This window comes from Hirundo rustica, chromosome 18, assembly GCF_015227805.2.
Source record: "Hirundo rustica isolate bHirRus1 chromosome 18, bHirRus1.pri.v3, whole genome shotgun sequence".
Classification (NCBI taxonomy): Eukaryota; Metazoa; Chordata; class Aves; order Passeriformes; family Hirundinidae; genus Hirundo; species Hirundo rustica.
The window spans coordinates 1227013-1443878 of NC_053467.1; the positions used below are offsets into that span (position 1 = coordinate 1227013).

The window sequence follows — 216866 nt, forward strand, 5'->3', positions numbered from 1 at the left end:
CCCCCTTCTTTCTCTTTTCCTCATTTCAGAAATCCAGGGCATCTTCCTTCCCACACACTAATAGGGCTTCGGGGGATATATTGCTGAAAAAATTCCTTGCATCAATTTTCTAACATCAGACCAGAAGCTTCAATTTGGGGCAATCCCAGAAGATATGAAAACGATTCCCTATTCTGTCACATCTCCTCCAGCAATTTGCTGAGAGTTTTGTGTCTATTGTGTCTAAGACACTGTTTACAAAATCACAACAATTAAGGACTGTTTAAATTAGCTTTATCCCCAGCAGAAATATAAGGGGGGGAAATGAGGAGCTAATCAGATGTGCAGCACATCGCCCACGGAACAGAGAGACCCGTGGTGTCCTGACCCTGTGCAGGGCTGGAATGGCAGCAGGAGGGAGGATCCAGGGCTGGAGCTCAGCCCCAGCTCCTGGGGCATCCACGCTGCCCTTTGGGGTGCCAGGTGTGGATAAAACCCTTGTCCCGTGTCCGGAGTAGAATGAGACACGTGGAGATTTGTCAGGTCTCTGAGGGTGTCCAGCACCTCTCTCAGAACAGCTTGAAACAGCAGCGAGACAACTTCTCTGGGCGTGCTTTGTAAAATGAAAGGTTTTAATAAAAGGAGAAAATAACGAGCATAAACCAAGAAACGCAAGTCAAACAGCGTAGAGCGCACTCTGACACTGGTGAGGCAATCCAAAAAAGCCAACTGAGTTCTTGGTGCAGTCTCTTTAGTACCTGATGCTCTAGGTGGGCTGTTTGGCACCTTTGCCCAAGGAAATCGGCAGCAGGCTTTGAGGAGCACTCTCAAAGCCCAGTCACTGCTCCTGAGCCAATCCTGATGAAAAGGGCACAGAATTTTCTACTTTGGTTTCCTTATATGTTTAAGGTGAGCTGAATTTTTTTCCCCTTTATAGGAACCCGTGCTCGGGTGTGGGGGGTGCGTTCCCACCAGGTGCTGACTCCTGCTCTGCTCAGAAGCAGCCGCAGAACGCAGAAATTGCAGTGGTGCAGCACAGCCTCAGTTCTGCAGTTCCCACTGGAGAATCAGGGCCGCATCCCCCTGCCGTGTCCCTCTGTGCTGGGCTCTGCTGCGTTTTGGGGACGTGGCTGGGCTGGGGGAGGCTGGGCTCACCCCTGAGTCAGCTTTGTGGCAGCTGAAGGGGCTGGAGAGCACCTGCCGTGGAAGGAGATGTTGGCCACCCTCTGCCTCTGTCAGCTGAATGACGTCAGGGGTGCGCAGGGATGTTCCCAGAGGTGTGTGAGTGTGTCCTGCCCCTCCTTCAGGCACAGCCACGGATCCCTGCACTGCTGTGGGCTGCAAGGGACCTCAGAGTCATCCAGTTCCAGGCAGAACATGAGCTGTGGCTGCCCCTGGATCCCTGGAATGTCCAAGGCCAGGCTGGACAGGGCTTGGAGCAGCCTGGGACAGGGGGAGGTGTCCCTGCCATGGCAGGGGTGGAATAGAGTGGTCTTTATGAATCAAACCAAACCAAACCAAACCAAACCAAACCAAACCAAACCAAACCATGCCTGTGTGACTTTCCCTTTGGAATCAGCTCCCTCTCCCTGCCCTGAGGAGCTCTTGCAGAGCTGGGGGGAGGTACCAGCTTGCAGTGGTCCCAAGCCCAGCAGGAAGGAGCCCCAGCTCTGCACAGCCCTGGGTGCCAGAGCCAGCTGTTCCAAGCTCCAGAATGAGCAGATCCTGTGCTCTGGCTGCTCCGTGCAGTTTTGATTTCCACAGTTCTCCCGTTCATTTTAACAGGCAGCTCCTCTCAGCCCGCTTGTGAGGTGCAATATTCAGTGAAGCTCTCTGCGTGCTCAGGGGCATTTTCAGGCTGATCCCTCTGGGTGACAGCACTCAGGGATGTCATTGTCACATCCAAGGACATCATTGTGAGCTGCATCTCCTCCCTCTGCACCTTCCTCCTCCAGGCTGCTGCTCAGTTCTCAGCCAGGAGCCCGGCAAGACCCAATCCTGGAGCCATTCCGACAGACACAGAGCTTTTAACACTGGCTGAGTTTAAAATCCTCCATCTCCAGCTCGTATAAATGAGGGCAGCTACTCGCTGGAGAGCTCTGATTTACACCACAGAGGATCTGACCTGGAAATGTAGAAACCTCCTGGAGATCAGCCATGAGAAATGCAAAGCACTATTAATAACAGCGTTTGTAACACGAGAAAGAGGAAGTGTGAAAACACAAACACTGAAGATAAATGTCATAAATCCCGAGCCTGCGAACATCAGTTTATTTGCCTGCTCTGACAGCGTGCCACTTCAGCATGGCCTGGGAGCCCTGAGCCCCGGCACAGAAGGCTCCAGAACGTCATCAGCGCTCCCAGATTTTGCTGAGGAGCGGGGCCCTTTGTGAGAACCTGCGTCAGAAGCCGGGACTTTGCGTCTGAGCCTTCAAAGGGCTGAGCAGAAGGCAGAGCTGGGGGAGCAGGGAGAGCTCTGACAGAGGGCTGGAGCTGTGCTGAGCTGAAGCTGAGCAGCAGAAGGCTGGGTTGTAGCAGCTTCTCCTAGGTGACATTGTTTGCTTTCTCTGGGTGAATGTTTTAAAAGGCATCTGTTGAAATGTCTTGCAGAATTCGCACAACATATGTGCAGACTCAAATGCAAATCTGCAGCACATCCCTTTTGCCACTTGAGCTTTGTTTAAAACTTTGCCATCAATTCACTTTTCTTTTGGGGTTTTTGTTTCGGGTATCATCTGCTCCCGTCCTTGAACATGAAAGGTTTTGTGCCTCTTGTAAACACACTTTGAAAGCGTCTTCCAACAAGAGGAGCAGAGCGAGATGTGGCAAGAAGGATTCGGGTCTAATCTGCACAGCTCTGGAAATCCTGAAACTTCTCCGAGCCCTGAGCTTGCAGAGAGGTTGCAAAGCACTGGCAGAGAACTGAGGCTCAGGGAGGGGCTTGGTTTTCCTCTCAGATGACAAAGCAGCTGAGTGGAGGAGTCCAGGGGAGCAGTGAATTTGTGTGTCCACCCTCCCAGCAGTGGTGCCATGCCAGCCCCAGCACATTCTCCTGTTTGGATCAGTGGTGCCTTGCAGTGGCTGCCTAGAACACAGGATAGACAGAATTAAGAGAATAAAGTGGGTGTTTATTAAAGCCTTCAACTGATGCACCTTGGGCAATGCAACAGCCTCTCAGAGGCTGCACCCAAAAATGGACAATGGTCATGAGTTTTTCAGACATTTATAAATTTGGCACATTTCCATATCAGGGGTTAATTGTCCAATTACAGCTTCAGGTAATGAAGTAATTTACCCCCAGTTTGCTCCACCACAATTCACTTTTGGCTGTACTTTTCAGGCCCTGAGGCTGTGGTGAGTCCTCGAATCTCAGGCACAGAGGGATTGTTGTGTCTGACCAAAATGTGAAGAGTTAACCACACTTTGTATGGAGTTCAGAGCTACACACTAATGCACTGCAGCATCTGAAAAACATAAAACCTGAAATCCTAAGGCATCCTCTGGATGTAGCAGGAGCAGGGGCAGTCTCTGCAGGGCAGCCCCTTCCCCAGCCCTGGGAACTCTCAGAGCCTGGCCCAAGGATGCTCTGGTTCCCGTAAAAACACAGCAGGGTTCAGACTGGCCTGGCAATTCTGGCTCGTGAAGCAGAAGAAATGCCCCCACCTTGCTTGGCAGGGCTCCAAGGAGGAGAGATCAGAGCTCCACAGAGTTCCCTGCTCCCTTCCTGAGCTCCTTGTGCCAGCCTGCTGAGTTCTGGGCTGGGCTGTGCCCAAGTACCAGGGCTGGAGCATCCCTGCTCGGGGCACTGTGCAACCACAGCCGCCTGGGGGGTGAGGAAATGCTGCAGAGCTGAATTCCTGCCGGATTCATCAGAGACATCGGCAGAATTTTAAAGCCTTGCACTGACTGTACCGAGGTGGGGCTGTTCCCAGGCTGCAGCAAAGGGAGATTAGAACCCAAGGGAAATGGCTGGGTGGGGTTCCCGTGGCTGCTGGGTGTCCTCTGTGCTGGGTAGCTTCATCCCCTGCCTGTTCCTCTGCCAGCTCCCGTGCCAGCACGGATGGTGTGTCATAAACGGGCACAAAATGGCCCAGGGATGCAGGATGGTGCTGAGGAAAATGGGGATCAAACCTGGATTTCAAAGGTAATCCCAGTAGCCAGGGGACAGAGATGGTTTTGCAGCGGTCATCCCCAGCTGCCCAGAGCGCAGAGCTGGACTGGGATGAGTGGGAATGCTGGGGAACACAGAGCACAACCTCAGCTGCCTTGCAGGGAACAAGAGGTTTTTTGTTTGCACCCTGATTATTGACTGTGACCTGCAGCTTCCACAGGAGCCCACAAACACCACGAACAAGGGAGGAGAGAGACCAGAGACAAGCACGACTCAAACATATGGCAGGAGTGAGAAACTCGTGCTGAACTGGCCTCAGAATATAAATTGCACGAGATATTTCTCCTTACCAGAGTGCCTCAGCTCTCTGATCTCCCCCTCAAACCACATTATGCAAAAGACATCCGAAATTAGCTTTGGTCATTTCAGCTTATCCCTGATTTTGCTGAGTGATGGGCGGTGGATCTCAAGGTGACTTCTCGTTTGCCAGAATCATTCCGGTCCGTTCCTGACTGCCCGGATGGGGAAAGCAGCGAGGAGATGAACTGATCCCCCACCACCCCCTCAGACCCAGGCGTGGCACTCAGGATTTCACACCCCTCCTGCAAACAGTCAATTAACGCTCCTGCTCTGGCGCCGAGCACAAAGCTCACTGCAGCGTGTCCAAACCCCCGTGAAAATGGAGATTAGCTGCAGGTTCTGGCTGAGGAATTTGCAAAGAGATGTTACCCCAGGGTAACGAGCGCGGGTAGGAGTGGGGACACGCTTTCGATGCTGACACACTCTGCCTTTACTGGATGGCATCGAATCAATTGTTCCCAGCCCCTGATGAATCCCGTGCGCTCCCTGATCCTGCACTCGCTCTGTTAGACACGGATGGAAGCCGTCAGCAAGGAAATGATGTTCTCTGAGCGGTGACACCGCAGCTCCCTGCTGGAATTCTCACGGAGCCAGGTGCTTTTAGCTCCACGAGGGTCCCGCACGCTCTGAGGGTGCCCAGCACCTCACAGAAAACAGCTTAAAATAATTTGTGAGACGGCGTGGTGGAGCGTGTCTTGAAAAAAGCGAAAAGGTGTTCATGAAAGGAGGAAATGATACAAAATAAAAGAGCAAAGCTGTGCACAGTGCGGGGGACAGGTCTCACACAGCCGCTGCAACACCCCGAAAATGGGCTGAGGTGCTCTTCCTTAAGGATTGAATGATTTAGGGGAGTTTTGGCAAACAGCCCAATAGAAAATAGCTCAGAAAATTTCTGAGGAACAGCTAAAGACACCTAGCAGTGTTTTTTGTCTTAGCACCGAGCCAATTACGGTCAGGAGGGCATAGAAACTTCTGGTGTTATTCCCTTAAATGTCCTAAGGATTTAGGGCATAGGCTGAGTCCTTCTTTTTCACCTTCTTCATGGGTCTGGATGGGGTTTTGTAATTGGGTAGAAAAATCCACGTTGCGGGCCACAGGTGGTTGGTTATTGGGTTAAAAGTAAAAATAATTTAGGTGTCATTTCATAATTGGACAGTTTATCCTTAGAGGCCTTGGAGAGAGAGAGACAGGGGGCATTTTTGAATTTGTTAGCTTGAAGTGCTGTAGAACTCCCGGTTTGTGAGACTGTGATATAGATAAGAATTAATCAACACCTGAGTCCGAACAACAAACACTGTCTGGCGCATTCAATCCTGACTCTGGCAGAAAAAGAAGATAAAAGCTACGCCAGTCCAGCCCCATCCCTCGGGGACAGCTCCAGGTGGCTGAGGCAGGAAACCTCGTCGGGTTAACAAGGCACTCAATCCTCTGCTTGCTGGATTTGTCAAACACCGAGGACTTGTTAATAACGTACAGATGTAATCTTGGGTGGTAGAGGGACGGCCCTGGTTACTCACTCTACTGTTAATTCTCCTGTTACAATAGGAGAATTAATATCTTATATCTTCTGTTGGTGGGGTGGGAGTCGTGGTTCTTGTACTTTTGAGAGCTTTAAGGCATTCTTTATTGATGGCTGCTAGAGGGCCCACAGCAGGAAACAGCACCACAGGATCCACTTCCCGCTGCTGGTGGGATCCATTTCCCATGGATCTGATGGTGGGATCCACCTCCCACGGATCTGCTGGTGAGATCCATTTCCCACGGATCTGCTGGTGGGATCCATCTCCCACGGATCTGCTGGGATCCATTTCCCACAGATCTGCTGGTGGGATCCATGTCCCACGGATCTGCTGGGATCCATTTCCCACGGATCTGCTGGTGGGATCCATTTCCCACGGATCTGCTGGTGAGATCCATTTCCCACGGACCTGCTGGTGAGATCCATGTCCCACAGATCTGCTGGGATCCATTTCCTACAGATCTGCTGGTGAGATCCATTTCCCACGGATCTGCTGGTGGGATCCATTTCCCACGGACCTGCTGGTGGGATCCATTTCCCACGGATCTGCTGGAATCCATTTCCCACGGATCTGCTGGTGAGATCCATTTCCCACGGATCTGCTGGTGAGATCCATTTCCCACGGATCTGCTGGTGAGATCCATTTCCCATAGATCTGCTGGTGGGATCCATTTCCCACAGACCTGCTGGTGAGATCCATTTCCCACGGATCTGCTGGTGGGATCCATGTCCCACGGACCTGCTGGTGAGATCCATTTCCCACGGATCTGCTGGTGGGATCCATTTCCCACGGATCTGCTGGTGCCAGCCTGAACCGTGTCCAAGAGCCCGTGGCTGGGGCTGGCTCAGCCCAGCTCTGCTCCCTCTGGGGATGGCCTCTGCCTGTCTCCATCCCCTCGGGCACGCTCTAGCCCTGCCTTTCTCTGCTCTTCTCTTGCAGACAAGCCGCGGATGAACAACATCCTCACCTCAGCCACCGAGCCCTACGACCTGTCCTTCTCGCGCTCCTTCCAGAACCTCTCCCACCTCCCGCCGTCCTACGAGTCTGCTGTCAAGACGAACCCGAGTAAATATTCCTCTCTGAAGAGACTCAGTAGGTGTCAGCTGCTTTCGTTCCCCCTTGTATCTGGTTTGTTCTCGGCGGGCGGGGCGTTAAGGGTTAACCCCTTCCCTCTGCCGGGGCGCTCCCGGGTTGGCTTCTCCAGCAATGATTCCTTTGGCTGTCACTTCCCATCAGGGATGAGTGTAGAGAGTGGTTTCGTCACTGGGAGAGTGCCCGTGGTTATTGCTCGCTGACCTCCTTGCCTCCCACCCCTCTGCTCGGGTCTGCTCCTGGCAGGCTCACCTGGGAACCCTTTTATCCTCTCTGCTGGAGCCCAGCCGTGCCCAGCTGGGTGCTCAGAGCTGCCCTGGGCACCGCCGGGGATCTCACCAGCCACAGGGGCAGCTGGGAATGGCAACAGAAAGATGCTGAGGTGGTGGGGAACAACTTTTCCAGGAGGAGCCCTGCCTGCAATCCATGTACTGCAATCCATGTACTCCATGGTGTGTGTCCAGAGCTGCTCCTGACCTGTGCCAAGCTCAGATCCATTTCCTGTTCCCTGTTCTGTGTGTCCAGAGCTGCTTCTGACCTGTGCCATGCTCAGATCCATTTCCTGTTCCCTGCTCTGTGTGTCCAGAGCTGCTCCTGACCTGTGCCATGCTCAGATCCATTTTCTGTTCCATTCTGTGTGTCCAGAGCTGCTCCTGACCTGTGCCATGCTCAGATCCATTTTCTGTTCCCTGTTCTGTGTGTCCAGAGCTGCTCCTGACCTGTGCCAAGCTCAGATCCATTTTCTGTTCCCTGTTCTGTGTGTCCAGAGCTGCTCCTGACCTGTGCCATGCTCAGATCCATTTTCTGTTCCCTGTTCTGTGTGTCCAGAGCTGCTCCTGACCCGTGCCATGCTCATGACTGGAGAGGGATCCAGTCAAAACCTTAAACATCCACCCCACCAATCCCAGCAGGGAATCCCTGCTCACTTGCAGGGCAAATCCCACCTCCTGACCCATCCAGGGCAGGTACAGACAGACCCCAGTGCTGTCTGCAGGACACCAACCCAGCCCCTTGCACAGCTCCTGGCAAATGCCAGACCAGCTGCTCCACTCTGAATTTCTGAGTAGCCGAGGAGTTTCAGCTCTGGAAGTGCCAAGCCCTCCCTGCTCCCACTGGGGCTGAATACACTCAGCACCTCCAGAATCACTGAATCACTTTCTTGCAGCTGCTCTTCTCCAGAGCCAAAGGAAGAGAAGCTCCCAGCTCCCAAAACTCCCCTTGCAAAGTGCCAGCAAGATAATTTTCTTATTCTGTATGAAGGAGCTGAAGGCAACACAAGAAAAAACCCAAAACCCCTGTGATGTCTAAAAGCTGGAGGTTGAAAAATCACTTATTGGGCATTAATTTCTCTTATTTAAAATTGCTCCTTTTCAATGAACTCCCTGTCATGGTCAGAAAAAAAAGAAATAAAATAAAAAAGGTATGAAGAGATCGTTAACAAATACTTCTATTTGAGCAAGATAAAAAGTGTTAGATTTTTTTTTTAAATTATTTTATTTTATTTATTTATTTATTTATTTATTTATTTATTTTAAATCTATGTTTCAGGTGCTTGCCTGGGTCTCCTCAGGCTTTCCAGGCAGGGAAAATTTACTAATTTCCCTCCAGTTAAGAAAGACAGAGGGTGAGAGAGCAGGGCTCTTTATCTCCCTGGCCCTTCCTTCGGGGCACAGACCACAGGAACACACCTGGGCTGTTCTGGGAGGGGCTGGGCACCCCCTGTGCCCCGGCAGAGGGGAGAGCAGGGATGGGAGGCTGTGGCAGAGCAAGAGCAGCCGGATTAATTCCGTCCTGCTCCGGGGAATTGCACTTCCCAGCGAAGTGAGAAAGGTCAGGCAGGAAGGAAGCTCCTGTTTCCAGGCGTATTGAACCGCTTTGCGCTGGCTGGAGAGTCAGCGCACGTGAGTGGGCAGCTTGGAAATGTTAAAGCCAATTAAAACAAGGGGAGACGAGCCCAGAGAGGAAACCTGCTGGAGCTGCAGAGGAAGAAAGCTGGGAAAATTACCTTTAGGAGAGGAATTATTGCGATGGCCTCACGTGCACGTGCATGTGCATCTATTCTCACCATGGCAGTGTAGAAGAACAGGAAGAAAAACTATCCTTGGCTGCTCTGCTCCACGTTCCCTTCCCAGGGCGCCACAAACCTGCCTCGATTCTGTAATTCCAGTGCCAGAGGAGCTCTGCTCTGCCTTTCTGCCTGAGGTTGAGGCGGAATGGGCAAGAGCATTTATTTGGGGGTCTCCCTCCAAATGAGGGGGAAAAAAAAAAAAACCCCAAAAAAACCCACAACCAAAAAACACCAAAAAACTCTCTGAGGTAAAAAAAAAAAAAAAAAAAAAAAAAAAAAAAAAAAAAAAAAAAAAAAAAAAGCTTTCTGAAGCCAAGGCAATTAAAACACTCAAACATTTCTGAAGTTTGGTGAGACCAGCCCTGACTGATGTTCTAGAAACTGCCAAAGGAGGAAAGAAAGGGCAGAAAAATCCTAAGCAAAAGCAATGAGAAAAGCCCAGAAAGTGTTCAGAAAGCATAATTGCCAGTAAATCCATCTCCAAATGTTTGAAAAACACAAGGAAAGACCCAGAAGTGTGGGATTGGTTCAAAAATAGAAAAAAACCCTCTCAGGCAATACACCAGTGATTCTTTTTTGCCTGGTCGCAATTTCTGCTCTTTTTGAATCCTCTCAGGACACTTTTTTTTAAAAAAAAAATTAATTTTTAAGCATGTCTTTGGTGGAGAAACCCACTGGATTGGAGTTTTGTTTTGGTTAAAACTGTGCATGTCCATTCCCACGTGAGCACCAATGACGAGATAAGGGGCAGGGTTATCAGATCCCAGCTGTCCCAGGGACTGTGCTGCTGTGATGAATCAGCCTGGAAATTTTCCCTGCCCATGGCAGGGGGCAGAAACTGGATCATCTTTGAGATTCCTTCCAACCCAAACCATTTAATGCTCCCAGGATCTCAGTTCCTTCGCTTTTGGCCGACTGTGCAACCAGACCTTGGCATTTCCCACCTCCTCTTGGTGAGCAAAGCTCCCGGAGCTCCTCTCCCCCAAGCCTGGAGCTGGATTTGTTTCCCTGCTGTCGCTGGGTGCAGGAATTGTGTGGTTCCAGCGCCGTGCTGAGCTCTCCCTTGGCACACGAGGCACGTGTGTGACTCAGCACATTCCTGTCAGGCTCCGTTCCCCATGCCTGGCTCAGGCTGACACCCCCTCAGAGCCAACAGCCTGGAAAATGTCTGTCTGGTGCTGCCTGGAGCAGCTTGTTGGGTGTGACACGCGGCTGTTCCACCTCTTCTGGCTCCGCTCAGGTGGAGAGGAGAGGTTTTTCCACACCTGGAAATGTTCCTCCTCCTCCTCAGCATCATGGAGGGCACGGCCTGAGTGAGCTTAGAAGCATTCTTGAAATTAAATCAGCTCCCTGAAAGGTTTGGCCATGGCCAGCAAAAGGCTGTACAGACCTGCACAAGGCTCACAGGGCGGGAGAGAGGAGGAAAAGGTATTTATTTGAATGCTCCTAATGGAGAAAACATTTTAAAGTGTAGAGCATGCCGCATTTTTAACCTAAGGAACAACTTCAAACCACTTCCAGTCATCAGACTGTGCCACCTCTCTAGCAGCCTCAGAGCTGTGAACCTCACATAAGCTGGTTTAGCTCCCGCTGGCAATTACCAGAGCCAGGTGTGAGCATCCAAGCACATCTCCATTTGGGATGTTCTGTGCTTTAATTACATCTATTTAGAGTCACTTGGGCAAATCCAGCGGAACTCCTCTCATCCAGAGCAGAGGCCAAGTGCCAGAGCGCTAATTGCTTCACTCCCGCTCTGCAGCCAGCCCCCGGCCTCGCCGCTCAGCCTCTGCACGGCCAGCCTGGCATTTCTAACTGTGGCCAAAGTATAGAACAGAGATGCCTACAGCTCCCGGGGCCATATGGAATCTCCCCCGCCCTCGGGCTTCCTAGAAGGTGATTTTAAAGCCAGGAGAGCTCGAGGCCAGGAGAGCTGCCGCCTGACATTTGCAGTGAGACATCCTCCCGAGAAGCGTTGGGTGGCAAAAAATAAAGACTCATCCCTGCCGTGTGTGCTCTGGAGAGCAAATCCCCCGAGCAGGAAGCGAGCACGGGGGAGCTGGGGGTGACCTCACGCCGCGGGGGTGTGCGAGGAAGGGGCTGGCAGCAGCGCTGGTGGCACAGATGTTCTCAGCTCCTCCTTCTGGATGTGAGGCAGGGAACCGACCCCTCACGGATCTGGGCTGTGCACAGCGGCCCGGGAGCAGTGCAGGGACGGTGTGGGAGGGGGATGAGGGTGTCAGTGAGGGATGTGGCCCAGCACAGGGTGGTGACAGCCCTGCAGGGCTTGGCTGAACTGGTGTTCCGTGGGCACAGCTCTGGGGTGTTGTCAGCACCCACCACAGGAGATCTGGCTCATGGGACAAGCAGCCAGTTGTCTTCAACTCCCAGCCAGTGTGGTGCATAAATCCTGCAGATTGATGGCTATCTCAGGAGAAAGAGGGACTTTCCAGCATTATTTAACTACCAAACCTGCTGAAGGCCTACAGGAAGAGGTAGCACCTGCCTCACCCGCCCCGTGATCACCCCGGGCATCCTGCAGCAGAGCTTTGCTCTTTTTGTCACTCTAACATCCTCAGAATATCCGTGCATGGAAAATTTTCCTCTTCCACCATCTGATATCATCCCATCTTACATCACCTGCCAAGGGCTGAAATACTGGAGCTGAGAAAATAAGCAAAGTTCCTCTTTATTGTTATAAATCTCCATCATCTTTGTCTTATAAGCAAACAACTTTCCAAAGGAATTTTATGTCAGTCCCAGGAGGTGGCCAAGGAAGTGCAGGAGAGGATGTGCTTGCCCATCAGCACTTGGCTCAAGCCTGGTAGGAAAAGTCCACACAGAGCCCAGTGTGTGTGCCCAGCTCTGGGGGCTCCGTGCCAAGCTCTTGCTGTGAGGTTACTTTGCAAAAGGCCTCGTTTCTTCTGCAAGGTGGAGGAATTTCCTTTATCTCTGCATGAGGAATGCCCTTCCTGCTGTGTTCTCCCTGGAGGGGAGAGCCCCTGCCAGGGCTCTGAGGGGTTCTGAAGTCACTGAAGAGCCAGAAAGGGAGGGGGATGCTTTTGGCCACATCAGGAGAACAAATTAGGCAGAGGAATTGTGGAGAAGGCTCACAGGGATGATCAGCGTGGAGCATTAAATGTGACTCCATCCCCTGACCCACAGAGGCCAGAGCTGTGCTCTCCCACTCATGCCAGTGGAATTTTGGGGAGGGATGGACGTTCTGGGCTTTGCAGGCACAGGCACACCGAGGCACCTCAGGCTGCCCAAGGACTGCCTAGGTAAGTGATCCCAGCACCCCAGTTCACAGCATGTGAACATCGAAGGGGTTAAACAGAAAGTTTTTGTGTTTCTGTTGTTGCTTTTTTTTAAAATCTGAAACAACTGTGGAGTTGCTTCTTCAAATCTCTGTTTGGTTGGATGAGGTCGCTGCAGCTGCTGTAGGATCCCAGTGATCTATCACGATACAGCTGCGGTAGCCAACATCCTCTCTGAGACTGCAGCGTTTCTCTCAAAGCCAAAGAAAGGAGGGTGAGAGTGTGTGTGGGGGGTGTGATGCATTCCAGCAACAGATAGATCATTTAAGATGCAGGAGCAGCAAACTGAGCAAAAATTCCAGGGGATAAATTCTATTATATCAACCAAGGTTATAAAAACGGGAAATGAAAACTTAAGCAGGTGATTCACTGTCTCAGAGACCACCCCGTGACCATCAAACCTGTTTTGTGATCACATTTACAAATATTCAAATGTGTTAATTAAAATGTGATGAGGTCACTCACGGGCTCCAGGAATACCCACGTCTGAGGCCAGAGGTGAGATGTGCGTGTCCCCAAAGGGGGACGTCGCCTGCTCGTGTCACCTGCCCTGCTCTTTGCCGTGAAGGTGACATTTGGGAATTTCCCCACAACTCACCTCTCATGTAAATCGTGTTGTAGCAGGGTCTGGTCTCCTCAGCACAGGGAGGAGTGTGGGATGCGCTGCCTGGGGGATTTCACTGTCCCCGTGCATTTCACACCCCTCTGTCTGCCGCAAGCCCTTGGTGACACCGCCCGCCCAGGGCTGTCCATGCCTGCGGCAGAGGGTCCCTCGGGTGTCACCAGGGGCTGTGCACAGCCCCTTTGCACCCCTGGGACGCGTTTCTAACTCTTACCCTGGTTTTTCTGAGTTTCTTTATTAGCCTTTTGATTTTCATAAATGGAGTCAGATCTTTTAGTTACTGTAGAATATTAGAGCAGTTTTCTACTTTTCCCACAGAAGTAATATAAACAAATCCTTTGTTTTTCATTCTCTGTCCTTTGTTTGCATATTTCTAACCTGAAAACAATTGTAACTGACAATTGGTCTGGCCACTGAGGCTGAGGGGTGGAAACCCCAAAAAGCCAATCTTCTGCTAGACCCACAAATGTATAAAAAGTAAAAAAATAAACAAAGGGGCTCTTCTTCTCTCTGCTCTTTCAGCTGGGAGCTGGATCGGAAGAACCTCTGCGAAAATCTCTTGTCTGCATGTGATTTCCTTGTGTGTCTCGGTGACATCTAACCTCTCCCTTTGCCTCCCCACAGCTGACAAAGAGGCTGACGAGTACTACATGAGGAGGAGGCACCTGCCCGACCTGGCAGCCCGGGGCACGCTGCCCATCAACGTCATCAAAATGTCTCAGCAGGGCAACCACCGGGACAGGCCCCGCCGTCCCATCAGGGCCATGTCCCAGGACAGAGTGCTGTCCCCCGAGAGGATCATGCCCGAGGAGTTCAGCATGTCCTATGAACGGATTCTCTCGGACGAGCAGCTCCTGTCGGCAGAGCGCCTGCACTCCCAGGACCCGCTGCTGTCCCCGGAGCGCTCGGCGTACCCCGAGCAGTCCATGTCCAGGGCATTGTCGCACACAGACGTCTTTGTGTCAACACCGGTCTTGGATCGCTACAGGATGTCAAAAATGCACTCCCATCCCAGTGCCTCAAATAACTTGTACAATACCTTGAGTATGAACCCGACCTCGGCCAAGCGCCAAGCGTTCGCCTCGCGCCGGCACAACACGGTGGAACAGCTGCATTACATCCCCGGCCACCACCACCACTACCGCACCGCCAGCAAAACAGAGGTGACTGTTTGACACGACCCAGTGCATTGTAGATACTCCTTAAGGACCGGGGTGGCCTCAGCACCCCGTTCTGCAGTGGCCTTATAGGCCAAGGTAACCTCTGCTAACTCAGTGTCTGCAAAGACTTCTCTGACAGTCCCACCCACGTTGTTTTTAAAGCCACCCCCTCCTTCATCAGCGACACAGGAAGAACTGAAGCGGCAGTCAGACACTGGCGAGGGATAACAGAGGAAATTTCCTGACGTGCATCAGTTTCTGTCAAAGAAAGCCATAGTAACCGATGGCTCCTTCCAAGGGCTCACCTGCATTATCCCATAGTTTCCGTGAATTCAGGACTTTTCAGTTGCTCCAAGGAGAAGCAGCCTGAGACAGGGAGGAGGAAATTCAGCCCCGCCCTGCAATCCCGGCAGGAAGGGGGCTCGTTCTTGGTCCTCATATTTGGCCTTTCTGTAGCAAGTAGGGAGGTTCTGGCTGCTGGGGTCAGCCCCAGGCTGCTCGACACCCGTCAGCACCCACACATCTGTCCTTTGTCACCCTTGGAGCAAATCCAAGGGCAGGCTTCCCAACGGGACTGGCAGATCTAGGGACAAGAATAGCCTGGCTGAGAAATAAAGTTTTAGTTTATACTAAATATACTCATAAGATAAAAAAACAAAAACATACTAGTGCCTACAAATCGCCTGCTCTCTCAGCGTAGGAAGTAGTGGGGTTGATGTGTTCAATAAGCACAAATATGCTGAAACGCTTGTTAGACCCTTTTCTCCACTCATTCTAGTATCTTGGTGTCTCCAACGTGTAAATAGGAAGGGGGAAGAGGATTTCTCTTCCTCCAGCTTCTTGCCACTGCTGAACCTAAAGCACCAGAGCCCGTTCAGCTCCACTCTGCTGCCCTGTGCTGGGGGAGGTCCTGACCCCACCGAGACCCCCACCAGGCACCATTTCTCCCCTGAAGTTTCTTTTCCTGACAGCGTTTTCCATGGCCCAGTTCTCCTGTTTCTGAGCGTTTTCTCCTTCCCGTTTACAGCCTAGAACTCCATATGTAGCAAATCTTTTCCCAGCCCTTAGCAGAGGCACAGAGCTGAGGGTGTCTGTTCTCCGAAAAGCAGGTCGGTAACTTTCCGTGGTTTTCTCTCCCTGCAACGGCCTCCCAAGAAAACCTTCCAAATTCCAATTCCACTGAGTCCCAGTCCTAACCATGAAGACAGTTACATTTCATGCATATAAATTATATATCCAGCATAATTATAATTAATGGGCATGTTGTATATCTGATATAACGCTAATTAGATACTGTATATTTGTAAAATCTTTAAAACATAGACTCGTGGGTCCAGAATTTGCGAGGGTTTTACCTTTGGCTTTCCAGACAGAATGGGCTTTGCTTTGGATTTTTCGTTAGACTTGGGTTTGGTTTTTCTTTTTTTTTTCCCTGCTCTTTGATTTACATTCCCGAATTCTGTAGAACCGACTCCCACCGGAACACACCTCTGCGGCCAGGAAAGGGTCTCAGAGGGTTTGAAGGCCAGCCAGAGCTGGTGCAGGAGCTGTGGGTGCTGGACACTGTCCCAGGTGTGCCCTCGAGGCCCCAGCACACGCACACACCCGTGGGTCCGGGCAGGCACGCTCCCTCCTCGGGGTGCAATGACGACTGACTTGGGGCTGTGAGCACACCTTCCCCTCCTGTCCCACATTCCCACACCGACCCTTTTCCTGCGTGGCTCTTCACTAGGCTTCACTGAACTTCGCCCTGCCCTCCTCCCTCCCCTCAAATACCTCCCACCTCCTGGCCTTAATGACACTCCCAGCCCAACTCTGTCGAGTCCTGTAGCAAACGACGATCGTAGGGCGCGAGCGTGAGTCTCCTGTGGAGGCTCGGTGCAGGGTAGGCAGGAGGAGCACGTGTCCTTACCCCAGTGGGACTTACAGGAGGGCCTCAGTGGGGTGTCCAGGTGGCCTTTCTCCTTCCCACACTGCCCTGGAGCTGGTCCTGTTTCCAGAGCTTTATCCTGCCCCATCTGATGGAGACTGTGTTGGGAAGGACTCCATCAGTGAGAGGTTACTGGGGCTTTGTTTGACGGAAACTGAGCTGGGAGGGAGTAAACAAAGAACAGCCTCCAGGGTCAGATCCTGCAGCCTTGGGCAAAATCCCTCTGGGCAACAACCAGAACTGCCTGTGGATCAGGGTGGCAGCTCATGGCACGGGAGGGATGAGAGAGGACGGGCTCACACCTCATCTCCTGCCCCCTCCCTTGATGGACACTACTCTCCCCTGACTACCTCCAAGCTCCTCGGCTCATCCCCTGGATTTTTCCTCCCAGAAGACAATCCCTGTGAGAACACTGCCCTCGCTGACCTTCCCACAGGCCGAAGGGTGGGACGCGTGTGAAGAGAAGAGAAACTCTCACTGCTGGTGGGGAGGCAGCCCCTGCTGAGGCTCTGGGGCTCCTCCATTCTCTCCTGGCCCAGGCAAAGCCAGGGAGATCTGAACACTGTGGGAGAGCAGAGTGCACTGCAGAGTCTCCAGGAGCTGCGGTGGCAGAGCTGGAGAAGAGGTGACGGTGGGAGGCCGTGGGTAGGTGAACACTCCTCTCTTTCCATGTCCATAGCTGTGTGTCTCAGGCTCTAGTCCTCATCTGAATGTTCCATTTGTGAACTGGGAAGTTGCTGGACCAGATGCAAATTTGGAAATTTTTCAAACTCCAAGTAACCCGTGCTGATGCTGAGCTGTGCCCAGGCCGTTTGACCTCTGTGTCTTCTCCTTTTCTGGCTAACAAATATCACAGGCCCTCTGCTGACGTGTCTTACCTGGGCAAGAATCCTCCAGAGAAACCTTAGCCTCATTTCCCTGTCTTTTTTCCACCCACTACGCTGTTTCAAGCAGATGTGTCCCGCAGGGAGCCTTTTTAGGCCAAATCTCTTCAGGGACTCTGCCACCACCAGAGAACATTTTCAGCAAATTTCCTTGGGAAGGAGCAGTGCCCTGGCTACCACCTGGGCACCGCGTGTTCCCACAGCTCACTCTGTGTGCTGGAATGGGTTGGTGGATGAGGCTGTGGCATTTCAGCATGCACAGGTGTCCTTAGGTCATTTTTCTTTTCCCCTTATTCCTCGTTCTGAGAATTTGTCTGAATGAACACTTGGTCTGGGGCTGAGTGTCACGACCCACAGCCTGGTCCCCAGCACTTCAGTTCCTCATGGTCCACACATGATGATAATGGGAATTTCCAGTTCTACGGAGGGATCAGACCAAAACTTCACAGACCAAAACACCTGTGAAGTGCTTTGAGACCCTCCTTCAACAGAAACTGTAGAGCAGCACAGTGTTTTTTGTTAATCTTTGTTTCTCCTTGTCCTGACACATCGTGTGCGATGTGTCCCAACCCACTCTGCCCAGAACCAGAGCGCTGGGCTGGGATTGCCCAGATTCCCACTGCTCTCCTCCTGGTCGGGGTCCTGGCAGGCAGCAGCTCCAAGGGATGCTGCTCCCCGCACTGGGACCTTCCTGCTTCCCTCTCCTCATGTCTGAGTCACCACAACACCCTGCACTCAGGAGAAAAGCGGGGAGCAGCCACATTCCTCTGTACACTAAAATACAACCTGCCTTGATTAATCTCGCCTACTCTGAGGAATTCATCTGTGTTTTCTCCACTCTCAGGCGCAAACAAACGCCTGGGGAGTGTCCAGGTCCCAGAGTGCATGTGCAGGGACTGGGGGAGAGGGATCTAGAAAAGTTTATATTATTTCCTACAAGCTGATAATTATTTGCTTTCCCTGAGCAGCACAACGTCCTGGACGGCTGCACCGGGTTTTATACAATTCTCTGTGTATGTGTATATAGATACAAATATATATATATATATATATTCACATACACATACACACTGCAAAATGCAATCAACACGTTCTGACTGACCCCGTGCCAATCGAAGCTTCCAAACTGTGGAAAACTGGTTTTTATGAACCACACACAGCACCGCACGGAACAGAAACTTTGTCGTCAAAAGCCTTCTAATGCCAGTGAGTCGTGTTTTAAGGTGGGGGGAAAAAAAAAAAAAAAAAAAAAAAAAAGAAAAAAAAGGAAATATTTTTCAATGTTTTAATGCTCCTTTTATAAACGATGATCTGTTACTTGGGGATGAGGGTGGGTGGGAAGACACACAGACAGCTGTCCGGGATAAGCCCTCCTTCCCTGGCCTGGATTTAATTTCTGTCTGCTGAGCCTGGCTGGCTGCAAAGCTGCCCCCAGGAACCTGAGCTTCCCACATGCACATTTCTGTTCTGTCAGAAGCATTCCCACCAGGAATCTGCAGGAGCTTGGCATCAGGTGTTTGTATGAGACGTGCAGTTCCTGGTAGCTGGGAAGACATCCTCACCTTCTTCCACCACCATGAGCAAAATCACCATGGAACAGGGTAACTTTAATTGTGTTTGAAATACGTGTTCTATTTGTGATTAATTTGCCATCTTCAGCTCACGGAGAAACAGCTTGTCTTAGTTTAATTTCAGATTTACTGCTTAATCTGGAAGGAGGGGCTCTGCTGAAATACATTTAGCGTGAGCAGATTTCGTGTTCAGGTGTATTTCAGCTGAGTGAAAGGAGGGAAATGTGTGAGAAAGGGGCTTAGATATTTTCCTAGCCAGCGTCGTGAGCAATGAGCCCGTGTTGGGGCTGCTCCCCGGGGAGCAGCCACCTCTGTGCTGTGTGTCCACAGGCAGGTGGGAGAAGGGATCGCTCCCAGCTCCCTCCGTGGTGAGAGGCGCCCTCCCCGAGCCCAGATCCCAGCTGGGAAAAGCCATCCAGGCTTCCCCCGAGGGCGAGGGGAGAGCCGGACGGGGCTGTCCGAGCGAATCGGTGTTAACCTGGAAGAGATCTCTGCTCCCAGCACCCCGGGTCTCCACTGTGGCCACACAATGTCCGGGAGATCTCCGTGCCAGGAGGTCACCATCCTGAGAGGTATTCTTGCCAGGAGGTCTCCCTCCATCCCAGGAGATCTCCATCCTTGGAGGTGTCTCTCCATCCCAGGAGGTCTCTCCATCCCAGGAAGATTCCATGCCAGGAGATCTCTCTCCATTCCAAGAGGCCTCCATGCCAGGAGGTCTCTGTCCATCCCAGGAGGTCTCTGTCCATCCCTGGAGGTCTCTGTCCATCACTGGAGGTTTCTCTCCATCCCAGGAGATCTCTTTCCATTCTAAGAGGTTTATTTCCACCCTAGGAGGTCTCTCCCTATCCTGGGAGATCTCTCTCCATTCCTGGAGGTTTCTCTCCATCCTTGGAGGTCTCTCTCCATCCCAGGAGGTCTCTCTCTATCCCGGGAGATCTCTCTCCATCCCAGGAGGTCTCTCTCCATCCCTGGAGTTCTCTGTCCATCAATGGAGGTTCCTCTCCATCCCAGGAGATCTCTTTCCATTCCAAGAGGTTTATCTCCACCCTAGGAGATTTCTCTCCATCCCTGGAGGTTTCTCTCCATCCCTGGAGGTCTCTCTCAATCCCAGGAGATCTCTCTCGATCCCTGGAGGTTTCTCTCCATCCCTGGATGTCTCCATCCCACCCCTCTGCCGGGAGGAGCCGCTCCCCCTGACCCTCCGCTCCGCCGCCGCTCCTGCCCGCCCGCAAACCCCTGAGACATTTTTTGTAGCAAGAATTTCTTGGCTCTGAGGAAGACACTTCTTACTGTACTATTTTTAGTTTTGGGGGACAATATTTCCTAAGAGGGGTTAAGTGGATATTTTTGTGCTTTAGCCCAGTTTATGGATTCCATGTTTATTATACAGTAGTACTGAAGAGGAAGTACATTTGTATCTGTAACTTTGCACAGACTCTTGGTTAACCATTAAACAGGCTTCAAGATGAGCAGTATTTGACTGTTTTTCTCTGTATTATTCTTGTTGTTATACTTACCTGTAAAAGCACATTCTGTATGTACTGTAAACAAAAAATATTATCAGTTTAGTAAAATTTAGAGTCTTAAGGATTTTTTCCACTTTTGTCAGTAACAACTATTTATGGATTAAAAAAAATAAAGGCAATTTCAACATATAAATTGTTTCTTTTTGATATCTATTTGGGGGGGGGAAATAAAAGCCATTTTCTTGGCAGCCTTCCCGATCTTTGTAACCAGCGTTTGAAAGGTAGATATCTGTGATTCTGTGTGTAGTTAAATAGCATCTATTAAAATGAATGCTGCAAGGTCTGGAAGACTCATTATTTTTATGTATTTATTTACTGCATTTCATCATCTTGCCAGGAAAAATCAGGGGGAGCCGTGAAATTTTGTCTCACAAGCCCCGAAGGTGCCGCTGAAGTGGGAGTTCAGTCACATCTTCCCAGCAGCTCCCCCCACTCTCCCTGGGCCCCAGCAAAAAAAAAAAAACAAACAACCCAAAACTCAGGAATGTTTCCCAAACCTAAGGATTAGCTCTGCTCCCAAACTGCCTCGGAAAGACGCTGGAAAATGATGAGGAAATTGAGGACTACAGGATAATTAACACCTGCCAGCGCGGGTTTAAAAAAAGCAGATTCCTGTCAAACCAACTCCAATCAGTTCTCCAAAGTTCTCCTGAGCGGGGCCGGCAGGACGCTGCGGAGGTGCAATGAGCTTCAGCTCTCCCCTGTGCTGCTGGATAACCTGAGGGAGAATGGTTTTATCCCTGAGGGAACTGGGGTCAAAGGGCTGCAGCAGGGAGGACCTGGGGGAGCGCAGAGAGGGGTTCCAGCCCCTGAAGTTCCACTTCAGGTGGTGTTTGGCAGAACCCAGGGCAAGGCCACACAACACTTTACAACACTGAGCTCAGCGATCCAGAAATAAGAGTGAAATGGTCACTGCTAAAAATTCCAGGAGACTCAAAGTGTTTGGGATGCAAAGAGCAACAAAAGGGGGAAAATCTGCGTCAGGGCTGGGCTGGGTCCTTTGAAGAGGAGGTGTCCTAGTGCCACCCATTCTCCCAGACCTGCAGGGACCAGAGCAGGGCTGCTGGGCTGGACGTGGATGTCCGAGTGGAAAAGCATTCCAGCTCGAAACCAAGTTGCGGAAACGCTTTTCAAGGAGGTTTTTACAGAGCGCAGTGTTTTAATTCAAAGTGAGATGCTGAGGTGACAGGGTCACTGCACATGAGCGCTTTTAGGGGGTGAAAAGTGTAAGGTGTTAAACAGCTCTTTAATCCAGGCTCAGAAGGAGCAGCTGTGAAAGCTGGGGCCAGATCCACTGCCACGGAAAAATCTGTCCAGGGGACACAGAGCGGGGGATGTGCCCCATTCAGTAGAGGCTGGGCGGCTGCCAACACTGCCTTCGTGCCACAGGAACCCTCTGAACCAGAATCCACCTTTCTCTCAGCTGTTTTCCCAGTCAGAACCCACAGCTCAGCCAGTCCTTCTGTGCCTTGAAGCTGCCTTCAATCCTGGGAGCGTTTTCTGCCCACGGAGGAGATCTCTGTGCCCACAAGGTGTTTGTCCCCCGGCAGTCACTCACTTAAAGGCATTTAATAATGGATGGGGCTTGGAAGAGCTTCCAGGAGCACTTCTATTCCCTGCAGAGGGAATTGAGGGCATTGGAAGGAGAGACCTTGGGAAGTGACTCAGGCCAGGCACAGAGTGAGTCAGGAGCACACTGGGGGAATACGATGCATTCCCCATCCTCTATCCTTGTCCAGATGCCAGGTAGCAGCTCTTCTGTTCTACCTCCAGCTTCGGGAAGAGCTTTTTTATTTATTTTCATTTCAACTTCAGGGCTGCCAACAAAGCTCGGCCACTGCCAGAAGAGCTTCAGCTCCGCAGTGACCCCGGGGCTGCTGGGGACAGGGGACAAACCCCACAGGTGACCTGCAGTGCGTGTCCCTGCCACCCAAACACGGCCAGGAAGGCTCCTCTGCTCACCTTGCTGCCTCTCCTTGCTGGGCACAAGACTACAGCAGGTCAGAAATCAGCTCAGGGCTGACTCCAGATGATTTAGGGTCACACTGCTGCTCAGAGCTCCTTAGGAGCTGGATCTGCAGCAATCAAAACAAAGCTCAGGAGCTGACCGCTCATTCCATGAGGAATTTCTTCCTAATATCCAACCAAAACATAATACAGCCTGGGGAGGGTGCTGGGCAGCCCTGGCAGGCTCTGCTGGTGGGGCTGGGACAGCAGGGGCTGCCCAGGGACAGGCCTGGGGGGAGCTGAGTTCATCAGAGCCTTTCAAAATCCCTTCGGCTTCTTGCCCCCCAAAGTTCCCAGCAGCTCCAGCGTGGTTTTCCAAAGTGTGGAGCTCCAGTGGGCTGCCACAGCCACAGAGTCCTGGAGTCACTCTGGTTGGGAAATGCCTTTGAGATTCCCAAGTCCAGCCATCACCCCAGCCCTAAACCACATCCTCACTTTGTTTGAACCCTTCCAGGGATGGTGATCTACCTCCTTCTTGGGCAGCCCATTCCCATGCCTGAGCACCCTTTCTGTGGAGGAATATTCCCAAATCTCCACCCCGAGCCTCCCCTGGCCCAGCCTGAAGCCGTTCCCTCTGCTCCTGTCCCTGTTCCCTGTTCCCAGAGCCCGACCCCCCCGGCTGTCCCCTCCTGTCAGGAGCTGTGCAGAGCCACAGGTTCCCCCTGAGCCTCCTCTTCTTTTTCCTCTTTTTCCAGCAGCTGGGGGTGGGAACAGGGACAGGAGGAGAGGGAACCCCGAACTGCCTTGGGTTTAGGTTGGATATTAGGAATATCAGACTGTGCCTGTCACTGTCACTGTCACTGTCACTGTCACTGTCACTGTCTGTCAGAGCCTCTCAGGGGCTGGGGGCTCTCTGGAGGAGCAAATCCCACCCATTGTTGTTCTCCCTGGCTGACCAGCCTGCTGCTCACAGCAGATGAGAGACAAATCCCCAGCCCTGGGGGAAGATGCCTTTTCAACTGTCCACATTTCAGGGATGAATCATTTCCTTTGCCGTGCCATTCATCGGGCAGGGATGAGGCCGTGCAAAGGCAGGTTTATCTCCAGACACGCAGATGAAGGGCCCGTGTTATCCTCATTGTACAAAGAACTGAGCCTTGGGGAGGGCAAGAGCAAATGTGCCGGTGCTTTCTGAGGGCCGGTTTTATGAAAGGAACGGATTTTTAGAAGATTTACCATCACACAGCGCCTTTGGGCTTACAGGAGAAACATCAGCTGCAGCTCTGAATTAGCTGGAAATCACCTTCAGCAGAGAATGGGGCTGAATCAACACCACCTTTTGTGAGTGAACATCCAGTCAGTGCACGGGGCTGAACGCCCAGGCAGCACCCTGCCCACCACCCCATCCAACAGCAGCCAGCGCCTCTGCCCTTCTCCACGCCCAGAATTGCTCCTGGGTTTGGGGTAGGGCTCTGCAGGCAGCAGAATCCCTTCAGCACCCAGCCCAGGGCTGCCCTGGAGGAGGTCTGGCTGTGCAGGGAATGAGATGGGGACACAGCAAACGTGAGCTGCAGTCGTGGGTGGATCCTCTGGCTGCACCACTGCTCCCGTGTTGGTGCTCCCTAAATGTTCTGGGACGTGCAACCACAGGGGAATCGGTTTTAATAAATCATCTTTCTAATAAACACTCCTTGAGTGCAATCCCAGCTCCAGCTTCCAACCTTCCCCTATTTATTTTCACATCAGCTCCCAGTTTTTCAGTTTGAGGCAGAACCTTTCCTGAAAGCAGTCACTGAGTGAAGTTTGGGATAGTCACGGGAGAGAATCTCAGCACTGAGGAATGCCAGGACCCCACACCTGCCCCAGCCCCCCGCCTGACACCACCCGAGTTCAACAGAGGCAAAGCAGCACAGAAGGACACTGAGGGAGCTTTAAATCCTGGGATATCGCTGCTATAAACCAGCACCTCGTTAGTGACAAAAACCCCACACTACTCACCCAGGCACTCCTGTCCAGCAGCCATCGCTCTGTTCCAACTACTGTGCACTCAGTTGTGGGATCCTCTGCAAGGAACCTTCTCGTTGAATCACCTTTGATATGGGGCTGCTCTCCCCCACCTCCTTTGAAGCCCAATATAAATATTGAGATTAATTTAGGATTCTTTGGCTCCCTGACTGCAGCTGTCTAACAGGAAAAGCCTCAGGCAGCAGGGCTGGTGTTAACCTGTTGTGCTGTGCTCAGGTCAGGGCTGCAGGAAACTTCGTTCCTATTTTCCTCTGTGCAGCACAACCAAGAACTTCGGGAAATGAAGGTCTCACCGGGTTTGAGACGTGCCCTCTGGGCAGGGCAGGGGGAGGCAGAAGGAGCAGTTCAAGCAGTGGGGTGCTGAGAACAGAGGGATTGCCAGCAGAACCCCTTGCCTGCTCTGTTGAAAAAGATTTATATCCCATATTTGTGAGATGGGGTAGGACAGCAGGCTGGGAGAGAACCCCAACAGCTTTTTTTTTTTTTTTTTTTTTTTAAATACTTACAAGCCTCTCATTTCATTAAGCAGCTTTTGGATCAACCAACACTGTTTTTACTCGAGTGGAACTGATCTTTGGATCATCTGAAGATCCCAACCTCTGAAATGCACTTTGAGCTGCATCCTGAGCCCTCTCCTGATTGTTTGAATGGCTGAAAGCCGTGCTGAGCTCACCCCCACACTCACCCTGCGGCTCTGCCTGCGGGGTTAACGACAGGATGCTGTCCTGGATTTGCGGAACGCTCCTCACATTTTCATCAGCAACTCCCCAGGAACCTCCCGGCAGCGTTCTGCAGGGATTTGTCCCAAAGCTGGGATTTTGGCAAGGCCACAGAGGCTGTGAAGCAGTTCAATCCCTCGGGGATCTGCTCTGCTCCGCCTGTCCAGGCACAGCTCCCACCTGCAGTTCTGGGACACCACAGAATTCTTCACCTGCACTGGCACAGGGCATGGACTGGAGGGGAAGAAACACACCTGACCACGGGCAGCAGGATCTTGGTTTCCATATCCCTCATGCACAAGGAGAACTCACAGGAAATTTGGCTTTTTGAGCAGGGAGGGGTCTCAATATCCCTTGGTGAAGATGAGCCCCCAGCTGGTGTTTGAGTTCTGCTCCTCTGCAGAGCTGCGGCACCCTGGTTTAGGGACAAATGTTTAAACAGCTCCAAGAAAAAGAAGAGAAAACAGTCCAGGGAACTTCTCTGCCTCAGCTAGCTGAAAACTAACTAAAAAGCAAAGAAGAGCTCTCTCTCTCACTGTCTGTCTGCAGACAGCACAGCCCACGAGCAGAGCGTGGAGCAGTGAGAGCAGCTCCTGCAAACAAACCCCGCACTTCTTCTTTCCCTCACTTCACTCCCAGAACCAGTCTGAAAGGTGTAAAAATTAATATCCAGCACAAACATGACAGAAAACTGGGGATACAAACATCATAAAGACACCCCAGGACATGGGGGATCACTGAAGCTGTTTCTTCACGTGCTAAGAAACGCATGAAGGAGGAGGAAAATCTTAGAGGAGGAACTCCTCACCGAGGAGGGCAGACTGCCTGTCCCTCAGCCTGCACCGGTGTCTCCTGCCACACGGGCTGGCAGCCACACCCCGAAAGCCACTGTCCATCTGTGACAGCCACCATGCAGGGACCAGTGTCCACCCCCAGCTGGAGCTGGGGCAGCCAGACCGGTCACTGGTGCTGCAAGAAGGTGGAACCTGCTCACCCCAGGAGGGACAAGGTCCCTGTGCCAGGTTCTGTGCCACCCTGACTCCTCCTGCAGGGTGACCCGGTCACAGCGTCCAGCAGGAGCTGTCACCGAGGCCGGGCTGGGCACGGGCTGTTGGCTGGATGTCCCAGCCCTGCGTGCCACCGGCGAGTCCTGAATAATCGCTCCCGGTGAGAGCAGAGAGCGAGTTAGTGCTCATTAGAGACAAATTGCGCTGCCTGCTGTGAGCAAAATAAAGAGGCATTTACCCAGGCTTTCTCAGAGGCTGTGTTTGCACAAAAACATCCCCTCCATGGGGCTGAAGAGCCGCTTTTAGCAGAGTCTCATCCAGCAGAGGATGGAGCGGGTAAGTGAGGAGTGCCTGGGACGGGGGATGGCCATGGGGTGCCCCGTGTTTGGCCTGGGCACACGCAGAGCTGGCTTTAAACACAGCCAGCCCACCGTGATGGACGAGCTTTGCCACCAGGGGAATCTGGATTTTGGTTTAATCTCCTGCACCACCACAGCCCCCTCGGGGTGCTCAGTGCAGCCAGGCCATCCCTGCAGGCTGGGCTGATGTGCAGAGCACAGCCGGCTCAGTGCCGCCTTTGTGCCCGAGCCCGGTGCCAGGAGAACAGCACATCCTTGCTGTGGGTGAAGAGGGAGAGCCTGCAGCAACCTCTGCGTGTCCCCCAGCCGGGCCAGGCTGTGTCTGACCTGCTGCCCCCCTTCCTGGCCCAGCTCTGAGCACTGGGGCTGCTAACTCTTGGTTTTCACCCACCTGTTACGTTTGAAGGCATTTTTTCTCCGAGGCAGCCTGGTAGCAGCTAATTGAGGAGATCAAAGGGTTCAAGAAAGGGCTTTAGTCAAATGTTGGATTATCTGATTAATTTCCTTTCACTGCACGTATTTTTCCCAAGGTAAATTCAAGCTAGCACCTGTTGAAGGGCCTATTACTCACTGTCCAGGCTCTGGTGCGTTGGAATTCAAAGGTTTTTCTGTGCTCTCCATGTAAAACAGGACAATTTCTCATTGTCTCAGCCAGCAGCCACCTCCTTGCTTTGTAATTAGAAAAAATACACCCCGTGGCCAGAACACCCAGATGTGTCCCCACATCCAGATGTGTCCCCAAGCCTGAACAGCCTGCCCTGCTCTCCAGGACACGCTGGCTGCCTCTTCCCATCAGCCAGAGGCGCGGAGCAGTTTTTGGGTCTCAGAGCAAGCACTGCCCTCTCAGATGGGCTCTTTGGAGCAGAGCAGCCCGAATCCAGCTGCTGAAGGGTTTTGGCAGGGGGTGCTCAGGCAGTGGTGATGAGGTGGGAATGGTCACATCACCCCTGGAAGCTCAGGCTGGTGCTGACACAGCCAGGACACATTCCCAAGCCCAGGCACCCCTGGGCACAGCTGAAGTCGTCCTCAGATGAAGTGCACGAAGCCAGGTTTTTCTTCGGGGTCATTTGTCCCAAGCCGTGAATCAAATTTCCAGGAACACTCCAACTGCTGTGATGTGGGAAATCCAAGCACAGAAAATTCTCAAAACCCTGTGCAGGCCCAAATATCGAAATGAATACAGGGTTTGACCTGAGACCTTGGAAAGGCTTCCAGATCTGGAGGCTAAGTAAGAATGCAGATTAGTAGTTTAGATACAAACATATTAAGATAGGTAGTGGAAAGTTTTAAGGTTTTGAAGTTTGGATATAGAAGTAATAACAGAAATAATAAAAAGTTTTAAGGTGTAGCGAGCAAGTTTGTATGTCATTACCTGGTTGGTTAAGAAAGTCCACATTGCATTGTGGCAGGACGTGTGATACAAATTAATTAACTGTTGGTGATACAAATTAATCAACACATTCTTCGTGGCAGTAGTTTATTGGCCAATAAACCTTTAAAGACCTTGAAATCTGTGATCTTGTGACCACTGGCGACCTCTGACCACGGACAACTGACCTTAACTTATGTGGTGAAGGCATTCTCACTCCATCACGAGACTGAGGCAATAAATGACGCTTTAAGCATCTCTCAGTGGTTCTGCCTCTCTTGCACAAGCCCGACACATTGTGAGGCTCCTTTTAAAAGGAAATTCATCATCCCGTGTAGCATGTTTGGGTGGGGAGGGCACGGTGATACCCAAGGTAGGACAAAACCCTGAGAGAGGAACCTTCTGCCCTTCTTGCGTGTGAAAAATGGATTTGTAGAGGATTCTCAGAGCCTGGCTGAAAGCTCACAGAGTCTTGTCCATCTGTGTGCAAACTCTGAGATGAGGTGTGCTGGCTTGGAAATGGAATAGAGAAGACGTTGAGAGAGAAATAGAGCTGGAAACAAGTTCCAAATGATGGCCTTGCAAACAGAGCAGATATTTTGGAGAATTAGAACTGTGAGAGATGAATTGTAGTGAGACCACGTCGGGTAAAATAATCGGTGATTGGTGTTAGGAGTATTAACAGCATTGTGTGGAAAAAGCTGATAGCTGAAAAGCGTTTATAAGGTATTGTAACAAAGAAATATTTTGGGTTTTGATAGAATGGCATCGAGCTTTACATCTCTTGTGTCTCACCCTTCTAGGATACTGATAACGGAATAAAATCTTTAAAAACAACTCTCAGTTTCTCCATCTCTGTAGAGCTGGGTTTTTCCAAAACCGTTTCCCTCCCGCTCTGCTTTCCTTGCAGAGGCACAGCCCTGCCCAGGGAGTGCCCAGGCAATGGGCCGGGGCAGGGCTGTTCGGGCTGTGCCTTGTCCTCTGGGAGCCCTGCAGGAGCAGCAGGTCCCGGGGCACTGTGGGGGTGTGCGGGGGGCTGTGGCAGGCTCCTCGGGGCGTTTGTGTCCTCCTGCAGAAGCCTGGAGGGGGCTCTGGCGGTGGTGGCTGCTCTGCCCCACTGAGGATGGCAGTGCCAGCCTCGGGGAGCTGTGGGACGCTGTAGGAGCTCGGGACTTGCGAACACACAGCTGAGAGGACTGAGCAGAAGCTATTAATTGTTTACGCTGAGCTACAGTTGTGCATTCTAAGCTGCTTTTTCACATGATCACACATTATTTGATTGGTTGCTCTGCCTCGTTCACGCGTCCAGCACACACTCTCTAGGAAACTTGATTGATCACAAGTTATTGCTCTGTGGGCCTCCTTCACCTGGGTCTTGCATTCTTGGTACTTTGGTTTCTCAAGCTTTTCTTTTCTTGTTTCAGCCCTGTTTTTTGCCTCAATAACCTTGACGAATTCCTGATGGTTCTGACAACCGTAACTGAAGGTGGTTTGATAAGAATCCCTACAAACAGTTCGGCTGCTGCACAGGATATCCTGAATTATGAGATACATTGCTACAGGACACCTGCTCTGCAAAGCAGGAGGGGAACAGCACAGAGCAAACCCAGAGCAGCTGGCCTTAAAGGTGGTGGGCACGGGCCAGGTCCAGCTCACACCTCACACAGGGGTTTTTTTCATTTTTTTGTGCTCCCTGGTGCTCTTGCAGAGAGGTCTGGGCAGGGCTTTGCAGATGACACAGCCCTGACCAAAGCCGATCCCCAAAGTGCCAGCACCGGCCTGGATTTAGGCACAAGGAGAATTCTGGATTTAGGGGTCAGAGCAGCACCGTAACTCAAGGTGAGTCAGCAGCGAGGAAGCCAACAGCGCTCCGAGATGTTCCAGGAGAGGAGAGGCTCAGGGCAGATGACTCCAGCCCCTGGGGATGACGGGCTGAGGCCATCCACACGCATTAGAGGGACGATAAAAAGGGAGCGAGTGCAGAAAAAGAGCCATAAAAATGATTTGAGGGTGGAAGAGAACACTTTGAAGTGAAGGATTTAAAACCTCAACCTGTTTAGCTAATTGAGGAGACGCTTGAAAGACAATGTGCTCACAACACGGAGAGGCTTAATGTGGAAAAACACCAAGTTCTGAAAGGCTCCTCTATAAACTGGGAAAAGCAACAGGAGCAGGGCCTGGGAGCTGAAGCCAGGCTTAATCAGGGTGGGAAAAAAATGTGCAGACCTTTCCCAGGGAGGATGATAGAGGAACAAGCACCCATAGAGCTAATGAACTCTGCCACTCTCAATTATTTAAAGGTATCTCTTTTGTACCAAAAACCTGTGCCCTTGGTCCTGCATGGTTTCACCCATCACTCTGCTCCCTGGAGCAGCTCCAGAGCACTGCCAGAGCACCCTCAGTTCCCCAGCAGGGGAGAGAGATGATCACGCTTCAACCTCAGCTGACCCCCACCTGCTCCAGGGGTCTCCTCACACATTGTCCTGGCCACTCTTCCCAAGGGGAAGCTGATTTCCTGTGGAATCCAAAATTTTGGGTAACCAAGGGCAGCAATGATCTGGGGAAGCACCAAAATCCTCTCTGGGGCTTTACACGGGGTCTGCACCCATTTCCTGGCAGCTCTGCAGCTCCAGTGAGCCGGGCCTTCCTCTGGACCTGCCAGCCAGCACACATCCTGCTCCTTCCCCAAAAAAACATCCTTGGGAAGGTCTGCCTGCGGGCTGCCCTTTTCCTCGTGTCTTGCTGACCAACCTCCCTGAAATCCAGGCTCTTCTGCTGCAGGTTTAACCAACAGAGCAATTTTTCCAGCAGGACTGAAAGCATTTTGCTAGCTGGCTTGTTTGGAGATGGATGTGGGCAATGGAATGCCTCAGGCTGTTCTCTTTTCCAGGGAAGAACCGGGTGCATCTTGATTTCCCAGTGCAGCCCCTTTGGTTGCCACGATGTCTTCGAGATCATGCATTATTAAAATAGTTATGAATATTCCTCGTGCATGCACCGTGTGTAACACAACGGGGAGCTGGAAGGGTTCAGCAGGGATTTGAGGACGGGGCCACAAGGAATGTTTGGAGGAAGCCTTGGTGGTTGCCGTGCCGTGATCAGCTCATCACACGGCCACGGATGAACCAGCAGAGGTGACAGTCAGGCCCTCGCTCACAGCAATCTCAGCCTGTCCTTTAGGCACAGCTTAACGTTAAACCAGACCACGCACTGTGCGCTCGTGGAGGGCGAGGAGAGGGCTCCTGACAAAGCACTCCTTCACTCTCCTCCTCTGTCAGTGTTAGCTGAGGTGTTTTATTGTCATCTGCACCGACCGCTCCATCCTCCTGCCTCCTGGCACTGCTCCCAGATGCAGAGGTCACCTGCAGTCCAGGAGATCCCAGCTGGCAGCCAAACGTCTCGTTGATTTGCGGAGCTGCCTCTCGTTGCTCCCCCAGCAGTGAGCAGCGAGGGTGACCCTTGGCTCTGGACCCTCTGTCACGTGCCACGGGTCCCTGTCCCTCCTGTCCCACCAGCCCAGCTCGCCGCAGCAGCAGATGTTGGCCCCGACCCAGCCCAGATGTTCCTACCCCAAACAAGCTGGGGACAGATGACTCCCAAGGGGGGACATGTGGGAAATGGATTTGTAGAGGATTCCCAGAACCTGACAACCTGGCAGAAGGCTCACACCGTCTGGTGCATCTGTGTGCAAACTCTGAGATAAAAAATGCTGACTGAGAAATGGGGTAGGACAGACGTTGCTGGGAGAGAGATGGAACTGGAAACAAGTTTCAAAGGATGGCCTTGTAAATAGAGCAGATATTTTGGAGAAATGGAACTGGGATAGATGATCGGTTTAGAAGTATTAGCAGCATTGCGGGGCAAAAGCTGATAGGCCAAGAAATGCTTATAATGGGTTGTAATTAGGAAATAGTTTGGCTTCTGTTTGTGATGGCGTGAATTGTAACACCTGCACGGTCTCACCCTTGTCATGAGACTGAAAATGGAGTAAAAGTCTTTAAAACACCTCTCAGGAGCCTGTCTCTGGGTCAGAAAAAGACAGGGACAGGTGAGGGAAGTGGCCTGGATGGTGCAAACAGGGACAGGAGCACGGAGCTGTGGGCAGGCAAAGCTGGCAGCTGGGTGTGCTGGGCACCAGGCCATGAGTGCAGCCACCATTGGCTCCCCTAATTATCCCCAAAAACACCTTCCCCGAGGAGCCAGGGAGCTCAGCAGAGGGGCAGAGCTCTGGGGGGAGCACTCAGAGCCCCCGGGCTGTGTCTCGGGGTGGGGTTTGTCTCTGGAGGTTCCCTGCCATGGAGACTCCCCTCAGATGAAGGAGCAGAGGCACAGACAGCCTCTCAGCTCGGGGTGCCTGCAGGGACGGGGAGCTCTCGGCTCTGCTCTGAGCCATGCACCCCGGAGCAGGGCTGGGCTCTCAGGAATCCCACCCAAAGAAAAACCAGCTGTTCCCAGCTCGATGCTGAGCTCCCAACAGCTCCTCCCAGCTGTGCCAGTAGATGTGCTGGCAGCCTCAGTCAGATCCCCTTCCCCTGGGGGAGCCGCCAGCCCTGAGCGAGTCCTTCCTCCCGGGATCTGCCATCCCCACCCACTCCCTCTGCGTTTCCCAAAGGAAAGCTTGATTTCCTTTATAGCTTTCTGTATTTTATTTATAATTAGCGTTATTAAATGAAATGCCTCCACTGGACTGAGCCCCTTACGCAGTTACCTTTGCCAGCCCAGCCTGGAATTGCACCTTTGGTTTGACAAGACCCAAGTGCTACAAAGCCTCAAAGTCTGGCAGCAGCTGCCTTGCTGGCCTTTAATCCAGCATTAGGGGATCCCACGTGGCCTTTCCTTCACGTTCTCCTCGTCCAGTTTGGCCACCCCTTGTGGCCTTTTCATCTGGGGGCTTTGGAAATTCCTGGGTGTTCAAGGGGGCGCTGGAAATTCCCTGAGATTCAAGGGGATCTCTCTGGGAGCCATGGGCACACCAGCATTGAGCCCAGGAGCTGCCAACACCCTTGTCTGGCTGCAGAGGGAGGGATTCATTCCCCAGCCTCATGGAACAGAGGTTAACGTCTCCCAAAGTTCACCTCAGAACCACCAGGCTCTGCTGTCCATCTGCCCAAAGCAGGGCTCAGAGCTGAGCACAGGCCATGGTGGGACCTGACCCACGGGGAAGGAATCCCAGGACTGCAATTCTACCTGTTACACGCTCTCTCCCGTGTTCTCAGCTTCCCTTAGCAATTTCCCACATCCTCCAGCTCCGCTTTGTGAAGAATTCTCTTTTTTCCCTTTGCAGTTGTTCTCCATTCAATTTTATTTGCAGTTGCTAACACCATCCACCCTCCAGGCTTTTAGTCAGAACTGCCTCTCTGCTTGTGGCTCTTTTACTTCCCAATACCTTTCTGTAGAAAAATGTTTCACTTTTGTTCATTCTCGTTTCCCCCTCTGCAATTTTCTATCCCTAATTATCATTAACTCGGAGAACTTGCTCCTTTTGAAGAGCAGATAATTAATTTCCAGGGCTGACATCTTTCTCCACTGTAATCAGATCCACATCCTCATTCCCTGGTGCCCTGTGTGCCGCCTTTTTGTGCTGGGAAGTGAGGGCTGATCTCATGAGGCTCTCAGCTCTCAGCTTGTGGCCCCCAGCACGTCTCCTGGCACTGGTGCTGTGCCAGCTCCTCTCCTCTCCTCTCCTCTCCTCTCCTCTCCTCTCCTCTCCTCTCCTCTCCTCTCCTCTCCTCTCCTCTCCTCTCCTCTCCTCTCCTCTCCTCTCCTCTCCTCTCCTCTCCTCTCCTCTCCTCTCCTCTCCTCTCCTCTCCTCTCCTCTCCTCTCCTCTCCTCTCCTCTCCTCTCCTCTCCTCTCCTCTCCTCTCCTCTCGCCTCACACCTTCGGGCACTCATCAAAATGAATGTTTTAGGAGTTCCCTAGAACTGAACCCAAAAGTTTGCACACATAAGTGGGTTTCAAGGCCCTTGGACAAGGTATTTCCAGCCTCAAATCATCTGGAGCACCAGCACTCCAATTTGAGGGGCTGCTCAGAAGTCTTTGAACGTCTTGTACAGCCTAAGAGCTTTTTAAATGAGGCTCACAGCCCTGAACAAGGTAAATACATTTGTAGATTTGTTTGGGCAATTACAGTCATTTAAAAAACAATGCATAATAACAGACATGAATCTAATAAGCCACCGCTAATTAAATGTATTAATGCCACGTTATGAAACGAATGCATCTTGCTGATATGTTACAGCTGCTTTTGTGCTGTAAACACTCGAGCAGCGGCAGGGGCAGAATTTGCATCCCTGGGCATTTCCAGTGCCCAGGAATAGCTGCAATTAATTTGCCCCAGTGGAGCCAATCTCCTGCTCAGCCCCTTTGTGTGCCTGCTCCTCGTTTTCCTTTGCTCTGTGAGCAACAGTCGCAGTAAAACGGAGCTGGTTAACCCCAAAATACGAGACAGCACTACAAAGCATTTGTGAAGAACCCTGCTTTGAACTGTGCTCTTCTGCCAATTATAATTTGCAGCAGGTACAACTTTCCCAGGCTGTGGAAAAGCCATTTCTCTGTCCTGGGAGAGCTGAGTCAATTTTACCTGGCATTAAGTGTTCAATAGCACAATTTTCCTTCTCTGGCTTTCATCTCTTTGGGAAATGTCACCAAACTGGAGTTAACCAATTGACCACAGACCTTTTGAGGAGTCAGGCCCGAAGCAGAGGAGAAAGGCTGGGATCCCCTGGGCACCCAGAAACACCAACCTGGTGCTTTAAAACCTTGTTTGCTCAGCTGGGCCAGTGCTGGGGCGGTGAAGGGAGGGTTGGGGCGCAGCAGACCTGGGGAGCTCCGTGGTGAAGGAGTGGGGTTAGGATGGAGGGGCTCTAGGGGCTGGGCCTGCACAATGGCATCGTGAGACTCGTTCCAGTGATGGCAAAGTCACACCCCAGGCTCTCCAGATTAATGTAAAAGTGAGCAGCCACACGTTCCCTGTTGTCCAACTGCCCGAAAATCCCAGAATCCCAGAATGGTTTGGGCTGGAAGGGATCTCAAAGCTCATCCAGTGCCACCCCTGCCATGGCAGGGACACCTCCCACTCTCCCAGGTTGCTCCAAGCCCTGCCCAGCCTGGTCTTGGGCACTGCCAGGGATCCAGGGGCAGCCACAGCTGCTCTGGGAATTCCATCCCAGCCCCTCCCCACCCTCCCAGGGAACAATTCCTGCCAATCTCCCACCCAGCCCTGCCCTGTGTCAGTCTGAAGCCATTCCCTGTTCCCCCATCCCTTGTCAATTGTCCCTCCCCATCTTTCCTGCAGCTCCTTCAGGTCCTGGAAGATCACACCGAGGTCACCCCAGAGCTTCTCCTGTCCAGGTGAACAATCCCAGCTGTCCCAGCCTTTCCTCCCAGCAGAGCTGCTGCATCCCTGGGATCATCCTGGAGCCTCCTCTGGGCTCTGCAGCAGCTCCAGGTCCCTCCTGCGCTGGGAGCCTCCAGCCCAGCCCAGGAGAGCAGAGGAAGGTGCACATGCACTGCCAAGTGGGCAGCTGTCTCCAAGAGCTCATGGACAGAAAACGTTGACCTTTGACTAATGAATCACTTCCTAATGAAAAGCCTGTCCAGCTGGATTTAATTGCCTGGTTTGGGCAGATATGGCTGGAAAATCTCACGCCTGTCAGATTTTTTTTTTCCACCCCCTAAAGCATCAAATTATTCACCGTCCTCTTGTAGCATTTTGCAGCCAACTCTTTCCTGTGATGATTTTCAAAGGATGAGGAATGAGCACCCTGGTGACATTTCTAGTATCTATAAATATCTCCCCACTACCCTGCCTGCCCAACTGGTGAATTATGCAGGAAGATATATATAATAAAACAATCGGATCCATTTTGTTGTCAACAGACCATTCTTCTTCAGCTGACAAGAGAACAGCTCAGGCTGTGGCTCTGGAAAGAGCAGGCAGTGCCTGGGGAGTTACTGAGCTTCTCCTTTCCTGGATCCACAGGGGCATCTGAGAAGAGAGGGGTCCTGCTATGCTGGGAAAAGGAGGGAAGGTTTTAAAAGAGAAGAAGAGTGAAGTTTAGGAGAGTAAAAGTCTCCAGAATGGCAGGAATCCCACATCCAGAGCACTGAGAATCACATGGAATCACAAACAGCATCACTGAGGTTGGGAAAGATCTCAAAGACCATCGAGTCCAAGCTGTTCCCAATCCCCACCTCGACCCCAGCCCAGAGCTCTGAGCGCCACCTCCAGGATTTCCCCTCACCTCCAGGGATGGGGATCCAAACTTCCCTGGGCAGCTCCAATCCCTGAGCTCCCTTTCCATGGGGAAATTCCTGCTGCTGTCCACTCTGAGCCTCCTCTGGCCCAGGCTGAGGCCGTTCCCTCTGCTCCTGTCCCTGTTCCCTGTTCCCAGAGCCCGACCCCCCCGGCTGTCCCCTCCTGTCAGGAGCTGTGCAGAGCCACAAGTTCCCCTCTGGTAAAAGAAGCCTTGAAGAAGTCCCAGTGAAGGACTAATCCAGCATGATGGATTATCTGGAGCACAATGAATTCCCTTCTCTTTTGTGTTTAATTCAGCAGTGCTCTGGTTATGCATCTGAACCTCCTGAGCGGTGAAATACACAGAGAATTCAATGTGCCCAACTTCGCAAAGCTGTGGGAAGTGACCAGTTTGCATTTCATATCTAATTGGCGGGTTTTAATTTAAATTGGGAGGGATTTAATTTAATAGCAAAGCTTTCCCCAGCTAACAGACCTCTTCTAGCAGGTGTTCATTATGTGGGATACTCTACAGACTCTGTTTCCTCAATTATGGGTTAGAGGCAATTTAAAAAAGCCAGCTTAAGACAGCTCCCTCCCTTCCATTAGATATTTGCAGATGGCTTTTGCTAAGCCATAACCAGCTCCTTCATCATTATTTTTTTGGGGCTGTGCCTTGGAGACAGTGCCTAGCAATTAAACAAAGTTCTCATCAGGGAGTTTTCCCTCCTTACCTTCATCCAGAAGTTTGTCGCTCTCCAGGGCTGCAAGGACAAGGATTCTGGATGTCCTCATTCCTGCTGTGCTGCTCAGGGCAGGAGAGTTCCTGTGGATCTCCTGCAAAGTCTCAGGACCTCTCCCACCTGGATGACTCTCAGTGGGAGCAAAGCTGATCCCCTGGACCGGCAGAGAGTTGATCACATCTTCTGCCATGGGGCAAAGCCACCCACGAACCCACCCAGTCTGAGATGAGGCTCTGAGAAACCAAACTCTGCCCACAGAAACGCTGCCCTGCTTTAACCCCAGCGGCAGCCAAGCCCCCCACAGCCCCAGCTCCCTCCCAGAGGGGAAAAGCGTGAAAACTCCCGGGCTGAGGTAGAGGCAGATGGATAGGCAATGCCAGGAGTGAGTGGTGCTTCAGAGGCTGCAAGGCATGAGCAGGGCAGAGCTCGGCGAGGGACACGGCGCTGCTGCCTCCTGGATTTCTGTCTGTCAGGAGATTTCGGTTTCAATGCCACCGTGGGAACAGCTGGAGCAGCGCTGGCTGGTGATTCTCCCCCTTCTCCAGCTCGTGCTGGACACCTGAGCCCATTCAGGGCCAGAGCCGAGGACCTCTCCAGATGGGTGGTGTTTGTGGAGGTGTCCTTGGCTGTGGGGGTTTATGCAGGTGAGAGGGTTTGTAGCATCCCCAAAGGAACGTCACGGTCCCTGCTGGAGACCCAAACCTGCCCCGAGATTGCACCCTGGCCCTGGGTGAGGGTGGGAGGGTTTGGGGGCTCTCACGGGTGCTGATACCACTGAGCCAACTCCTCTGCACCCCTGGCCCCTTCCCCTGCCTCCTGCCAGGCTCCCTGGGACCTGCCACCAGCAGCAAAGCCCCAGCAGAAAACCCAGGGCTGCTGGTGTGCTGAGGGCTGGGAGGACGAGAGGAGAGGAACAGCAAACGTCACACAGGGGCAGGGCCTGTGAGAGCCTCCAAGCAGGGAGCATTGCCCTTTTCCCCAGGAAAAGCCCCATTTCCCCAGGACCCAGCCCAGCTCCTGCCACTCCCAAATCCGTGTGCTCAGTGTGACTGTCACTGCCACAGTGCCCATCCAGCGTGTTCCACTGTGTCACTGTCACTGTCACTGTGCCCATCCAGAGTGTTCCACTGTGTCACTGTCACTGTCACTGCCACAGTGCCCATCCAGAGTGTTCCACTGTGTCACTGTCACTGTGCCCACCCAACAGGCTCCACTGTGTCACTGTCACTGTCACTGTGCCCATCCAGTGTTCCACTGTGTCACTGTCACTGTCACAGTGCCCATCCAGAGTGTTCCACTGTGTCACTGTCACAGTGCCCATCCAGCGTGTTCCACTGTGTCACTGTCACTGTGCCCATCCAGTGTTCCACTGTGTCACTGTCACTGTCACTGTGCCCATCCAGTGTTCCACTGTGTCACTGTCACTGTCACAGTGCCCATCCAGAGTGTTCCACTGTGTCACTGTCACTGTCACTGTCACAGTGCCCACCCAGAGTGTTCCACTGCGTCACTGTCACTGTGGAAAATGACTTTTATTAGTAAATTACAAAATTACTTTCATTAGTAAATATCTACCACCACGACATATTCCCTTTAAACAATCCCTGCGCTGCACTTTCCCCGTGGATTCCATTAGGCACGTCGGATGTCAAGACCATCTTCAACGTTTCTAAGATTTACAGGAGCGTTAGCAACACACAGCTTATAACCACAACATCTGCTCACCTCCCAGCTTTCAACATGACACACACGACAAAGAAACACCCACGGAGGGAAAAGAATAAATTCTGGAGAATTTCACACGTCACTGGACTATTTAAGTGTTTTGGAGAAGGCTACTGATTTTAAAACTACTTTGGATCAGGAAGAGAAATAAAAATTGGATTTAAGTTTAGCACTCTCTGGGTGTGGTATATCGGGCTCTGGGCTGGGAATCTTCCAGGAATTCCTGGATGTAGGAATCACAGGATGTCGATTTACAGCAGCCACGGACCCGGGCCGTGCCACTCTGCACCTCTGTCAGCTCCTCGCAGGCCCTGCTGGGGTCACGTCCCCAGGATGCTGAGACAGCCCTGGCTCCATAACTTGGGAGCCCATCAGAGAGATGAAACCTGGGTTAATCCCAGCATTTAACCGTTTACACTGTGTGACAAAGGCGTTGTGAGGGATGTGCAGCCCTCCCAAGGCTGCGCCGGTGCCTTAGGTCTGCAGCAGCAAGGCCACGCCGGCGAGCACCCACTTGGAAGGGTTCTCCTTGGTTTTGAGGTTGAATGTCCACACATAGGTTGGCCCTCTCTGGCGTGTTTTGTACAGAGGACACGGGTACAGGCCCCGGACGTCCTGCTTGTCATCAGGAACGGCCCTGATGAACACGACAGGCATGGCCGGGGTGAGCTCCTTGAGCCTGGCGTCCGTGATCGTCCCGGCCTGCGGAGAGAAGGAGACAAAGCCTGCTCAGAGCTCCACTGAGTCCATCAGCTGCTCTCTGGGCTACCTGAGCCCCGTGAGCTTTGTCCAAGCTGTCCCTGCTGCGAGGGGCAAACAGCTTCTCCACGGCTGTGGGGCTGGAGGAGTCTCTTTGGGGAAGGAGGGTCTGGATCCAAGAGCTCCCTGTCCCACCACAACCCTCCTCAGTGCAGATCATCTCAAGGTCCAGCTGCCTGCACTCCCCCCAGATGCTCAAACCCTCACACCTGAGCTGGACTGGTGTGGGAGCAGTGTCCCTGGCCCTGCCCAGCCGTGTCACGGTCAAAGTTTCTCTTCTTTTGTCCTGGTTTCTACTGAGGTGCGGCTTGAGGCCGTTTCCTCTTGTCCTATTGCCGGGGAACAGGGGCAGGGAAAGGCCCTGAGCTGTGCCAGGGCAGGCTCAGGCTGGACAGCAGCAGGAATTTCTAGGCTGAAAGGGTGATTAAACATCACAGGGGCAGTGAAAGGCCCTGAGCTGTGCCAGGGCAGGCTCAGGCTGGACAGCTGCAGGAATTTCTAGGCTGAAAGGGTGATTAAACATCGGCAGGGGCTGCCCAGGGAGTGCCCATCCCTGGAGGTGCCCAAGGAAGGGCTGGAGGTGGCACTCAGCGCTCACAGGATGGTCTGGGGGATCTTCTCCAGCCCCAGCGATCCTGGGATTATCCTCATGATCTCTTTGTCAGGGTATTGCCAGAGCAGAATCACCTCCTGGGCGTGAGGGTGGAAGGAGAACAACCCCAAAAGGCACCACAGGCCTGTTCCCACTCCCATGGATGTAACCAAGAGAATAGAAAATTACTTTTCTGAGGGAATAGCACCAATAAATATCGAATCCCATTTTTCTCCTCCAACAATGCCCTGCCCAGCAGGCTGCCCAACCCAGGAGAGGGAGAGAACCCCTGCCAGGACAAGAAATCAAGTTTGTTCCTCTAATTTGGGTCTCTCTGGCATTTTCTCTCTCTCTCCCTGACAATAAAATACCCTGCACATCAATCCACTCCCATGGAAAACCGCCTAATGGAGGCTAGAGAGACCAAATGAAAACAAATAGGGAAATGGAAACAAAACTTTTCAGCACTAAAGAAACTGCCTCTCACTGCAGCTGAGCTTCACATATCATCATTACTCCAAATGCTCTCGGATCAGAGTTGTGGGGTGAGATTCAACCTCACCAGCAGTTTATTTAGTTCTGCAAATGAGCGAAGAAAAATCATCCCTCTTGCCACACACCTCGGTTTAATTGTACCGGTGCCATATGCTGTGCTCAGCTGAGATAAATCCACCTCTCATTTAGGATTTCATATTTCCAACGTGCTGAACAAACATTAAATAATTCGTATAATACCTTGCAAAGTAGCTATTTATGAAACATTATTATGCACTCTTCTTAACTCCACAGCTTTCATTTCCACGGCTGGGTTTTGATCAGGTCTTTTTTTTTTTTACTGCTGAGAATACTTCAGAAAAAATTTCCAGGAGATATCCTACCTGTTTCTGGGTTAACAAGAGCTGAAATCTTCCTGAGGTACCTCCACGTGAGATATCATTTTGTTATGTCTGGGCTGATTCTCATTTGCATTTTTTATCGCTCTCACCGTCAGAAATTAATTCTGCTCTGAAAGCAATTCTCCCTGACGAGCAGCGCGGCTCTCGTGGTGCTCACCCACCCTTCTGTGCCCGGAGAGCTCAGACCCTGGAGGATCCTCCGCTTCTGCTTGTGAGAGCGGCCGTGTGGCGGTGCCACGTGCCACCGGGGCTGAGGGCACCCAGAGCCGTCACAAACCAGGGCTGGTGACAGATGGGTGCCAACCCTGGTGACCCCACAGCCCTGCAACCCCTGCACGGGGAGGGTCCCAGCACAGCTTCCTCACCCCACAGCCCCTTTGGGGTCAGCCGGCCCAGGGACCCCCAGCCTGGCCTGGCTGCTTTTGGGATGGAGTCACCTCTTGGAGCCAGCAGGGAACGGGGACAGGGAGCCAGCAGGGATTGGGGACAGGGAGCCAGCAGGGAACGGGGACAGGGAGCCAGCAGAGATTGGGGCCAGGGAGCCAGCAGGGATTGGGGACAGGGAGCCAGCAGGGAATGGGGACATGGAGCCAGCAGGGAACGGGGACATGGAGCCAGCAGGGAATGGGGACAGGGAGCCAGCAGGGAACGGGGACATGGAGCCAGCAGGGAACGGGGACATGGAGCCAGCTGGGATTGGGGACAGGGAGCCAGCAGGGATTGGGGACATGGAGCCAGCAGGGATTGGGGACATGGAGCCAGCAGAGAACGGGGACAGGGAGCCAGCAGGGATTGGGGACAGGGAGCCAGCAGGGAACGGGGACAGGGAGCCAGCAGGGAACGGGGACAGGGAGCCAGCTGGGATTGGGGACAGGGAGCCAGCAGGGAACGGGGACAGGGAGCCAGCAGGGAACGGGGACAGGGAGCCAGCTGGGATTGGGGACAGGGAGCCAGCAGGGAACGGGGACAGGGAGCCAGCAGGGAACGGGGACAGGGAGCCAGCAGGGAACGGGGACAGGGAGCCAGCAGGGATTGGGGACAGGGAGCCAGCAGGGAATGGGGACATGGAGCCAGCAGGGAATGGGGACAGGGAGCCAGCAGGGAACGGGGACAGGGAGCCAGCTGGGATTGGGGACATGGAGCCAGCAGGGAACAGGGACATGGAGCCAGCAGGGAGCGGGGACAGGGAGCCAGCAGGGAATGGGGACAGGGAGCCAGCAGGGAATGGGGACAGGGAGCCAGCAGGGAACGGGGACAGGGAGCCAGCAGGGAATGGGGACATGGAGCCAGCAGGGATTGGGGACAGGGAGCCAGCAGGGAATGGGGACATGGAGCCAGCAGGGATTGGGGACATGGAGCCAGCAGGGATTGGGGACAGGGAGCCAGCAGAGAACGGGGACAGGGAGCCAGCAGGGATTGGGGACATGGAGCCAGCAGGGATTGGGGACAGGGAGCCAGCAGAGATTGGGGACAGGGAGCCAGCAGGGAATGGGGACAGGGAGCCAGCAGGGATTGGGGACAGGGAGCCAGCAGAAAAGGGGGACATGGAGCCAGCAGGGATTGGGGACATGGAGCCAGCAGAGAAGGGGGACATGGAGCCAGCAGGGAACGGGGACATGGAGCCAGCAGAGAAGGGGGACATGGAGCCAGCAGGGATTGGGGACAGGGAGCCAGCAGGGAATGGGGACAAGGAGCCAGCAGAGAGCACTCCAAGGTGCCCCCCAAGTGATGGATGGGGCTCAGTGGCTTCAGCTGGACAAGGGGAATGAAAAACTTCTTCCCTGCCCTGTGGCTGCCCCATCCCTGGAGGTGTCCCAGACCAGGTTGGACGGGGTTTGGAGCAGCCCGGGGCAGTGGAAGGTGTCCCTGCCCGTGGTGGGGTGGGATGAGATGGTCTCCAAGGTCCCTTCCAGCCCAGCCAGTCTGGGATCCTGTGGTTCCACGGCAGGAGCTGTGCTGTCCACAGCTGCCAAAGCTCCATGGAGCACACGTGGTGTAAACCCCACCCCTGCCCTTCTCCCACCACGCTCCAACCCCTTGGGCAGGGACAGGGCACACTCCTGGCATCAAACTCTCAATGGCAGAGGGCAAGAAAGCCAAGAATCAGCCAGCAGCTGGAGATAAAGTGTCTCCAAGTGCCCCCAGCCATGGCATCCCTCTGACTGCCACTGAGTCCCGGCGACTTTAACAGGGCTGCTGCCAGAGATCATTTGCACCCAAAATAATCTGCTTAGTTTCATTTCATCTAATAGCTGCCTGCTGTTTTGTAATGAATGTTTTATAAATTTAAGACACCCAAGGGCAAACATAAATGTTTAAATAAATAGAAAAATGCGAGTAGCAGAACATAGAAGGACTCTATCCTTTTTTTTTTGGAGGAACAACCTAAATGTGAAATATTCTTTTAAAAGTGGAGGTGCTCCCCAGAGGAATTCTTCTAAATGTGGCCTGCCATTTTTATCAGAGGATTAATTTGGAAGGAGTACAACCCAAAAGAGCTGTGCACCTGTTTTAAAAGTCCTGCATCCATTAATACACACCGGTACTCACTGGATTATAGGTAAAATGAATAGTTCCACTAGGTAGAAATGATATTTCAGTGTGAGCAGCAACCCATAAAAATATCCTTTTCCTTTCTGAAATAAATTGAAGCATGATACCCAGAGATTATGAATGGCTCCATGAACATAATTGCTCAGTATCTTTCAATCACAAGGAAAATGTAATCAGAAAAACACATTTACTGGAGTTGGGATGGTCTCTGAAGACAAATGCCACTGCTGGATGCAATCACCCATACCAGTTATTGGAGGGAGGCAGAGGGGAGAAGCCAAGTATTTCCCAAAGATTTCTGGCTTTGCACACCAAAACCTGTCACTCCTCACTCCCAGCATTGCCTGGAGATGGGTAAAACCCAGACAGAACTCATTTTCCAGTAACAGTGGCAAGGAAAACACAACAGCAAGCACTGGGATGTTCTTAAATGGAGTATTTGATATTCAGGACCGGGAATTTTTAAGAACACTCTCTGTCCTGGTGTGTCCAGCTGATTTCTGCCAGGTTTTCGGGGCAGCAGAAACCCAGTGCTCCCTGTGGTAGGGGCTGTGATCTCCCAAGGGCTCTGTGTGGCCTGGAGAAGGGGACAGCCAGGGAATTACAGGGCCAGAGCTGGGAGCTGGACAGGGCTGGTCCCTGTTCTGCTGCTGTGAGCAGAGCCCAACCCACCAGAGCACAGATGTGACCTGACCCACGTGAGACCCTCACTGCCATCTTCCAGCAGAGCCTTTGCCAGTGCTCCCCGTGGCTTCCCAGGCCCCATTCAGGCCATTTCCAGAGAGAAAAACAGCCTGGAGCTTTGAACTCCTCGAGGATATCTGATGAAATGGCATCCATCAGGGAGCTCACAGCTTTCCCTAATTTCCTATCCTTCATGGAAAACCATGGCAGAGAGGGAGGTGACAAATAGGTCGAATATTAGGAAAGAGCTTTTCATGGAAAGAATAATAAATGGAATGATAATGAATGAATGGGATGAAAAATAATGGAATTATCTGCCTGCAGAGGTGGTGGAGTCACCACACCTGGATGTGTTTAAACAAAGCCTGGATGTGGCACTGGGTGCCAGGGTTTAGTTGAGGTGTTGGGGCTGGGTTGGACCCGATGATCTTGGAGGTCTCTTCCAGCCTGGTGATTCTGTGATTGTGTGTGATTGTGTGATTTCTGTGTGATCCTGTGTGTCTGTCATTCTGTGTAATTCTGTGATTCTGTGTGATTCTGTGAAATAAGTGTCAGATCAGAATTGCGAGGCCCCACCCGCGATTCTCCCTCAGCCCCAGAGCCCTGCAGAGCTCACCTGAGCATCCCAGCGCGCTCCCTCCATGAACAGCCCGTGGATGTAGGCCCCCTCACGAGGAGCACTGGCAAAATCCTCTCTGCTCTTCTTTGTCACGTCACACTGCAACGTCATCTTGTCCAGCGGCCACTTGTTCCTCCGCGCCGCCGTCTGCATGACGGCCGTCAGGATGGACTGGGGGTTGAAGAACCCTCCGAGCCACAGCGTGGAGGGCAAGGAGAAGTCCCTGGTCCAGGCTTCCAGCTCGCTGATGCGAGCCAGGAGGTCGGCAAACCACGAGCCCAGGCTGGCCGTGGAAGGGTAAGATCTCCTCGCCCAGGACTCGGGCACGGCGTCCAAGAAGAGGGAGTTGTGCAAGGCCTCCATGTCGCCGGTCATGGTCAGTTCCCCCTGGTGACAAAGGGCACGGTCAGCACCCACAGCTGCCCAGCACAGCCTGCCTGGAGGCAGAGCTGGCCAGGGCACGGGGGAGAGCACAGCACCCCACACACCCGCGGGCTGTGGGTGACCTCACGGGTTTGGCGTTTTCCCGCACGCTTTTCTATTGCACATCCCCGCATCCTGCTGTAAAAACACTGCTGGGAGCAAGAGCTGTGTAACAGTGACAGCAGCAGGAGTGGCCCTCAGTTGTACCAGTGTTTTTCCTGTTTTCTCTCATGGACTGGCAGATTTTCAGGGGTGCAAAGCTGTTCTCACTCACTGCCAGGGCAGGATACTGGAGTTTCTGATGATCTGCTCTAAAACTGTCCAAATACTTGTTTTGTCAAGTCCTATCCCCCTCCTCTTCTCCACTTCTCCTCGCTCCTCCCCTCATTTACTGCTCTGCAGTGCAAGATTTTCTTTTTGACTTCACGTGTTGTCTGCAAATGTAATCACAGCTCCTTCCACAGCAGGGAAGGAGCACAACAAAGTAAGATACGATTCAGCCAAGTGAGATAAAGAGAGAGGTTTGACTTTTCCTTTGTGCAGCAATTAATTAGTTTTAAAGCTTTTAGAAACCTGTATCAGTTCTGCCAGAGGAGCTGAATTCCAGGACATTCCACTGAAAGACAACGTGAGGGTGGCTGAACACTGGAACAGGTTGTCCACAGAGGCTGTGGAGTTTCCATTCCTGGAAGTGTTCAAAAGCCACCAGGGCACGGTCCAGAACAACCTGCTCTGCCAGTCCCTGCTCGGGACGGGCTCGGACCAGACCATGTCCTCACCAGCTCCTCTGTGATTCTGGCTCGCTGGAGCCAAGCAGGGCACAGAGAGAAACCTGCAAATGCCAGCTCAGCTTCCCTGCTATGGAATGATCCCCACAACTCAAATCTCTGTGCTCAGCTGGAGGGGTACAACACGCCCCCAGCACTCTGGAGACCCACAGATAATGTCCATCACTGCTCTCCATTGTAAACACTTCCTTTTGTTCCCTTATCATTTGGCCAAAAATTCATCTGATTTACGATTTCTCTTTGCCTCGGGCTAAGTGTTTTTTGGAAAGATTAACTGAAATCAGTTGAGCCATCGCTGAGAACGAGGGGGAGGGAATTGGGTCAGTCTATTCACATTAAAAGATTCCAACTGTTCTTTCCACAGGACTTCAGTGCCTCCAGCCGTGAGGTCATCAGAGGTGCCCTTTGCTGGGGCCACAAAAATCTAGCAAAAGTTGAAATCTTCGCAAAGCAGCCCCCACAGTTGTTCAGCAATGCTTGTCAGAGCCCAGCAGTCAAAGATCTCTGCAGTTTGTCCCGGTGCTGACCGTGCCCTGTGGGTCACACTGACAGCTGAAAATCACCTTTAATGTCACCAAGCCACAGAACTGTGACTTGCACACGGTGTGGCACTTAGATTTAATGTGGGGAAGAATGTGCTGTTTAATATCGGTAGGGGAACGAGGGGATGTAGAGAGTGCAAATAAAACAAAACCAAAATTAACCGCAGGAATCTGTAACACAGGATGAAAACCTCTCCCCAAACCCTGCCACAGATCACGGCAGGGAAGGAGATGGGATCTGCAGAAAAGGCTCCTGAACCTGCTGGGTTTCCCCACGGAGAGCAGACTTCTGGTGGATAGAGAAAACCCTGAGTGCAAAGGGTTCAGGATGGGTTTCGAAGCTAAAAACAAGCAAACGAGGTTAAATGAAAAGCTGGAAGAAGCAGCACTTGCGATTAACACTAAAATATGAGGAACAGCCTCCCGAAATGTCCATCACGGTTCCATCCTCAGGAGAAACGGGACACAAAGAGGAACTGCCAACGGGCTGGGCTGGAGCCATGGGGAGAACATGCAGGAAGAACAAAACGTCCTGCACTGGCCACAGCAGGACTCTGAAACAGGAGGATTTTGTGCTCCTTGGAAGTGTCTTGACGTGGGTAAGAACACGGCAGAATGTGTGCAAGCGGCCAAACTGATTTAAAGACAACCCCCCCTCGATCATATATCATGTCTAGTTTTACTTTCAGGAAACAAATGAATTAGCAAACGTAATTCTCAGCAAGGCTTGAGGAAAGCAATTTTTAAAGCCTGCGCACTCAAGCATGCTTTGAGTCTCCTGTGAGGGCTCAAAGCATCTACAGCAGCAATCTCATAGAGTTGTCCAAACACAATTATGCATACATTTGCATTTCAGATGCTGAATACTAAAGTGCATCAGAAATTAGTCAAGTTACTTTTTATTTTCTTTTTTTTTTTTCCCCCCCAAACGCTGGGAGTAATTTTCATTTAAAGACACCCTTGAAGGAAATCCTAATCAGCCAGCAGCCATTCCCTCAAGATGAGCGCACTGTAGGTGCAAACTGTTTCCTCAGTTCAGGTTATTTTCACTTGATACCCAGCCTGCCGATCAAAATTTGGTCTTTGTTATTTTACAATATATATTACCCTCATTTTGGAGGCTCATCCTTCACCCAAATTGCAAACCAGAGGATCTGCTTGCAAAAAAAAAAAAAAAAAAAAAAAAAAAAAAACAAAAAACAAAACCGAGGCTGGTACAACATTAACATGCAAGTGCTTCAGCCCAGGCTCTGGTTCCACCCAAGCCAGCCAGAACAAAGGGCTTTGAAATGCAACATGCCAGTTATTTCTGATGGCTACCAGTCTATTGCAATTTCTCTTCCTCCTAATGGGATGTCTCCTATTTTTGGACCAAACAATCACTTTCCGCTAGGGCGACACCATGAATTATTCAAAAATTCAAATTAGGCGTGACATTTCTGAATCGCCTTCTTTTGGCAGATCCTTCAGTCAGTTAAAAACAATAAGCCTTGTTTTCTCTGGGCTCGATTTATTCTCTGCTCAGCTCCGTGGGGCCTGGCTTGTAAACTCTCCTCCTCTGAGTGCTGTCAGTGCAGACCCCCAGCCCCAGAGACCAAGGAGCCTTAACAGCTCTTTAATTGTCAGGAAGGACAATTAAAGCAGGATTTCTTCAGGGAAAGGCCCAGAAGTCAGGTCAGGGCAGCATCAGAAAGAGCCATCAGCCCCCTCTGGGTGCTCCGTGGTCCCCCAGGTGTGGGAGGTGATGCTCAGCAGGGTTTTGGGTCCTGCACAAGGTTCAATTCAGCCCTGCAAGGACCCACACTGACCTTTGCCTGCAGACACAAGAACTGGGCTCAGGCTGTGCCTGGTTTGGAGATCAGGGGAGCTTTCTTCAGGCAGTGGCTTGTAAAGCACTGGGACAGGCTGCCCAGAGCCGTGGTGGAGTCACCAACCACAGGCTGCTGGAATATTCCCGGCTGGAAGGGAGGATCATCCAGTCCAGATCTTAAGTAAATGTCCTGTGTCCAGGGATTGACCTCACAGCCTTGGTGGTGCCAGCGCCAACTGAGCCAAAATTCCCTGGAAGAGCCCAAAAACCCCTTTGGATGTGGCAGCTGAGGCCGTGGCTCAGCACGGTGCTGCTGCTGGGTCATGGCTGGACCCGGTGACCTCCGAGGTCTTTTCCAGCCCTGAGGACCCCGTGGGTCTGTGCACTGCCCTCTGATGACCCTGCAGATGTGTCTCTGCAGCAAACAGCAGATGAGGAAGTGCCAAATGCTGCTGCTCCTCTGCTCTGCAGTTCTCCTCCGTCCCAGCCCCAGGGTGTCTCTGAATCCCAGCTCGGGAATGCTGCAGCCCTTCTGAGGAGCCTTTTCTGCAGATCCCATCCCCTTCCCTGCCGTGATCCGTGCCAGGGTTTGGGGAGAGGTTTGCACCCCGTGCTACAGATTCCTGTGGTTAATTTGGTTTGTGGTTTATTTAAGCCCGTGCATCCCCTCGTTCCCCTACCAATATTAAACAGCACATTCTTCCCCACATTAAATCTAATTGCCACACACTGTCCAAGCCACAATTATATCTTGTTTGGGGCTCTGGGATTGAAACATTAAATCACTTCTGTTTACCTGTCTCAGGAAACGGAATTTTCAATTCCACTGCCTTATGCTAGAAAATAAGTGAAATCTGTTTATGATAATTGACCACATAAATATCAGCTTCTTTCAAAACGGGCCGTACACACGGACCCACCACAAGTGTCCAGGATATCTCTCCTTTAATGAGCACCAGCAGCAAATGCACTGCAGACACATCTGCAGCTGCGGCTCCTGGGTGCAGCTGGGATTTGGGAGCAGCTGGGTGCCAAAATCCCCAGCCAAGCCTGCCCCTCCTCGTGCAGGCTGGGCAGCTGGAGGTTTCTTTTCCAAGCTGCCCCTGGGAGAGGTTTGGGATGTGATTCCAGCTCAGGGCTGTGGGGATTGTGCAAGAGAGGTGGGACTTCATTGCTCTTATCCTCTACAGCCTCACGAAGGGTGAGAAAGTCTTCACCAGGTAAGGCAGAGGTCACAAGATCTCCAGTTACAATGCCTTTCAAAGACTTATTAGCCAATAAACTACTGCCACAAAGAATGTTCATGTCTTTAACCCAATAATTAATGATTTTGTTTTACACATTTTTGCCGCAATGAGGACTTCCTTAACCAATGCTATAACTGTTACCCTGGTTTTTCTGAGTTTCTTTATTAGCCTTTTGATTTTCATAAATGGAGTCAGATCTTTTAGCTACTGTACAATATTAGAGCAGTTTTTCTACCTTTCCCACAGAAGTAATATAAACAAATCCTTTGTTTTTCATTCTCTGTCTTTTGTTTGCATATTTCTAACCTGAAAACAATTGTAACTGACAATTTGTCTGGCCACTGAGGCTGAGGGGTGGAAACCCCAAAAAGCCAATCTTCTGCTAGACCCACAAATGTATAAAAAGTAAAAGAATAAACAAAGGGGTCTCTTCTCTCCGCTCTTTCAGCTGGGAGCTGGATCAGAGGAACCTCTGCGAAAATCTCTTGTCTGCGTGTGATTTCCTTGTGTGTCTCGGTGACATATAACAACATACAAACTTACAAAACTGCACCTTAAAACCTCTTACTACCTTTGTAACTACTTCTATATCTTCAACTTTAAACCCTAAAACCTTCCATTACCTAGCTTAACATGTTTCTACTTAAACTGCAAATCCACGTTCTTGCTTCTAATCTCTAAATCCGGAAGCCTTGTCCAAGGTCTCACATCAAGCCCTGCATTCATTTCTAACTCTGGGCCCGTAGGCACGAGGTTTTGAGAATTCTCTCGTTCATCCTCTAAGGAGCCTTTTACATTTTGTCCCACTGAGTGCCGGGGGGGGAGGCAGGAGGTGACTTCTCCTACCAGTGGACGCAGCATCAATCACAGACCTCCCTCCCGCCCTGCTGAGCCCAGAAATCTGCGTCCTAACTGGTGTGGCAAAGCCAGCACCCAGGGGACACAGACATCCCCCCCTGGGGCAGAGTCTCCTTCCACACCAGGGGGGAGAAGCAGCTGCAGAGGAGCCCCGTGGAACCTCCAGCACAGGGCTCACACCCAGCAAGGGCAGTTGTATTCCCTCCCCAAACCCTTGTGATTTTAGCCTTTTTTCTCTTACAGTTCCGGACATTTTGTGCCTTCACACAAAAGGGATCTTTGATTTCAGCTCAGCCTGTGCCTCTGAGACACTTTGCTCCAAGCTCCCCCGGCTCATGGGACATTTTATGAAAGGATGTGATTTTTGGCTCACCTTTAAGTAGGCCATGTCTCAATTTGTGAGTGACCTGCTGCTGCTGTGGCGCAATCTGGGATGGCCAGAAGTTCTTGTCCCCTGCTCCCAAAAGCCAAGAACCGCTGTGTGTGCCTGGGGACACGGCGCCACTGCAAACCCATCTGCGAGCCCTGCGGAGCCAGGCTGGCTCTGCAGCCAGCAGGAAATGCTTCCCTGTCACCCCAGTTATTCCCTGAGCAGGACCCTGCAGGATTTGCCAGCTGCTGATGCCTTGAGATTTTAGCTTTTGTATTTTTCAAATCTTACAGTGCGTTGGTGCACAGCTCTATAAAGTGTAGTTAACTCTTCACATTTTGGTCAGACACAGCAATCCCTCTGTGCCTGAGATCCAAGGACTCACCACAGCCTCAGGGCCCAAAAAGCATAAACAGAAGTGAATTGGGGTGGAGCAAACTGGGGGAATACAACTTCATCACCTGAAGCCGTAATTGGACAATTAACCCCTGAAATGCAAACAGACCAAACTTATTTCCGTCTGAAAAACTCTTGACCATGGTCCATCTTGGGTGCAGCCTCTGGGAGGCTTGTTTGACTGCCCAAGGTGCATCAACTGAAGGCTTTAATAAACCCCCACACTTTATCCTCCGACTGTGTCCATCCCCTCCCAGGCAGCAGTACCTTCAGCCCCAGCTCCAGCTCGGCGAGCGAGCGCCGCATTTCGGCCGTGAGGACGTTCATGCGCTCGCACTCCTGCAGGGCAACCACGGCGTAGGGCGTCCTCTCCTCCACCTTTGCCAGCAGCTCTGGCATGTTGAACTCGTCCGTGAGCTTCTCCAGCATCTCTTCCAGAAGGGCTTGCACCTGTGCCCAAGGGAGGAGAGAGGGATGCTGTGAGAGAGCCCCTGCCTGAACGGTGAGAACTCCCTCTGCCCTGTCAGCGTCTCCAAAACCATCCCTGCCAGCCGTGGGCACCTTTCAAAGAGCTCGCCCCATCCTGTTAAAATCCAAATGCTGACAGAAGTTAGTGTCAGACCAGCAGCTTGCAAAATGAGGGTTTTCAAATGTCCCCGTGACACGAGGCAGCCTCCCCTCCTCTTGGCTCTCTTATTCCTCCCGAGGTCACGCTCACAAGGAGATGGATGTGGCTGGAGCCTCAGCTGAGCCTCAGGACAATGCAGCTTATGAGCCGGTTTTCTCTGGTGTATTGATGGAGAGAGGTGATTATATAAAATTGAATTTTAAGCTGAATTTGGCATTCCGGACTAATGGAGCCGTGGAAGAAAAGCGTAACGAAACGAAATTATTTTCTGGTCACCAGCACAGCTTCGTCAGTAAGTACTAAAGAGGGAAAGCTCCAATGCAAGAGGATCTTTGTAGTGTCTAAAAAATTAAATTAAGTAGCCAAACCCCTTTTTTCCAACAAGGCATGAAGCCCCTGCTGTCCATGGGATCAGCTGCACTCCCCAGGTTTACTCTGGAAGGTCTCACTCAAAGCTTTGCTTTACTTCCGAGCTGGAACCTGAGCAAGGCTTCTGCTTGCTGGGGACCTTCTGGGTGCACATAATACAGTTAAAATTCTGTGATCCAAAGGGCCAAACCTGGCCTGCAGGGCCAGTGCCAGCTAGGGCAGGGTAATTTTACAGCCAGGGCCACCAATATTCATATTTTGGGCTCTGCACTCCAATTCCCTCCTGGTGCTGCTCTTCCCAGCCCTGGGCTCCCGTCAGCAGGGACGATGCGTGGGCTGTTACTGCAGCCACACGGGGGGCTAAAGCTGGGAAAGCTCCTCAGCTGCACCTCGGGGGCAGTTCAGAAATATCCGCTCATTTGAAATTCCCCTGCAAGTCCCTTTGGCTCTGATTCCTTCACAGCAATTACGGCTCGTTTGCTGCAATGTGACCTCAGAAATCTGTGGGAGGAACTGGACTTGTCAGAGCCTGGGGAAAATGACAGGCTCACATTTTCCCTGGAAGCTCCCTAAAAATCACCTCAGCCGAAGCAGGGGCTGGATATCCTTCCGTGGAGGAGTGCAGACAAGGCTTTGCTCACTCCCTTCCAAGGACCAAGTGGCAGGGACAGCTTGGATAATGACAGAGATCACTCCAGGAAGGAAATGAGCTGCGGGAGCGCGGCCCCAGGCACGACGCAGGGCACTGAGGTCACACTCTGCTTGCTCTCAGGCAGATTTTATTCCTGACAGAGCCATGAGCACTTCAGTCCTCCTGTGAGAGCCTTCTTGACTGTCACCAGGAGCTTGCAGGGTGGCCACGACCTGTGACACCGCTGCTGGGGCACTCACTGATGGTTTTGCTTCTCTGGCTGAGGAGTTTATTCGTGTTACAACAACGAAAGGAGTGGGAGGGGAGAAGAGGCGCTCACATTTGCTATCTCTGAACATCTTGTTTGGCTTTGCTACCTCTGGATTATTCCCCTTGCCTCAAATTCCAGTATGAACTGAAAATTGACCATGCTGGGTACTTTTAGGAGCTCCTCAGAGGGAGGCAGTCACTTCCCCAGCTTCACACCAAGCCAAAGGAAAGCACAGCTTTGTGTGAGCTGCCTATTAGCCATTCATTAAACTGCAAATCTTCAAACGCAGAGCCGGCACCTTAAGACTGCCGGAGTAAAAAGCCTGAGCGTGTGCTGGCTGATTCCAGATCTTGTCAGGGATGTTTGGGCCACGCTTTAATGAGCTGCGAGCTTCCACAGGGAGGGCTGAGATCAGCCCAGGACACAGGTGTAGCAAAGGAGTTCAGCTGGAAATAAGGAATTACAAGGCCCTTGGGAGCCGGGGGGGCACGGTGGCAGCAGCAGGAGGAGGGCTGAGCTCGGGGTGGCACTGCCTTGCTATGCCAGTCACAGGGGGTGCACAGGGACTGCTGCTCAGGGAAGGTTTATCTGCAGCACCTCCAGAGAATGATAACGAAGGCTCTGCGGTGCATGGGGTAATTAAGAGGCACTGTCCTGTTACTGCCAACGCTCAGTTACATCCCACCAGGGAGATGTTCTGCATAAAGCCAGGCTTTAGGCAGGCAAAGGCAGAGCGCAGAACAAAGGACAAGCCTGAGCTAGACAGGACTGATGGATGAGACAGGCATCACACCCCAGCAGCTGAGCACTCTTACCACCTCCTCCTGGCTCCCAATTCCTCCTCTGCACTCTCACCATCTCCTCCTGGGTCCCCTCTGCCCCTGAGCACTCTCACCATCTCCTCCTGGGTCCCCTCTGCCCCTGAGCACTCTCACCATCTCCTCCTGGGTCCCCACTCCTGCTGTGCACTCTCACCATCTCCTCCTGGGTCCCAATTCCTCCTCTGCACTCTCACCATCTCCTCCTGGGTCCCCACTCCTGCTGTGCATTCTCACCATCTCCTCCTGGGTCCCCACTCCTGCTGTGCACTCTCACCATCTCCTCCTGGGTCCCCTCTGCCCCTGAGCACTCTCACCATCTCCTCCTGGGTCCCCACTGCTCCTTGTCCCGCGCTGCCGTCGCGGGGCTGCAGCTCCAGCACCGTGCGCAGGAGCCGCTCCGAGCGCTGCGTGAGGAACCCGATCTCGGCGTTGGGGTGGAGGCCGTACAGGTAGGGAGACTCCGGAGGCAGGGCATCGTCAATGTACTGCACAGACACATTCAGGAGCGCGTTAGGAGCAGCCCAGGGCGCTCTGCCTGCAGAGCTGCAGCGCTGGAATCATCCCCCCAGCAGGTCAGCCCGGGCTGACCCAGCTCTGCCCGTGGCTGAAACTCCGGGGAAGTGATGGAGGAAGGAGAGTACAAATGTTTACAGAGCTGCTTCAGCTCCTGCTGGGAAAATTCTGTAATTGCTGGAGTTTGGCTTGGCTCCGTGTCTCGGGCTGGACCTTCTCTAGCAATTATCTGCCGTGCATTTCAGCAGCACCATCCTGAAGTCTCTTGTGGGAATTGAGCTTCCAGTAGTTAAGTTTTATGAACAAAAGCAGCCTGGATGTGCCTCCCTCTGCTACTGCATTTGTGTACAAAGAACAGATGAGATCAGTAAGTAGATCAACGAGACCCTTCAGTGATTCTCATCAAAACTGATGATAAAAGGAGCTTGGAAGGGCCATTTTAGCAAACAGTATGTGGATGTAATTTTCCAGGAGCCCCACTCAAGTCTCAAGCACCAATACAGTTGCTCTATTCATGCATGAACAGAATGAGCCCATGATGAAGTAGCAAATTACCATTAGGCTCGGTTCATCCAGGGGATTGCTGAAACATCCCCAGGAACACAGCATAACGGGAAATAAGAGGAAGAGTGCAGGAACACTGCAGGCCTCTTCCTGCCTCCTAAGGCAGATTATGGCGCAGTTACGGAGGACATTCCATTTACATGTGCAAATAACGCCGGCAAACAGAGAACTTACCTGGTGATAGCCGTCATAATCCATGTTCCCTGGGAGGGGAAATCCAGGAGCAAGGCAGAGCTCTCCCTCCAGCATCTCAGGCTTAATGAACTCTTCCAGGTAGGTTTTGCAGAGCCGCCTGTCCCAGTCATCCGTGATGTGACCTCCGTACATGATCTCACCCACCAGGTAGCGCAGGTCGTCGTAGGGGACCTGGGCGTGGAGCAGGGTGGGCTGAACCCAAGCACTGCCCTGCACCCTCAGGGCTCCCCCCTCAGCCAACAAACATCAGGCAGGAGTTAAATCCTGCCCCAGGACAGGTGGGGCGCAGCGCAGTGAGCGAGTGGCACTAAGGCCCCGAACTGTGACGTTCTAAACCCACGGACACCCAGGGAAATGGCACTTCGGGACAGCTTCGGGCCACCCTGGTGGCTCAAAGCCACCGGACAGCCCCACCCCGTGGTGCCCCCACCTTGGAGCTGGCCTCCAGGTAGTTGTAGAGCACGTTGGCAGAGATGGTGAGGTCCCCGGTGCTGAAGGGGTACGAGCGGTTCCAGCCCTGGGGGCCGAACTTGCGCCGCTCCGCCACCACCGCGTGGAAATAGCACAGGGCGAAGAGGATGCTCCTGAACTCCTTCTCCTGGCTGCACATCTCCAGGGTGTCCTGCAACACAGGACAGCTGCCCTCAGCCTCAGCGACCCCCGGGGAATCCAAACACGCCGGAATTTGGACAGGGGCGAATCCCAGGGGCCAAGGCTGGGAAAAAAAACCCCTGTAATGGTTTTCTGTCCGTTGAATTTTCTGTTTGCTAAATTTAGTGTAGTGGTTTGAGTGCCTACTAGAACTTTGCTGTGAGATAGGATTAGGAGAGAAGTAAAGCAGGTTTTAATCTTAGAGGGTACAAAGATAGATCTATTAATATACACTAAAAGAAGAAAAGGAGAATTAAAATGAAACTTTTAAAACACTCTTGCCCAGCAGAGCAAGACCAGCTTTGTTACCTGTTCTAAAACAAGAAAAAAAAGACAGTTTCCCCAAATCCTCTAACATTTAACCCTGTGTGTTCACAGACATGTATAATTCTTCTATTAATTACAGTACCTATCAATTTCAAAACCAGTCACTAAGCAGTTTAACTATAACTTCTTAAAAAAAAAATTCCCCATTATCAAACTGCCACACCCCCAAATCATCAAGTCCAACCTTCAAACAAATCCCCACATGCCCATTTTTTTGAACAATATTTTTTTAACAATTACAAGGATGTGTCTCCACCGCTTCCCTGGGCAGCCTGTTCCAGAGCTTTACCAACCTTCCAGTTCAGGATTTTTTCCAAACATCCAACCTGACCCTCCCCTGCTGACGCTCGTCGCCGTTGCCTCGTTGCCGATCAAATTTTCCTCCAGTTCATTTTTGCATCTCACACGCACTCACACACAGGTGCCAGTTTTCAAAGTCAGTGGCTTTGAATTGCAGATTTAGTGGCAAATTCTGGCAAATATTTTCTGATTTAGCATTTACTGTTCCCAGCCCCGAGCGGCTTTGCACAGGGAAGGAAGGACACGTGCACCCACTCACACGTGCACCCACTCAACGCCCCGTCACCTGCATGTGCTCAACCTGCCTCACCAGCAAGATGGGGAGGGAAACACAGAATCACGGAATTCTCTGCTGGAAGGGACCTTAAAGTCCGCATTTTCCCAGCCCCTCTGCTGTGGGCAGCGACACTTTCCACTATCCCAGGTTGCTCCAGGCCCCATCCAACTTTTATCTTAAAAAAATGCCATGTTAGACCTTTAATCCTCTGCGAGCACGACAGAGCTCAGGGTCTGTGCACAAAAGGGGGAATCCATGACTCTGAAGGGAGCAAGACATTGACCAAGTGCATGTGATAATCAAGAACATCCCCAAACCTGTTTTCCCCTGGATTAAGCAGCACTCTAAGCTCCCTTTATATCAACTGTGATGAAGAACTGCTTCAAATAGGTGCAGAACACCTTTCTCAATTTAGGAAATATCCCCAGAACAACCCAGTTCACTCTCACTCGGCCTCTCTTCAGTTGTCAATTCTCCTTCAGCTACAGAGCAGAACAATATCCCCTGCACTGAATAAAGGGCCTTCTTTGTAGCCTTCAGCTGAAAGCTAAATTTGAACATCTCTTCTGTATAAAGCAGGGAAATGAGGTGTAAAAAGGGCCCCACCCACCCGCTTCAGGATTTCTGATAAGAGATGTTTCATAATCCTCCAGCAATTTAGAAAATGCTAATTACTATTGATTGAAACGAGCAGAGGCAGGATGAAAATGTTACTTGGGGTGAAGGTTCTCCCCTCCCTTGTTCTCCAGGACACTTTGTGGAGTTCAGGATGATGAATGGCAGTAGACAAAAATGGAATAATCTTCCCTGACCGCTGGCATTAATCCTTGCCTGGTGCCTCCCCCCACACCTGCTCAGCAACGTTCCCTCGTTCCCTCCTTCTCCTGGGATTCTCTCCACACCAATATCTGCCTGCAAAACCAGCTCTGACCTTGGGCACTGCCAGGGATCCAGGGGCAGCCACAGCTTCTCTGGGCACCCTGTGCCAGGGTCTGCCCCCCCTCCCAGGGAGGAATTTCTTCCCAATATCCAATGTAGATCCACCCTTCTTCAATTTGAAACCATTCCCCTTGTCCTGTCTCTCCAGGATCTTGTCCAAATTCCCTCTCCAGCTCTCTTGGAGTACTTTTAGGTACTGGAAGGTCTCCCTGGAGTCTTTTTCAGAAGAGGGAACAACCCTGTAAGATCTGCCCGGTGTGTTCCCAGCACAGCCGTGGGCTGGATGGAGAGCCTGGAATAATGCCAGCACCAGTAACCACAAAGGGCAGCCTGAGGGCTGAGAGCACCTTCAGAGCCTTCTGCTGGGGTCCTGCAGGGAGGGCACGGGCAGGGAGTGAGTGCAGGACACGGGGCTCAGTGCCCCTAGGGCAGGAACCAGCAGGACACGAGTGCCCAGCCCTCCCTAGGACAGGAACCAGCAGGAACACGAGTGCTCAGCCCTCCCTAGGGCAGGAACCAGCAGGAACACGAGTGCCCAGCCCTCCCTAGGGCAGGAACCAGCAGGAACACGAGTGCCCAGCCCTCCCTAGGGCAGGAACCAGCAGGAACACGAGTGCCCAGCCCTCCCTAGGGCAGGAACACGAGTGCTCAGCCCTCCCTAGGGCAGGAACCAGCAGGAACACGAGTGCCCAGCCCTCCCTAGGGCAGGAACCAGCAGGACATGGGGCTCAGTGTCCCTAGGACAGGAACCAGCAGGAACACGAGCGCTCAGCCCTCGTGTCATGAGAAGAGTGGGGTCAGGCTGAGCCCCCCTGGCTCCATCCTGCCCCGGGGCCCACGGGCTGTTCCTGCAGGGATGGGATCCTGCCCTGCTCCTGTCCCATGGTGAGAGCAGAGCTCCCCCAACCACGGCCTTACAGCCCCTCTGACACTGATCCACACCCTCGGGGGCACCAGGAATATTTCCATCGCTTCCCCACACGGGGCTGTTTCCCCTGCACAGGAGGGTTTTTCGAGCAATAAACACAACAAACACCCTGCCACGGGCTGCTCTTGTGGGCCAGCCACTCTCACGTGGCCTAATTTAGATCCTGGCAAAGCAACTCCCGCCTGCAGGCAGCTTCCAGCTCTGATTTGCAACACTCCTGATGTCAGCAAGGTCTTGAGCTGAACGGCCTTTGGGCACACAGCTCCAATCTCCGAGAGCTGCTCTGGAGAGGGATGTGGGATGCGAGCGGATCAGCAGTTCTGAACCTCTAACCCTGGTTAAACAGCAGCAGAAAGTGAGGTTTAACCTGCCCACGTCCCACGGCTGTGCGGGTTACGTGGCAGTGTCACTCGGCAGCCCAAAACAGAGGGACCCAGAAAGAGAAACCAACTGAAACGTGGCAAAATCTCCCGATGCTGCAGTCAGAAGTTTGATTCTGTACTGAAAGAGCCTTTCTGAGGTGCTGGAGTCACCGTCCCTGGACGTGTTTAGAAAAAGACTGGACGTGGCACTCGGTGCCTTGGTTTAATTGATGAGGAGGTGCTGGGTGAGGTCCTAGGCTGGGCTTGATGATCTCAAAGGTCTTTTCCAGCCCGGTTAACCCTGTGATTCTGTGTGATTCTGTGATCACACAATGGGAGAGAAAATGATTAAACTGCACAGAAGCCTGGTGTCCCGTGCCCTGCTGCAGGCAAGAGGCTTCTCAGGACCACCTGAGCCTTTCCTTGGGAAAACCAGCGCTTGGAAAGAGATCTGTGCCCGGCTTGTGGGGAAGAACAGAGGGGGTGCTGGACCCAGAGGCTCCGTGATGCAAGGGGACTTTGTGGGAAATCAAGGCATGGAAAATTCTGGGAACCTTGTGCATGCAAATACAGAAAATACAGGGTTCAACCTGAGACCTTGGAAAAGGCTTCCAAATTTAGAGACCATGAGTAAGAATATGGATTTGTAGTTTAAGCAGGGACATATTAAGCTAAGTGGTGGAAAGTTTTAGAGTTTAAGACATAGAAGTAGTTATAAAGGTAGGAAGGAGTTCTAAGGTGCAGTTCTGTAGGATTGTGTGTCACTAGATGATTGGATACAACTGTCTGCATTGTGGCAGGAGGTGTGACACAGTTCAATTAGCCATTGGTGTGAAAGATAAAACAATATGTGTGGCAGTAGTCTATTGAATAATTAACCTTTAAGATACCTTGGAACCCGTGATCTTGTGACCCCTGGCCACAAACTCCTGGCGAATGCGGTGAAGATGCTCTCACCCTCCTCGAGCCTGAGGCAATAAATCATGTTTTAAACATCTCCCAGGGGTCCTGTCTCTCTTAAAATTCCAGCAGGGATTGGGGAGGCACCGTCCACGCTGCTCCCCAGGGCCTCCAGCACCTCCAGCACACCCACTAGGCGCCCAGCCGCGCTCCTACCTGGCTGAAGTTGTCCAGGGCCTTGTGCAGGTTGGCGTGCATGCCGGTGGGAGCCTCGCTGGTGATTTTGATGGAGTTTTCCAGGATGCCCTGGGGGATGATGTGGCTCTCCGGGCACGGCGCCGGCTCCGCGCTGACGAACACGCGGAAATCCTGGTGGCTGCCCTCGCTGAGCTGCTCCAGCTTCTTCTCCAGACAGCTCAGCCACTTGGCCACCAGGTGGATGTTCTGGCAGGGACAAAGGGACAAGGCTCGGTCAGTCCCCCCATTACTGCTGCCCCGAGTTTCAGCCTTCTAATTTGTTTCCATTTTCACAGTGGAGTTTTTTCACCAATTGTAACATAAACGAAGTGATTGTTTTTCCATTCCACTCTGATGAGGGACAACTGATGGACTTCTAGCCCGGCCAGAGGGGTGGAGAGGTGGCAACCTCATTCTCCAACCCCTGGTCATTGTCCAGAATCTATATAAGTGGGGTTAAGTAAATAAACTGCCCTTCTTTTTGCCCTGAACTTGGCTGTGTGAGCATCATTCTTTTCGTGCCTTCTAGCGACACATTACACCCTGTAGCAGTTTCAGTTTGCCAGTTTCTGTATCCGAGTCACGGCACCAATTAATGCAGCGCTCTGAGAGCCCACTAGAATTATTTACCTGTGCTGAGCAGGCACCAAATCCATCCCACTGATGGATGCCCTCCGGAATTTGGGACTCGTCCCAGGAGTGCCTGCGTGCAGCTCCCAGCCCCAAAGACCCACGTGCCTCAAGAACATTGGAAAATACAAAATAATCTGTATAAATCAGCAAGTCACAGCTGGGCTGGTTGGGCTCTCAGAGCTGGAATTCTCCTCTTTGCAGCAATACCAGCTGAGGTTACTCCTGGGGAGAAAAATTGTTATTCCTAGGGAGAAAAAGTGTTATTCCTGGGGAGAAGAATTATTATTCCATGGGAGCAGAGTTGTTATTCCTGGGGAGTAAAGTTGTTATTCTTTGGGAGCATGGTTGTTGTTCCTCTCCCCAGCCCCACCGAGCTCAAATAAAAACATTTGTTCATTTTGATCAGAATTACATTGAGGACCCTCTCTAGCAGTTCCTAGGTAAACAAGCCAAGCAGGTGATTTCACAAAATCCTTTGACACAAAAGGATTTATTTATTCATGCAACGAGTTGGACACATCCCTCACAAGATTGAGCAGAATTGTGGGGAGATGGTGAAAAGCCAAGCCTCAGTTTTTCCCCTAGAGTCCTACACAACATTATAGTTTCCAGGCAAGAAAACAGCTTTTTGTTGTATTGGGAATGGGATTTGTGGGCTAAATTACCCTTGTTTCAGGGGCAGGTCTGCAACCCAAACTGGCTGTGTCCACAGGCACTTGGGATGGTGATTTATCCCACCCCAAGAAAGGACGAGGAACTTGCTAAACCGAAATTAAAAGCAGCCGCCAGAAAGACAAACTGCTTGGAGGTGGCAAAGAAATTACACAAAGGAACCATATTAGAGGCTGAGAATAAATATATATCACCTATAAATGGGGTCAGAAAGGAGCTCTCATGGTTAAATAGCGCGGTAATGGAGATTATTAGGAGTAAAATTACATTCTTCAGAAAGTGGATGTTTTCTCCAAATGAGAAAAAAAGAAAAGAGCACAAAATCCAGCCTTGGGAAAGTCAAAAAAAGTACTACAAGAAGCAATTTTTTGAAAACCATAAAAGCTAATAATAAAGCCTTTTCCAGAAAGCAGGAACATACCGGAGAGTCTATAAAACTCTGACACGATCCAGGTCTGCAGGGAGTGCCCACGGAAGGCCAGGCCAGCCCAAAGCAGCCCATATTCGCAGGAATATTCCCTGCAGAGCCTGGGGAGGCTCTCACCGTCCCAGCCTGGTGGAATCAGTGGAACCCTGAGGCTGGAGATGTCCCTGGAGATCACCCATGCCACCCTCCTGCTCCGGGCAGACTCAGCTAGAGCAGGTTTTAAGCTGGGTGCAGCTGGGTTTTTGGATACCTGCAAGGCTGAAGTCTCCACAACTGTCTGCCTGGGCTATGTGTGCCGGTTTTCTCACTTTTCACCCCACTTTCTGCCCCATCCCAGCCCCGGGCAGCGAGGGAGCAGCAGGTGGGGCTCAGTTTCCATCTGGGGTTAAACACAGCAGCTCATCCCCACGAACTCCTTTTTGGGGGGCTGGATGGGGCATTTCCAGCAGCAGGCACGGCCCTGCAAGGAGCAGGAATTGCCTCTGTGGGGTCCCTGCATCCCCAGGCGTGGATTTTCATCACTACCAGCTCTTTTATCTCCCCCAAACCAGTGCTGCTGCAGGCAAAAGGAAAGGTCCCATAGGCCACCAACCAGTTAAAACACAGCCGACAGGGGTAAGGAGACGGCTGCTGGAGTTTTAACTCCTCACCCTACCAAAAACCATCTGAAAGAGCAAATGATTGGTGAGCTGACAAAATTACTCATAAGACAAAGCCATTTCGAGCCCTGCAAATAAAGGCTGGAAGTGAGGAACTGCAGGAGGATGCCATCACTCTGAGTGACTGGCAGTGACACTGCAGAAGGGATTCAGTGGTGATAGATGCAAAGTAATGCACTCAGGAAAACAACCCCAGCTACAGACACACACACTGATGGCTTCAAAATCAACTATTATCACTCAGGGAAGAGATCTCAGAGTCCTCACAGTTATTTCCTGCGAAGAACAGCTCAATGCTTTAACAATGCAAGAGCAAAAGGAGCAGAGAATAGAGCTGCAAGCGTTATTTTGCCACTCCATAAATCCATGGTGGGCCTTCAGCTTGCAAACAGCACCCAGCTCCCGCTCCTAAATCCAAAAGGATTGAACTCCCACAGCAGGAGAGGCAGCAGGGACTCGCCCATGTGGAGAGAGCAGAGGCTGGGGTGGAGGGAGGGAGCGGAGCGTGAGCAGAGCAGGCTGCAGGAAAAGTGGAAGCGCATTTTCACAGGACACAGAACTGAAACTAAAACTGCATCTTGGCAGGACACGGAACCAAAACTGCCAATTTACTGCTTCAGGGTGTTTGGGGAGTGGAGAGAATCACAGAGTGGAGCTGAGCTGGAAGTCACAAACACAGAATCGTTAATGCTGGGAAGAAAAAAAAAAAACCAAAAAAAGCTTTAAAATCACCAAATCCAGCCATCAGCACAGCTAGCATTAACCTGTGTCCCCAGGTGTCACACCCACGTGGGTTTGAGCCCTTCCAGGGGTGGTGACTCCACTGCTGCCCCGTTCCAAAATCCCTGCACCGTTTCTGTCCCCTTCCCTGTGCCAGTGCCAGGCAGGAGCTGGGCTGGCACCTCGGGCTGTCCAGGGGCTGGGGACACACAGGGACACACCAGTGTTACCCTGGTTTTTCTGAGTTTCTTTATTAGCCTTTTGATTTTCATAAATGGAGTCAGATCTTTTAGTTACTGTAGAATATTAGAGCAGTTTTCTACCTTTCCCACAGAAGTAATATAAACAAATCCTTTGTTTTTCATTCTCTGTCCTTTGTTTGCATATTTCTAACCTGAAAACAATTGTAACTGACAATTGGTCTGGCCACTGAGGCTGAGGGGTGGAAACCCCAAAAAGCCAATCTTCTGCTAGACCCACAAATGTATAAAAAGTAAAAAAAATAAACAAAGGGGTCTCTTCCTCTCTCGGTTTTCAGCTGTGAGCTGGGATCGGAAGGACCTCTGCCTTGCGAAATCTCTTGTCTGCGTGTGACTGCTTTGTGCGTCTCTGTGAGACCCCAGCAGCACAGAAACCTCCTCTGGCTTTTCTGGTGGAGGGCTCAGGTGCCTGCTGTGAGGTTTCAGGTGTGGACAGATCCCAGCTGGGGCTGGAGAAGAGGATGGACATTGTGGAAAGGAAAAGCTGAGGCGCTCCAGGCTGGGACAGAGCGGTGGCTGCCGTCACTGCCAGCAGGATTTGAACCTGCTGGAGGGATGGCTCAGCACTCAGAGAGGGGCTGGGGGTGAGAGTCAAGAGAATTCCTGTCTGGGGAAGCCACAGACACTTTGCTGCCTCCAGCTCTGTTGCCCCAAATCCGGTGGACATGGCTGGGAACAATATTTTTATTTAGAACTGCAGAAATTCAGCCTCCTCACCTGGAATGATTTAGGGTTGCGCTCACATTGCGTGGATGAGATGGAGTTTGGGGTGTGGGGGGTGAGAGGAGATGCCTGGGCAAGGGGATCGTCCTGGGGTTGTTTTCTCACAAACAAGGACAGTGTGGGGAGCAGCAGATGAAATGCAATTACACCTGAGTGCTGCTGCGCTGCTGGCCCGATGCACTCATGATTTCAGGAGATCACATCAACCCCAGGGTCCAGAAAACCAACTCACTCTACAAACACCACTCAAACAATCAGAGAGGAGTGGACTGAAACCTGCAACCAAAGTGGAGCCAACACCACAGAGATTTAATAAAACGGGGGAAGAGCTCACGAAAATATCAGAAGAAATATCGTGCATTAAGTACCAGCTTAATCATAGTCTGCATATCTGACCTTACGTGTTTTCATCTTTAATTGGTAGCTTCTTCCCACATCTGCTTTTGTGGTGTTAGATGGCTCAAAAATAATTGCTTTTGCTTGTGTTGACATGACACCAGTGATCATTATTTGTGGGTATCAGTGCCAGCTAACAGCCAACTTAGGGAATATTTCCAGTCCGGCGATAATTGAGTGCATTTATATCCTGTCCTTTTGTGATAGAAGGCAGGAAAAAGAGGAATAGATGCAGCCAAACATGGGCTGGTACTAAGAATTCATAATTCAAATGAATATATCTGCCCAGGCCAGACAGAGATGCTGCAGAAGGGATTCGCAGGTTGGAAAGAAACTTTGCAAATTAATTCTCAGCAGTCAGGTAATAAAACCTGAAAGAACACATCTAATGAGAGCACGTGGTCAGAGTAATTGAGGGATGTGTCACTTATCAATAACGAGCCAACGTGGGTGATGTGAAACACCCCCCTGAACACTGACCCTGCACACTGACCATCCACACTGACCAACCACACTGACCAACCACAGTGACCATCCCTGCACACTGACCATCCACACTGACCATCCCCACTGACCCTGCACACTGACCCTGCACACTGACCAACCACACTGACCATCCACACTGACCATCCACACTGACCCTGCACACTGACCATCCCTGCACACTGACCAACCACAGTGACCATCCCCACTGACCCTGCACACTGACCAACCACACTGACCCTGCACACTGACCAACCACACTGACCCTGCACACTGACCATCCCTGCACACTGACCATCCCTGCACACTGACCATCCCCACTGACCCTGCACACTGACCATCCGTGCACACTGACCAACCACACTGACCATCCGTGCACACTGACCATCCACACTGACCCTCCACACTGACCATCCCCTGCACACTGACCATCCCCTGCACACTGACCATCCACACTGACCATCCCTGCACACTGACCATCCACACTGACCATCCCTGCACACTGACCATCCCCTGCACACTGCCCATCCCTGAACACTAACCATCCGCTGCACACCGACCAACCACACTGACCATCCCCACTGGCCATCCCCTGCACACTGCCCATCCCCACTAACCAACCACAGTGACCCTGCACACTGACCATCCCCTGCACACTGACCGTCCGCTGCACACTGACCAACCACAGTGATCCTGAACACTGACCATCCCCAGTGCCCATCCCCTGCACAGTGACCAACCACACTGACCATCCCCTGCACACTGACCATCCCCACTGACCATCCCCTGCACACTGACCATCCCCAGTGCCCATCCCCAGTGCCCATCCCCTGCACACTGGCCATCCACACTGGCTATCCCCACTGACCATCCCCGAACACTGACCATCCCCTGCACACTGCCCATCCCTGCACACTGACCATCCGCTGCACACTGACCATCCCTGCACACTGACCATCCCCACTGACCATCCCAGTGCCCATCCCCTGCACACTGACCCCCTGGCTGCCCATCCCCTGCTCAGTGCCCACCCCAGTGCCCACCCCACACCCTCCCTGTGCCATTTCCCCGCTCAGAGCGGGTGCTGCAGGCTGAGGGGTGCGGGCAGGGCTGGGCTGGGGGGGTCCCTGCAGGAGCACGGGAGCACCAGGGGCTTTTCTCAGGGAGTTCAGCCCCGAGCCCCTCTGTGTTCGCACAAGGCAGAAGGTATATCACAGACGTGAGCGTTGCCCTGGTAACCATCGGCAATAGCACATAAAGCAGCACACGCTCCCCTGGCTGTGCTGGCAGCCCCTGGGGACCCTGCCCCTGTCTGAAGGTGCCCTTCTCCTTCAGATCCCCTCACAAATCACCCCCTGGAACTAAGAGAACTGCCTGTTTGTACAAAGTCTCGTTCGCTGGTGAGATGTCTTGGAAAACGTTCCCCGTTTTCCCACCCCTGTGCCAGCCAGGCTGCACAGCCAGCAGTGCCTGGTGCTGGGGGAGCCCGAGGGACAGGGAAGGGCACTGCTGTTCCCAGGTCATGGCCTGGGATGTGGTGTCACACAGCCACAGAACCATGGAAAGGTTTGGGGTAGAAGGAACCTCAAAGCTCATTAAATTCCAGCTCCTCGTCATGGGTAGGGAGAGCTTCCACCATCCCAGGCTGCTCCAAGCTCTGTCCAGCCTGGCCTTGGGCACTGCCAGGGATCCAGGGGCAGCCACAGCTGCTCTGGGCACCCTGTGCCAGGGCTGCCCACCCTCACAGGGAACAATTCCTTCCCAATATCCCAACTAAACTCTCTGTCAGTGGGAAGCCATTCCCCCTTATCCTGTGCCTCCATCCCTTGTCCAAAGCCCCTCTCCAGCTCTCTCAGAGCCCCTTCAGGCACTGGAAGGCCACAGTGAGCCCACTTCAGAGCAATCCTCAGGCTGCACAACCCCAGCTCTCCCAGCCTTTTGTCCCAGCAGAGCTGCCCCATCCCTCTGATCATCCTGGTGCCCCTCTGGACCTGTGCTCCAGGTGACCCTGCTGGAGCAGAGGGGCTGGGCCAGGTGATCTCCAGAGGTCCTTCCAACCCCAGCCATCCTGGGACTCTGTGACTTATGATGCAGTGATGAATCTCACACAGTTTTGCTCCAGGAGCTCGCTGGTATTCGATTTAATACATGAACCTGACTCAGTGAAGCAGCAGCCTAGAAAAATGGAAAGATGCTCAAGAATTAAATTAACTTGATCACAAAGAGAGGGAAGTGACATTTTGGCTAATGGATGAGGACTACAATTAAATTGGGAATATCTAACGTCTGAACTCTTCCCTGCATCGATGCATTCGAACGTGCATCTGAACAAACACAAACAAATTTCTCTGTGTCTTTGCTATTAGGCTCATCAACCCCACTTGGTGACTGTGATGGCCACTGGATCAGCAAAAGGCATCTGGGAGGGGAGGAGAGCAGACAGAGCTTGTGCTAACTCACAGCTTAGTGCAAAGCTCCTTCCTCCCTGCACAGAGAACCCTGCAGGCACCAGAGAGACTGGATGAGTGGGCGTGGGAAAGCAGAGATCACGGAGTCACTGAGGCTGGAGACGCCTCTGGCACCCCCAGTCCCAGCCCTCTGCTCAGAGCAGGGTCAGGCAGTGCAGCGGCCCAGGAACATGCCCAGGTGCCTTTTGGCTGTGTCCAAGGACGAAAACACCATCCACCAAACCCTACAGGCAACTCCATCCAGTGTTTGGCCATTCACAAGGGAAAAAAAACCAACAACTGTATTTATATTTGAATGGAATTTCCTGAATTTCGTGTTGTCCCCATCGCTCCTTGTCCTGTCACTGGGGGAGTCTGGTCTCTGCTCCCAGGGTTCAGGGTGATGGAACCATCTCCTCCCAAGGCTGAGCAATCCCCAGCACCGCACAGAGCCTCAGCAGAGCATCTCCAGCCCAGCTGCTCCTGCCCCCCAGAGCCACGGTGAGCTCTGCCTGCACTTCCCAATCAGCGCTCCCCCTTGCTTCCAGGCCCCCCAAAGCTCTCAGCTGTTGCTAAGGAGACCCAGATGCTGAACTTGCTGTCAGATGGGTTTCTGTGGAGCTCAAAGATCAAGCTCAGCACTTCAGTGCCCACGACAGGAACAGAGCAGCTGCTGGGCTTGAGCTGGGCTCTTCCTGCAGCCCTCAGGTAACAAAGTCTCCTTTAAAGAGCTTTTGCCTCAGGGGCTCCTGTTTTGCAGCTGGACCATTTGTATTTGCAGAGAACAATTTTAGCTGTGGGCTTCACTCTCTCCTCCTGTGTCTCCACCCTGCAGCAGAGGTCAGCAAAGCTGAAGCCACCAGACAGGAACTACAGTGGGGCTACAGGGGCAGGGAGCTGCTGGCCAGACTCTGCCAGGGGAAATTATGAAAAAAAATATGAAAAAAGTAATTTTTGAAAAAAATCTCCATTTTCAGAGCGAGCTGAGAGACTTTTCCCAGGACAGACATGGGTGCCTTTGTCTTTATTTTGCCTTTTCAGAAGGTGACAGGACTGAGAGGAAATGGCCCTAGGACAGCCCTTCCCAGCACGGCAGTGATCCTGCTCCTGAAATCCAATAAACACCTCCCAGCTGCCTCCATACCCTTTAACTCCCACAAACCGAATTCCCCGACTCCTCAGTGCTCCAAGTGCATGACTCTCATTATGTCTGCTCCCAGTCAAGGACCAGGAATGAGCCACGTGTGGAAAAGCCACCCAGACCAGCCCCTGGAGCGTCTGTGCTGGAGAACATCTCTGTGAGGAGCTCTGCTCCACACGAGCTGCTGCTCAGGGCATGGCAAAACACAGAAGCAAAGCTAACAGCTGCTTTGTGTCTGCTCAAAAACAAGGGGGAAGCCTGGGTGTAACTGCTGTGGGTGGGATACAGCCTTCAAATAACGAGTTTAATTAATCTGGGTGGAACTACCCTGAGATTAGGATACAGGAACTACCCTGTCTTCTCTTTCAGTATTAATGCAGTGATCCACAGATCCTGCGCCACTTTCGTAACTTGAGTCATCTGTGCCGTTCCAGACCTCGTACAAACACTCCTGGAACTGGCTGTGAGGCATTCGTCACCAAAACCTCGCAGGAAAAGACCTTGCCAGATAAACCAGATGGCAAATACTGCTCTGATCCACCCCTGACTGCGAGGGCAGAGTCCTCTGAGGGACCTCTCCTCACTGACCCCCCCTGGGATGAGTTTGGTCAGATTTTCAGGCTTGAGAAGGTTCTGTGTCCAACCTTCCAGACCCCAGCTCATCCAGAGGGTGCATTGTTAGCTTGAAGTGCTGTAGAACTCAGGGCTTGTGAGAGTGTAACATAGACAAGATATAATGAACACCTGAGAACAAGAAATGCTCTCTGGTACATTTAACCCAATGGCAAAAAGAGGATAAAACACAACACAGCGGTGCCCCGTGTGAGGACGGAACTCACCACCTTCAGATTATGAGACACAACGCTCCTCCCTCCTCCATGGAGCGAATCAAGGCACAGGGAGGTGCAGAACGACCTCCCCTCGGAGCTCCCTGTGCGTGCACAGCCCACAAACAGCTCCAGCAGGAGACACCCAAACGACAGAGCCTGATCCAGGGAGAGGTGGCACCGTGCCCCCCGGCAGCCTGTCCCCGTGGAGGGGACACCAGGACTGGCCCAGGACCCCGTACCTGAAGGATGACCCAGTGACCCTCCTTTGCAGCCAGATCCAGGGCTTCTTCAGCCACCACCTCTTGGCCTTGTCCGAGGGAAACGTTGTGCAGGTTCCTGTGGTTGAAGGTGTAGCCCAGCTTCTTCCCTGGGGGGAAACAAGGAGGGAGTTCAGCACCCTGGCGGGGCTGGGAGTTATTTGGGGTGCATCATGGAGAGGAGGAAGAAGGCACAAATCCTTGTTCTCCTGTCCTGATCTGTGCCAGCCTGGGTGATGTTTTGTCCTGTCCAGCCCCAAAGGCATCAGACTCCTCTGCTCCAGAGGGATGTTCAGGATGAAAAGGAGAATTTTTCCACAGTGCAGCCAAGACCCAGAGCAAATTTTACACAAGGGTGTGGGCCTGATATTTCTGGTCTAAGAGATTTCAGCCTGCTGGCAGCTGCTAGCTTTTTCCCAAGGAAAAATTTCTCAAGAAAGCTTCTTCTCCAAACCATCTTGGTAAAACAACTCTCCTTTCCCAAAACAATCTTTCTCCAGGTGCTGTTTTGCTGTTTCTCTGGTTTCACCAATGGATTAGAGAGATGCTCCTGTTCACCAATCCTGTTAAGTCTGTATCAGGACACCTTATAAAGGTGATAAGAATTAGACAATAAAGCCTTTTCTATACTCCTTGCTTTCTGAACTGTTTGGAGTTGTCTTTCTTTCGTGTCCTACAGCGACACAAAGGCAGCTTTGGAACAGCAACGGTGCACAAGGGCATCAGTGCCCTCTCGAGGGAGGCATCTCAAGAAGGCCCTTTGGCTCTGGAGCCAGCTGACAGCTCCACCAGCTGACCATCCACATGGAAATCAGCTCAGGAAGGATGGGAAGGAAAGCTGGAAACTTTGCCACAAAGCAGCAATCTGTTACAGGGAGCTGTTGATTATTTTTAGTTACCATAAAACCACAGAAGAGCAGGTTGGGAGGGACCTCGAGGGTCCTTTGGTTCAACCTTTCTCGGCAACAAGCATCTGACAGCGTGTGAGATATCTCTGACGTAAATTACAGGTCGTGCACAAACGCAGCTCGGAGATCCTCGCAGCGTGAACCACACCGGGAATCCAGGCAGTGCAGCAAAGAGACACGTTTAATTTAAACTTAAGATGAAAACCCAAAAAAACTTCAGGAAAAAAACAATAAAACCAAACCAAAATCCCATCGCACCCTCTCACAATTATCTATTTTTAACGTATTGCTTCATTATCTACAAAGAGATGAGAAAAAAAAAAAACCAAAACAGAAAAACAAACGAAGCAGGCATGTTGTGCTAAGATAATAATGCAGCAGATAAATAGCCATGCTGTGGTGTGCCTAGAGACAGGATTTTATTTACCATGTTTCTCCACATCCTTCAGTGGGTCCACTCCTGGGGACAGGATGAAAAACATGGGCGTTGCAGGCCCTGATTCCTCAAAGGTCGTTGCAAAATCCAGGGATCTCCCCACCACGTATTTGCTGCCCAGCTTTTCTTCTACAAAATCTCTGCCAGGAAAAAAAAATAAATAATAATTTTAAAAAAAGCCAGCTTGTTCAGAAAATGCAGATTCCCCCTGCAAATAATCAATTAATTATGATGGAACCCCAGAAACGTTAAGGTAAGAGAAGATAATGAAGTGTGACCATTATCAAGCACCACCGTGTTCACCATTAAACCATGTCCTCCAGTGTCCCATCCACATCTTCTGAGCTTTTCCAGGGATGGTGCCAGGGTTTCATAACCCTTCAGCTGGAAAAGTTTTCCCTAATATTCAATCTAAACCTCTCCTGGTGCAACTTGAAGCTGGTTTTTCCCTGTTCCCAGAGCCCGACCCCCCCGGCTGTCCCCTCCTGTCAGGAGCTGTGCAGAGCCACAAGTTCCCCCTGAGCCTCCTTTTCTCCAGGCTCAGCCCCTTCCCAGCTCCCTCAGCCTCTCCTCATATGACTTATCCTGCATTTGCTTTTCATTTTGATGATTTGGAAACTGAAAATAGGAAAATGAGCATGAAATAATTGCGGAGAGGATCTGCAGGCTGGGCTTCCAGGGAGCAGCGCCTGTCCCTCCGTACAGGGGTGGGACGCCACAGGAGACACCAGCTCCTCACAAACAAAGGGAAGCAGGAAGGGACAGCAGCGGGAGCTGCCAGCCCAAGGCTGCATTCAGAAGTAAAACACCAGCACTGGCTTGATTCTGACTCAGGAATCTCAGAGGAGAAGGAAAAAGCTGAGGTACGAGATACAAGACCCTGCCGCGCGCTCTGCAACCCGAGCAGCCTCGCAGAGGAAGCGGCAGTCCACAGCAAGTCCAGATGATTTCCACAGCTGCTTTGATCTGGGAAGCTAAAAGGGAAGAGCTCTAAGAATGTCTGGAGCGTGGAGCTTTAGCATGAGAGCGACAAGGAGAAACACAAAGGAGGGAGCAGGGAAAAGCTCAGCTCCACAGCAGCTGCTGAAGAGAGCGCGGCGCGTGGAGAACGTTCCGGCTGGATCCCCCCAGGGCGAGCTCCTGCCATCACTGCTGCACAGAAAGAGAGACACCCAGCACTGATTCAAAGGCAGGAATGTCATAATCAAACAGCAGGAACGCTGCTGGAGCTCAGATGGATTACTCAGGCCTTTTGAAGGCAGTCAAATTCATTCTAAGAGAGCTGAGAACCTCCTTCAAGGACTGGTGAAAGGCAGTTGGAATAGAAATGCCTAAAGGGATTGAAGAAAAAAAAATCATCCGTGTTTTTGGTATCTCTTTCGAGTAGATTTTTTCTGTCCAGGGTTAAGATTGGCTAAATTGCTGCTGGAAAGGTTCAGGTCACAAAATTTAACTGAGTCCATCAGATTTGAGGTCACAACACTCTTGTTTTACCTCCCACCTCAGCTCTTTCAAACAGTGCCCTGGGGACTCAGAAACACAAGGAGCTGCAAGAAGCTTTTTGCTGATGTTCTTCCATAAGACTGAAGGATGAAATGGATCAGGGGAAAATCCTTCTTTGGGAAATCACAGTTGTTGGTGCCCTGCCGGCCCTGAAGCTCTGAGGGGTGAGTCAGGGTAAGAGGCGCTCCTCCTGATGACTCCTCGGGCTTAGGGAATGATCCAGACTGGGAAAACATCCCCAGGGATCTGCTAGGGAGAGCGGCTGGAACACCCAACTTCCCTGTACGGGCTTGGATCATCTTAAATCCCCAAGAAATCCCACGCCATCATCACGGAGCAGGTACCCGTGAGGTGGGACACAGCTTTCTGAACAGCAGCGTTGATAACTCGTTGTATTTCAAGAGGAGTCCCCCCAAGTCCTGGGGAAGGCTCAGTGAGCTGTTAGTGTCTGCACTTCCAGATAAGAATGCAAAAGCCCATTCAAATATTCCTGTGCAAATAGAAAAGCTGGACCTGCCCACACCCTAAAAATATCCAGCCAAGCTTTTGAACTTGGATTCTCTTTCCATGAAAGAGAGACGGGAAAGGGAGATTTGACATTCCTGTTATTTCTGAGCTGTGTGGGTAAGAAAGAAATGAATTACAGCTGCATAAATGAAATATGCACCTAAAATTTCAAGAGCTTATTTTACTCAAGCTAAACAACAACAGGAAATATTTTCAGCTGGGAGGCACATGGAGAATGCAGCCATAAGAACAAGAAATGAAAGAAGATGGATTAGTATCAGTAATATGATAAACTGTAGTATTTATTCTAATAAAAAATAATAACAGTGAGCGTGGGGAGACTTCACTCAGTCTTGTCTGTGTTTTTCTGTGAACCCTGAAGCACAAACAGATGCAGTTCATACGCTGAGTGAAACGCCCAGCTGTGTGCACGTCGGGTGGTGCAGGAGCATGAGCCACCGGAGGAACAGGAGCGTGAGAGACACCACAGAAATGTCCAAACATCGGCCACAGAGGGAAAACCAAATCCTCATGGAGTGAAAGACCTTTAGCTTGTCCTGGAACAAGGAGGTTGCTTTTGCAAAACTTCAGGAAGTTTAGCCTCGCCCAGTTACCTTCACTACATAATTTACAGCAACATCCTTCAGAACCAGCAGCACATTAATTTTGCATTTTACAGGGGAAAACAAACAAACAAACCCAACAAAAAAAAAGAGGAGAAAAAGAGAAAAAAAGAGAAAAAAGAGAGAGAAAAAAAGAGAAAGCCTCTGTAAAACTTTCTTTTACTTCTAGAAGCCCAAACTGATCCAGTAACTAAAGTGGATGTTGCTGAACTCGGCCTGCAGCAGATGTGAAACACCTGTATGGGGATGCTCATTTCTGCCCCTCACCCAGTGCTGGTGATAACTGCTCCATCCCTGGTGGTGACACTGAGCTTGGATCCCACCAAGCAAGAAATTCCTCTTAAATCCAATGTGCTGACTGCACGCAGAGTTCAGAGATCAATGAGCCACACAATGGTTTGGGCTGGAAGGGACCTTAAAGATCATCCCATCCCACCCCTGCCACGGCAGGGACACCTCCCACTGCCCCAGGCTGCTCCAAACCCCGTCCAGCCTGGCTTTGGGCACTGCCAGGGATCCAGGGGCGGCCACAGCTGCTCTGGAAACCTGTGCCAGCACCATTCATTCAAGATCCCTTGACAGGAAACCACCCTGCAGAACTCACATCCTCAAAACGCAGTGACAGTCACAAACCCCAGCACATCCCCGAACTCCTCGTGCCCCGCACTCAGCCCAGCCCCAGAGAGCCTCAGGCCCCACCTGACGGCGCAGGGGACGCGGTCGGGCCGCAGGGCTCTCAGGATGCACAGGCGCTGCAGGGCTGACTTGTTCTTCCAGTCCTGGGGGAACCTCTCCTTCTCGGGACACTCGGACTCCACAAACTTCTTCCACCGCTTTGCAGACCCCTCAATATCCCGGTCCAGGTTTCTGAATTCCTCCATGGAGGAGAGAGCCTAGAAGAATTCAAGGTGATGCCTGAGGTTTTATGTTCCATGTATTCCATGTTCTGTGCTGCCCAGGGTGCAGCTCTGAGCTCACACTCAGGGTCACTCAGCTCTCTGCACACAGCAGCGACACAAAACAAATCCTTCTCCTGATGCACACCAAGGACAACTGGGACAAGTTTTCAGCCCCAAAAGCACAAACAGCGGTGGCTGGAGGGAGGAACAAGAAGGATGGGACCTCACAGCCTGGAGCTGGAATTGGACAATTCAACCCCAAAGTGCAAATGGACCAAAACTGATCCAAGTGTGAGACCTCGTGACCCTTTGTCCATTTTGTGCCCATTTTGGGTCCACCTTGGGTGCAGCCCTGGCCAGGCTCTTGTCCTGCCCAAGGTGGATCCCAAAGGCCTTTCAATAAATATCTGCTTTATTCTCCAGCTCTGTCCAGTCTCAGTTCCAGCTCAGATGCCTCAGATGCCCCTGTTCCCCCATTCACATCCCTCTGTGACACCACAACACCGAGCCTTCCCACTCATTTCATGGTGACCACAGAGCCAGGAGCCCCCACAAGCACAGGACACATGTCAAGATGTGGTGCTGTCTCCATTCAAGCATTCAGCCCAGCCAGAATCATGATAAAAATCAAGTAATTTGGTTTCTACTTTCCAAATGCACACAGGGATGAACTTCTTGGTGCTACAAGTCTGTAGCAGGAACAGCTGAAGAATGCCCCAAAGAAACAGCCCAGCAAGACATTAAATAAATTAAAATTACAATGAAAATGTAGTTGGATCTTGTAGCTAGAAAGTGGCAACTATAAATGTTATGCAGACAAGTGAAGAATCCAAACTCTCTTTCAGACAAGCGGAGGCAGAACACATTGCAGAGCTCACAAGGTTCCTCTGGATCCCAGTAAAACTCTCACTGAAACAAACATCTTCATTTTGCATAATCTGGAGCTGTGGGCGGCTGAACATGAGATGGAAAAGACAAGTGAAGGATTCCAGCCAGTCAATGAGCTGCTTTCTACAGAAAGAGAAGGGCATCAGAGCCAGGCAGGAGCTTCTTGGTGAGCAGAGGTGCTCCTGCTCCCACCCTGTGGGAAATGGGTTTGTAGAGGATTCCCAAAGTGAGGTGGGGTGGGAAAGGGATCTGCAGAGGATTCCCAAAGCCTGGCAGAAGGCTCACACAGTCCTGGGCATCTGTGTGCAAACTGAGATAAAACACACTGACTTAGAAAGGCCATGGGGTAGGACAGACACTGCTGAGAGAGAAATGGAGAGAGAAATGTTGAGACAGAAATGGAACTGGAAACAAGTCTCAAATGATGGCCTTGCAAACAGAGCAGGTATTTTGGAGAAACAGAGCTGTGAAAGATGTGTTGTAGCAGAATATTGTATAGGATGCCAACTATGTGAGCCTTCTGCCAGGCTTTGGGAATTCTCCACAAACCCATTTCCCACCCCACCCAGCCTCACTGTGGAAGCCCCCTGGGGAATGCTGCTGTCACACCTTGTTCAGGTGGGCTGGGGAGCTCCTCCCTCACACAAGGGCTTGGAAAGGCACAGAAGGGCCCTGGCAGAGGTGTGACAGATTGCCCGGGATACTCCGCTGTTGCAAACACGGCAGAAGGCTTCGAGGATGAAACTGTTTTAAAAACCCCACTTTCCCTCTGGAAGGCTTCCCGGTGAGAAGACAAGAGCAGTGTAAAACTTTGTAAAAAACCTCTTCCTGACCGAATTCCATCCCAGAGAGTGAAGAGAGGGGAGGGAGATGTCAGAAAAGGGGGTTTCTGATAACTGACGCCTTCATGTTTTTAGCAGAGGGACTTACAGAGTGGTTTGGATTGCGAGAGAGCTCAAAGATAATCTCATTTCAAATCCCTGCCATGGACAGAGGCACCTTCCACTGCCCCAGGTTGCTCCAAGCCCCATCCAGCCTGATTTTGGACACTTCCAGGGATCCAGGGGCAGGCACAGCTGCTCTGGGCAGCCTGTTCCCAGGTGGAATGCCTGTGGATGGCACAGGGGAGGAGGTTGTGGAGTTGTTCCCAGAGTGTGCCATGACCCAGGACCTTTGCTGGGTATCTCCTCACAGCTTCACTGCAGCAAGGCTCGGAAAAACCCTCCGGAGGGGCCGAGGCCGAGCTCCTGCTCAGGCTGGCTCTGGCCACGGCTCTGTCCACCACAACCTGTCCTCCAAGGTGAGCTCTCAGCCCCTCTGGGTGCCCTGCTGTCGGGCTGTGCTGTCCTTACACTGGAGGAGGTGATTTTTGTAAAGAATGTGTTCAAGCAGAACCTCCCAAGCTGCAGTTTGTCACGGTGGAGAACTTATTACGCACTGCCAAGATGGAAAACACGGCTCTGTCCTCTCCTGGCTGGACAAATCCCCTCCTGCCCTCACAGGCTGTGAGCTCGAGGGCCAGAAGCAGAGCTCTGGGCAGAGCAGAACTCGCAGATACCACCGTAAATTGTTCTGCAGCAGCCCCAGCCTTGGCCAAAGGCAGAGTTCCACCAACAGAGCGTTCGCAGTGCCACAGCAGGAACGGCTCAGCCATCCACTGACCGTCCCCGTGCCAAATTCCCAGGGATCCAGAGAATTCCACGGAGACTCTGAGCAGAGGAGTGATTGAACAGCTGTCGTTTGCATGTGTGGATCTGCAGCAACGAGGAGAAACGTCAGCCACGGGAGGACTTGCTCCAGATTTCCGTGAAAAACCAGAGCGCCGAACACGAGAAACTGAAATTCCCAGGAATGATGGCCCAAATCCTGACCTGCCGAGCCCTGGTCCTTGCAGCAATAACTGTAACACAATGGCAAATGCTGAATTCGGGGAATTCTCAGTGCAAGCGCTTACATAAAACATCTCACTGCTGGCTTTTGACGTGATTTACTTAAAACATCACTTCAGAACTCCGGCTGCTGCTGCCTCGAGAAGTCTCTTGGCTGATGTTAACAAGGGAGACTCTGAAAAATTGCTTTTTTCTGACTGAATGACAGACGAGTAATCAGGAATGGTGGTTTCCCTCTCTCCCCGAACAACGTATTGCAGAATCATGAGAGCTCTAATTTCAAATAAAAACTCGGTATTATATAAACTAACACTAAAATTTTCATTAGTCAACAACGTTAACAGCATTTATTAGGAGCGATGTCATTAATGGGAGATGCTTCTATTTAAAAGCCAGCGGAGTGAAAGCTCTCTCAATCAGTAATCTTTCTGTGAATATTAATTTCTTTTCAAGACCCCTGTGGTGAATTTTTCCAAGAAACTTAGTCCAGCACTAAGAGATCCCTGTTCCCGGGCAGGAGTGGCACACCGGGGCAGCAGATGGGAACTGCACACCAGCCTGGGCAGGGGATCTATTTTTGCCCACACAATGAAAAGTACTTTTGTCACTTGGAGTTGTCATGGAAATTGAGAGAGACAAAAAACATCGGTCAAAATAGAAAACGATCCGAAGGGCCGCAGGACTCGAGCTCTTCTCTTCGCAGCCCCCACTGCCATCACCTCTGGTGGCTGGAAACAGCAGGGGACTGAGTTTATAGCTCAGAACGAGACTTCTTCAGCCACACAGGGCTCTCCATGCCACGCCAGGGAGAGGGAGAGGATCCAGGGAGAGGATCCAGGGAGAGGATCCCCCATCTCCTCACAGAAACTGGTTTTCCACTCACTGACTCACGGCCAAGTCGCTTCCTCAGTTCGGGTTTCCCTGGCAGCTCCTGGTCTCAGCAGAGGCAGCGTTCCTGCGGAGCCGGAGCGGCAGCAGCTCCTGGGGCTCACACGTTCCCAGGTGCCGAGCTCCCCCGCTCCCACAGCCGCAGGGAACACGGCAAGGATCAGGCTCTGCTCCGTGGGACAGCAATCCTGGGTGCCACCACAGAGCTGGGAGTGCTCTCCACACGCGGCCAGGGATCCGAGGTGGGGACAGGGGGACGCCCAGGGAGGAGAGGAAACCCGCAGGACCCAGAGGAGCCTTTGGAAAGGAGAGCAGCTCCAGAGGGCTGCTGTCACTGCTATCTCCTGGTGCCACACACGGCACTACAAGCTCTGGACATTTATTAGGGGCAACACTGGCTCTGATCACTAAAGGCAACTGTTCTAAGGAAACCATCTGCTCCAACTGGCCTCAAGTTTAGGTGCTGCTTCACGAGATGTTATAAAACCTTTAAAAAACCCCAAACACGTATATCAACGCCATGCTTTCTTCCCTTCAGTTCCAAAAAGAATTATCCTTAAAGAAAAAAAAAAAAAAAAAAAAAGGAGATTGTTTTGCATTTTAAAATATTTCCATAATTTCAAACACCCCTCCTCAGAGTCACCTGGCTAAAATCACCTCATTGCTGTGCCCTGTACTGACACGAACAGGGTGAAAATGAACCTGAGCCAGTAAAGGCAGAGCTGCCAGAACACTCCTAACACCCCCAGCAGCATGAGACTGCGTTTTAAAAGACAGAAGGAAATCAAAACAAAGGAATTTGAGGGCTTTTGTAAAAGCTACCATTATCTTTTGAGGCTTCAGGTTAAGGCTGGATTTTACTTCCAGATTTTACTTATATATCTCGCTTTTCTTTTTTTTTAAAAAAAAGCGTGCCTCTGCTTTAAAAAATTACGTTCTGTAGGGAAGACACTGAACACCAAACATCTCTCTACAAGAATCACACCACCTGACAACACTGGAAAGAAATGATATCTAATATTCTCCCCGTTGTAATAATCTGTGAGATGATTAAATCCTGGCGAATAGCCGCGACTTCACTCGCAGAATTAAGGAGCTGTGGAATTTACGAACTGAGTTACACAGTTTTTAGGCAGAGATCCACAGAGGTCCTCGCTGGGCTGGAAGTGAATTTTGTGGTGGGGTTTGGTGACCAAGGTGGGATTCAGGAGAAGGTTGGACTCGAGGGTCTTGAAGATCTTTCCCAACCGTAACAACTCTACAATTCTGTGATCCCCCAAGCACTTCTGCCAAGGTCTTACACTTACAACGCTTATATAACTTTCAGCCAACATTCATAATTCCTTTCTTTCATTTCCTGCAGCTGGCCCAGGAGTCTTTAGGAAAACCAGCATCCCCACAGCTGGAAAATGACAGCTCCTGGAAGAATGGCAAAGGCAGACCCGCACCTGGCTTCAATTGATAGATTGGATCGTTCAGGAAATAGACGTACAGGCAGATGAATTGCTGCATTTAAATACTACTGTTAACTAGAGGAATTAATGTAGCAGATGATGGATTATTTACAATCTCTCCCATCCTAGGGTTTGGGCTGTATTATTCATACACTGAAGGTGTTATTTTCTGTTTAGCCGCCCTACCTGAATAATTTAACTCATAAGAAAAAACCTCTACCAAAGGTGAAAATAAAGATTTGATGGGGTTTGCCACGCTTCAATCACCTTTCAACACAAAAAATGTTATTTTAACCCTCCTTATTTCTATCACAAAAGCTGACTGACAAGCTCAAGGCACTGGATGCTCCCTTCAAACTCCTCCTTGCTTCTTCTACATTTTAATGGGGACAGAAGGTGTGCAGAGCCTCAACGCATCACTGCGCAAACCCCCCCTGTTTATCTGCAGGGTCCCAGGGCAGCACATCATGCAGGGTGGACACCACGAGCAGTCTGATGAGTGATGGGTCGGATCTCACCCCCTTTCCTCAGAAAATTTCCAGAGAAAAATCATAAATTAGGCCACAATGGCTGCAGCACTCATCTCCTTCCTTAGATGGTTCTTAGAGCCAGCTCCACTTGATGGGAAAGGTCAGTAACAGAAATGAGACTTAGTCACAATCTTTGTATTCTCGTTGCTTCCAACCACCCACCGTGTTTTCCTCGTTCTGCCTGAGATGTTTCCCAGATGGGTTCACGCTGACATTCTCTCTGCATTTTCTCAAAAGGTTCTTCAAGTGGGTTTGAGAACGGGCCTCGCAGAGTCAGGCTGCTCTCCCAAGCCATCCTTTCCATCTTTCCTCTTCACTCTGGGATGCCTCCCAGCAGATCAGGGACACACAGCCAGGAGCTGGGCACGGGTCCCCGAGGGCAGCTGAAAGGTGGTGCTTCTGTATTTCCAGAGACTTCCCTGGATTTGGCTGTTATAAATCCCAGATGGGCCGAGGCACAGCAAAACCGAAAGAGAAAATATGTCCCACTGTCTGCAAGGATTCAGCTGGAGCAGCTGTCCCAGGAAGGCTCTGGAGGTCCGTGGTTCTGTCCTGACAGATGGACACAGATGTACGGACTCGTCCCTGATGAGATTTCTCCCAGCTCTTCACCGTGACGGCTTCACCTGAGGTTTCATGGTGGCACCAGAGCAGGACTGGCCTCAAGAAGAGGCAAGAGAGGGAACGAGCTGCAGAGCTGCTCCTGGCAGAGCTGGGGCACCCAGCCCCGAGCTCCTCCCCAGCCCTGGTCACAGCCTTGCTCCAAGAACCTCGGGAGTGGCAGCTGCAGCACTGGGGACCAGCCCTGCCCTGTGCCACAGAGACTTCCCACTGCCTGCCGGGAACATTTCCTGCATTTTTCTTCTCTTTACTGACACTGGGAGCCAACTGCTTTTTCCCTTCCACAGGACACTCTTGGAGATCAGACCCTCCTGGCCTCTCAGTCCTCAGGCGTAACTTTTCCCCTTTTCCTCTCATCAACCTCTTCTCACAGTTGTGCTTTCAGGTGTCTGACACTTCTTACCCTTCCCCTCTGCCCTGTCCCCACAAGAGATCAAAGATCTCAAAGATGAGCCCAGAGTGCAGCTGAAGCTCGGCCAGCTCTGAGTGACGGGCAGAGCGTGACCCCAGGGCTCCTCTTGGGCTCCACTGATGCTCTGTGCTCACGTGGTGGGAATGAAACACAGGCCATGAGAGCCTCCAAAAAGGCCATCTCATGTTCCACAGCCCAGGGAAAGCTCTGTTTTTACACCCAGGGCTCCAGAGGTCACTGCCAGTCCAAGCCGAGCCGAGCACGGGGTCTGCAATCTCCACAGCTCCTCATGTGAGCCACCACAGCCAGGGAAAGGACGCAGGGCGAGGGCTCTGTCACAGTGAGGGGCTCCAACAGGGCCTTCATCACTGAATCACAGAGTTGTTCAGGTTAGAAAGGACCTCTAAAATCCCCGGGTCCTCAAACGCCACATCCACAGAGCCGTTCCCTCTGCTCCTGTCCCTGTTCCCTGTTCCCAGATCCCGACCCCCCCCGGCTGTCCCCTCCTGTCAGGAGCTGTGCAGAGCCACAAGCTCCCCCTGAGCCTCCTTTTCTCCAGGCTGAGCCCCTTTCCCAGCTCCCTCAGCCGCTCCTGGTGCTCCAGACCCTTCTCAGCTCCGTCCCTTTCTCTGGACACACTCCAATCCCTCAATGTCCTTCCTGTCCTGAGTGTCCCAGAGCTGTCCCCAGCACTGGAGGTGCCCCAGCAGTGCCAGCACTGCCCTGGCCCTGCTGCCACTGGCCTCTTGCCCACCTGGGCACACCTGGATCCCTGTGCAGCCTCTGCATCCAGCCTTTCCCAGTTTTCCAGCCCCTCTGCCCCAGCCTGGGGCTGGTGTGACCCAAGGGCAGCACGAAGCCATTACCTCCCTCTCCTTCCATTGAGGGGGTGAAGAGGCTTTCACGCTCCGAATGCTCAGCTGCCAGCAGGCTTTGTGTCAGGGAGGACTGAGAGGGAGAGACAGAGGCCGTGGAGCATCCAGGAAAACTCAATTTCCACTCTGCAATCAAACCGACAAAGTGCGTCCTTAAATATTTGATGCGATGGCAATCTCTGCCGTATTTCAGATAAGCACCAGATCGTTAGCCAGCAGGTTAGCAAAGAAAAGGGGGGGAAAAAAAAGGTAAAAACCTTCTCAAGTAGCATTTCTGTGAGGCATTGGGAATATTTCTCTGAGACTTGATACAGAGGACAGAAGAATGTCCTTAGGAAACTTCGAGATGAGAGCAGATAAATGGCCCATTGAAGTGTCACAATCAATGTTTTCTATCAAAGATGCTCTAAAAGGCTGTACATCTGAAGAACTGAGTTAATGGAAGATATTTAATTAAGACCGGGATTTTCTGGCATAATAATAATTCTGGATGTAGGAGGGAAGCTGTGAGCCTCTCCTGTCTGACCAGGCTGATCAAAGGACATTGCATATGCACGGAGAGCACAATGTATGCAGCAGATTGTGTCGCAATGAATCTTGGAGAAGAATGAAAACTCTCCTCATCTAAAAAGTCTGAGAAGTGAAAGTTGGAAGAGAGATTTTTGTTCTTCTGTCAAAAAACAAAAAAAACCCCAAAAAAACCCCAAAAAAAAAAAAAAAAAAAAAAAAAAAAAAACCAGAAAAACCACCAAAAAAATCCAGTTTTCTTAAATGCAAAATGTATGATTTGGTATTTTATCTCCTAAGCCACATACGCAATCTTATCATCTGCATTCTGCAAAATTATAAATATGGAGTTAATATACCACTTTGTCTAGGGCTGTTCTCCTCCTCGAAAGCTGAATTCAGTATTTAGAGCTCATTATTCCACATCACATTTATTAAACAATGCCCTTTCAGTGGCGTTTTCATATCTCCATAATGAAAATTCTTCCTCTTCAGAAAAAGACGAGGGAAGTGATTGGGACAAGAAGCAATCCAAGCTGGCCAGGTGTGCTCCTGCTGTGCGTTAACTGGCTGCACTCACCCCTGGGACACATCCGCATCCAGCGCTGAAGAGGCGCCGCAGGAAACATCGCAAAGGAAATCAGGCTGGGGAGATGCACATCCCGGCTCCAGGGGACAGCCGGACACGGGGACAGACGGACACAGGGACAGACAGACACGGGGACAGACGGACACAGGGACAGACTGACACGGGGACAGACAGACACGGGGATAGACAGACACGGGGACAGACGGACACGGGGACAGACAGACACGGGGACAGACAGACACGGAGACAGACGGACACGGGGACAGACAGACACGGGGACAGACAGACACGGGGACAGACGGACACGGGGACAGCCGGACACGGGGACAGACAGACACGGGCACAGCTGGACACGGGGACAGACAGACACGGGGACAGACAGACACGGGGACAGACGGACACGGGGACAGACGGACACGGAGACAGACGGACACGGGGACAGACAGACACGGGGACAGACAGACACGGGGACAGACGGACACGGGGACAGCCGGACACGGGGACAGACGGACACGGGGACAGACAGACACGGGGACAGCCGGACACGGGGACAGCCGGACACGGGGACAGCCGGACACGGGGACAGACAGACACGGGGACAGACAGACACGGAGACAGACGGACACGGGGACAGACGGACACGGGGACAGACAGACACGGGGACAGACGGACACAGGGACAGCTGGACACAGGGACAGACAGACACGGGGACAGACAGACACGGGGACAGACGGACACGGGGACAGCCGGACACAGGGACAGACAGACACGGGGACAGACGGACACGGGGACAGACGGACACGGGGACAGACAGACACTGGGACAGACAGACACTGGGACAGCCAGACACGGGCACAGACGGACACGGGGACAGCCGGACACGGGGACAGACAGACATGGGGACAGACAGACACGGGGACAGCCGGACACGGGGACAGACAGACACGGGGACAGCCGGACACGGGGACAGACAGACACGGGGACATCCCAGCTCCCGGGGACAGCCAGACACGGGGACTGACAGACACAGGCACAGACAGACACGGGGACAGACCGACACAGGCACAGCCTCGTGCACCACGGAGGAGCTGGGAGAGCTTGGGGATGGCTGGGGTCACAGCGATCCACTCCAGAACAACCCTCACCTGCTCCCGGGCTGGGTTTTGGCCAAGGCCAGCCTGGCAGTGCAGCCCAGGAGGGCACAGCCACTGGCTCCAGCAGCAGTGGGGAAGCTGGAGAAGAGCCCGGCTCTCTCAGGTGGTCTTTGCCAGGCACACGCCCAGCGCTCTGCTGCACCAGCCTGCTGTGGGCAGAAGCTGTGACCCTGCCACGTGTGAGGCTGTGCCTGAGCCACTGACGGGCACAGGGTCTAAACTCAGGCCTAAACCCACCGGAGTGGAGGGAGGCTGGGTCAGACCATGGCCAGGAGGAGTTTTTGTCCGTGGGTCTCAGAGCCCAGCACAGCGAGGGGAAGGTGCTGCTCGCTCCCTGCTGCTCTGCTCCTCAGTCTGCGCCTCCAGAAGGTGGCCAGGCACAGCTCAGGGTGAGCCACACGGTTTGTCAGCGTCCTGCTGGCCCAGCTTTGGCTTTGGGGAACTCTCCTGCTCTCAGGAAATGGCTGGGCATGACCCAGGGCAGGAGCCTGCAGGGAGCAGCGGGGCTGAGGTGGCTCTGGTTTGGGAGGTCAGGGAGAGTTTCACTGTGTGCAGCCAGGCTCATCTCACTGGTTAATCTGGACACAGTCTGAAAGACCAAGCAACCCTAAAACCAAATGAGATCATTTCAATTTCATGCTCAGAGAACAGCCACGACAGGAGCTGCCTGTCCTTGCCTTGGGGACAGCCAAGAACGGCTCAACAGGGCAGCCTGGGCTTCACACAGGGCTCAAAGCACCACGGAGCATCAGCTCAGAGATGAATCCAGAGAACGCTCACCCTCCAGAGGACAATCTCTGCGTGGATTCTGCGTTAATTCGATCACACGAGAATTCCCAAACGGCATTTGCACCTGGCTGCAGCCACAGCTCCAGCAGCACCAGCACCGTGCTCTGAGGTGTGTCCAGACATTCACTGGGGAGGAAAGCACCAGCCAAGCCAGGAGAAATGTGCCAGCTGTGCACAGACGCAGAAAACGTTTCCAGAAGTACCAACAGAAATAAAAACTTTCAAGGCAGAGACTGGGAACACAGAGGGGGAGAGCAGTACAACAGGCTGCAATAAAGGAAATTGAAAAGAGACAGAAAAGCTCATTACAGGAGCAAAAGAACACTTCTGCCTTCTCGAGGGATCGCTGCTAAGCCCCTGCAAATGAGAGGCCTTAGGACTGAAATGACCAACTCCACTGAGCACCAAAGCCAGGCACTCAGCAAAGGCACTGCTTTAATTAGATGACAAAATTCTCTCCCCTTCCTGCTGTCAGCTAACCCTCAGTAACCCAGAGGCAGGACTGGCACCAGGAATGACTGCGCCCTTTGCTAACACCTCCCCTGCTCCAGAGCCAAGCACAGCTCCTCCACAGGCACCGCTCCCTCCCACACGTCTGACTGATGAACAGAATCAAGGCAAGCTCAGAGCGGCTTTCCTCAGCCTTTAGCTTGAATTCAATTCCTCTCTCAGCTTTTAAGAAGCACCAAAAAGCCTGAAATGTGCCAATTTCCCCACAGCTATCAGCAGATATAATAAAAGCGATTACCTTTCCCTACAAACAACATCATTCTGGCCAGGGCTGTGGGTTTCTCCATCCAGGGCTGAATTCCAACCTCCCCTGGCACACGGGTTACAGCAAAAGGCTCGGTGAAACTTTGTGCACAGCTCCAAAGAAGCTGGAAAACTAAATCATAAATGAATTTCCTAAATTAGGAGCTCCAGCACCACGAGCTGCAAACAGCCACACAGCTGCAAAGGATTATTGGCCCCTATATATTATTAATCAAGCCCCAACAATAAATAATAAGTCAAGGCACACAAGGCCTGTTGCACGCCCAGAGCCCTCAGCATTCAATGAATTTTCCTTGGAAGTTAATGTGCCCAAAGTGGGAGGCTCAGAATGGGCCACAAATATCAATATTGATTTCTTTTGGCACGGTCTTGGCCAGACCCCCCCCCTGGCAAAAGGAGTCCTTTGGGCTGGAGCATTTGCAAAAAACAAAAAAAATCAGCAGAATGCTAAATTTCACTTGGAATTTGAAATATAAATCTGAAGTGTACTTTGCTCAAGCTTTGTTGAAGAAACAATTTATTATAGCGTTTAATCTTCTTGATATAAGAAAAGGAGATTTTAGCCTGCTAATAAGCTGTGTGGAAGCCATGACTAATTAACCTAATTATAGCAGCCTGTGACAAAATACGACTTTACTAAACCCGTGCCTCAAGTAACTAGAATTGCCAAAACCTCAAAGGCTAATAAACCAACAGACATCAACACAAACACTAATAAAAGTTGACACCAGCCATATTACTCATAGTAAAATCAATACTACGGCCATCGCAAAAGACAACCTGAAGGGTATTCGGTGCCTGAGAAGGCAGAATTCGGTGTCAAGTCCTGAAAATTCCTGAAATTAGTGGAGATTACTGGGCAGTGACTCCTGGGGATGTGCAGCTCCTGGGGCCATCGGGGGCAGGCTGAGGTGTGCAGCACTCCTGGAAAGCGGCACTTGTGGGCATCACAGTCCCACCCCAAGCACAAACCCACAAAGAGACCTCAAAACCACGGTGGGGAGGAGGAAGCAGGGAGGGAAGCACACAGGGGGCAGGAAAGGTCATTTCAGCCCCCTGGAGTGGGTCTGGCGGCACGGCAGCGGTGAGCTCACAAAGAAAACCTCCTGCAAGCCCAGCAGCTGTTCGTTTGGAGGGTGTTCCACCTGCAGGCAGGTGGCAAAAGCATCCCTGGGCACGACAGGAGTAACGGAGACCCGCAGCATCACGAGGGTTTGGAAAAGACCTCTAAGGTCACCACGTCCAACCTCAACCCAGCAGCACGAACCCGTGTCCTCACATCCCACAGAGAGAACGTGCTGTAAGTAAAATGGATTCTTACATCCCCACAGGTGCCAGAGACTGATCAGCGCCACAGCCAGGCAGGAGACACAATCCCAGCTCCAGCAAGGTGGGAATGGACACAGTGGAGAATATTTGAATCCTTTTCAAAAAATAAACCCCACCCTGCTTAATCAGGTCCAAACCCAGCACAGCGCACATTTGTTGATAAATAGGAGCAAGTATGGGATAAATCTCCTCATTTTTGGGATGCTTCTCCTGCCCTCTCACTGCAAACACGTGCCAGGTGTGCCCATTTCCATGATTTCCCTGCAGGTCAGGCAGCTGTCACAGCTCCAACCCCAGCACACCCCTGCAGAAATCCTTCCAAATACAGGGACATCTCCGTGTCCTTTACAAACCACAGACCCCCGAGGGCATTCTCAGTCTGGTCTAACGGGGACAAGCCTAACTCTCAGAGGGAACACGCGAGACCACAGGAGGAGCCCTCAAAGATCAGTGCTGGACCTGCAGAACTCTCCATGTCTGTGCTGCCCCTCAGAGGCAGGGCTCTGGTCACCACAAGCACCCTCTGAAGGGGTTTTAGGGGAGATGAGGGGAGATTTCCCATGGACCAGGTACCTTGATCCCTCCCCAGGAATGGTCAGACAGGAACTCCACGGGGCTCGTGACTCCGGGCTCTGCTGGGTATCTGAGCAGGAAATCCAGCTCTGCTGGGTCGATTTCCTTATCCATCAGAAGGATCTGCAATTCCAAACAAACCAGTTATCCTAGAGCAGCCAGGATCCAGAGCAGCTACAAACTCCAGCAGATTAATTATTCAAGGGACGTGCTTGAAAAATGTGTGGCTGAAATGTAGAGTGCCCTGTGTTGGAGAGGGGTGATGGACACACCAGGTAGGTGCTCCGAGCGTCCCAAAAGGGGACCAGGAAGGAGTGTGGAAGAAAAAAGTCGGGAAAACCCTGTGGCAAAGAGTTCCAGGTGGGTGGAGAGCACCCTGAGGTGCTGCAGAGCCAGGTTAGACATTGAAAATTCTACAAACACCAATGGACACGGGACAGCAGCTCTGCAGCAAGCACTTCTTTAGGTTCAGTGCAAGAGTCCTTCCAGGCCAGCGTGCTTTGCCATTCTCTGCAGGTCCTGCAAGCAGGAATTACTCTCTCAAATAACCTTTGTCAGCATAATTCAAACCCAACACAGAATCTGTGCCTGTTATTGGCAGGAATAAATCCTGTGAGGGAGCTGGAAAGGGGCTGAGCCTGGAGAAAAGGAGGCTCAGGGGGAACTTGTGGCTCTGCACAGCTCCTGACAGGAGGGGACAGCCGGGGGGGTCGGGCTCTGGGAACAGGGAACAGGGACAGGAGCAGAGGGGACGGCCTCAGGCTGGGCCAGGGGAGGCTCAGGGTGGACAGCAGCAGGAATTTCTCCATGGAAAGGGAGCTCAGGGATTGGAAATGCCCAGGGAGGTTTGGATCCCCATCCTGGAGGTGGCACTCAGTGCTCTGGGCTGGGGATGAGGTGGGGATCAGGCTGGACTCAGGGATTCTGGGGGGAGCTTGTCCAGCCTGGACAATTCTGTGATTCCAAGAGATGACGATCAAGCCCCCATCCCCTGTATGGGCTGCTCTGGCCCTGGCACACAAGGTGCCCTTACCTGGAAGGTGAGCTGGGCACTGAAGGTCAGCTTGTCCCTCTCGAAGAGCCCCCGGGCCGTGTACTGGAACACGGAGAAGGTGATGCTGTCCATGAGGCTCAGCACCCGCCCTGCCAGGCTCTCAGCAGGAGCTGCCCTCTCCATGGCCCTCTGGAACACCATGTGGAACGCCTGGGAGGGCAGACACAGCGGGAATGAGGAGCGGGAGACGCCCTCTGCGCGTCCCGGGGGTGTCCCAGTGATGCCAGCTCGGGTCCTGCATGGCAGGGGACACACAGAGAGCAGCCACCCCCAGGGACACGGACAGGGCACAGGGAGCTCCGGCACAAGGTCCAGGAGGTGTTTCTGTGCCCGGCGTGCCCCTGTTGGGGTGACACAACCGCTGTCTCTGCAGATGTGGAGCCAGCAGTGGAGCTCCCAGAGGACACAGACCCCAGGATGGTTTCCATGGAAAAATCTCCAGCACAAGGCCATGCAGTGCCACCCTGCCATGGCAGGGACACCTCCCACTGCCCCAGGCTGCTCCAGCCCCAATGTCCAACCTGGCCTTGGGCACTGCCAGGGATCCAGGGGCAGCCACAGCTGCTCTGGGGATTCATCCCAGCCTCTCCCCACCCTCCCAGGGAACAATTCCTGCCCAAAATCTCATCCAGCCCTGCCCTGTGTCAGTCTGAAGCCATTCCCTGTCTCCTGTCCCCCCATCCCTTGTCCCCAGCCCCTCTCCAGCTCTCCTGGAGCCCCTTTAGGCTCTGGAAGGGGCTCTGAGGTCACTGTGGAATTTTCCCTTCCCCAGCTCTCCCAGCCTGGCTCCAGAGGGGCTCCAGCTCTTGGATCACATCCATGGCCTCTTCTGGACCTGCTCAATCATGCCCACACCTTTCCTGTGCTGAGGACCCCACACCTGGGCGCTGCTCCAGCTGGGGTCGTACCAGAGCGGAGCAGAGGAGGAAAGCACATCGCACAAACATTTCAACTCAGAGAAGAGCAATTCCTCCAAATTAAAAAGGAAAAAATAAAAAAAAAAGTAAAAGTAAAAAATAAATTAAAAACAGAAATTAAAATTAAAATAAAAATTAAAAAATAGATAAAATAAAAATATAAAATAATAAAAAATAAGATTTTTTTTAAAAAAAAATTTTTTTAAGTCCCATGAACGTTTTTCTTTCTGGATCCAGCAGAGGACTGGCTGAGGGGGGCAGGGAGCTTAAGCAGACACTGAAGTCCCCTCAAGAGTGGGTGTCTGCATCAAGGAACAACCCCCCCATAGAAGAGATTAAGGATTACTGCAACAACATTTCTGACCTAAATGAGAAAAGACAAAAAACTTTCAGAATCGTCCAAATTAAAAGCACGAGCAAATTATCAAATGCAACTGGAAAAAGAAAATTAAGAAGAGAATAAAGCCCAAGCCCTGCTCAGCAATGCAAAGGCTCTGTGTGCTGGGAATAACCAGGACAATACACACTGATGGCACCAGCTGGACAAGGCATGACCGTGTTGGCAGCCTTATTTTCAGGGTTCTAGAAAGTAAAAAATGACATCTCAACGAATTAAAGCAACGTTGATACTGAATGCATTATTAAATAATTGCAGAAGGCATTTTCCTGCTTAACGTTTCTTTAAATTGTGTTAAAAGATTCTGCGGAGCGGCACACAAATCTTTGTGCTCTAATTTGTAATGGGCTCCCAGCTGTGTGGCAAGTATTCTAAAATCATCCCTGTGCATCTTTACACAATGTTTTATGGGCTGTCATCAAAATTTATTAGATTGAAAAAAAAAAAAACAAACCCAAAAAACATTTCACCCAATAATTTTCGGTGCATTTATACAGGCTGCTAGTGTTCACCAGAAAACATAAAACAAACAAACGATGGGAGACACAGATTAAAGGTGAAACCTCGGGAAAAAGGTGACAATCTGGATCTATTACGGACGTGCGAGGGATGAACCTTTCAAAAGGCACAAAAGATATCCCGTGCTTTTTTTTTTTTTCCCTGACAAAATTACTTCAACAAACGAGTCGTGGATATCAAAAGGAAAAGCTCCTCTGTGGATGAGGCTCAACGCTTTGCAGGCTCTCCTCGATTCCTTTTTCCAGGTCACTCGCCAAGGTAAGAGATTGCTTGGAAGAAGCTGAAGACCAGGGTGCTCATTTAACCCTCTGCCCCCAAAACCCCTTTCTTATATGACAAAAAGAGAAGTTTTCCATGTCATGGAATATTAAAGCTGTAACTTTTTCTAGCCAGGGTTTGGAGCAACCTGGCACAGTGGGAGGTGCCTGTGGCAGGGGTGGGACTGGCTGGGCTTAAATCAAACCTCGTGTGATTCTGCGACACTGTGACCCTGCAATTCCGATTCCATGAGCCCCACAAAGAGAGGGCAGGGGAGGGTCAGGCTGGACACCAGCAGGAATTTCTGGTTAGTCTGGACACAGTCTGAAAGACCAAGCAACCCTAAAACCAAATGAAATCATTTCAATTTCATGCTCAGAGAACAGCCACGACAGGAGCTGCCTGTCCTTGCCTTGGGGACAGCCAAGAACGGCTCAACAGGGCAGCCTGGGTGTCACCCTGGCTTTTCTGAGTTTTTTAAAGCCTTCTGATTGTTTATAAGATGGAGTCAGTCTCTTTAGCTTCTGTACAATATTAGGAGCAGTTTTTGCCTTTTCTCGCACATGTAACATAAACAAAACTTTTGTTTTTCATTCCCTGTCCTTCGTTTGCATATTTCTAACCTGAAAACAATTGTAACTGACAGCTGGCCATTCGGCTGGGAGGTGATAACTCCAGAAGCTACTCCACAGCCAGACCCACAAATGTATATAAAGTAAGAAATAAACAGGCAGAGGGGCTCTGAGCCTTGGGCTCTCTTTGAGGAACATCTCTGCCCTGCAAATCTCTTGTCTCCGTGTGGTGGCTTTGCGTGCTGTGAGCACACCTGGGCTTCACACAGGGCTCAAAGCACCACGGAGCATCAGCTCGGAGATGAATTCCCAGAATGTGCCCCTGGGGGACAGGTACCTTCAGGGAGAACTGGTACATGGGGTGGATCCTGGGGACAGGTACCTTCAGGGAGAACTGGTACATGGGGTGGATCCTGGGGACAGGTACCTTCAGGGAGAACTGGTACATGGGGTGGGGATCCTGGGGACAGGTACCTTCAGGGAGAACTGGTACATGGGGTGGATCCTGGGGACAGGTACCTTCAGGGAGAACTGGTACATGGGGTGGGGATCCTGGGGACAGGTACCTTCAGGGAGAACGGGCACATGGGGTGGGGATCCTGGGGACAGGTACCTTCAGGGAGAACTGGTACATGGGGTGGGGATCCTGGGGACAGGTACCTTCAGGGAGAACTGGTACATGGGATGGATCCTGGGGACAGGTACCTTCAGGGAGAACTGGTACATGGGGTGGGGATCCTGGGGACAGGTACCTTCAGGGAGAACTGGTACATGGGGTGGGGATCCTGGGGACAGGTACCTTCAGGGAGAACTGGTACATGGGGTGGATGGCGCGCAGCTGGCTCACGGTGAAGTAGAGCAGCGCGGCGCGGGCGGCCGCGGGCCTGTAGTGCTCCCTGGCCTCGTTAATCCTGGCTTCTGTCACCTTAAACTCCTGCACCTGCAGGGAAACACACAGCACAGCTCAGTCACAACAGCCCCGGGAGGGTGGACGCTGGTCACGAAGTCACCAGCGCAATCCCCAGGTGACCACGGTGGGACCAGCCCCTGCCAGGCTGGAGCTGCCCTCCCCAGCATCCTCCCCATCTGCAACATTCCTTTTAACTGCATTTCCCTCCTGAGTCCCCTCCAGATTTCTCCCTAGCCTCCCTGCTCTTTGCTAACCGGCATCGATTTCCCCATCAATTAGTCTCTGGTGCTAATTGCCCCCCTCCCGCACAGGTCATTAACAAACCTGGGCTGAGCAGCCCCAGTGCTGCTCTCAGGCAGCTTCCCCAGGGCTGAGAGCTGCTAATTTGGAGCAGCTCTTTGCTGCCTTTCCTCAGCAGCCCCAAACCTCGCTGGGCAGGGTTCCGCAGCTGCTCTGAAGGACGTGTGAAAATCCTCTTGGCACAATCACCACCCTGGTCCTGTTCGTTCTTTCGTTCCACCTCAGCACATCAGTGACATCCCCGAGCCTCCTGGGGTTCCTTTTAGTCCTGGCTGAGGACAGACGTGTCTGACACCACGGCCAGGAGCTGCTGGGACTGGGCTGACCCAGCAGCCCAGCAAAGCATGCAGTGGGATCACAGAACCCCAGAATGGTTGGGCTGGAAGCTCTTCTCATTCCACCCAGGGACACCTTCCAACTGTCCCAGGCTGCTCCAAGCCCCATCCAACCTGACCTTGGAGACTTCCAGGGATGGGCAAGCTACAACTTACCTGGACGAGCAGGGCCTCACAACCCTCACAGACAAGAATTTCCTCCTAACATCTGATCTAAATCTGCCCATTTTCAGCTTGAAGCCCTTCTCCCCTCTCCTATCACTGCAGGAAGCCCCTCTCCAGCCCTTCCTGGGCTTCCTGTGCAGAACAAGCCAGCACAGCATCACACAGCCCTCTGTGCTGTCACCTGGGCTGCTGGGAGCACACCTGGCCAGGGCACCCCAAGGAAGCCCAGGATGAGCCAGATCTGCTCTGGGATCTGTGGGATGAGCAGTGCTGGGCTCAGGAACAGCTCTGGCAAACTCAGAGCCAGACCTGGGGCAGACAGGTGCTCTCCATCTCTAGAGCAGGGAGGACTTCCACAAGCAAGGGAAATGTTGGCTGAATGCCTTTCTTTGGACAGACAGACCAAAGGGAGAGTGAGGCTTGGCTTGAACCTCTGACAGGGCTCTTCCACAGTGTCCCAGGTGGGGACAAACTCATAAAATCCAGGGGCAAACTCATAAAATCCAGGGGCAAACTCCCAAAGTCACGCCTTGCTGGCACAGCTGGCAGTGAGCACAGCTGGCTTGGAAGGTGAAGCACTTCCAGAACCCCTGTTTGAGGGGGAAACACCAAACTTCCCATGCAAAAAAATCCCTTCAGCACCCCCTTTGGGGGTTCAGCCCAGTGAATGCACCTGGTGCACCACAAATGGAAAACAATTCTGACTTTTAGCATGGAGAGAAGATCACTTAGTTCCTTGATCACTGGGTGGGAAGAGAGAGGCAGTTCCAGCCCTGGCCAGGTAGAACCTGGGCCAGGGGCTGTGGGAGGGCAAGTGCAGGCTCTGGGGATGGGGGACTGCAGGGGGAAGCAGCAGAACATCCCCAGCAGACTCCTGGGGCAATCCTGGCACGGGAACCACAATTCCCAAGTTCCCTCAGTGGCAAGGAAAAACCTCTGGGAATTTACCTAAGCCCACGTAGCCAGCACGGGCAGCAGTGCTCACCCAGCTCACACAAATGCTGATTTATATTCTGAGGAAAGGAAGGCTATGAAATACCTGAGCTCTTTCAGATTTACTCAAGATCACAAACTCCCCAGACTCCAGTCCCTGGTCAGCACTAAAACCCAGCCTAACTGAGGCAGCGTGATGTACCCAGGATTATGCTGGGACAGTTTAAAGCTGCCTTGATACAGTGTGTAAATTTTATTGTCTTTACATCAGGCACCAATGTTTTCTCTTGGTCTTAAATAGGTCATTTAACACACACACAAAAAAAAAAGAAAAAAGAGAACACTCCAAAGAACTAAATGGCCTGGAGCTCTGCAGAATGGAGAGCATTTACAATTTATACCAATTTCTACGCCCTGCTCAGCAGACGGAGCAGAGATGGGCAGAGCAGAGGTTACATTCCACCCAGAAATCCTTAAAGGATCACAGACATGCTTTCCTCCAGGCTATCAGTGTCTTTGTACCTTCTCCACAATCTCTGCAGCTGTCCTTTTAGTGGTCTCCAGGTTCTCCACCAACGCTGTGTCCCCCAGGAAATCCCCAGATGCTGAGGACAGCCGAGAGAGCAAGTCGTCCTCCAACGTTTTCAAGGTGATCTTGAATCCATTCTGTTGCTTTGTGAGATCTGACTGCAAATCATAAATTCAGGAAGTTTTAGCCATGAAGGATGCGGTGAAGTAAGGATGAATCACCTTCCCGTGGGAACAGGCTTCCCACTGATAACTGCCATAGTCCAGAAGTGCCTGCTCCTGCTCTCTGCAGCTCCTGGGAATGGACAGAGTTCTGGGATCTGGGATCACTCCTTATCCAACACACCTGGACAGCACAGAAAGCGCCAGGAGAATGGAGGAAATGTAGGAAAAGACTGGAAATTAATCTGGAAGAAAAGCCCTTCATCCCCATCACAAACACATACCCTGTGTCTCTGTGTCTCGTTTTTTGGGGTCATGTCAGCCTGGAGGGTCCCTGCTGCTCCTCACCCCTCCTGCCGAACCTCTGCTCTCACCACCCCAGCAGTGGGGAGCACGGGGTTAGAGCCTGATGGGAAACCAGCAGCCAAGTCCCCTGGGTGCCAGTGTGAGTGCGGGGAGATCTCAGGCTCAGAACAGGGCAAAGCCACGGCCTTCTCCTGTCCTGCTGCCATTTGTGTCCTCCTGAGGCTCCCCTGGCACCAGGGGCTTCCTGGGCTAAAGCTGGACCTGGCAAAGCTGGGCACAAGTCTCCTGCACCACGGGCAGATCCCTGAACGAATCCTTCCCTGTCTCTGAGCCCTCTCCCTGGTCCCACCTCCCTGTCCCCTGCAGAAACACCAGCCACTGACGCTGCTCACGGTGGAACAAAGGCTCTCCTCTGGCTGCCTCCTGCCCCTCCGGGCCAGGCTCTCTCCCCCGAGGTGGGATTGCCCTATCCTGCGTGTTTGCTCCGGGAAAACTCCCGGCTCCCGCCTTTCCTGCGGCGTTCCACGCTATGTCCCTGCCGTCAGCAGCTGTTCTTAGAGCTCTCCCAGAAAATGCCCGGTGGGAAAGCTCTGAGTGGGATGCCTCCCAGCACAGACCACCAACAATCAGGATAACAATATTAATAACAATAAATATAACAATTATGAGCCGATTATTAGTACAATAACGACGCTACTGATGATTTCTGCCTGCTGGCAGCGCCGATTCCCGGGCGCTGACCTTCAGCTCCTCCAGGTCTGGCCGCTCCACGCGCACCACGGCCGCCAGCAGCTGCTCCTCGAGGCCCTGGCGGGTGACGGAGAAGTTGATGAGGGTGCACTGCGCCTGCAGCTCGGGCTGGAAGTGGGGGTTTGCCAGCTTGGTGTGCAGGATCAGGCGGAAGGCAGGGTGCAAGGCACACTCCTTGTCCCCAATCTTGATGTACCTGGAATTTCGGCACAAGGAGGGTCAGGCAGGAGCTGTCAGCGCGAGGTGGTCTCACTCACAGAAATCATTGTTTAAACGAAGTGTTTCGCACTGGACGCACTTGAATCGCTTCTGATTTAGGGTAAAAACCCCAGAGAGTCTCTCCTGAATTTTGGATCCTCTTTAAGGAGGCTCCAATTTTCCTGCAGCGGCACAACCAGTCCAACCATGAACTCTCCTGGCTTTGGGCAGAGCCTGAATTCTGCCTAACACTGGAGCTGCAGGGAGGAAAAGCATCCCAGCCTCGAGCTTTCTTAACAAAGCCCACGGGAACCAGAGTCAAAGAGAAACTGGAAATGTTTTCAGGGCTGCACTGGGACTGCTGTGGGAAGGGTGATGCCCCCACGGGAGTTTGAATTCACCTCCCAGTCCAACATCACTCACTGGGTGCTCTCTTGGCCCCCTCAATCGCTTCTGGAGCTGCAAATCCCCAGTACAGGCAGCTCACAGCACAGATCCTGCCAGACCCCACAGCAAAACCATCCCTGCTCTGGGACTGGCAGCACCTGCCTGGAGTCCTGGCTTAGGGCCTGGAAACACAAAACCCAGGAACTTCCTTGGGGCTGATGGCTTATTTTCCCTTTGTTAGCAAAGATGATTCCACAGGTAGCAGAGATGCACTAAAGGAGACGCCTGAGTGTTCCACTGGAGGGGGGCTCAGATTTGCCACCCTCCCTGCTGCACCCCCCTCTCGACATCCCCCAAACATTTCAATCCTGCACTGGGACCAATCCTGCAGCCAAACCCATGCCCTGCCACCCTTCCCAGCACGTTTTCCCATTTAATTTTGCAGACAGCTTGCCTTGCCCAGCGGTTTACAGCACCCTGGGAGGTTTTAGACGAGCAGGGAAATAATCCTCAGAGAACTTAAGGGAAAAGAGCTCCCTGGCTGCCTCTCTTGCTGGAGGTGACCAGCAGTTGCCATGAGAACTTGACCTCATTAAGAAACACTTGATATCCTTGATGCTGAAGCCTGCAGCTGCACTTCTAAACGCGGTGCGGTGTTTGCTAAAATTCAAGGCTACTCTCACTTCACAACAGCAGCAGCTATTTTGGTAATAATTCAGTGTCAGAACAGCCAATTACAGACCCCAAGGTCAGCGCACAATGGGAGAATTACAGGTCTCTCTTTCACACGGGTTTGGACGATGCTGTGAAATGGAATGAGAAACCCAGGTTGGTTTCCAGGCTGCCCTGTGGCTGAATTACCCTGATTTCAAACGCTCTCCCTGCTGAAGGCAGGGTGTTGATGCTGCTGGGTGTCACACCCACGTTCTGAGGGCACGAACAGAGAGCACACCAGCCCCTGTCCACACGTGTCCCCAAAGCCCCCAGGCTCACCTGCCTCGCTTGATTGTTTCTCGCCCCAGCAACGGCCCCAGCACCGGATCCACGGATTCCTCCAGGTTCTCAATCAAAACCAGGTCCCCAGCAGCCAGGGCTTGTTCCAGTGTGTCCAGATACCTGTGGGAAACAGCGCTGGTGCCTCCTGCAGCAGAGCAGGACCTGACCCTGCCCGTGAGGAGGGGACACAGGGGACCCTGACTGCGGTGGCAGCATTTGGAGAGAGAAGGAGGGGTAAGGTGGTGCAGAAAGTGACACTGACAGAGAGAGTCCTGGCTGTCCAACAGAGAGAATGAGGCCCCAGACCTTCCAAGGACAAGCTTGAGCCTGTCCCAGGAAGGGTCTGGGCAGCCGTGAGCAAAGCTGGCACAGCCTGGAGTTATTTCAGCACGTCTTTTGTTTCCTCCAGAGCCCACTCTTAAAGCAATTCACCTTAAAGCAAGGATGAAGAGCAGCCTTCAGCTCTGTTTTGCCCAGGGTTTAGGGTCATGCTTAGGACAACTTCTTTCCTCACAAGGAAATGGAACCCTGTGCCCAGCGCCTAACCGGGAAACAGTTAAACTGAGGAACAGGGATGCTCAGCTTTGGGATGACTTGTACCAGGAAAGGCTGGGTCAAGTGCCTGGGCTGGGTCCTCCAGGGCTGCCCTCACTTCACCCAGCCCCTGTGCCAGGAGGGGAGGATGCTGCAGGCACTTCACCACCACCACAATTACACTGAACCACCTCCACTAACTCCACTGCTCAAAATTCCTCATTTAACCCAGACAGCTCGGGAGCTCGAGAGGTGACAGAAGGATCTGAAGCAAAAGTTCAGAGTGGCTTTTAGGCCTGATCTTTAGAGGAATGCACTGACCCTCACCCTGATGAGCAGTTTTTTCTGGGTCCAGGGCTGTTGTACACAAAGAAAGTCTGAGGGAATGGCAGAGCTGCTCACACAGCCCTGCCTGAAGGTGAGCCCTCTCCCTGGGTTTAGACCTCTTCCAGCAGCTGAAAGGCAAAAGCTCCATCTCCCAGAGGATGCAACATTCCCTGAATTACTGTAATGGAGCAGTGATGATGCTTTTAGTCCTCAGCTCTGAGGCATCACAGCAAAACACTAAATTCTCCTCTTTAAAGCCCCTGCCAGCCCAAAGTGTGGCTGAGGAGGGGTAAAAGGGACGTTGTATTGGCACAGCAGGGATGCGACAGGGGCTGCTCCTCCGGTTCCATCCTGCAGGTTCAGATTTAGGTGCCTCTCCTGAGATCTTTGCTGCTCCACAGAGAGCTCTGACTAACCATGGCGGCCGAGGTGGCTGGGAAACAGGGATTTGCTGTCGTGAAGAATGAGCCTTATTTTGATCCCACATGGGATCAGATCCAGTAACTCCCGGTTGTTTCCTCTGAGGAGAGCAGAGGAGGCACCAGCAAAACAACCCGGGCAACCCCAAGGCATCTCCAAATCCACAGGAATTTGGAAGCACCAGGCCTGGGTCACTCTTGCCTGTTGCTCTGTATTTGGGGAACAACCCCAGTGCTCCCATATCTCCGTAGGGACCCCACTCGGGCTGCTCCACCCTCGCTGGGCTCCTCACAAAGGGGCAGAGATGGGTGCAAGGTGGCACAAAAAAACCAACCTGTGACACAGCAGAAACCAGTCTGTGACACAGCAGAAACCAATCTGTGACACAGCAGAAAACCAACCTGTGACACAGCAGAAACCAATCCGTGACACAGCAGAAAACCAGTCTGTGACACAGCAGAAAACCAGTCTGTGACACAGCAGAAAACCAGTCTGTGTGACTGGAGGTGAGCCAGGGGTGGAAAGGCCTTCCCATGAAGGGTTGATCCAGGTCCATGCAGTCCAGCTGGTGGGAGCAGCCTCAGCCCAGCTGGTCTGCAGGACACGGTGGTGACCTCTCCATGCCCAAGGCCTCTCTTTCTCCAGAGGTCTGGAGCCCTGGTGATCCTCCTGGATGAAACTGAACCAGGATGTGACTCCTACAAGCCCCATGGAGGATGCCACAGCTCTACACAGGCCTGTTGTCCAGAGTAACTTCCAGAAGAAGCTTCACATCCCTGGAAGTGTCCAAGGCCAGGTTGGACAGGGCTTGGAGCAGCCTGGGACAGTGGGAAGTGTCCCTGCACATGGCAGGGATGGAAGGGGATGAGCTTCAAGGTCCTTTCCAACCCAAGCCAGTCTGGGATTCTGCAATACTCCAACTCAGCCTCAGCTCACTGCTCACTCCATCACCAGCTTCAGAGGAGTTTCTATGGTAACTGAGCCAAGCACTACACAGACCCTCCATTAATGAGAAATCTCTGTCACTTTGGTAATGAAGCAGCAGATGATGTGAGCAGGTTTCCTTCAACGTGGCTGGCTCAGATGTGTGCAGCTGAGTGCCCACTGCTCACCCACCGCCCTGGGCAGGCACATCCCATGGCCACCGCGTGAGCGAGCCGAGCGGTTAAAGAGTTAACACTTTAACTAGGGGATAGAAGCAATTTATACTGATTAGGGTTTAAGTTACAAGAGCAGAAATGAAGTGGAAGAGTTAATAATTATCAGATGCTTAAGCTAGAGCATAGGTAATACATTACTTTCTTGTTCCTGTTGTGTTTGTAGAAGGAAATAATATGGACAGACCATGGTGATAATGGAAGAAACTGTGACTGCACCTGGCCAAGGAAACTAACGGGAATCAGGCAAGAGAGCTTGGACTATGCCCAAGAGGCCACATAGCCTGCCAACAAGGTGAAGGTAAAAGGTCACTGTGAGGAAGACATCTCTGACTTCACCCTCCAAGACCACTGACCCATTTCAAAGACTACCAGTTTGAGAGCAGAATTGCGCAGGCGTGAAGGACTCTGGACTCATTTTAACGTGAAGCGGGGATAGGCAGTGCATAGGTATAAGCATTTTTGAGTCTGTAAGACTTCTGTAAATAAATAGAGGGCTAGAGCTTTGTGATTTGTGTGCACACCTTTAGGAGGTGATTCCCATGCTACCTTGATGCCTTAAGTTTTATCTTTGATGTATTTCATGTTCTGTGCTGCCCAGGGTGCAGCTCTGAGCTCACACTCAGGGTCACTCAGCTCTCTGCACACAGCAGCGACACAAAACAAATCCTTTTCCTGCTGCACACCAAGGACAACTGGGACAAGTTTTCAGCCCCAAAAGCACAAACAGCGGTGGCTGGAGGGAGGAACAAGAAGGATGGGACCTCACAGCCTGGAGCTGCAATTGGACAATTCAACCCCAAAGTGCAAATGGACCAAAACTGATCCAAGTGTGAGACCTCGTGACCCTTTGTCCATTTTCTGCCCATTTTGGGTCCATTTTGTGACCATTTTTAGCCTACCTTGAGCGTAGCCCTGCTCAGGCTCTTGCCCTGCCCAAGGTGGATCCTAAAGGCCTTTTAATAGATATCTTCTTTATCCTCCAGCTCTGTCCCACCTCTGTTCCAGCTCAGCCCTCCCAAGGCATCAACCCAACACCGAATAAAACACACCACTTTCTAACTTTACCTCCTCAGAGAGTCCTGTGTCCCTGATCCCATCGATTTTACCCAAACCCTCCGAAGGACGACTTTACCCCTTCTGCCCCGCTCGGATCACGCGGAGCCCCGCGCCGTGGCTGGCTTTGATCCATTTGCTGCCCTGCAGCTGGGGGTCCACCACGAGGGGCCAGCGCTGGCAGCTGCTCAGGATGGCGGCGTTCTCGGCGGACGTGCGGTCGGCCGGCAGGCCGCGGTTCTGCCACGCCGCCACGGCCGCGGCGTCCACCAGCACCCGCAGCGGCTCCAGGCGCGGCGTCACGGGGATGGGCACCTGGCAGGCAAGCGGAAAGGCTCCCTGGTGATTCCAAGGAAAGCTGGCTCCGTTAGAAAGGGGCGGGCTGGGGGTCACCCTGGTTTTTCCGAGTTTTTTCAAGCCTTTTGATTGTTCATAAGATGGAGTCAGACTTTTTAGCTGCTGTGCAATATTAGGAGCAGTTTCTACCTTTTTCTCACCGATGTAACATAAACAAATCCTTTGTTTTTCATTCCCTGTCCTTTGTTTGCATATTTCTAACCTGAAAACAATTGTAACTGACAATTGGTCTGGCCAGTTGGCTGAGAGGTGAAAACTCCAAAAGCCAATCTTCAGCCAGACCCACAAATGTATAAAAAGTAAGAAATAAACAGGCAGAGGCTCTCCGCCTTGTTCTCCGCCTTGGCTCAGCCTTGAGCTAGCTCAGAGGAACTCTCTGCCCTGTGAAATTTCTCGTCTACGTGTGATTGCTTTGCGTACCCCAGTCACAGCTGGGCTCGCCTGAGGCAGCAGCAGTGCCATCAGGAGGTTGTGGCGGGGGGGTTTTGCCGCGCTGCTCCGCTCGGGTGAGAGCGGAGAACCTGCAGAGATGCCTCCAGCCCTGGTGCTCAGTGTCAGAAGGGTGTGGAGCTGCTGGAGCAAGTGCAGAGGAGGCCATGGAGACGCTCTGGGGGCTGGAGCCCCTCTGCTCTGGAGCCAGGCTGGGAGAGCTGGGGGTGCTCACCTGGAGGAGGCTCCAGGGAGAGCTCAGAGCCCCTGGCAGGGCCTAAAGGGGCTCGAGGAGAGCTGGAGAGGGACTGGGGACACGGGATGGAGGGACAGGACACAGGGAATGGCTCCCACTGCCAGAGGGCAGGGTTAGATGGGATACTGGGCAGGAATTGTTCCCTGGGAGGGTGTGAGCCCCTGGCACAGGGTGCCCAGAGAAGCTGTGGCTGCCCCTGGATCCCTGGAAGGGGACATTCAGGGATCATAAGGGGTGCTCAGAGTGTTCAAGGCCAGGTTGAACAGGGTCTGGTGGAAGGTGTACCTGCCCATGGCAAGGGGGTTGGAATGAGACGATTTTAAGGTGCCCTCCGGCACAAAGCATTCCGTGATTTCGTGATTTATCAGTGGTTTCCTGTTCTACGGGATATTTCCAGCCTGGTTTCATTTCCCAGTCCTGCTGTGAACAAACTCAACCTGTACAAACAATCCCAGGGGTTTTGCCCCGCTGGCTGGGGTCACTCCCTGCCCTGCTCAGCTCCCTGGGACACCTGGGAAGAGCAGAATTAATCCCCTCCTAAGGCTGCTGTTGTGTTACAAACCAGCACCAGCAGCTCCTGAAACACTTCTCGGGCAGGGGAGGCCATTTCTGGGCGCAACAACCAGAGTTACCTGTGCCAGGTGTCTGAGCAGAATGGGTCTTACATTTCAGTGGGAATTACGGACACTTCCTTGACATTTCTAAGGACAGTCAGGTCATTTTTGAGACCCCTCAAACTAAGTTTCTGGCTTAGTGTTAAGAAATGCAGAATGAAGTTTTCCTCTCTCAGCCTAAAGAACTGTCTGCTTTGGTCAGCAATTCGATTTGGGCATCTCTGGGGGTTTATTTAAAAGCTTCTTGGCACGATTTGTGTGAGGAACCTGTTAAAATTAGTGAAATATTAAACAAGTTTCAAGCACAATGATCTCCATCTGGTCCTAACAGCAAGACATGGGTAAAACCAGCTGAGAGGCACGGCCAGAGCTTGTGTCCAGAACGAAAAAAACACCTGGAGTTTTTCCAAGCCTACTGGAGAGCTGGCAGCGAGCTCTGCCTGCTCCAATTCCTTCTCCGTATTCCCCCCTCCCTCGTGGCTGGGATCTGTGTTTGGGATTTTCCTGTGTGCACGGAAGAGCTTCATGGAGCAAGGACACGCCATCTTCCCCAGGGAGGAGGGAATGGCTGTGTCCTGCCCCTCACTCCAGCTGGGTGAGGTCACAGCGATGTCCCTCACCCGAGGGATCCCCTGTGAGCACCAGGATTTAGGGCCACACAAATCCCAGGAGCAACGGCTCCTGGGAGGGAGCAGGACTCACTTTTAGCTGGTGCAAATAGGGCCTCCAGCTGCCATCCAGCAGGTCCTGGCGGTATTTCCCGGTGAAGTAGCCCAGGTAGGAGACGAAGGCTGTGACCAGCAGGACGTCTCCACACAAGGTGCTCTGCTGCTGCTTGAAGTCCTTCACGGCCTCAGCCCATCTCACGTTTTCAGAGGCGAGTCCCCCGACCTGCAAATTCCCAAGTCAAATCCATCATTCCTACAATCACAGAACGGTTTGGGTTGGAAGGGACCTTGAAGCTCGTCTCATTCCACCCCTGCCATGGCAGGGACACCTCCCACTGCCCCAGGCTGCTCCAAGCCCTGTCCAACCCAACCCTGGGCACTGCCAGGGATCCAGGAGCAGCCGCAGCTGCTCTGGGCACCCTGTGCCAGGGCTGCCCACCCTGCCAGGGAATGATTACAGAGGTATTTAAGCCCATCAGCTGTTAATTGCCTTAACACTACAAATTCCCACCTCCTTACACCCTCTCCCACACAGAGCACTTCTCTCCACAGCCTTCAGTATTTCACACAATTTATTATCACACCAGGTACGTTGGATTTTGATCGCAATTCCTTTCAGATTCTGTCAAAAAAATGCTTCCTGCTACCTATTTTTCATCAGCATCCCATGTCCAGACAGTGCAGTGGGGGTTTGAAGAGGGTCCAGTGTCTCCTTATAAAATAAATTACCTTTACACACACAAAGACCACTTATTTGACCATCAGTACTTTTTGGGGTACCATTGGAAATAGGAATGGAATGCAGCCTTCAGCTTACAGGCCAGAGAAACCCATCCCAGTTTTGGGTTGACCTCACGGATCTGAGATGGAGAATGCCAGACCTCACCATGAAATTCACAGCTGCAGCCTCCCGCTGCCAAAAAAGAAACCTCTCGTGATGTCCAGCTCTGGGCACCCCCAAGCAGGCACAGCTCCCCTCTGCTCGCAGGTTCTGCCACCAGCACCCTCTCTTTTCCCTCCTCACTCCACTGTCCACATGAACTTATGGTTGTTATTTCTTCATATTTCTCTTTTTCGCTAAAAACACCTCTGTATCCTTCTCTTCTGCAATTCCAGCTATGGAATACTGACATGACACTGGCCCTTTTTCTGGGCCCCCTCTTCAATGTTAAACAGACCCAGCTCTGACACGAATCCCTGTGACAAGCCTTGGGAACACCTCCAATAGCTCATTCCCCCAAACTGAGAGATTTTGCCATCTTAAACTGCTCTGCTGACACAGTTCCCCAAGGACAGGAAGGCAACACCTTCAGGCCCTCACTGAATTTCACTGTGACACCTCCCAACATGACCAAGTCCTGTTTCCAGCAGAATTCCAGCTGCCCCCTGAGGGTCAGAGCCACCCAGACATCCCCACCCTGAACTCGCTGCTGATTCCACGGCGTTGGCTCTCCTGCAGCCACTCCAGATCAAACAGCTCTGCTCCCACCCTCCTGTACCTCCACATCCCCTGATAAACAGCCAGGACCTCCTAAGCCAGGACCTTGCTGGGCTCCCCTCTGAGCCCCCAGCACAGCCCCAGCTCTGCAGGGCACCCAGGAGCTCATCCTCCTGCTCGTTCACCTCGCGCCACCTCCTGCAGCGGACAGCAGCCCTGGGCACGCTGCACACACGAGCACAGCCCTGCACACCTCTGCACACAGCTTCCAGCTCCCCGCAGCTGCACACCTCAGGACCTTCTGACCCAGAGCTTCCATCCCTGAGCTCAACAGCCACTGAGGGGTTTTGACTTCGCGACCGAGCCTAAGCTGCTGTGGGTATCAACCCAACTTTGGGCACCCACGGGCAGGAGATCCACAGTTCAGCTGAGCTTTCTGAATAAAAGCACATCCTTTGATGTGCTGCCTGAACTTTTTAACTGCTGAAACATTCGTCCAGTGCAAAGCCAGGGAACAATCCTGCTGGCATCAGCTTCTCTGCACCACTCAGCATTCCAAGCCCTCCGTACCCCTCTGCTGACTTCTTTTCAGGTTGAAGAGCTTTAGCCTCTTCAATAATTCCTCACACAGAAGCAGCCTTTTGATTTTCCTTGCAATCTTTATCTGCGCCCGGCGATGCAATCTTTATGATCCGGTTTCCTTTATTGTTGCTGTCTCTGCACCATTTCCCATTCTCCTCCAGCCTTTGAGGTGCAGCAGAGGGGGAGGCGGTAATGCTGCACATTCAAGATTTATTTAGAAGGTATTCACAGAGCAGGATGGGGATTTTTCTGTTTTGTTCTCCCTTCTTTCCCTAATAAACCCTAATATCCGGTTTCAGATGGGCTTTGGGTTTGGTGAGGGCTTTTTGCTGCTGGGAGCACAGAGCTCACAGCGCTCTTAACTCCGTCCTTTCATTCCTGAGTGATAGCAATCAGCTCAGCGTCACTTACAGGGCATGTGAAGTGAAACCTCATTTCTCCAGTGTGCTTTACATTACCTTTATCTGCCTGGTGTTTCATCCCTCCATCCCTCGGGACAGTTTTCACAATTCTGTACAGACAGCTGACATCAGCGCTGCGGAGCCCTGCCACCTCCATCACACCGGCTCCTTCCTGATTCACGGAATCACACGCTGCTTTGGGTGGGAAGAGACCTCAAAGGTCACCCAGTGCCACTCCCTGCCTTGGGCAGGGACACCTCCCACTGCCCCAGGCTGCTCCAAGCCCTGTCCAGCCTGGCCTTGGGCACTGCCAGGGATCCAGGGGCAGCCACAGCTGCTCTGGGCAGTTTATTCTGATAAGCACAAAAAGTAACAGACACTGCAAAAATACTTTTGATGGCCACCCTGCCCTGACAAAACTGCCCCATTGTGCCTGGGAAAACTGTCTATGGGAAGATTGACCCCTCCCAGGAGCAGAAAGAGAAGCCTCAGGTATTTTTTTACTCCACCTGACCTCAGAGCTGTCCCTGAATCTGCCCCCACAAACATCAGCCACCAGCCTCCTCACAGAGCTCCCCCAGTGCCTTCTGCTGGCCTCAGACTGTGCTGATGCTCCTCCAGCATTGCTAGGAAGATACCCGTGATAGGATTAGGACCACAGCTGCCTTTCCTAGGGCTGCACAAGGGCAAAGCCTGATCCAACACACCCAAGCCTCCCTGGCTGCTGCACTGGGCTCCTGGTTTGGAGGTGAACAACCTGCTCTCAACCCATCGGCACAGCTCTGCATCCTGCAGCACTGCACTTCATCCCGGCCCCGTGGCTCCCGTATCCACACCCTGCTGCTGTTTTCATCTACAGCAAAGCTGCCTCTTTATGTGGGGGAATTCCCAGTTTGATGTTCTCAGTCATGGGAGTTTGTCTTTCCATGGAAAGTCACATTCCTTACAGCGGAATGAAGGCTGGAAATCATCAAGGATCAGGCAGCACAGGCTCCACCTGCCCTGCTCCTCCTCTGCTCTGGACATCGGCTGGAGTCCAGCTGCAGCTGGCCCTGGTCTCAGCCCACATATCTCATCTTATCCCACTTCTTGAAAAGGAAGCAGAGCACTGCTGATAAATTATTGGTCACTTTTAAGGATCACACATCAATTATCCTTAATCTCAACTCCAGTTACAGGGCAGAGTCCAGTTCTTCCATCTTTCCTCTGTAGTTTTTAGAGATGAAGCATCCATCTTCCCCCCAATCTCCTTGAGGTCAACTCCCATATTAATCCCACAGCCCCTCTAAGACCAAGAAGTCTTTACTGAGCTGATTTTCCTGGTACTCGGAGGTGCTTCCATACCCCTAATTAATTTTTTCAGGTTACTTTTTATCTCCCTAAGTCCTGGAGGCCTTTTCTTCTCCTTTGCTTGGATCACATGCTGCTGCCATTTTCAATACATTCAAGACACCCCAGGTGTCTCTCGCCTCAGATCACAGAAGATATTGGAATACTTTTTTTTTAGCAAGAGGCAAATTAAAAGCTACTCCTTGGATTACCCTTGGCTCTTTGATAATGACAGAGAGTGAACAACCCTTCCCCACCCACCTTCTGCACACCAGTCGTGATTTTCGAGGTTTCTGTCACATCCATCCCCTCTGTACCTTTTCCAAAAAGAAGAGCACTAATCCATTCCCTCTCCTCTGATACGGAAATGGTTAAATACTTTGTTGTAGCTTTTCCAGGCTGCCCACAGCCTGCTTAGACAGGGTGACCACAGGAGGGATGTGGGCACTGACAGACCCAATACAATGACGCTTAACTTCTGTTTCCTGAGGGGTTTTTTTCTACCAATTAGTAATATTCAATTTGTCTTTTTTTTCCTCCTGTCAAGTGCCACGCTGCTGTTCCTGAGAACTCTCTGCAACAACTCCAAGAGCTCTTCTGTGAGTGATAATAGCGCAATTAGGCCCTATCCATGTAACTGCATGATTACAGTTTGTTTTCCCTGCACACGTTATTGAGCATTTGTCATCACTAAATTCCCTCCTCTGCATTAGCACACGCCCACTCACAAACGCCACTCATCAGCCAGCCTCCCTTTCAGGTGCACAGATCCTGTCTCTTGGACCCTGGAGCATCTTCCTTGGGCCTCCTGAAGTTCATGAGATGCCAGCCTGGCACTGTGAGAGCCAGGCTTGCCTCAACCCCCAGGTTCATTTGTCAGTCCAAAGCATCGCTCTCCATGCTCAGTTGCATTCTTTACACAACCTCAGACGAGTTTGTTTCAAGCTCTGGAGACTCATTTCTGCCCAGAGCCACGCCAGTGACACACCTTGAATGTCCAATGAGCTGCACATCAGAGAGGGCTGTCAGGTGCTCTTCCTAGATCAAAGCCAGGATGACAGAGGGGATGGTGTGCAGGGCACAGCAGGAAGTTGGGATGCAAAGGGTTCCTTGCCTACGCTGCAGAAATGATCAATTCTTGACGGTATAAAATCACAGAATTGTTGAGACTGGGAGCTGTTCCCACGTCATGGGGTGGGGAAGAGATGTAAGCAGCATGGCCTGGGCTGTGGTGGCACAGAATCACAGAACCATGGAATGAATGGGGTGGAAGGGACCTCAAATCCCATCCAGTGCCACCCCCGCCATGGCAGGGACAACTCCCACTGTCCCAGGCTGCTCCAAGCCCCATCCAGCCTGGCCTGGGACACTGCCAGGGATCCAGGGGCAGCCAGAGCTGGAAAATTTATATTTTCCATTTTAAGGGAGGCTCCTGCTTTCCTTAGCAGACACCTGTCTCCCCAAACCACGAGAGATGGAAGGCGCTGTGTGCACAGGGTCCAGCCCAGCCCCGGTCCCTCCCTCTGGTGCCCTTGCTGGCACTCACCAGGCGGTTGGCGAGGGCGATGGTGCACGCTGTGGCTTCAGCTTCCTGCTGACACTTGAGTTTGTCAGATGTGGCCTTCTCAAACCTGGCCGTGAGCTTGCTCAGGTTCTCGTTGAGGCGCTGCGGGTGCAAAACAGGAGGAAGTCAGGATCAGCAGGGTTTTAACAACTCAGGAAGGAGCTGGAGCTGTTGGAGGAGTCCAAAAGGGCATGAAGAAACTCTGAGGACTGGATCCCTCTGCTCTGGAGACTCAGAGAGCTGGAGTGGTCCAGCCTGGAGAAGAGAAGGCTCCAGGGAGAGCTCAGAGCCCCTTCCAGAGCCTAAAGGGGCCGCAGGAGAGCTGGAGAGGGGCTGGGGACAAGGGATGGAGGGACAGGACACAGGGAATGGCTTCCACTGCCAGAGGGCAGGGCTGGATGGGAGATTGGGCAGGAATTATTGGGAGGCCCTGGCACAGGGTGCCCAGAGCAGCTGTGGCTGCCCCTGGATCCCTGGCAGTGCCCAAGGCCAGGTTGCACAGGACTTGGAGCAGCCTGGGACAGTGGAAAGCGTCCCAGCCATGGCAGAGGTGGCCCTGGATGGGCACTGTGATCCCTTCCATCCCAAACCATTCTGAGATCCTGTGATCCCGAGGCAAAGCCTTGTCCAGAGCTGGCCAAGCTCCAGCCCAGCTGATCCTCCCAGGGCTGGCTGCAGGAGCACAGAGCAGGGCTGGGCTGTGCCACTGCTCGGAACTCACACCCTCGGCACAGGCAAAGGACACAGACCATGAATTCAACTGGGGCTTCTGGCTGAGCCCTGATGATGAGTGCTGTGGCTGAGGAGCCCAAATCTGGTATTTCCTGGTGCTACAGCCCCTCATCTCCAACCAGCCCTCGAGGCTCTGCTGATTCCCCAAGTCCTGCTCAAATCCCCAGGCAGCTCCTGGAGCTCTGCCTGAACCATCTCCGAACCACGCCCTCCATGCTTCCAGTGAGGAATCCAACAAGTGAACTGAACGGTTCTGCTCTGGGAGCTGCCCAAGGGTGTGCCAGGAGCCCCAGGGAGGTGGGGCCATGTCCCCTGCAGGTCACAGGGCTGGGAGGGGCAGGGAGAGGCCAAAGCACCTGCAGAAGAAGAACCTGGAGAGCCCTGTGCTTGGACAGAGCTGTTCTCACTCGGATCTAAACCAAACCAACAGCTCCCACAAGCACTTGGAGCATTTCACTTCTGATAAGAGGAGTAATAATTGATTTTATCTGCACCCAATGCAGACTGCTTAAGGCTAAACTGCTTGTAAATCACTTTAACATTGAGCCACGCACTAGAAACAAACCTGAAAATGAAAAAGGATTATATGAGAGATCTCTGCAGCTCTCCTGGATGCTGGCATCACACAAAACAGCCTCTCCTTGACCTGCCTTGGAACAGTGACACAAAAAGTTTCTGCCCCCTGCCTCCATGTGGATCTATCAGCCTACAAAGGCTCATGTTTATCATATCCCAGTATAAAAGCACCATCTGATAATTGAGTTTCTACAGAATTCATGCATTTCTCTGGTCTGCAGGGCCCCAGCAGGGGCACACAAATACAGCTGTGTGCAGCTGTGGACACGCCTCTCACTCCTACCCCCACCAGCCCCAGGGGCAGAGCACCCAATTCCCAGGCAGGCAAAGAAGGCAGAAAATCCTTAATGCTTTGGACAACAGGAATTTTCTCATCTATTAACAAAAATGAGCATGAGACAGCTTGGGGCCCAGCTGTGAGCAGGTATGAATCAGCACACAGCAGTGAAGATATCCCAGATAAGTAAGGATATACCTCCACATCCATCCCACGCTGCCCTGCATCATTCCCCATCTGCAGGGAGGAGAAGGCCCCTGAACCAGGCAGTTTTGTAAGAGCACTCCAGAGGAGTGCCAGTAATCTCCCCTAAGATTGCAATTTTCTTTAACAAAATCCCACTCCTTTGGTAAAAAAAAAAAAAAAAAAAAAAGAAAAAGAAAAAAAAGTGCCCAAGCGTAAAAAGCTTTGGAAAAGAGCAGCGTAAAGGGATGAAAAAAAAGTTTCCCCCAGCACTGCATGGCACATCTGAGGTGGGAGAATTAGACACCAAAGCCCTCTAAATCCAGCCCTGCTTCAGGTGCCTCCTTTCATCTGCAGCAGGAAGGAACAACCGGAAGGTTCAGCACAATTTTCCTGTATTTTTAGTTAAAAAGTGTAGTAAGCATTTTAAGAATGAGAAAAAACCCTTGGAAACATCGAAAGAGTGATGTGTTTTCCAACAGGGTGAGGTGCTGGTGGAAGGGATGAGAGGAGCACTCACTGGGACACTGTCCAGCCTGGCCTTGGAAGGGATCCCGCTCCCAAAGAGAGATCCCAAAACACCCCAAACCCAGGCAGGTTCTGGAGCAGCTGCTCCCCACCCCCTGCTCTCAGCAGGTATCGTGCTGGGAGGGAGCAGGGAGAAGAGCAGGATAAAGCAGGATGTGTTTTTACATAGAGATAATTTTCTGAAGGAAAGTGATAAAGGCCTCACTCTGCACTCTGTGGAAACGCACTTTTAATCACGCTGTAATTTCTTCTATTCAGGGATTTTTTAATTTCTTTCTTTCTTTCTTTCTTTTTTTTAATAAAGTAGCAAAAACCCAAATAACAGCCAAGATGTGCTGCCAGGGAGCTGTGCTGTGACAAATGAGGCTCCTGCAAGAGCAAGTTGTCATCCTGCAAAAAGCAGGGACTGAGTGTGCAGCCAGCCCAGCTCTGCGCTCCCAGCACTGAATCAGCCCCCAGCTCCCATCCCCTGCCCTGTGCAGCACCCTGGGACACAAAAACAGAGAAAATCACACTGCTTTGAGATAATGACTTTTCTGAGGACCCAGGAGAAGAGGTAAATTACACCTAAAAAATTACATGGGAATAACAAGGATTAATATTTAGCTGTCTTTGGGTGCAAACAAGGCTGGAGAAGAACACAGGAAATCCAGAAAGCAGCGATATTCTGTCACAGAACCACAGGAAGGTTTGGGTTGGAAGGGATTTTAAGGACCATCCCATCCTACCCCTGCCATGGCAGGGACACCTCCCACTGCTCCAGGCTGCTCCAAACCCTGGCCTTGGGCATTCCAGGGATCCAGGGGCAGCCACAGCTTCTCTGGGCACCCTGTGCCAGGGCCTCAACACCCTCACAGGGAACAATTCCTTCCCTTTAACTAACTTAAATTTAATCTCTTCCAGTGGGAGCCATTCCCTGTGTCCTGTCCCTCCATCCCTTGTCCCCAGTCCCTCTCCAGCTCTCCTGGAGCCCCTTTAGGCCCTGCCAGGGGCTCTGAGCTCTCCCTGGAGCCTTCTCCAGGTGAGCACCCCCAGTTCTCCCAGCCTGGCTCCAGAGAAGAGGGGCTCCAGCCCTCGGAGCATCTCCAAGGTCTCCTCTGGGCTCTGCAGCAGCTCCAGGTCCTTCCTGTGCTGCACTGGGCAGCTCTGCAGTGGGCTCTGACCTGAGCACAGGGCACAGGGGCACAATCCCCCTCCCCTCCCTGCTGCCCACACTCAGCCCAGCCCAGCCCAGGGCTGGATTTTGGGGCTGCCAGCACAACAGGAAGGAGAAAAAACCTGCAACCCCCAAAACCTTTGGCTCTCCACCCCCTGCTTCGGGAGGGGAGCACTGAGCAGCAGCTCTGCCCGAAGGAGAGGATTCCCCCGAGGCAGGGACAAGCGGGACGGGTTCCCCCGAGGACACTCACGGCGATTTTGGCCTTGACGGTGGCCAGCTTGTCCTGGGCTGCCGCCAGCTCAGCGTTGGCCCTGTCCAGAGCCTGCCTCTTGGGCTGCACCTCGCAGAAGACGCGGTGGAAGCGCGCGATGTTCAGCACCCACGAGCACAGCCCGGCCGCCGCCGCCGACTTGGTGGCCACAAACTCGGGCTTGAACTGGGGGTCTTGCAGATAGGGCTGGAGGGCTTTGAGGCAGTTCTCGTGGATGTTCTCCTTGTTGAACTTGATCAAGGAGTCCAGGAAGCCGTCCACCCTCGCCATGGCCACTTTGGCCGCTTTCCAGCTCCTGTCCTTGGGGATCCTCCCGCCCGGCGCCGTCAGCACCATCACGGCCGCGGTGACGTTGCTGACGGCCGAAGGAGGGGACCCAAAGGACCTCAGCTCCGTCAGATTGGTCTGAAAAGCGGAAAACAAGGTTGTTAGATAAAAATGAATGGGCTCTCTTTTCACCCTGCTGCTAACAGAGTCAGGCTCCCAGGCTATCAATCTGATAAATTGGGCTCCTCTCGGCCCCAGCAGCGCTGCCCTCAGATGCTCTGCACGTTTGCAGCACACCTGCTCCATTCCCTGCTCCTCACGTCCCACCTGGGGCCAGCACAGCGCACTGCTCCTCCCCAGGATCCTGGCGGAGCAGCAGCTTTTATGTCCCCTCAGAGGATTGGGGTAAATAAGAATGAAACCTACAGAAATAAAACTCAGGCCCTCTAAAACAACCTTCAGAGCTTCCCTTCATGCTCCCTCCTACCCAACGGAGATGCCAGTGCCAAAGCCATCCCGTGATTCCCACATCCTGCAGCCCTCAGGGTTCAGGGAATGCAGCTGCTGAGAAAAGCCCAGGCACCCTCACAGGGCAAGCAGCCAAAGTGCACTGGAGCAGCCAAAAGGGCATTTTTGTCTCTAACTCCTGATTTCTCAAGTTCTCAAACTCTTTATCATAGCTGGCTTTGCAGATTTTTATTTTGCAGGTGCTCTGCACTGGGTCTACCACAACCCACATGCCATTCATCATGGCCCATATAACAATTAACTTAATTGTCATCCACATACGTGTAACTATCTCATATTTGTATAGACTTTTCTCTACAAGACACTTCAAGTAGCTTCTCAGTTGGTCTCAGCCACTCTCACTGCCACCAGCCCCCTGCAAAAGGCATTCTGGCAGGGGACAGAGGGGCTGCAGCATGTCCCCCCCACACAGCCAAAGCCAGGCTGAGCCAGCCCACCGTCACTTCTTGGCTCACATGGGAAAGAAAAAAAAAAAGGAAAAGGAAAGTTCAAACTGTCAGGAACACAGAGAGAATTAACCCTGGCACGGCTGAGCAGGCTCTCCTGCGAGCAGCGTGGCTACAGAGGGCTCTGGAGGCACCAGGAGGTTTTATTTAAAGTATCAGAAGTGTAATCCTCCCAGCACAAGCACAGAAATCAAGGTGGGTTCAGAGTGCAGCTGATGAGGAGGAAACAGCCTGGACATGTCCCAGTGGCCATGGCTGCTCTTCTTTTGCACGGGCACCATCAGAGAAATGTCCAGGTATCCACATCCTCACTGACTATATGGATTTATTATTGGATTCTACTCAACAGCTTTTCTCACTGAGTCCCTTGTTAGTGCTGCACACAACCCTGCAGTCCAAGGAAGACGCCTGAGATAATTGGACAGCAACTGTGCAAACACACAGAAACATTGATGATTATTCATGCCAGCGAGCAGGTTGGGCTCTCTGATACATCTCCAGTCAGCAGGTAAAGGAGACCAGGGCTTCCACTGCTCTGCTACTGCTGCTTTACAGTTCCCCGGAGAAAATCCCAGCATTTCCCCCATCTTTGCCTAATGAGAGATTCTACAGCTCCAGCACGAGCCTGGAACTAATGGAGAGACAAACGTTTTCCTTTGGCACCGTCCTTTCCCTCCCACGACGGAAATCCAGAGCACAGGTGTCTGCAGCAAAGCAGCCTCCTCCCCAAAAGCCAATCCAACAGAATCCCCATTCTGGATGGCTCCAAGGCGCTCTCCTGTCCCCCAGCAGGGCCAGGACTGAGCCAAGTTTGAGTCCTGTCTGTGACTGGGGTTTTTCCAGCTGTGGTTTTCCAGCTGTGGTTTTCCAGCTGTGCGAGGCTGCTGCCCCAGGACACTGCATGAACTGCAGACCAAAACAAATCGCAGATCCATCCCTCAGGAACATCACAGAACCACAGAATGGACCAGGCTGGAAAAGACCTTTGAGATCATCAAGTTCAACCCAGGACCCAACACCTCCTCATCGATTAAACCACGGCACTGGGTGCCACATCAAACGGGAACCCCTGGAAGGACAAACCTTCCAAGGCATAAAAAGTCCTCCCAAAACCAATCTCCTGCAACCAGAGCAATGTTTATCTCCTGATCACATGTTTTCCCAGCGGCATCTTCCTTTGGACCAGCTTTGCCTGCTCCTCTCCATGGCAATGAGTGAAGGGGGACATGGTGCAGCCTCGTGGGTGCTCCGAGTTCCACCAGCAACCCCAGAATTTACCTGGCTGGAAAAGACCTTTGAGATCATCGAGTCCAACCTGTGAGCAAACACCACCTTGTCAACTAAACCATGGCACTGAGTGCCACGTCCAATCTTTTTTTTTTAAACACTTAAGCACCAGCAGGGAGGAGGCTGGAGAATACAACGCCCAGAACTTGGGCCATTAGATGAAACAGCCGGAGGAGGAACACTGGGAATCCTCACCCTACCTTGTTGAGGGTGTTGAGAGCAGCCTGGGCGGCTGCCAGGGCAGGCTCAGCCTTGGCCAGGTCCTCCTCACAGTCCTTCTGCTTCTGCTCCACCTCCTGGGTGATGAGGGCCACCTTCCTCTCCTCCTCGTCAGCCACCGCCTTCTTCCTGCTCACCTTCTCCGTCTCCACCCCCACCACCTGGATCAGCCTGTCAGCATCCTCGTTCTTCTGCTTCAGCTCCACCTCCTGGGCTGCCAGCTTGGCCTTCAGCTCATCCACCTGCGGGGCAGCGATTCCTGGGAGCGGGGCTGGAGGTGGCAGCTGGGATCTGCCAACAGCTCCAGCCCTCGCCTGAGCTCCCAGGGACAAGGGGCTTCAAATGTCACATCAGGTGAGCCTGAGAGGGGACATCCCCTTGAGCTGGTGGCCACCAGCACGGCCATGGTGGCAACTGCTCGCACGCAGGAGCCCTCAGCAGCATTAGCAGGGGGAGGCTCTCACTTCAGACAGAAAAGCTCCTGCTAAAATCCCCATTTCAGTGAATTTACCCAGACTCTGGGCGGACCACGGAGGCTTTCACTGCCTCATCTCAGGCTCATAAAGGTTCGCTTCGAGCTCCTGGGGTGCATCTTTACCCCCACAAAAACACTGGCAGGAAGGGAAGGCAGACGCTGCTTTTGCCAATACCCATTTTGGTACGGAAGGGAGAGCACAACCTGCAATCCATGAACTGCAGCTGTTGCCATTTGCCATCGGCCTCACGTGGAGAGCAGTTTTTCAGGACTCTCCACACGCCCTCCATCCATCACCATCCCCTGCTGCCTGGTGGGATTGCTCTCCCCAGCACAAAAGCACGGCTGTAAATCCGGGCTCACACGAAATCCCTTCGTGTGACAAAGCCAGCAGCACCTCCTTGCTCTGCTCCAAGTCTCCGGGGGCTGCAGGAAGTGGAAGTGGCTGATATGGCTGTGACCTCCTGCCCAAAAATCAGCCTTTGTGTGCTGGATACACACACTGAGCTCCGGGGCTTTACACATCCAGGACAAAACGAGCAGGGGATTAAAATCCACGGGCACTCAACAGCAGCACAAAGAGCAGGTGTAAGCTCAGCTCCGGGGAACAGACAATGCCCTGCCAAGCAATGGAAGGGGAAATGGCTTTGTCAGGATTTTAAAAGAGCAAGAAAGCTGGAGAAGGGCTGTTTGCAAGGGCCTGGAGTGATGGGATAAAGAGGAATGACTTCAGACTGAAGGGGAGCAGGGTTAGGTTGGCTGTCAGGAAGAAATTCTTCCCTGTGAGGGTGGGGAGACCCTGGCACAGGGTGCCCAGAGCAGCTGTGGCTGCCCCTGGATCCCTGGAAGTGTCCAAGGCCGGGTTGGATGGGGCTTGGAGCAGCCTGGGATGGTGGAAGGTATCCCTGCCGTGGCAGGGGTGGAAATGGATGATCTCTAAGATCCATTCCAACCCCAAGAATCCTGTGATTCTGTGAGAAACCTGTGAGCGGCTTCCTGAGTGCAGAACAATCTGATAAGCAATTAGCAATGTGAGGTGGAAAGGGAAAGAGCAAAGCAAATGAGAAATTCAAGGGTAATGTGCTGTGACTTCATCAGGGAAAGGAAGGGAGAAGCCCTTGCCTTCCACCAGAACAGCATGAGAAAAATTATTAAAGAGAAGAAAACCTGGAGGGCAGGCTCCCAGAAGACTCATTTTATCTGATTGTCCCTGCCTTGTTTCAAGAACACAAAATACATCAAAAGGTCAGCGATTAATTGATAGCGCCAGCCAGGCTCGAATGTGGAATCCAGTGATGCAATGTTAACCACAGCCACGCTCAGAATTACTCAGCAATGGGCGCTGACCTCTCGGTGGCACACAGCACTCTGAAAAACAAATGACTCATCCCACACATCTTCCCAATCCATTATCTCCTAATAGGAAGGAGGCTTCAGCTTCCCTGAGTGCTGGGGATGCCGATGTCCGCAGGGAGAGATGCCTGCAAAACACTGCCGGAGGGGGAAAGTTGGGCAACAGCATCAAGGTGTCCAAATCCCCAAAGGAAAGGAAAAAAAAACTGGGTAGAGGTAGAGGGGGTCACAGTAAAGGGAGGCAGAGAGGTTATTTTGAAATGGGAACAGCAAGGTAAAAAATACCTGCAGCTCCTGATGAGAGGAATGAGATTCGTCTTTACAAACAAGCTCTGGGTCTGCTGGTAGATAAAACTAGCACTGAGAGACAGGAGAAACAACGGGAAGGATTCTACTGATTGATGGATGGAAAAGAAGATACTTGCCTTTACAAACAAACCATAAGTTTGTTTGTAAATGAAACTGAATATTGAAAGATGAAAGCAACCATGGGGAAAACCCATAAATCCCATAAAAATTAAAAATTAGGGGGGTTATACATTAAAAGGGGAATCTGAGGTCTTAGGCATTTCGGGAAGTCTGTATCTCTCAAGTACCTCAGCCCATGGGGAAAGAGAGGGAAACGCGGCCGGGAAATCGGGATAAAAAGGAGGCTGCGTCCTCTGAAAATCTGAGAGACCCCAGGAGAAATGCCCCATGGCCTCTCCCTTTATTGGAATAAAGTAAAAGGACTCCTCTGTCTCCTTTTTGGACATAAACCTCTAGTGTTCGTGGATTAATTTTCCTAACACTGATACCACAGCTGAGGCCACTGTGAGCCTAGAGAAACACACAAACCTCATCAGGACCTCGTCCTGGACCCCGGAGGATGCCGGGGGTGAGCACCAGAGCCAAGGCACAGCCCGGTGACACCCAGGGAGCAAAATCCTCCAGCCTCACTTTGAAAATCCCCCCAGCACATCCTGCCGATGGCACACCTGAGTGAGAGGGAGGACTCCTCAATTCCTCAGCCCCAAGGCCAAGTGCTTCCACGGGTGAATGTAAAGTTCAGGCTTGCAACCCCCTGTTCAAGATTGGACAAGCTGCTATGATTTCCCGTACTGATAAATATCCACACTCTGGTCTCAAATCAACAGCAGTTTTGACTATTGCGCACGTCTGGTAATTTAGGTGTTTAATTTTAGGCACCCCCCAGTGCTAATTTTAGACTTGAATTTGACATATTTGTCCTCACTGCTCTGCATCTTAATTACCTGCACAAGGAAGCACTTCTCAGCCCAGCCTCACTGCAACCAGACACCAACATTTGATTTTCCCATCCTTCCCACTGCCTCCGAGTCCCCCACCACTGCTCTGAGGCTCATCAGAGAGCTCTGCCCACACAGCACCCACTGAAGAGAAGCCTGAAGGATACAGAAGGGTCACAACAGACCCAGAGATGTGTTCTCAAAAGATTCATTTCATATTAAATTAAAAATTAAACCTAATCTATCTTATCCACCACTGGGAGAATCCTGAAAAAAACAGCAGCACCACCCAGGTCCATCAGAACTACTGCCTGCATGGGTGAGGTGAGGTTGTTGGAAAATATACCAAGTTTAAAATTTTTAATTTTATGACTTCAGTCAGGTTTGTTGGCGTTTGTCCCCGGGGAAGGGAATTCAAGTTTCTTTCCAGGGCATCAGGCAAGGCCTGATGAATTTAGCATCTCAACAGACTGGGAATGGCACAGAAGATACACAAAAGATAACGATCATCAAGGATCATTAACGACCGTGGTCAGACACCTGGTCTGGGAAAAGAGAGAGAGAACAAGAACCTAATTAACATCAGAGGGAAGAGATCTGTGACCAGCAGGAAACCAGATACTGAGACCTCCCTGACTTGGAACCAAGGAACGCTGAGCTAACAGAACCCTGGGTTCTGACTGTACAAAGTTGGTGAAAAATCTGGTAAAATTCACGTGTCACAGAACGATTTTCTCTGCGCACCCAGGCTATGTGCGGATGAAATGATTTCTGTAATAAAATAATAATAATAATAATAATAATAATGCTGCCTTGATTCTCTCACACTAACACCGCTGTTGGAGGGTTTTTGTTTTCCCCACAGCTTTGGTGACAAGCTGAGCTGAGCTGAGGTGTGCTGGGCAGTGAGGGCTCTGCTGGGTGCCACCAGTGCTCTCTGCCACCCCATCCCCACAAAGGAGATGCTGGAACCTGTGCAGGGAACGTGGCAGTGCCCACCCCCGCTGTGTCCTGCTCCCTGAGCAGAGGCTGTGGGGAGGGAGATGGAGATATCAGAGCTGAGAGGCACCAGCCCAGCCCATCCATCACCTCCAGGCAGGCGTGTGTCCCCTGCAGCGTGACAAAGGTGATTGATGCCCTCAGTGTGTGGAAGGGGATGGAGCTGCCAGTCCTTCCTCCTCCTCAACCCCCTGCAATCCTCCGGAGCAGCTGCAGGAGAGCCTCATTTGCCGCTGTGGAAGCTTTGTAAGCAAACATTTGTAAGAGTTAATAGAATATGAAATGGAGAGCAAAACGGGAGCGGAGATGCTGAGAGGTTTGGGGAACACCCAGAACAACCTCTAGTCACTGCCAGAGGAGAGTGCCAGTGTGAGTCTTTAGCAGGGGGATTTTGGGATGACTGATGTGCATTTCAGACATGTATTAGCTTTCCTCAAAGATGGATAGCATCACGGAAGGAAAAATGAACACCAGCCTCATTTTAACAGCATGCACTATTTAGTTTGAAAGAGTCTTGCTGGAGTTATTGTAGATTTCCTGGATGCAACGCCAAAAATCCCTGACTGTCCTATGTTTCCTAAGCTGTTTTTTCACCGCAGCTGAAACGTAACCATTAAAAGATGATGGCGGAGTCAGCTGGACCCCAATCCCATTTTATTTACCAAAATCTTTCAGTTACCTCCCAAACAGCAGAGAGTGGACACACACCTCTCCATTCTCCTCTCCAGTGCAGAGCGTCACTTCTGCTCCTCCAGAAACCCAGCTCAAGCCAGACTAGAGCCAGCACAAATTTCTTCCCTGTAAAGTTCTCCCTCAAACCAGACACGAACAACGAGGAGAACCAACCCCAAGGAGTCCTCACCTGTGCAGAGGTGCTCTTGAGCTTCTCCAGGCCGTTCTCCAGGCGCTGCATTTTTGCCTTTAAATCGTTGTCCTTTTTCAGCAGCAGAGTTTGGTAGAGTTTGATTTGCTCCAGGAAGGACTTGGGGGTGGTGTAGTTGTAGCGGCGCTCGTTGCTCAGGTACAGCCGGGACATCTCGTTGACGCTGATGTGGACGTGGGCCATGAATTTGCTTATTGAATCCTTGACTGAGTCCTAAAGGTAAGATGGGAAGATGAGGAGAAACAGTTTTAAATAGAAAACTATATTTAACATGGGATCTGTGCTGAATATAAAGGAATTCGGTAACTTTTCATTCTGCTGCAGCACAATCCAGGGTGTGACACCTAAGCTGATCCCTTTTCACTGTTATCTCTAAAATAACTTTGCTGCTCATGTACTTTATACCTCTTTTTATCTCCCGCATTATCTAATTCCAAGCAATTTCGCTACAAAATAACAGCTCTTTTAAGTATAAATTTGGGCTTTCCTCCTGTACAAATGGGAAAAGTGCACACTCCTAAAAAGAAACATTGTAGGCTTTATTCTTCCTAAACCCTGCCTGGAAAAAGCTAAATAAACAGAAACGAATCTCTATTCTAGCAGCAGATTGTCATCGCTGAGAACTTGACCTATTTTTGCCCTTGAGAATTCCAGAGGCTCAGACAGAAGCGGCGAGAGCAGCAGGTTATTTTCTGTGCAGGTTTGGGGCTGCCCTTGTGCTGGCAGAGCTGTCCTTTCCCTGGCAGTGCCATTAGCTCCCAGTGACACCTCCCCAGCTCCCAGTGACACCTCCCCAGCTCCCAGTGACACCTCACCAGCTCCCAGTGACACCTCACCAGCTCCCAGTGACACCTCACCAACTCCCAGTGACATCTCACCAGCTCCCAGTGACACCTCACCAACTCCCAGTGACACCTCCCCAGCTCCCAGTGACCCCTCCCCAGCTCCCAGTGACACCTCCCCAGCTCCCAGTGACACCTCCCCAGCTCCCAGTGACACCTCACCAACTCCCAGTGACACCTCACCAGCTCCCAGTGACATCTCACCAACTCCCAGTGACACCTCACCAACTCCCAGTGACACCTCACCAATTCCCAGTGACCCCTCCCCAGCTCCCAGTGACACCTCCCCAGCTCCCAGTGACACCTCCCCAGCTCCCAGTGACACCTCACCAACTCCCAGTGACATCTCACCAGCTCCCAGTGACACCTCCCCAGCTCCCAGTGACACCTCCCCAGCTCCCAGTGACACCTCACCAGCTCCAAGTGACACCCCACCAGCTCCTGGCACACAGGAGCGCGGTGCCCGTGGCTCTGCCGCCAGGGTCCACGGCTCTCCAAACCAAACCCCGGAACGTGCCTCAGTGCTGGTTTGGTTGGGTTTAATGCACTTCAGCGCTGCCCCTCTGGACAGCCACCGGCTGCCCTGGCTGCGCTGCAGGGCAGCCCAAGCCTCCTGGCTGTGGCCAGCCGTGTCCCCAGGGTGCCCCCCAGGAGCTGGGCTGGCTGCTCACCTGCAGGGCGTCCATGTCCCGCAGGAAGCTGAGGCTGACGGACTCCAGGGCCTCCCGGGGCCACGGCTGGAAGCAGTCGATGGTGGTGCAGCTGACCAGGGCCGGGAAGCGGCGGCCGCGGAGCCGCAGCCTGGGGCCCACGGGCGACAGGCACAGCGCGACCTGAGGAGCACGGGGGGCACTGAGGAGCAGGGGGAGCGGGGTCTGCCCCTGCAGCCCCTTCCCGGGGAGGATCCCACCCCACCTGGTGCCTGGAGAGGCTCCCTAGAGCAGAATTTAGACAGTGTTGAAGTGAGATGTTAATTTTGAGGAACTAAGGATTTTTTAGGAAAGTTAAGATAATAAGTTGCTGAATTAGCTGAAGTAGATAGGTAATCTTTGTTCGCAGTTAACAGAAGCCGGATCTTAGATAAGCTACCCCGGATCTTGTAACTCATTTATTGTCAGGTTTATGTTTATGTAGTTGTCCTTGTAATGAAAAACAAAATGTGGTAAATAGGACATAAGATAGCTGCAGATTTCCTGCTTAAAGGACCCATTGAACACAGGAAACTGTAAGTTCTACCAAGGAATCATTTGTCACGAATGCATTGAAAAGGTAGAAAGGTCAGGCCGAGGAAGACTCATCTTACTTCCTCATTTTAGGTGACCCCTCCCCAGAATAGACCCCCGACTCATTTTAAGAAACAAAGTACACATGCTTAATAGCCTTTTTGTCAATTAGCATATGAAGCGAGGAATGGGAGGTGACAGGGGTATGAATATGCATTTGTATTTTGGATATTCAACACTTTTGTAAATAAAAGACTTTGTACTTACCTGTGAATTTCGCAGTGCGAATTAGGGAAATATCCCGCGTGCTGCCCAGCCGTAATAAACACACACTTTCTAACTCTAAACTGTTAGAGAGTTTTTGTCCGTCACAGTTGGGTATCGATACTAGATCAATACCCATATTTCTTTAATAAATCAGAAGGAGTAAAGTAAGTGCTTTGGGTTGCAATGCAGATGTACCCAGCAGTCTGCATTCTATCACCAGCTGCTCAAACTAGGTGTGTCGCTGTTCTTTATCCCTTCCAGGACCCATCCTCCCTGCAGGGATATCTGCTGTTCATGGGCCATCCAGGCTCACTGCATGGCTGAGACAATTCCAGCATCCTTTGGGAGATGCTCCACCCAGGAGTTTAGCAAATTAGCGTATCTGACAAAAATTACCAGCTTGAGACAGGAGAGGTGAGGTAATTTCCCCCAGTTCCACCCTCTCCAAATCCTCCTCCCACAAATGGAAATTAAACTTGGTTTACGAAAATGTGTCTTGTTTTTTTGGCCTTGGGTCCCAGGAGGAACTAAGAAAGGATAGAGGCCTTGTACCCCCTGGGGCTTGGAGATCTGGAATTTTGTCCTTCTGCCCCGGGAAAAGGTAGGGAAAAGTATAGGAACTAGCTACTAATACAAATATGTGTGTAAAAACCACAGAGAATATATAAAAGGAAAAAGACAAAAAAAAAAATCATTCGGCACCACACCAACCCCTCCTTGCTCCATCTCACCTTCAGCTGCCGTCGAACTCGCTCGATGAAAAACCTCCAGCAATTCTCCCTGGAATCCACCAGCCCCCGGCCTCTGACTTCGTTCCTCACACTGCTGATGATGTTTTCCACCTCATCATCGGGGAAGAGATCCGGGATTTCCCCTAGGAGAAGAGGGCACGTTTGGCTTTGCAGGTCTGGATGTTGTTGTAGCCTTAGAGCAGAGGGAAGCTGCTGCCTTCCCTCTTCAGAGGCTCAGGGAAGTCCCCTCCTCAGGTAAAAACCCTGCACCCGGTGCCCCCGGGCCCCAAAAGCAGCAAAGGGGCACCCAAGGTTGTTCTGCTGAAAAATAAACACCTGCGAGAGCAAACCTCCTTACGGAACACAAGGGAAAGAAACATAGAATAAAGTACAGAAAAATCTCCTTTTTTGTTTTTTGTTTTTTTTTTAGCTCTGCAGTCTAATTAGATTGCAAAAGAAACAGTCAAATCCCCAACATGCCACGCATGTTATAAAACCATTGTAGTTTTGCAGATGCATTAATTACACGTAAAATTTTTGCAGCTGTTCAGGGCCATTTCCAGCAGTGGCCAAATAACTCCCAGACCATCCAAACGTTTTAGAAGCTAAAAATACTGTAAAAACTTTTAAAAGTTAATAGTTAAGCAGCTAATTGCCAAAAATGCATCCAACCAAATATATATTTTTTAGTGCTTCCTTAATTTATTACATATTCACTTCCTTTCTGGTTTCTGATTTGATTAAAACCATCTTTATTGAGTCAGATACTTTCAATATGGGCACTAATCACTTAGGGTAATACACTAATCAGAAATCTGCTCATTCATCAAAAAGATTAAAAGGTGTATTTTGTTCAAATGATGACAACAAGCGAAACAAGTAAGACAGACACCTTTCACTGCCCCAGGCTGCTCCAAGCCCCATCCAACTGGGACATTTCCAGGGATCCAGAACAGCCCCAGCTTCTCTGTGCCAGGGCCTCACCACCCTTCCAGGGAATGATTGTCTCTTGCCCTGACCCTCTCCAGGTCTCTTGGAGCCTCTTTAGGCACTGGAAGAGTCTCTAAGGTCTCCCCAGGCTGAAGAATCTCATTTCTCTCCTGAGTTTCACCTTCAGTCATCTCTCCATCACTCCTCAGCCGGGCTCTTGTACTGCCCAAGGTGTATCCTTTGAAGGGTTTTTAATAAATCCCTACTTTATTCCTTTAACTCTGTCTAGCCTCTGTTCCAGGGAGCCTCTTTAGGCGTCAGCTCCCCAGGGAGGCCTCGGCACGGCTTTTACTCCAGAGCTCAACCCCTGCAACTTCCAGCTCATTCCATCACGACCTTCAGCAAAGCACAAGCTTGCCCCTTTGTCTATTCCAGAATTCCCGGTGCTACCAGGAGCAAAACTCCCCCGGAGAGGGGGGAGAGGGGCGAGCAGAGCACGAGGGCTGTACCTGACGCCAGGAAGTCGTTCACCAGCACCAGGAACCGCTCGTCCGCCACCTGCGCGTCGCTCAGCAGGAACACGGAGCCCACGCCCTTCAGCCCGGCCTTCAGGTACAGGTTTGCCAGGTCTGCCTGCAGGTGGGAAGGTGAGGAATGGATTTGCAGAGGATTCCCAAAGCCTGGCTGAAAGCTCACAGAGTCTTGTCCATCTGTGTGCAGGCTCTGAGATGAGGTGTGCTGGAAAGGCCATGGGATTGAGAAGACGTTGTTGAGAGAGAAATTGAGCTGGAAACAAGTTCCAAATGATGGCCTTGCAAACAGAGCAGATATTTTGGAGAATTAGAACTGTGAGAGATGCACTGTAGCGAGACCACGTGGGGTAAAATAATCGGTGATTGGTGTTAGGAGTATTAGCAGCATTGATAGAAATGAAAAACATTTATAAGGTATTGTAAACACTGAGAGCTGAGCTTTTCCAGTATGGGAAAACCAGGAGGGCTTGCACCTACATGCTGCAAAGCACAGGCCAGACACAGAAATGAGAATTCAGAACCTTCCCAGTCACTGAGAACATCAGCACAGCGAGGGCTGGTGCTCGGGGCTGGGCTGGGACCTTCTCAGGCCTGGCCAGCTCAGATCAGTGCCAGGAGAGCCCAGGTGTGGCTGCAGCCCTGTGCAGACACACTCCAGCATGGCATTTGCTGCTCTGCACAGCACCACATCAGGTCTGGGGTGTTTCAGTATCTCAGGATCACAGAATGATTTAGGTTAGAAGAGCCCTCTAAGGACATCACATCCAAATGTTCCCCCAGAGTGGCCAAGGCCACCCATGTCCCCAGGTGCCACATCCACACGGCACATTTTAAATCCCTCCAGTGGTGGGAATTTCACCACTTCCCTGGGCAGCTGTGCCAGGGCTGGACAGCCCTTTCAGTGAAGAAATATTCCCAAATATCCAGCCTGAGCCTCCCCCTGCCCAGCCCAAAGAAATTCCCTCTCCTGTCCCTGTTCCCTGGCTGTCCCCTCCTGTCAGGGAGTTGTGCAGAGCCAGAAGTTCCTCCTGAGCCTCCTTTTCTCCAGGCTGAGCCCCTTTCCCAGCTCCCCCAGCCATTCCTGGTGCTCCAGGAATGATCCAGGAAGGATCCCCAGATCCCTACCCTGGACACACTCCAATCCCTCAATGTCCTTCCTGTCCTGAGTGTCCCGGAGCTGTCCCCAGCACTGGAGGTGCCCCAGCAGTGCCAGCACAGGGGACAGGCACTGCCCTGGCCCTGCTGCCACCCCAGATCAGGGACAGCCCAGGTGGCCCTGTCCTCTTGCCCATCTGGTCACACCCGGGCTCAGCATCCTCCTCCTCCATTCCGCTTCTCAGCACACAACAAACCCTCAGGGCAAGCTCTGCTCTTTACTCCCTTCCCCTCACCTTGAGGTCAGGGACGCCGTAACCTTTCCTCAGGGTGATCTGGAAGACCTCCAGGGAGCTGAGGAAGGCTGCCAGGCGGGTCAGGCTCTGCTTCCCACTGCCTCCCACGCCGAGCAGGAGCGCGTTCCCCCGCGGCGCCTCCAGGATGCGGCTGATGCGGCAGCTGAGTTGGAGCACGCAAAACCCCTCATTAATAAGAGCGTTTTCCTATTTCTCTTCTCAATACGTGTTTTATTCCCTGAGAAACTGTGTTCTGAGCGGGATGAGGAATGTCAGCCTCGGAGATGTGGCAGCAATCAGCGCCAGCACAGGGGACAGGAACAGTCCCGGCCCTGCTGCCACCCCAGAGCTGGGACAGCCCAGGTGGCCTTGGCCTCTTACTGGTCACACCCAGGCTCGTGTCCAGTCACTGTCACCAGCACCCCAAGGACCTTTTCCCAAGCAGCTTTCCATCCCCTCTGCCCCAGCCTGGAGCATTCCATGGGGTCGTTGTGCCCCAAGTGCAGGACCTGGCACTTGGCCCTGCAGACCTACAGACTATTTGCCTCAGCCCACGGACCCACGTTCCGACACCCTCCAGGAGACTCCACAAAACCATCTGCACAGATAAATGATGGGAGCATAAAGGCAGAAAAGCCCCTTACACGTGGCACATGGCATCCTCAAACAGTACCAGGTTCATGGCAGCGTTGACTTCGTTGTAGCTGTCCAAGGCTTCCACGAGGATCCGGTTCAGCTCCTCCCAGCTCGGAACTGGCCTATAGCCAGGTTCCCCGAGGCCTTTGGCAAAATGGCAATAAATATTCATGCGTTTGGCCTGCTCTAAAGTGTCCTCAACGTCCTGTAACAGAGAAGAAAATAGTATAGAACAAATACAGGAAAACCCACGGCAGCTCTGAGCCATCTTCCAAGGGAACTACGGGGTCCCAGCCTTTTTATGTCCACACAGTTGCACCTGCACGTTGGAAAAAGGGAAAGAGGCCCAGGAGTGAAAGAGTGGGAAAGGAAAACCCCCAGTACCAATTTCCCTTCCAATAAAGCTGTTTTGTTCCGTTGTCATCAGAATTAGACCTCAACACTCACATCGTAGCATTTCTTCACCACCTCCCGCTGGATTTTATCAAAAGTATCACAATCCAGCTCTTCAGCCATCCTATCCCGGTACACCCGGCTGGACTCATGCAGGTAGAGCTTCACCAGGTCTTGGGGCTGCTTCAGACAGTCAGGGGTAGAGAACAGAATGCCCTGTGGAGAGCAAAGACAGTCAGGAAACCCAGGCTTGACCCTGAGGGACTCCAACGCCATCAGCCACAGCGCTGAGTCCCCTTACAGCAACCTGCACCTGAGCAGCCCCACACCAAAGAGCCCAGGGAAGGTGTCCTTTGTTCATCCAAAACTCCCAAAGGTGCTTCTCAGCCCAGAAGGGTTTGAGTTGGAGGGGACCTTGAAGCTCATCCCATCCCACCCCTGCCATGGCAGGGACACCTCCCACTGCCCCAGGCTGCTCCAAGCTCTGTCCAGCCTGGCCTTGGGCACCGCCAGGGATCCAGGGGCAGCCACAGCTCAGTGGGAAGCCATTCCCCCTTGTCCTGTCACTCCATCCCTTGTCCAAAGCCCCTCTCCAGCTCTCTCAGAGCCCCTTCAGGCACTGGAAGGCCACAGTGAGTCCACTTCAGAGCAATCCTCAGGCTGCACAACCCCAACTCTCCCAGCTTTTTGTCCCAGCAGAGCTGCCCCATCCCTCTGATCATCCTGGTGCCCCTCTGGACTCTCTCCAGCAGCTCCAGGTCCTTCCTGGGAGGTCCCCTGGAGCTGGGACCCCCAAGTGCTTCAGGTGAGGTCTGGCAAAGCAGCACAGAGGGACAGGACCACCTCCCTCAGCCGGCTGCCCTGGGAATGGCTGTTTTACACATTCTTTTGAAGGTTTATGTTCATCACACCCATTTTGAGCCCCAACCCAGCCTCCCCTGGCCGGGCTGGGGTCCTGCTCTCCCCAGGTGAGACCCTGCAGAGCCAACCCAGGTTCTCCCATCCTAACCCCATGCCATGGGTGCTTTGTCAAGAAGGAAAAACGGTTTGGAAACGTTACTGGTGGCTATCTTTTCTCTTAATCAATTAATTCTAATTAGGTGCATTCTGCCTGCAGGAAATATCAGTTGCTGTCTGCTCAGCACAGTATGTTTACCATGAACTCTATTAAAATGAATAAAAGAATTATATTTCAAAGAGGTGTCGCCTATACTGAGCCTATTAACAGTACACAGGGTTTTCAATGGTATGAATTAAACAGACAGCTTTTATTCCTAACATCTAATTATTTATACATTAAATATTAAATGCATTGGAAGAAATGTGAAGCAGGGCCTCTCAGCTCACTGGTCCATGGCTCAGATTGTTTGGGTTTCACATCTGTCATTACAGCTGTCAAATTATTTTATTTATTCCAGAAAAAAAAAATAAAATTGGTGAGAAGAGCTGACAGCTCAAAGGGAGGAAGGAGAAACACATCAGATTCTAAACTGATTAAAATAGAATTCAAAATCCCCCTAAAGGGACTGAATCTAAGGACCCCGCACCCCAAAAGCACGAGGGACACATGGCTGTGGGTCACTGCAGCTGGGATGGAGCTGGGGCCAACATGAAAAAGAAACAAACAAAAAAAAGAGGATGGAGAATCCCCTGGAAGGAGAATGAGGAGCATTCCTGTCACCACCCTCTGGCCCAGAGCTGGGATCGGACAGGACGTTTTCTGTTACCCCCCAAGCCTGGCACATTGGGCAGGAGAAATTAAAGCCTCCCACTGACATGCTTCTGTTCCCTCCCTGTGCCTCTCAAAGCCCAGATTAAATAGAAGACAGGATTTAACGTGGCCCACATCTCATGTCAGAGCTGCTGACGTTCAGCTGAGCACAGTGACAGGCCTGGCTCCTTCCTGACACAGCGGAGTTGTTCCAGGTCCTGGTCCCAGATTTCCCTGTCTGTCACTCCTTCAGCTCCTGTCTGATGGGTAGGCACAAGGCACTGAACCTCCACGCACCCACTTTGTGAAACAGATGTTAACAAGGACAGTGACAAATTGCCAGCTGGGGGTTTAGAACAGGTTATGGTGCTGACCCTTGGTCTGCCTGCTGAGGAATTTATCAAATTTTATTAATCAGCCTGAAACTCTGAAAGGCTCTTTGAGCACTAACACCAGCTGCTTCAAAGCTGGGGAAAACACAAAGACGGAACCTCACCAAGGATGGAAGACAACACTTCTGAAGCTGAACAACTTTGCTTTGGTACAGTGGCTGGCAGCTCAGTTTCAGTGGTAAAATCAAAGCTGGTTTGGGTTGATTTATCAGCTCTTTAAATGCCATCCTGCATGTGCCACGCTGAGCACCTGAGAGGACGAGCTGGCACAGCCACCAAGCTGTCCTGGCTCTGGCAGAGCAGCTGAACCAGCCACTGCTGTCCTCTCCTCAGGGCCAGCAGCCCTCAGAGAACCCAGCACCTGCCCCACCAGGGAGAGCTTCTCTGTGTGGTGGGGTGGTGCCACGGACCCCCACAGCCTCACCAGTGGGGTGGGGCTCACCAAGACACGCCCAGCTCCATCACACCTGATGCCTTCAGTTTTATCTTTCATGTATTCCATGTTCTGTGCTGCCCAGGGGTTCTGAGCTCACACTCAGGGTCACTCAGCTCTCTGCACACAGCAGCCACACAAAACAAATCCTTTTCCTGATGCACACCAAGGACAGCTGGGACAAGTTTTCAGCCCCAAAAGCACAAACAGTGGTGGCTGGAGGGAGGAACAAGAAGGATGGGACCTCACAGCCTGGAGCTGCAATTGGACAATTCAACCCCAAAGTGCAAATGGACCAAAACTGATCCAAGTGTGAGACCTCGTGACCCTTTGTCCATTTTGTGCCCATTTTGGGTGCACCTTGGGTGCAGCCCTGGCCAGGCTCTTGTCCTGCCCAAGGTGGATCTTAAAGGACTTTTAATAAATATCTACTCTATTCCCTGGCTCTGTCCAGTCTCTGTTCCAGCTCAGCCTTCCCAAGGTATCACACTCACAACAGAAGGGCTGACTGAGGTCAGGAGCCCAAAGCTCTCTGCAGTTTGTCCTTTCTCCAGCCAGAGCACCCTTAAAAACCTCTCTCAATCTACTCCTCCTTCTGGAACTGTGCATCCCTCCCGGTTGGTCAGCGGCTGGAAAGTAAATAAGCTTTTGACTGATCTTCCCCACAGTCATGGCTGATGGCTCTGGAATCTATTCCAAACCAGTCAGGAGTCAGGGAATGGCCCAAGGTCACCCCTTTAGCCCAGGGGACACCCACGCTGTGCCATTACTGAGTGGGACACTGTGCTTGGCTCACCAAGGGCCAGAGGCACCTCAGCTGCCGGTGACATCGGGACAAACTCCAAATCCCCAAACTCCAAACTGGGACAAGCTCCTGCCCCTGCCACAGGAGTGGGGCTGCACTTACTTGGAAGATATTGGAGAAGTCTCTGAGGTTGAAAACGTAGTGGAACTTGACAGCTGTTGGCAGGAAAGTGGCAGCCACCTTCCGATGCAGCCCCAGGGCCAGGGCAATGAGCTGCTGGGCTGATTTTTGCACGGCCTCTGAGAAATTCCCACTGGCCAGGTGCTGCACTAGGATGGTGCTGTAGATCCTGGCCAGGGCATCCTGATCAGGGCTGGAGAGAGCGAAGACACAGAAGTGGCGCTGAGGAAGAGAAAGCGAGATGCGGAAAGGTCAGAGGGATGGGAAACTACCTCTCAGTGCCCCTTCTGTGGTTGGACACAGCACTAAACAACCTCCTCGGGGCTCCACTTCCCAGGAAAGGCTGGCCCAGGTGATCCCTCCATCCTGGGATGCCCACGACTTGAAGTCCACAAGAACAATGTCCCCTTTCCAATTTCCCAGCAGAGGACAGCTTGCAGGTGACACCTTCTGCTGGCTGAACAAGGGATTTTTCCATGGCATTTCACAAGGAAAGCTCAATCCATTGGAGAGTGAAGGTCTCACTGACCCCTGGTGAAGCCCAGGCCTGTCTCTGGTGGGAGCAGCCCCTGGAAGGTGTCACCTCCCAGAAGACCCTTTGTTGATTAGGAACTTGCAGAGGAAGAGAACAAGAACACTGAATGGTTAAGGTTAAAAAAGACCTCTGAGATCATCAACCAACCTTTGAACAAATCCCAAACCACACTGTGGGGTGCCACATCCACTCATTTTTGAACACATCCAGAGCTGGTGACTCCACCACTCCCCTGGGCTGCAAGTTCCAATGCCTGATCACCAAAGACTTTCAAGAGCTCTGGCCCAGCAGTAAATATCAGCTCGAGGAAGGTAAAATCTGCCTGTCTGAGCCCGTTTTCCTGAGGGTGGGTGTCCAGCTGGCTGGGAACTTGTGACTTCTTCCTTCTGCTGAACAGCAGAACAAGAGGAAACACAGAGAAGGGAGAAGGGCAGCGAATCTGCTGCCTACCCATCAGGAATTACAGTCACATCACAGACCCATGCTGTTTCCAGGTTCTCCTGAAGCCTTGAGCCTGGACAATCCACCCGAAAACCAAGGGCACGGAGCGGGGCTTTACCTGGAGCCGGGGGTTGATGGTGAAGCTCCCTGCAGTGGGGTTCATGCAGGACACGTACTGCACGTTGCTGATCTCCTTCAGCGACAGCCTGCTCCTGTCATACCTTGGGGCACAGCAAAAGCCACAGGTGGTGACCACAGCCTCCGCTGCCGTCCCTTGGGTGCGCCTGTGGTGGCTTCAGGGGGTCACGCTGTGCCCTCTCCAGGGGGCAGAGACTGGCCCAGCACACAGCGCCCTGCTCCTGGGGCAAATCCTGTCGCTGACACTTCCATCAGCTGGGAACAAGCGCTGGGCAAAGCTCCCGGGTCACACCCAGCACCGGCACGGGAACTGGGAAATCACAGCAGCGCCCCTGGTGTGGGCCAGCCTGGGGTGGGGCCAGGCAGGCTGCAGGAAAGGATGGGGGGCTGCTGGCAGAGCTGGGGTGCAGCAGAGCCCCTGGGTCACGCCAGAACAGCCCAAGGTACCGGAGCTGTGCCCACGACCCTCCTCAGCACCCTGGGCTGAGCGGGAGCACCGAGGGTGCGACACCCCAGAGGTGCTGCTGAGAGCAGGGCAGGGAGCCTGGACCCGCCTGGAGGTGACAGGTGGCACATGGTGTGTGTCCCCAGGTGGGCACTGCTCCCACACACCTCACACATGCCTCTTCCTGCCCATCCTCCCCAACACCCACAGCCCTGAGTTTCTGCTTCCACCCCACTGTCACCGAGGCTGGGAAGGTTTTGTTCGAGTCTGGGCGCACACACAGCTGAGAAAATTGGGAATGTCTCTGCCTCTGCCTCGTTTTTACTGTGGTCTTTGTAAATAATAAAACTTCTTCAGCCTTCTTCTTAAAGTCAGAGAGTGTGTAAGTGTCACCCTGGTTTTTCTGAGTTTTTTAAAGCCTTTTGATTGTTCATAAGATGGAGTCAGTCTTTTTAGCTTCTGTACAATATTAGGAGCAGTTTTTGCCTTTTCTCACACATGTAACATAAACAAAACTTTTGTTTTTCATTCCCTGTCCTTTGTTTGCATATTTCTAACCTGAAAACAATTGTAACTGACAGTTGGTCTGGCCATTCGGCTGGGAGGTGATAACCCCAGAAACCAACCCACAGCCAGACCCACAAATGTATATAAAGTAAGAAATAAACAGGCAGAGGGGCTCTCAGCCTGGGGCTCTCTCAGAGGAACATCTCTGCCCTGCAAATCTCCGGTCTCTGTGTGGTTGCTTTGCGTGTCACGATCACATGTAAGTACCATTTTCCCTTCGTGTCCTCTAGACACCTCTAGACACCTCCGACACCTCCTTGCCTCTCTTGCTGAGCTAGCTGCGGTGTGTGCGGTGTGTTTACCTGTCTGCTCTGCCCCAGTGCCCCCCCAAGCAGCTCCTCCAGAAGAGATCTTTATTGGGAATGGCAGCAGCAGCCACCACCCAAACCCCACCTTGCTACAGCCAGACTGGAGCAAGAGCTCTGAGCCCAGCCCCACAGCCCCGTACCAGTGGCCATAGTCCAGGTGCTGCCTGAGCAGGGTGTGGGGCTGCACGGTCCCGTAGGGATCCACCTGGGGCATGTTGAGGTCATCCAGGAAGTACACCAGCCTCTTGGTGCCCGGAGGGCCGTAGTTCCTGCCGGCCTTTTTGTCCAGAGGCTTCTCCAGCACACCTGTAAGGGCAGGAGTGACAGGGAGTGATTGCTCAGCCCGGCTCTCTGCCTGCTGGGAGCAGCTCCGGGGAGCTCCAGCCCTCCCAGCTCCAGCTGAGATGTTTGTGGAAGAGCCGGTCTTGGCACAGACAGCACACCACAGCAGGACAGTGGCTGCTCCCAGCGCTGGGCTCCTGTCTGGGGCTGTCCCCAGGCTGTGGCTGGGAGCCCTGCAGGGCACCTTGGGCAGATTTTTGCTCCGACTCCACCCAAAACACAAAGCTTTCAATGCCTCCTTGCAAACTGCGTCTGCTCCAGAGCAAAGACGAGCTTGTCATGCAAGAGAAAGCCTTTTGCACCCCTCCTGCATATTTGTTTTAACTCAGTCCTCCTGGCTGAGGTTATCCCGACCCCAGCACAGCACAGGACTCACTGCCTGTGTCTCCAAGCACGGACAGTGGTGGCTTGGCTCTGGGATGGAGCCAAGGAGGTGCTGGAGCACAAAGCCCATGAGCTGATTTTGTGAAAGAAAATGATTTGTTTGTTTTTTGGGGTTTTTTTACATCTTTTAGATAAAATAAAAGGATGGTTTTAGGGTCTGGACAATTCTCCAACAATCAAAATAACATTACGCAGTCAAATGAACCCAAGAGAATCACAGAATCACGAGATGGTTTGGGTTGGGAGGGACCTTAAAGACCATCAATTCCACCCCCCTGCCATGGCAGGGACACTTCCCACTGTCCCAGGCTGCTCCAAGCCCCATCCAGCCTGGCCTTGGGCACTGCCAGGGATCCAGGGGCAGCCACAGCTGCTCTGGGAATTCATCCCAGCCTCTCCCCACCCTCCTAGGGAACAACTCCTGCCCAAAATCCCATCCAGCCCTGACCCCTGCCAGTGGAAGCCATTCCCTGTGTCCTGTCCCCCCATCCCTTGTCCCCAGCCCCTCTCCAGCTCTCCTGGAGCCCCTTCAGTCTCTGAGCTCTCCCTGGAGCCTCTGAGTCCAGAGAAGAGCAATGAAACTGAGCAAGGAGCAGCTGAGGGAGCTGGAAAGGGCTGAGCCTGGAGAAAAGGAGGCTCAGGGGGAACTTGTGGCTCTGCACAGCTCCTGACAGGAGGGGACAGCCGGGGGGGTCGGGCTCTGGGAACAGGGAACAGGGACAGGAGCAGAGGGAACGGCCCCAGGATGGGCCAGGGGAGGCTTAGGGTGGACAGCAGCAGGAATTTCCCCATGGAAAGGGAGCTCAGGGATTGGAAATGCCCAGGGAGGTTTGGATCCCCATCCCTGGAGGTGCCCAGGGAATTCCTGGAGGTGGCACTCAGTGCTCTGGGCTGGGGATGAGGTGGGGATGGGGCACAGCTGGTTCTGGATGATCCTGGAGATCTTTTCCAGCCTCAGAGATTCTCTGAGTCTCTTCACCAGAGTGAACAGCCCCAGACACCTCCAAGTCCCCTGATCCCCTTCCCCAGCATCACCCAAACCTCCAGAAAACCCAACAAGACTCAATCCCAACACGAGCTGTCCCATCCCCACCCAGTTTTAAGCAGAATAAGGGAGAGCATGGAGAGAAAACTTCTCATTTGGAAACTCTGGAAAAAAATCCCATTTGTTTTAGCAGAAGGCTGAGGTTACGTGCTGCTCTAGACTGCGGCATACTGGGAATATTTACAATGCTGGAGTGATATTTAATGCAAATCACCCCACAAAATGTTTTTTTATAGGTTATTGATTTCTTTCACTGCGGCCTGAGCAACCTTTACTGCCTCAGGAAGGGGCAAAGCAAACAGCAGCAGCTTTTCTGGCTCCTGGGATGATTTTCCTGCCAGGGGTTTTTTTTGGAGCCCATCCTCACTCCCAGGTGCTCCCAGCTCTCCTGGAGGCTGAGGCAGAATTTGTTTCCCTGCCACATTTTGGGGTTATCACCAGCGCTGTAAGCAGCAGCGTGGCAAGGAGCAGTCCTTTGTAATTAGGGACAACTGGGAGTTTTGATTAAAAAAAAAATTTGTGCAAATGCACACTTCAGCCATCCCTTATCGAGGGCAAAAGTTATTAGGGGAAATTTACATTCTGGGGTTTTTTTTTCAGACCACAAATCTTTTAAAACCCCATTTGTTTCCTGCTTGGGTGCCCTGCAGACAGCCTGGTTACCCACTAAGAATTCAGCTGTTTTCTTGTCACAGACACTTCTGCACAAAGCCACGAATTGTGCTTCGAAAGATGATAGATTTTTCCTCAGTGGAGCCTCTCTCCCCCTTCAACAAAACCACGATATTTGAAATTTCTGGTAGCAAGTCAAATTAAGTGTTTCAAATAAGCATTTAATTTAAATTTAATTAGGCCTTAATTAACATATAAAATCAGCCCTTTTCGAGGTTAAACAAGGATGCAGGAGATTCATCGTAGTGAAATGCAATTACTGGGGATGAAGTGACATGTTTGTGGAAGTTGCATTTTAATTCAAAGCCTATCCCACAATAATCCTGAAGGGTCCCTGCTCCGGGCTGCTGACACTTCCCCATCAGCCCCTCAAACACTCAGACTTGGCAAGTGTGGCTCCCCTCACCCTGATGGCCAAGGGGAAAAAAAAAAACCAAAGCCCAAAAGACAACGTTTATTGTCATTTTCTCATGGCAGATCTGGAGTGGGAAGCGGGGAATGAGGGCAGGGATGCAGCTGATGGAGGAGCAGAGCTCCAAGAGGACATGGAGCAGCACACCAGAGGTTCAGGCTCCACAGGAGTGGGATTTGGTCACAACACACCGAAGGAAATCCCCAAACTGTGCTCAGGTTTGGACACAGAGGGAGTCTGGCTCCTTTTAACCCCCGTGCACGTGAAAATCTGTAAGCTACAGGCCCACAGAGATTGTCTGAACCACATCCTTGGGCTTCCCCTGAAGGGTGCAGCTCTGAACCTTAAAAACCTCTGTCCCAACAGGCACCTCGGCTAAGAATTCCTGGCTTTCAGGTTGGCTCTTTCTAGAGGAAATAAAAACTAAAATCCCAAACTGCTTTTTGGATCCACATTTTGCAAATCTAAAGAGGCACCTGCCGGGGAAGGGAAAAAAGCAGCCAACTGACAAACTCCACAAAAAGGGACAAATTAACTAAAAAAATGAGCAGTGGGGAAGGATGCCAAGCAGCATAAATCACACTTGCCTGTGATGAAGACGTGCTGAGCTCTGCAGAGGGGAAAAAGCCCCGAGCTCAGAGCAACAGGGACACCCTGTACCTGCCCCACACCTGCACACACTCACCTGGGCAGGAGGGGAACACCAGCGTCCCTCCAGGCACTCTCAGCTCAGCCCCTCCCCAACCCAGGGCACTTCCCACTCCAGGAGGAACAGGAAAAAGGAAGAGTGCAACCATCACTCTGGTGAGACTGGCCAGAAGAGGAGGTTTTGCCCTTTTTATTTTTTTTTTGAAGGACAAGTAGCCCAAATAACTTGCTGTGTGCAGAGGCACCAGCAAGCTCAGAAACCCTCCAAGCCTGCCCCAGAGAGCAGATGTGGCCCCAGAGCATGGGCTGGACCCCAGAGCCAAGGGGTTTTTGTGATTTCAGAATTTTCTGTGATTTCAGGACATTTAGGTTATACCCAGCTGCATAAATGAAGCAGTGTGGTTTTTACAGTGACTCACGGTTTTAATTCAACTCAAACTACGTTGCTTTGTCACTGGTTGATAAATTAATGTCAAATTATTTTATCTCTCGTTGGACACCATTCCAAAATGAGATACCTTTCAAGAATTTCCTGCTTTTTCTTCACCTCTGAAGAGACTACACAGCAAAACTGACTCTAGCTCAGTCTCCAACTTCAGTTTTTTCACTGATGTTTCAAAATCCTCATCAGTAATTTTCCTATGGACTTCCCTGGAGCCAGAAATTCCCTGGGGGTCTGAGCCCCCCAGGTCAGCAAGCTCAGTGCCCCTGGGGAGGGGGTGGGATCTGCTCCACGGGACATGTTGGGCTGTGGCAGGATAGGAGCACAGCCCCAGGAACCAGCCCCGGCTTCCAGCCTGCACACATCCATGAGCACCACCCTCCCTGCTCATTGGGATGCAACTCCCATCACTGCACCCCGAGGACAGTCTGGATCCTCTCCAAGAAACCCATCTTGTTCTTCAATTCCAGCATGTTAAAGACACACTTCAAGTCAGATACAAGCCATGGAAACCGCAGCAGATTGAAGCCTGGGCTTTGGCACAGCCCTGAACCAGAGTGCCGGGGTTAAGAATGCAAATTCTCAGCTTGGAAAACATCATCTCCGCAAAACCCAGGGCTCTGCTGAGCAAAGAATTTCACTGTGGGATTGTAAATGTGCCCACAACAACACGGGCAATTCACCCACGGGTCTTCCCTTGAGCTTCCCGGCGCACATCCTGCTCCAAACCCCAACGGATGCCCCAGGAATGTCCCAGAACCACGGAATTAACCCGGCTGGAAAAGACCCCTGAGATCATCCAGTCCAATCCATGACCTAACACCACCTTGTCAACTAAACCACGGCGCTGAGTGCCACATCCAGGCTCTCCCTAAACCCCTCCAGGGATGGTGACTGCAGCTCTTCCCTGGGGAGCCCATTCCAGCGCCCAACCACTCTTTCAGTGAAGAAACCCTCCCTGATGTCCAACCCAAACCTCCCCGGGAACGGTTTAAGGGCTTACCTTGCAGCATGGCAGAGGTGGTGTAGTAGTTGAAGGGGACCTTCCTCACCAGGAACACGTCGGTGTCCAGCGAGCCGAGCGTGTCCCCCAGCAGCACGGACTTGCCCGTGCCCGCAGCGCCCACCAGCAGCACGGGGCGCCGGCGCCGCACCAGCCTGGCCACCAGGAACCGCAGGCGAACCGTCTCTGCCGTGGGCACCAGGCAGCCCTGGGGGGACAGCAACCGCCTCAGCGTGCCCAGCCCTGCCACCGGCGCCTTAAGGCTTTAGCTCTTCTGTTTTTTCAGGTCCTGCACTGCCTTAGTGTAGAGCTCTGGACTCCATATAGGGTGTTAGAAAGATTTCTTCTCGTTTTGGTCAGACAAAAACTATCCTTCCAGGCCTGAGAAGCAATGACACGCTCTGCCTCAGGCTTCAAAAAGCATGCACAGAAGTGAATTGGAGGGGAGAAAACTGGGGGTAAATGACTTCCTTAACTGAATTTGCAATCAGACAATTCAACACTGATATGCAAATAAACCAAACTTATTTCTGTCTGAAAAAACTTGTGACCATCTATCTTGGGTGTAGCCTCTGGGAGGCTTTTGACTGCCCAAGGTGCATCAACTGAAGGCTTTTAATAAATACCCACTTTAACCCTTTCTAGCCTCTCTTCTAGGTAGGCACTGCAAGGCGCCAATTTCTGATGATTTTTTTGCCTTTTCTTTTTATGTACCTTTTCTGTGTTCTCGGTATTTTTGTACTTCTTTAAGCCTGCTATCTTAGCACAGTCCTGGTTTTCTGCTAGGCAAGAAGACCAAACATCCCAAAGGCCTCACAGCTGGAGGCTGGAAAGTTTTATGCTGTCTTGAGAAACCAAGGTTCTCTCCAGAACAAACTGGGATTAAATCTGTCTAGGGAGAATACTTTAAAATAAGGAGATTTATTCATGCCATTCATTGGAAATCTTTGTTAGGCTAATCTGCAAGGTCTATGACATTGTAGACGTGGTGTGTGCATTTCAACATATTCCACCTTGACAAATTGTTGCACCGTAAACATCCTTATAAAATACCAAGGTAAAAACCCTTTTATATCCCTTAACTGTTTCTGATTCTTAATTCTAGGACCAAGGAAAAGCATCGCCACCACCCCACAGCCACCTCCTGGGAGAGCCAGGAACGAGTCAGGTGAGCCCAGCTTCCAGGCTGCACCAGGGAAGGAAGGATCTGATGTGCCAGCCATTAAAATCCATCTTTCCAGGTGAATCCCTGGCAGCAGCACCTGGATCCCCCCAACAGAAATCACACCTCGCTGAAACAGTGAAGATGTTTACAAGTCATCTGCTCACTGTGGCACTTCTCAAAAAAACAGAGAATTGCAACTGGCAACCACAAGTCACTACCCCAGGAACTCTTTCCTTGGCCCAAACACAAACCCATCTCTATTTGCAGCCAAGGAGAATGACAACACGCCATGGTGTCTCCGAGGCTTTGTCCCTGCTCTGTCCCACCGCTTCTCTCTGCGCCCTGGGCACAGCAGCTCCCTGCTGCACATCACTCATGTTTGGAAGATGGATGGAGGCTGTGCTGTTACAGTCAAAGCACAGTAAAAAAAAGATGGGCAATTTAGTTGTATCCCATAAAGAATTCCTTCAGTGCCTGACCTTTCACCAGGTTTCATTGAAGCACCCACGTTCAGCCACTAAAACACAGGAACTCCTCCAGCCCAGAAGCCTGCCGGGGTCACCTACCTGCAGTGGCACCTCTGGATCAAATTCAAACTGGGGAATAAGTTTAGACCAAGGCTCAAACTTCTTTGTTTCCGGATCAACGTAGAAGTCGAAGACTGTGCCCTGAGAAGGAAACTTGATCGTCTTGAATTCTGACACCCACCACTTGCTGAACTCCACTCTGTAGTCCACAAGCTGCAGGACAAAAAGAGGAGAAAACAAGCAAATCTGGAGAAATTCATTAAATATGGAGAATGTTATTTATCCCAGTCCACCAGAGTGGGATCAGTCCTTAAAAATATATCCCACAGCACAACAATCTTATCCTTTTTCCTATTATTAAGTCTAATTTTTCATTTTCTTCATTTTTTCTCATCACTCCTATTTATTCCCCTAAATAATTCATCCTCGGTGTTGATCACTCCTAGTATGTCTGAGATTAGACAGATGGATCAATTTGAAAAAGAGAAATACGTGCCTATGACTAAACAGACACTTGATTGATTTTTGGTGCCTACTTCTTCCAACAGACAAGGACACCACATCCATCTCCATCCGTGGCCATGGATAGTCAGAGCATGCATACCAAATCTCTTCCTCATAAATCACAGCGCCCTGCAAACACTTTGTTGTTGTTTTCTGGCCTCTTTTCAAGCAGGAGCAGCAGGACTGGCGACTCCAGTTCAGCAAAGGATGCGAGAGGACTGCTGCCACAGAGCCCAGCAAGCTCCTGCTTTCCTGCTTTTCCCCCTTCTACCTCTCCATGCATGAAGATTTTCAAGCATCTGAACTTTTTTTTTTGGGGGGGGAAAGTGGGGTGGCAGTCTTTTTGCTTTAGACACTGAGTCAGGATCTGTAAAATGTGCTAAGTCCCCTTCCCTGCCTCAGGTCTCCTCTGTGAAACTGGGCCAGGCACTGTCTGAACCCTTCCCACGCAGAGCACCGGGACTGCAGCCCTCAGCCCTGGGGAGAAACAGGGAGGAAAGTGCTGCTAGAAAGACGTCTGGGAGAGAGCAGCTGCATCACTGAGCCAGTTTTAGCAGCACAGTTTGTTCCTGGGGCATCTCTATTAGGTCTCTTCTCCCCACAGCCACCCCACGGGCTTTTGGGACCAGGTGGGACCACACGGACTGCTCAGCCTCCCTCAGGAAACCTGGCTTGGAACTGAGTGTCCTCTGCAAAGCTCCCCCAGCCACCACACATCAAAAGACCAGAGGATTTGAAAAGCACATTATTAGCATCCGAGATTTTGCAGTCTCGTGCTACGCAGGGAGGCCGAATGACTGTAATCTCCTTTCTCCTGTTGTCACAACTCCTCAGGCCGGCAGCAGCAAAGCGATGTGCAGCGCTGCTAAAAGCTTTCTCACAGCGGTGCCTCGCCCTGCTCGCAGTGCTGGGAGGGGCTGAGCCCTTAAGTGAAGCAGTCCCAGCCCCAGCTCCATTGCCAGAATGGTGTCGAGCTCAAACTGCTTCCCTAACAAAAACCCCATATGGATTTCTGCTCATTTCAGAGCCTGGAAATGGCAAATCTATCATCGGCTTCTACAGAGGGGCCCCGCTCCCCACCAACCAACGCCGAGCAGCGCGAAGCCTTCCAGCCTGCTTCTCCTGACATTTTGGCAGCAAAAGGTCACCAGGAAGGGCACCTTCAGCAGGCAGCAATAAACAGTTTTCACACTGGATCATTTCTCATCAGGCTGCCCCTCGCTCGGACGCCGAGCGCTCACGCTCTCCTCCCTGACATTTACAGAGCGACGCCCAGAATCCTCCCAGCGGGACGCTGAGCCTGCTCCCGGCTCCTCCTGCCACACAGGCAGCTGTGCCAGGATTAACTGCCATGGCACGGGAATGCCAGGGTTAACTGCCGTGGCACAGGAATGCCAGGATTAACTGCCATGCCATGGGAATGTCAGGATTAACTGCCATGGCACAGGAATGTCAGGATTAACTGCCATGGCATGGGAATGCCAGGATTAACTGCCATGGCATGGGAATGCCAGGATTAACTGCCATGGCACAGGAATGCCAGGATTAACTGCTGTGCAGGATTAACTGCCGTGGCATGGGAATGCCAGGGTTAACTGCCGTGGCACGGGAATGCCAGGGTTAACTGCCGTGGCATGGGAATGCCAGGATTAACTGTCATGGCATGGGAATGCCAGGATTAACTGCCATGGCATGGGAATGCCAGGATTAACTGCCATGGCACAGGAATGTCAGGATTAACTGCCGTGGCATGGGAATGTCACGATTAACTGCCATGGCACGGGAATGCCAGGATTAACTGCCATGGCACAGGAATGCCAGGATTAACTGTCATGCCATGGGAATGCCAGGATTAACTGCCATGGCATGGGAATGCCAGGATTAACTGCCGTGGCACAGGAATGTCAGGATTAACTGCCATGGCACAGGAATGCCAGGATTAACTGTCATGGCACAGGAATGCCAGGATTAACTGCCGTGGCACGGAAATGCCATTTCCAAGTGCCACCAACTGCACTCCAGCCAGAGCAAGGGGCTGAGGCTCCTCTGCTGAGCTTGTGCTGCTGGGCAAGGGCCAGCTGCTCCCCAGGCTTGACTTAAACGAGACCCTGCACTGATAGAACCAAGGCTGGGGTTTTTCCAGCTGGCACACAGGGAATGGAGGGCTGAATCCTCCCCAAGGACCACGGAAGCTGGTCTCGCTCTCCACTGCCTCGAGGTGATGGCACCAAGGGAGCACCAAGGCTGAGCTTGGCCACTCTCCAGTGTTACCCCCTGGACAAAGAGGCCTTTCACAAAAGAGATTGATTAGCTCAGGTTTCCAGGTCAAACAGCATCACTGACACAGCTTTAGGTCTGGGAAAGTACAAAAAAAGTAGGAGAAAAAAACCCCAAAAACAAAAACAAAGGCAATAAAAGGTCTGTTGAAAGATGCTGATGTGGCACCTCCCTTCTTACCTGGTCCTGGAACATGGACCCACCAAAGGCCCAGACAGCAGCAAAGACAAAGTAGAGTTCATAAAGCTCCTTGGGACAGTCGGGAGGTGTGTTGTCCTCCGTCAGGAGGCATTCCAGCAGGTAACACAGCATCTGAACCATGCTCTGCTCAGGAATGGGAATAATCTTCTTAAACCTGAAGGATGGAAATGGAAAATATGATTGGAAAATATAACTGGGTGAAGCACCAGGGTTGCTCCCAGCCCAGGAAAGCAAGGCAGGAATGCTTTGCCAGAATATCAGCATTTTCCTTGTCAGCAGTGGGTGTCTCATTCCCTGGAAAAGCACAAGGAGAACACCCCACACCTCTGCCTGGCCCCGCTGGCACTGGCACACACACACGTAATAACAGTCATCAGAAGTTTCAGGCATTTAAAAACTTTGATCCTCTTGAAAGAAGTAAAATGGAGGAGTTGCTAAAGGCAATGATTTCCTAGGAGCGCCAGGAGTTCAAAAGCGGTCAAATAGAGGAGTAATAAAATAAAACCTTTCATCTTGCCATTTTACATTCGTTTAAGCTACACTTACAGAATCCCAAACTAATATTGTAGCAGCACTGAAGTCCTCCATAAAGTAATTAGAGCTATTTGAAAGGTTGGTTCTACAATTTCTGAATTAAGCAAGCTACCAAAATACTCAGCTCGGGGCTGGTGCAGCTAATCCTGGGGATTTCATGGTCTGACAACTGCTCAGCAGAGAGAGCTGGAGATGCTCGATGGGCTTTGCTGCCAACAGCTTTAAAGTTTGGGCACCCAGACAGCAGCTCCCCAGCAAAATTCCCAGCTCCCCGTCCCAAGGAGCAAGATTTGCACTCAAACAGTTCCTCCTGACACCTCCTTGTTGGGGCTGATGGTGCCCAGGTTTGGTTGTTCACTGACCTTTTTTTTTTTTTTTCCCCAATGAAACTGTAGATATGGGGAGCAAGCAGAGGATGGAGAATCACACAATCATAGACTAGTTTGGGTTGGAAGGGAACTTTTAAAAGTCATCTGTTCCAAACCCCTGCCATGGATGTGCTCAAATGCTTCAGGAAAGAAATCCAAGAGAGGACTGGCTCTGGAGCAATCCGACCCTCTCACACAAACACCAGCTTCCTCCTCATCCCCAAGGGGCAGGAAGAGATGTGGGGAGAGGATAAAAGAGGATCTGCTCTGCCTCTGCCACACCTTCTTTCAGCAGTGGTCTGAAATCCACTCTACTGACCCAAAACTTCTGCAATGAACTCAGGTCTGGCCTGACACATCAGGAGACTGGAAAGGTTTTCCCTTTAGGACCTCCTGGATTTAATTTCCAAGAGACACACAACTGATACAAGCACAGGAACCACCAAATCAATATCCAAGGAGAACCAGACCAGACCAACCAAGGATGGGCAGGAGTGTCACCCCAAAGTTTCCTGGAGCTGAAGCCAGTGACACTCAGGGCTCCTGGGGACAAGGAGGACACTGGCCAGCCCTGGAGCACAGCTGGTCTGGAAAGTGGTGAGTGCCCACCTGCCCTCGCCGGGGGAGACACAAGCACCCTGCAGTGGTACCTGGTCCTGAGGGTGTCCAGGCAAGCGGGCAGGTACTTGTCAAACAGAATGGTCAGGTTGGCCCTCTCAGACTGCACCTCCCGCCGGTCAATCCAGCTGCTCACAGCGGGACTCCAGCCCAGATCCGAGGGGTTGATGTACAGGATCCCTTGAGGTGCAGGAGAAGGGAGAAGAGTAAGGACACAGCAGAGGCTCTCCTTTTCCACACCAGAAACTTTCAGCTATTCTCAAACAACTGAGACCCTGCCAAATACACCCAGTCCCTCATTACCCCCTCCTCCTGCCCCACTGCAGAGGAGAAACATAAACAGTGAAGAGATGTAACTCAGGAAAACAGGACGCCTCTCATGACCCTGCCCCAAATTCAGAACACGGTGTTGCCTGAACCGTGTTATTGCTCTGGGCCCCAGACACCAGGGGACACCTTCATTCCCCGTTCCCATGCACTGCTCCAAAAGATCAGGAGCTCTCTGGGACAGACACTGTTCTCTCCTCATCAGGCCCACACAGAGCTGTGCAGAGGTGTTCTCTCAGCAGTGCTGCAGCCACAACCCCACAACAGCAGTAGGAACACCCCAAGTACACCCCAAAGATGACGACAGACCCCGTGTGGGGCCGGGCTCAGGATCCTCAGCGTGTCCCTGAGCTTCAGGAACACACCCTGCCCACCACGGGCGGCTGTGCTCCCAGCCTGGCAGCTTCCCAAGGCACCAGGCTGGCCAACAAAAGGCTGGTAACAGCCCCAGCTGCCACCCGGTGCCAGGTGCGGCTCAGGCAGGGCTCACCTGCCCGCGACACGGTGGCCGGCGTGGCCGTGCGCAGGTGGCTGATCTCAAACAGCAGCCTCATCGTGGGGTTCAGAGGGATCCTCTCGTTGCTGGCCAGGGTCAGCACCTGCACGTGCAGACAGACAGACAGACAGACAGCCTAAAGCTCTGCCAGGAACAGGAATGAAGAGCGTTTAGCACCTGGCACTGCTGAGCTTGGCTGTGGGAAGTGCAGGCCCAGAAGATTCTCAAAACCTCGTGCGTGTAGGCTCAAATACAGCAGATAACACAGGGTTTGACCTGAGACCTTGGAAAAGGCTTTCAGCTTCAGAGACCATGAGCAAGGATGTGGATTTGTAGCTTAGATAGAAACACATTAAGCTAAGCAGTGGAAAGTTCTAGAGTTTAAAGTTTAAGATCTAGAAGTTGTTATTAAGGTAATAAGAAGTTTTAAGGTGTAGTTCTGTAGGATTGTGTGTCACTAGATGATTGGATACAACTGTCTGCATTGTGGCAGGATGTGTGACACAGTTCAATTAGCCATTGGTGTGAAAGATAAAACAATATGTGTGGCAGCAGTTTATTGGCTAATTAACCTTTAAAAGACCTTGGAACCCGTGATCTTGTGACCGCTGGCCACAAACTCCCGGTGTATGCAGTGAAGAGGCTCCCACCCTCCTTGAGACTGAGGCAATAAATCACGTTTTAAGACATCTCCCAGTGGTCCCATCTCTCTTGAAATCGCGACAAAGTGGCGCCCTGCTCTCGCCACACCTCGGGACGCCCCAAAGAACTGAGACAAAGGCAGCTAGAGGAAGCTGAATAGTGGGAGATCTCGGAGGAAAGATGAACGGGATCTCCACAAGCTGGCGGACGGAACCAGTGTGGGAACTGAAAAAGCAGAGGACTTTCGCAGCGCTGCAGTAAGTTTACGTAGGGGCAATAAGTTTACGTGTGTGGCACAGCCACCCATACACCAAAATGGCGGCTCCCTGCAAAGACCTTCTGTACAACAAAATGGCGGCTCCCTCCACGGAGCACGCACAGTGCCGCCGACGCCATTTTGTGATCACAGAGACTCGCGGCCTCCAACTACAGCGCTGTCTTTGGCCGCTTCTATTATTGCAAGGAAGGGGGAAGAGGAGAACTCGCATTCATCATGCTAACAAAGTTAACGAAAAACCCTTACTCTAATATAAAAGCAAGAACTAATAAAGTCGCCACAAAAATCAAAACACTATTTTGAGACCTACTGCGTACAGACCATGAGAGTGTAAAGCCAATGTTATTGTGGCCTAGAAGATGCGTGTTCATGCATTTCTAGTCTCCTTGACATAATTCCAGCCTCTATCCAACATCAACAGATCTAAACAGGGGAAGGAAAAATTAATTTGGTGAATGCTGTGATTTAATAACCTCGCTTCACTCAGTTTGCCTTAGGGTTGCTATGGCAACGCTGTCTGCCACTTTCTTTAAGCTTGCAACCTGATACTACTCATCATCTGCCACCTAATACGTAGCAACACATCCAATGCATTCACCCTAGGTGGATCGCAGCACCTGTTCCATAAAACGATCCAACATACCAGGACATAAATTATTGAAGTGCTGAGTTCCAAGGGCTACTGGAAAATTAAGAGTACAATCCACAAATCTCGTAAAAGCTTTGCTTCACATAAGGTACATATAGTGACACATAAACTTAAGGGTTGGAACGTATTTCACGCTCATGTGCAGTAACAGAAGCAGCCAAAGGTGGCGCTGTAGTTGGAGGCCGCTCATCCTGCCCTGTTCAAAGGCCTCAGGCACCTGCGCCCCTTCCGCTGCTGCTTGAGGAGCGCGCTCGATGCTGCCAACGCCATTTTGTGACCACCGAGACTCGCGGCCGCCAACTGCAGCGCCATCTTTGGCCACGTCTATTATTGCAAGGAAGGGAGGAGAGGAGAACGGACAGGAAACTTACAAATTAATAACAAGATGTCTTGGTTTGGAAAGACAGGTTCCTACCAGGGAAAGCCAGAGCTTCCCTTGGAATGGAGAATGTGAACCTACTCCCTCTGAATTATTATAATTTTGAAGTTAAGGGGCTTTCAGGAAAAGATATGGGAATAGGAATAACACTTCTTTACTAGGAATATTAGGGAAAAAAAATATAGTATTACAAAAAAAAGCAAGCAAGCAAACAAAAGAAAACCCTGCCAGAGTCAGAACATGACCTGACACCCTGTTGGTCAGGGTGTTGGTAGCAGTCCAATCAAGCAGACCCAAGCAGAAAAGATCCAAGAGCAGCAGGAGAAGGCTTCTGCCCACCTGCAGAAGAAAGCAGCAGCTGCCAAGAAACAGCTCTGCAGGGAGATGGAAAACGAAAACCACAGTGCGATGACACAAATAACAGCAATCCAACAACCCAGAAACTTTTCAAGAAACATAGAAGGAAATGGAAGAAGCTGAATATATTGTACAGACATCCACAAAATGCTGCAAAGTTGAATAGCAGTTTGACAAACCTTAAGTTGTTGTCTTTTTTTCTTTAGTAAATCTGCAGTTACTATGAGTTATTCTCAAGGTTAAATTACATAAAATCATAATAAACTTGTCACACCTATATAATCTTTACAGTAAATCCATGTTGCTGCTATATTATGTTATATACCAAATTTTCAGTTACCTTTTTTGTAATAATGGAGTCAGAAAACGTTTTATTTTCATTTGATACAAATTAAGTGTTGATAGAGTTAAGCACAGTTAAGCTTCACCATGCTTAGGTCTGAGTAATGTTAAGTTATGTTTTATTACTTTGGTATCCTGTTGAAGCTAAGTTGTATTAAGCACCTAAAGTTATGATCAGGACATTTGCGATTACTCACAAGCACGACTCTCCAGAAAAGGGAAATTCCAGCGAAAAGCAGCTCTAAGTTATTTCCCTCATGCACCATTGCCTTTATGCAATATTGTTTGGTGCGCCTGAAGAAACACAGCTGCGTTATTCCAGGAGATGTCATTACAATCTGCATTTCCCCCAGGCTGAATCACACTTGACAAGGAATACCTGTTTCTTTACCTTACATCCATTACCTTATTATCATCCATCACAGTGTTAAGAGATTCAATCCACATCGGATCAATATCTCCATCTAGTACCATCCACTTGGGACCATCATGTGAGATGTTGGCCAGCTCTCGCATGATTGATGAAAACAGTCCTGGGAGGGTGACATAAATATGTTAATGAACACTGAAGTTGTCACCTGCTCTAACAGATTTTTCCAGCAACTTCCTAAAAATTATGCTTTCCCCTTAAACATTCATAACTCTTCGCATCTGGACATAAATAATACTATATGATAATATCTGCTTTGAAGAAAAAAAAAAATATTATCAGAGTTATTATTACTGAGAATGACTGTGAGCCTACATGAGCTTCATTCCCACTGAAAATCATAAGGCATAGGAAAAATGAAGGGCAGATACTCAGAGGGAAAAACAACAGCAACAACAACAAAACCCACAAAAATGTAAACCACACAATGCAGAGAAAACCATCTGAATATGCCTTGGAAATTCTTCTATTTGCTTGTTCGTTTGTTCATTTTTTTTTTCCTGTGGCTTGAAGTATACCAGGAAAATCAAGATGCTTTAAACACTGGGTCATGGCTTTGGTGAGACTGAAGGAAGAACAAGCCCAGACTGACATTGAGTGACAGAACAAAATGTCAGTGAAATCAAGGAGACAGAATATACAGAGTCTCAAGGGGAGTAAATAATGAATGCTAAGAAGAGCGAGAAGCTGGGAACAGAGCAGAAGTACTGCAGGGCAAATGAGAGCTCCACAAAACCATCACTCTCCTCCACATGAGGAAATACCTAGGGAAAGGCTGGTCTGCACGAAGGAACATCAGGCAAACATTAAAAGCAGCCTCTCTTCTGGTGAACTGTGACAGGAGTGCTTTTTTGTTTCTCCAGGACCAGCTACTCCCCCGTGATCCAGGTCAGGAACCGCCGGTGGCATTGCATGACCCAAACAAAGCTTGTGCACAGAAAACAAAAAACTGCTCAGCTGGCACAGCTACGAGATGGGGTCAGAGATAACACCTCCCTGGCTCTGCCTGGACTGCACTCCTCGTGCTGGACACAGCTTGGCAACCACTCCAGCACTGCCAGGGCCAGCAGCAGCTCCTGCCTGAGAGCATCACACACAATGGCAGCAGCTGCAGGGAGTGCCCCTCTCCCAGCCTCAGGCTCCCACACCACACAGGGGGATTGGGATTTGAGAGAAGACGTCGGTTCTGCAAAATAACACTTCTAGGATTCCCTTGTGGACTTTTTCTACCTAATATGTACAAACTTTCCAGCTGCTGGCAGTGCAGTGAGTGACAGGATGAACTCGGGAAGAGGAGGAGCTGATCCGTAAGGGGACACGTCCTCTCTCGTCACACTGTGCTGAAAATGGCCTGGCTGCTCTTTGGCATGAAGAAACAACATCTTCAGGAATGGCTAATGCAGAAAATGGCCTTGGGCCATCAGAGAAGTGTCCTGTAAGTTTTCTTGAAAGATGGAGGAGGATTGAGAACAGTGGACAGCCACCTGCCAATGTCTCCCCTGCTGTCCAGTGCCACCCACAGTCCCTGATCCACAATCCCCAGCGTGCAGCTCTCTCTGCAGGGTGCTGGCTGCATCCCACACTTCCCTCTGTCACTTTGATTTAGAGTCTTCAACCACAATTAAAAAGAAATTAACCCTGGCACTGGAGCAGAGCAGGGGGCGGGAGGGGTGGTGGCAGGGGCAGGGGAGGTGGTGGCAGCTCCTCTCCTGGAGACCTCTGGCCGAGGGTGATTTATGGAGCCGTCCTCCCTCACCTCCCCCTCAGCTCCCAGAACAGGCACACAGGGAATCAGAGCTGCCTTTCTGGATTAGTCACAACCCAACCTTTTCACTCTGCATCTCTGTAATCTTTCAGCAGGTTTTAAATGCTCATCTCATCCTCCTCAGGAGCAATCAGGATCAACAGCCTGGCAAACACCGTGTGCTACAGATCAGGCAGGGATATTTAGTGGAAAAACACCTCTCGGAGGCTGCCAGGAGAGTCCAGCCACAGAAACCTGGCAATGGCACTTTTTGGGAGCCCCAGTGCACAGCACAGGGCAAAAGGGAATTCTCTTCCATCAGCATCTCAGCCCCAAAAAACAACCTGCCCCAGTTAGGAACTGGGAAGTGTCGGTGTTAATGGACATGATAATTACCCTTATGGCAAAAGGATAAATTCCCAAAAAGCTGTGCCACCCTACGCGTGCTTCCAACAGCAAACCCTCACACGGCTGGGAGCAGCACCCAGGCTGTGAGACCTGCACAGAGACTCATCACCCTGCTGCCACTCAGGAGCTTCATGAAAAATATCCTCTTTTATCTCCCAAGTTCAGCCATGAAAAGACATTTACCATCTTTCCACTCTCTCGTTGCTGGGTTGATGATGCCGAAAAGCTCATCGTTGGTGACTGCCTTGGGGTTGAGGTCTGTCCAGACAGGACGGCGCTTCATCCTCTGGTAGGTCTTGTGCAGGGACCTCAGCACCTGGGACTTGCCTGTGCCTGCAGCTCCCACCACGAACACGGAGTGCCGGACACTCAGCAGCTCCTCCAGCTGCACCACCTGGGGAAACACCCCCAGAGCTCACACAGAGACGCCAAAATGAAGCTCAATCGTACAAAATCTGCTCTAGGGGAAAAGAGTCCCTGCCCACGGCAGGGGGGTTGGAATGAGGGGTCCTTTAAGGTCCCTTCCAACCCAAACCAGTCTGCGACATCAGCTCTCTCTGGGCTTCTTGTATAGAAATTTGTGACCCAGACTCACAAAGGGATTTGGCCCTGAGTTTGGTCTGACCACTCTGACCGTGATGGGTGAAACCCTGAGCAGGCAGACAAACCTCCAGCACCAGTGACATGTGACAGCCACCAGCCAAGGAGGCTCTGCACTCCCGGGGCTGCATGCGCACGAGCCCACAGGAGTCAGTCCCTGTAAATCCAGGGAAGAGGCAGAGCTGGATTTGGAAGCAGTCAGGACTGTTCCCAATCAAGGTCTGTCTGCAAGAGGAATATTGTGGCTGCCCCATCCCTGGAAGCGTCCAAGACGAGGTGGACAGGGCGTGGGAACAACCTGGGATAGTGGAAAGTGTCCCTGCCCAGGGCAGAGGGTGGAACGAGCTGAGCTTTAAGGTCCCTTCCAACCCAAACCATCCTACAACTCTGTGATTGTGCAGAGCCCTCTCTGAAGAAGCAAAGATGGCCAGGAAAACCCATCTGAGCCGCTGACGGTGCAGGAAGAGCAGAACATCCCTTGGTCTTACTTTGAGCACAAAGTTGTCCTCAGGCTGCAGCCGCAGCTCCAGCACGGCCTCCTTCACCACGGCCTCGAAATCCAGGTGGCGCTTCCGAGGCACATCCAGCGCGGGGAACAGGTCCCCAATGAGCCCCATGAACACCGGCATGTCGTCTGTCACCATCTTGGGGACGTTGAAGTCGCGCAGGGAGCGCATCAGGACCTGCTCCTCGGGCCGCTCGGGGTCTGCGCGTTTCAGGGAGCCGGCCACCACCAGCACTGACTTGATGGCCCGCAGACCCCAGTCATAGTGATCCTGCACGAGGGGGAAGGAAGAAGCAGGCGCGAGTTTGTGGCCAGACAGGGGTTAAGAACCAGCGGTCCCAGCTGCCAGAGCAGTCAGCAATGGAAATGCGGCCAAATTCATTATTTGTGCTGTGGTCAGAGACCTCCACCAGCCTGGTCTCCATTTCAGAAGGTGAGCTTCCCACCAGGGAGAGTGCCAACATGTCAAATAATTCAGCTGCTCATGCCATCACACGGGCTCAGAGCTGGCACTAAGTCAGCAGTAGGACTTGCGCTCTGGAGACCCAAGCAATTTTTTCCCCTGAAGCTTAAACCCTTGGCCTTTGTGCAGGTTAAGCAAGGCCTGGAGAGCCCTGGATCTGCAGGAGCTGCTGAGGTGGAAGGCTTGTTAGTCCATTCTGAGGCCTCAGACACCCAAATCTCTCCATCACCAGGTTACCAGGGGCATTTGGTCCTGGGGACAGTGCACCAAGCAGGGGCAGGGACGACACTGCTGGAAAGGAATCCTAAAGAGGTATGAGAGGAACTTCCAAGCCAACAGGCAAGACCTATTTCTGCTCCATTAAGACCCTGCAGAGCACAGCCCAACAGCTTGACTGCTTCGTGTGGGAGGCCACAGCTCCCACAGGGCCTCCAGCTGCACAGCACAAAGCCCCTGTGACAAGGCAGAAACCCTCCCAGGCTCATGCTGGCACAGCCAAGATCAGGTTTTCCATCTGGAGTCCTGATTCAACTCACCCCAGCTTTGATCTAGGCAGATGATGGCAAGTTAAAATCTGATTAACCAGAGTTTTGCACTGGAGGTGACCTTACGTGGTCAACACTCAACATGCAAGAGAAGTGTTTAGTTGGGCTAAGAGAGGGACAGCCATCCTGAACCCCTTGGAGGCAGGAGAGTCAACAGGAACCAAGAGTCTGGAAAGCAAAGGGTCACTGAACGCTGCCCCAATCACGATGGCATTTGAGGCTTTTGAAAAATCTCTCTCACTAATGCAGTTGGTCAAGTGCTGCTGTCCCTGCAGATCCTCCAGGAGAGCAGCTTGAAAATGTCACTGCTCTGGTGATCCCAAACCCTCCCCTCTCTCAGCAGCTGCCACAAAGGCAGTCAGGAACCAAAAGCTGTGAAGGTGCATGGCAGTGTCACATCCCTGATTTTGGGGGATCCAGAGCAGAGTGTCACATCCCTGATTTTGGGGGATCCAGAGCAGTGTCACATCCCTGATTTTGGGGGATCCAGAGCAGTGTCACATCCCTGATTTTGGGGGGATCCAGAGCAGAGTGTCACATCCCTGATTTGGGGGATTTAGAACAGTGTCACATCCCTGATTTGGGGGATCCAGAGCAGTGTCACATCCCTGATTTTGGGGGGATCCAGAGCAGTGTCACATCCCTGATTTTGGGGGATCTAGAGCTGTGTCACAGCCCTGATTTTGGGGGGATCCAGAGCTGTGTCACAGCCCTGATTTTGGGGGGATCCAGAGCAGTGTCACATCCCTGATTCTGGGGATCCAGAGCAGAGTGTCACATCCCTGATTCTGGGGATCCAGAGCAGAGTGTCACATCCCTGATTCTGGGGATCCAGAGCAGAGTGTCACATCCCTGATTCTGGGGATCCAGAGCAGTGTCACATCCCTGATTCTGGGGATCCAGAGCACAGCAGAGGGCTCACCTGCTTGGACAGGAGCTCCTTGCAGAGTTGGTAGAGCGTGATGAACTTCCTGGCCAAGGCTCGGGCCTCGAGGAATCCCTCAGCCACCAACATAATCTCACAGATCAGCTCAAAGTCTGGCACAACCATTGCACAGGGCCTAGGGAGACAGGCAGGGAAGGACTGCAGAGCAAGTGTTGACTACAGAGCTCGAGGGCAGTGGGTTTGTAGTTTTATCTTCCAGGTCCTCTCCAGTGAGCCACTGGAGACTCTCCCAGTCTGCCCACACTGCCCTTCCCATGGCACAGGACATGTCCTTGTCCTCCCTGTGCATTCCCCGATCCAGGCTTGGTGCATGAGGCTGAAACCACCTGTGAATCCCCAATGCAAGTCAATTTCCCAAGAAAATGAAGCCTGGATGATCCAAAAGACAATTTGTGCCAGTTTTATTACACAGGTCACAAAACCTGGCCTCGACTCACCTGAAGAGAGCTTTTAAATTCTCGGGTAGCTCGGTTCGTCCTGCATAACCGGGGTTCATGGTGATGAAAATCCCCACTGAGGGGACTAAGTTAATGTCTTCTCCAAGAAAATTGAAGGATTCCTTCTTCTCCCGGATTGCATCCTGCACACTCTTCACCTAGGAAGCAAGGCAGTGCTTAGTGCTGGTGTTCAGGTATGAAAACCCCCAGACAGCCCGTGCTGCCCTCCCTACACCTGGCCCATGATGACTGGGGCTTATCACTGCTCTGGTTTGGGTTTTCACCGACTATATAAAGCTTTTTACAATGTTTGGGGTAAATCTCTGTGTCTCCCATCACAATCCAACTCTGACAAAGCAGCAAAGAGCTGAAGACACTGGACAGTCAAACTGAAAAGAATTTGCTTCAGAAATCACTTGGTTGGTCTTTCCTACTTGCCTGATTGCAGCTTTGTTCTTCTTGTGCCTCGCTTTCCAAGGAGGGTGAGTCCAATACAGTCAGACCCCCTCACTGCCCACCTTCCATTGGATGGAGTGAGTCCAATAGAGCCAGAACACCTCACTGCCCACCTTCCATTGGATGGAGTGAGTCCAATACAGCCAGACCCCCTCACTGCCCACCTTCCATTGGATGGAGTGAGTCCAGTAGAGCCAGAACACCTCACTGCCCACCTTCCACTGCTGTGGAGTGAGTCCAGTAGAGCCAGAACACCTCACTGCCCACCTTCCACTGCTGTGGAGTGAGTCCAGTAGAGCCAGAGCACCTTATTCCCCACATTCCACTGCCATGGAGTGAGTCCAATAGAACCAATAGTCTCCCTCACTGTTCACCTTCCATTGGATGGACTGAGTCCAATACAGCCAGACTACTTTATTCCTCACATTCCACTCCCATGGAGTGAGCCACAGAATCACCAGGTTGGAAGAAACTTTTAAGATTGGGTCCAACCCAGCCCTAACACCTCAGCTAAACCCTGGCACCCAGCGCCACATCCAGGCTTTGTCACATCCAGGGATGGTGACTCCACCACCTCCCTGGGCAGACCATTCCAGTACTTTTATCACTCTTTCCATTTAAAAAAAAAAAAAAAAAAACAACACCACATTTTCCTAAACAGAAAACACAGCCCACTTTTCATCCTGGAGTCTGTTACAGCCAGACTCTTGGTTCCCCACCTCCCCAGGGGAGCAGCTCCTTGCAGCCAGCTCACCCCCGCCTCCTGGAGGGATGATGAATCTCTCTGCTCGCTGCCCTAAGCTCACCCCTGTTTGCCACCTTAAAGCAAAGCAATTAAGGGAGTTTCTCTGTGTAAGGACCCACCATCGACAGGAGCCGCACGACTAAAGCAGCCAATTAAGCATCGCCATGGTTACCCTGTAACAGCAGCGATGATGGAGTGACAGCGCTGCCTCCATCAGACACCACGCTCCAGCCAGGAGCCGGGAATCATTAGCAGCTGAGTCATAGCTGGGCTCCTTTTGTTCAGCTCCCCCCTTTTATTTTAAGATCCTCAAAGGCGTTTTTTCGATGACAGCTTTAAACTAGAACCTGATGGAAGGGCAACGGACAGGGAAAACACAAACACCTGGGATTTCTTTGGGACATCACATGAGGTATGGCGATGAGAGAAAAGAGAGATGAGAGTGAGGAGTTCGTGGAGGGGCTCAGAACAATTCCTTTAACCAAAACTTTTACAGAAGTGTAGAAATTTCTCGGCTCTAGACTTTGATGTCTGCAATGCCAAGCCCCAAAGTGCGTCTAGGAAAAATTCAGCACTTCACTCAAACACTGGGATCCCAAAACCTGCCCTCGCAGCTGACACTTGACCAGAAGAACTTCGATATTTTGGCAACTCCATTTTCAGCACTGAAATCCCCCAAGACTTCAAACCCTTCTGTTCTGATCCTGTGGGAGGGAAGGAAAAAGGGAAAAGGGGGAAAAATGAGGAGAGAGAGGGAAAAAAAAAAAGGGGGAAAAAAAAAAGGGGAAAAAAAAGGGGACAAAAAAAAAAAAGGGGGAAGGGGGGAGGGAAAAAAAAGGGGGGAAAAAAAAAGGGTGGAAAGGGAACAAAAAAAGGGGAAAGGAAAAAAAAAAAAAAAAAGGGGAAAAAAAAAGGGGAAAAAAAAAGGGGAAAAAAAAAGGGGGAAAAAAAAGGGGGAAAAAAAAGGGGAAAAAAAAAGGGGAAAAAAAGGGGGAAAAAAAGGGGGAAAAAAAAGGGGAAAAAAAAAGGGAAAAAAAAAGGGGAAAAAAAAAGGGGAAAAAAAAGGGGGGGAAAAAAGGGGGGGAAAAAAGGGGAAAAAGGGAGCTTGTATTTATCCACAAGCTTTTCTCCACTTACCTGTACAGCAACCACAGAAAGGACCTCAACTGAGATCCTGTTAAATTCATCAAAACAGCCCCAGGCTCCTGTCTGGGAAAGGCCTTTGTAAATATTCCCACAAGACTGAAAAGAAAAAAAAAAAAAAAAATAAAATTACAAGAGTGAAATCACAAACGGAATCAACTCCAGCAAAAAAAAATGGATTTGATTTCCCTGCCTGTTTATTTATAGCAATTGACGGTCTATTGTGGGTATTTAGAAAAGTGCACGGGAGCAGCAGGCACAACTCAATTATAATATTTATAGCTCTGCACAGTTTGCCACTCGATTTGCTAATTGCACTCTCTCGACATCTCTGCACTCTGGTTCCACCCAAAGGTCACCTGGGCTGAGTTACCGATGGCTCCACGTCCATGAGAGACCTCAGCTGGATAAAACACGATCCAAGGCCACCAAACCCACGGCCCCGTGGAGAGCACGGGGACCAGCCCCACCACCCAGCGCTGGCCTTATCCCAGCAGAGCACCCTGAGAAAGCAGCAGAGGTCTCTCCCCATGCCTGGGACAGGTATCCTGTGAGTCTGGAGAGAGGGAATGAATCAGCACAGCCTTGGTCTCGACTGAACATGCCAGAATCTGTGAAGAATTCCACGTGGGACCTAACTCCAGAGGGGAAGGGAAAGGTGGAGCAGGGCAGAGAGCACAGTTCAGGTCTCTTCCTCCTCAAGAACCTTGTGCAAGCCTTAGAGACGAAAAGGAGGAGAACGAGCTGTCCAGCAGGGAGGGAGGCAGCAGGGATATGAGGAGAGGGGATGGATCAGAGCAAGCCCAGCCGGCCAACTCCCATCCTGCAGGCTCCAGCGGGCCCTGAGCACTTTGGGGAGAGCAGTACCTTGTAGTCCATCTGCTCAGAACAGTTGAACACGTACACCATGATGCCCAGGGCACGGCCCAGGTCCTTGGTGGTCTCTGTCTTGCCAGTGCCAGCAGGGCCAGCGGGGGCCCCACTCATGGTCAGGTGCAGGGACTGGGTCAGGGTGATGTAACACCTGGGGAGGGAAGGGGGAAATAAAAATAAGAAGGGGGAGAAAGAAAGAAGGAGGGAAAAAAGAAGAAGGGGGGAAAAAGAAGAAGGGGGGAAAAAGAAGAAGTGGGGGAAAAAAAGAAGGGGGAAAAAAAAGAAGGGGGAAAAAAAAGAAGGGGGAAAAAAAAGAAGGGAAAAAAAAAGAAGGGGGGAAAAAAAAGAAGGGGGGAAAAAAAAGAAGGGGGGAAAAAAAAGAAGGGAAAAAAAAAGAAGGGGGGAAAAAAAGAAGGGGGAAAAAAAGAAGGGGGAAAAAAAGAAGGGGGAAAAAAAAGAAGGGGGAAAAAAAAGAAGGGGTGAAAAAAGAAGAAGGGGGGAAAAAAGAAGAAGGGGGGAAAAAAGAAGAAGGGGGGAAAAAAGGGAGAAGAAGTGTGAAAACCCATGACCCATGGTCCTTTTTGGCCTCAGCCCCTGGGGGGTTTCATCTGCCCAAAATGTACCTGAAGGCCCTTCAATAAATACAACTGGCTTTTTCTTCCCTTAATTCTGCCTGGCTTCTGTTTTCAGGCAGCCCAGAAAGCACCAGCCAGGTCTCACCTGTCGGTCAGGGGGGTGATGACGAGCCGAGGGGTGTTGCCCAGGTACTCGTAGGAGTAGAGGAAGCGGGCGTCGCAGATGTCGGCCCAGCAGTGCCGCTCCTCGTCCGACCAGCGGTGCCGCAGCTGCGACAGCCACAGGAACGCCTGGGCACTGTCCACCTGCAAAGTGCCGCCAGCAGCGCGTCACGGCAGGGCCGGGTGACAGGCTGGCCTGGGCTGGAAGGCAGGATGGACCCAGCAGTGTGTATTCTACCACCAGCTGTTAAAACAGCTGGGGCAGGGTTCTTTATCCCTTCCAGGACCCATCCCTCATAACTTCATAACTCCAGGGGGTATCTGCTGTTCCTGGGCCATCCAGGCTCACTGCAGGGCTGAGACAATTCCATCATCCCTTGGGAGATGCTCCACCCAGGGGAGGAGCCAAGCCAGGTATTCCCACCTGGATAAAACCTGGGACTGGGAACAGCAGCACAGCCTGTGTGCACTGGATTGGCAGAGGAACACCGGCCCCATCCCACCACCACTGGAGCTTCAGAGGAAAACTGCACCCTGCGACAGGATCACTGATAACAGAACCACATCTGTCACTGCAGGAGGAGCTGATTGGACTGCTCCCAACACCCTGGCCAACAGGGTTTCAGGTTGTATTCTGACTCTTGTCAGGGTTGTTTTGGTTTGGTTTTCTCGTACCCCTGCATTTTTAGTTTAATTTCCCTAGCAAAGAACTGTTATTCTCACATCTTTGCCCGAGAGCCCATTAATTTCAAAATTATAATAATTCAGAGGGAGGGGGTTTACATTTTCCATTTCAAGGGAGGCTCCTGCCTTCCCAAACCGAGACACAGGCACACCCAGCTCGGGGGCCCAAGGGGGACTGCGAGGGAGTCGTCACCATCTCCGGGCTGGGCACTGCGGTGGGGTGAGGTGAGGAGTGGCACCGCCCCAGCACCCAGAGAGTAAAACCAAATCCGCCAGATTCCCTGTGGGCCCACACCAGAGCAAGAAAGCTTGGGAGAAGAAAAGCCCAAATGCTTTTCCTGACGGCCCTGCAACACCGACCTTCTGCGCTATCATCTTCGCCACCACGTCCCGCGCGTGCACGTCGATGGTGCAGATGGTCATGATCTTCTGCCTGTCGCCCTTGGAGAGCTGCCCCAGCAGCATGGTCACCAGCGTGTTCAGCTGGGCCACCTGCTTCTTGTGGTACTCCTTCATGGCCTTCTCGTAGCCTTCCTTCATCCTGGAGAAGGCCATGCCCACCTCAGCTGTCCACCAGATCTGGGTGCAGCAAAGAGCCACCTGGGGAGACAGACTGGCTCAACAGCAGGGCACCACCAGGGCTTCCCTGCGTCTGAGAGCGCCTGATCCGTGGGGAGAGCCAGGATGAAGCACCCCTGACATGAAATTAAGTTATGTTACACATTATCAGAGCAGGCAGGAGAGCAGGGATCCATTTTACATCCGCTGAAATCTCATCCCGGGCACATCCAGTGGCTGCTCATCAGTAAATGAGCTCCTTTCTCAGGTCTGAACGCTTGGGAGGCTGAGCTGGAGACCACGAGGCTGCCAGAGGGGAATCCAAGGGGCTCCTTCCTCTCATCAGGCCCCATCAATTTCCTCTCTCACCTCACTGGGGGCAGGGGCTTCCTGTGACCCCTGGGGTGCAGCAGCCACTGGCCAAGTCCCCGAGCTGCATCCTGCCTGGAGCTCTGGTCAGAGCACGGAGCCCAGCCTGGGAATCCATCAAGAGATGGCCAGGAGAAAGGAGAACTCACCCTCCCTGTCCCCTGGACAGCACACCCAGAAACATTCCCATCCAGAGGCAGAGGAGGGAAGGGCAGGAGCAGGGACAGTACCTGGGCAGGGTGGTCAAAGAGCCACTGGTCCCTCGGCTTGTCCTCGTACGCCGCCACGGCCGCGCCCATCTCATCCCTCACCGTGGCCCTCATGGTGTCCAGCAGCCCACTGAGCCACACCTCCACCTGCAGAAGGGGTTAAATCAGGAAATCTCCCGCTCCTCCTCGGCAAGGAGGACGAGGAGCTCAGCTCTCCAGCCAAACAAGCCTCAGGCCTCCTCCAAACCGTGGGACTCAGCCACTTCTGGTCCTGCTGGATCAGCATCTCCTTCCAGGCACCAAGGGAGGTTTTTGTGGAAATCCAGCTAGAGGAGGAACCAAGCTGAACTCCACTGAGGAGCAATTTAGCTCAGCGTGTTCCAGCTCCAGGCCATGACAGTCACCTGTGGGACTGGAGCACAATCTGCCAGCAGCAAGAGAGTGCCGGGAACACAGTTCCTGCTGAATTTAGTATTTCACAGGCAAAGCTCTCACTGAGAGGAGAGTTTAAATGCCAAGTGCCATCACCGGGGAGCTCAGAGCTGGTATTACCTACTTTAACTTCCTTTAATAGTCCATGGAGACAAGCGAAGCTACAGGGACAGAAAAGCTGAGCAGTAATTTGATTCTTAAATTTCCTACTTCGACTCTTCCTTTGAAATAAGGAAGATGCGGAAAACAGGGGAAAAACCCTTTTCTTTCCAAAGGTACCCCCGGCAGAAGCACAATGGAATAATTTAATCTGTTTTCAGCCACCTGGAAGGGTAAAAGTAACCTTCAAAACATCTTTCAGCAATTAAAATGAAAAAGCCCAGAGAAGAATAGACCACAGCCCTTCCTCACACCCAGAGCAGGGCTAGAGCTGTGGTGTAAGCAAGGATTAAGCTCCACACCACCTCCTCCAGCCTTTCTCACGGAGGCAGTGCAGTGAAGCTCCACGAGATCCTGGCCAGGGACGTCCCCCCGAGGGGGTGGGAGCAGGTTCCACAGGGCAGCTCGGGCAGACCAGGTCTCACCTGCCCGCTGCAGTCACAGGGCTCACTGAACTGGACGTATTCCTCCTCTCTGCTGTACATTCCCAGGCCAACCTTGGTCATCTTCTGCTCCGAGTCCACCTGGAATTTCAGCTTGGCCAAGTTGTCAAAGAGTTTGGAGAGGTGACGCTGCACCTGCAAAAGGGACGGTGTAACTCAAGCGAGGGAGGCAGGAGAGGCAGAGCGGAGAGCAGCAAAGGTGTGACAGCCACAATCCTGCTCACAGAGCACGACCTGGACATCTTGGCAGCACCACATCTCCTCACTCATGGCCAGGATGCTGCCAACACGAGCCTCTTGCCGTCCTTCTCAGTATTTCCACTCACTTGTACCTCACTGAGAGCACAGGCAGGCCCTAATAAATCCTGAGAGCTCCCAGACAGGACAGAAGCACAGAAACCATCCAAACACTGCATGACCCCCAGGTCCCAACTCCTCTGTGCTGCTCCACCCTGCTCCCCCTCGTCCTGTTCTCATCACTGGGCAGGTTTCCTCACTAGGAAACTTTCTGGGGTTTATTTCCCTCCTAGAAATCAATTTTGGGCCAAAGAAAAGTCCTGAGTTTTCCTCCATGGAGAAGCCAGACCTTTATTTCTGCCTGAGTCCCAGACAAAACCCTCATCTCCACCAAAAGCACTTTTCCAGGAGGAGCAGAATGATTCCTGTCCACACCTGGCTGAGTTTGCAAAGCCAAAGGGGAGACACCAGCACTGCTCCTGTGCTCCTTCCAACACCAACACTGCTCCTGTGCTCCTTCCAACACCAGCACTGCTCCTGTGCTCCTTCCAACACCAGCACTGCCCCTGAGCTCCTCCAAACACCAGCACTGCTCCTGAGCTCCTCCAAACACCAGCACTGCTCCTGAGCTCCTTCCAACACCAGCACTGCCCCTGAGCTCCTTCCAACACCAGCACTGCCCCTGAGCTCCTCCAAACACCAGCACTGCTCCTGAGCTCCTCCCAACACCAGCACTGCTCCTGAGCTCCTCCAAACACCAGCACTGCTCCTGAGCCCCTCCCAACACCAGCACTGCTCCTGAGCTCCTTCCAACACCAGCACTGCTCCTGAGCTCCTCCAAACACCAACACTGCTCCTGAGCTCCTCCAAACACCAACACTGCTCCTGAGCTCCTTCCAACACCAGCACTGCTCCTGTGCTCCTCCAAACACCAGCACTGCTCCTGAGCTCCTCCAAACACCAACACTGCTCCTGAGCTCCTCCAAACACCAACACTGCTCCTGAGCTCCTTCCAACACCAGCACTGCTCCTGTGCTCCTTCCAACACCAGCACTGCTCCTGAGCTCCTCCAAACACCAACACTGCTCCTGAGCTCCTCCAAACACCAGCACTGCTCCTGAGCTCCTTCCAACACCAGCACTGCTCCTGTGCTCCTTCCAACACCAGCACTGCTCCTGAGCTCCTCCAAACACCAACACTGCTCCTGAGCTCCTCCAAACACCAACACTGCTCCTGAGCTCCTTCCAACACCAGCACTGCTCCTGAGCTCCTTCCAACACCAGCACTGCTCCTGAGCTCCTCCAAACACCAGCACTGCCCCTGAGCTCCTCCAAACACCAGCACTGCTCCTGAGCTCCTCCAAACACCAGCACTGCTCCTGAGCCCCTCCCAACACCAGCACTGCTCCTGAGCTCCTTCCAACACCAGCACTGCTCCTGAGCTCCTCCAACACCAACACTGCTCCTGAGCTCCTCCAAACACCAACACTGCTCCTGAGCTCCTTCCAACACCAGCACTGCTCCTGTGCTCCTCCAAACACCAGCACTGCTCCTGAGCTCCTCCAAACACCAACACTGCTCCTGAGCTCCTCCAAACACCAACACTGCTCCTGAGCTCCTCCAAACACCAGCACTGCTCCTGAGCTCCTTCCAACACCAGCACTGCTCCTGTGCTCCTTCCAACACCAGCACTGCTCCTGAGCTCCTCCAAACACCAGCACTGCTCCTGAGCTCCTCCAAACACCAACACTGCTCCTGAGCTCCTCCAAACACCAGCACTGCTCCTGAGCTCCTTCCAACACCAGCACTGCTCCTGTGCTCCTTCCAACACCAGCACTGCTCCTGAGCTCCTCCAAACACCAACACTGCTCCTGAGCTCCTTCCAACACCAGCACTGCTCCTGTGCTCCTTCCAACACCAGCACTGCTCCTGAGCTCCTTCCAACACCAGCACTGCTCCTGAGCTCCTCCAAACACCAGCACTGCCCCTGAGCTCCTCCAAACACCAGCACTGCTCCTGAGCTCCTCCAAACACCAACACTGCTCCTGAGCTCCTCCAAACACCAACACTGCCCCTGAGCTCCTCCAAACACCAGCACTGCCCCTGAGCTCCTCCAAACACCAGCACTGCCCCTGAGCTCCTTCCAACACCAGCACTGCTCCTGAGCCCCTCCAAACACCAGCACTGCTCCTGAGCTCCTTCCAACACCAGCACTGCCCCTGAGCTCCTCCAAACACCAGCACTGCCCCTGAGCTCCTCCAAACACCAGCACTGCTCCTGAGCTCCTCCAAACACCAGCACTGCCCCTGAGCTCCTCCAAACACCAGCACTGCTCCTGAGCTCCTCCAAACACCAGCACCTGCCCGTGGGAGCTGAGAGGTGACCAGAGCTTCTGGAGCACTACATCACACACGGTCACACCCCCAGCCCCTGGCCACCCTGCAGGGCCTTGGCTGTGCTCCAGCACTCGATACAATTCTGCCACCAGAGCCTGGAGTGCACCTGAATCTGCACCAGCTCAATATCCAGTTCAAGTGGATAATATCATTGTCTATTTAATCCTCCTTTAGGAATTATCAGGCCTTGAAACTACAGTGGAAAGGCTGAGAGCGCATCCGTGTATGATCCTGCCTGACATTTACTCTGATTTTACTGCAAATGGTTTTGAATAACAGAAAGCACCAGGAATTTCTCCTTACTCCACGGAGCATTTTGACACAGCAGCTTTTCTCTGCCTCCCGTGCTTGCTTTCTCTCTCTCCATTTTAAGCATCAATCAGCTGCGTGTTTATGACACTCTGTGGGCTGAAATCACCCAGCAGCGGCAAACAGATCCAAGCAGAGTTAAAGGTGAGTGGCAACAAGAGCATCTCCAAGCCTGCCCCATTCACGTGCTGCCACAAGCCCTGAAAATGAGGAAAAGCTGACGGAGGCTGAGATTGCTCTCTACTAAAAGGTGGGAAAAGGAATTGATTCCTTACCCAACAGGCTCCATTTGCTGTGAACACGTTGATTTGGTTTACACACCACCTTGGGATTAGTGATGCCTCCCCAAACCAGGCTGGTCAGGGCATGGCATTGCCAGGCTAAATTCCCTGACAGCAGCTCCACGTGGAAAAGCAGCTACAGGACTGAATCCTCTGAACTCTGCCCAGGGGGACAGAGGGTTCTGATCCCTGGGGATGGATGGGGGAAGCGGCCTGTGAAGCCATTTCTTACAACAGGAAGGGTGCTGCCAGCCCCTCCTGGGGATGATGCAGCAATCCAGCCCAGCCAGGAGGGGGAATGCTGCTGGGGCTCTTTGTTCGCTGGCATCCCAGGCTGGGATCCAAGGTCAGCAACAAGTCTTGCATTAAATCCCCAACAAAGTCGCTTTCCTGCAGCCTCACCGTGCCCCAGCAGAGACACAGCCCCTGTTCCTCCGGCACAAAACCCATGGAGGTGCTCTCTGAACCTGCCACAAGCATCAGCAGGGTTGGATCGGACAACACCCAGGGCAGAGCAGCGATGGCAGATGGAGAGCAGCTGGGAAGGAATTGGTAATCCATGTAGGATGGGAGAAAATCACTCCAGAAAGGACAGCAAGGAGAGTCCCAGGACACCACCTTCCACTGGGACCCTCCTGACAGCTGGGAAATGCACAGGTGACGCGGTGCAAGCCTTACCAGATGCGGGTTGGTGCCGTTGGAAAGAATATCCAGTAAATCTGCAGAAGAAATGAAGTAAAATCTGGGAAAGGCCAACCTTTTCCTGTCCAAATATTCAGCCAAAGCCTTCTCACACAGAGCCAACCTGGGGAGACAAAGCAGAGGCCAGGACAGGTGGGTGAATACCCTGCTGCACGAGCTGAGCCTGCAGGCTGCTCCTTCCCACAGCCCTGAACAGATCCACAAAGCACAGGGAACTCGCAGCTCACCCTCTGCTCCAGGGGTCAAACACCCAAGAGTCAGGGCAGCCTCATAAAAAAGCAGAAGCACGAGTGGAAGAAGGCGTTGGGGAGGTTTGCAGTCCGACCCACTGCTTCAGACAAGCTCGTAGCTTGCCACAGGTGGTGGCATCCACTGGGATGAACATTTCCAGAACGGCTTTTATTCTAATGAGCCGCATTTTAAAGTCTGATTCCAACCAGCTCAGCTTTTTGTGTTTGCAAAGCATGAAAGGAAAGTTGTTTGCTCCGATCTGAAATGAATCTTGCAGTGTTCACATGCTAAACTGCTGCTGAGCTTACAAAGTTCCTAAATAACCTTCTCTGTGAGGAACATTGGCCTTGTTCGATTGAAAATAAAATCAAATCTTTATTTGAAATTGAGAGCTGCTACTGACACAACAGCTTAGCGTGGACTTTGAAGGGTTTTTTCAGGCAGATTCATATGTTAAGTGGGAAGTGTCTCCACCTCAGGGCACTCAGGTCTGTCTCGGGGAGCTGTGTTCTGCCTCGTGTCAAGGGTGCAGAGGGGTAATTTTGTAAATTAAATGGGCTCAGCTCTGCTGAAAGCATCACAGAATGATTTGGGTTGGGAGGGACAGTAAAGGCCACCCAGTGCCACCCCTGCCATGGCAGGGACACCTCCCACTGTCCCAGGCTGCTCCAAGCCCTGTCCAGCCTGGCCTTGGGCACTGCCAGGGATCCAGGGGCAGCCACAGCTTCCCTGGAAACCTGTGCCAGGGCCTCACACCCTCCCAGGGTGAGGGGTGACAAATACAAAAACTTGAGGAAGATCAGAAAAGCTGGAGATTTGTGACTGCAGAGGAAGCACAGCCTCAGAAAAAGCTTTGGAGCACAGGTTCAACCCACTCCTTACGGCTGATTCCAGCCTCTGACAAAATCCTGGCACTGAGGCTCTACCTACCTGCTCTGGATGTCCTCCAGTTGTTGGGACAGACCTGGTTTGTTGGTGGCTACAACGACATTTGGTGTTTTCTGAACTTCATAGGCCAGTTCTTTAAAATCCACATCAATGCCTTCAAAACGTTTGGAGTCCTGCAGAAGGGGCACAAAGGACGCAGCAACGCTCTAACGGTGTGCTGAGGGACCCCATCCTCCCAGGGCTGCCTTTGGGGTGAGGGGAAAGTTCCTCCCTCTCCAGTGGAAGGCATGCTCCTCCTCTGCATGGCTGTGAGCCTGGAATAACACTGGGAGCTGGGCTGGAGGCACCCTGAGGAGGTCCCCAGAGCAGGAGCAAGAGAAAAGCTGCTCTCTCCCCCAGCACCAGTGTGGAAGGACAGGGAGGGAAAGCTGCCAAGGCTGCCCGGGCCAGCTCTGTTTGATGATTTGCAGTGTCTGAGTGATGATCTCGGCGCTCTCCCCTCCACAGGAACAGGGAACACACCTGCAGCACCGAGGGAAGGGCAGCAGCTCTCACTCAGCACCCAGCAGCTCTGTGTTTGCCATGCAGTGGCACAAGGGAGAAGATCAGACCCTCAGCACGGCCCAGACACAGCCTGGGGTACAAAAACCTCCTGGGGGAGCAACCACAGCACTGAGGGAAGCCCCAGAGAACGGGGCAGCAGGAGAACAGCCCCGCTTTGGGGGATCTGGCACTATAGATGACCCCATTTAATGATGGAGCCTCTTCTCCAACGCTTTCCAAATGGGAAATGTGGGATCTGGGGGCTCCTACCTGGGGCAGCTGCGCCCGGATGTCTTCTGAGCCTATGAAGATGCTCTCCAGGTGAGACCACGTGCGCTGCACCTCAAACCAGAGGGAGATGACGGAGTCGGCGGTGGAGAGCTTCCTCTGCCAGGCAGACACCTCCTCCAGGAAGAAAGCAATGTATTTGGAGGACATTAAATTCTGCAGCTGCACCTGGTTGTCTTCTAGAGTTTCAATGAGCTCCTCATCTGACTTCAGCAGGGGGACGTCCGTGCGGGGGTGAGGCTCATACTGAAACTCCCTGGAGCTCCAGGTCACCCTCAGCTCCTTCAGCACCTTCTCCGTGCTCATTTCTCGCACTGCTTTGTCCACGATGCCGTGGACCTCCCCCTCGAATTTATGCAGGTTGAGCTTGAGGAGGTCAGCCAGGGTGGTGTCCGAGCCCATCACAAACCTCACGCCCGTCACCTGCATCAGCTGGTTCCAGTGCCTTTCCCTGATGGCAGGGTTTTGAAGCTCTGCCACAGCCTTCAGGGCTGCCAGCATGTTCTTCACCTTGCCGTCCAGCCCGCTGAACGCATCCCACGCCCTCACCTCCTTATCCAGATTCCGAATCTCTCTTGCAAACCTTTTGCACTCCAGATCCATGCTCTCCACGTTAATATCCGCCCATCTGGTGGTCTGCCACTCGTCGAGGCTGGTGTTCACCAGGGAGATCATGTCCCAGAGCTCTTTGAGAAGACACAGCTCCTTCCTGCACTGCTTCAGTTGTTTATACTCTGGCACCATGACTTCAAAGAGCCCAGCTGACTCATAAATGGAGGTCATGGCTGCCTCCATCTGCTTAATCTCCGTGTGCTTTGCATCCAGCAGTTGATAAGGCTTTTCGGTGTCAAACCTAGAAACAAGCGTTCATTCTCCATAAGTGACATTGTAACAGCTTCCAAAGAACCCATAAAACAAACAGAGCCTCTGAGAGCCACGGCAGACATGAAAGGTCTCTGCTACACCCTGATGGCTGAGCCACGTGGCGCTGCTGACCCCAAGCCCAACCTGTTCCCAGGGACACAACACCACAGGCTGTGAGCAGGAGGAGCTCTGTGCATCACCAGGACGTGCAGGTGATGCCTTAAGAGTTTAGCTCATTTTTCAAACCCTATAGGGCATTAATGCGTAGCTCAAAACTCCATATGAAGTGTTAGACAACAGTCTCCACATTTTGGTCAGACACAGCAATCCCTCTGCGCCTGAGATCCAAGGACTCACCACAGCCTCAGGGCCCAAAAAGTATAAACAAAAGTGAATTGGGGTGGAGCACACTGGAGGTAAAATACTTCATTACTTCAAGCTGTAATTGGACAATTAAACCCTGATATGCAAATGGACCAAACTTTGATCTGTCTGAAGAACTGGTGACCATCTTGGGTGCAGCCTCTGGGAGGCTTTTGACTGCCCAAGGTGCATCAATTGAAGGCCTTTAATAAACACCCACTTTATTCTCTAGCTCCATCCAGCCTCTCTCATAGGTGGGGACTCCAAGGCATCGCTGGGATGAGACTTCTTTCTCTCCAGGCTGGTGTGATGCTGGAATTTCTGTACCTGAAGGGCGCTTCCCTGGCGAAGCACTCCCGGAGCCGGAGCTGCTGGGCGTCGAAGGCGGCGCAGCTCTGGCGCAGGGCTGTCACCTCGCTGGCCTGCAGAGGGGCCACGCGCTGCTTCACGGCCTGAGCCAGCTTCTTCACCCGGCTCCACTTCTCCGGCAGCTCCTGCGGGCACAGGGGCACTGCTGGGGAGGCAGGACTGGCTCTGCGGGGCGAGATCTGCTCATGGATAACCACGGAACGGGAAAAGGGACAGATCCCGCGGCTAGAACCGCAAGGGAGGTGGGTTGGGGTGGCCCAAGTGGTGCCTGGGGAGGTTTAGATTGGACATCAGGAAAAATGTTGACAGGAAGGGTTGTGAAGCACCAGAACAGGCTGCCCAGGGCAGTGGTGGAGTCACCATCCCTGTGGATGTGCCACCTGGGGACATGGTTCAGTGGTGATCACGGTGGTGGCGTGAGGTTTTATCATCTTCAAGGTCTTTTCCAGCCTTGACAATTCCACCATTGCCACGGGCTCTGCTGTCCCCAGGTTCCCTCTTCTCCATGCGCTGTGCAAGCCCACAGGAAAGACTTTGGGTTTCTCCCCGTGCCAGCTCACACTCTTGAGCATATTAATGGGGACCCACCATGGAGAGAAGGGGAAGGGGAAGAGCTGCAGGCAGCTCTGAGGCAGCAGAGACGGCCAGGGCAGGGCCAGCCCCTCCTGAGGGGGCTCCTCCTGGCATTTTCCACTACAGCCTCAGTAGAAATCCCCATCCATGACCGCACACAGAGCTGCTTCCTTCCTTTCCTCCCGATCTCCAGCCCATCCATCTCCACAGCCACGGAGGGAGAGGAGCCTAGAGCAACCTCTGCTTTTCCCACTCCATGCAGGAGGGAATGAATCATTCACAAAAGAACAATTCTTTTGCTGCCTCCTGCATCTGGATGCCTGCTCAACACCCTCATCTCTCCTGTCAGGGAAGGAAATGGGTTATTTGAAGGTATTTGCACAAGCAGGCACACACCAGCAGCTCCCAGGCAGTGGAGCTGGGTTCCCCAAGGACTGGGCTGTGTGGTGGATGAAGACACTGCTGGCAGGGCTCATTTCTGTCCCCCAACGCTGGTTGGGCACCTCACCATCTCTTACAGCCTCCATCTCACGGTCCCTTTTGCAGAAACGAAAGGAATTCCCAAAACACTGACTCACGAGAGCCAGATGTGGAAAGATGCCAAAACATTTTCATAATCTGCTCCCAGGGATGTCCTCTGGGCAAAGCAGATCTGGTGGTCTTGACCCAGGGGAGGACTGCAGCCCTGTGAGAAGGCAGCTCCTCTGCCAGCATTATCCTTCCCATCTCCATAGCTGCCAAGAACCAGCTTATTTAAAAATAATTATAATTCAACCTAATTAACAGATGGATTTGAAAGTGCATTAATTTTTTTCCAAGAGTAATCGCTGGGAGTCGGAGCAGGCAGTTCCATGGGTTTTTTTCCACGCATAACAAAAGGCTTAATCTCTGCTTTAAAAGAAAAAAAAATCTCAATATAACTCCAAGATTTAGAGCCGTCAAAGCACATCCTGCAAAAGCGAAACGCTGCCCACTGAGGCCCTCTAATGACAGGGAGCAGGGCCGTGAATATCCCTGGGATGCTCCTCCACTCCTGCCCCTGGCCAAACTGCTGTGCCCACCAGAGCCCTCACCCACCTCCAGCTGCTGGTGGACTTCCTCGGGCAGCTGCTGCTCGTAGGCCTTCAGCAGCTCAATGGTTTCCTTCAGGGGCTCAAACATGGCATCGGTGGCACCGTGACGCTCCTTCACAGCCAACAGGTGACCCATGACCTCCACCAAGCCACCGTAGTCACCTTTCTCCACCTTTCTGCTCAAACCTTGCTCGGCAGTTCGGATGAACTCGTCCAGGTCGGCCAAGCTGTAGAGCACAGAGCAGGGAAGGAAGAGCAGGATGAGGGCAGTTCCTCTGGAATTAATATCCAGCCTCAGAACTGGAATTCCTGCTCAAAGGTATCCCTGGGTGTGGTACAGCTTCCTTCAAGGCACAGAAAGACACGTTGGGAGTTCCCAAGGTGGAGACAGAGTGCCTGAACAAAGACAGGGAGCTCAGGAGGGTATCTTTGAGAGGACAGCTTTTACTGGGAAGGTGGGCAGGCCCTGGCACAGGGTGCCCAGGGAAGCTGGTGCTGCCCCTGGATCCCTGGCAGTGCCCAGAGTCAGGGCTTGGAGACAGTGGAAGATGTCTCTGCCACGGCAGGGGTGGGGCTGGATGGGCTCTAAGATCCCTTCCAACACACATCACTCTGTGATTCCGTGAAGGTTTTCACCCCAAGAATCCAAACTCCCCAGGTGAACCTGACACATTTCAAAGCCGTAACAAACAGGGATTGTCCTTCATGCACTGCCTCTCTTGAGATGGGCAGCTCCCTCCTGCAGGTGATGCAAATTCACAGCAGTTTAGAAAAGCAATTGGACATTTGTGGGAGGGGAAAAAAAATCCCTCCAGGACTTTAATTTTAAGATCCTTGTCTCTCAAAGCCCTTGAGCCATAAACCATCACAGATGACAAGAGCATTTGGGGCACATTTTCTCACCTGCTTATCCTGTTCTTAACCTCACTAGCTACTGGGCACTTTCAGCAGAGAAACAATGCCTGGGTCTCTGAACACTTTTTAAGTGCCTGCTTAAATTCTCTGGATGCTGCTGGGCCTAAAAGTATCCTTAAATACTTCACCTAATAAAGACTAAACTGCTGAGTCAGGGACTCTCAATAACGGCTCCTAAATGCTCGTTCTCTGCCACACAAAACCTCCTTGCAAAGAAGTGATCAGACAGATTTACGGTGCTGAGAAGCACACAGGAGATCACATCGCCACCCCACGCAGCAGCTTCCTCTTCAGATGTCTTGGAGCACTCCCCTGGAAGCATCCAGAACCCAAGACACCCTTCAGTCGTGACTAAGTTGTGACCAATAAATCACCCAAGGCATGGTCCTGCACAGATCTGAGCAGCTCTTCAGAGCAAGGAACACACGTTAACACAAAAGTTGGAGCCCAAACTGCTCCTTTTTGTCGCCTGAAGGCACCTCCCCATGCCTGCTCATGCCAGGTTATCTGAATCACGGGCTTTTAAAAACCTCCTAACATTAATGCGGGTTTACTGATGGCCACCATCAAATCCAGTAAAGGAAGCCCAGAGCCCTGGCAGAGATGGGATTATTTGGCTCCGGAGGAGTGGGCGAACACACACCTTGTCTAACACCCTACATCGTGTCCCAGGGATGTCCCAGGTGATGTCACTGCTCCCAGGTCACACACCAGCAGAGACCAGGGCGTGGAAGATGATGGGTGGGATGGGATGGGATGGGGCTGCTGTGCAGCATGGGCCCTTCTCTTGCTCCTCTATTAGCTCTGGAGGCTGTCACAGCTCCAAGGCTGCCAGAGCCCCAGGAGCATTTGGATAATACTCCCAGGCATGCCCGGGGTGGGATTGCTGGGGTGTCTGTGCAGGGCCAGGAGCTGGACTGGATGATCCTTGTGGATCCCTTCCAACCCAGGGTATTCCACGATTCTCCACCTGACCTGGCCATCGGTGTGATATGACACAGCCCAGTCAATGTGGAGCTCCAGTGGCCTGGCCTGGCCAGCCATAGTGGGGATCACCCCCATGGAAAGCAACACCCTGAGTTCAGGGACATTGTTACAAGTTAAGAGTTAGAGTTTGTTCCAACAGGATCATGGGAGTTACCATGCTGATATGGGTTATGCTGCCCCCTGTAATTAGAATGTTGCTAGAATGTTCCATGTTAGCGCATATAAATGATAATCGCCCTTTCTCCCAGGTCTTAGCACTTGGCTGTATTTGGGAGCTCTCCTGCTATAGTGGCATAAGAATAAAGAACCCCTGGATTTTCCACCTAAGACCCGCTGCCCGCTTTTCTTCCGCGCCAACCCGTCACAATCGCGGCCCGTCCTCGCGGGCGCCGGCAGAACGACCCAAAAAGCCGAGCCAAGAGAAACCCCAGCGCAGCCCCAGCAGCAGAGGCAGGACCAGCTCTCACCTGTGCGTGACGTGCTCCAGGAGGTGCTGCTTGAACACCAAGCTCCACCTTTTGATCTCGTTGAGCAAGGCCGCCTTGAAGGGCCGCGCGTCGAGCCTCAGCCAGCCCTGGACGGCGCGGACGGGCTGCACGGCCGCCGCCTCCTCGTAGAGCCGCTCGTAGGAGCCCATCTGCTCCCTGAACTGCTGCAGCGTGGGCGGCGCCTCGGGGACGCCGTCCTCGCCGCGGGCCTCCGCGTCGGCGGGCGCCAGGGCGCGGCCGCGGCGCAGGAACTGGCGGCACAGCTCCCTCCTGTCCTCCCCGTAGAGGTGCGAGTAGCGCTCCAGCCCCGCCCGGTGCTCGCGGCACGCCGCCGCCGCCGCCTGAGCGCGGCTCAGCACCTCCTGGCGCGCCGCACCCAGCTCGGGCATGTCCTCCAGGTCGGCCTGGGTGAGGGACAGGGGAGAGGGAAGAGGCAGGCAAAGGAGGCAAGAGGCAGGCAAAGGAGGCAAGAGGCAGGCAAAGGAGGCAAGAGGCAGGCAAAGGAGGCAAGAGGCAGGCAAAGGAGGCAAGAGGCAGGCAAAGGAGGCAAGAGGCAGGCAAAGGAGGCAAGAGGCAGGCAAAGGAGGCAAGAGGCAGGCAAAGGAGGCAAGAGGCAGGCAAAGGAGGCAAGAGGCAGGCAAAGGAGGCAAGAGGCAGGCAAAGGAGGCAAGAGGCAGGCAAAGGAGGCAAGAGGCAGGCAAAGGAGGCAAGAGGCAGGCAAAGGAGGCAAGAGGCAGGCAAAGGAGGCAAGAGGCAGGCAAAGGAGGCAAGAGGCAGGCAAAGGAGGCAAGAGGCAGGCAAAGGAGGCAAGAGGCAGGCAAAGGAGGCAAGAGGCAGGCAAAGGAGGCAAGAGGCAGGCAAAGGAGGCAAGAGGCAGGCAAAGGAGGCAAGAGGCAGGCAAAGGAGGCAAGAGGCAGGCAAAGGAGGCAAGAGGCAGGCAAAGGAGGCAAGAGGCAGGCAAAGGAGGCAAGAGGCAGGCAAAGGAGGCAAGAGGCAGGCAAAGGAGGCAAGAGGCAGGCAAAGGAGGCAAGAGGCAGGCAAAGGAGGCAAGAGGCAGGCAAAGGAGCCAGAAAATGGGAGAAGGGAGAGTGGAAAGAGGAGAGAAAGAAGAGAGAAAGGGGATAAAAGGGAAAGGAGGGAAGACGAAAAGGATGGAAGAGGGAAAGGCGGGAAGAGAGAGTGGAAAAGAGGAGAGAAGGGAGAGAAGAGGGAAGGAAGAGAGAGAAAAGAGAGGAGAAGAGAAAGGAGAGGGTGGAGAGGGAGAGGAGAGCACAATGACGTGGGAGCACGTGGCACCTCCTCACGTCCACCCAGGCTGGGGAAGCCCCAGAGCACAGACCTGGTAGTGGCAGAAGCCGCTGTGCGTGGCCAGCCGGGGCACCAGCGAGGAGATGTGGTAGATGCCCTGGAGAAGACTTTCCACCATGTCACAGAAGCCATCGTTGGTGCCAGGGTCCAGGGGAGGGTGAAACACCAAATCTGGGATGACCAAATCCAGCTGCACCTCAAACAGGGGAGCGAGCCCTGCCTTGGGATCTGGGAGGGAAGAACAGAGATGTCAGTATATTTTTCAAGGAATCTTGAGCCACCACTAACATCCTATTACAAGACGCCAGATGCCCTGCAGGGACAGCAGGGACAGCAAGAGGGTGGCAGACGCTCACTGCACCCCACAAACCCATGGAGGTGCTGGCAAACCAGCTGAGATGTGGTACCCACCAAAGACAGTGGGGAACAGATGAGACATGAGTGATTTAAGCACCAGAAAACCCTGAGGAGGAAAGGCTTGAGGAGACCAGGCTCTTCAGCTAATGCAGAGGGAGTCTGAGAGCTGAACAATGCCAGCATGGAAGTGCTTGCAGAGGAGAAAAACAACAGGAACCAAGCGGCTCTTTAATTTAGTGGTGAAAGGCATGAAAAAAAACAACCGAAAATGAACCAAACAAACAGCAACCAGAAACTGAAGCCAGATGCAAATGTGACAACATATGCAAGTTTTTAACAAGGCGGTGAAGAATTGCACGCAATTCCCTGGCTCATTGTGCCACCACATCCAGAAGGGAGGCGTTCCTGGAGATGTGCTTTAGCTGCACACAAGCTGCTCTCAGCAGAGCAAGGAGGGCTGGGCTGGTGCCTCCTGAGCCCAGCTCTGCCCAGGACTAATGCTCAGCGACTGAGGGTTTTATTTTGTGCCTTTCAGGAGCAGAACTGGCTCTTGAGACTCCCCACAGAGGAAGGATGGTGCCACCCTGATGCTTTGGGCATGGGAGGGTGGCAGGTGACTGATGTCCAAGCACCGAGGTGGGAGGAAGCCTCAGTTGTCTCTATCCATTAACCCTGGCAAACAGTGCACAGCCACCTCCATCCCTGCCCCTGAGCAAGCCAGTGACCAGTGATGGAGCCACCCTCCCCTTCTGGGGGCTCCAGTGCCAGAGGAAAGCCAGGAAGAAGAGAACAACCACTGGGGATGAGGCAGCACAACCAGAGGTGTCCCCTGGGAGAGGCTGAGCAGCCACTGCAGCCAGGGGACAGGCAGCAGGCGTCACCTGTGTTCTCCAGCAGGTACTTGAGTGAGCACTCAATGGCAGTGAAGAATCCATCCAGGACTATCTCATCCACATAATCCAAATACACCTTCCAGGCATCAGAGGCTGGGTCTGCAAGGAAGAGGCTCTGGTTTTCCTGGAAGACAAAGGAGATGCCCTCACACACAATGGGGCTGAGTTTGTCCTGAAGAGAGCTGCCCACTCCCAAGGGCTGATGTTGGGCAGCACAGGGTGTCAGCCTTGTGGAGGTGGATCTTCCTGCTGGGGCATGGTCTTGATTTGCTCCTGTCAAGGACTGCTTGGTCTCCAGGAATACTTCAAGGTGAAAATGGAGTGCAGAAGAGCTTTGGAAAGTCCTCCATGTGTTCTCCTCCCTCTTCTCTGAGGCCATGGGGAAGGGAGAACCTGGGGTCTCAAAGGCCCACCCTGATGAACCCATCTGGTTCTCTTCAGAGTCCAAGGCCAGGCAGTGACCCTCAGGAGAGGGGTGTGCCTACCACCCATCCCCCTCCAGGCCAGGGGCTGTTCCTGATGTGCACCACACCTGGCTCCAGGCAGTGAGGAGCAGAGCTTTGGGGCTTCTCCTGGCCTGCAGGGGACTCTGAGCTCTGGGAAACACCAAGGTTTGGGACAAGTTTTTCTCCTGTCACTCATCTTCTCCCCAGGTGGTCAGCATCACCTCCTGCTCCACAGAGGGACGTCAAGCCTGAAACCGAAGGCTCAGCCCCAGCCTCTGTTCTCAGGTAAACACCTCCGAGAGGATTCTTCCTGGGAGCAGGATCCCAAACCCGATGCACCACTCCCCTCTAGTGGCTCTCCTGCAGCCAGGGTTGGAGCCAGACCCTTCCCTGGGCTGCAGCTGCTGCCGGTCCTGCCCCGGGCTGGGGGCCAGCCCCACACCCCCACTGCAGCCCACCCCTCAGAGACAACATCAGTTAACACCCGGTCAGCTTTTAAACGGGGTCAGGGAGTTCATTGAAGGCGAAGCAGCTCTGGATGTTTCCAGTGCCCCAGGGACACCCCTGAGCCTCTGAGGAACCCCCCAGCCCAGAATGTGCCCCCTCACCTTCACCAGAGAGTGGATCCTCTGCCCGGACTCCCTGACGAGGCTGTAGCGCCGCTCCAGGCGCTCCTGGCACTCCTCCAGGCTCAGCACCGACTCCCTTTTGGAATCCCTCCTCTCGAATATGGGCGACCCCCACGAGTGCACGACGCTCTGGATCTCCTCGACGTTGTCCTTGGCTTTCTGCACCCTCTGCTCCAGGTCACAGACATCGCCCATCACCCCGGAGACGCGATCCCAGACACCTGGGCAAAATGAGATGGTGGATCAGCTATCTTCAGGGGTGCTCTGGGGTTCTCTCCTTCAGACCTTCTCCCTGTGGTCTCACGTATTTATCCCTCATCCTTAGGGTAGGACATTCTGCACCTCGAGCAGCAGAGCCACCTCTACCTCTCCCCTACCCCAACAAGCCACAGCAGGGACCACCAGAGCCTCTCCTCCCCAGAGCCTGGGCTAATCCTGAGGGGAGCAGGATCCTGTCCACAGCCCCAGCGGATCAAGGGGACGTGGAAAGGAGCAGGCACACCAGGATCTGCTCCTCGCCTCCCCAGTGCTGGACATGCCAGAGTGTCCTGCCCACTGGGAACTGCCATTGGGAAGCAGGGAGCAGGGACTGGGCACACGGGGGAGTTTGAGGAGACCCAGGTGTCACACAGAACCAGCTCACCCTCCATCTTCCAGGTCAGCGTTTCTTCTGCCTCTCTCAGCTTCAAGTCGATGTCCTGCAGCTGCCCCTGCACCAGAGGATATTCCACCTCCAGCACCGTTCTCAGGACCTTGTTGTAGCTGTTCCCCATCAGCTCCAGGCTGGCCACCAGCTGCTGGAAGGATTCCTTGCAGGAATAGACCTCAGCTGCGGCCGGGGGGATGGCTCCTGCCCCGCTGCCCTGCAGGTAGCTCACCTCCCTCAGCACCGACACCAGCTGGGGAAGGAAGGCACACAGCTGAGCACAGCACAGTCCTCCCAGCTCCCAGCGTTCCCTCCAGTCCGTTCTGAGCATCACAGGGGGTTCCTGCTGGTTTATTCCCAAAGCAACCAGCTGGAAAGGGCCTGGACAGCTCCTGGACTGTTCCACCTGTGTCCCGTTGATCTCTGACTCTGGATTTCCTCCCAGCTCTGTTAAGTACCAACCAGCCTCTAAAAGCCACCATCATCTCTGGTGCTCTCAGCCATCCCTATCCATGTGCATCCCCTCTCAGATGAAGGCTGAGACACATCACAAGTCTCAGCAGAACTGTTCCTGCAAGAGCCACTGGCCGTTATCAAAGTGAAAGATGAGCTGGCTCCAGTGAGACCTCGTGACCCTTTGTCCATTTTGGGACCATTTTGGGTCCACTTGGGTGTAGCCCTCGCCAGGCTCTTGTCCTGGCCAGGGTGTACCCTAAATAATAAATATCTCCTTTATTCTCCAGCTCTGTGCAGGCTCTGTTCCAGCTCAGCCCTCCCAAGGCATCACTCTTACCTGGGGATCAAAATTGACCGTGATCAGTTTGGTTTGTGGATTGCGCCGGATGAGAGGCTGAGTGAGGTTGTACTGGGATTTCTCTGAGACTGTCTGGGACCACTGTGAGTACAGCTTTTCCTGATACCTGCCAGAAGAGAGGAACATGTACCACATAGTTACAAGGCCACAGAATGCAGCTGTAACTGAGTGCAAGCCAAGCCCCCTCTGAGGACGGAAGAACGTGAAGGAACGCTCAAAACCCACCCATGCCATCTCCACAAACAACAGTGCTTCCAAGACAAACACCCAAAAAGCAGTGGCAGCATCCAGTCAGGAGGGCAAAGCTCTCTCAAGTCCCAGTTTTAGCAGAGAATTCAGATTTGGAGATGGACTTCCCAAAGCATTCAGCCTAAGGTGATGTATCAGCAGCTGGGGGTTTCCAAAGGTCTAGGCAGGACAGACGCCTAAAGCCACAGGGATGCTGGAGTGGCTGAAGGTGACCTCCCTTGTCTGAGACCATGGCACTCTGGGATGGGGGCACACAGGGCAGAATGGGTCCTGACCTCACACACGTCACGGACACCCCAACCTCCCACGTGGCAAAGCCTGTTCTGAATGACGTTGTCACCTGAGCGCTCTGGGAAATGGCACCCAGGACACAGCACCTTGAGGAAGTCACCCCAGAGCTTCTGTGGGGCCGCTCCTGTCTGAAAGGCTCTGCAGGATTATCCAGCCCTGCTCTGGTGATGGGAACAGGGCCCCCTCCATCCACCCTGCAGCGTCCAGCAGCCCGGGTTCTCAGCTCCCTCCACTGTGGATGGGAGCAGGGCTCTTCAGGGATCTCCTCCCTGGAGCTTCTCTCGAGGGACAGCCCAGAGCCACCAGGTGTAACATCAAGTGTAGGAGAAGAGGCTACAGGTGACCTCAGCCCTGATAAGTAACAGCTGTGTTAATTAACTGAAACAGCCTCGCCCCTGATTAGTCACAGCTGTATCCAATAAGGATGAGATGAAAGGGGGTGAGCTGGTGAGGGGAGCATCATCATGGAGGAGGAACCTTGAGGAGCATGGAGGAGAGGATCCTGAAGCAGGATCCTGGGGAGGGAGAATCACTGCTGTGGGGGCAGTCTGGGGCTGCAGTCAGAGCCCGTCGTTGGAACCTGCAGGCACAGCCCAGCTGGGTAAAAGCTGCAGTCACAGTCTGCACACCAATCCCTGCCGTCAGAGCTTAGCAGGCAATCACCAGAGTCAGAGGCTGCAAGGGAAAGCTGCAGCAGGCGCTTGCTGCAGCCACAGTCAGTGAGCAGTTGGAGTTAGGATGACTAAACCATGAAGAGCAATAAACCAGGACCCTTTTAATGCTGTTTTTACAAGAAATCTGTGCCTCGGCTCATTTTTGCCCTCTGATAAGAGGGCTGCTGCAACAATCAAACATTGAGATGCCAATCCCTGGGAAGTGACTGTGGAATATCCACGTTACAGCCACTGCAAACACGGACAGAGGATGGGCACAGGAGAACAGAGGCTCCTCCACCCCACAGCAGCTTGCTCTGATGCTCCTGCTGGGCTGCAGAGCCCCTGTTCCTCTCCTGTAGGATTCTCATTCGAAGCCACCCCAGCAAACCCGTGGTACCCAGCGACGGGCTCCCTCCTCCTCTTCCAGCAGGAAATTCCCTCGGGCTTACAAAGGGACATTCCCGAGCCCTGGGCCATCAAATGTTCTGGAAGGTGGCTTAAGGGAGGGGAATGTCTCCTCAGCTACAGCCCTCTGTACCTGTCGAGCAGCTGGATCATTTCTTCGTGTTTCTGCACCACCCTTCTTCCGCGGGCAGAGTCCAAGCTCCTGGCAGCACAACAGACAGGGGTCACCTTTACTCCTGGAGGCTGAGGTCTGCATCCACCCCTTCCCAAGGCCCCCCACAGCCTGCTTGGATTGCACCCCAAATCCTGTCCCTACACAAAGCCCCCTGTGCTCTCCCTCGGGTGTTTCCGTGCTGTAAAACTGGGGACCAGCAGCTGGGATGGGAGAAGGGACCAGGGCTGCTGGAAAAATCGGTCACCAGGCATCGCTTTTAAACATTTCACCCTTGGCAGTTTCCTGTCACAGTCGTGCCCCCGCTTGATGCAGGTCACAGCTGCGTGCATGACTCTTTACATAATGCATAGAAAATAAAATATATGCAGTAATATATATAATACATAATATATATCTATATGTACACGTATGTTCATTTTTGCTTCTCAATCCTTTCTCCCTCTCAAGCTGCACATGGGAAAGAGCCTCCCACCACCCTGCTCTCAACAGAGGGGTAAAATCGGTGCTAAATGCAGGGACAATGAGAACTTCAGCCCCGGTTTGTTTTCTTGATTTTGGGTGATTGTTCCTTTGTTTAATGCTGAGAAAACGATCTTCTGCCAATTCCCCAAGAGCCGGGCTCCTCCCAGGGAGGTTCTGGAGACCGCTGAGAGGAATTACAGTGGCAACTGATGCAATACCTATTTTATAACTGCAACCCAGGGCTGCGTTAAAAGCTGAGGAGCCCATCCACCATCCCACTGTGCCTCTCAATCACTTCAAAACCAATCCAATTGAACAGCTTCTGTGAAAAACAAAGGCGGCAGGGAAGTGAAAGGCTCCTCCAGAGCACCCACTTCTCACCTGTTCCCAGCCATTGGGCAGCATTCGACACAGAAACAACATCTAAAGATCGACTCGAGATTTCCAGGTGGCCACAAAGCAACTTATCTGCAGCAGACACTCACAGCCATGGGATGTGCCTGAAGCGCTCCAAGGGGCCCTGGATCCTGGCTTTCAGCTCCTGTGCCCAGCCCAGAGCTCCAGCCACGGGAGGGACGTTCTTGTGCAGGGGGGGGAACCCTGGCAGGGCACAGGGAACAGATTTCCATCAGCCCTGCAACCCACAGCTGCACACAACTGCCCCTGCTCCCGGGCTTCTCCCCTGAAATCCTACCTCTGCCACACCATGTGGGGCTGGGACCTACAAACCCCCTGTGCCCTACAGATCTGTGCCTCTGGATTTGGAATAAGGGATGAGAGGAGAAGCCTGGCACGTCCTGGGAGCAGACTGGGGTGAATCCTCTGCTTCCCACAGACACTGAGGAAGGGATTTCTGGCTGGGAGCTGGTTGTGACGCTCCCATCTCAGAGGCACAGGACAACGCTGCCCAAAGTCACAGCAGATGCTGGACTCGTGCTCCATGAACCTCCCCATCCCCTTTGTCACTGCTTCCAGCAGCGCTGCCTCTCCTCCAGAACGGTCTTCCTGAGGCTGCTGTTCAGAAGAAGACGCACTGATCCCCATGATCCGACAGGAGTTCACCTACTCCCTTCTGTGCCAGCATTCCCAGGAAATAACAAACCTGGAAAAGGCTGATGGGAGCCCGAATTCCCACCTCCCCCTTGCATTTGCGGCGTTACAAGGGAAGAGCTCAGCACGTGCCTTCAATGCCGGCACACCTCACACGTGCACATTTAAAGCAAGGATAAATAAAAAAGCATTGCTTTAGTGAGCGTTCCCAGGCACCTCGCTTTCCACTAGCAGCTAGAGAAGCTGAAAAACCTTGGCAATTTGGGAAGTTCTGCTTTCCTTAGCCAAAGCAAATCATTTTCCCCCTTTAAATCAGCCTAAACCCGGTGTGCTGTAAAATCAGCTGTCCTCCCCACGTGGCACGTACCGAGCTGCAGCCCTGCCTGCGTGTGCCTGCTGAAGGTGAGCCTGGCCTGGTCCAGGGCACTGCTGAACATCCTGAGGAGCACAGGGACCTTGTCAGCAGCAACTGCAGCCATCACAGGGCGCTCCAGAAGGGTCTGGAACATGGCCAGCAGCTGTGCAGGGGAAGAAATGGGAAAAAAAACCCGTCACAGTCCTGCACAAAGCCCCACTGGGGTTTTCCTCACTGATGCAGGCATTTTGTCTTCCTCAGGAACTCAAAGTGTGCACTGATGGACACTTTGTCCAAGGGAAGGTTTTCCCCCTGCATTCCCAAATAGTTCCTGCCCTTCATGGAATCATTTAAGGTTTGAAAAGAACTCCAAGATCACCTTTGACTGAATGCCACCACCGAACGGTAGCACAAAGAATGTCTTTGTTACAGAAACGCTCAGACCTTCTCTGTGGGTGAACTGTATTCCAACTGTCACTCTTCAAGTGCTTGAAAATTTGCTATTAAAATAAACCAACACAACAGCTCAAAGATAAATGCTATCCCTTACCATTTTGTACAGTCTTTTTTACAATTATACTGATTTTTTTTTTTTTCAGAAAATACCATTTACTTTCTCTGCAGGATAGATTACCTGGTAATCAAAGCCACCTCATTTCTAGAAAACCTCAAATTTCAGAGTTGGAATTCATCCATGTATTAACAGATTGATGTTAACAATGATGACCTGGATTTAGCAGCAGTTTTCACCAGGAAATCAGAGAATCACAGAATGGTTTGGGTCAGAAGGGACTTTAAAGGCCAGCTCATTCCACCCCCTGCCATGGGCAGGGACACCTCCCTCTAGACCAGGATGCTCCAAGCATCCAGGATGCTCCTGTTCAGCCTGCCTTTGGAACTCAGAGCAGCCTCTCCTCCCCGTCCCGGGCAGCCCAGTGAAACTCCTGCCATCCAAAAGCCTGATTTGAGTCATTTCTTTGCCTGCTCTTCCCCAGACTGAGCAAAGGCCTCTTCTGCTTGTGCCATGAAGAGCAGGGACACTCCCGGCCCCAGGCTCACAGGGAACCCGCAGGTCTGAGCATCCCCACCCAAGGCCAACCCCACAGTGGCACTGTCCCATTGTCCCTGCAGCTCCAGCACTGTCTGGCCTCTCTGTGGAGCTCACAGGGGCACAAGGGAGGGCACAGACAAACCTTGAAGACGTGCTCCAGGTCCGGGGCGTCGTTGAAGGCGTGGCTGAACACGGTGCCCAGCCGACGGTCGATGTCCTCCACCTTCTGCTGGAAGTCCAGGGCATCCTGCTCAAACTCCTGTGGGAAGGGGAGCAGCAAGTCCTGAGCTGGGAGAGGGCACTGGCCCAGAGGTATTTCCTCTTCTTATTCACCAGGAATTCAAACACTCCTCTGGCCACCCTCCACAGAGTCAAGGACGCTTCTGTCCCGTCCCATGGCTGAGCTCATGGCTCTCCAGGATGGAACACAGTCTAACAAGTGCTACCCTCAGCCTGGAGGCAAGACAGGCTGTTTCCATGCTCTCCTACCCTGAAGGCCACACCACCACCCCAAAAACCCGCAGAAGCACTTGCTGAACCAGCAAGGTATGACAGAGGAACTTTAGGTTAGACATCTGGAAAAAATTCCTCACTGAAAGAGTGATTGGGCACTGGAATCATCTGCCCAGGGAGGTGCTGGAATCACCGTCCCTGGATATGTTAAAAAAAGCCTGGATGTGGTGCTCAGTGCCGTGGTTTAGCTGAGGAGGAGGTGTTAGGTCACAGTTTGGACTCGATGACCTCAGAGGTCTTTTCCAGCCAGGTTCATTGTGTGATTCTGAGACACGGAGCTGCAAGAACTCCCAGGTGTCTGCAGAAAAGGCCAGCAGCTCCCAGCTCCCTACAGCGACAGTCAGACCACAGCAGAGGGAGGAAGCAGGGCTGTGCTGCAGAGGCAGCTGCTCTCTGGACACCAGGATGTGCTGCTGCCATTCCCACAGCCGGGTCCCACCTACCACGTTGGCCAGGTCCAGGCAGTCGTAGGTTCGCTCTGAGAACACCTGGTAGCCCTCCTGGAACTCCTCATACATCTGCAGCACCTGCTGGCCCAGGGCCTTCCCCTTCATCCCCCCCAGCTCAATCTTCTCCAGCTGGGTGAGGTCCAGGGCCGTGGTCAGGAGACCCTGCAGAGCCAGAGGAGGAGCACAGGTTCAGCCAGCAGCAGATGCCAAGAGTTAGCACAGCACGGAGCCACGGCTGCTCCTGGGGCAAAGGACACCCAGGCTCAGGGAGGCTGCTCAGGCTGGGATCGAGGTGATCACAAACCCTTCTGTGATCATACAAGTAGGAGTGGTTTTAAAACAGATGCCATCCACTGCGGCTTTCAACACAGCTCCCTTCAGGAACGAGCGGAGTGGCACAGCGCGGTTAAACCAGTAAAACCTTTGTTCCAGTGCAGAGAACGAGAGGAGGAGAAAAGCAACCCAGACCTCGCCTTGGATGGGCAAAAGCAGCCTGCACAGCGCCCTTCTGACCCCTCAGCTGGGATCAGGCCATCCACGAACAGAGATTCATTCAGAGGGATGTGAGCAGCGGGTGCAGTGAGCCACAGGAGAGCTCACAGGTGAGCACAGCGTGTGTGTAACAGGTACTCAGTGTGTAACAGGTACTCAGGAGCCCCAGCCACGCTGGGGGCTGAGGGATGATGGCACTCATGACACCCCCTGCCCCTGCCCTGCCTCGTGTCGCAGCGAGGAACCCTGGCAAACCCCTGTAGAGGTTATACAATTCGTCAGTATCTAAAAATTTGCCTCTAATGGGTCCTTGTTCTTTCCAAAGGAAATTCCAAGGTCCTTACAGAGAATTGCTTCCTCTTTAACTAAAAATCAAGCTGTGTTGACCCACGACAACCCCGCAGCTGGGCACACCACTGGGATGTGAAGGGATGACCTGGTGGGCAATGCAGAGCGCCCCTGCTCCTCACCCTGAGTGCCATGGGAAGCTCAGGAGCTTGTGCTGGTTTATTCACAGCCCCATAACCCCCGAACCCTCGTCCCAACAAGAGCACGAGCCCCAGGACACTGCTGGGAGCACCGACACAGCCAGCAGCCTGAGCAGAAGGACACAGCAGCACACCTGACACGTGCACCGAGCAAACGAGGTCCTGGCCTGATGCCAGGGGGAGCACACAGCACAGAGAGCGGCTCCATCCCTGGCATCAGGGGGAGAAGATCCAGCAAGGGAGCTCGTGGCTACGGCTGCAACGCCTCACAGCGCCAGGGTCTCACCTTCACCACCTCCAGCCTCTGCAGGAAGCTGTCCAGCCTCGCAAACACCAGGCTGCTGGGGAAATCCCAGCTGCTCACCGCCCGGCCCGGCTCGTAGTACACGTGCAGGTTCTCCCGTCTCTCCTCAAACGCCCCTTTGAAGGCGTTCAGGATGTCAAACGCCGTTTGCACCTTGCCCAGGCTCTCTTCCATCTCTCCTTTCAGAAGGTCTTCTGGACACAGGTACACCACGGCCTGGAAGAGCCAAATGACAAGAGATGTCACTTGTGCTGTCACAGCAGACGGTGCCCTCCCGCACTGAACAGCCCTGAGCCTTCCTCTCCAACTCAGAGCCCCTTTGCCAAGGGGAAAGGGGAGAAACCTTCATCAAACCCTTCCTGTGGCCAGCGCAGGCGCCACAGCCACACACCTGTGTCACCCTGGTTTTTCTGAGTTTTTTAAAGCTTTTTGGTTGTTCATAAGATGGAGTCAGTCTCTTTAGCTTCTGTACAATATTAGGAGCAGTTTTTGCCTTTTCTCACAGATGTAACATAAACAAATCCTTTGTTTTTCGTTCTCTGTCCTTTGTTGTTTGCATATTTCTAACCTGAAAACAATTGTAACTGACAGTTGGTCTGGCATTCAGCTGGGAGGTGATAACCCCAGAAGCTACTCCACAGCCAGACCCACAAATGTATATAAAGTAAGAAATAAACAGGCAGAGGGGCTCTGGGCTTGGCTCAGCCTTGGGCTCTCTCGGAGGAACATCTCTGCCCTGCAGATCTCTGGTCTCTGTGTGGTTGCTTTGCATATCCCGGTCACACACCTGCTGAATGAGAAGGTTGCAGATCTCCTGGAGCAGCACCACGACCCGCACGGGCACGCTGTAGTGCTTGGAGCTGACCCAGATCCAGCACACCACGTGCAGCAGAGGGACCAGGAGAGGCTTCACCCTGCTGAACTCAGCAGCCTCTATGTCCTTCAGGGGCTGCTGGAGGGGTGTCAGGTGCAGGTCAATGTCCTGAGCTTCGCTCAGAGCTGTGGGAGAGAGGGGAGAAGGGGTGAGACCCATCGGGCTGGGGTGGGGGGTCAGGAGCTGGATGTTCACCACGGGGAACAGTCCAGGTGAGCACAAAGCACCCACCGAAATGTGCTGGACGTGAATCACCTCGATCCCTGCTCCCCTCCAGCCCAGCAAACAGCCTGACTCCATGGCCAGGGAGTGGGGACAGCGAGTGTGGCGGGGCTCTGGGCAGAGGCTGAGGCCACAGCAACCCAGCAGTGCCTGGCAGCCCCAAAAACACAGCTCTGCTCGGGCTGCAGGGTCACCCCGGGCTGGGCCCGAGCTCAGCTGAGCCCGGCTTTGGCTCTGGCAGCTCCATGCCCAGAGGGCAGCACAGTCCCACCTGCCCTGAGTGCAGCAGAACAGAAATGAGTGGAACCTGGGTGAAATCTTCAGCTTTGTACAGCTGTGTGGTTGGACCCTGAAGAACTACCCCAGAGTTAATAATTAATTAACTGAAATTAAATTAATTCACTTTAATAAAGCCAGGATACCGTTGTGCAATTAAACCTGTGGAGCAACACGAAGAGAGTCATCATCATCCAATCATGGAACCATGGAATGGCTGGGGCTGGAAGGGGCCTTAAAGCACATCTTGTTGCACCTCCCACTGCCCCAGGCTGCTCCCAGCCCTGTCCAACCTGCCCTTGGGCACTGCCAGGGATCCAGGGGCAGCCACAGCTGCTCTGGGCACCCTGTGCCAGGGCCTCACACCCTCCCAGGGAAAGATTTCTTCCTGATATCTAATCTAACCTCTGACAGCGTGAAGACATTTGCCCTAATCCCGTCACTGCCAGCCTTCTAAAAAATCCATCTCCAGCTCTCTTGGAGCCCCTTTAAGCACTGGGATAAGATCACTGCAGAGACTGAACAATCCCAGTGGTCTCAGCCTTTAGAAGTTCAAATAACCCCAAAGCTCGGGACTAATGGAGAAGAAACTCTCCCTGCCAGCATCTCCCTCCCCCAAAGCCACCCTGTGACCCCAGCAGGGACAGCACAGGACACTGGCACCCCAGGCTGTGAACAGAGGTCAGCACCACGCTAACCCCATCCCCGTTTCTCACCTGCCTCCACATCCACGAGCAGGTTTTGGAAGGCCGGGACGTAGATGCTCTGCGCTCTCTCCAGCACCTGCACCATGCTGCTGACCCTCCTGGACGTCAGCTGGCTGTAAATGCCTCCCAGGTCAGCACACCTGCAGCAGCCAGGACACGTCACCAGCCCAGCTGGGGCAGCACCAGCTGTGCCCCAAACCCCTGTTTGCCCCCCCTGGGCCTGACTCAGTGTTGGAGCCCTGGGCACCGAGAATTCCAGGCTTTCTGTGCTAAAAGGCACTGACCCCCAAGCAAGCACTGCATTTGACCTGAGGCCGTGGAACAGGCTCCCAAAATCGAGTGATGGCACTGGGGATGTGGGTGTGGAGTTCGAATGGTACTGTGTGATCTCGCAGGGTGAAAAAATTAGAGTTTAGTGTTTTAGTATATAGCAATATATATGGGGCAATAGGGAGGATTTAAGGTGCTGTCTAAGTCCTTCTCCATCACTTCCCTCTTCTTGGTTACGGGTGGTTTTTTCCTAATTGGGTGAAAAAGGTTTGCATTGAGGACCTTGGGTGGTCATTATTTGGTTAAAAGTATAAATAATATTGGTGTCATCTCGTTACTGGATAGTTTATGCTTAAATAGCCTTAGAAAAGTTAGAGACATCCATTTTCTACCTTGCTAGTCAGAGCTCATGACTGGTGAGACTGTGCTCTAGATAAGAATGAATAACCACTGAGTCTGAACATGAAACTGCAGCTCCCGTGTGCTAATCCCTGCTCTAACACAGAAGAAAATAAAAAAACCTCACAACTCAGGATTTTCTGAATTACACAAGGACTGAGCCCAACGGTGGCAGGACACAGGTGGCAGCCCCACAGGACACAGCTGGTGCCAGGTTCAGGTGAGAGCAGCTCTGCTGGGCCAGAAGCAGCCAGGTGCTCCTGCAGCCACTGCTGACAGCACTGCAGGGGCAGGGCTCTGTCTCCAGCCACCCTGAGCACAAAGGGCAGGTGAAATTCCACTCCCTGCCTCGTCTAACCCCGCTCTGGTACGGCCAGCAGCCAGCTGGCAGCACGGAGAGTGCCCATCAGCTCTGCTCCGGGGCAGGCTCCTTGTGAGCTGTGATGGAAACAGCTTTTCCAACAAAATCCCCTCCCGCTGTGGCCCTGGACTGTGGTGGGGCCAAGCCAAAGCCAGCCAACTGCCCAGGCACCTGCAGGCACTCAGAGACCATCACTGTTCTATGTCTGGGGGCAGTATTTTCGGGTTCAGGTCTCTACGCAACCTCGAGCAGCTGCTCTTGGCTCGGCCCCTCCACCCAAAGCAGCAGCACCAGCTTCCCCCAGCACCTGCTCTTCCAGAACTCCAGCTCCACCTCCGGGGTTGGGTTGGTGCCTTGCAGGAGAGCCTCTGAGGACTCTTTTTTCAGCACTCTCTGGATCTGCCGGCTCCAGTCAATGATGGCTGATTCGGTGGCGTGTACAAGGGATTTACTGATCAGCCCCGAGCTGCAGAAAACACAGCACGAGGGTCACTTGGCTTTCCACCCATCCGTGTGCCTTGCTCAGTGGATTCACCTCGATGGGCAGCTGGATTTTATGGTTACAGCCCAGATTCAAAGGCACAAAACAATCAAATTCATAAAGGAGATCATTTACAAAGGCAGTTAGAGACAAGATGAGGAGGAATGGTTTTGAACTGAAGGAGATAAGGTGTAAGTTAGATATAAGGAAGGAATTGTTCCCTGTGAGGGTGGGCAGCCCTGGCACAGTTGCCCAGAGCAGCTGTGGCTGCCCCTGGACCCCTGGCAGTGTCCAAAGCCAGCCTGGACAGGGCTTGGAGCTACTTGACTGCAGAGTTTGGAGTTTTCCCTCAGTGACCCAAGCAGTTCATTGCCTCTCTGCATCCCCTCCCACTTCCTGAGCTTTTCCTGCTTGTGTCATTGCACAGTCCCCAAAGACAGAGCCCATGAACTAGAGAGAGCAAAATACCCTTCCCTTGGCAGTCTGATGAGCTGCAGAGGACAGGCAGCAAGAAGAGTGCCCAGGTCCGACAGGGAGGATCCCCAAAAGATGCAGCACATGCAGCAGCAGGAGAAAACCCAGTGGAGAACAAGGGCTGCTACTCACAATTTCTCATTTTCAGGATCAATGTTCTCGATTCCCTCTGAGCCAGCCGGAAGAGGCAGCAAGGTCTTGCCCTTCACTTGGCCAAGAACCTTGAAGACAGAGCTTTGCAGGCTGTGGACGTGACGGATGATGTCCTGTGACACCACTCGTGGCCAGCCCTGATGGTTCCTCCGGTTCGTCAGGATGGGCACGATCACCTACAGCAGGAGTCATGGAACAGCAATGGGGAAGAGCTGGAGGGGGGCAGATTTAGGTTTGATTTAGGAAGAAATTGTTCCCTGTGAAGGTGGGGAGGCCCTGGCACAGGGTGCCTGGAGAAGATGTGCCTGGGAGTGTCCAAGGCCAGGTTGGACGGGGCTTGGAGCAACCTGGGACAGTGGAAGTTGTCCCTGCCATGGCAGGGCATGGCACTGGGTGGGTTTTAAGGTCCCTTCCAACACAAAACATGCTGTGATCTGATGATTCTATGACAAAAAGTACTGTGGATGGACTGGCCACCAGGCTCTGAGGTCCTGGCTCGGGCAAGCCTGGAGATCTCATCATCACTGTCCCAAGCAGGTGACGATGAACAGGGCTGGGCTGAGCCAGGGGCTGTCCCTGCACAGCCACACCCCACAGGCAGAGGGAAGGTCCTCTGGTACCTCCTGGCACCTACAGCAAGCACAGCCATGTTCTAGGTTATTTCCCAAAGCTGCAGCTCACTAAATAAATACGGTTCCTGTGCTCATCAGTGGGAGCTCCAGGCTCTGCACTGACCCAGCAGCTGGGGACTCTGGGCTGGGCTTGCCTGAACCTGAGCTGCTCCTGGCTGGGACAGCAACAGTGTCCCTCACCTTCCTCTGGGATCGGAGCCAGGTTGCCCCTGGTGATGAGCAACCTTCATGTGGCCAGACTTGGGGGAGGAGAGAGGTCTAAAACCAGCTCCAAACAGACACAGGGTCCAAAAGGAACAACCAGGGAGCTGAAAATGCTTTGCACCATGACCAAAGAGGACCAGCAGCAGCAACCACCACGTCCAGGGAGGCACAGGAACGGGGAACAACCCCAGGGCACGCAGAGTTCACCTTCAACAGCTTCAGCTGCAATAGGAGCGGGCTTTGTCTCCATTACTGAAATCACCGGACTGCTAATGAGGGTAATGCCATAACCAGTCAAATCAGTTGTCTGTATTTAACTGGATTGTTAAAATGACAATTGATGAAACCTCTTGAAGATCTCTCTGAGAAAACATCAGCCTACCTGAGGTAGCTGGGCACTCCAGGAGGCTCTCCTGCACATCAGGAAAAGCCCTTTGCTGGCGAGGGTGACTGAGGACTGGCACAGTTATACAGTCTCCATCTGTAGGGATACTGAAAAGTCACCTGGACACGGTCCTGGGCAGCTGGCTGTGAGCAGCCTGGCTTGGACCCGACGTACCTGAGATGTGCCGTGCAGCACCAGCTATCCTAGAACCACAGAACGGTTTGGGTTGGAAGGGACCTTAAAGTTCATCTCATCCACCCTCTGCTACGGCAGGGACACCTTCCACTACCCCAGGCTGCTCCAATCCCCGTCCAGCCTGGCCACGGACACTTCCGAGGATGGGACAAGCACAGCTTCTCATTCTCAGGAACGCATCCCGTGATTGTGTGAGGTGCATCACCCCCGACAGACCCCACACGGCTCAGGATTTAGGAGGTTTCATTTGGCTCTACAGACCCCCCCTTACCTCCTCCACCAGCGCGGCGAAGTGCGGCAGGGGCTGGGCGGGCAGATCCCCGCACAGCAGCTCGGCGGGGCCGGGCTCGGCTCCGGGCCGGCGGAGGAAGAAGAGCGCTTTGGTGGCACCGGGGGGCGGCGGGGGCGGCCCGGGGCGCAGCCCCAGCTCCCCGGCCGGGCCCCTCCAGGCGAGCAGCGCCTGCCCCGCCGAGCCCCGCACGAAACTCCGCAGCTGCGGCGCCGCCGCACCGCCCGCCCAGCGCCGCCAGCGCTCCGGGGGCACGGCCAGAGCCAGCGCCGCTCCCCGCGCCAGCCGCGCCGCGCTCCGCTCCTCCGGCTCCTCCCGGGGCTCCTCCGGCTCCTCCCGGGGCTCCTCCGGCTCCTCCCGGGACTCCTCCGGCCCCGCCGCCCCGGGATCCCCCCGGACCTCCATCCGCCCGGCTCCGGTCAGTGTTTGCGAGCGGCACTCTCCGTTGCCCGGGGGACTCCCGGGAGCCGCTCCCGTGTCCCGTCGGGATGCGAGGGCGGTCGCAGCGCTGCCGCCTCCCTCCTGCTGCCGCTCCAGCCCGTTTCTCTCACCCCGGCAGCGCTGTGCAGCCCCAGATCAAATTTCCTAGCCCGGCGCGCTCCGCAGGAATTCTCCTTCTTCCACGTGGGGCAGGTGCGGCTCCTGTTCCTCATCCCCATCTCCTCATCCCGACACCGGCGTACCTGCATCGACGGCCTGAAGCTGAAATTCGGGCGCATTTCCACTTCATTTGTACCCTCTGTGAGGAGCAGTTCATTGTTTTCTAGATAAAAGATCCTTCCTTAATTCCATGAAAAGCAGCACATGGATCCAATGCAGTCCCAGAGGGGCTCGTGTCACCCCGGCAGTGGCCAGCTCCTCCCCTACCTCCACCTCTCCAGTAACAGGAACATTTTTTTCCCCCTAGTCCTCTGCTATTCATAAAAGCCCAGCAGAGTTCTACTGGAGGACACAGAAGTGTCAATTCTCCAGTCCCTGCTTTAGGCAAGCATAAAACTAAAGCACAGTTCATCAACAAAAGATGCTTTGCTGACATTTTGTCCCTTCATTTCCCATGAACTTAAAATGAAGTTTTAAGACTTGTGTGCAAGCATCATCTCCTGAGTGGGGCCTAGGTGTCTTCAAGTTGCCTCCAAAAATTAACTCCTTGATTGAAACAGAGCTCCCCTCCTACTTCTGAACACAGGCAGTGGCAAGGGAAGAAGCAAAGCTGACCCACAAAAAGCCTCAGAAAAAGCTTTCCTGTCCCCTGCATCCAGATTCTGCTCAAGGACATGCAGATCCAATGCTGAACCAGCCAGCCAAGGCTGCTTGCCAGAGAAATCCAGGTTTTTGTTTCCTCATTAGTGATCCAGACACAACACAGCTTTCTGGAGGATGGCGAATGGTTTATTCAGATTCTAAATAAAGGGTTTGGATAACTGATCTTTTGTAACAGAAAACCAGCAGAGAAAACCAAAATAAAATGGGAACACCGATGTACAGATGTATCCTCACCCCTATTTTAACCTAAACCCCTAAAACTGGGTCCCATTTTACTGTTAATTTTCCTCCTATCACCTGGGTTCTGATAGCTGGTTATGCTCCCCCTCACTGAGACCAACTCACCTTCTCCTGGCAAACCCACGGCCCTGCCAGGGCCTCCCACACCTGATCTCTTGCAAAGGTCACACCTGCTGCTGTTAAATTATCAATATCTCGTAGTACAAACCCCCGAATTAAAACAGTTCCGAGAGAAGAATTTTTGGCTAAAAAGAAAAAACTGCCCCGTGGACTGGGTGAGCGCCCAGAACAGGAGCTGTGTGGGCACATCCCGTCTCCAGGAGGCCTAGAGCTGCTGACGGCCCAGTGGAGCTGCAGCCCAGGGAGATCCACGATGACCAAGCAGACGCCGACGCCCAGGCCAGCCCCTTTCCCGTGGTGCCGGCAGCGCCGCGCGCTCCCCAGGCCTGCGGGGAGCCAGGCTTCCCTCTCGGAGCACAGCGCTCCCAGCCTCGTCCCTCTCAGTTGACTGTTTTAAGCTTCTTGTCTGGCAGTTCCTGATGGTTCTTGGCTTGTTTCCGTTTCTGGCGCGCTGCCTCCGTGCTGTCCCCCCTGGTCAGTTTGTCCAGGACCAGGGCAGTCTCCTTCAGCAGCCGCAGCTCCCGCTTCTCCTTCCTCTCCTCCATCTCCACTATGTCGTCCGCAAACAAAGCCTTCAGGGGCGGGATCAGCTTGGGGATGGCCGGGAAGTCACCGAAACGTACCTGAAACACAAGCACAGCAGCTCCTGTGTGAGAACTGCTGTTTGATTTCCTCGCTCCCCCCTGCCTCTGGCCTGTGCAGACAGCAGGGCACTGCCCCTTCCTGTGTGCAGCACCTGCACAAGGAGCTATGGATGTTTTCTTCACGGAAATGCTGTGGGCCAGTACAAATCGTGACTGACAGTGAGCTGCCCTCACTGCCACCTCCAGCCAGCTTTTGGCTCCCAGATATCTGCTACAGAAAGCCATTGGAGCAGCTCATCAGTTGGGATGGGTATGGAAGCAAAATCGGGATTTTTTGGCTGGGATTAGCAAGCACAGACTTGAGGTGACATGAGGCAAGTAGCCAGCGTGTGAAGAGTTGGACTCGAGGGCCATCAGCAGCTGCCTCACACCGCTGTGGGGAAAGGGTGGCACAGGGTATCTGCTGCTTCAGAGACCGCTCTTCAAGAGATGGAGCACTGATACAGCACAAGAAGAGCGTTTAACTCATGAGCAGCCATCCCAAAATAACACGACAACGCTCCCCAGGCTCCCAACTTACCCTCATATGGTCAAAGGCGATGCCGACCTTCTCGCTGAAGTCTTCGCTGAACAGCGGGATCTTGGCGTACCTCTGGCTGAAGTGATTGAGCATGATGAACTCTGCATTCATCTTCATCCCAGTCTGGATGGCCTGGGAGGTTGTGCTGCAAAAGGAACAGGGTCTGGTCACAGCCAGGCTGGCAGGCACCGCTGCTCTGCACCCAGGGTCACACCACGGGCACGCGCCCCTCTCCCTCGGGCAGCCCGCACTGGGGGCAATTCTCTGACTTCCACACAACCCTGAGTGCAGGAATGCAGCTGTAGTTGTTGGAGCCTTGCATTTAAGAGCTCCACAGCCTGGGGACAAGGCACTTCTCCTGGGGGTGCCAACAGGCCCAGCTCTCGCACTGTGACTCGCAGGGAATTCTGAGCTGGGGCAGCACATGGAATCCCTGGCTGCAGTGCTCTCAGCGAGCTGTGGGGGTAAGACAACTCTTCTAGCCCCTGAGCTTAGTCCCAAGATGTGTAACCATGCAGAGGGCCTTCCACTTGGGCTGGCCTGTTTGTAGAGTTACCAGTGTCTGCTTGAAAGCCTTTTCCTTTCTTCTAGGGATGTTGAGAGGAGCTGTGGTGGTTTCAGAGCTGCTGCAGTGACCAACACCCCCTCTTTAGTGTAGAAGTGCTCTATGCACACCAGAACCTTTGACAGGACTTGGACCCTTCACCACCAGCTCCAAGGAGTGTGCACCTTTCCCTTCCTAACAGGAACAGACAGCAGGACACAGCCCACCTGTGGGTCTTCTCTATAGCTTCTTTTTCCATGCCATCTTCCAGCGTGGCTTCATGGATCAGCAGGTTGGCATTTTTACCTGTGCAAACAATCATATATTCCATCCTCAGCTGAAGGCTGACCAGCCCAACTGCCCACAGGAGCCCTCCTGTCCCTCCTCAGCCCCTGGCTGGGTGGCAGACACAGCAACAAAGGTTTGGGAGTGCCCACTTTGGATACTGACAGATGGAGACCCTTCTCCAAGAGATTCCTCAAGCAGAGGGGTTTGTTACCTACCCATTTGCACTAAGGCCATGCAGGGCATTGTATCACCAGAATAAACGACTTTCCAGCCAGACTTGTGGATCACTGAACATGCAAAAGCATTTTTACAGTGTTGGACTTCACAGGTCTGAAACTGAACGAGGATACAAGCGTCAGACTCCAGGTCCCCTGCAGCCACGGAGCCCCCAGCTCAGGAACTCACCTCAGCCAGGTCGTAGCTCTCTAACAGAGAGCTCACAAACTCCTTGGCCTTGGGTCTGATGTTCTCGTAGCCTTTCACAAGGGACTGAGAAGGAATCATTCTGTGAGGGAGGGAAGAAGAGATAATTAAGGACAGGTACAAAATGAAACCTGATCTTCTCTTCAAGCAGCTGGTTTCTCCTGTTTCTCAGTCTCAGTTCAGTGCCTTGGTGACCTGTATTAGCTCTTGCTTTCATTGGTGCCCCAGTAACTCATCCAATCACTTCTACCTCCTATCAAATAGCCTTTCTCTACTTGTCCAACTCCCTTTTCCTACAGCAAAGGTAAGCAGCACAGCTGAGTAACAAACCCTACCCTGCCCTCTGCAAACTGCAGATCCTCGTTCTATAGGCAGTGGAAGGAGTCAGAGTCACCTCCAACAAAGGGGGGAATGGATGACAGGGGTTTGAATAAAGACGTTTCTCCACACAGAACACTCACTGGATGTCTCCAAGAATCTCCTCACAGTGGTTGTGGTACTCGTGCAGCCAAGGCATGATCTGCTCAGGTGCCACCAGAAACAGAGGGCTGAAAGCCTGACCGAGGGCTGCCTGCAAAAAGCAAAGGTTGGGGGAAAAAATCTGTACTAGGTGTACACTAAATCAGAGAGAAGAAATGCTAGGGAAAGGCTGGTGCTCCTCCACTGCTCTGAATTCCCCTCCCCTCCTCCCAAGCCACGTTCAGCAGCAGAGAAATTACTTACAAAAGCTCTCCGCCGCTCCATCAGGATATTCAGCAGCCCCTGCAAAGGGAACACAGGAGACAGCAAGGGCAGTCAGAAGGGTCAGCAGAGGCACCACAGCTCAGCAGGCCCAGAGCCAGAACAAAGGGAGAGTGGATCAGCAACACAGACAGATCCAGCAGTGCCTGGGGAATGAGCAGAGCAATGCAGGGCAGAGCAGCCCCCAATCCTCAGCTGGAGCTCCAGCTGTGTCCCGAAGTGCAGAGCAGAGCTGCACAGAGCCCCTTCCCCTTCCCACAGCCTGAACCCACCGAGTGATGATCCGTGTGCATGTGGGACACAAACACAGCCACCAGGTTACACAGCACTTGGTCAACTTGCTCTCCATAGTGGCGGCAGAGCTGTCCAAAGGTTCCTTCTCCACAGTCCAGCAGCAGGGACCGGGTGGCGCTGTGAGAGGTGACAGACGTTTAGCAGCCACTCCAAGAGCTCAGAGCAGGGCCATGCAGGGAGGGGAATCTTCTGGGTTGGAAGGCAGAGATCAGAGAGCACTGGGGTTTACCTGGTATTCACCAGCGTGGAACTGACATTGCGGATTTTCATGGGAATTGCAGATCCCGTTCCCAAGAACACGATTTCAGGATAAGCAGACGCATTTCCTAGAGAAAACAGACAACAAGGGTCTGTAGGCAAATGTTCTTCACACACTGCCCAGTCAGACACCGTAATTCACCAGCCCAGTAACTCCAGAGGCAACGTGGCCAGCACAGCCATTTTTGACTCCTCAGCAGCAGGTTTACAAGGGAAGGCAGAACAAGCCCCACCACTTCACAGCTTCACCTGGGCTCTGAAGCACTGGGTCACCAAGAGCTCCTGTTTCCCACCACACTGATGCAAGCCAAGCTGCTGGTCTGTACCTGGTACAGCAGACAGGCTCTCTTTGCACTCCTTCACACGGGTCTGGAAGTCAGGGAGATCCAAGGCTTCACTAACAAACGTGTCAGGATCACAGACAGTCACAGCATCTCTGCAAGAACAGGCCACCAATCAGGATGGGGCAAGGCAGGAACTGAACCTTTCAGAGCAAAGTGCCAAATTCCTGTGACAAAACAGCCTTACAAAGGGACAAACACTCTTTCCATTTTGAGGGGTTGGAGAAGACACACCCACGAGTGTGGTGTGTGCCAAGAAGGCCTGGTTGGGCTGAGCCAGGCACAGAAATGATCATTCCACCAAGAGGAGAAGGTCCCGCCATAGCACTTCATCCCATCCCGAGCTGCCAGGCACTAGAGGGCACTGCAAGGCAGCACAGAAGGTCCTGGAAGAGGAGCAGCCACCTAAAGGGATCTGGGCATTGCTGATAAGTGTCTAAAAACCCTGTGTCCTGCACCTGCTTCAGAGCATGTGCAGCACTACAGGTCTTCAGATACCTTAACAGAGAAACTTAAACTCTTCTTGCCTGTGTCCTCCTGTTGTGCCCAACAAAAAGAAATCTGAGCCATGGTGCCTGAAATCCCTTTGTCCCCTGTGGTCCCTGGCCCTCTCATGAGCAGCTTCACCTATTTGCCCACCAGGAGCAAACCCAGTAACTGTTTAACCACCTGGAGCTTTCAGCTCCAATGTCAGACTTTCTAGGACTTCAGAAGGCAAGACTCTCCCTGGGCTCCCCAAAAACTTCCTCCCTGCCCCCATCTGCTGTGCCACAGCTGGGTACAGAGCACGAGTCAAAGCAAAGCACCACAAGGCTACAGGAGCAAGGGACAGGAAAAACACCCCAAAGCACTGGCCAGGTGCTGTTTTCAGTGGTTCACTCCACCTTGTCTGAGACTTTCAGGGATGCAATCCTGAAAAGTTCCCCCAGCACAGCCACCAGAAAGGATCTGCAGGGGATCACTGCTTCAAAGCCAACACCCAAATCCTGGGAAGAAAGAGATTCCCACTGACCTCTGCCACTCCTGCTGTGGCCTGAGGTGGTATTTCAGGAGGCACTCCCCTCGCACGATGGGCACGGGGCACACGGCTGCCGCTTCCTGTGGGAGGAGGGTGACGTGAGACACAGCCTTTGCTGAGGGCAGCGGGCACAGGGGCCAGGAGTGGAGTACCTTGCTCTGGTAGGTGGTGAGCAGAGGGAAGATCTCTGGGTGGATGAGGTTCAGCTGAGTTTGGATCTTGTAGCTGCGTGGGTTGTGCACAGCAGAGGAGTTTTCATTGAGCACCAAGTGCTGAGTCCCAGGCCCAAATCTGTCAGGGGACAATAACGCCCAACAGCTTCAGCCCCACGTTACAGCTGGGCACACGTGCACACCGGCCAGCAGAGCACTCTGTTTAGAGCTCTTTTTACTTTGTGCCCCATCAGAACTCTGCTGCCCACAGAGACAGGAACGCAGGGGCCCCAGGACCTCGTACCTCTCCATCCACTGCTGGTAGCGGCTGTCTCGAAGCACTGACTCGGGGGTCATGTGAATAACCAAGGCCACCTGGTGCTCAGGAACTCCCTCCTGGTACCTGGGGCACATTTAAACAGAAAGAACATCTGTGCTCCAGTCCATGTCCTTGGCATCCATCCCCTCCTCTCTCCCACTTTGGTGTTACCAGAGATGCCCCCTGAGGCTGGCAGAGCAGGGATTTCCAGCCTCTGCATCACCCAAGGCACAAAGCTCAGGCCACCATCAGCTGACACCTCCACTGTTCCCCACGGAGGAGCAGCTCCTCTCCTCCATCAGCAACATCTGCAGAGCCTCCAGGAGCCCAAGTGCTTCCGCACAAGCCCTACAGAATTGTTATGTTCAGTCCAGGCTCCACTGCTCCCCAGGGCACATTCCTGCTCTGAAGGTCCCTGAGGGGAAACAAGCCCATGGCAGTCACAGAACCCTACAGGTCCTGCCTTTCCTAAAAGCCTCAAAATGCACCACCAATCCTTTTTGGCATCTCAAGCTCCTTAACAGTGCCCAAGAGCTCAGACATGAGCCACGAGAAACAGCACATCCAGGCTAGAACAAGAGCAAAGCTCAGCACAGGTCCTTCCCCAAGCACTGCAGGTGCCCCAGCCCTACCTTTGGAAGGTCTCGTTTTGGCAGACAGCATCCACAAAGCCCTCGTGAGGACACTCCAGCACGAGGAACACCGGCCCAGGGTCGGTGGGGGTGCACAGCTCCTCAGGAAAGAGCTGCAGGCAGATACACGGTGGTCACACCACACCCAGGCTGGACACACAGCCCTGCCCGCACCTCTGTGTCTGACAGAGCCCAGCAGCCGCTCCCAACGCTCAGTGCACCCAGCCAGGGCAGCTCTTGGGCCTTTCTGCTCTCATTACACAGCAAAATGCAAACCAGTGTAACAGCAAATCCCAACCCTGGCCTCAGAGAAACCACAAGCTAACCCGAGGAGGGGAATTCAACAGTTTCTAGGTTCCCATGGCAGACTCAGATGGTAGCTAAAGAACGTGAAAGGAAAAAAAAAAAAAGGCTTTGTAAAATTCTTGTGACACAAAGATGTGCTAATCCTGCCTCTCTTCACTTGCAGATCACCTGGGTCATGGCCAGAGCTGGCTCTGCCTCTCACTCCCGAGTTTGAGAGATCCACAGCCTGTATCCCACATCAACTGAGGAGCTTCTTTTGGTGCCAGAGGTGCGATCAGGGTAAGGAGGGAGTGATGGCTACACAGGCATTCAATCCCCAGATTTAAACAATGCAGGGATTAACTCCACTGCCTCAGTCCTGACCTGCATCAGCTTTAGGAAGGGAAGGTGAAGGAGCTCTGCCAAACCCACACAGGAGTTCATTTCCCTGATCACAACCTCAGCAGCCCCAGGCACATCACACTCAGCAACAACCTGGAGCTGGAAGGGTCCCAGGATGTACTGGCACAAAAGCTTGTCACCCTGGGAGCCCAGTGAGGGAGGGAGCGTGGCAAAGCCACAGCAGAAGCACAGACACATCTTACCTCTTTGCCTTCAAAAGTGACGCTCTCCCCATTCTTGAGAGCCGTAATGATGGGAAGGATGGCTGGAGTTCCCCTGAGAGCAAGGAACACAGAAATATTTAGCTTTCCAACACCCACGTGTCTGCTGCTGCCCTGCGCCCCAGGCTGGGCCCTCATACTCACACTGGCAGGCCCAGCTCCTGGGCTTTAGCTGCAAGGAATTTCCCCTTCCTGGGGTGAACCTGCAAAGAGTTAAACACAATTATCACCCACATAAAGAGCGCCACGAAACATGATCCATGTACTGCCAGCTTAAAGAGCTTCTCCACAAACCAAGGGAACCTTTTTTCCTGTTTCAGTTCCACAGCCACTGCTCCAGTTTAGCCCAAAAAGGCTGTTCTGGCCTCTCTGCTTTCCAGGATCACGCTGCTGCTCCTTGCTCCCCTCTTTAGCCAAGCGAGCACAACAGCCTGCGCTCCTCTGAGGGTTACACAAGAATGGAACCTGCACACTCATAACCACTGCTGGATTCTAAAAAACACCTCCAGCTTTACACATTCCAGTTTTACACATCCCTACTCGTGCTACAGCAAGTCTGACACTTGAAAAGCAGAAACACGTCAGAGCTTCAAAGCCCTGCTTGGAAACACTGTCTCCAGTTAAATCCCTGCAGCAAGGTGATATTAGGAAACATTTCCTTACAGAGGGTGGTCAATGACCCAAGCCTGACAGTGTTTAAGAGATGGTTGGACAATGCCCTTGATAATGTTTTCAATTTTGGGCAGGCTGAAGTAGCCAGGCAGCTGGACTGGATGGTTCAACCCTGGAAGTGTCCAAGGCCCTGCTGGATGGGGCTTGGAGCAACCTGATCGAGTGGAAGGTGTCCCTGCCCACAGGGGCACGGGATGAGATTATCTTTAGGGTCTCTTCCCACCCAACTCATCCTGTGGTTATAGATGATCACTGTCTGTCCCTTCCCCCTGAAATACTCGGTGCTGTTCTCCCATCTGTTCTGTGTTCGTTTAGAGACCCTGTGCCCAAACTCACTTTACAAAGAAAAGCTGTCACCAGATCAGGATGCCTCCTTGCAGACTTCTGCTCATCACCTGTAAAACAGAGCAAAGCTGCTAAAAATCATCACTCGTTATCACTTTTCCTAAAACCAAAACATGCCAAAATTTGCTAAAGCATTATCAGGAATATTATCCACTTAGCTTGGAGCCCAGCAGCAAAACGTTATGAAGACCCAAGGCCAGAGAGCCCACGGCTTCAGACACAGGAAGCCAAACTAAAGCCCAAGACTGAAAAATAATCAGCCCAGCATGCACCTGTAATTAATTACAAAGGTTGGAGCATCCACCCCCACCAGAAGCAAACTATTATAGGGACTAACCACACCCAAGCACCAATCATATCCAATTTCTAGGCCTTTGAAGTTCTCTTTCAACTCCCAAAGTACCAGAACACTTTCTGCTCTATGGAACTTCCAGCTGAGCTTCTCTACAGACCTCACTTCCCGGGAGCAAATGGCTCAGAGGACACATTCCCATCCTTAGTTGGCTTCCTCTCATTGAAGCTAAAAAGGCCATTCCATGTGTTTCACCTGTTTTCTTTGGGCTTTCTTTTCCTTTCTCCGAGCTTTGCTGTGCAGCTCTCGGGGATCCAGGCTCTGCGCTCCCTTTAGGGCTACTTCCACCTTGGGGAGATGCTCCAGGACTCTGAGGGGGTGAACTTTCAGCAGCCAGTGGTTTTCCTGTCCCAAATCCAATAAAAGCAGACAAAGGCCACTCAATCCAAAGCAACAGAAAAGGAAAGCAGGAGCAGTATTCCCTCTTCCATGACAGTCAGGTTTAAACTGCACCAGAACACAGAGCTCTTCCCCCCAGCCTAGCTTGCACTTGCATTCTCCAGTCACTTATTTCAGGAGCCATCTCTCATCCAAGTCCTTCTCCCCAAACTGTTAAACTCTGCCAAGTCTGTGCTGCACCCTCAGTATCACAGGTTCCAGCAGAAAGGACGCAGCTGGCTGAGAAAGCCAAATTCAGGGATGTTTCACAGTCATTCCATCCACCCACACCTAAAGGAACAAGCCAAGGCCCTGACTCAGCAGGGCTTGTTATTTAAATGAGGAGAAGCTTCTTCCTTCTCCTGAGGAAAGCAAATGAATGAACCTCTGCTTACTCAGGCTGGCAAACAGAAGCTGCTCCTTGAACCTTCACTGTGCTTACTGAGCACGTGCTTCCCCTGTCTCCCTGCAGCAGCAGTACTCACCTGTCAGAGGGATTTGGTAGACAGTCATTGTCTCATCCTTGTACTCGGGCTCTGTGTGCAACTGCACAGCTGGGAAGAGATCAAAACCCACCATCAACAAGAGCATAGGCAGAGGTTTACACTCTTCAAGAATACAAATCAGAAAAGCATCTTTGTCTTTTCATAATCACAACCTGCTGAACGTCCCCCCCTTCCCTTTCTCTGCCCAACTGCAAACCCCAATGAATAATTAAAGTTTTAAAAGCCCATCATCCGCAGGGAACACCACGGTGAGCAAATTCACTGGCAGACTCTTTAACAAACTGCACTCAGTGTTTCAAAACCCAATGCTGAATCAGCCAGCCTGGCAGCCCCTGAGCTGAAACAGAGCTGGAAGCACTGTTGTGAGGGGTTTGAACAGCGTATCAGAGCAAAACAACTGTTTAAAACAACCTCTAAGAGGACCTAAAGCAGTGGCTGAAGCTGTTACCAGACCCACGTACCTAAATCCATCCTTTTGAGGGGCCCGGGAAAGAGGCGAATGGCTTTCAAGTAGTTTTGCTGGAAAAGAGACAGGGATCAGGAGGGGGCACAAGCAGGGCCATGACAAACACCCTTCCAGCAGCTACAGACTCAGTCAGACAAATGTGAGCAGCTCACACAGCTCTGGGCAGGCACTGCGCCTTCAGAAAGGGAAAGAGCCACTGTCCCCACCCCATCCAGCCATCAATTAGTCAGCAGAAACTGCAGGGAAATAAAACCATAACAATGCTGAGTATTGCAAATTTCTGGTCCAGATGCGGCATTAGGCTGGCAAGGACCACGTTAAACAGAACAGAGACTGAGTTTCTATTAATGTAAAAGGGAACAAAGATCCTCCCTTCTCCCAAAAGCTGATTTATTAGGATACGAGACTACACGACAGGAGCAGATTTCTGCTGTCCTGTAACTGAATTTGGATTTTCAAGCCAGCCCTTTGGGCTGACACTAATCCAGACCAGCATTTCACAGCTGCACAAAGATTCCCCTTGCCACCAGCTCTCCCAGTTCCAGGGTGAGCTTTAACACTTGGAGGGTTTGCTCTCCCTTCTGCACCGTGCCATACTCACCAGCTTTGGTGGCCCCAGGAACACACACCTCTGGAGCCCTATAGCCTTCAGGGTGAGAATCATACCTGAGAGCAAGCAGAGAAACAGCTTTATCACAGCTCCAGTAACCAATGGTACATCCCAAAAGATCCCTCCTGTTCAGGGAGGTCTCTCCACAAAGGCCAGAAATGAACTTGAAACCGAATTTTGCTTCAGCTTCATGTCAGTTTCGCCTCAGCTTCATGTCAGTTTCAACAAGTCACTTTCCTCTACAGATACATCTCGACAGAATTAATCTGGAGCAAGGCATCTGAACAGATCAATAATTTCCTCCTTTCCTTGGACATTTCCAGAATTTTAATGGACAAGATCCACAGCCATCTGTCCTAACCTCATCCCGCACTGAGCACGACGGTGCCCACAGACTTCTGTGCGCTCCTTCGCACTCAAACCGGCCGAATCCACGAACTGCTGGCAAGACTGGTCACACCTTTTGCTCCAGGAGATTTTGGGAAGCTGCAGCCAGGCAGGGCCTGTCCCACCACGTGTGTGCAATGTGACAGAGCCCCGGTACAGCCCAGCCCTCTGACAGCGATGTCACCGTCCCCAGCTGCACCCCAAACACCCCTCGCAAAGCGACCGCGTCCTGCCCTCGGCCACGCCGGGCTCCCCGCACTCACCCGGCAGCCCCCCGACGTTAGCCCAGGACACGCGGCTGAGGAAGATGCTGTCCAGGTGGGATATCTTCAGCCTGCGGAGCACACGGGCGTGAGCGGGGCCGGACGCGGCCCCGGGCCGTCCCCCCCGCGCCGCCACACTTACTTGTGCTCCTGCATGGCGCGCTGCGTGCCCTCGCCGCAGTTGAACAGATACCTGCGGGGAAAGCGGCGTCAGGGCGGGCCCCGGGGCGGGGAGCCCCGCCGCCGGGCCCGCACTCACCGGTTGAACTCGGAGAACACGTACACGGCGGCCCCCGCGTCGCGGCTCCCGGCCGCCACCACCTGCACGTACACGGTGTTGGGCCCCGCCAGGCCCGCGCCCGCGTTCCGCCGCCGCTCGCGGGCCCACACGTGGCGGGGCACGTCCTTGGGGCGCCGCGCCGGCCGCGCGGCTGAGGGGCCCTCGGCCATGGCTCGGGGGCCGGAGCCGGCGCTGCCGGTGCCCGCCCGCCGCCACACGAGCCCGCGGCCCGGCGGCAGCGCCCGCAGCAGCGCCCACATCCGCGCGCCCGCCCCGCGCCGCGCCGCGCCGCAGCCAATCAGAGGAGAGGAATGCCGCGGCCGGCTCCGCTCGTAACGTCACGTGATCCGGGCAGACCAATGGAAGGCGAGAAGCCGCATCAGCCGCCGCGCCCTTGGGTGGCTGCAGTCCTGCCCGGACACTGCCACGTGACCGGGGCTCTGCCGGCCGGTGTTCGGGAGCCGCCGGTCCGGCGGGGTCTGTGTCCGGTCCGGACGGTTCTATGTCCGGTCACTGTGGCTCCTGTGTGCGGCCACTGCTGGTCCTGTGTCTGGTCCGGCCAGTTCTGTGCCCGGTCACTGCCGGTCCTGTGTCTGGTCCGGTCAGTTCTGTGCCCGGTCACTGCCGGTCGTGTGTCTGGTCCGGTCAGTTCTGTGCCCGGTCACTGCCGGTCGTGTGTCTGGTCCGGCCAGTTCTGTGTCCGGTCACTGCCGGTCCTGTGTCTGGTCCGGCCAGTTCTGTGTCCGGTCACTGCCGGTCCTGTGTCTGGTCCGGTCAGTTCTGTGTCCGGTCACTGCCGGTCCTGTGTCTGGTGCGGCCAGTTCTGTGTCCGGTCACTGCCGGTCCTGTGTCTGGTCCGGCCAGTTCTGTGTCCGGTCACTGCCGGTCCTGTGTCTGGTCCGGCCAGTTCTGTGTCCGGTCACTGCCGGTCGTGTGTCCGGTCACTGCTGGGTCTGTGTCCTGTCCGGCCGGTTCTGTGTCCGGTCACTGCAGGGGATCTGTCCGGTCCGGCCGGTTCTGTGTCCGATCACTGCCGGTCCTCTGTCCGGTCACTCCCGGGATTCTCTGTCCGGCCATTCTCTGGGTTCTCTCTGGACACTCCCGGGGTTCTCTGTCCGCTCGCTCTCGGGGCTCTGTCTGGCCACTCCCCGGATTCTGTCCAGTCACTCCCGGGAATCCCAGTCCGGCCACTCCCGGGATTCTGCCCATCACTCCCGGGATTCTGCCCGTCCATCCCGGTGCCGGACACTGGTGCTGCTGGGCCGGGATCCCCGTCTGCCCTGACCGGACGGCCCCGCTGGATCCCCCGCACGCCATTCCCACCGCTTTCCTCAGCGGCTCCAGCCCGGTGTCCCACGGCAGTCTCGGATGTCTCGTCCCCTAAAGCCGTTTATTCCCGGTGCAGTGACACGGACACGGACACGGACCAAGCTGGTGCCTCCGAGGAGAGACCCCAACCGGGGAAACCCCAGGGTTTTATCCCTTCACAGTTTCCTCGCTCACAACTCTGTCTCTTTCCCCCAAACACTTCTTGAGGAAGCCTGTCCCGGCGTTTGATCTCCCTCTCTCTAAGAAAACGCTTCCTCATGTCAGCAGGACATTGCAATTTACAAGAGAGATTTAATTGGAGACAGTGTTTCCAAGCAGGGCTTTGAAGCTCTGACGTGTTTCTGCTTTTCAAGTGTCAGACTTGCTGTAGCACGAGTAGGAATGTGTAAAACCGGAATGTGTAGAGCTGGAGGTGTTTTTTAGAATCCAGCAGTGGTTATGAGTGTGCAGCTTCCATTCTTGTGTAACCCTCAGAGGAGCGCAGGCTGTTGTGCTCGCTTGGCTAAAGAGGGGAGCAAGGAGCAGCAGCGTGATCCTGGAAAGCAGAGAGGCCAGAACAGCCTTTTTGGGCTAAACTGGAGCAGTGGCTGTGGAACTGAAACAGGAAAAAAGGTTCCCTTGGTTTGTGAAGAAGCTCTTTAAGCTGGCAGCACGTGGAACTCTGCCTCACCTCAAGTCCTGGGGGGAGTTTTGGGTGCCACAATGTAAAAAAGAGCTAAAGCTCCTAGGGAGGGTCAGCAGGAAGGACACAAAGCTGGTGAAGAGCCTTGCTAGGACGGATCCCCAGGCTCCCCAGGGAATGGGCACATTCCCGAGGCTGCCAGAGCTCCAGTGGAATTTTGACACTGCTCACAGGGATGCCCAGGGTGGGATTGTTGGGCTGTCTGTGCAGGGTCAGGAGCTGGACTGGATGATCCTTGTGGATCCTTTCCCACTCAAGAGACCGTGATTCTGTGATTTTTTTAATTGCTCCCAAATAAAAGCTGGAGTTTCCAAAGGCCAGTGCTCTCTGCTCATTCCTGCCCCACTGCTGCGTCCATCCCTCCCCCTGGCATTGCTTTTCTGGTCAGGTGAATGGGGAAGCATGAAAATATTTATATATATATATATTTAATGCATTTTTAAAATACCTTTGGCAGCACAAGAGTTTTCTTAGGGCTCTGACCAGCTGGCACGGGGGCTCCAGCCAATGTTTCTTTAGTGGGTGAAGTAACTAAGAAGGTGTGTGGTATTTCTCCTCAAATGAGCCCTGACAATTCCATCCCACCTCGCTGGCTTGGGGGTGTGTGCGCAGGCGAGCAGGGAGAGCTGTCACTACTGTAGTGACAGAACTGCCTGCGATGCCTCAGCAGTCTTATGTAGAGCTCACTGGAAGTGCAAAAAACCCCTGAAACCTGATCAGAGGCTCACAGCAGCAGCACACAATTGTCCATTGCTGTCTGGGCTGCTGGGCTGGCATCCCACAGAGGGGCAGGAATTTCAAAGGCTGGCTCCTGACTGAGGAGGAAATGCCTTTTGTTTTGCAGTTTTGGCCCAGAGTTCGGTCCCTGTAGTTCCTGCAAAGGCAATGACTGAGGGTGGCTCAGTCCCATCCTGCAGCTGGGCACCAAGATGACCAAAGGGATGGAGCACCTCTGGTATGACAAAAGGCTGAGAGAACTGGGATTGTTCAGCCTGAGAAGAAAAGTTTGAGAAGCCTGAGAAGCCTGGAGGGACAGGACAAAGGAGAATGACTACAAACATAAAAGACAATAGGTTTAGATTGGATATTAGAAAAATTATTCCCTGTGAGGGTGGGCAGGCCCTGGCACAGATGGCCCAGAGAAGCTGTGGCTGCCCCTGGATCCCTGGCAGTGCCCAAGGCCAGGCTGGACATTGGGCTTGGAGCAGCCTGGGACAGTGGAAGGTGTCCCTGCCACAGCAGAGGTTGGAATGAAATGAGCTTTAGGGTCCCTTCCAACCCAAACCATTCAGGGTTTCCATGACGCTGCTCCAGGAGCACACACATCTCCTGGAGCAGGTCTCCCGACTCTTTGATATGAAATGCTAAATTACAGTTTGATTTCCCCCCAAAAGCCTCAGTCCCCGTTGCAGTGTGTGGAGATCACACACGATAACCACCCCTAACCTCCCAAACCCCACTGTGCCCCGGGGCTGCGGGGAAACTGCAGGAACATCCTGCCCAGAAATGCTCCAATAACACACAGAAATGCAGAGTTTGGGTAGCTAACCCAGCTGCAGTGATAGCATCAGCCGTGCCACAAGAGAGATTTAAAAGTAATATCCCCACAGGATCCTTATCTTTGGGATTTTCCCTAGGGGACCCCCGTGCTTCCCTTTGTTTGCTGATTATCATCAGCCCCTGGAGTCTGGGGTTTATTAGAAGAGCAGGCTTGCACATGGATTAAAGACAGCACAGGACAATATGAAGAGTTTGGTGTGTCAGTGGCTCATCAAGATAACCAGTCTGGTCAAGATAAGGAGCAAAATTACTGGAAAGCAGATCTTGAGGGCAAAGCAATAACCACAGGATGCTGGTCCCAGGCATAGAGAATCCCCCAAAGACAGCAGGGATCAAGGGGGGACACTCTGAGGGACGGGGCTGGGAGCCTGCCAGAGGCTGCTGGTGGCTTCCCAGAGATGGGGATGTCACCCTGAGCCAGGAGGGCGTGCAGCTGGAGCTGGGGCTCAGTGCACACTCCCTCCGTGCAGAACTGGAAAAGCTGCAGAGCCTGGGCAGCCACAGCCTCTCCCTGAAGGTGCCCCAGAGCCTGACCCAGCACGGGACAGGACTCTGCCACTGAGGAGTGAGGGTGATGGTCACAGCAAGGACTTCCTGCAGGCACAGCATCACCTTGGGGCAGGGATACTCCAGGAGCTGTCCCAGAGCCCCTTTTCCGCCGGCCTTAGGGCCAGACATGCTCCTGGCCACCCTGCCAGCCCCCCAGAGGCGAGTCCAGCTCGTGGGAGCTGCACAAACTGGAATCCCAAATGGAGCAGTGGCTGGAGCATCGTGCCCAACACCAGGCATGCGGGGGTGACCTGGGAGCTTGTGTCAGTGTCCCTAAACCTTTCCTTGGAGCGAGATGTGTGTGCACCGATTCTGTACATCCCCCAGAAGGGCGGGGTGTTGTTCAGTTATCCCCAAAGCTTCTCCTCTAGCACCCCTTGTCATGGAAATTCATGTGAGCAAAGGTTCCTGGGTGAGCCTTGAGAATTCCCAGATTCCCTTCTGAGTGGCCAGTGTCAAAATCCCCAAACATTATTATTGTTAGATATTTATCTATTATTAAATACCTATTATTAATAGCTGTTAATATAGATATTTAGATATTAAATACCTATTATTTACCTATATATTAAATATATACCTATATATTTATATATACCAATATATATACCTATATATTAAATAATATATATCTTTTTATATATATAAATATATATTCTAAATAGATATTTAGAATAGACTTGGCAAGGTAGAGGCCGTACCAAGCCTCTAAAGGGGGAAGTTTTAGCTTTCCTATTTTCCAGATTCTGCACTGCATTGGTACATAACTCTGAACTTCGCATAAAGTGTTAGCAAGTTCTCCTCACAGCTCAGTCACACAGAACAATCCTTTTCCAGCCCAGAACCAAGGACACCGCTGCAGCTTCAGCCCCAGAAAGTGCAAACAACAAATTGAGGGGAGCAAACTGGGAGGATGGGACTGCATCGCCTGAAGTGTAATTGGACAAGTAACACCAATGTGTAAATGGACCAAAACTCATAAATGTGTGAAAACTCGTGCCCCACTGTCCATCTTGGGTGTAGCCCTGGCCAGGCTCTTGCACTGCCCAAGGTGAATCCTTAAAAGCTTTTTAATAAATTCCCACTTTATTCCTTTAACTCTGCCCAGCCCCTGCTCCAGGCATCACCCCCAGGTGAGTTATTTGAGCCTGCAAAAGGGGCTGTGTGGGACAGCAGGAGGGTCCCACAGAGGCTCCCCTCTTTCTCAGCACTGCAATTTAGAGCTCCAAAAGCTCGAAGGATCCACGTTAAATCCTGCTGAGCCCCAGGGGTGGATTTACCCCCAAACCTGTGGCTCTTGAGGGATAACTGCAGTCACCAACGGCACCGAGGAATGGGGAACAGACAGGGAATGCAGGAGGAGAAAGCAATTTGAGAATGCTTCTTTTGCCATAAGGGATTTGAAGGGAGATTGTGGGTAGGATTACCTTAAGAGGTGAGCTCTCAGCTGGTTCATCCCTCAGATTAGCGGCATTTTGCTGGAAAGGTCTTGTTTCTCAGCAACAAATAATGACAGTACTTGGCAGAGTGGTGAAATTCTCAAAAAGAATGAGACAGGCATGTCTCATTCGGGACATGACAGGCACTGCCTTAACCAGAAAAACCTTAAAAAAAATCCCAAACAAACAACCCAAAAATAAATCTGCAAAGATACAGACAACTAAATTAGAAAGAGAAAAATTCATCAGGCTTCAGAAATACTTAAATTTAGAATGATTTCAGGGAGCCAACAGCAAGGTGTAACCCAGGCAGCTTCATTAAAGAAGAGTTTACTTTTCTTATCTGCAATCTGCCCCAGCTCCTCCTGGTCCTGTGTCTGCCAGAGGAGCAGATGCATGGATAAGCCTGATCCCTGCAGAGCCCAATCTCCCAGTCCCCCCAGTCCAGGGTTATTTATTTCTGCTCTTTCAATAAAAGAAAGGTAAACACCCCACGTCCAGCTGCAGGGGGTTGTGATGATTTTCAATACTGCCCGTCAAAGTAGAAATTAAATCAACTCCTGTTTGTTCGAGGAGGAACAGAATCATTCTCCCTGTGATTTGCTCTTTGCCCCCCGTCCATGGTTCACAAAAACCCGGGGGGTTGATCCCCCTCTGCGGGTCGGGACCCCCGGTGCGGTTCGGGGGTCGGCTCCTGCCGGGTGACGGCGGGTCGTGGCTGCCCAGCCCGGCCGGGGCCGGGGCCGTCAGCTCCCACCGCCCCGGGAGCGGCCCCGGCCGGGCGGGGTCCCCGGGGCACCGCGGGGACGGGAGCGAGCGGCCCCGGTGCGGGCTGGGCTCGGGAGGGACCGGGTGGATGCGGCGATGGGGTGTCCGGGCACGGTTCTGCTCCGTGCCCATTCCACAGCCCATTCCCGCAGCTCCTCCTGCCAGCCCGGTCCCCCAACCAATTCCCGCAGCCCACTCTCCCAGCACATTTCCCATTCCCCATCCCATTCCCCATTCCCATTCCCATTTCCCTATCCCATTCTCATTCCCCAATTCCCATTTCCCCAATTTCCATTTCCCCAATTCCCATTTCCCCATTTCCCATCCCCATTCCCCATTCCCCATTCCCATTCCCCATTGCCCATTGCCCATTCCCCATTCCCATTCCCATCCCCATCCCGTTGCCCATTCCATTCCCCATTGCCCATTCCATTCCCCATCCCATCCCCATTCGCATCCCCATTCCCCATCCCCATTCACATCCCCATTCCCCATTCCCCATTCCCATTCCCATTCGCATCCCCATTCCCATCCCCATCTCATTGCCCATTCCCCATTCCCCATCCCCATTCCCATTCCCATTCCCATCCCCATCCCCATCCCCATTCCCATTCCCATTCCCCATTCCCCATTCCCCATCCCCATTCCCATTCCCATTCCCATTCCCATTCCCCATTCCCATTCCCATTCCCATTCCCCATTCCCCATTCCCCATTCCCCATCCCCATCCCCATCCCCATTCCCATTCCCATCCCCATTCCCATTCCCATTCCCCATTCCCCATTCCCATTCCCCATTCCCATTCCCCATTCCCCATTCCCCATCCCCATCCCCATTCCCATTCCCCATTCCCATCCCCATCCCCATTCCCATCCCCATCCCCATTCCCATCCCCATTCCCATTCCCATTCCCCATTCCCATTCCCCATTCCCATTCCCCATTCCCCATTCCCCATTCCCATTCCCCATTCCCCATTCCCCATTCCCCATTCCCCATTCCCCATTCCCATTCCCATTCCCATTCCCATTCCCATTCCCATCCCCATCCCGTTCCCTCGGGCGCTGCAGCGGCCCTGGCCCGGCCCTAGATGGCACCGCGACTCCGCGGCCGCCGCGTCCCTCCGGGGCCGGGCGGGGGGGTGAGGACGGGGCAGCCCCGGCGAGTGCCCCCGAGCCCCTCCGCGTCCCTGCAGCCCCCCGATGTCCCGCTTCCCCCCGGGCCGCCCCACGGCCGCCTCCCGAGCTGTCCCGCTGCCCTTCGTGCTGCTCCGTGCCCCTCTGCGCTGCCCCGGGGCTGCCCCACGTCCTTGCCCGGCGCTTGCTGCTGCTTCGGAGAACCAGGACGCTCCCTCCATCCCCGGCACAGAGCTCCCACCCCGCGACTGCTGTCACCTGCCCTCGGTGCCACCTTCAGCACCCCCAGCGCAAATCCTGCGGCTCCCAGGGTCCCCTGCCCGGGGAGCAGAGCCAGCTCCTTCGCTGTGCCCCTCCAGTGCAGCTCGAACCCTGCAGTCCCGGGACGTGGGACCTGGCCCCACTGAGGATGGCACCTTGCCCCCGGGCCAGCTCCAGACACGGCTTGGACACCCCAGGACCCCAGGCTGCTGCTGGGCTTTCGCCAGCTCGCCCATCCTCGTGTCACAGGGCCCTGAGGGTGGGGCTTGGTGCGGGCAGCTCCCGACAATTAAAGAGGGCCACGGAGCATTCATGGGATGTATGCCCCTGTTCCTCCCTGGGAGAGCAAGGAGCAGCGGGCTTTCCTCCACTCTGAGCTCCAGCCCCGTCCCTCTCCTCGCTGGTGTGTGAGCCACAGGAGCAGATCCCTTCAGGACACAGTGCCCAGCGCCCCTCTGATTGGGAAGTGGAGGATCCACTCTACCAACCTCCCCCAGAAATCAGAGTTCAGGATTTGTGCTGATGTTTCCCCAGCAGCTGAGGTGGCCCTGGAGCGTGGTGCAGGGAGAGTGGGACAGCCCAGAGCCGGTCTGTCCCGGCAGAACCAGCCCCCCTCGGGCCCAGGTGGGCTCAGTGATGCCAGACCCCTGCACAGAGAGGGATGCCAGCATCTCGCCTTCACTCAGAGGGGTCCCTGGGTGCAAAGCTCCTTCCTCTCACTCCCAGTCACCCCGTGAAACAAACTGGAGAGAGCACCGAGTTCAGTGGGTGGCTGAGAGTTCCCCCTTGACACAGAGCTCCTTTCACTCCGTCCCCCTCCTCGTTTATTTATGGTCCTTCACGGCAGCGGGGCTTTGCCCTGATGGACGGTGTTTGCACATGTTCCTCTTATCCAGAACATGGGCCTTTGCAGCCACTTCTCTATTTACTGTAATTTTTAGCTCAGACAGAACCAGAACTCCCACCCTGTCTGGGCGTCTCAGTGCAGAAAACAAGACTAAACTATTTTGGGATGTTTTTCCCTTTTCCTCATACTTGGGTGCTTTCCCATGTGGCTAAGTCTTTGGAGCCTTGGGGAGGGTGAACCTGTTTCACACACCCCCGAGAGCTGCCTCTGACCCCTGCACACACTTCAACCCCCTCCTCTGACCGCAGGCACCTCCCACACGGGGCAGCTTCACGCTCCACTCGGTTTTCCGAGCTAGGAAATGCATCCAGTGTCAGGGGATGAGCTGAGAGCACAGCGGACGGGAACGAGCCTGCCAGGCTCCATCCTCACCCTCCTCCTTGTCACCTTGTCACCTTGTCCGGTCACACCTCCTCAGGGTGCCCAGAATGCTGTGTGCTGCTGCCCCAAGACAAGGAGGGGGCATGAGTTTGGCCCTGTTTGTCTGGCAAATTGTGGAAAAGAGCCTGGAAAATGCCCCTTCGCCTCCATCATTCCCATTTTAGCCCCGCTGGGTGGCACCCGCCGGGGAAAGGCCGGCAGTGTGCACAGCTTCCCCCCTCCTCCCGCCTGTGTCACAGCCAAGGGTCTCTCCGCTGAAGTTTACTCAAAGGGTCTAATAAAATTTCCAAACTGGAAAAAAAAAAATAAAAAACCTTTATGCGGAGGTTTGCTTTGTTTAAAGGAAGAGGACCATAAAGATAAAGCCTCGCCTGCACGCCGCTCCCCTCTCCCTCAGCCCTCCCCTCCCAACCCGGCTGCGGCCGGAGGAAGAGCTTGTTTTCCTAACGAGAAGTTTGAAGATTAAAAGAGGGGGGAGAAAAAAAAAAAAAAATCAGCCATTTGGAATCCTCTACTGACGCTGCAAATACCCTCGTTAATAGATATGTCTCGTTTTGTTACCTCATTTTAATTAATCACTAAACAAAGACAGCTGCCAAATTTTGGCTCTGGCTTCCAGCCTAAAACTGACTTGGAGCCCTTGAAAAATAGACTATTTATGGTGCCTGGGCTTAAAGCTTAAATTTCTTGTGTAAACTTTACCCTTCCCTAAGAATAGCGTGGGGAGAGCATTGCCGGCCCCGTACACGGTGCCCATGCCCCCATCCCCAGCCCGGTGTGGGCAGCAATGGGGCCAGGGGAGATCGGGGTCCCTGGGGCTGCTGACAGCCCCATCTCACAGCTGCAGCAGCTCCAGGGTGTCCCTCACCGAGTGCTGTCCCAGCCCTGTTGTCCCCACACGGGCAGGTGCCACCGCCAAGGGAGGTGCCCAGTTCCCTTTGCCAAGTGAGTTATCCACAGGGCAGAGCATCCTGGTGCAGGAGAGCATCCCTGCATCCCCAGGGACCCTAAGGGAAGTGCTTGTGCCCCTGACATGCAGTGTGTGGGGTGAAGGAGTTATTTCATGTTTTAGGGCATGGCTGGCTCATCCAACCCTGCCAGTGCCCCGGTGGGATGGGGCTCTTGCCTCTGCTTCGTGCACACCCCAAATATCAGAGCCCTGGGACTTTGCGTCATGGTGGAGATGCTCAGGCTGCCCGCAGCAGGGACACGAGTCTTCTGTGTCCTCCCTTGGATGGCAGCTTGGGCCTTCACAGACTCTGAGAGGGCATTTTAATTCCTTTATGGATTTTCTGTTTCTGTTTGGAGTATCCTGGGGAAAGGCTTCACCTTGTCTTTCCCCATGCCATCAGATCACAGGCAGGGAAGGAGTGGGGACGGCATTGCAGGAGCAGCAGCCCCAACACAGACTTTAGGCTGCCAGGTGATGTTCAGGGGATGCATGGGCTGAAGCAGGGGCTGTGGCCCTTGGGTGCTGTGTGCCCTGGCGTGCTGCTGTCGAGGCTGCTGCAGAGCCCACTGTCCTTGCTAGTGGCCCTGAGGGAGCGCCCAAACCCAAACCCACACCCACAGCCACTGCCCAGTGTCCATCCCACTGCCCATGTCCATCCCACTGCCCAGTGTCCATCCCGCTGCTCGGTGCCATCCCACTGCCCGTGTCCATCCCGCTGTCTGGTGTCCATCCCATTGCCCATGTCCATCCCATTGCCCATGTCCATCCCATTGCCCAGAGTCCGTGTCACTGCCTGGTGTCCATCCCACTGCCCGGTGTCCATCCCGCTGCCCAGAGTCCATCCCACAGTTCGGTGTCCATCCCACTGCCCAGTGTCCATCCTACTGCCCGGTGCCATCCCACTGCCCGTGTCCATCCCGCTGTCTGGTGTCCATCCCACTGCCCAGTGTCCATCCCACTGCTCGGTGTCCATCCAGTGCTCCGTGCCCATCCCACTGCCCGTGTCCATCCCCCTGCCCAGTTTCCATCCCACTGCCTGTGTCCATCCCGCTGCCAGGTGCCATCCCACTGCCCAGTGTCCATCCCCCTGCCCAGTTTCCATCCCATTGCCCGTGTCCATCCCACTGCCCGTGTCCATCCCACTGCCCGTGTCCATCCCCCTGCCCGGTGCCATCCCACTGCCCGTGTCCATCCCGCCCCGCTTGGGCACAGTGGCCGCGGTCACCGGCTCCGCAGCGGCTCCCTCTGTCCTGCCCCTCCTGCCCCGGAGAGGGAGCAGAGCCCGGCTGCAGGCCGAGCTCCTCCAGCTGCAGCCGGCAAACCCGCAGCTCATATTTCACCCCGCCAGCAGGTCTCCCACTCGGGTGACACCGAACGCGTGTCACACGCGCTGGAGGCACGGGCTGACGGCCCCCGCCCGCCCACACAGCCTCAGCCGCGGATCCTGCAGCCGTCTCCTGCCTCAGTGGCTGAATAAACTGTCTGGTGCACAGCCGGCACAGCGCTGCTGCAGCGCGGCGCAAATCCAGCCGAGCGCACGCCGCGCCAGAAATCCCCGCTGGTGTCAGCACCTGCTTGGATCCGGGGTGCTGCCACATCCAAACCCCGCGTCCTTCCCCTCGTCAGCACTCCGGGACGCCCCTGGTGTGCCCGTGATGCGTGTGCAGAGTGACACGGCCACTGCCACACTGCCACGCTGCCACTCTGCCACGCTGCCACGCTGCCACACTGCCACACTGCCACTCTGCCACACTGCCACACTGCCACGCTGCCACACTGCCACTCTGCCACACTGCCACACTGCCCCGCTGCCACACTGCCACACCACCACGCTGCCACTCTGCCACGCTGCCACACTGCCACACTGCCACACTGCCACACTGCCACACTGCCACACTGCCACACTGCCACACTGCCACTCTGCCACACTGCCACGCTGCCACACTGCCACGCTGCCATGCCACCACGCTGCCACACTGCCACACTGCCATGCTGCCACTCTGCCACACTGCCACCTCCTCGGGAGCACTGCGGCTCCCTCGGCAGTGGGTCACCCCCTGTACCAGCGCTGGCTGCTCAAGGGACAGCCCAGTCCGCCCCTGCCACCTCCGTGCCACCCACTGGTGGCTGGAGCCCTCAGCACCCTCGTCCTGGGCTGCACAGCCCGCAGGGCAGAGCTGAGCCCCTCTGCTGCGGGTATTTCAGCTGGCGGTTTTGATGGGCTGAGCTGGCCGGGTGTGGGGCTGGCAGGGAGGAGATCCCCTCTGGCCCGTGGTGTTTTTTGGCTGTCAGCACGCAGGGCTTGCTCTGGAAGCTGCCCCTGGGCCCACCCTGCAGAGATCCCTCTCCTCCTCACCCTGGCCTGGCTGCCAGCTCTGATGTTGCTGTGGGAAGCTCCTGCCCCACCCGAGCTCTTGTGGCAAAACTGCAGATCTTCCTCTGCAAGGAGCTTCTGGCAAAAACTCCGTGGGGTGGGGCAGTGGATGGACTTGGATGTCCAAGGCAAAAGATGTCTTGGAAGGAACCTGAGAGAAGTGTGAGTTGTTCCACTGCCCACCGTGGATTTTTAGCTCTGAGCTCTCAGGGTGGCAGCCTGAACAGCAGCACAGGTGCTGCATCGCTACAGAAACTGATGAATACAGAAACTCTCACCTGTCCACCCCAGAAATGTCACTGTTCCCCCTTTTGTCCTAAAACCCTCCTTCTTCCAAAGGATGTTTTGTATGGGCTGCAGCTCTGCAAACACACCGTGAGCAGACCTCTCCTGGGCAGTGCCTGGATGTGACACTAAAGAACCTTCCGCTGGGACAATCATTTCTGTATCATTATTGCCACGGGCCCTTCTGGGGCTCTGGCTCAGGTCTCTCCTAGACCAGGAGCTGCTTTGCCAAAAGGGCTTCACTTACAAGCTGCTGTGTAAACAAAGCCGGGGTGGGAGCCGGGGATTTCTGGAAGGGCTGAGGAAGGGCTGGTGGAGATCCCCCAGCCCCCTGTGCCTGCCTGGCCACTGGCTGCTGCACAGACCAAAGGGACGTGTTTGTTAGTGCGAACGGCAGGTTCGCCGGCGGGTGAGTTTACAGCGAGATGGATATAAATAAAGAGAAGGAAAAGGACTTTCCCTGCCCGGGGAGTGGCATCCTGCCCGCCCAGGGAGGGCTGCCCTTGGCCTGGGTGCTGGTTGGAAGAGGGATTTGCTTCCAGGGACCTCCCTGCTGGTGTCAAAAAACTTACAGGGGTTTTATTTTATTTTTATTTTTTTAGGGGGGATGGGGCAGGGTGAAAGCAGGGGGCTGCCACCAGCGCTGTCCCCAGCACCACAGTGGCATTGGGGACACAGGTGGGTGGACGTCATTCTGCTTGTTCTCAGTGAGGAGAAGGTGCTGGGGAAGCGCAGGGTTTTATGGACAGGTGGTGCCGTGCCTGCTTTGGTGTCAGCCTGCGAGAGGGACTGCTGTGCTCCAGGTGACAGCTCCTCTGGGAATGCTGGGCAGAGCTCAGTAATCCCCCCGGAGCTCGGGGGTGTGGGGACATCCACACTCAGGGGAGCAGGATGAAACCACTGCCACCTCCCCCAGCCACCGGTGTGAGATCAAACCCTGCCACCGTCTGAGGCTGAGAGCAGAAGGCTCCAGGGAGAGCTCAGAGCCCCTTCCAGGGCCTGAAGGGGCTCCAGGAGAGCTGGAGAGGGACTGGGGACAAGGGATGGAGGGACAGGACACAGGGAATGGCTTCCCACTGCCATTGGACAGGGATGGATGGAATATTGGGAAGGAATTGTTCCCTCTGAGGATGGGCAGGCCCTGGCACAGGGTGCCCAGAGCACCTGTGGCTGCCCCTGGATCCCTGGCAGTGTCCAGGGCCAGGGTGGACGCTGGAGCTTGGAGCAGCCTGGGGCAGTGGAAGGTGTCCATGTCCATGTCGGGGGTGGCACTGGGTGGGCTTTAAGGTCCTTTCCAACACTTCCAAACTTTCCCGTGGTTCTCTGTGCCCCATCCTGCCGCTCCCCATAGCCAGCGCTCCCAGTCCCACCCAAGCACGAGCACTTGCAGTGCCAAGCAGACCTGTTCCTGCTCACCCAGACTGGTCTCCCTGGGCTGGCAGAAATGCCCAGCACACGCCAGGGAACGAGTCTGACAGGGACTGCCCCGAAACTCCCACCCTTGGCTGGGATCCTGCCCCGCTCCTCACTGCCGGGGCACAGCTCCCGCTCCCCTCTGCCAGCGCACAGACGCTTTACTGGGGTGCAGAGACACTGGGGGGGGATGGGGTGGTGCTGCCCCCTCCCCGTGCAGCCCCGGGCCCGAGCTGGGGCAGCCGCAGCCCCGGGGCTGTGCCAGGAGAGGGACAGCAGCACTCGGGCAGCTCTCCCGGGAGGCCC

The 216866-nt window shown here is 52.9% G+C and overlaps 3 protein-coding genes across 4 annotated transcripts in view; 1 reads left to right on the forward strand and 2 right to left on the reverse strand.

Moving 5' to 3' along the window:
- Positions 1-18261, forward strand: part of SHISA6 (shisa family member 6) — a 201259-nt gene extending 182998 nt beyond the window's left edge. The window contains exons 4-5 of the mRNA XM_040082011.1: positions 6910-7062; positions 13691-18261. Coding sequence (XP_039937945.1) covers positions 6910-7062; positions 13691-14241 — 704 coding nt within the window. The 3' untranslated portion in view covers positions 14242-18261. The remainder of the gene's footprint in view (positions 1-6909; positions 7063-13690) is intronic.
- Positions 18262-38122: 19861 nt separating this feature from the next.
- Positions 38123-183716, reverse strand: DNAH9 (dynein axonemal heavy chain 9). Its single transcript, XM_040081678.1, has 61 exons — positions 183623-183716; positions 182351-182518; positions 181537-181653; positions 176680-176806; positions 175884-176139; positions 175220-175461; positions 174154-174289; positions 172947-173143; positions 171587-172011; positions 169222-169444; positions 167530-167696; positions 165958-166828; positions 165187-165317; positions 164002-164128; positions 160084-160236; positions 159089-159214; positions 158292-158531; positions 157231-157391; positions 156505-156661; positions 155632-155736; positions 153294-153451; positions 152833-152971; positions 150886-151173; positions 149981-150191; positions 147621-147748; positions 144564-144672; positions 143779-143926; positions 142206-142380; positions 139284-139457; positions 137553-137760; positions 132745-132910; positions 131265-131367; positions 130153-130392; positions 126764-126925; positions 126325-126521; positions 125681-125843; positions 124266-124389; positions 122827-122969; positions 121277-121438; positions 119743-119976; positions 114788-115048; positions 112039-112464; positions 108316-108435; positions 103054-103242; positions 100775-101010; positions 97199-97321; positions 95612-95816; positions 94397-94561; positions 92031-92171; positions 88548-88718; positions 87515-87637; positions 74043-74236; positions 70702-70850; positions 69349-69476; positions 59698-59925; positions 55228-55419; positions 54777-54968; positions 53840-54010; positions 51073-51255; positions 44369-44758; positions 38123-38970 (listed from the first exon to the last, which is right to left on the reverse strand). The coding sequence occupies exons 2-61, from the start codon at positions 182419-182421 to the stop codon at positions 38743-38745; spliced, it is 11679 nt and encodes a 3892-aa protein (XP_039937612.1). The 5' UTR covers positions 182422-182518; positions 183623-183716; the 3' UTR covers positions 38123-38742.
- Positions 183717-190929: 7213 nt separating this feature from the next.
- On the reverse strand, positions 190930-202696 carry ELAC2 (elaC ribonuclease Z 2). Of its 2 annotated transcripts, none has more exons than XM_040081929.1 (24): positions 202506-202696; positions 202389-202439; positions 202247-202317; positions 201588-201652; positions 200982-201039; positions 200500-200568; positions 199832-199981; positions 199276-199334; positions 198412-198470; positions 198250-198322; positions 197360-197472; positions 196713-196811; positions 196409-196547; positions 196251-196336; positions 195224-195333; positions 194869-194965; positions 194618-194756; positions 194328-194366; positions 194066-194175; positions 193587-193686; positions 193397-193517; positions 193121-193199; positions 192350-192494; positions 190930-191808 (listed from the first exon to the last, which is right to left on the reverse strand). In XM_040081929.1, the coding sequence occupies exons 1-24, from the start codon at positions 202694-202696 to the stop codon at positions 191566-191568; spliced, it is 2466 nt and encodes an 821-aa protein (XP_039937863.1). In that variant the 3' UTR covers positions 190930-191565. The 2 variants fall into 2 exon arrangements, with proteins under 2 accessions (XP_039937863.1, XP_039937864.1); XM_040081930.1 differs by having other exon boundaries at positions 202578-202596.
- Positions 202697-216866: the final 14170 nt, after the last annotated feature.

Excerpts from the sequence above, each read along its gene's own strand:
- ELAC2 (XM_040081929.1), bottom strand. The coding sequence starts at position 202,696 with ATGGCCGAGGGCCCCTCAGCCGCGCGGCCGGCGCGGCGCCCCAAGGAC. Across the intron at positions 202,440-202,505 it reads GTGTTCTCCGAGTTCAACCG|GTATCTGTTCAACTGCGGCG; the intron begins GTGAGTGCGGGC and ends CTTTCCCCGCAG. Across the intron at positions 201,040-201,587 it reads TCCTGGGGCCACCAAAGCTG|CAAAACTACTTGAAAGCCAT; the intron begins GTGAGTATGGCA and ends TCTCTTTTCCAG.
- DNAH9 (XM_040081678.1), bottom strand. The coding sequence starts at position 182,421 with ATGAGGAGTTCCAGGAGGGCTACCAGGTGTTCTCAGAGCGAACCTACG. Across the intron at positions 169,445-171,586 it reads CTGGAGCACGTCACGCACAG|CTTGGCCGACCTGGACGAGT; the intron begins GTGAGAGCTGGT and ends TGTGCTCTACAG. Across the intron at positions 153,452-155,631 it reads TTTCTGTGGTTGCTGTACAG|GTGAAGAGTGTGCAGGATGC; the intron begins GTAAGTGGAGAA and ends CTTGCTTCCTAG.